Source organism: Mustela nivalis (genome assembly GCF_964662115.1).
Source record: "Mustela nivalis genome assembly, chromosome: 5".
NCBI lineage: Eukaryota > Metazoa > Chordata > Mammalia > Carnivora > Mustelidae > Mustela > Mustela nivalis.
The window spans coordinates 42,186,973-42,467,473 of NC_139024.1; the positions used below are offsets into that span (position 1 = coordinate 42,186,973).

The window sequence follows — 280,501 nt, forward strand, 5'->3', positions numbered from 1 at the left end:
GGTAAGTAGAATTTCTCAAAAGACTCTTTCTCTTATTCAAACGAGATTAGCGCAGGAATAGTACTGAACTATTTTTCAGGGATATGACCTCACAGCTGGGTCGACGTTGGGCCTATGGAGATTCCATCTAAAGAAATCTAAAGAAATAGAGGCTTTGTAAGAAAACAGGCCCAACCTTGGAAACTTTAGATGTAAAGACTTTAGAAGTCCTTACATACGTACCCCAGTAAAATCTCTATTTCTGGATAGAATTTCTCTAGCATATTTTGGGAAAAGATCCAAAGGGGGACGAGCTCCCATCTGAAGTTCTGGAAACTACTCACCTGGAAAGTTGGGTCTCCAGGGCCTGGATAGTTACTGAGGAAAATGCGGAAAACGACTCAACTTGTTGTGGGTTTTGAGATAAGACTTCAATTCCAATCTTCCTAAGAAACAGACAGTCTTTCCACCCAAAAATATATTCACTGTAAATTGTGGCATGTTTTAGGAAGAATTTAGATGCAAATAACAGAATTCCACTTCGCTCAAACAAAAAGAAGTTTGTTTGAAAGGCAGAGTTTATTATTGGCTTACAATAAGCTGGTACAGGAGATAAAGCTGGACGGACATTATGAGACCAAGAAGGGGATTATGCAGATACTTCCCGCTCTCCCTGTCTCTTGTCTACCTTTTGAGGTCCCTATTTCTCAATTTGTCTCTGGGTACCTGCTCCATCCTTCTGCTCTTCTGTTTGCAGATCTGCTTTTTCTGCTGACTCATGGATTCTCAGGTTCCCCTCGCATGTTAGTATGAGGCTTTGGCCTGCTGTGGCAGGTGGGGGGTTGGAGGGGACATGACCTTGCAACTTGGCTCAGCACAGCTAGATGACTCAGCTTCTTTGTCTCTATTCCAAATTCTTGGGAGAGTATCGGATAAGCCCTGTTCGGGCCAGATGTTTATCCTTGGGTCAGTCACCAAGACTGGTGGAGCACTGTCACGTGGTATTGGTGTTGTCCCTCCCAGGGTGATGAGTAGGGCAGAGTCTCCAAGGTGGAACGTGGTTAGGGTGAAGGGAATGTTTGGCATCTCTGAGATAGACTTGGATCTGAGAGAGGTATGCTGAGTTGTAATAAAAAGAGCATCAAATCTGGAGTTAAAAAAACAGATCTCTGCAACTTCTTAGTCATGAAAGTAGACAGGGCTCCTAATCTCTCAGGAACTCATTTCCTTATTTGTAATCTGAGGGAGCTGAACAAGATGACCTTCCAGCTCTTGCTATCTATGATTATTATTTTCATCTTCAGAATCTCATAATGTAAGGAATGGCCAACTCATTATAATATCAACGATTCGGCAGGTTTTATATGAACAATCATTCAAAGAGCTGTCTTTGCATTAAGTCCAGTGGTGTATTATCCCCAACATTACCATTACTGTAAACATTTTTGGAAGGCCATTATATGCGCTAGCAATGTTGAAGTCCCTAGGTAGGCAATTCAGCAAATGTTTCTTGCTTAGAGTAGAATTCTAAGAGAAGAGGAGTGACAGATTTTGTTATAAAAGGGTTTCCCTGGGGCACCTGGGTGGCTCAGTTGGTTAAGCACCTGCCTTCCGCTCAGGTCATTGTCTTGGGGTCCTGGGATCGAGCCCTGTGTCAGGCTCCCTCCTCCTCAAGGAGCCTGCTTCTCCCTCTCCCCGCCCGCTGCTTGTGCTCTCTTTTGCTATTTTTCTCTCTCAAATAACTAAATAAAATCTTTAAAGAAAAAATAATTTAATAAAACTTAAAGAAATAAAAGAGTTTGCCCGTCAAGATGTTAGACACTTGAAAAGTAATATGGCAAAATTTACTTAATTCTAATATTGTCAATGATCACTGTTCTAAAATGTGCTATTGGTCAACAGCCTACTCCAAGTGGAGACTAGATTATGTTAATGGAAACTACTCTCTATCTACGCCAAATTAATACAGCTATTTCACAATATGTGAAATTGAAGCTTTCTTATAGTCTTTTATAAAGCTTTTTTACAAAGCCTTTTTATAATTGAAGCTTTCTTATAAAGTTATTATATATATTTATTATTAAAAATAATATAATAATAATACAATATAATAATCCCAATGAGAATTTCAATTTCCCAACCTATTAAAAAAAGCCCCAAGCACCCACACAAACCCATGACGGGCAGTAGGTAAAGGTGTCTCTGGAATTGACCCAGACCCCCTCCACTTTTCCCAGTCAGCCTCTAGTTTTTCCTGTATCCAGCCCCTCACTCAACCGCACACCTCAGCTCTCATCATTTAATTGCCTCCTCTCTTTGTACGTAAATGTATAAATATGTTCTCTCCCTGATGCGCTCTGCGGTACTGACAGAAGCAGACTTTTCTCCTTTTCGTGCTAGAAAGCTCTTGCCAATAATCCCAAGCCCTGCGCAGGGGCAGCCTTTGTTGCCTACCTATTATGCCTGTTTGCCACTGGGAAAATGTAATTTTGTTCTTTCTTTAATTTTAAAATATCAAATGTTTCTCTTTTATATATAAGCTCTGGACTCTCTTTTCCTCCCCAAAATGGAATATCTTATTTTTTTTATCTGATTGTAAAAGTAATCCATGCCTGTTTTTTAAAAAGTTCAACACTGTAGAAATGGATAAAGCAGGGAGCGAGAACTTTCCGTACTTCTATTTATTCCCAGAGATGGTCACAATTATTAGTTTTATATCTATCCTTACAGATGTATACGCATGTGCAGATAGATCCATATAGATAGACATGGATGTATGCATACTCCAAATATAGTATGTAAAGTATATATCATATACTATATGTGTTTAACAAAAATGGGATCGTATTATTTACTCGTTTCTGTCATTTACATTTTTTTCTTTTTACTCAAGCTCTAAATAGCTTGCTATGTACTTTTTTTAAAGATTTTTATTTATTTATTTGACAGACAGAGGTTACAAGTAGGCAGAGAGGCAGGCAGAGAGAGAGGGAGAGAGAGGGGAGGAAGCAGGTTCCCTGCTGAGCAGAGAGCCTGATGCGGGGCTCTATCCCACCTGGGATCATGACCTGAGCCAAAGGCAGAGGCTTTAACCCACTGAGCCACCCAGGCACCCTTTGCTGTGTACTTCTTACCTATGAATCCACCACATTGTTTATAATGGCCTCTCAGTAATCCTTTGTACCATAATCTCTACCCTCCACTGAAGGGCATTTACAATGTTCTAAGTTTTTCTTTCTTTTTTTTTTTTTTTAATTTTTTATTTTTTATAAACATATATTTTTATCCCCAGGGGTACAGGTCTGTGAATCACCAGGTTTACACACTTCACAGCACTCACCAAAGCACATACCCTCCCCAATGTCCATAATCCCACCCCCTTCTCCCAACCTCCCTCCCCCCAGCAACCCTCAGTTTGCTTTATGAGATTAAGAGTCACTTATGGTTTGTCTCCCTCCCAATTCCATCTTGTTTCATTGATTCTTCTTCTACCCACTTAAGCCCCCATGTTGCATCACCACTTCCTCATATCAGGGAGATCATATGATAGTTGTCTTTCTCTGCTTGACTTATTTCGCTAAGCATGATACGCTCTAGTTCCATCCATGTTGTCGCAAATGGCAAGATTTCATTTCTTTTGATGGCTGCATAGTATTCCATTGTGTATATATACCACATCTTCTTGATCCATTCATCTGTTGATGGACATCTAGGTTCTTTCCATAGTGTTCTAAGTTTTTCTTAAACATTAAAATTACTGTAATAGTTTATTTATTTTATTTTATTATTTATTATTATTATTTATTTTATTATATATAATAAAAAAATATATAATATATATATAAAAAACGGGAATTTATCCTCAGGACGTGGCCCGCATCAGGCTCTCTACTCAGCAGGAAACCTGCTTCCTCTCTCCTCTCTCTCTGCCTGCCTCTCTGCCTACTTGTGATCTCTGTCTATCAAATAAATAAATCTTAAAAAAAAAAAAAGGAATTTATCCTAAGGAAATAATTAGAAATAATTAGCATAAGCAGAGGCAAATATATGTATATATACATATATATGCATGAAAAAATATATATATATTTATATACAGCTGCCGATTCCAGTCGGACCTTCCAGTTTCAGGGTCTAGAGCTTTCATCTCTTGACCCCCACTACTCTCTGTCTAACTATCTATACTTTGCTTATGCTAATTATTTCCTTAGGAAAAATTCCTACAACTGAAATGACAGGGTTAAAGTATAAGTACATTTAAAATATTACAACATAATTCCCAGTAGCACACCAGAAAAATCCTATCACCTTAAACTCCTAACAAGCTTCCTACAGTTACCTTTAGTTTTCATTGTTGCCAATCTGGTGGTCCAAAAAGACAAAAATGAACACCTCATATTCTTGTGCTAATCTGTATTTCTCTGAATATTAGTGAAGCTAACTAAGTTTCTTTTCAAGTGGTGTTTCTTACTGGTGTTTTGGTTTTCTTCTCCTGTTAATTGCTTGAACCTGTGTGCCTATTCTTTTTTTTATTATTTTTTTTTAAAGATTTTATTTATTTATTTGACAGAGAGAGATCACAAGTAGGCAGAGAGTTAGGCAGAGAGAGAAGGGGAAGCAGGCTCCCCGCTGAGCAGAGAGCCGGATGCGGGGCTCGATCCCAGGACACTGGGATCATGACCTGAGCTGAAGGCAGCGGCTTAATCCACTGAGCCACCCAGGCACCCCCTGTGTGCCTATTCTACTCCTGCTTCCTTCCTCTCCCACTCCGTCTGTCTGTACTTTTGGTTGAGAGTTGCATGTCCAGATATGTGTCAGGAGATGTCCAATAAATTTCCTCTCCTAGGAATTTGGATTTGATAACAGGGCACCTCTAATTTGTTTGTTTGTTTTCTAAAAGATTTTGTTTATTCATTTTACAGAGAGAGAGACAGAGCACAAGAAGGGGGAGCGGCAGGCAGAAGGAGAGGGAGAAGCAGGCTCCCTGCTGAGCAGGGAGCCTGATGTGAGGCCCAATCCCAGGACCCTGGGACCGTCACCTGAGCTGAATGCAGACGCTCAACAGACTGAGCCACCCAGGGGCCCCTGGCATTGGGAAATGCCAAACTGGGCTAGGCCAACAATCTGGGGTTACATGCATCGTGCTCGCTTCGGCAGCACATATACTAAAATTGGGGTTACATGCATCATAAAGAAGAGAAGAATGTAGATCTGTAGAAAAAGAAGAAAGAAACAGGCACACCCTTGGAAGCAGAGATGAGAGTCTTTGGCCTTGAGCACTTCCTGTCTTCCAGGTCTGTAGGAAAACTGTCTCCTTAAACTTGTGTGAATGGATTTCTGTTAAGATAAGCAGCATCACAAATTCTGCACTGTGGGAATATTGCTGGGGAAGAAATGATTTTGAGAAAATATTCTGATCTTAATTTTCCCCTTTCATATTGCCTAAGAAGCCCAAAGGAGCCCTAAGAAAACTGATTTCCAAGTTTGAAGGGAAACTGAAGAGAAAGTATGCAATGGGCCAGATGTAGCTTCAATATAGTGATATTTTTTTATTTGTTTTTCCAGGATTCCCTGTCCAATTAGACACCCAGACCCCTGCTGCCCCTCAGCTCCCTATGAGCCCTGTCTTGGTACTACACACCTTACCATAGCAATAGCTCTTCTTACTGAGCATGTACTAGCTGCATGTTATATTATATCTGCCTGTGTTATATTATTTAACCGATAAGTAGGTATATTTTTACTCCATTTTACAAAAGAGGAAACTATGACTTAGGGAGTTTTAGTAAGTTGCTCAAAAATAACTCAGCTGGGAAGTGGTGAAGCTGGATTCTAGTTTCTGCTGTCTGGCCCTGCTATCCCTTCTGCTCCCTGGTTTATGTCTAGAGACCAGAACTAAGGCAGATTTGGACTCTAGGGCATAATTGTATTCTCCAAGTTCATGGCTCCAGGCCCTAGCAGACTGCCACCTTCATATGCTTGTCTTTCTCAAAATAAGAGGCACATGTATTCCAGCTCCTGGTGACCTTTTTGGCCACATACAGAGAAGCTTTGCTATTCATTTCCAATGTGATAGAACCCTTTGCTGAACTAGTGAGCTCTGAGGACTGTGCAGGCTAAATCCTGAAGGTGGGCTGGGGTCACCAAATGTACCTGCACTTGCCTCTCTACCCCAGGCTAGCCCTTCTGACACAGGCTTGCTATCCCTCCCAAACCCCCATGGTCTATCTCCTCTCTAACAGCAGCCAACACTTACAACGACTTCGCCATTCATTGACTCCTTACATCAGCCCTTAGAGTTAAATACTAACACCCACATTTCACCGATGAGGAAATGGAGACACAGACAGGTTAAGTTACATGTTCAGCATCACACAGCCCGTGAACATCTGCCAGGATTCCACCCCAGATGTTAGAGACTCCTTTGCATATTCTGCATATGTTGAAAGCTAGGGTTTTTTCCTCAGAAAAATGCACAGACTCATAATAAAGAGTCATAACTAGACTCTGTCTAGTTTCGTGGCTTTAGTTTGAGGAGTCCAAATATATGTCAAGTGCTTTTTATTACAGGGCTCAGAAATTTCAGATGTCCTCTGGGGCAAGGCAGGGAATGTTGATGAGTGAAGATACTGAAGGGGAGAAAGGACAGTGGGCCCTGGGTAGTCCATGGACTCCTAAGGCATTCGAATGAAAACAACTGGACCAAGAACACTTAGTCTGGGCCGAACTCAAGGACAGTGCGATCAGTTCACAAATTCTGCTAGAATGGAACACAGTCCCTTGTTTTCTTATTACGCATCAGTTATGCTGGGCGCTCCCAATATTCAAGAAAAAGCTGTATTGATCTGCTGTTCCAGCTCAGAGTGGATTTGCAGCTGATTTGAGTCAGACCTTCCAATTTCAGGGTTTAGAGCTATTATCTCTTGACACCCACCATCCCTCCAGAGGTCCAAGGTCCCAGCCCCCTCTCTTGTGTTTCCAGTGGGCCAGGGATGTTTCAAGAGGACGGTTGTCCAGGTTGGATGAATCAGATGGTGTTACTGCTACAAATGGCCATGGGGCTGGAGAAGGGAAGCCAGCTCCCAGAAACACCAGATTTAGGCCTTGGCAGTTCCCAGCTCCCACAAGGGAAGATGCTTCCCTGTGACTGAGTAGTGTTTAGACTTTCTGCCCCTTTGGCCCAGTCCTCTCTTTTTTTTTTTTTTTTTTTTTTAATTTTTTTAAAGTAGTCTCTACACCCAATTTAGGGTTCAGACTTGCAGCACCCACCCCCCAAGATCAAGAGCCAAGAGCCTCACGATCTACTGAGCCTGCCAGGTGCCCCACTTTTCTGTTCTTATCTCTTTTCTGTCTTTGTTCTTTACCACACACACCCTCAAGAGGTGAGAAATATTTTTCTAGTCCTGGAAAAGCTGCCTTTTGTCAATACTGCTAGTGTTTCCTTTCTCGGTGGCACTTGCTATTCTTTGATATTATTGCTTTAAAGCACCTAGCATAACTTTCTTAATGGGATTGGGCTGTTTGTAAAAACAAAAGCTAGATGCTATTTCTGCTTTCCACTTGATAATTTCCCTCCCCTAAAGCAATGAATCGCAGTGATTACTGCATAAATAGAGGGGGAAGCTGTGGGTTGGGGAGAAGGGGGTATAAGGAACGGAAGGTCATAATTGTGAGAGTAAAGTTTCCATTAATATTATATTATCCCACCACGTAACTTTGTCATAAGATCCCTTTATACTCCTGACAGACCCCCAAAGTTGTGTGGGCTATATGTATTGATGTTTAATGTATTAGAAATTAAGATGGATAGATATGTAAAATATTTGTTTACTTAAAAATAACAATAAGCCTATTACATATTAACACAAATTACATATTTTTATTTAAAATAACTGTAATTTCCAAAACAAGCAAAAACAAACAAAAAAGATTCAATGAAAAGAATGGCATTGTTTACATCTTAGTAAATCTTTTTAAGGTCTGGCTTAATAGAAGGCAGCTGGGTCCTGCTCATATCTGTGTCTGCATTCAGCTTTCATATCACGTGGGCTCTGTACACTAGTGAGCAAACAAGAGTGAAAGAGAGAAACACCTTAGTATTATGATGAAAACACCTAGGGGAGGACTGCCCTTTCTTTGAGAACCGCCCTCTGAGAACTGGAAGTACATAGAGTGCTGGAGTGCCAGTTCTGGCGGGAGCTATGCATGGTTTAGATTAAACCGGGTCCCTGGGGGAGACAGGGTGTATAATGGCCAAAGGTGTGAATTTTGGAGGCAGACACTTCTAGCATTGGATCCCAGCTCCTGAGCTTCCTACAGAGTGGCCTCAGGAAGGTTACTGAACTTTTCTAAAAATTAAATCTCTCTAACCTATAAATAGAAAATAAAAGTTGTTAAAAGATAATGAAGTATTTTCTAAACTTCATTGGTCCCAGTTTTTGTCAACTCATTGTAAGACCTATATTATTATCTTTAAATTTTTTGCCATAGCCCATTTTCAAACATACATTTGTTTTTAAATTGTATATCCTTATTATAAATATAAAACAAAGCACCCTAAATCGAAGGTGCGATTAAAAAATAAAAAAGACCTTGTTACCAGAGACTGTGTTAAACCCAAGGCCTGTTCTCCTTTCGTAACAAAAGGAAATAAGTCGGTGTCATTCAAGACGTGCACCAAAGAGACTCTAGCAGGGTGATTAAGCACAGAGACTTAAAGAAGAAATGGCTTTCTCATTCTGTGACACAATTTGACTTAGTTAAGTCCCCTCCCCTGCTACCAGAAATCACTTCCTGTAACACCCCACACTTAGACACTGAGCTCAATGCCTGGCCCATGGGAAGGACTCTGCATTGTAGCTTTTGGTATCTTTTCTAATTCTTCTTTCTCTTCCCCCACGCAGGTTAAATGACCCACATAAGCCCATAGTTATTTGGTGGAGAACTATGATGACAATGCCTGACGTACGTTCCTCAGATAAGAGCATGAACTCTGGAACTGAGTTCTGCCACTTTAGAGCTGTGTGACCTTGAGCAAAGGACTCAACATCTCTGTGACTCAGTTTTCTCATCAGTAATAAGTGATAAGATAGCACCTAATTCATAATTCATAAAGGTAAGAGTACATGAGTTAATACAGGAAAAGCACACAGAATGTGCCTGGTGAGTAGTCAACACCATACACATATTGGCTAATAGTGTTCTTTCTTCTTCACCAGCTGAGTCTGACAGTAGCAGTCATTCACAAGCTACTATAGAGAAGCTTTTCTCAAACTGTCTGAGGTGAAAGACCAGGTTTTTCTCTCACAATACCTGTGGACCAATATTTTGTTAACTGAACAAATGTATTGCTAGAAAAAAGAATTAAAAAGTAAGTATAAGGGGGCGCCTGGGTGGCTCAGTGGGTTGGGCCGCTGCCTTCGGCTCGGGTCATGGTCTCGGGGTCCTGGGATCGAGTCCCACATCGGGCTCTCTGCTCAGCGGGGGGCCTGCTTCCCTTCCTCTCTCTCTGTGATCTCTTCCCTTCCTCTCTCCTACTGTAATCTCTCTCTGTCAAATAAATAAATAAATAAAATCTAAAAAAAAAAAAAAAAAAGTAAGTATAAAACATAAGCCCACATTTTTTATTAGGTTCAGTAGACATACTTTGATAAAAACAATCATAGAGAAAAACAGAGAAAAAATGTGTAATATGTATATTGTTCACTAAAAGCCTGAGTACAGACGATTAATGGTTGTATTTTAGTACTTTGTTGTCTCTCCATGTTTGTGACTAAGTTATTAAAAAAAATAGTGATTCTACATATTAAATGCTGATTTGCATCTTTGAAACACTTTATTAGTAAAGTATTCCATGTTATAAGTGAGTTTGCTTTTTGCTTGTTAATTTATGTAGTTTTGGTTGGATAGATGATAGTGCTACAAAGAGGGGATTGTGTACACCTAAACATTTTATGGTTATTTTAATAACATTCATACAGATGAGTGCCTGAGAGAGAGGAGGAGTTTAAAGCAGCTTCTGTAAGCTCCACATACTCATTTTTCACTTTTATCAAAAATGAAGCAGGTGATATTGTATATTCAACATTCATTCTCAATCTGTCATCAAATCCTTTCAAGTTCAGTTGTCTTTGATAAACAAATGAGCAAGATGACCTCTGGATTTTATACGTTGTGGGGATAGAGTTGACAAATTAACTTTAAAATATTGCATGCGATTCTACTGGGGACGGCTAGCACGAATCTTGTGTCACATGTGACTTACCTGTTCAGTTCGACAAACGGGCTCTACTCTGTGTCTTGGTTTATTCAGGCTGCTGTCACAAAATACCATATATTGGATGGCTTAAAAACAACAAATATTTATTTCTCACGGTTTCCAGAGGCTGGGAAGTCTAAGAGGGCTCACTTGTTTTTCACGGAGAGTACTTCCTTTCTGCATCCTCTCACGGTGCAAAAGGCAAGGGTCTCTTTTATAAGAGCAATAACAACCATCCACGAGGGCTCCCCCTCGTGAACTAATCACCTCCGAAAAGCCCCACCTCCCAATAGGGTCACATTGAGGTTATACAAAATTCATTAATATGAATGGTGGGGCGGACACAAACATTCAATCTGCAGTACTTGGGCAACGAGACTGGTCCTCTTGTCCCCTTGCCTGTTGTGATGATGTCAAATTGCCAGAAAAGTTTCTAAAGCCTCATTGTTGATTTCTACACTTAGTGGGTTGTGGCTTGGAGCAAACCCACAGACCACAGTTTGAGTAGCCCAGTGCTGGAATGACGAGTTGCATAATTTGAGGAGAAATACTGTGGGGTAACAGATAATGCTTCAGGTGGTTTTTTTGTCTGTTTTGTTTTTGTTTTTAATCAAGACCACTTCCACTTTTGAAGAAGATAGCTGTCTCCTGTTCATACATCTCGCATCTCAGGTGCTGGAGAAATTCTTGAGAAGAACACTCAGGCAGTGAGCGTAATGTTACAAAATGCGCAGAGAGAAACCTGGGGCAGAATTCATCCTTTCCTCTCAAATCACAAGCTGCAGCCTTCTGTTCATACTTACAGACTTGGGTAGTCATTGTTCACACACACCTGTGAGCTCCCTGAAGGCTGGGACCAGGTCGTTTTCACCTGTAACTGGAGCTCTTACCACAGAAAGAGGTATATAGCGAACACTCTATAAACGTTTGTCAAGTGAGTGGATTCTAGAGGCTTAGCTGTCTTACATCTCTGTTGGAGTTCTGTAGGGGAATAGTGACTAGGGAAGGAAGGAAGAGTTCAGCACTAGGGGAGATGTGTGCATTCCTTTTTCTTCTTTCTACTTTCCACACACAACTCTTGATTGTGTTATCTCCATTGAAAACCATTCTGAACACTACTCCTTCACAGAGCAGACATGGAAATCCACATCAATCCACAATTTTAGATTGCCTAGCCCTCTTTCTTTTCCTCCACTTTCCATCTCAGAGACCATATCTTAGTTATCTTAGTAGCGCTGTGACCTCACAGAGGACCTGGCACACACCTGAGGACCATGACATGCTATTATTAGCACATCTGCCAGGGAGAAGCTAACGGGAACAGAGCTTCTCAAATTAAATGTACACAGGATCACCTGGGGGATCCTGTTAAAATGCAGATTTTGATTCAGGAGCTCCAAGTGTGCGTCCACGTGCTCCCAGATGAAGCCAGTGCTGCTGGACTGTGGGCCACATTTTGAGCAGCAAGCAAACCAAGGCAAATAAAAGGAACCTGAACCTCTACTTAGCTGCTTGTTAGCAAATAAAGTAAACGATGTCATTAATATAACTTAGGAATGATTTTGAGCCATCTGCAGCTAGCTGTTTTGGAGACACAATGAAAGACCATTTTAGGAAAGGAAAATAAGTCATGTAGGCCACATGTGATTCCATAATACTCCTTGGGAACTCACAATTGCCTTAGAACAGAAACGTGATACTGCAACAATCTTTTAAAGCTTGGTACTCAAGTATCAGGTTCCGCAGGGAAACAAAACACAGTAAGGTTGTTATAGGATACATTCTTTGATGTCTTCTGGAACATATGCTGACACTGTACTTAAAAACATTTTTTTTGATTGACCACTTGTTACTTATTTCCATTATGATGCTTTGCAAAATTTAGATTAACCCATCTCTTTGTCTCCATGTTTCTTTGCTACCCAAGTCAATAGCAGGGAGTACAAGAACACAGCTTTAGGATCTTACAAACTCAGGTAATAGTCCCAACCCTGTCCCATTTAAGACTGTGTGACCTCAGGCATGAGCCACAGGTTCAACAGTAAAATGAAATTAACACTACTACCTTAGGTTTTTGTTAGGATAAGCTGAGAAAGCACCTGGGCCATAGTGGGGTCCCTGTAAATAATATTTCTATTCCCCCCCAAATATTGCCTATTTAGGCTCTAGCTCTCTCATATAAGTAGGATTAAAGTGAGGCATGCCTTATAACCTAACTACACTGATTTGGAACCTAGATCTTGTCTGAGTTCCCTCTGCAGGGGTGTATAGAAGGAAGAAGAAAGGTTGGCTGAGAATCTGGACCCCAGCTGTTGTGACTGGTCTCTGAGCAAGAAGGTTCTGGACACTCTTCCACTACTTCAGGCTTCAAGAGACTTCAGAGTTTGCCTTAGCATGATAATGGTAGCCATCCCTTCCTAAGGGTTTACTATGTGTTAGATACTGTTTGGTGATGAATAGGCTTTTAGTTTTCAGACCAATGGTAATGAAGATAACTTATTTTTTTTCCAGAAAATTGTATTTTATTTTTTAAATTATTGGGATTTCTCTAAAAGAATCTTCATTCAATCATATAAAGTAGAAAGTTAAGCTTCTTTGAGGGTGGGAATCTGTCCTGTTCATCTTGTTCCCACAGACACTCCATGTCCCACTTCTTAGAGGTATATTCTGTCAAGAGTACAGACTCTGTCCTTTAAAATGGGAACAATTTCTTGGACTAATCAGATGACAAAGAATAACTGTGGGACACAGGTCCAGATGTAATCTAGCAGTTTCTCGGACACCCAGTGAATGCCTAGCTTAACACAGGCCCCGAGGGCTGCAAGTAACCAATAATTGCTCCCAGGTCGTTGCTTGTTATCAATGGAGGGGGTTGGAAAAGCTGCTCCCCACGGGAGGAGTGGGGCCCGTTTCTTCATTTCCTTCACACCACACACCTGACTCACCCTTATAAAAATGGGGTTGCAAAGGAAGCCTCCAGTGTTGGGGAAATGCAGGTACTATCTCAGTCTCTTGAAAAACCTCATCAGGGAAGATTCACGGCAGCATCATGGAAACCCACAACAGGCACAAGAGGGAACGGGAGTCGGACATGGACAGCGACACCAACTCTGAATCAGGCTTGGACTCAGGCAGGACGACAGAACAGACAACTGCTAGGGACGAATTTCAGGGACATGAGGTGCCCCACCATTGGGAAGACGGTGTGTTAAGCTTTTCACTGTTCACTTAATGATTTTTGTTTTGTTTTTTAAAGATTTTATTTATTTATTTAAGAGAGTAAGCAGGGGGACGCAAAGGGAGAGGCAGACTCTACATAGAGGTTGGAGCTTGATGCTGGGCTAGATCTCAGGACCCTGAAATCATGACCTGAGCTGAAATCAAGAGTCGAAACTTTAACCAACTGAGCCACCCAGGTGCCCCTCATCCAATGTTTATTAAAGGTTTATTTTATGCCTGGCACTCTGTGATGAATAGAACATGCATGGCCTAAAGTATTTAACATAAATTAACCTTCCAGACAACTGAAAGTTTTGATTTTTCTTAATCTCAAATTCTATCAATGGAACATTTTCCAATATCCTATTAGTTGCTCAGTTTCTGAAATGCATATTAAACATAGTTTGTGCTTTACTGATGACTTGAAGTCACCATCTTATTTAGGGTTGCCAGATAAAATATAGAATACCCAGTAAAATGTGGATTTCAAATAAAAACAGGTGGTATTTGGGATATACTCATACAAGTCATTCCTTATTCATCTTAAATTCAAATTTAACTGGGCATCTTATATATATATATATATATATATATATATATATATATATATTTTAAGATTTTATTTATTTATTTGACAGAGAGAGCTCACAAGTAGACAGAGAGGGAGGCAGAGAGAAAGGGGGAAAGCAGGCTTTCCACTCAGCAGAGAGCCCAATGTGGGGCTCTATCCCAGGACCCTGGGATCATGACCTGAGCCAAAGGCAGAGGCTTAACCCACTGAGCCACCCAGGCGCCCCGGGCATCTTCTATTTTTATGTTAAATTTAGCATCCCTACCCTAATTATATGGTACTGTAGTAATACAGCGATGTCTCAGGTGCAGTTGGACTGATCGTCCTGATATTTTAGTGGGCTCAAGACAGTCATGTGTTCCTAATCTTGTAGTTACTTCATACAGTCCCTTTCTTTGCTATACAATGATTGTATTGCTTGTTGTAGTCGCTGTAGAGCATCTTCAATTCCCTTTCCCCTCTTCTACTTGATTCTTCTAATTGGTCTGGGCTGGGAAATAAGATCCCAAAACATGATTGTGTTTTTTATAAAGTAAGAGTAAATGGTTTCTGAGTAAAGATACAGGTACTTGTTGGCCATACTTGAGAAAAACCTGCACATTTAAAAATAAGGTCTTCATAAAAACTTATTTTGACTGATCAGACTATGCTGTGGTTTCTTTGAAAGTCCCTCAGGATAAGTGAATCATGGCTTATTTCCTGGAGTGCGTTGTTCTTTATAGAGCACTATACAATTGAAATCAGCCTCCAATGGAGAAGATGTTAAAGCTAGATATAAGAGAATTTGCAGTTACATTTTAACCACAAGATTTTGGATGTTGATCCTGAAAATCTCTAGGAAGAGTGAAATAGATACTAATTTGGCTCGAGTATTTTACAGTTAATCATACCTTGGAGCTGGGGACTAGTCTAGGTGACCTCTTGAAATCGCTCATAGATATATGGATTTGATTACTCTGGGACTATCTAATTAACTCAAAATAATGACCACATCCAAAATAATGAAATCAAAGTAATATTAGCCATATCATATCTACAATAGAAAATATGTATTCTAATATGTATTCCTAATATGGTTCTTAGAAGAGGTTCCGGCCAGCCTGCAAAACCTTACATGGAAGGAATTACAATGTCTATTCTCCCCTACTGCACTCATTTACACAATGATTAAACAATTTTTTTTTTTTTTGGCTGTAGGCAATGCTTGTTCTGAATATAGATTTGAAGTAACTCCTGAATTAGAACTGCTATTCCTAAAGCTGAGCCTCCAATTACTCAAACTCAGCATGCAAAGTCAGCAAACACCTCTCCACACCTTACATATTTGCATTTATCTTTATTTGACAACAGAAAAATTGTTTGAAAATGATTTATGGTATAAAAAAGATCTTCAAGCTCAGGATGATGATAGTTTATGTCATCCAGCTATGCCTACATTTACTGGCTTTAGTCAAAGAATGACTCATCAGAATCAGATCCTGGGGAATATTTTGGGAGATGCTAGGAAAGTCCAATACCAAGCAGAGACTAGCATCTTGGTAAAACAGTTTTTCTTCAGAGGCTTCTGAGATTGTGCAAAGCAGGAAATACTTTCTAGACTGTCACAAAACTATTCTAATTATTTCAAGCCTTTGAAATTTGTTATCTAGGCCTTTTAGTCACAACAAGAGCAATTTTGGTCTGTGTAGGTCACTGGAGCCCATTAGCTGTACTGTATATTTAGATTCATGTGACCTGATTCAACTTATTAATGTGTTAAATATAGTTTTCTTTTCCTCTTGAGCAACAAAATACATATTTACTTCTCAACAAGTTAAGACTTAAGGGCTTTCAAGAATTGTTTTTATTTTTAATTTTAGCCTAAGAAATGTTTTTAAAGTTTTTTCTTCAACAGCTTTTTTTCTACCCTGAAGGGGTTGCTACATTTTAGTGGACATCTAAAGAGAGAAGGATAATGTAGGCTAGTGGGAGAATAGGGTGATTAAAAAAATGTTTAAGAAACATTCAATGGGTATCCATTGAAGTGTGCAAGTTACTTACTATACCCTTGGCAAGGGACTAATACAGTGGTGGGAGAAGCAGATTCAAGAATAGAGAATTATTGCAATGTGGTGAAAGTAATGATGAAGATATGATGATAAGTATCTGTTGTTCTGTGAAGCTATAGAACTAATTCAGCCTTGAAGTGTTGGGGGAAGACTTACTATAGGAGTTAATGTCTGGGTTGAGTCTTAAAGAATAAGGAGTCAGGCCAAAGTGTGGAGAACAGAGCCTGAGCAAAGATACAGAAGTGAATAGGGAAGAGTTCCCCTTGTTTCTCTTAACTTTTTAACAGGCTCCTTAGTCATTGGTAGTAGAGGAGGCTGCCCCAGCCCTGCCAGTGTTTAATGATAACAGAGAGTCCTTTGCAAATGCGCTGTGCAGTGGCAATTGCATGGGCAGCTATTAGGATTACAATGTCAAGTTTACCAGATATCCCCTAACACCTTTACGTAAAACTCCTCATTTTTTAGGCAGTGCAGGGTAACACAAATGATAACCGCAACCCCCCTGTATTATAGGTTTCTGAGGGCTGCCGTAACAAAGTACCACAGACCAGACACTTTTTGAACCGCAGAAATGTATTGTCTCAATTCAGGAGGCCAGAACTCTGAGGCAAAGGAATCTGCACTATTGGTACCTTCTGTGGACTGAAAAAGAATCTGTTTGATGCTTCTCTCCTAGCTTCTGGTGATTTGCTGGCAATATTTGGCTTTCTTTGGTTCATAGACACATCTTCAGGTTCACATGGTGTTCTGCCTGTCTGTTTCTAAATTTACCCTTTTTATTAGGGTGCTAGTTATATATTAGAGGCCTACCCTACTCCAATATGGCCTCATCTTAACTAGTTAGGTATGAAATGACCCTCTTTCCAAATATGGACACATTGGGAGATACCTGGGATTAGAACATATGAGTTTTGAAAAGACACAATTCAATTCCTAACAGTCCCTTTTCAATGTAAGTTCTGCAAATCAGGGGAAAATCCTAATTTCAGAAAATATCAGAAATAGAAAGGCTTTGTTATTTGCTTTCCACAGTTTAATCTTTCCCTACTCATTTACATAAAATATGTATATTCTGAAATTTCATATCATAGGTTTTATGTTTCATGGTGTTTAAAATTTAGCAAAAATTTAACTATTAGGTGTCAGAGATAAGCTGTTGATTCATTAAATGCTTATCATTTTCAAAAAATATTTCCTAAACAATATATCTTAAAATAAAATTAGTGCAGGTTAGTTGACACAATGTGATTAGGACTGCTAATCTTTAAGATGTTGAATAAGTCAATAAAACAGGAATATATCAAACTACTGTCAAAAATGATATGAGGAATAATAGACAAAATAGTACAAAATATCCTTTAGTCGCTGAATAAGTGACAGGAATAAATAAGCATTGGAAGCCAGTATGGAATATCCATGATCTTTTGATAATATGGCATTCATACAGGTAACTAGTTTTGTATTGGCTTGATGATAGTTTTCATAGGCAAAAGATTGGTGGTAGTTTTTTACATCATTAATGCCCTATTTGATTCTTATTTTAGGTACAGCTTTTACAAAGAACTTTGCTTACAAAATAAGTCCATTACCTACGCTTGGACATTTCATTATGATTTTTTATTTAATTTTTACAGTTCACAAGATATACTGTAATATTCAACAGATAATTCATATTCTGCTATCAGTCGTTTTTTACCCAAAATGAAATAATTTGGTTCTGCACGTCTTTCAAATCTATTCATTTACAGGATAAGCTGGTTTTGCAGAATTTAATAAATGAATGTAAGAAGCTATCTGGGAAGGGCAAAGCATCTAGTTCATTCAAAGATCCTGTAATCTTGATATTATTACTGTTTTCTCCCTTGCAGGCCTAAATGGGTTCCATAATCTTATATTGTAGCCCCTCATTATGACAGGTTTTCTTTTTGGCATTCTTATTACCAAAATTAATCTGTTCTGGATTGTTAGGCTGGCTAAATTTTCTATTTCCCGTTTGTTAAATTACTGTGGGAATGGTATCAAGATAACTATGTCCTGAATTTTAAAGGTCTTTTAAGCCTGTTTTCTACATCAGTTGGCTTTCTTTTCTCCCACTCTCTCACAGCCTTTTCTTTTTTCTCTTTTGCTTAGTACCTTTTACACCTAAACTGTGTAGGGGATTTAAATTCCAACCCGGAACTCGGAATGGCGCGCCTTGAATGACGGGAGTCGTAGTTTTCGCGACTCCTCCCTAATCGCTTTTCACGTCGATTCCCTTCCACAGTGAAAAACTACAATTCCCAGAAGCACCTACGGGGGTAGCCACCTCTGTGCGCACGCGCCCTGAGGCCGCAGAATTTGAATCGGCAGCGTTGTTATTGACGCCATATTGGGGCCGGCGGCGGGTGGAATAGTCTTACAGTGGAGGGGGAAGCGGCTGGACGTGTCCGCTTGAGCTCCTACCGCCGCCGCCACCTCGCAATCTCTCCGCATCGACCGCCGCTCTCAAGCTTCTGACCTTACTCGGGCGTATTAGTAGCCTTGTTCCAGCCTCATACTTCACGGGGCTGGTATCGACTTCCGAAGGGAACCGGTCTCAGCGCAGGAGCGCCTCAGGCGCAGCGCAAAGCTCGAACGGACGGCGGGGGCGGCCGGAGCCTCTCCCGGGGGAGCTGAGCCTGAGGAGGCGGAAGAGCCCCTCCACCACTGACGCGGCTGTCGTGAGCGGCCGCCACCGCCCCTCCCGCTCTCTCCCCGGCCGGCCGGGCCACTGCCCCTGCCGCGGAGGCAGCGGCGGCGGCGGCTCTTATCTCGTCACCGGCGCTCCACCACCCGCCTTTCTGCTCTTGAGCCCGTCGGTTAGGCTTTCCTCGAGTCCCCGCTCTTCCCCACTTCCCTCACCCTCCCCTCCCGTCATCCCTCCCCAACCCCACCCGAGCCCGGCCCTCGGCTGCCCCGACCATGGCGTGCGGAGCCACTCTGAAAAGGACTCTGGATTTCGACCCGCTGCTGAGCCCGGCGTCCCCGAAACGGAGGCGATGTGCGCCATTGTCGGCGCCCACCTCGGCTGCTGCCTCTCCGTCGTCGGCGGCCGCCGCCACCGCCGCCTCCTTCTCGGCTGCCGCCGCCTCGCCGCAGAAGTATCTCCGAATGGAGCCATCCCCTTTTGGCGACGTCTCCTCCCGCCTCACCACAGGTGGGACTCGTCGCCGCAGCCGCCGGGGTAGGGTAGAGAACGGGGGTCCCGGGACGCGGAACGCGGCCCCAGGGGTGGGGGTGCCGGACTGGCCCTCCTCCTTAGAAAGTAGAAGAGCGACCACATTTCTTTAAGTTAGGTCCTCCAGCCTCGGCGACACAATAGAAACGGCCTGATGTCAAGGGAGGGGGGGCGTCGGGAGGTGGGGAGGGTAGGGACTGTGTCTTGCCGGGTATTGTGGGGAAGAGGAAGATCCTTTTCTTCGGGCTGAATGACTGGAATTGAGTGTTTCCGTAGTCTGGAGAGCCCCAGCGGAAATGATCAGAGAGGGTGATACTATGCGTAAATTTAGGCGAGAGAAGGGTAACATTTCACCCGAATCTCGATGCCTGTCTCCCTGAATCGATTGGTTGCAGCGATTAACTGTGGGACTGGGTGGTTTGAGGCGAGGCGGCAGCCCCTCCTCCAGTTCAGACATGGCTGATTTTAGTACAGAGGGGGTGGGGAGTGGGGATGGATGTCACTGGGGCGAGATCTAGGCCTGTCATTAATCACCCACAAGAACGCCACTTTGGCTGAGTCAAGACCTGTTTCCCTAGCAGGGTCAACAACAAAGAAAATGCTCTTCCCGAGTGCTGTAATATGATCATCCTGTACATCTAGGCCCTGAGAAACTTGAACTTTTATGAAAAGCGAATTGTATTGAAAATTGGGCCTGAGTAGTTGCTTTCAGTTGGAGGTGCTTTATTTCTCCTCAACAAAGTATGCTGAGGGAGAACAGCCTAGGCCTTGAGAATGATAAAGAAGTCAACCCATGATTTTAAGGGACGTAAGTCTATGCTTTTCCTCTTGAAACATTTCCTGAAAGTGACTATGGGGAAATGCCTTTTGGCTGCTTTGTGTACTGCATGTGTATGCCCAGTTTTTTTTTGTACTTTGAAAATCCTTGTCTGCCCCTGGCACAGTCCTAGGGTAGGCTTTTGTAGACTGGTAGTGTAATCTCTCTTCTTTGTGTGTATAGCATGCAAAGGTTTTATGTTTGAGCCTTTGGTAATAGTATCATCTGCACACAAAGCCTTTTCATAGTTTAAGTGTTTTGTTTTTGTTAACTTTTTAAAAAACTGTGGGCAATACTGCATATTTGGTAACTTCCATTTGGAATTGTTTTGTTCAAGTCAGGTTTTTAAATATCCATCCTCAAATTTTTAAAGACACCTTCAAATGTCTAGACTACCATTTCTGCTAAAATGTTTGACCTAACTTAAGGATATACTATTTTAGAGTTGTAGCGAGTTTTCAGAGTTCTCAGATCATTTTATTTAGTAACTATACCTAAACTGCCTTGTATGTAAAGGCATTCATTGATTTACTGTTAGGCTTTCCATTAAAAAAAGAAACATTCAGTGTTAAGAATGTGCTGGTGATTAGCATTATTTTTAGAGTTTGTCTTTTTAGTCAAATGGTATTGAAAATTAAGTGATACCTAGGAATTTGCACTTACCAACAAATAGGGCCACTTAAAAATAGCCCTGGCTAACTAGCCATAAATTTCAACAGAGCTCATGAATTACTACAGTGTTAAGTTTGGGAGTCAAAGTATATCTCAATGCTGCAATAGTCTTGAGCATATATGGTAAATTAGCCAGGAGCTGTAATACTTGTCTTCAATTTAAAGGGAACTTATTCAGAAAGAATTGTGATCCTTTACAATAATCTGTCATTTCATTGATGCATTTGTAGTATTTGTTAATGCAGTTGGCTCCACATTGTCTCAAATTTCAATTGAATGGACAAAAATTTAGTAAAATGACCGGAGTTACTGAAACTGTTTAATAAGCCTGATGTTTAAAATTCATGTTTTCCAAAATATTGTGGTTTTCTCTTCTTCGAGGTGTTTTTGACATCTGCTCTTGGAAGTTTGATCATATCCTGAACTTTTTTTTTTTTTTTTTTTAAGATTTTACTTATTTATTTGAGAGAGAGCACATGTAGAGGGAGGGGAAGAAGCAGGCTCCCCTAAGAACAGGGAGCCTGATATGGGGCTTGATCCCAGGATCCCAGCATCGTGACCTGAGCCGAAGGCAGACACTTAACTGAGGCACCCAGGTGCCCCCATATCCTGAACTCTTAAAATCACACCCTAAATGATAATTTTGAGTCTGCTAAAAGATAATTTGTTTTTTCAACTGGTTTTTTTGAACCATATTCTGCATGTAATTTAATTTGACTTTGTTTTTAGATGGCCAGCTTGGGCAGGCTCTTGTGTGGTTTTTGTAGTAATACTGTCATAATGGGAGCTGCAGTGTTGTGCAGGTATTGAAGACCTTTTCAGTTTTCATGTCCCCAGTCTTGGAAATAAGTTTTCCAAGCACTTAATTTTAAGATTTTTGTTTTAACAGTGGTGATTCTCAAACTTCACAAGAGTGAATGAATATCTGTGTATCTTCCGCAGAAATAAGTAACGAGGGTTGGAAATGGAAAGTGACTTAACAAAGTTGACATTGCCGGGGACTCTGCGGAAACTTTGTTTTCCTTTCATTTCTGTGAGTTCAAGTCTAGTTTAAACAGTTTAGAACTAGAGTACTCCAGTGAATATTTTTCAGAGCATGCATATAATTTATTGTTTTATCATCGTTCTTTTCTGGATACTTAAATAGTGTGTTTTGACCTGTAAGTGAAATCACGTTGCAGCTTTACTAGTTTCAGGAACTTGGACTGAAACCCTAGTTTATTTTAGTCATCCCAGGAAGGTGATTCCAAAGTTTGACCTGATGACTATTTAAATAATTTAAATCTATATTTTTCAAACCGTTGCAGCTTAATGCCAGGAAAAAGGAAAGGGCTGGCAAAAAAAGTTTTACTGGAACACAGCCATGCTCTTTTTTTTTTTTTTTTCTTTTTTTTTTTTTAAAAGAATGGTCCATTGCAGGCTACAACTGCAGAGCTAGTATTTGTGACAGAAGTATTTTCCCAGAGCTCAGGTATTTACTGTCTGATCCTTTACAGAAAAAGTGTGTCCGCTCCTGCTCTAGGAGGTCGGCAGTAAGGTTTATAATACCCAGGATATGAAAAAGGAAAAGTGAATGGGGGGAGGGCTGGTAAATGGGTTAGGAAAATGAATACTTCTACTAGTAGCTGCATCAGTACTCACCCTCATAATTTAGTTAAAAACAGATTCAGAGTGTTCTGTATACTTCTCCATTGTTTTTTGAAACATCTCAGAATATTATCTCTTAGCCAAAAATTCTCATAACATTCCCAAGAACAAAATTATTTTAATAAAACTGAAATATCCTATTACAAGAGACTGTGTCAGTCAAATCAAACACTTGATTTTTCATAATTGTGTACTGAATGAGGGGTTTGGTATAGAGGTCCTTCTGTTGGTGTCAATGCTTTGGGAGTTTTTTAGGCATTTTTATACACATAGTTTAGGTTACCCATTGCTTTAGTTTGCCTTAGGAATTGAGTTGGATGAAGAGTTAAATTCCTTTGTAAGAACTCATTGTATTTGCTGGAATCTTGCCATTAAAAATGGAAATTGCAGCTTGTGAATGGGGAAGGGTTTACAGGAACTTAGATTGTTCAGTAGACATTGATGCATGCCCGCAAACGGAGACACCAGCTGGCTTAAATGAAGTATAAACGGTTCTAGGCAAACAAATGAGATGTCTGTTGGAGGAGGCAGCATTTCACTTCAGATGTCATTTATATTGAGCCAGAAGTGTTTTTAATATTTTGTGGTTATTTAGACAGCTGTTAAATTGCTTCTAGTTTCTCAGTGGATTTGGCAAATAGACTGTTTTTAATGGTCTTTGTACTTCAGATTTTAAACCTGATATTTTACTTAGGACTGTGTATGTAACTGCAGTTATTTCATATTTCTGTGGAGTATGCATTTAAGAATCGTGTAAGTTTATGGCCTTTAAAAGCAGAGCACAGTTGTTTTCATTACTGAGCTATTTTATTTTGAAAGTAGAAAAATAAAGCTTAATTTGAGCACCGAAACACTTAAGGTAAACATGGCTAGGTCAGAGAGCAGTTAGCCCTTCTTTAGTTATAGATGCTAATAGTTGGTTGCCCCAGAAATAATTTGAAATGTGAAATATTTCTTTAGTTCTTGAATGGCTTTTCAGGAAAAAAAAAATTACACTGTGAAAGTACTCAGATCTTTTACTAAGTGTTTGATGGACCGAGGAGGGCACAAATGATAGGAAATCACTTCTGTTTTAAAAGGTTGTGAACAAGAGATTCTGTGGAGGTGCCTAGTTTTGTGGTATTTTTTCTGTTTGAAAACAAACTCTTGATTCTCCCTCCACTTAAATCAGAATGATAACATGGGTTAGGTTTGGACCGCTTGGATAGGTGGCTCATGAAACTAGATAAAATTGGGGTTCTGGTCTTTTTAAATACCTATAACTAATTAACCAGCAAGTTATGGTCTCTGCAGTCTTTGCATTAACACTGTGACAGTGTTGTTGACTCACAGATGTTGTCTATGCAAATGTGAAACCACAGTGAATTTCTTGCCTTTGAAAAGACTACTTTGAAAAAGTGTGAAGGGTGGAATATTTGTTCAAACCTATATGATCCAGTCTGGCATCAGCAGATAGTAAAGAGATCTGTAACAAATGAATATAGTTCAAGGGGCGCCTGGATGGCTCAGTGGGTTAAGCCTCTGCCTTCGGCTCATGTCCTGATCCCGGGGTCCTGGGATTGAGCCCTGCTTGGCAGGGAGACTCCTTCCCTTCCCCTCTCTCTGCCTGCCTCTGCCTACTTGTGATCTCTGTCAAATAAATAAATAAAATCTTTTAAAAAAATGAATATAGTTCAAGAGATTCATCTTTAATTTTATTGCTCAGCTTAACCAATGTTTCTCAACTTTCAAAACACACCTAGGAAATGTGATCTATCAATATCAGTCTTGTAGCAAAGACTCTTAATAGGAATTGCCCCCTGGATTTTGAGGGGTTATGGTGGGTTATATGGGATTTGTATAATTTGTATGTAACCCCAAAGGTATTCTTATCTGCCTACCTTCCCTCTTAGTTAATGTCTTGCCACAAAGTTTTAAGAGATTTTTGTCAAATTAATTTGTTGAATTAATCAAGCCCTGGCATTTCCCAAGTTTCTTAGAGATGCTGAAGTTTTATTTTTTTTTTTTAAAGACTTTATTTATTTATTTGACAGAGCTCACATGTAGGCAGAGGGGGAAGCAGGTTCCCTACTGAGCAAAGAGCCCGATGCCTGGCTGTATCCCAGAACCCTGAGATCATGATCTGAACGGAAGACAGAGGCTCAACCTACTGAGACACATAGGCACCCCGAGATCCTGAAGTTTAAAAAAAAAATTCTACCCCTTATTCTGTACCAGTTTTTCTTTTTTACATTGTTTTATGACAATATAGCCACAGTATGTGACAACATGTAGATTGTGACCCAAACAAATGAATAGTAATAAGAAATGAAGCAGTTAGTTTTAAGACTAAACAATACTTTTTCTGGTATTTATTTTGGGCATTTTGATTAGAATTTTGCAGTATGCCAGATTGTGTGATCTTTTTTTGTGATGGTAGGCTTATTTTGGTTAGTAGTGGGTTTTTTTGTTTGTTTGTTTAAGAATTTATTTATCGGATATCACAAGTAGGGAGAGAGGCAGGCTGGGGGAGAAGCAGGCTCCCTGCTGAGCAGAGAGCCCCTCAAGGCACTTGACCCCAGGATCCTGACATCATGACCCTAGCCAAAGGCAGAGGCTCAGCCCACTGAGCCACCCAGGCACCCCAGTAGTAGTTTTTAACCTTCCAGCACTAGAAGGACCACTCCTAATATGCTTGTAGTTTGTCTTAAGGTTATAACTTACTTTCCTCCTCCCTTTAAAAAATCATAAGTCATTAGTTTTTGTTTAAAATCATAGGCAGATTTATCCTGAAATGAACTAGTGCTTTGCAACATTTAGGTTTGACTTAATTTTCAGTTTTAGGTCTTCATGTACCTGGCTTTTCTCAACATTATTAAAAATCCAAATATTTACTTCAGAAGTCCCTTGTTCAGGCTTTTATTGAACCTCATTTGAGTTCCAGATAGTGGTTAACCAAAGAGTTTCTCAAGGAACTGATAGTCACCACTGTGGATGCTTTATTAGCTAGCTAAACTTGAATAAAAATACTGTAATCTTTATGTTTTATCGGTGTTATCTCTTTTAATTCCTTGTGGACATTCATCTGCCTAAGCATTATATCCACCTTTGGCACCACAGGTTTTGAAATTGATTTACTAATCGCTTAAAGTGATTGTTTTCTTTAAGCTGAGAGTTGAAGCTTATTGGTTGTTTCTGAAATTGTCTTAATATATGATGTATATTCTAACTTTGGTTTAGCATTCATTTTCATTTCCATTAATGTTAATTCTTTTTTTTTTTTTTTAAAGATTTTATTTATTTATTTGACAGATCACAAGTAGGCAGAGAGGCAGGTAGGGGGGGGGGGGAGCAGGTTCCCTGCTGAGCAGAGAGCCTGATGGCTCGATCTCAGGACCCAGGGATCATGACCTGAGCCAAAGGCAGTGGCTTTAACCCACTGAGCCACCCAGGCGCCCCCATTAATGTTAATTCTTAGAGCACTGCCTCCAAAATTCAAACTAAATGTTGGAGGGGGAGGGGGGATCTGGAAGAATTGATTTTGTTTTGTGTCTTTAAAAAAAAAATATATATATATATATAGATATATATCTATATATCTATATAGATATATATAAAATACATATATTGTTGAACTGATCTAGTAATTGAAAAATAGGATGTAGAGTGGAGGGATGCCAGTAGTGCAGTTAAGTGTCCGACTCTTGGCTTTGGCTCAGATTGTGATCTCAGGGTCCTGAGATTAAGCCCTGCCCACCCACCAGCAGGGAGTGGACTTGAGCTCTCTCTACACTTACCCCCCCCCCCCCCGCCTTGCTAACATATATAACTAAATCTTAAAAAGGAAAGAAGAATGTAGGGTGGAATTTGAAAAATAGCAGAAAGCTAGGTTTTCAAACATTACTGTTCCTAAACTTTGCCTTGTTAGAGAGAATTGCCTTGTTCCTGTTACTAAAATACAATTCTCTGAAAGAAAAACTTTCTAAGTGGTATAATTGCTTAAAAGTACAGGAAGTTTTAGGTTGACATGACAGAACAGGGGAACCTGATGTTCACTGTAACAGCCATCCTTGGCCCAAGGTGAAATGGTACATTATCAGAGGCTGGCACTGTTGTAATCAGTCCTGTATGTGTGGCAGTGCTGACCTACCAATTCAGAATAACTCCCCTTTTTAAAACATTTCTAGTTAGATACAGATGCCTGTCCTAAGAGGAGGCAGTTTAGAGACGTTGAAGTATCCCTTACATAAATATTTGAATGTAACATGAAGATTTTTAAATAATTATTCTCACCAATGATCACAGTTTTAGGGCTCTGGGTAGATGAGTGTTATGCACTGCTTTGGTTACTATTGTTTTATTAGAGTTTGAAGTTTCAGGGTATAAAGTGTCAATAATACTTAGTAGTAATCCCTCTATTCTGACATTCTGATTTTTAAAAACCAGCTTTCCTCCTTGTGGATTTACTGTAATTTAGGTACTCATGGAATATCAGCTAGGTACTGTAGAAATACAATACTGGGGAGGGCAGTAGATGTTGAGCGTAAGCCCTGACATCAGACTTGGCTCTGCCTTGTTCGAGTTGTGTGACCTTTCAGAAGACACTGAAACAAAGCCACATTTTCTTTATCTATACAATAATGCACATGATGACAGTAATACCTGCCTCCTAGGAAGGTTGTGAGGATTAAGAGAACATTTCCTGTCCCTGAGTGCTGAATAAAGTCACAGTGAGGTACCCTCAAATGGGACATTTTATGTTGTCCAGCAGTCCTGTCATTTCAATGAATAACCATGCCTTTAACTTCATGAATAAAATAGAAGCCATCTAATGGCAGCTTCTTCATTTTTCCCAGTACCAATACCACCAATATTTGTGCCTATCCTGTTTTCCTTTTAATATCACTAAGGACGTTTAAATGAGCACTTTACACAGTAAGAGAAGGCTTCCCCTTCTCCGAGGGAAACCTACCTTCTTGATTATTTTTCTCTTTCAACTGGACCTTTGCTTGTGGCTTTAAGTATTGTCAAGACTTCCATTATAAAATAATGAAACATCCTTGTTTTCCTCCAGCAGTCATCCAGATTCTTCCACTTGAAAAACAAATTCAGAAAGCTTTCAAATAGCTCTTGTCAAGTCACCAGTGATTTCCTTGCCTTATCATCAATCCTCATCTTGTTTCACCTTTCTTACAGCATTTATACTGTTCTCCCACTCACTTCTTTTTAAATAACTTTTTTTCCTTCTGTGACAACACTTCACTTTTGATTGCTGTTTTCATCTGCCCATTAAACTTAGGAGTAGCTTAGGTTCTAGTTTCAGCTGCACTCCTCTAGCTTAATTGCTCCATAAACAATCACATGCGTGCTACGGACTTTGTTTTTCACTTACAGATGAAGTTCTAATTGTATATTTATTCAGATCACTCCTCTCAGTTCCGGTCATGGTGAATTGGACCTTTCATTGTTTTATCTTTTTTTTTTTTTTTTAAGATTTTATTTATTTATTTGACAGAGGGAGAGATATCACAAGTAGGCAGAGAGAGGCAGAGAGGGGGAAGGGAAGCAGACTCCCTGCCTAGCAGAGAGCCCGATGTGGGGCTCATTGATTCCAGGACTCTGGGATCATGACCTGAGTGTAAGGCAGAGGCTTTAACCCACACTGAGCCACCCAGGTGCCCCTATTGTTTTACCTTTCCAGAAGCCATTGCTTCCCCCAGAAGTCAGGATTTTTGTGGAATGTGTTGACTTTTAAATATTCACAGCTAATTTATACACTATAGGGGTTAAACAAAAGATATCTGTGGACTTCCAGTCACTGGCTTCTGGTATGAAAGGTAGTCTTAATTGCTTTTTTTAAAGCAGATGTAATAGAAAAGTAAATGCATTTGTTCACTGTCAATCACATAACATGAATTTCATATTTTAAGGAAGATGTTTTAGGAAAAATGAATCAATATATATTTCATGTAATGAGTAAGTTTACTTTGATTTACAATCAAGTTTAAATTGTTTATAGAGTATTTTCTTGCTAGAGAGGGGCATGTCTAATTTTGAACTACGAAAGCCATGCGGGTTACAACGGCAAATATTTTTGTACTTGAAATGGTCTGCTGTTACTGCTTTCTTTCTTCCATTTCCCACTTTTTGATTGTCATAGTGGGGGAGTTATTATTTGAAGGAGGGGATAGAATCATGAATGCCCATAGTTCCTAGGCAAGTAATGAAAATGAGTGAAGTAAACTGCATGGGAATTCATGAATTCCAACATTGCTACTGATCTGCAGCATCACCTGGAAACACAGTGGAAGTGCAGAATTTCAGGCTCCATCCCTCCTCATCTACAGTTTGAGTCCCTGGGTGATGTTGTATGCTTTAAAGTTTTAGAAGCATTTGAGAATTTCTGCCTGAAAGATAGCAGCCATTGTTCAGCTGAATTTTGTACATAGTCCAGTTTTCCTCTCTCCTTTTTTTTTTAAGATTTTATTTATTTATTTGACAGACAAAGATCACAAGCAGGCAGAGAGGCAGACAGAGAGAGAGAGGAGGAAGCAGGCTCCCCGCAGAGCAGAGAGCCCGATGTGGGGCTCGATCCTAGGACCCTGGGATCATGACCTGAGCCGAAGGCAGAGGCTTTAACCCATTGAGCCACCCAGGCGCCCCACCAGTTTTCTTCTCTTAACAGTAGCGCAGAAATCTGACTTTTAACTAAAATCATGAACTTTTTAAATGTTGGCATAAATTCATACTTCTTTTTAAAAAGAAGCTTATTCAGGCCAGACGTGTCTTTGGGCTCAATTTACCCTGTGTATCATCAGCTGGTTTCCAGGTAAACTATAAATATAGGGTGTGTGTGTGTGTGTGTGTGTGTGTGTGTGTGGTGTGTGTGTGTGTGTGTGTGTGTGTGTGTGTGTGTGTGTGTGTCTTTTAATACGTAGTTGTAGGAGATGGGTTTGTTCTTCATCCTGATTGTGGTGCCCTAGAGTCCTCAAGGAATCAGCTATCTGTCCTTCTGGACCTTACCTTGTTGTCAGGGCCATGATTAACTGTAATAGAAGCTAGACTATATGTTTTCTGTAGTATGTATATTTTTGGTTTGGGATGGTTCAATTTCCCCTTTTTCTTCCCTGTTTACTGCTTTTTTGGTTTTCTTAGATTGTAAGCTATTTGGGAAGATACTTAAAGATAGTAAAGAGCTAAACAATAAAAGCAACAAACTTAATATAGTCCCTTAAAATCTGGTGTAATAGAAAATAGAGATATGAAACAATAATTACTGGATATCAGGGAGGAACCTCCTGCTGCATGAGCGTTGTTGGACTCCATGCATTAGTGACTCCCACTGTGCAGTTAATTTGTAAAATTTATACTTAGACCTGTAGCGTTTTAACAGATTGAGTCATCTATTTCAAGTAAGTAATCATTGGCTATTATAGTACCAGTGAAATCCTAGAATTTGACCTGTAGTGATTATGATTTTTCTTCCTCTTATGGGAGATAAATGAATGCCTCTTTACAGTAAAATATTATATATTGTAAGCTTAGAATCTAAGTTGCTTCTGAAGCATTGTAGATAATACTCTAATGTTGATATAATTGTGTGCAGGTATATTATGCTTATTAGGATCCATGTTAATCCAAATAGAAATTAAAACTCTAGATATAATTTGACAGTCTTGTGTTAAAATTTGGTTCCAGGTCCCTTTGATGTAGTAGTAATTTTAAAGTGAATTAAAAATGCCATCAACTCATTCTTTTTAGTTAGGTAGCTCTTGGCTGAGTAAGAAAATTGTCCTTAAGATTCCTTCAAGGAGAACATAACTATTTTAGATTTCTGGACAGATAGCCTGGAAAATAATTTATTTATAAAGATGGGCCTCCATAGCAGCTGTTAATTGTGTATGTTTTAATTTCTAAAGTAGACATGGCAGTGTCTAGTATGTAGTTCAGAAATCTAGATTTGGTTTGTTACTTTATTTGGGGCAGTTGCTTATTTTTATGTGTTAATGGCTCCTGCAGGTTTTCAGTACTTAATGTGTACAGGTTTTCCATTTCATTTGTGTCCATGCCTAAAACTGATGATCTTTAATGATCAATTAATTTTTTAAAAATATTTTATTTGTCAGAGAGAGAGAGGACACAAGCAGGGAGAGCAGCAGGCGGAGGGAGAAGCAGGCTCTCCCTGCTGTGAGCTCAAGAGCCCAATGCAGACGCTGGACTCCATCCCAGGACTCTGGGATCATGACCTGAGCCAAAAGCAGATGCTGAGCCACTCAGGTGTCCCTATTTTATTTTTAATCCCACTGTTTGGGTTATCTTTCTAGATGAAGTTTACTTCATTTTTTTCCAAAGATACTCCATAAAGAAATGGCCTGTAAGGTACAAAAATGTCTTCTTACATTCCTCAACTTAAAGCTGTTAATGAGACCTATTATCTTTGATTTACTAATTATGTCAGTAGGAAAAGGGCAAGTCTGTGCAGGTCTGGAGCAGAAGTTTAGTTTCACATATCACAGATCTTTTTTTTTTTTTTTTTTTTTTAATATCTTATTTATTTGACACAGAGATCACAAGTAGGCAGAGAGGGGGAAGCGGACTCTTCAACTGCTCAACAGAGAGCCTGATGTGGGGCTTGATCCCAGGACCCTGAGATCATGAACGAAGGCAGAGGCTTAACCCACTGAGCCACTCAGGCACCCCCATGTCACAGATTTTTAGATATTTTATGGACTATATTCTAGAAAGGCATTTGCTTCTAATTCGTATTCCTCCCTTTGCTCTGAGTTTCATCTTGTTGCTGTTTCTCTTATCTGTGTCAACCGTTATTAATCCCATCAACTGCTTTCTTCTGTTTGTATTAACCTTATTGTGCCCATTGCTTAGTAATCAGTGGCAACCAAGAAGAACAAAACAGTTTGGGAGTAGGCTTAATGTTGCCACAAGGCTAGGCTTTTTCTTTTCACATTTACCTAGGTACTTTGCTGTTTTTGTTTCTTTTTTAAAACATTCCAAAGGAATAAGTGCTGGCTCATTGATAATCTCTCACCTGCTAAGGAGAATTTTATTGGCAATCTTAATGGCATTTGCTAAGTACGGGAATGAAAATGCCTACAGAATTTGTCACAGAATTTGTGGATACGTTCATGTAGACCTAATACAGTGGAAGAAAGTCTTATAGTATTTTATGGTAAAAGGAGGATATAGTTTTTAGGATTTTGAAAAGGCATAAAACAGGCATTTGTGGTGTAATTTGTTATGACAATAACTGTATTTTGCTCTGAATTTGTTGTAAATTCAGTCTATGCACATAAACCAAATAGGAAGTTTGCATTATTAAAACTGGAATGTGCAACTGATGTATAAATGAAGCTTCATTTGACTTTCTCTTTAATGGAGCATAAATTGTGTTGGCAACACCGTGTCAGATACTTCATGTACTTGGGATAAAAATGTCACTTTCCAGTTTGATTAGAGATGGCTAAATTTAAGTAGTTTAAAACTAAGTAGACATAAGAACTTAATTGATGAACAGCAGAAGACTTTTATCCAGCTGGCATAAGAAGCAACTTCAGTCAGCCAGGTATCTAGGTTGAGTTTAGAATGTAACTTGTGGAAAATTTCTTGAATATTCTTGGAAAAAGAAAATTTTCCAAGGAAAAAGAAAAAAAAATTTCTTGGGAATTTATCTAAAAAAATGACATTTATCTGATTGATGTCCCCTCAGAGCCTTCTCTCTCAAAACCCATAGAAGTTCTTCTTACTAGACAAACAATGTGATGGGAGAAAAGAGATGAGAATTAAGTATATATGTAAGAAAAGCACCAGTATTAAATTTTTTTTAAGGATTAGTTTCATCTTACATAAATTTTTAGCCTTCAGCTGAGTTTTCAGGTCATTTTTAAATTAACATATTATAGAATTGATTGCTAAAATTTATAAATCACTTTATTACCTGATCATTTTTGTTTAATTTTGCTTTGGATTGGGATTAATAAATATAGGATGTGGTTTCACATGGATAATATTGTCTAGGAGATGGGGTGGTGAGAAAGTCTGTTTCAAGGGAAGTACATTTGAATCTCAAGGAGGGATTTTCTAGAGAGTCTAAATGGTAACTGTTTTGACTTAGAACTCTCTTTAAAATGAACCATACTCACCTAAAGGATATGCTTGATAGGATTTTACTGGTTTGGATGATCGTGGTCGAAGATAATGGCACTATGGTTATAGTGGTCCTTAGTGAGTACCAGTTATGTACCAATCCCTTTACATGGGCTGTAAAAGAGTCAGAACAAAACTTTTTGCTGTTAATACTGTAATAGTCACTGGTTCTGCTGAGTTCAATATTAATGGCCATGACAAATTTAATGTATGATAATTTATTATTTCCCACCCACTCTCATTTTGTTGACCTACTTGCTGTCAGTTCTGACTGGTTTGTGCTTGTATATACATAGTGCTCCCCACTTCTAATTATTTATGGTCTTTGAGAAGACTGTTTAACAGTTCTGTGTGATGAGTAAGGGGCCTTTGAATTTGGGATTTTTAAGAATCTGAGTGAACTAAAGTAAACTAGAAGTTCACAAGACTCCCTTATCTTTACTTTTAATGAAAAGCTTAAATTTATCTTTTGCTAATCAGTGCTGAGAAAGAATGGTATTACAGAATAGCTGAGTTCCGGGTGGTGTGTATGTGCTGTTTCTGAATGAGTCCCCCCATTAATGTTGAAACAAATTCTTTGAGAGCATCAGTTTTCTGGATATTACTTGAAGAGAGTATGTTCAGTGAATTAATTGTACTAAGTAATTGTTGGATACCCATCCTTTTTAAAAAATTCATAGTTTTTTTCTTGCCCCCAATTTTTTTTCTAGAACAAATTCTGTACAACATAAAACAAGAGTATAAACGCATGCAGAAGAGAAGACATTTAGAAACTAGTTTCCAACAGACAGATCCATGTTGTACTTCTGAGGCACAACCACATGCATTTCTCCTCAGTGGACCAGCTTCACCAGGTAATAAGAAACTTAGTAAGTGAAAGGAAATGTTATTTCATATGGGAAAAGGTGATTAAAGTTGTTTTTAATCACTCAAGCTTCTGTTTCTCCCCATTGGTTTTTAAAAAATATTTATAAAATAATTTATGATCTCTTAGAATATGGCACAAATTAAGTACTTGGTACCTGGATATAATTTTCCCCTAGTGGACTTCCCCATAAGTGATATGACTTGTAGCCTTCATTAAAGAAAAAAATACTAACAAAATACCATGTATTTCTCTGTTAAGTATTGATCTACCTTGCCATGGTTGAATACTATGCTATTTTACGGACTTCCCATAATTATTTAACCATTAATGAAGATAATCAGACTGAATTTCTGGTATTAAAAGCATTTACAAAAATGTCCGTGTACATGTACCCTCACACACTTGTTGTATTAGGATAGATTCTCAGAGGTGAAAAGTGGCTCTTATCTTCAGCAAAATTCTCAGCAGAATAGAAAAACATTCAGGGGCTGCTGGCTGTCTCAGTAGGTAGAGCATTCACCTCTTGCGAGCTCCATGTTCGGGGTAGAGTTTATTTAAAAGAAAAAAAAAACAACACACACAACATTCAGAAGCTATAAAATAGTCAAATAAAATTAGATTAGAAGACGTATAATTGTTCAAAACTAAATTCTGCAGTACTTACGGGTGAAATGTTAGGGGAGGTGAGAGTAGAGACTTGACTTAAATCAGCAGGAAACTGAAGTTCATCATCATTCTTTTAGTCCGTTTACTTTGATCAATTAACTGGCAGCCACAACTAACAAAGCTAGGAATTTGAAAGTAAAGATAGCCTTCATAGTTCTAGATTAAAGCTGGTGTACTTTATCTTGTGATAGCTCTAACAAGCATAATTAACTGGTCCCAGCCAGGTAGGTTTCAAAAAACAAGTGAAAAGAGGAAAATGGATAGATACACATAGTAGGGCTATTGATAGCAAATATGTGTATTTGAGTTTGTATAAAAATATTTGCAGCATTGTTAAAATGGATGTGTGATGTCATAATCCTGAGTCCTCAAAACATTAATTTCTCAGATATTCTTTTCAATAAACGAAGAATGATGTTTTTGGAAAATCAGAGTCCTTTAGTACTTTAAGAGGAATGCATTCTGAAGAAATCTTGTATATCAAGTATCACTATCTGATTATGATGTGGCTGTTTGATTAATAATCTTTAAGGACTCTGAACCATAAAATTTAATGTTGAATATTAGGAACATATTCTCAGTATTTATTTTTACCAAGCAGTCTCCTAGCTGTTATCATTAATTAAAAAACAAAAACTTTCTTAAGTTTTCTATCTTGTACTTTTCTCCAGTCATCTTCAGACTTTTTACCTTATAATTTGATCACATACATTTTGCTTTGTTTAGATTTCTAGAGTTGTAAGCTGCTGATAGGACTAAATCTGTTTTAAGACTACTGATAGAAAATGCTTTTAGAACACTGGAAAGATCCAAATGAAACATCTTTGGTTAGAAGGTACTTTTTATGATGGCTCTAAATCATGTGCTCTTTCTGTTCATGTTTTACATAGGGACTTCATCTGCAGCATCCTCCCCATTAAAAAAAGAACAGCCCTTATTCACTCTACGGCAGGTTGGGATGATCTGTGAACGTTTGTTGAAAGAACGTGAAGAGAAAGTTCGAGAAGAGTATGAAGAAATATTGAACACAAAACTTGCAGGTATGAGATGAGCTTATTTTGGACTCTTCCAGAAGCTCACTGTAAGAAATGCATTATTTTCCACGGTCCTTAATGTCAAATCATTACCTTTTCTATCCACTGGTTACAGTATGTTTTCTAAGAACCAGTTGAATTTCAGTTCAAGAAAGGAAATGAACCTTCCTGTAGCTCCTGGTCCTTCTTAGTGACCTCAGGAAATACTGTTAGTTAACTTTGCAGATCAGCAACAGTATTAATGTGAACTGGATTTTTCCTTTGATATTCTGTGCTAAAAACTTGACTTTGGCTACTTACCTCAGTTTTGTTTTGGATTTTTAGACTATATCTTTCATGGTAACTTTCCCATCAGCCTAGACACATTTATTGTATATGGTCAATTAATTAGGATTTTTATTCCCAATTTTTTAAGCCAGACACTACTGGGTATTGTAAGTATAAGCTTTATTCTAAGTTGTTAAATGAAGGTGCTAATATAGGCAAGGGAATTTGCTTAGTTATGTAACATTTTTTACTGTGACATCTCATTAGGTTACCATGTGGATGTTTTTAGACATACTTTGTTAAGCTTTTGTTTTCCTGTTTCCTCTAATTGCAGGAAACTGCCATTCATAGATCACTTAAACTTTCAGAGTAGAAAGATACCTTTTTATTTCAAATCCTTTATTTTTAATAGGTTAAGAAAAGGTTAAGAGGGCCAATCTATACATGAGATCATGTGATTTGGACTAAAATGCAGTTTTTCTGACCAAGTTCTGCTCTTTCTGGTAGCACTACTATTATTATTTCTGAGGTTAGGTGTCTGATTCAGAGGACCAACTTATTTGTTTCACTGTACATACTAGATTTTTCAGTTTATCTGGCTCTAATATACTGGAGAGTATATTTTGCAAATCATGTAATTGATATGTACCTTTATTTATAGAACAATATGATGCATTTGTGAAGTTTACGCATGATCAGATAATGCGACGATATGGAGAACAGCCTGCTAGTTGTAAGTATTTAATCTTTTTAAAAAAGTTTTTTATTTTTTTATTAACATATAATGTATTATTAGCCCCAGGGGTACAGGTCTGTGAATTGCCAGGTTTACACACTTCACAGCACTCACCATAGCACATGCCTTCCCCAGTGTCCATAACCCAACCACCCTCTCCCTACCCCCCCACCCCAGTATTTCATCTTAGAACTGAATGCAAAACCATCTTTTAAAAGAGAAGACATTTGCTATAATTACCTACATACTCAAAAGAATTTAACAGAAAATCATGGAGAAAAAGGGTGGTGGAAATAGGCAGTAAAATTTTACTAAGGTTTATTTTTGGTTACTTTAATATCTAGGGTGGTGTTGGGATGAAGATCTGGTATGTCTTTGAATTTTGACCTGGACTTTGCACTAATTTTCCTTTTCCTCCCCCTTTAGATGTTTCATGAATCACGTTTTCTGCATTTGTGGGCTGCCTGTTCCTTGTTGAGTTGTTGCAAGAGGTCCTAATTATGACATGCAGCAATGCCAATAACCCCCTGTGAATACAGGTTATTTCAAGCTTTCGTCAGTGGCAACCACTCTTAGGCAGCAACTGGTTTTGGAAATTTCCCTGATGTCAGTACCATCTGGATGTGGACCTTTGCTACCTGTATTAATGCCAGTGGCCTCATTTGCTGTATCATTACAATTTGGCTTCTTATATTAATATGTTTGAAAAGGATTAAAGCTGGTATTCTAAGAACATGCCCTTCACTGGTTGTGTAAATAAAACTGTAGAATGACACTTCAGATGAAGTTAGTGTGATTTTAATTGTGCACTACAACCAAGCTGTAACCAGTTATTAATAATTTAGAATGTAATCCCAGAACATTATTAAGCAAATAGCCTACAGTACTTGCTGTGAAATAGTGAAGGAGGGAGGGCGTTTCTGTATTCCAGGACTTCTTGGGGTTTCAGAAAGGGTTTCTAGGATTTTTTTTTTCTTTTCTTATTTTGGGGTAGTTTTTATTTATTCTATCAGTCTTTTTAAACAAATGTTTATTGCTGCATTTTTTTTTTCCCCCAGTGTGTCATTGTTTTATTGCCCTTGTAGTACTGGAATATAGTTGGAAGAATAAAACATTTACGTCTAATCTGCTTTAATGTATAGATGGGTAGTATTTGAATAAAGCCAGTGTTTTAAATGTAAGCATTTTCCAGAAATCAATGAAGTTAATTTTCCAATAAGATTTAAAAATCTTTTCATATACCAAATAATCTAAGTTATGAGTGCTATTTTCAAAAACTGAGTTCTGATTCCAAATTGCTTATAACTGACTTCATGATAGAATGTTACATAATCAGTTTTAACAGCTATAGGATTTTTACCTCCAAGAGAGCAGTATAATCCAAGTCTGTTTTTTAAAGGATGATAGATGAAAGCACGATTCAGCACATTTAATTCCCTTTCCAAAGATAGCTTTGTTATAATGAAGTGAGCAAAAAATGCTTTAGTGATTTCTTTTGTTGAATTCTTCTAGCATATTTCCACTAATTAAACCAATCACAAATGTACTAGGGCATATATATTTATAATTGACCTAATTAGTGGGGGGAAAAAGGATTGTTTTGCCTTTTTAATTTTGGTGATTATACTTAACCAATTCTTTTGTTTAAACAAGGCCAGGGCTTGAGGGCTTTCACAAGTTGCTCAGATAATTCGTATGCCCATCAAGTGCTCGAGAAACATTGGTACAGTGCAGGGTGGCCATAAATAAGGTAGATAATTGTACCTAGTTTTAATGGACTAATTGAGATTCTCAGCTTTGGCACTACTGAGAGTTTGGGCCAGATCACTGTGGTGGGAGTCCTACTGTGCATTAAAGGATTAGTTTAGCAGTATCTCTGGCCTCTACCACTAGATGCCAGTAGCACCCTCCAACCTGTGACAACCACAGATAAACTTCCAGATATACTGCCAATGTCGAAGGCTGAGGAAGGAAACAGTCCCTGGTATTTATAGGGGAATGCACGCAAGAAGTTGGAATATGGACGAGTGGGAGAAGAATGAATTTAAATACATTTTATCCCTTCTTAACCCCAGTAAGGGCAAAATAATCAACACTCAGTTTTCGCATAGACTTAAATTTATGAAAGAGCTGGTTTTTAAACTTGGAGGGCAAGGTATACTAAAAGGAAAATCAATACTGGCAATCTCAGTGGAGCCACAACTAATAGTTTTAATTCTAAATTAAAGTTGGATCAAGAATAAAGTTTTCTCCACAGCCAAATTTCTGCTTATTATCTTACCAAAAAGTCCTGTCTAATAAGCTACTTACTGGTTATCAGTAACTGTGTGAGGGAATACCAGAAAATAAAAGAAAAAGGCAATCTTTTGGATTTAGTTGTAATTACATGGACCCAATAAGTTGAATACTCTAGTCCAAGAACCAGCCACAGTTGATCTCAATGAGAAAGATCCTACTAGCTACCTAGGGATTCTAAATTCCCAGAGATCCCTGAAATTGCTTTTTAACAGATAAATAGCTACAGAATTCCATGTGCTAACAGTCATTCTTTTAGTAAAAAGTAGTACTGGTATGATGCTATACTTAGGTTGCTATGAAGTGTTCAGTAACTCCCTGATTAACAAGGTCATGTGACCAGGTATAATTTTTTGTATTTTTGAGCAAAAATAGGCATATGCAATCTGAGAAGACTAGATATTGGAGATTTAGTCTGTAAAAATTATCTTTGACCTAGGGCAAGAACTTCTCTAAAAATGGTAAATAAATAGGACATTGTGTCAGCAATATAAACTGGAGAGCTATTAGGAAGGATTCCCAGGTTCCAATCTTAGACTGCTTTAGACATATGGAGGAGAGGACTGTTGGAATCTGTTTAGGTGATCCAGGTACCCAAGGCTGGGAACAATTCTTTGTCTCATTTGGGTTTTCTTTAATCCCTTACTTCAAATTTACATAGTAGCTGGTGTTACTTCTAAAGCACCTAATAGCACGTCCCTTGTCTATTCCTAGACATGACTTTGCAGTTCTCTGTTCCTACATTTGCCCTAGGTAAGCGTTAGATTCAAGCCCCTGTACAAAGACAGTGTTTTCTCTGTACTACATCTATTTTCTACTAGATCATTACCCAAAGCACAGTAAACATGCTATTTAAAAAATCTGAGGGGTGCCTGGGTGGCTCAGATACTTCAGTGTCTACCTACAGCTCAGGTTGTGATCCCAGGCCGGGTTGGGCACCCTGCTCAGTGGGGAGCCTGCTTCTCCTTCTTCCTCTGCCATTCCTTCCACTTGTGCTTTGTGGCTCTGTCAAATAAGTAAAAACTTTAAAAAAAAAAAAAAAAAAAACTCTTGAGGGGTCCCTGGGTGGTAAATAGTTTAATGTCTTCGTTTCAGTTCAGGTCATGATCTTGGGGTCCTGAGATTAAGCCCTGAGTCAGGCTCTGAGCTCAGTGAGGAGTCTGCTAGAGTTTCTCTCTCTTCCTCTGCTCCTCCCTGTGCTTGCTCACTCATGTCTTAAAAAAAAAAAAAAATACCTTGATCCTGTGATCCCTCTACTAGTTACTACTCTATTTTTCTGCCCTATAGCCTTTACAGCAAAAGTCAAGAATTTTCTTATCTTCCTCTGTTGCCTCTTTTCACCATCTTCTTTTATTAGGGAAAAAAATTCATAGAAAAGCTTAAAGGACAATCCAGTCATCCACTTAAAGTGAAAAACTGTTTTGCATTATTTATTTCATATGTATATATTTTAAACTTTCAAAGTGCACGATTCATCTAAGAATAAGGTGGTTTTCTTATATCGATACCATTACTCCACTTAAAATACCTAATTTAATAACCAGTCCATATTTAGATTTTTCCCATTTGTTCCCCAAATGTCATTTGCAGCTTTTTATTCTCCCTGAAGCAGGATTTGATCAAGACTGAGTTTCTGAAACAGCTAGACCTTTTGGCTTCTTGAATGTTTGTGATGTCAGTAATTGAACTTACATCGCTCTGAGCTCCCTGTAAGAACTAAAAGTTAGGTCTAATGTTTTTATTCAAGAGTACATCCAATGCTATGGTCTTCATTTACATCACACAATGTATACCTTTCCCAGGACTACTGATAGTTTGGACATTTGTTACGTCATTTGATACATGTTCCCTATCAGACATTTCTGCACTGTTCTATTTTGTGGTTACAAATGATTTTCACATTGCTAAATCTACATTTGACCTTGAAACACTCTTCAGTTGGCTTGCAAGATACCACGCTTGTCTGATTTTCCTAATTTATTGGCTGCTCCTTCTTGGTCTGTCTGGTTCTTCTATGTAACTCTTTCCTTTTCCCTGCTTTCATTTTTCCAAGTGTTAAAATGTATGTGTCCCAGAGTTTGGCCTTGGGCTCCTTGCCTCCTCTGTTCATACTCAGTTTGGTGATCATATCTAATCATAGAGATGTAAGATTAGATTCACCTCTCTATGGAGACATTTCCACTTGGATATCTTACAGAGGTCTCAGAACTTGGGTCTAAAACCAAACTTTTGCCTCTTAAGCTGTCCCTCCTGATCATCATCCTCAATCAGTTAATGGCATCTCTATTCTAGTTTCTCAGCCAAAAATCAGTCCATCTAATCTTGGTTCCATCTGAAGTCTCACCATCTTTATTATATGATCATGTCCTATTCAGTGATTGCCTAATTGGTCCTTGTTTCATCTGCTGATTTCCTCATCACCTGGGATATCCCACTCAATCTCTTCTCATAGCAGAGTGATTGTTTAAAAGTCTAAGTTTACTGAGAGGGCTTCCTAAGTAAAAAAGACTTCGTGGTCTACAGGGGCCTAAATTACTTGTACTCCACCCCACTTTATTTAATTCCAGTCTCACCTGTTCACCTGCCTATCCCTCACTGGCCAATTTTTGAGTTCTTCAAAAACTTACCTCGATGAGACCTGCTATGATCACTGTTTAAACTGTAGCATGATATCCTGGTTTTTGTTTTTTTTTCTCCCCCCATAGCATACTATATAATCCTGTTCTGCTCCCTCTGCTAGAATGCAATGAGGGCAAAGATCTTTGTTCATGGAAGTGTACAGTGCCTGGAACAGTGCCTCAAGCATGGTATGTGCTCAGTAAATAGTTTCTGAATGAATTTCAGATTACTTCAGGGTTTTCAGATTAGTATTTCATTGGACAGAGATTTAGTGGATCAGAATATCCCATTTGTAAAGTATTTTGGAAGAGGTTTTGGATGAGGTTTAGATGTAAAGTATTAAGAAATAGACATAGAATTGAGGCGACTCTTAAAACAGGGCTGGCTTTGAGGGGTTTGTGCTCCATAACGATCACAACAAATGGGCTTCATGACCTTTAATTTTGTAGCATTTTTGGGTATTCACTATAAAAACAGAACAGTTTCTATCTTGCTCACGTCTAATCTTTAGTAAGAAAAAGTGGTTCACTATATGATATGCATTTTGGGAGCATGAATTCAACTAAGTGCCCAGCAGGGCTATTACTACTTGGTGTGCCTCAGAGGTCAGTCTGGTCTGTAGGAGGCCAGTTCCTCTGACTCTTAACTGTGTAAGCATTTTGTTATACAAGTCTTGCTGAAATTCATAGTTTTGGTTTTTGTTTTTTTTTTTTTAAGATTTTATTATTTATTTGACAGACAGAGATCACAAGTTGGCAGAGAGGCAGGCAGAGAGAGAAGGAGGGAAGCAGGCGCCTGCTGAGCAGAAAGCCTGATTGCAGGGCTCGATCCCAGGACCCTGGGATCATGACCTGAGCCGAAGGCAGAGACTTTAACCCACTGATCCATCCAGGATCTAATCACAATTTTCTCTGGTGCCTGTTGAGCACCATTTGAAAGCTGGAAAAAATCACATTGTAGACATTGATGGTGTCTTCATATTAACGAGCACGAATATTGGAAAACGTTTCCCATCGCCGAATGCCTCACTTAAATAGGCAACAGATGGGAGATGCTCTAAGTCACTTATACATTCTTTTCCCCAGATTTTACTAACTTAATAAAAAATGAAACACGTGAGAGGACACTTGACTGGAGGGGAAGGACTAAAGAATATTGAAAAAAAAATACAGAGCGAGTTGCTGTGAAGATAAGTCATGGAGACTTCACAGAATAGAAATGGATTCTCTGTTATAATCCTACCCATTTGGCAGAGGCCTTTAACACATGGATTCCAAAGTGTCAAAGCCTCTATTTGTCCAGTTTCTTCCTATATGGTGGTGATGTTTGTGTTTGCATATCATAAACGCCTTTATTTCAAAGCTGACAGCTCTTTGTGCACATATGTACATGTATTTACTGCGTACGTTAAGAAATCCTGGCACCTTTTAGATGAAGATGAGAAGATGAGCTCAGAGTAATGCTCTTTTGGTAACTCTTTCTCAGAGCTCTACAGGGCTAGATGCTTTCTCTTTTGGCATGCGGTTCTTTATTTCTGGTACCTTGGGATTTCCCTCTTTTTGAGCCTGGCAACATCTGACAATTTGTTTTTTTTTTTTTTTTACATCTGACAATTTGTTTTTGGAGCAGGAAAAGGGGAAAGCAGCAGTTAACCATTAATGTTGTCTGAGCCCATCATGTTGCCAGAGGACAAAGATGCTCTATACTACATATGTCCTTTACACTCTGGAATTGAGGTTTAAGCTATCAAATTTCTTCATAATAAATTTTTAAAATAATTAATTATACATTAAATCTGTCCTCAAAGCACACACACAAAAAGGCCTACAATTACATAGCACTAATGTTTGTGACCCAAGATAGTTCTTAATGGATTTGGATGTTTTCCTTGTGGTCATATCTGTGTGATAATTTTGGTAAGTTAGTGAATACTCAAAAGATCTATCCCAGAATTCTCATGGGAGTAGAATATTAAATAATGCACTTGGGGGTATCTTTGTTTCACTAACTTGATGAATTCTTGTCATGAAGAGATCCATCCAGATGTCATTTCAATTGGGGTTTACTTTTTCCTCATTTGGATTTTTTAATATTGAGATGTAATTTGTAGAGGTCTTAGAGGCTGTACAACTCCATGATGGGTCATCCTAAAGTAGAATATTTACTGCCTTAAAGCATAAAACGAAAGAGCTTGGGATTTTTTAAGTTTTTAGGCTAAAAACAATGGGGCAGCAGAGGCAGTTTTAGAACCTATTTAGTCACCTAGGAGAAACCAACCTGTAGGATATTTATCTTACTTACTACACAACTTACTAAAGTGAGGAATGCCAGTCCAAGAAGCTGGGGGAGCAAGAATGAGGGATAGTAAATCAAGTGTAACACCTGGATAAAGGAATTTATTACCATTATAAACTATGTATGCTCAAGAACAATTTATAATTTAGTAATGACTATGAAGATTACAGTGATAATGTGGGAGAGGTTTTAGTTACAATGTAAGCATGTCATTTGCTGGGTTCTGAAGTACTCCAAAGGTGTCTTGATATATTCCTGTTTGGAATAGTTTAACAGTCTACTTTCTGATCAGACAGTACACAAGGATTACATGCTTCTTGCCAGCAGTCTTCGGGTGGTATGTAAATATGACTGGTCTCCTTTTCTCTCTTAAGCTTAATGTGGTATTTCTGGCTTCATTCACTGGCTTTCTAGCAGCCTCCCCATGTTAGCCTCGCCACATGGTCAGTCTTCTGTTTGGTAGGTTTTATAAATCCTAAAAGTTCTAGTTCAGAAACAGCTCTAATAAACCGAGCACTGGAGGCTATGGCTAAGGAAATTCACCATGTTAGGTTTTTTGACATAAAGAAGTTAAAGTCTCAATGTTAAAACATGCTTTGTTAAACTGAAGTACAGTTCAAATACATATGCTAAATTAAACTATAACCCTTACTAGAAAACATCAATGTAATTAGAATCCACTTTCATTAAGACATGAATGGTAAAGTATGTAACGCTTACCTAATTCTAATTTTTCATAACACTATGAAAACTGCTTCCCCTTTGACTTCTTAAAGTATATAATCACCATAGAAAAATATAGGGAATTTAAAAATGACAGTTTTTGGACATTTTTGCTGAATTCTGAAGTATGACCTTGATAGAAGTTTTAGACCAAATATTTTATATTTGGTTTCATTTTAGATTAAATTTGGAATGGGTGTTTAGAAACAAGTTATTCTGGGCTGATATGTATTAGTATTAACAAGTAAAAAGATTGTTTGGAAAACGTCCTGATAAATCTATTGTTGGTCTAGAGAAACTATAAACTTTTATACTCCATGTATACTCAGATATTACAGAACTGGTTTGTTAAAAGGATACTGGATAATTTCATTCCTTTCTTCTGAGGTTACAGAACTTGCATCCATTTTTTCAGCAGCTGTCACAACTGTTGCAAAAGCCTTTTCAGAGACGAGACAAAAGAAAACAAAAATCTCTACCATTGCCAGATATTTTATATTGCACTTGATGACTCTGTAAGGAGCCAGGTCAAGCTGCTGGAACTGACACCTGGCATATTTTTAAAATATTCCACCAAATTCCAGATTCTCAAAACTTCTCATTCTTAGAAGGTGACAATTTTACATAGTTTTAAAAGGTGACATCTGTTAAGACCTTCAACAGAGTTAACTTTGTAATACTCCTCTGAGGATGGGAAGAAATTATTTCTCTTAGTCTTCCATTGCCTTGCCAAGTATTCACTGTACTTCCTGATTGCTAAATCTGTTGTACAGTTACTCCGATATTTTTTTCTTTTTTTGTGATAAAGGAAAAGCTAGTTAATAATACACTTTTATTTTGTGGAAAAACAGAACCAACCTAAATTGTTTAGCTTTTGCTTACTGTTAACTGTGGGGTTAGATCATGTACTTATTTTGACCTGGCATGAATGCAGAATTGGCATTCCACATTGAGGAGTGTGGAATGAAAGTGCAGGGGACTTGGAGTGAGACTATTGAGCAGTAAGCTGCTTTTCTGGAAGAGATTTTACAGTGTGAGGTTATTTATGCTTCCCAAACAAAAGAACAGGGCATTAAAACAAAAAACAAAACAAAAAAACAGATGTAAGATGAGTTCCAAAGTACCAAAAGTATAAGAACCCTAGGAGAACTGTCACTGATGGTTAGACAAATAGCTTACTCTCTTTGCCATGACCTACCTCTGACCAGTCCACAAGGTTGATTAGCCTGCTACACTCTAGGTGCAGTTTATATGCTATGCAGATGTCTGGGGCGACATTTGGAATGCAGCCTTCTTCACTCTTCAGTGCTTCATTCTAAAAACAACAGTAATCTTAGATGACTACTTTTTAGAGATGATCAGGAACAGAAGCAGACCAAACTAATTTAGGAAACCAGTAAATAAAGTCCTTTTGGTTTCCTTTATTTAGTGAGTTGTATTTACTCCCCAATAGTTACCTAGTTCTTGTTTAGAATTAGGTCTTCATTATAATCCCCTTAGCTCCTGATCACTAGACGAATACTTGGAATCAGAAGAAAAGCCCATTTTTCATTTTAAGCAAATTATTAATTTTTTATTTTAATCATACACTATTAATTTTTGAGGCTCTAATGCATTTCTGGTTTCTGTAAAAAGTTTATGGACTTCCTGGGAATTTTCAGTAAAATGCCACTTCCAACATTTGTGATTATAGCAATAATTACACCCTATTAATACCAACATATCACTACCAAGGCTGTAAGTTAGCTCTCCGAGAAAAGACTAGGTTGTCAAATGCTGCAGATCCTAAATAATCCCTACGAAAACAATCAGTGTGTGTGTGTTTTTAAAGGCTAATTTATTTGGCGGTGGGGCGGGGAACAGTGGGCAGAGGAAGAGGGAGAAAATCCTCAAGAATACCTTGCACTGGGTGTGAAGCCCAACTCACAACCCTCAGATCATGACCTGAGAGGAAATCAAAAGTGATCACTTCACCGACTGAGCCAGCCAGGGGTCCCAACAATCGGTGTTTTTAAAATTTATTCAAAATCCATGGTTACTGAGAAAGTGTCTCACACACACATACACACAGAGATTATAATATATCCTCCTAAAGACTCCTAAAATCACACCAGATCTCTTCTGTGACCTACCATTAAAGAGAAGAATTTTAGGGGGAGAGGTCAAGATGGCGGAGAAGTAGGAGGCTGAGACTACTTCAGCTAGCCGGAGATCAGCTAGATAGCTTATCTAAAGATTGCAAACACCTGCAAATCCATCGGCAGATCGAAGAGAAGAAGAGAAGAATTCTGGAAACAGAAAAACAACCACTTTCTGAAAGGTAGGACCGGCGGAGAAGTGAATCCAAAGCGACGGGAAGATAGACCCCAGGGGGAGGGGCCGGCTCCCGGCAAGCGGTGGAGCGAAGGAGCACAAAATCAGGACTTTTGAAAGTCTGTTCTGCTGAGGGACATCACGCCAGAGGCTAAACCGGGGCGAAGCCCACGAGTTGGGCTTCACACCCAGTGCAAGGTATTCTTGAGGATTTTCTCAAGAAAATGGCCTCAGGTCCCGCAGGGTCACAGAAGGATCGGGGGTGTCTGAGTGTCGCAGAGCTTGCGGGTATTGGAACGGGAAAGCCGGCTACAGAGACAGAGCCGACAGTAAGCTCACAGATCGGGGTGACCTTGAACCGGTCGCAGGCTCGGTGAGCTCGGAGCGTGGCCGGAGGTCAGGCAGACGGGAGTAACTGGGCGCTGTTCTCTGAGGGCGCACTGAGGAGTGGGGCCCTGGGCTCTCGGCTCCTCCAGGCCGGAGACCAGGAGGCCGCCATTTGTATTCCCGTCCTCCGGAACTCTACGGAAAGCGCTCAGGGAACAAAAGCTCCTGAAAGCAAACCCGAGCGGATTACTCAGCCCGGCCCCTGCTAAGGGCGGTGCAATTCCGCCTGGGGCAAAGACACTTGAAAATCACTACAACAGGCCCCTCCCCCAGAAGATCAACAAGAAATCCAGCCGATACCAAGTTCACCTACCAAGGAGTGCGGTTTCAATACCAAGGAGAGCAGCAGAATTCCAGAGGAGGAGAAAGCAAAGCACAGAACTCATGGCTTTCTCCCTGTGATTTTTTTAGTCGTGCAGTTAATTTAATTTTTTTCTTTTTCATTTTTTTTTTCTTCTTCTGCTAAAATTTTTTTTTAACTTTTACCCTTTTTCAACGTTCTTTAACTAGTTTATCTAATATATATTTTTTACTTTTTTATATTTTTCTTTATTCGTTTTTTTTTTAAATTCTTTTTTTTCTTTTTTTTTCCCCTTTCTTTCTTTTTGAACCTCTTTTTATCCCCTATCTCCCCCCTCATGATTTGGGATCTCTTCTGATTTGGTTAAAGCATACTTTCCTGGGGTTATTGCCACCCTTTTAGTATTTTACTTGCTCCTTCATATACTCTTATCTGGACAAAATGACAAGGCGGGAAAATTCACCACAAAAAAAAAGAACAAGAGGCAGTACCAAAGACTAGGGACCTAATCAAAACAGACATTGGTAATATGTCAGACCTAGAGTTCAGAATGACAATTCTCAAGGTTCTAGCCGGGCTCAAAAAAGGCATGGAAGATATTAGAGAAACCCTCTCGGGAGATATAAAAGCCCTTTCTGGAGAAATAAAAGAACTAAAATCTAACCAAGTTGAAATCAAAAAAGCTATTAATGAGGTGCAATAAAAAATGGAGGCTTTCACTGCTAGGATAAATGAAGCAGAAGAAAGAATTAGCGATATAGAAGATGAAATGACAGAGAATAAAGAAGCTGGGACAAACAGCTACTGGACCACGAGGGGAGAATTCGAGAGATAAGTGACACCATAAGACAAAACAACATTAGAATAATTGGGATTCCAGGGAAGCCTGGGTTGCTCAGTTGGTTAAGCAGCTTCCTTCAACTCAGGTCATGATCCCAGAGTCCTGGGATCAAGTCCCACATTGGGCTCCTTGCTTGGCAGGGAGCCTGCTTCTCCCTCTGCCTCTGCCTGTCACTCTGTCTGCTTGTGCTCACTCTCACTCCTCTCTCTCTTACAAATAAATAAATAAAATCTTAAAAAAAAAAAAAAAAGAATAATTGGGATTCCAGAAGAAGAAGAAAGAGAGAGAGGAGCAGAAGGTATACTGGAGAGAATTATTGGGGAGAATTTCCCCAATATGGCAAAGGGAACGAGCATCAACATTCAGGAGGTTCAGAGAATGCCCCTCAAAATAAATAAGAAAAGGCCCACACCCCGTCACCTAATAGTAAAATTTACAAGTCTTAGTGACAAAGAGAAAATCCTGAAAGCAGCCCGGGAAAAGAAGTCTATAACATACAATGGTAAAAATATTAGATTGGCAGCTGACTTATCCACAGAGACCTGGCAGGCCAGAAAGAGCTGGCATGATATTTTCAGAGCACTAAACAAGAAAAAAATGCAGCCAAGAATACTATATCCAGCTAGGCTATCATTGAAAATAGAAGGAGAGATTAAAAGCTTCCAGGACAAACAAAAACTGAAAGAATTTGCAAACACCAAACCAGCTCTACAGGAAATATTGAAAGGGGTCCTCTAAGCAAAGAGAGAGCCTAAAAGTGGTAGATGAGAAAGGAACAGAGACCATATACAGTAACCGTCACCTTACAGGCAATACAATGGCACTAAATTCATATCTCTCAATAGTTACCTGGAATGTTAATGGGCTAAATGCCCCTGTCAAAAGACACAGGGTATCCGAATGGATAAAAAAACAAAACCCATCTATATGTTGCCTCCAAGAAACTCATTTTAAGCCCGAAGACACCTCCAGATTTAAAGTGAGCGGGTGGAAAAGAATTTACCATGCTAATGGACATCAAAAGAAAGCAGGAGTGGCAATCCTTATATCAGATCAATTAGATTTTAAGCCAAAGACTATAATAAGAGATGAGGAAGGACACTATATCATACTCAAAGGGTCTGTCCAACAAAAAGATTTAACAATTTTAAATATCTATGCCCCCAACGTGGGAGCAGCCAACTATATAAACCAATTAATAACAAAATCAAAGAAACACATCAACAATAATACAATAATAGTAGGGGACTTTAACACTCCCCTCACTGAAATGGACAGATCATCCAAGCAAAAGATCAGCAAGGAAGTAAAGGCCTTAAACGACACATTGGACCAGATGGACATCACAGATATATTCAGAACATTTCATCCCAAAGCAACAGAATACACATTCTTCTCTAGTGCGCATGGAACATTCTCCAGAATAGATCACATCCTCGGTCCTAAATCAGGACTCAACCAGTATCAAAAGATTGGGATCATTCCCTGCATATTTTCAGACCACAATGCTCTAAAGCTAGAACTCAACCACAAAAGGAAGTTTGGAAAGAACCCAAATACATGGTGACTAAACAGCATCCTTCTAAAGAATGAATGGGTCAACCGGGAAATTAAAGAAGAATTGAAAAAAATCATGGAAACAAATGATAATGAAAATACAATGGTTCAAAATCTGTGGGACACAACAAAGGCAGTCCTGAGAGGAAAATATATAGCGGTACAAGCCTTTCTCAAGAAACAAGAAAGGTCTCAGGTACACAACCTAACCTTACACCTAAAGGAGCTGGAGAAAGAACAAGAAAGAAACCCAGGAGAAGAGAAATCATAAAGATCAGAGCAGAAATCAATGAAATAGAAACCAAAAAAACAATAGAACAAATCAACGAAAGTAGGAGCTGGTTCTTTGAAAGAATTAATAAAATTGATAAACCCCTGGCCTGACTTATCAAAAAGAGAAGAGAAAGGACCCAAATAAATAAAATCATGAATGAAAGAGGAGAGATCACAACTAACACCAACGAAATACAAACTATTATAAGAACATACTATGAGCAACTCTACGCCAATAAATTCGACAATCTGGAAGAAATGGATGCATTCCTAGAAACATATAAACTACCACAACTGAACCAGGAAGAGACAGAAAGCCTGAACAGACCCATAACCAGTAAGGAGATTGAAACAGTCATTAAAAATCTCCAAACAAACAAAAGCCCAGGGCCAGATGGCTTCCCGGGGGAATTCTACCAAACATTTAAAGAAGAACCAATTCCTATTCTCCTGAAACTGTTCCAAAAAATAGAAATGGAAGGAAAACTTCCAAACTCATTTTATGAGGCCAGCATCACCTTGATCCCAAAACCAGACAAGGATCCCACCAAAAAAGAGAGCTATAGACCAATATCCTTGATGAACACAGATGCGAAAATACTCAACAAAATACTAGCCAATAGGATTCAACAGTACATTAAAAGGATTATTCACCACGACCAAGTGGGATTTATTCCAGGGCTGCAAGGTTGGTTCAACATCCGCAAATCAGTCAATGTGATACAACACATCAATAAAAGAAAGAACAAGAACCATACGATACTCTCAATAGATGCTGAAAAAGCATTTGACAAAGTACAGCATCCCTTCCTGATCAAAACTCTTCAAAGTGTAGGGATAGAGGGCACATACCTCAATATCATCAAAGCCATCTATGAAAAACCCACCGCAAATATCATTCTCAATGGAGAAAAACTGAAAGCTTTTCCGCTAAGGTCAGGAACACGGCAGGGATGTCCATTATCACCACTGCTATTCAACATAGTACTAGAGGTCCTAGCCTCAGCAATCAGACAACAAAAGGAAATTAAAGGCATCCAAATTGGCAAAGAAGAAGTCAAATTATCACTCTTTGCAGATGATATGATACTATATGTGGAAAACCCAAAAGACTCCACTCCAAAACTGCTAGAACTTATACAGGAATTCAGTAAAGTGTCGGGATATAAAATCAATGCACAGAAATCAGTTGCATTTCTCTACACCAACAGCAAGACAGAAGAAAGAGAAATTAAGGAGTCAATCCCATTTATAATTGCACCCAAAACCATAAGATACCTAGGAATAAACCTAACCAAAGAGGCACAGAATCTATACTCAGAAAACTATAAAGTACTCATGAAAGAAATTGAGGAAGACACAAAGAAATGGAAAAATGTCCCATGCTCCTGGATGGGAAGAATAAATATTGTGAAAATGTCTATGCTACCTAAAGCAATCTACACATTTAATGCAATTCCTATCAAAGTATCATCCATCTTTTTCAAAGAAATGGAACAAATAATTCTAAAATTTATATGGAACCAGAATAGACCTCGAATAGCCAAAGGGATATTGAAAAAGAAAGCCAAAGTTGGAGGCATCACAATTTCGGACTTCAAGCTCTATTACAAAGCTGTCATCATGAAGACAGCATAGTACTGGCACAAAAACAGACACATAGATCAATGGAACAGAATAGAGAGCCCAGAAATAGACCCTCAACTCTACAGTCAACTAATCTTCGAGAAACCAGGAAAGACTGTCCAATGGAAAAAAGACAGCCTCCTCAATAAGTGGTGCTGGGAAAATTGGACAGCCACATGCAGAAAAATGAAATTGGAGCATTTCCTTACACCACACACGAAAATAGACTCAAAATGGATGAAGGACCTCAATGTGCGAAAGGAATCCATCAAAATCCTTGAGGAGAACACAGGCAGCAACCTCTTCGACCTCAGCTGCAGCAACATCTTCCTAGGAACAATGCCAAAGGCAAGGGAAGCAAGGGCAAAAATGAACTCTTGGGATTTCATCAAGATCAAAAGCTTTTGCAGAGCAAAGGAAACAGTTAACAAAATCAAAAATCAAAAGACAACTGACAGACTGGGAGAAGATATTTGCAAACGACATATCAGATAAAGGACTAGTGTCCAGAATCTATAAAGAACTTAGCAAACTCAACACCCAAAGAACAAATAATCCAATCAAGAAATGGGCAGAGAACATGAATAGACATTTCTGCAAAGAAGACATCCAGATGGCCAACAGACACATGAAAAAGTGCTCCATATCACTCGGCATCAGGGAAATACAAATCAAAACCACAATGAGATATCACCTCACACCAGTCAGAATGGCTAAAACCAACAAGTCAGGAAATGACAGATGCTGGCGAGGATGCGGAGAAAGGGGAACTCTCCTACACTGTTGGTGGGAATGCAAGCTGGTGCAGCCACTCTGGAAAACAGAATGGAGATTCCTCAAAATGTTGAAAATAGAACTGCCCTATGACCCAGCAATTGCACTACTGGGTATTTACCCTAAAGATACAAATGTATTGATCCGAAGGGGCACGTGCACCCTAATGTTTATAGCAGCAATGTCCACAATAGCCAAACTATGGAAAGAACCTAGATGTCCATCAACAGATGAATGGATCAAGAAGATGTGGTATATATACACAATGGAATACTACGCAGCCATCAAAAGAAATGAAATCTTGCCATTTGCGACAACATGGATGGAACTAGAGCATATCCTGCTTAGCGAAATAAGTTAAGCGGAGAAAGACAACTATCATATGATCTCCCTGATATGAGGAATTGGTGATGCAACATGGGGTGTTAAGTGGGTAGGAGAAGAATCAATGAAACAAGATGAGATTGGGAGCGAGACAAACCATAAGTGACTCTTAATCTCACAAAACAAACTGAGGGTTGCTGGGGGGAGGGGGGTTGGGAGAAGGAGGGTGGGATTATGGACATTGGGGAGGGTATGTGCTTTGGTGAGTGCTGTGAAGTGTATAAACCTGGCGATTCATAGACCTGTACCCCTGGGCATAAAAATATATGTTTATAAAAAATAAAAAATTAAAACAAACAAAGAAACAAACCAAAAAAAACTAATGATGTACTATATGCTGGCTAACTGGACATAATAAATAAAGAAATAAAAACTTGACTTAAAAAAAGAGAAGAATTTTAATTTGTGGTTTATATAATAAAAATATTTTGTGCTTTAAATATAAAATTATTCAAGCTCTCCACTACCAACATCATTGAAAACCATTGACTTATATTCTTATATTTTCCTATTCAGTATTAGCTTGTAATGCTTAGCATGCTAACTTGGGTGCCTTTTTGGAATAGGAAACCAGTACACTGGAACATTCTTCATAGATTTTATGGAGTCTGAAGAATTTTTTGAAAAAACCTGAAACAGGGGCGCCTGGGTGGCTCAGTGGGTTAGGGTTAAAGCCTCTGCCTTCAGCTCAAGTCATGGTCCCAGGGTCCTAGGATCGAGCCCTGCATCTGGGCTCTCTGCTCAGCAGGGAGCCTGCTTCCTCCTCCCTCCCTCTGCCTACTTGTGATCTCTGTCTGTCAAATAAATAAAATCTTAAAAAACAAACAAACCTAAAACAGGTATAATCCTGTACTGCCAACTCCCCAGTCATTAGGACTGCAAATTTACAGTATTTTTGTGGTAAATAAAGCCTGGGGTGTGAACTAAACTTCCAGAGTGATGAATCTGCTTCTTACCTTGAGATAATAATAAGGGTTGTTGAGCGCAGTGTGGAGGGCGATTCTTGGCGCCGCGTTCAGATGCTCCCGCAGGGTGTGGGCGGCGCTGAAGTACACCACCTCGTGCAGGGGCTGTGTCTCTGGTGGCAGAAGGTATTCTCTGAAACAGCCAAAGTGAGGTGTCCACTTTTAGATAAGCACATGTTTATGTTTAGTATAACATCTTTGTCAATCCTCTGTGGAAGACTGAGCAACGAACTTAAAAAGCAACATCAACAACCAGAAACAAACAAATGAAACAAAAGCCAAAGAGCAAAGTTAGTACAGGTTTACTCAGAATTGTACCTCTTCCATGTAATTTTTAAAACTCACATTCACTTGAGTTTAAGAAACCGTATTTTAGTTCTCAGTTAAACCTTTAGGAACAAATGCACCTAAGTCACATTTCTGCTCAAAACCTTAAAGGCAGAATTTCTTAACAGTATTAATGAATACTTTCTTAAAGTAATTATTTAGAAAACTGAGATAGCCACATTCCTTACCACAGCAGACATTTATTTAACTCTTTACAGTGTTTAAAAACACGCCTCAGACCTAGAATTAAGAATTTAGGAAATTCTTTTTGGATCACAGAAAATGTTTTAATTGATACGTTTCATAGAAATGGTACCTGGAAGGTTTTTGTTATATTAGAATTAAATTTTAATTTAAGAAGGCAGAAAAGGCTATAACTTTTAGCTTTAGGATACTGGAAAACAAGCAAATTGTTCATCATTAAAATTTCAGTTTAACCACTGTAACTCGGGTGTTTTCTGCAATTTATGAGTTAGTTGACAACCTAATTTTAATGAAATCTGAACGTAGGAAATAAAGCATTAAAAAGTTCACTTTCAGTGTCTAATGAGCCTATGAGCTTGCCTGTGCCATGACAGTGACATCACTCTTGGGTAGCCTGGAGGGAGCAAACTGGAAGGGAGAAACTTTGGCAAACACAACCCGAAGGTAAGAGTAATATGTTGCCAACTTGAGTAAAGTAGTTAACTCACATGCCTTCATAAAGATTTGGGGCTTAGTCCAGTACTGAGCTTTAAATATTGTGGCCACATGATGGATTTCTGTCCGCTCCTTTTCCCACCAAGTGCAGGCAGAACAAAGCAGCTGCCTCGGCCCAGCCACCGGGGAAATTACCATCTTCCTCTAGATCCTAGATTTTCCCATCCTGGGAGACAATCCCACTCCACTTGTTCCACCTTGTGGTCAGTGGCTTTGAGGACGAGAGGAAGAGGAGAGGTATTAACCATGTACATCACTCCTCCCCATCTCAAGAGAACTCCTGGCCCCTTGCTCATTTCACTTGTAAATGCTACTGCTCCTTCCCTAGAGTTAAGCAGAATAAAGCCCACTTGCAAAAAAGCATATGAGTTTGACTTGGCCCTAAGGATTCAGCAACCTCTTCCTCAAGATTAAGTTAACTTAGCGGTAGCCTATGACATGGGTTTTGTAACATCAACTGCCTCCTTAGCCAGCTAGCTACCCATTTGTAATTTCTGACCGTAAACTATTATACACCAACCTCAGGCTGTTTCTTCCCAATCATTATAATGACTTGTCATTAAAAGACCCCCCCCCTGAAGTCCTGCTATGTAATAAGGACTGGAAATCAAACAAGGCAAGCAGAGTCAACTTCAGAAAAATTATCTCACATTTGTACTCTCTGCCCTCTTTAGCATCTTTAATGTTTAGAAATTTAGGTAATTCCTGAGGCAAAAGGACTTTCTGGATCTCATCGAAGAACCTCCATCAGAGGCAAAATAAAATATTTGCCTATGTTTGGTTCACACTGGCAGCTACATTAGTTGGCCACCACCAGTGACAAAACATCACACATGAGAATCTGTGTCCAACTACAAATGCGGAGATGAGCAGAGCTCTCCTGCAGCTTACCTGCTGGGGAGAAGTAAGCAATGAGCCTAGCACTAGAGCACTGCATGGTGCTCATTCTGGATTCAGATCAGAGTTCACAAACAAAAGAGAGATGGTTCTGAGGAAATGGGTAGGGACCACTTAGTATCAACAAGGGCTGCAAAGCTGAAGCTTGTATTTTGATGAAAACAGTAATGCAGAAAGTAGCACTTTATTCTCCGTTCTCAGGAGTTTCATCAAGAGCTGCTCATGATGAACTGGGAACCTGGCTCTTAGAGTCTATTGCTTATATTTATCTTTAATGAACATCTTTTCTCCAGGACTCTAAGCTCTGTTCAAACACCTGTGATGTGGCCTCCTTGGAGAAAGTCAGGAGAGATGGAGAGGCACTTCTGTTGGACATCTCCAGACCAGGACTCTGTGACTTTCCCTAAGTCCTAGCTTCTCTCTGGGTTTTAGCAGCCACATGTCTCCTTAGGTCTGTTTTAGCTCTAACATGCTACAATCCCAATCTCCTCCTGCCGGGGAGAGTCAATCTTGATAAAATAGTAAATCCTGGTATGGAAAACTCTATGATTTCACAACACAGCACAATTTAGTCATGCTCACTTTATTTCAGTAACTTCTCAGAAAGGTTAAAAAGTCACACACAGGTGGAAAGATCATGGTCAAAGAGCAAAAGGAATGGTTGTCTGATTTCAGAGCCTTCAATCTGGGATTTGCAGGAATTCAGAAAAGAACCTGACATCTGGCCTACAAATTATGCTAAAATACACTATAAATTTTTTCAGCAATAGCAATGGTCACAAGTTGGTAAAAGAAAGGAGCCAGATACTTGGGCAAGAAACTACAAGAACAGGAAAGCCCAGCAGGGCAAGGTTAACTGTATGAGTTCTAAAAGGTCAATTCTGGCCATGACACAGTTCAGCATATTGCATTGCATCACTTGTACATGACACACTTCTCACTTTAACCTTTCTTTTGTCACACTTGGTTGATCATCTGGACCTCCTCCATGGCATTAGTAATTTTTCTCCAATGATTGGGAACAATGACCCTGTTCCTACACTGTCCTAGAAATGGAACTTTACACTTTTAAGAGGACAGGTAATTTATCAGAAAACTACTCTGTCTTCAGTGACTGAGCTGTTCTTTTCAGTACTTGATTATATTCAGTGCCTAGCCTGCTGTTTGAACTGCTGTTAAAACACAGAAGCCGCAATGACAAATAAATTTTTTCCTCTTTTTTAACTATTAAATCATTTTGTTTTTCACATTTCTCTTTTTCCTATAGCATGTCCCAACTGCTTGAAAGGCAGCTTTTAGGTGGGTAATTTCACACACCTACATAAAACTGCCTTTTGGGAAATCTGTAAATTAGAATGATCTGGGTTTCCCAAAAAGGAATCCTATTTTAAAATACAGGCAGAGCTAATGGACTTCTAAATTACTATGAGTACATTTCCCAACATGAAGGTAGTCCTCATAAGATGCACTGGTATTCCTTAGAATAAAGTCCTTTACTTGGATAAAAGAGGACATTATGACTAGCCTGCTCTGTCTTCTGGGCTTGGCCCAGATTCAGCATTCTCCCAGCAAAGACAGAACAAGAATAAAGTGCAATGCAAACACTCTTGTTATGAGAAAGGGGAAAAAAACACTCACTTTCTGTTTCCACCCCCATCCCACCCCCCACTCCAGCCTAATGAACTATATCAAATTTGAATTGTGTTCTTGAACTGGCAATAAAGGACTGAACTAGTCATTTGATCAGACATTTTAATAAGGATGAAAAATGAATCAAAATTATAATTCTAAGCTGTACAGAGGGACCTGAAAAGAATAAAGCCGAATCTAATTTAGGAGAAAGTGCCCTGGACTGGCTATGGACAGCTGTCACTCCAGTGTTATTGGGAAAATAGCCTGACTTTTAGCTTTTAAGAGCAACAGACTCACCTCACCAGACTTTCAATGAAGTTGACAACTTTTTCTCTGAGTACTTCAAACCTGGTCTGCTTCTTACTTGTTCTTCTTAATTCCTTCATTTCCAATAAGGACTATGAATGAAAGAACATATTCTTTCTGGTGATTCTGCAACAGAAAATTCCTCACAGGGAGTGCTAGGTCCATAAAACAGAATGTGGAGAGAATGAACCAGATCAAAATGGGTTTTGATTTTTAAGGTCTAGAAAGAATCCCTCCTAAGTGTCTTGCTTTAAATATGTATCAAGTAGGTTTTCAGGGAAAGAGAAAAAGGATAGCTCACTTTATTGCTATCATGGTAGAGTGCCACCAATCCACAACCCCATTACTTCAGTTAAGAGAAAGACTTAACACTCAGAGAAAGACAATTATCATATGATTTCTCTGATATGAGGAATCTGAGAGGCAGGGCAGAGGGTTGTGGGGAGAAGAGGGAGAGAAAAACGAAACAAGATGGGACCAGGGAGGGAGACAAACCATAGGAGACTCTTAATCTCAGGAAACAAACTGAGGGTTGCTGGAGGGGAGGGGGATGGGAGGAATGGGGTGGCTGGGTGATGGACATTGGGAGGGTATATGCTATAGTGAGTGCTGTGAAATGTGTAAGCCTGATGATTCACAGACCTGTACCCTTGAAACAAATAATACATTATATGGTAATAAAAAATAAAAATAAAGAAGAGACTTAAAAGAAAAAGAAACAAAAACAGCCTTAGCCTTTGTCCATCTAAATAGAATAAATTCAATGTGTTCTGTCTTGCTTTGACTTAAAGCTTACTCTACATTTATCATAACTTGGTATTATGATACAAAGAAGGATCTTTGCTTTGACAAAGAAGACCATAAACTTAGAAATATCTGAAAAAGATTATGTTGGACATACTGTGGCTCAGTTTCTACTCTCTACTGAATATGCATTTTTAAAAAAAATCAAGAAAAGTATCTAAAATTATGGATTAGGCTAATCTGGGTTTCTCTGACCAAACAAACAAAGAAACAAACAAAATACATCAGATAAATAATTAGATTCCTTTTGGCAACAGTGTCCCCATTTTTTCCTTACTAGTAGTTGATTCTTTTTTTCTGAGGGTAAAGGAACAGTTCCCACTTATGTTGGCTAGTAAATTCCTCTCTAGTAAATTCCACTCTTCATAAATACAGAGTGAGGACAGCAATGGACCAGATAAACAGGATGTTCAATTTATAAGTGAGTTACAAAAACTGCTTTGTTGCTGGTTGTGGTTTAAAAATTAAAAACAAAAACATTTAGGCAGAGCTAACCTAGAGCACACACTGAAAAAAAGAAATGCTAAGATGCATTTGGAAGGAGAAGTTACCTTCTGAAGATGATAGAGGTCTGTCTTCTGAAGCCCCTTTGGCTGTGACCCAGAAGTATCTTCTTCTTCTTTGGCTTCTAATTTTTAATAGAAAACCAATATATAGCAACTAGGGTAAATCCATTCAAGTCAAAGAGAACAAGTATTTCTACTACTCCAAGGGAAATAAAGTTTCATCTATTTTTTTCCAATGTGGCAAGGCATCAAGGTCACATCAAATTAATGATTTCCCCCAGAAGCTGAAGGTCTATAAATATTACATAATTATGTCACAGAGATAGCTTCAACAAACCAGCAACTGGATTTTAAAAACATGACCACAATGAAAGCAAAATAAAGGTACATACAAAACCCCATAAGCCAAGAGCAAAAAAACTCCAATTCTTTGTGCTGTTATAAATGGCTTTTTAAGAAACAAATTTAAACTGTATTCCTTTGATTATGCCAAGACCGTAAACAACACAAACACACACCCTGCAAACCCAGCATCAACCTTCTAATTCACTATTTTTGAAACAAGGCTACTTGAGTATGAAAGAGGTAGTGTGTAGAAGACTTGAAATAATCTACTAAAACAAAGTGCACTATAGTTCTTTGGCAAAAGGAACAGAAAACCGTATCTGGTAAAGGTATAGTTGTGCTTCTAGAGGGCATGAGGCTCTAAAAAACCCTGTCCTTGTAAGGGCAGGTTTTAGGAACCTCACACTCACATGGCTTATTTGGACCAAATCTAAGACAACAGAATGTGACTGCAAAATCTGCATCATTCTCAATCAATTTCTCCACGATGGGTAATTTCTGGCTCAAGAAACATACAATTTAAGATTAAAATATCTAATAAATTCTTTGTCCCATTTCATTAACACATAGCAGAGCCTTAAAAATAAATCTGATATGACATTCTGACCTACTTAACCCTCCAAATGTAATTTTAAACCCAGACTATAAAATGTAGCAAGTATTAAGGAACCAGAAATAGCATATAGTCAAATATTTGTACTTGTCCAATGTGGGGAGTTTAATTTCACTTTATTATTAACAATGTGTCATTTTGAGAATAAAGAAATACAGATATTTCTTCAAGACATTGGTTTTGCTCCAATTTGTAAAATTCTTTACCTTTCGAATGGTAATGATCTTAATCTTCAAACTTCCCATTTCTAAAAGCTGCATTCCTTTATTATTTAGTATGCCACAGAATTTGTTTCACCAACTTGTTAATTTATTGTGATATCTTAAGTTTTAATTTAGACAAATCTGATTCCAATTTTGTAAAAGACTGAAATTTACCCAATTTACTTATATTAAGTCTTTTACCTAATTTGTGTCCTTAAGGGTGTCCCCTCACTGTCCTAGTGGCCACGATTAAGGGGCATTTAAATTATGAATGAGGGAGAACAAAACAAAACAATGAGTTGGTTTAAGAGAGGTGGCTCTAGCCTGGGTGCTAGCACTAGCTACCTGTGGGATCCAGAGCAAGTTACATTTTCCTCCTGGGCTTTAGTTTCTGTTTGTAACCGAACTCAATGATCTCTATGATACCAATTTCTAGTCCTTTAAAATTTTATGATTTGAAAAATGGCTTGGCTCATGCTGTACTGCAAAAGAGCAGCGCCTACAAAGAACCTGAAGCAAACCCTCTTACTATTGTTCTTCCTCATTCTGGCTGCTCAGGTCACTCCAGGCAAGCAAACTGTCTCTTCGTCTTCCACTGACTAAGCACTCATCAGGTACCTAGCATGGCAGCTGTGGACAGATACGGAGGGAGTTCGGCAAAAGCAGTTTCCTTTAACCCAAAGGATTCTCAGGACAAAGGAACCCTTGCCAAACAGAGAAAGGATTGATTCAGACATTCCAAGTGAAGTATTTTCACCAAGCCATGTCCCATCTATGGGTTTACATACCAAGCTGCCTCTTTCCCTCCCCTCCCAAATTACAATTTCCCTCTAGGGGGAAGTAAAAGGTGCACACTTGTTTTGTTTGTTTTACCAAAAGAATGCCATCCTTTAGTGCCAGAAAAGAGCAAGAGCCCATGAATGGTCAGGATCAATCCATGGTGCCCTATGAGAACACAGAAGTCTGGCTGCATTAGAAAGCAGAACCTGATCACCTATCCACAATTAGACTATGCCTGCACTCAGCAAACAGAAGTAATGGCGTGGCAGTCAGGCAAAATCAAGGAAATGATAACACTCCAACACTGGGGGATGCCAGGCTGCCTCAGTCTGCTTAGGACTGAAAGACTCCAGTTTTCATAAATCCAATTAAAGCCGACTTCATGCATATTTTGGTAATCAGCATACCAATGAGCCTCATTGCTGTGAAAGTGGTTCACAGCTATTATTTTTCAGGATTACAAATGATTTATGCAGTGTTTTTGAAATCTATAAAGAACTTGATGAAAAGCTTAAGAAAAAACATCTAAAAGGAGTCCTTAATTATGATGCCCTGCTACTCTCTCCAATCTTTTTGATTTCTTTTTGTTTTTTTAAAGGTAAGTCCTTTAAACTGTCCGTCTGGAGGAAGAATTTTTTTTTTTTTCCTGCCCATTTGATGCTTTCATTGTTTAAACCAACTCTGGAAGAGAACGATTTATCTTTTTTGTACTGGTCAGGATATGACATTCTGAGGGCTGGTATGCTGACTGACTGTGAACTACTTTATCTCTTCATCTCTGAAACATCAAAAGTGGGATTTTTCCATGTTATTTTATTTAAATGACTGTCATAACGAGTAGAATTGGCAAGATATTATATTCTCACCATCAAGACTCTGAAACTGGGCCAGAAACTCCTCTATTCTCTTTGCTGTGCTCCCAAGCTGCTTTTCAGAAGAGGACTTAAAAACCTGGAAACATTTCTGAAGTATGGCCATCAGTTCATCCTTTGCCAACATCCTGGAACAGAATCAGTGACAGGAGATATACTGTAACTGGAAAATTAATATACTTAAAAAACACTGTCTGCATATTAAATGTTTCGATGGTGTAAATTCTTCACTAGTAGCTACGAAATTTGGGGGAGGAGATCTTCTTCAACATACGTGACATTTCAGAAGTATTTAGAAAAGTTCTCATGATGAAACCCAACTTAGAAAACTTACAGAGCTCCGTGCTCACAGCCTGACGGCAGCAGGTACACCATGTTTGTAATACGGAGCAAGCTAGTAAACTCCTCTGACCCTTGGTTTCCTTATCTATAAAATGGAAATAAGAATTCACGTATCTAATTAAGTAAGAAGATGCATTTGAAGACTCTAGCACAGTGCTTACCACCTAGTAGACATTTAAGGTTAATGTTCCTTTCCTTCAGCTCTAAGTATGAGACAGAATGTCTGCTGAGGATACAACACATAGGCTACATTAAAGTTTGTTTGAAAGGATTAAAAAAAATCACAATCATTTCTCTAATTATTACCATTTTAGCTCTATTTTACATCTTCTGTGGGCTTTATGAACATCAGTCAGTAAATCCACTAAACTTTAAAAGAGGTAAGCAATTCTCTGTGTTTTATACAGCACAGGTGGAATGGTTGTATTAAGTCCACAGAGGAGATCTTTGTTAGAAATGGAGAGAACACAGATCTTCTAAAATTAGGATCCTGTTCTCAGAATCATTAGGAGATCTCCACTAAGATCAAATTCAGTAACAGAATGAAATGGAATTAGGTCAATATTAGTAATCATTAAATGCCATGACAGAAGTATAAAAATTATTCTCAGTAAGTGGACCTAAGTAACGAAGACTATGATGATTGTAAGTTCTTACATTAATCATGAAGGAACACTCAGACAGATCCAGAATGTGGGCCATTCTATAAGATAACCATCTTAGGTTTGACATTTTTCATAATAAAAAACCTGGGAAAAATATTAATATTACTAAGTTAGCTAAAAGATATAAAACTAAGGGGCGCCTGGGTGGCTCAATGATTAAACGTCTGCCTTCAGCTCAGGTCACGATCCCAGGGTCCTAAGATCAAGCCCCGCACTGGGCTCCCTGCTTGGCGGGAAGCCTGCTCTCCATCTTCCACTCCCACTGCTTGTGTTCCCTCTCTTGCTGCCTCCCTCTGTCAAATAAATAAAATCTTAAAAAAAAAAAAAAAGATATAAAGCTAAGTAGACTAAGACTATTGAGAAATTAAGCTGATTACTTCAACTAAAATTTAAACCCAAACCTAAAAATTAAAAAAATGTCAAATAGCCAATAAATATGGAAACTGGTAGGTAGGGGTGGACAAAAGTAAACTTCTGCCCAGTTTTAAGAAAAAGTACAAAATCTTCTCTTCCTCCTTCCATAACAATAAAATATTTATCCGAAGTATTAGTAATCTTTACCTGGGAATGAAAGGCAACTAACAGGTCAAAGAAAATTAAGCCAACACATTTAATTTTTAATTACATTCGACATGATTTAAAATGTCTGGCTTTCTGTTGCCTAGATGGAATTAAATTGTTGAGAGTTAACTCAAAGTCAGATACACTTGAACAACCTGTTATACCTAACCTTTAGCCCTACTCAAATAGCCAAGATCAGCATTTTCTAGGTCCAAGGAATCACCGGCACAGGCTTGCTAGGAGGGGCAGCAACCTGAGAACTAGCGGCCCAGGCTGCAGGCAGCCACACCTGGCATCTGTTTGCAGCTTAGAAAATGGAGTATTGAGGTAGGCAAAGCCCAGCCTATTACTCACTCTCAGAAGTGCAAGAAAAATGGCATTAAGTCATATAATTTTGAAATCAAACTTTATAGTCCTAACTTTTAATGTGGCATTTGCTTGGATGAGGTAGATCCTTCACTTCAGATGTAAACTTCTAGAAATTCAGAAAGTTATTACTCTTTTTATTATTAGCCAAAGACAATGGTCTCGTAGCTTCCAGAGTAGCAAAAGATCTTGCACTTATCCAAGTACTCTTTGGTTTAATATTAAACAAAACTTCAAGGCTAATTGAGCTAATAATGTGATCAACACAATAAAATCATTAATTAAATTTTTTCAATCTAATTATACATACACAAAATCATCATAAACCTGCCTATCATCACTATTATCTAACATCATTCTAGAGTCTAGTTGCTACAACAAATTAAGAAAAAAGAAGTGGTACAAGCATTAGAAAAGAAGATGCAATTTATTATTTACACACAATGTGACTGTAAGGTTAGGAGATCTAAAAGAACTAAGTATTAAAGAGTGTGAAGGATGCATGGGTGTAGGGCATGTATACACATACACCTGTGTCAGGGCCTCACATATACATGTAATGCATTCGATACAGAACTATGTAACGGAAAAAGGGGCATGCTCAAAATGGCAACAAAAACTATAGAAAACGCAGCAATGTATTTTACAACAACTACTAAGACATATAACAAAAAGAAAGCCCTGAATAAATGGACATTTTAAAGTTCTAACCTCCATACTGTATAGAAACAAATTCCAAGTTAATCTATACCTTTAATACATTTTGAAACAAAATTCCAGTGGGTATTTCTTTAAAACCCAACAAAATTATTCTAAAACATATCTGCAAAAATAGTCATTCCTAAAAAGGGGGAACAATGTGTATATATTTGAGTGTGTGTAGTAGGGCTATGAATTTATCAAAAGGGGTAAGATACAGTGATTAAAATCAGACAGTACTTTGTAGGAATGGACAGGAAATAGTGAGAGTAAGAGTCTATAAAGAGCTTGAGGACCATATGGGAATTTGATCCCATAGCATTTCTAATCATGGGATAGGATGTACTGGAAATAACTAGCTTGAGAAAAAGAGATTACTACACCTCTTATTACACCTATTTCAGAGAGAATAATAATGCGCGTATGACATGGGGGTGGGGAAAGAAGCAGTCCATCAATCATGAGATACTAGAAGAAAATAAAGATATTTAACCCTTGTAATATCTAGGATCAGCAAGAATATGGGGAAACAAATACTGACATATTGCTGGCACAAGTGTACCTTGGAAAAATACTGTTATTTTAGACCCAGAAAGTCTGTGTGTATGTATGTTTGTATGTACTCTGTGGAAATAATAATACAAACATATCAAAGCATTCAGCCTTGGTGACTACTGTTTACAATGAAGAATTAGAACCTAAATACAAACTGATCTGAACCAAGTCTGGCTTGGCATCCACGTACCACACCTCAAGATACAGTGTCCATGGTAGACTATTAGATGCAAAACACGTACTACCACAACAAAAACCAACCAAATTCCACAAAAATCCAAAATTGTGTAACATCAAATACAGTATGACTTAACACCTGTTGGTGCCTGGAAAAAGATCTGAAAAGTACAAATTACAAATGGTAAATGATGGCCTTCAAAGTTATAAAACACAAATGGCAGTATCTGAAAAGCACTGTTATGTTTTCATTTAGATTATTATTAGAATGACTCCAACCAGCACTTTGGACAAACCAAACTTAACTGAACAAAACTAAAACTAAAAAATGAAAATTTTATCCCTGAAAGCTTGTTAATATATACTAGCATCCCAAATACAAAATTAAGGATTGAGTCTAGCCACTAGACCAGCATTTTTCAAACTGAGTTTTCAAAATGGGTTTTAACAATTACGTAAGTCATAAAACCCTTACTTCTTTCCTTCCCTCCTCCCTTGAGTGAACACTTATTAAATGCCTACTACACACCAGGCACTGTTCTGGGCATTTGGGATTCATCTCATGAAGACCCCTGTCTTCATAAAACTCCTATTCTAGCAAAGGGTTGAGGGGGAGGGGTGCGGGTAGGGCACAGACAACAAACAGTATCAGTCTACCTCATATTACTATATATATATGCTAAAAATTGGTATTACATAAAAGTGTTGAGCAGAATTAAGGGGGGGGGGAGTTGGGAGAGGAGTAGATGGGCTTCAATTTTAAAATGATTACTAGGCCTCACTAAGAAGATGACATTTGACCAAACGTCAAGGAGGCGAGAGAGTCAGCCATATAAATACCAGGCATAGAAAACAATGCCTGCAAAGGTCCTACACTGAGTGTATGTCTGCATGTTCAAGAACACGGCAGCCAAGGTGCCTGAAGTGGAAAGAGAGACAACCAAGCAGTAGGAAATGAAATAAGAGAGGCAATGAAGATCATGTAGGGTCATTATGGTACAGACTGTGGCTTTTACTCTGAGTAAAATGGGGAGTTAATGGAGACTTTTGAGCTAAGGAGTGATATGTATTTTAGAAGGACTGAGCTAACAGATGTTTTGAGAAAAACCTGTAGGGGAACATGTATAGAAGCCAGGGAAACCAATTCTGTGATTTTCCAGGTAAGAGAACAGTGACTTGGATAGTGGTGGTACCAGTGAGGGAAAGGTGGCAAGAGGAAGTTTGATTCTTGATATATTTTGAAGGCAGAACCCAGGTTTTTGGTTTTCAACAATGAGAAGGATAAAAAGACCACTGAAAGATTTTAAGTTTAAAGGGAAAATTAGACGTTCAGTTTTGAACGTGTTATCATTGAGATGTATTTTGGGTATGTAAGTGGAGACTTCAAATGGGTACATGGAGTAACAAACTTGCAGTCATAAGAAAAGTGGGCTTTCGAGTAAGCCCTAGCACACTGTAATGTTAAGGTGTCAGGGAGAAGAAAAACTACCAAAGACCGAGAAGGAGCATGCAGCCAGGTAGGAGAAAAACTGAGTTTGGGTCCTGAAAGTCATTAAGGGAAGGAGTGATGAACTGTGTTAATGCTGATAACAGGTTAACACAAATAAAGATGTAGAACTGACCATTAGATTTAGGAACATCAAGGTCACCAGTGACCTTAATCAAAGTAGTCTATTAATAGAGTGCAAAATCCAAATCAGTTAAAAAGAAAATGAGGAGAGAGGAACTAGAGACAGTGTGACAATGCTTTTGAATTCTGGCAGATCCCATTTAGCATTTAGCTTTAAAAGAAATAGAATAAAATAGAAAAAAAAAGTATCAGAATTAAAAAGTGTGAAAGCCACCCCACTAAAGACAAAGGAAAAAGCACATTAGGATAGGTCACATTAATGCTGAAAAAGAGCTATTTAACTTTAAACAACCTGATTAAGTGATTTTTTTTTTTATCACCATCAGGTAAATGATTCAAAAAAGGCTTGTGATACTTAATGTGTTAAAAGCTTTATGGGTTGTCATAAAAAAAAAAAGTTTCCTTAACTAAGAAAGGGAATCATTTAGCAATCATTAAAAACAATCATCCTTGAGGGCAATGAGTGTTCTGCTTCATCATGCAGAAAGCCAATAATTCCTGGTTAAGTACTGATTATATAAATGTCTGATTGAGAACAGGCAATAAGGAGAAACTGGCCAATCCATGGCTAATGCAAAAAATCCTCTAAATAATGAGTTCTCAGGCTTTAAACAGACATTTTCATTAATCAGCTTCAAAAATTCAAACCTGCAAATGTATCAGTGAAGACTAGAAGAAAACAAAAAAGCTTACCAAAAAACCATACTCACAGAGATTATCTTCTTCAAAGACAACACAACAAAGTATCTGATATGGTAACAAGTGAAACAGAAACCAAAAATATGCATAATTCCTCCCAACCCTGACATTTCATGTTAGATGCTACTTCCTTTGAGAAACTGCTTGACCTCCTCAGTGAAGGTTCACTGTCCAGACTGTTAGCTCCTTAGCACCTGAGACCTCACCCACCACGGCACTTCTTACTCTGTATTCTAACTGCCTACTTGGCCACCTTAATCTCTCACTTGACCAATATTCAGTGTAGGTTAAGGACTAGGGTCATCTTTGTAATTACATCAGTGGTTCCACATAGCAATCATTTAAAAAAAACCTTTTTTGAATGGATGAACAAGGCAATGCCATACACTGATAGTTTGACCTTAGGCCTTAGGGAACAATAGTTTCTCTACTGACAAATTAGTTCAGGTAGGGGAGCACTTAGAAGTTATAGTGCCCTTTGTGAAAACTATGCTCTTTTATGTATGTCAAAACAAATAAATTAAATTATATCATATGGTTAGAAACAAACTTTAGTAAACTAAAATACATACATACCTTATCATGTACTACTTTTTAATTTTTATAAATCATATTTATTTATATTTCTTTTTAAAAGAAAAAAGTTGTCAAATTAAATTTGATTAGCTATTTCTGAGTTTTTAAAGCAACATTTCTTAGCTACCTGTTCATTTTCTAGCAGAAAATAGTACAACACCAAATGTTTGATAAATAAAAACTTAAAATAAATTTCCAGATCTTTTTTTTTTTTTTTTTTTTTTTGTCTATTAAAAAAGCCACTGCTCACTACTAGCAGTGGAGGACCTTATTTCATTTCAGAACCAATCTGAGATCACTTCCCTCCAGCCATGTAGCTTCTCCACCAATAAAGCCTTTTCTTTTCCTTTGATGGCTTGATTTTTTTCCCTCAATTTTGCATATTCTATTCTTATTCCCCTTTATTTTCTATAACAGTGTTTCTTAAAGTGTGGTCCTTTGGACTGATTACGTGTCCAAATGTGACGGAGTGCTTGTTCAATGCAGATTCCTTCTGCCCCACAGCCAGGTTCCCAAGATTCCAAATCTCTGTGGAGAGGGCAAAGGAATACATATTTTCTACACCTCTGCTGACTCTTATGCACACTAAAGCCTGAAAATCAGTACTATAAAAACCACGACTATATACATCTTTTGCTACAAAATGAGCTTCAACAATTCAGTTGTTTGATTTTACCCCAAGTGTACACATGACTGTGGAGGACCTCATGTGGCACCAGTTCAGGACTGGCAATCCTTGTTCTAAGAAAGAAATTACATTTTAACTGTACAGTCTCATATAAATGCTGCATGGACAAATCTCGATCCTCAAAAGTTAAATTATGCTATTGAGGAAGCATCCCCAAGACTGTGGAGCTGTGCTGTTTCTTGACTAGAGCTTCAAATGTCATCTAAAGCTGATCTGCAAAATCAGGAAACAGTGCATTATTTAGATTCCAAATCTCTAGTCTCTTTAAACTAAAGTGATCAAATGTTAATTTTATTACTTGGGTCATGTTTTTTTAACTCAATGAAAGCTGAGCTGACCTGCTAATATATTAACTGTTTAACTCAAAAGCCTTACTCAGAAATCAGAGTAATTTCTTTCAGCCTAAAGTAAATTACTTCAGCTATCAATCAACTCCAGTTTACAAATCTGTTTCTATAGCAAACTTGTAAGGTTACACTTGGGATAAGCGGACTAGACACTGTTCCTTTAATTTAGAGGTCTACACTCTGTGCCAAGATGCCTCGTGTTAGAGTAGAACAGGGTTTTTGTCCACAGATGCTTGCTTGACTGGTTCACTTTAGTATTTGTGCTGTGTTCTGAACATGGACTACTGGCCACAAACCCACAGAAATTACCTTTTATATACCTCTCAAATAAGGATAAGGATAGGGCTGAAAAATGGACCTGACTTTGAAGATTTAGATTTAAATTCCAGCTCTGTCAACTGCAGAAAAGGTACTCAATGTTTATGTCTCTGGTTTCCTTATTTGGAAGAAAATGAGATAATCTTTATATAGGGCGAGGGGCAGAATAAATTCCCTAAGACGGGCACACTTGTCATTACCCTCAAGCCAAGAATCACTGCCACAGCAACGCATGGTAACTGATGTGTGATTGCAGTATTGTTCAGGCCCAGGTATTCCATTGTGTTCCTGTAAGTCAGGGACTCTATGACTTTTGTCAACCCTTAAAACCTCATTACTGGGGTGCCTGGGTGGCTCAGTGGGTTAAAGCCTCTGCCTTCGGCTCAGGTCATGATCTCAGCATCCTGGGATCAAGCCCCGAATCGGGCTCTCTGCTCAGCGGGGAGCCTGCTTCCTCCTCTCTCTCTGCCTGCCTCTCTGCCTGCGTGTGATCTCTGTCGGTCAAATAAATAAATAAAATCTTAAAAAAAAAAAAAAAAAAAACCTTATTACTGAAGCAAGGATTTTTGAATTTTAAAAGTCTGAAAAATTCTTGATCAAGTGTTTGATTTCTAGATGGCTGTTAAGAAATTTTCTCCAACAGAAAGGCAAATTTTTCCTCTTAAGTTCTTTCGACAGCTGACCACAAAAAGCCCAGGGTACTCACCTAGCTCACTGCTGTGTTAGCATCATTTTTACCACTTCCTGTTTGCAAATGGTGTTTTAAGTGAAATATATCCTTATATAATGACACATGCTCAAGTGAAATATTAACCAACTCATATCCTGTATGGGGATGTGGTCTTCATGCTCCAAGAGTTGACTGAAAGAACAAAGTCTATGGGAGACATGTGGAACCAACGCACTCATGTCAAATTATGACCTATTATAAAGACATACTTGCATGCTTCCCACATGCACACCAATGTCTGTTGCACATATTTTAAAATTAACTGTGGGGCACCTGGGTGGCTCAGTGGGTTAAGCCGCTGCCTTCGGCTCAGGTCATGATCTCAGAGTCCTGGGATCGAGCCCCGCATCAGGCTCTCTGCTCAGTGGGGAGCCTGCTTCCTCCCCTCTCTCTGCCTGCCTCTCTTCCTGCTTGTAATCTCTGTCTGTCAAATAAATAAAATCTTTAAAAAAAAAAAAGTAACTGTGACATAAAATTTTGTAAGTCTTTTCCTACTAATGAATACGTGACATTTCCCCCATTATAAATACCTTATAAGTACATTTTAAAATTGAGATAATTAGGGGAGCCTGAGTGGCTCAGCTGGTTAAGCACCTGCCTTCAGCTCAGGTCATGATCCCAGGGTCCTGGAATTGAACCCTGTGTAGGGCTCCCTGCTCAGCGGGGAGTCTGCTTCTCCCTCTCCCTCTGCTCCTCCCCTCTGCTTCTGAGCTCTCTATCTCTCTCAAATAAATCTTAACAAAATAAAAATTAAAATATAAAATTGAGGTTAACATATTAATGTGTACAACATAAATTATTTGATATTTGTGTATATTGTGGAATGATTACCATAAGTCCAGTTAACATCCATTATCACACAGTTATACAAACTTTTAAGATCTACTCTCTTAGCAACTTTCAAGTATGCACTACAGTGGTATTAATTACAATCATACTATACATTACATCCCCAGGGATTCTTTATTCTACAACTGGAAGTCTGTACCCTTTGACCGCCTTCCACACATTTTGCTCATCCTGCAACTCTGACAAGCACTAATCTGTTCTCAGTATGGAGTTTGATGTTATGGCAGGACTTCCTTCTTTTTAAGGATGAATAACATTGTGTGTATGTGTGTTTCTTTATCCATTCATCAACTAATGGACACTAGTATCATCCATCAGTGCTGTTATCTTTTTGAATTAGCATTTTCATTTCTTTCAGATAAATAACCAGAAGTGAAATTGCTAGGTTAAGTGGTAGTTCTATTTTTTTTTTATTTTTTTTTAAATTTTTAAAAAAATTTTTTGAGAAATTTTTAATTTTTTGAGGAATCTCCACAGTTTTCTATAATGACTGCACCAATTTACATCTTCACCAATTGGGCACAAGTATTCCTCACAATTTGTGAGATGTGGGGTGTTACATCCCAACAGGTGTGAGGTGTTATTTCACTCACTGTGGTTTTGATTTGCATTTCTCTGGTGATTAGTGATGCTAAAGCATCTTTTCATGTACCTGTTGGCCATCTGTACATCTTCTTCAGAAAAATGTCTGTTCAGATTAGATCCTCTTCCCATTTTTTAATCCCCTGTTTTCTTCTATTGAGTAGGAATTCTTTATGTATTTTGCATATAATCCCTTCTCAGATGTATGATTTGCTAACACTTTCTCCCATTTGATAGGTTGCCTTTTCATTTTGTTGATGGTTTCTCGTTTACTCTGTAGAAGCTTTTCAGTTTCATATAGTCCCATTTGTTTATTTTTACTTTTGGTGTCAAAGCCCAAATATCATTGCCAAAGCCAATGTCAAGGACTTCACTTATGTTTTCTTCTAGTTTTGTGGTTTCAAGTCCAAGGCTTTAATCCATTTTTGAGTTGATTTTTATGAATAATGTAAGAAAGGAATCCAGTTTCCCTAATACCATTAATTGAAGAGACTGTCCTTGCCCCATTATATATTCTTGTCTCCTCTGTCATAAATTGTCCATACATGTGTGGATTTATGTCTGGGCTCTCCATTCTATTCACCTATGTGTCTTTTTTTAAGTCAATGCTATACTCTTTTGACTACTACAACTTTGTAATATAGTTTGAAATCAAGAAGCATAATGGCTCCCCACCTGTGTTCTCAAGATTGCTTTGGCTATTCTTTTGTGGTTCCACACAAATATCAGGAATTAATACTTTTTAATGGTCACAAAATATTTCATCAAGTTAATCTATGGTTAAACATATCAGTTTCCAGATAAAAAGGATTTTTCAAGAGGAATACTGTATTTAAGGAACTTAACAAAAAAATCAAGTTGGAAATGTTACTAGACTATGTTTCTAGAAATAGCACCTTAGTTTTTCTTCCCGTGACATTCAGTGATCATTTTCATCTTCTATTCTCTCATGACTTGAACTGTTTGAAGACAGATGATGAGAATGTCTGGTTTCCTATATTCAGATGATTCCAACTTAAGAGTGCCTAAACTGACAAGTGTCCCTGTCCAATCTCCACAAAAGGGAAAAGAAATCTAGTCTGGGGATTTTCAGATTCTTGTAGTGCCCAGACTCTAACCTGTCCTTGCTGCACCTGCCATATTTTATCCTTAGTGCTTTTTTTATTCCAATGTTTCTGACCTCAGCTTAGCCAGATGACTGAAACTTCACTTTCTATTTGTTGTTTCTGCTTTATTCAGATCCCCAAATCCAGATTTTAGATCTTAGCAAAGAACAATGAAGGTACAATAGCTGTGAAGTCAGATATGGAATAGAATTCTGGTTCCATCAATAGCTAAGAGATCTCAGGCAAATCATCTAAGCCCTATGAGTGCTTCAGTATCCTGAGTTGTAAAGTTTGGATAATATTATGTGTGCAAAGGTGTGCTTACATTATTAGACAGGAAATGTATTGGAAGGTCCCAACACAGTGCCTGACAAACTGCAAGCCTTCATAAACAGTCATTATGACTATCACCATTACTATTATTGCTCATGTTTTCTTACTCTAGTTTGGAACTGGCCTTGGCATTCTTGATTCTTGAATTGTATCCCAAGATTACCAATGCCAGAAAGTACAGAAAGAAAAGGTCAAACCCCTCTCTGACAAAGGAATCTATGAATTTGAAAATACTCAACTGAGAAAGGAAGACAATAATCACAAAGATTAAAGAGGAAACTCAGCAAGAATCAACTGGGTGTTGAGACAGGCATGTTGACTTGAATAAAAAGCAAACGAAGTCTCAGTTGACATATAGAAATACACAGAAATTTCTTAGTGGCATTTTAAAAAATGAAATAAAACACAACTTTTCAGTGGCAATCTAGTTTCCATGGGGAGCTATTTTTCCAGATAGCATAAAATTAACTTCCTATCTTATGCTGCACTTGCTAGATCACTAACATTTGTATTATTAAGTCTCTGGACTTAAAGTGCTTTCAATGTGACTTTTCCTCCTACTGTGCCCATCTGTTCTTTTCTTGTGCGCCCAGAGGAAGCCAAGGCTTAATAAATATTCAGTTCTCAGACTTTTCTTTAAATGATATTTTCATATAAGCATTTATATTCCCTGAGGAAAATTATAAGTCTGTGTGCGGAAACTTAACTCACATTTGATTTCCCTTTTTTCATTATACAAGTGGACATTAAGACTAAAAAGTCACCATATATATAAGAAATAAAGCCAAGAAAACAAATGACTATTAACTATAAAAAGCAAATTTGTCAGGGTGGTAAGCGATCTCTGCTGTCTGATAATACCACCAAGATAGCTTACTATTCATATAATATTAGGTAAATAATTTATGATATCCAGTGTTCATGCAGACAGGGCCATCTCAGATGGGCCAATACCATCTGAGATGGCCAATGCCTCATTATTGCTCCTCATATAGTTCAGCAGTGGCTGCCTTCACAGGATGCATTTAACCCAGCAATGCTGCTCCTCCACCCATCCTGGTCAGGCCATGGTGAGCTCTATTTTCCCTGCCAAGACATCAAGCCAGTAAGATTAAAATTATCCATACCTGGTGCTCCTGAGCAGTGCAGCTGGTTAATCATCTGGCCCTTGGTTTTGGCTCAAGTCATGATCTTAGGGTCAGAGATTGAGCCCCACGGTGGGCTCCATGCTCAACTTGGAGTCTGCTTAAGACTCTCGCTCCCTCTGCCCCTTCCTCACCACCCTCCACCTACTCTCTCCCCCTCTCTAAAATAAATAAATAAATATTTTTTAAAAATTAAAAAAGAACAGTATCCATACCTAACCTAAGCTCTCCTTAGGTAGTTAAACACTCCTTTTACTTTAAAAATCGCAAGTTCAAAAACAAGGTACAACCAGCAAAGAAATGGATGGTTGTTACATTAAAAACATCATAAACCACAGACACAAATTCAACATATATACAGATATTAGACACAACATGGCTACTTATGAAACCCCTTGCAGGCAGAATTCTGGAGGAGGCTGTTACTTATTGGCAGGCTTACAGCAGACAAAAAGAAAACAGACCCAACTACCTCAGCAGCTGCAAGGCTGACACATACTCCTCTGAATCCCATATGTTCTTTTCTAAACAAGTGCAGTAGAGCTCTCTGATCTGTAAGTAAAAAGTAGACTTGTAAGGAACCAAAAGTGATGTACTAAATTGTACACTACTCGTTTGGCAAAATCATCAATGATCAAGACAAAAAATAAATCTTATTAAAAACAACCATTTTCTTTAGATGACTACAGACTGGGCATATATCACATAGTCAGGCTTTTTAAGAATAGTATTTACATAAAAGCAAAATAAATATTTTATTTATTTTAAATATATATAATATAAATACAATATATATTTATATAATTTAATAATAAATATATATGTATATAATATTATGTATATTTTAAATATATATATATAAAATATTTTATTTATTTAGATATCAGCCAAAACTGATCACACTGCGATAAGAAAGTAATAAACTTGGTATATGATTATTAAAGAGAATGCTTGATGGCAGAAATCGTCTTCAAACAAATCATTCCTATGTATTTAGATTTGTTCTCTAAGTGTCTGAATGAAGGATGCAAAGATTTAAGAATATAGAATTATTCCAATAACATCCATCCTACAGATGGTTCACAGGTTTCTGGTATGACACAAAGGCCAGTGGAGCATAATTCTGCAAGCACAGAAGTGCTGCCTCCCTTTCAGTTTTTGGTGTAATGCAAGGCTAACCATTAAGCATTCTCAAACAGATTCTTTCCTCTATTTCAATAAGGTGAGGGATCAGCTCTCTTGGTATACGTGACAAGGAAGCATGAAAGAAAAAATGTTAAAATGCTTTAGGACAAATACAGTGCAGAGAGGCAACACCACTGGGATTCATGTGGCTGTTTCTAGTTGCAGCCATCAGAACAAAAAATATTGTTTCAATTACCAGTAATGTGTACAGCTGGAATAGATTTAGACTGTGCGCTCAGTGCATGATTTGGATCCATTTCAAATTCTGATGCCTGAACTGAATACTGCTGAAATCAAAGCAAGAAACTCCTAATACTCTGACTGCAGAGATTCCAAAGAGGAAGTTTTGGTTACCTGTCGACCCAAAGGATACTTGGGAAGAGAAGAGGTGAACTGATGAAGACATCTCAAAACCAGGAAGTAATTTGAATGGTAAACATGTAAGTTTTCGAGTAATGATTGTGTTTCCTCCTTAAAAAAAAAAAAAAAATCACAGAACACATTATGAATACATAAGTCAGTAATTAAAAGAATAAAATCTACTTCATGAATATGTATAATTTCTGGAAACTGATGAGAGAAGACTCAGAAGTACAAATTAACCTCCTCAATTTTGAGAATCAGTAATGCACACAAAATCCAGGACAAAGGCTGGTCATCTCTGACTTAGTAGCAAGTCTGGTGGTATCTTACACACACCGAAACTAATACCGCAATTTCCTTCTGTCTACAGCAGTGCCATTGTAACTAGGTTCCCAGAAATATAAGTGTCCAAAAACACACCTTGCTAGATGCCTGCCTGTGCCAGTCAGCTGCTGTGTGCCACAGCTAGGCAGGCCCATCATCCTCTACCTTGTTGACATCAGAAGGGTGAGGAGGTCACCAGGGAGTGCAATACCAATGTAATTAACAGTTCTGAGGTTCCACTTATGGTCTATGCTTTTCTCAAAGTACTGGAAGAACTGTGTTTCAAAGGGAAGAAAGGAAGACTACAGAAGAAACACCACAGGTGATTCTGATAAATCCCTGCCTTTTGTTGAGAATTCCAATACTGGCTTTATTCAGTCTTCCATTAAGAAAAACAGGAAAATGAGAAAATCCTGAAGCCATTAAGCTTTATAATTTATACTTCAACAAGTATAATATGAGAGTGTCTTAAGAAACTGATAGAATAACTAATCTCACAAATCAGTTTCAAAAGGGTTTTTTGGGGGCTATGTGGAATGGAGTTATGTTTTCTAGAACCTTCTGAAATAGTTTAGAAATGACTTTAAAACATTACCTCCTAGCAACATCCACGTATTTTTCAGACCTCAAATACTTCTATAACTGCTTCATCCTGTAACATTTTCTTAAGAGGATTATGATCTGTGTGGTCTTCACATTTTTTTCTTCTCTAAGAAGTCAGTGAAGGACTTTCACTGTTGGGCTAGGTTTTTCTACCCCAGTAGAAATAATATCTTGCAGATACCCATTATTTTTAGCAGTCAAGCATGCAGAAGGTAACACCTAGATATCAACAAATTCAAGCAAACCCAACCTATATAAAGCAACAAATCTGATACATGTTTCTAAACTCGAATACACTTAGAAATCAATTCCTTCACCGGCAAGCTAGGTTATTACCGGAGGCACAGGGCAAATGAAAGAAAAGCTTTTAGTACCAAAATGTTTCTCCTCCCAGTATTTGAGTTAGTTGGCAATTTCAAAAATCTAGCTTTCCTATTGTAACAAAGGGCACTTTAACCACCATTGGGAAAGTACATTTTAATTCTAATTTTACAACAAGCTATAACATAGAGGGCGCATAAAGCCACTAATTGCTTGCCTTAATGTATGCCTGAAAAGCTTTTAAACAAAGAAAGTATTCTGGAGAGAAATGAATCTATGAATAATAATCGCTCCTCATGCTTCTCTCACTACCTATTACTTTTGCTTTGTGGAGTGACTGCATGCACAGATAATGGGTGGTGCAGTAGAACTGAATTCACTCAGATGAGGAGAGAAAAGAAATACCTGACACTGTGCGGGCAATGTTGCACCCAGGAACTATGCCTTGGGTAAGGGGAAGATGAGGACTATGCACAGGCTCTTTTCCCAGATGATCCCGTGCCCATGGAATTCTAGCGCTTCAAACATGTTCTGTTCTGTTCACAGAGCACAGCAAACTATTTCACCGGATGCTCAACTGAGGAAATGGAGTTCTTGTTCCAAAACTGGAAATAAAACTGCCTATGCCAGACTTCATTAGAGACGATCTGGGATATCCTACTAAGGGATTTTCAGGAGTTATTTTGACCATCTCACACTTTTATCTTATGCTCCCACTTTGGGACCTACTCCCTATATAAGTAAAGATTTCACTGTTGTTTGTATCTGTGTTCTTACCAGCTATAACAGGAAACATCACAAATGATTAACTTTCTTCATGTACCCTGTTCTCTGAATTCTTTGTCTTACTCAGATACGTATCTGCAAATGCCTCTCTAGCACCTATCCAAGGCAACAATTCTTGATGCACTTTATGAATACTTCATAGGTTGTGACGCTGAGAAAATTCTCCACTCAATACATTACCGCAGCATCACACTATGCATATGTAAAAACAAAGCCTGCTGAAATAGTAATCCTCCTTTCCATTAATTTTCTCCTCTGGCATTATTGTTATACACTGGGCATTGTTGCCACTGTTTCATTTCTTAATTGTATTTAGGATGATTCTTCTCAGAGATACACTTTGCCTAGTAATATTATTTCCCAAAGAGATATGCTTTCTTGTATTCTTGAAACACAAGACCTTGTGGTCTTTCCTTATCTCTGACAAAGAGATGTGAACTAAAATGTATTTCTCTTATATCAAATAATCCAATACTCCTCGCTCCTCCACAAACATCCAGGCACGCTCCAACCTCAGGTTCTTTAGGTCCTTTAGGTCCTTCAGGTCTGTTGGGAATTCCCTTCCTCCAGATTCCTGCATGGCAAGCCCTGCAACCTCCTTTAGTCTATAAATTCACCTTCTCAGTATGGTGAACTTAAAATGTCAATGTTGTAGGGGCATTGGGTAGCTCAGTCTGTTAAGCATCTACCTTCAGCTCAGGTCACGATCCCAGGGTCCTGGGATCTAACTCCAAGTTGGGCTCCCTGTTCAGTAGGGAGCCTGCTTCTCCTTCTGCTATTCCCCCTACTTGTGTGCTCTCTGTCAAATAAATACATACATACATACTTAAAAAAAAAGTCAATATTATCTTGCTGGATGTGGGCCACATTTATTAATTTTTCAACAAAAGACAAAAGTCTGAATTTGCAAGTAAAATGTCTCAAATTGTATAGTTAGCTTGGGTTTTTATTTTTTTATTTTTATTTTTTTTAAAGATTTTATTTATTTATTTGACAGACAGAGATCACAAGTAGGCAGAGAGGCAGGCAAAGATAGAGAGAGAGGAGGAATTAGGCTCCCCGATGAGCAGAGAGCCCGATGCGGGGCTTGATCCCAGGACTCTGGGATCATGACCTGAGCTGAAGGCAGAGGCTTTAACCCACTGAGCCACCCAGGTGCCCCTAGCTTGAGTTTTTAAAAAAAACACTATGGTCCGGGACGCGTGGGTGGCTCAGTCGGCTAAGTGTCTACTTTGGGCTCTAGTCACTATCCCAAGGTCCTGGGATCAAGTTCTGCATACGGCTCCTTGCTCAGTGGTGAGCCTGCTTCTCCTCTGCCTGAGGCTCCTCCTGCTGTGTGCACTCCCTCTCTCTGGCAAATAAATAAATAAAATCTTTTTTTTTTTTTTTTTAAAGATTTTATTTATTTGACAGACATAGATCACAAGCAGGCAGAGAAGCAGGCAGAGAGAGAGAGGGAAGCAGGCTCCCCACCGAGCAGGTTGCCCGGGACTCCAGGATCATGACCTGAGCTGAAGGCAGAAGCCTTAACCCACTGAGCCACTCTGGTGCCCCAATAAATAAAATCTTAAAAAAAATACCACCACCACCACCATTATGGACCTATTAAACAAAAACCACATTAATATTATACTGTGGTTGCCACCCAATGTATTACTATACATTTTATATGTATAACACATTACTCTATACCCTTTCAAATCAGCCATCTCCAATCACATCAATCCTGTCTGCTATTCAGTCAAAATCATTCACATATTATTTGACTAATCAACAAGGCCTCTGTTATTACAGAGCTAGTTACTTCCTTTGGAGGGGAAACCAATGACTATGTAAACTTAAATATATACATGGTAAAGAAAATACCATCAGATAGAGTTACATTTGCTTAGTTTTTGCAATTCTCTTCTAATTTTCATAGTATTTATCACTTTGTGTCCAGATTTTTGGTACAGGGTGAAGAATAACCCCAAGAAGATTTAAAGTATATAATAAAGGCTGTACATTTTTATAATGTTGTTCTTTCAATCAATTCACTCATAACTAAACACTGGCAAAACAGTCATTGGATTTTAGGAAGAGGTATCAGCTGTCCAAAAACACAGCACATCCCCTTGCTAGAATTAAGCATTATTTTTCTCATTAGAGGAATTTTGGCTGACAGTGTTTGGTTCTCAGTGTCTTCTCATGTGACAGCTACCTAATGCAGTGCCAAACCACAGCTCTCTCCCAGCTCTAGCGTGGCGGGAGCACTCATCCTCTCATCTGCCTGGCTCTCCCTGTTCAGTAGCACTTGATGAAGGGTTTGGATCTGAGCTGCCACTTCCCACCCCATTACTGGGCTAAGGCCTCACTCATCTGATCACAAGTAGTAGTTCGTTTGCAGTCATTTTCTTCCTTTCTTCTCTTCTCCTTTTATTATTTTTTCTAATAGATTTTCCCCTCCTCCTGCCCTTAGGTTTTTCTAAAGAAACCAGAACAAAGAGGTGGAAGCAAAGGTAAAAGGCAGGTTTCCATCAAACTCATGACCTAATTCTGTGCTTTTTGAACATGAATCACCACGAAAAGCATATTAAATGGTGAGAAGAAATTCTTGCTCTACTGCAGACTTGCTCTGTGACCTTAGTTTACTTCCTCTCTCTTGGCTGCAGTTCTTCATTTGTAAAATGAGCATACTGAATCAAGTTATCTTTCTAATAGGAATGTATTACAATTCTAAAGGGTCTGAGACTTACTTCCTACTCTCAACCAATTTAAAATCTAGCACGGTACATACGGAATAGAGATGTAAAACATTAACGAGTCAGAGTAATAAGACTTCCAACTGTCACTGGCAAGGGACTGAATCTGAATTTTCTACATAGCATGAAGTTGAACTCTTTAAGGATTGAAACCAAGCAAAAAGCTTTAGGGAAGATTTGAATAAAAATATACAAACTGATTTTCTTATATGAAATATATGAAATTAGTCATTTATTAAATATACTGAGCATAATGTAACTTCTTGACAAGACAGGATCAACATGATTAGGAAATCATTATTGAGAGTGTGATTGGTTTAAACAGCCCAGGATTAAAATGGACCTAATCCTAGCTATGGTGTACTTTTTTTTTAAAAGTCTTTTGAAAATAGTGTGTGTGTGTTTATGTGTCTACGTAAATGACATGGGTATATATCCATATTCGTATAAAATACAGACCTGTGTCTATTTGGTGGGAAGAAAGGGATATTTCAAGCCAGAGTTCTGGCTTGAACACGAGCAGCAGTGTGCGGTGCTGCATGACACCTGGCTGCCGGGCTCTAAAGGGCAAACCTGCCTCAGACCGTGTGGTTTTCTCTTGTAAATCAACTTTGCTGTTAACTTGCTACAGTACTGGAAAAGCCCATTGCTCATTTCTCAAACAACAATAATATAGAACCCTGGGCACCTTCTCATCAACTTACACTAATTCTTCTCAACAACTTACTCTTCGGTGAGGTGTCACAGAAAATGTGGGGCTTTGATGTCAGGTCTGGGTATTAATGACAGATCTTCCATTTGCTAATTGTGACACTTTAGATAGGCAAGTTAATTTATCATTTTGTGACTCTCCTCAGTTACACAAAGGGATAAAAACATCTGTCATATGTGGTGGCTGTGACTCAAAATGAAACAATGCATAAAAACTATCTACTAATTGGGAAAAGCTGTTAATATTCTATTCCCCCAAAACATTTGTTCATGGAAAGAAAAAGAATTTCTCACTATTCAAAAAAATTTCCAGTATTTCAAGGCCCTATGTTTCTTACTACCAGATAATAATTATGCAAATGTGGTATGAGGCCACAATCTTCTTCAAAGCTCTCCTTAATTTTGGACTTGAAACAAAATTTCAGGCATAAGCGATAATAAAGTCATATCTTTGTAATTATGAAGAATTTGCAAGTTCTGTTTAAGGCACTTTGACAGCTTAATTTCTCATGAACAATTGTTTCTTAAGTTAAAGTTTTAAGTTAAAAAAAAAAAAAAACCTTGATTACTAGAGCAACGCTGTGAGGCAAAAGCATGATAAAATTACATTCAGGAACTGCTCCTGCTATTACACCTAAAACCCATAGTAACAATTTACCTGTCTTCAATTAAACAGATGTACTAAAATAACATTTTAATGAGGAATCTAAATAATTTAACTAGTCAGAAAAAAATTACTACTAATGTGTTTAATGAACAAGTAAATAAAGTCCCAGTGTTTTAGAGCCAAAAGAAACTTTAAAGACTATCTGGTAAAACTTCTACCATAGGATTTGAAAGCTACTGAGTCATTAATGGGAGCTTGTGCAAGCTTATTTGGCTTAAACACAGAAAAACTTGATCACTGTCAGAAGACAGTTTTTGGCCACTGTATCCAGCTGCACTGAACAATCACTCACGAGACAGACTACTTAGAAATGAAAGAACACACACAATCTTTAGTCTTTTGTCAGCTATACATGGCCTTCCAATGTTGTGCCTTTGTTGAACTTCCAAGTGAATCTTATACAAAGGTTTTATGGTTTAGTCAGCTGAATTTTTAAATTTAAAAGTATACTCTCAAAAAAGCCATGAAGTTTATAAAATACAAAGTTGGCATAAAGTTTAAAAGCTGTAACTATGAAACTGAGTGCCCATAATTCTAAAGAAGTTTAAGTTTTGTTTTGTTTTTTTTTAACATCTTGAGTTCAGTCAGAGGATAATGGAGATGAGTCATTTAAGTTAAGTGAGAATTTAGATTAGTTCTAATTAAGAAAACAAGGTAAGGGAAACAATAAACATTTCCTTCTAGGCAATCAGTCCAATTCAAGTGGTTATCAAAGAAGGTTTTCAGACCAGCAGCATCAAGCACTACCTGGAACCTTGCTAGAAACGCAAATTCTTTGGATCCACCTTTAAGCTACAAAAGCAGAAACTCTGGGAATGGAAATCAGTGTTTCAACAAGCCCTACATGATTCTGATACATGCTAAAGTTTGAGAGCCACTGGTTTAGTTCATCAGGTTGGAGAGCAAAGTAGAATCTCAGGATAGAAAGAACCTAGATACAAATATACTCTGAGGTCTAGGTCTTCAGAATCTGAGCACAGAAAATTGGTACAAAATGACAAATTTCACAGTAGGCATGTCCATATAACTACATAATCTATACAACCATGTAATACAAGAGTATTACATATAATATGTATAACAATATGTAATATATAAAACTATTATTGATCTTAATTTTTATTATAGTGAAAAGTAATTAACAATATTTATGATTACCTTTATAAACATTTTATTGTGTATTTATTTTTAACTCACTCTCATTTGCTGAACAGACTTTGATCATCATTAACCCTATGAGGAAATCACACTAGGAAATACTGTCCCATTATTGAAGCTTAAATAGGAGGAGTGATTTTTCTAAGATACACCTGGCTAAGGAGTAGCTGGAATTGAAATCCAATATTCCTGAGGCCAAAATCAGGGTCTTCCCCAATATCACGTTGTATCATATTACTATCATGCAGAATTTTTTCTGATTTCTCTTACTGTGGAAAAATACATATAAAACTTGATTATGTGGGCACCTGAGTGACTCAGTTGGTTAAGCTTCTGCCTTCGGCTCATGTCATGATCCCAGGGGCCTAGGATCTAAACCCAAGTTGGGTTCCCTGCTCGGTGGGGAGTCTGCTTCTCCCTATTCCTTAGTCCCTCCCCACAACACATGCTCTCTCCTTCTCTCTCTCTTAAATAAAATCTTTTAAAAAATTGATTCTGTGTTTTAAAATAAGCTATAGAGAGAAAGCATTATAAGAATAAAATATACAAAAATTACTTTCACTCTAAACTATAAAAATCAATAGGTAAGTGATTAATTATTTTCACAGATCTCTTCTGTCCTTTGAATTTAGCAGGTGACCTGCCCGTAACTTTCTTAGGATAAAGATACAATCCTTGTGCACCTTCATATTTCTCACTATGTAAATCTCAAGAAAATATACCTTTAACAAAGTATGCAATCCTAAAATGAATACAGCAAAGGTAATAATGAACAGCGCTGCTAAGTGCACTAGGAACAAGTACAGTATAAATAAATGCTCAGAAAATACATGAAAAGTTCCTGAGAAGCACAGATAAATGTCAAGATTTTTCTACAACAGACCAACCTAGAGATTCTCTCCCTTTATCATCTCAATGGTTAAAGGTACGCTTTAAAAATCTATTCCTGGCTTCTGAAAATATACTCTCACAGGAAATGCACTTAGTAACTAGTGGACTCAGCAGAGAGCTAATCCATCTAATCTTAAAACTCAGTAAACATGTACACATCCCTTTCCACTGGTTCTACCAAAACAGTCTGCACTAGGATTTGAAAACGTCTTATTCTGCTCTAAAAAGGTATAGAGATTATTAAAGTGATTATTAAGCCCAGTCTAGAAGTGATTTTTTAATATGGGCCAGCATGGATTCCACATTAGAAATAATGTTTTAAAAGCCAATGTCCAGTGTCATATTGTATGTCAATTATACCTCAATTATAAAAAGGTCATTCTTAATTTTTTTTTAAGATTTTATTTATTTATTTGACAGAGGGAGACACAGCGAGAGAGGGAACACAAGCAGGGGGAGCAGCAGAAGGAGAGGGAGAAGGAGAAGCAGGCCTCCCACCAAGCGAGGAGCCCAACGCGGGGCTCAATCCCAGGACCCTGGGATCATGACCTGAGCCGATCGCAGACGTCTAATGACTGGGCCACCCAGGCGCCCCAAGCCATTCTTAATATTTTTTGAGAATTTACAAAAAAAGGAGGTAAGTTAGTATTCAGAGCTATATAGCACACATACCCTCTAGGAACTAACATTCTTCTGTTCAAAATTTGAAGCTACACATAGGACTAGGGCTACTTCAATTTTATCTCAATTTTATTATAATTTTCTACAACTTCTTTCCTCAAAAAAGTCATGAAGAGAATGAAAACAAATGTGACACTACGCATTTCTAGTTGTCCATCATTAAGGGACTTACTAAATAAAATGAAGGTCCATTCATTCCATAGAGTACTATACCACTCTCAACACTGATATGGAATAATTTCCAAGATTAAGTGTAAAATAAAACAAGGTGCAGAGCAGCATATACAATAAACTTATCTTCTGTTAAAATAGGGAACTCCCACAGTACATAATGTTACTTGTGTATGTGAAGAATATTTCTGGAATGATGCATAAGAAACTAGTAACACTGACTATATCTAGCAAGGGGAAGTGGGTGGTTGAAGGATAAAGGTGTGAGGGACTGTTTTATCTTTGCCTTTTGAATTATGTACCATGCCCAAGTATCATTTATTCAAGAAAGGAAAAAAAAAAAAAAAAAAAAAACCTCCTTCTTTTGCTATTCCCTATGTTGAATTGCTAACTCTTAATTTTCTAAGTTCATCACTTCTTTCCTGGCAGTGTATAATCAATATATAATGGTACCTTTTCAAGTCAAATCAATAGCCACTTAGCAGTGGGTCCCTAAGGTACATGGCTTCTATATGCCTTTATTTATGACGGCTTTTAAAAGAACACTAAGATGAGATTGCCTACAGATTCCAAGACTGCTATGTGGAAACAAAGTTGAGATCTAAAAATATTTTCGAATTACACCCGTAGTTAACACTTTTTCCTCAATAAAAAAGGTCATCTTAGAACCAAAGTTTTGTGTCACCTTCAAGTCACATTCCTATGATTATGAAGACCCACTAACTCACTCTGAAAAGCATATTAGGATGGACAGATATGTTTTATAAATTCACTGAATAAACATTATGTATATTTTGTTTCTCATGAAGAAAAAAGAAAAAAACTGAAACACATCCACATTCCTACCTTCAAAGATCTGTCATCAGTCAATAGTGCAACTTGTTTTTCTGAAGCTTGCTTTTCCACATACCTAAAATTTTCACCATACCATATACCAAGAGAGAAAATTAAACATTCTAAAGATCTGAATATCATATAGGAAAAAGAACTACTTAGGTGGTCACATTCTTTCATTTATTCTCAAAAATAAACTCAAGATAACAGTCATGTTTTAATGGTAATTTCTAACTCCTTAAATCAACTAGACTTCATAATCTAAGGATCGAATCATAGAAAATGTTATTTATAAAAGTGACTCTGGAGAACCTGCAAATCATGTCCCTTTGTAAAAATATTTTTCTTTATGCTAAAATTTCAAATCCAACAAAGAAATCTCACAAGCAGAAACAGAGGATTTTATTGTGCTCTAAATAAAAAGGTTATTTTTCTTTTCCCCACTTCCAAAATAGCTAGATCTGAGATCCTTTATTTTACCCCAACCTCTATTATAAGATGTGTTATATATACACTTCTCTTTTTACCTCCTAAATGATGGAAGACGTCGGATGTTTTCACATTGATTATCTGATAAAAAATTTATTCTTCTCTTGGCTTCTGGGAGATTACAGCATAGAACACTGAGGGGCTGGGAGTAGAAATGTTCTAATAGAGAAAGCTGAAAGAAATGTGAAGATTAAAAAAATGTGAAGATTAAATATATTTGTTCTATTTTGGCAGTAAATCTTTTGCCCTTTGTTACTCACTTTTAAGGTTTTGTTTTTCTTTTAAACAGTAAAAGTATGGCACTAATATATCTAATAATGTCATAATAACACTGCAAACAATGCATAAATCATTCTGTATCTTTAATATTTTAAGATTCTGATATTGTGGACAAGATCAGAAAACTGTAATCTCTGAAGTATAAACCAGAAGAAACTAATATAAATGGACAGATTAGCTCTCTACAAAAGCAATGTACTTACAGTAACAGTAAATATTATGGGGATGGGACTCGGGTGTGGTCTCAGAGTCTAACAGAATGCCCAAATACTCACAAGAAAACACTCATCCAAAAACAGTGAACAAATCTGGTCTGCTGAATAAATAAAAACATTACAATGGTAGAAGCTTTGCCTACTGATAAAAAAGAAAAATGAAAAATGCGGTATGGCTAAAGAAAATATATCTTTTTAAACTGAATTTTATTTCATGAGAAAAAAATGCCACAGTATCTGGTAGTAAGTGTTATAGTAACTAGAATGCTGTGGTCTCTATAGTACAAGGGGGAATGATTTTCCAGATTCTACTGTAATTCCTAAGATATATCTCACAAGACTATCCAAAGGTTAAAAACTCTAAGCAACCTTCTCATGACCAATTTGGTTTAGTTTTTATACCTTAATACCAGAGAAACAGTTCCCTAGATACGGGACACACACATTCTTGGACTGGAAAATAGAATTTCCCATTACAAATGAACAAATTAACAAGCTGGCTTATATACTTGTATTAAGGTATTCAAGCTTGATCCTTCCTGGGTAAACTGATAATGAATTTCTGAGCCTATAGAGCTGAGGACTAGATACCCAAGGCTAGAGGAAATCCTCTAAAATAGTTCATTCTGGAGGAAGTATAAGGTTGTAAGGCAAAGAGCCAGCCTAACTAAGAAACAAACACCAAACAGAAAGTAATCATTCGTGCCAAGTGCTAAATTATTTATACACATATTAGCAAAATCACATTTCTTATATTTTCCAGTGATATTGTGATAATATTTATTCCAGTGTTAACATCACTTTTTAAACATCAAAAAAGTAAAAACCAAACACGGAGAAGGAATGGGAGGAAGTCACAGGAGTTAGAATAGAGCTGTAAGTTAAGAACCCAGTATCATTCATTACTTTGTCCAAGTGTGTTCTCAACATCTAGGTCAACTAACAAGTTGGTTAACATATTCATCCAATGAGGGAAAACTTAAACATATAAAAAATGATTATATGCCCTACTGTACCTCCTACAGAAATCAGGACTTACACATATTTCCTACCGATAATTAAGAAAACTGGCCAAATGGGGTCTTAATGGCTCTACCACTTACTAGCTGTGTGACCACGGCCATGCTTCTTAACTGGTTTCTTCACATGCAAATCTGAGGGTATTAGTACCCATTAATGAAACAATGTAAATACTTAGTAATGTGCCCAGTATACAAAAGAGGTGCCCAGTAAATTATGAGGAACCTAAAAAATAATCTAATCTGATCCCCTATCTTATAGATGAAAAAACTGAGACCCAGACGGATTACATAATTTGGTTATAATGTCCTCTTCTTCACTTGCTTTCTCAATGTGGGCGCCTGGGTGGCTCAGTGGGTTAAGCTGCTGCCTTCAGCTCAGGTCATGATCTCAGGGGCCTGGGATCGAGTCCCACATCGGGCTCTCTGCTCGGCAGGGAGCCTGCTTCCTCCTCTCTCTCTCTCTGCCTGCCTCTCTGCCTACTTGTGATCTCTCTGTCAAATAAATAAATAAAAAATCTTAAAAAAAAAAAAAAAAAAGAGACTACAGTTTCTATTTCCTAAAACTTCTCCTGACTTCAGTGTTACTCTGTTTTCTATTGCTTTTCCTTATTTAGTCTCCTTTTCTATCGCTCTCTCATTAGCTTGCTGTCAGGTTCTAATCTTGGTCTTTTCCTCACTCCTCTGGGTGATGCCTCATCCTCATTACCTGACTTCACCCACCACCTTTTAATGATAAATCCTAAATATATCTTTTTTTTTTCCAGATCTTTCTTCTGAGTGCCAAATCTTTCTATCCAACATACCCGAAATTAACCATATACAAAAAGAAACACATCCTTTTCTAACTGACTCTTCGCTTTATATTAACATGTATACTAAATAAATGGTACCAACCTCCAATCCATTTGCCAAGCTAGAACCTGTGTGTGTGTGTCACCTATGCTCCTCTCTGCCACAACCTATCATCCACTTAATCACCAGATTCTGTCAATTCTAGCTCAACCTCTATCTGTTTCCTCCTCTCTCATTCCACTATCACTACCTTAGGTTAGCCCTTGTTTTATCTTGTCTAGAAAACTGTAATAGTCCTTAAACAGATCTCTCTCCCTGTACTGCTCAGCCTTTACCTAGAATGCACTTCCCATTTTAACCTGGTGAGCCCCTATTCTTTAGGCTATACTTCTGTTCTCCTATGGACTCTCTAAGCACGTTTCTTTCATAGCACTGATTATTGAGAATTGTAATTATGAGTTTCCTCTTCTGCCTCATTCACTAAACAAACAAGCAATTTGTAGAACGAGATATCCTTGTCATCTCTTAAAAAAAAAAAAAAAAAAGAAAATTCCCTTTCTCCTTACCCACAAATATTAAGAATCACTGGAGTGCACAGGGAAGGATGGGAAGGAGCATAGATCTTGGCTTACAGTAGGCTCGTAAATAAATACTTTTGAGTAAAGAAATGAATGAAATAAAATGTATGAGAGAGGCCAGTTAGAAATGTAGTATTTCTCAGTATCACTTAATTTCACACATTGGTAAGGTAAATGTTTTGTTGCTTTAAAATTCTCTTTTTAAAAAGTCAACTTGAGGTGCACCTGGGTGGCTCAGGTCTTTATCTCAGGGTTCTGGGATCAAGCCCCAGTTGTTGGGATTCCCACTCAGTGGGGAGTCTACTTGTCTCCCTCTCCCTCTACCCTTACCCCTGCTCTCACTCTCTCTCTTAGATAAATAGATCTTAAAAAAAAAAAAAAAAAAACCAACCTCAAGTTGAAAAAAAGATACGTATTAGCCATAAGAGAGCACTGCAGTTTTATATGGAGGAAAAATACGTATGAAAAATAATTTATAAATGCTAAGGCACTACACAAATGTGAGGTATTACCATATTGTACTTCTATACTGAATATTACTAACATACTGGTTTTAGGAAACTTGACAAAACTGGCATGTATTTATAATGACTATACTTTGCTAAAGTATTTTAGGTAGTTGCCAAGAGAAGGAATTAACTTTTAAATAACTGGATAATGGAGTCCTTTTTTAGATTAGAACAGATGTTATGAAGAAGCTGAGTTCACAAATTTTCTTCTGGCAATTCAAGAAACCTCAGTCAAAATGTATTCCCAATACATAAGAATATAAATGAATAAACACAGATATATGTGCAAGGGACAGCAAATGATGGCCCCCATCTATTTTGTATGGCCCAAGAGCTACAAGTGTTTTCCATACCTTTAAATGGTTATTTAAAAAGAAGAAAAAGAATATCCAACAGAGTTGTAGCATATAGCAAAAACATTTAACATCTGAATCTTAACAGAAAGTTTGCTGATCCTTTATATATAGCATTTCGTAGGTAGAAAGTATGTAAGCTTTCATCAGAATCTAAAAAAAAAGTCCCTTTCTCCTTACCCCCAAGTATTAAGAATCACCGGAGTGCAGGAGGGGAAGTAAGGTGTCTTTCCATTTTTGACATCCTAATGAGTGTAATTCTCTACATTTTGCTGCAAGGTAACAAAGGAATGATAGAACCTAAAATAATATAACTGGAATTTACTTATTTTAGAATTTGCCATTTAAAATGCCTTATCACATTAAATAGTTTGAATATGCAAATTAGTTAGAATCAGCTTATGAACTTTCATACCCATTAGTATCTTCTCACCTGAAGTCCTTTTATAAAGTTTTGAATTGAGAAATCATGATACAAAAATATGTTGGTCAGAATCTGTAACACTTTTTCACTTAGTTTAAAGGGAAACTGAGTTGTAAGAAGTAGCTGAAAGAGACAAAAGGGGAGTAAGATACACTCCTTATTAGTCTTTACTCTTCATCAGTATCTAGTATACATAATGAGGCAAGGAACGATACTATGACATATGACTATGAAAAAAGTAGCTAAGCTTCTTTTTTAGATCAAATTATCAACCAAAACTTTAAGTTCATTTACACAAGTCACAACAAAAAATAGAAGCAATTCATACTATATCTCCAGAATCAAAAATATCCATCCATCATCTTCCATCCAATTGCTAATTTAAAAAAATACAATCTATTAACTATACAATCCCTTTTCTCCTACCAAAAGCCACTGAAGAAGCTATAGGTTTTGGCAATTCTTTTTTTTTTTTTTTTTTAAGATTTTATTTATTTATTTGACAGACAGAGATCACAAGTAGGCAGAGAGGCAGGCAGAGAGACAGGGAGAAGCAGGCTCCCTGCTGAGCAAAGAGCCTGATGCGGGGCTCGATCCCAGGACCCTGAGATCATGACCTGAGCCAAAGGCAGAGGCTTATTAACCCACTGAGCCACCCAGCTGCCCCGGTTTTGGCAATCTTATTATAAGACTTCTTTTCATCTCCACTCATACACATTACCGAAGAGTAACACACTATGTACCATTGAATGAAAAACCCCAAAATAACCGATGTCTATTAAAAAAAAGTAGAATAGCTGAATTTGTATTATTCAGCTAATTTTCAATGGTTTATAGCAAAGAATTGACCTCTGAAAATGAAAAGTCATCCTAGGCTTTTAAAACAGAAACAGTTATAGAAGACCAAACGCATTTGGCCACAACTAATTTCATTTTTTAAAAAAATTATTTATTTGAGAGAGAGAAAGAGAAAGTAAGTTACAACATGGGGAGGAGAGGCAGAGAGAGAGATTTCCAAGGAGATGCCACGCGGAGCACAGTCTGACGCGGGGCTTGATCCCATGACCCTGAAATCACCACCTGAACTGAAACCAAGAGTTGGATGCTTAACCAACTGTACCACCCAGGCACCCCAACCAAGCAATTTTAAATACTGTAGCTGGAAAAAATTTCCCCAAAGTATCAGTACATTAATGGATACCACCTTCATGGGAAAAAGATGAAGAAGCAGTTAGTAAATAAATGAAAGGTTGTCAGGTCCCTGGGTGGCTCAGTTGGTTAAAGGTCTGCTTTGGCTCAGGTCATGATCTCTGGGCCCTCATACAGAGTCCTGCATCAGGCTCCTTGCTTAGCAGGGAGTCTGCTTCTCCCCCTGCCTCTGCCCCTTGGCACCTGCTTGTGAGCTTTCTTGCTCTCTTTCTCTCTCTCAAATAAATTTATTAAAAACAAAAACAAAAATAAAAACAAAAATAACCTAAAAAAAAATGAAGGGTTGTCATTACCTTCACAAGCAGCACAAGGCACACCTTAAAAGAGCTGAGCCTAGCAAACAACTTGTGGAAGGTCATTACTAATTCAGGTAGAAACTCAGAACTAATACTAACTTAGGTAGAAAAATAGAGCTAAAGTCTAAGAAGTGTTAGCATTTACTTTCTGTCAAGAGTAGCAATGACAGGAAAGAGTCCATTAAAAATTACAAATTATTTTACACAAAATAGAAGATTCAAAACATTGTTACTGTCCTTGGGAAGTCATTAAATTCTATTAAAAATTATTAAAAATGTAGAATTTCCCATTGAGTAATGACTGATTCACAGTAGGTAGATATAGTTAAGATACAATCATTCTTTTTATAAAGCTTATATTTTGGGGTGTCAGCTCAGGTCACAATCTCAGAGTCCTGGGTTCAAGCCCTGCATCAGGCTCTCTGCTCAGTGGAGAGTTTGCTTCTCCCACTCCCACTCCCTCTGTACTCTCTCTCTCTCTAGCTTTCTCTCAAATAAATAAATAAACAAATGTAAAAAAAAAAAAACCAAACCAGGGGCGCCTGGGTGGCTCAGTGGGTTAAGCCTCTGCCTTTGGCTCAGGTCATGATCTCAGGGTCCTGGGATTGAGCCCCACGTCAGGTTCTCTGCTCAGCAGGGAGCCTGCTTCCCAATTCTCTCTCTGCCTGCCTCTCTGCCTACTTGTAGTCTCTCTCTGTCAAATAAATAAAGAAAATATTTTTAATAAATAAATAAATAAATAAAAACCCAAACCAACTTTATATTTCATCTGAAGAGGCAATACTGTACCCTATTAAAATCATTACATACAGAAAAAATGAAGAAATATCATATTCAGTATGATATTCAGTTCAGTATCATATTCTGAGAGATGAAGAAATTTATCACTAACATTTATATTTATAATCTATTCTTGGCAGTCTTTTCATCCTATTTCACTGATACGGTTTTTCCTTTTTACCTTATCAAGTACCGTAGTCAGATGCTCCTTGCAGGACAAAGACTGGAATAGTTCTATGCACAAAAGAGATGAAACTGCATGAGGAAGCAACCGATGGATGATAATAGGAGATGTGGCAATTCCAAAAATGAGTATTAGTGGAAATTCATGTAGATGTTGACTAGTTTTCAAAGGAAAATACAGAAGTGGGATTTCATTAGGAAGTATATTTCAATACATCAAATTTCAACATAGACCTTTATTTGAATGCATACAGTGTAAGACAGTGCTGAGGAGTTATCACTCCAAATACTCAAATTTTCTATGTCACACAGTTCCCTCTATTAAAGTAATATAGTTCTTTCCCACACATTCTAATACTGAAACTGATCTATTAACAGATCCTCTCATTTTCTACATAAGTATACAGAGGTCCAGATGGATCACATGCCTCCCTCTAAAGTTATACAATCTCAAATGTTAGAAGAGTTAGGTATCACTCAAATTAACCTCTCAAAGTTTGAGCCCTACCTACAGTCCTCCTAACAGACAACCAGCCTATGCTTTTGAGAGCTCAGTGACATGTAATATATAAACTTTCAAGGTAACTTATTCTATTTATCCACATTTCTATCAGACACCAAGTCATCCAACCATAAATAACAGCTAAGAATTAGGAAACGTTCCTTACACATATGTAAGACGTATTTTTAAAGGATACCATTTAAAACTGTTACATCCTGTCCTTGAATTCTTAACTCAAACTTATTGGACATGATTTATTTTGAGCATTACCAGTATGAACGCAAATGACTTCCACAGAGTAAAACAGAACCATCTTTGAGAGCTATTGTGGGACTGAGCCCTTTGTATCATGGCTGATGACTTTGCCTGTTCTTTCCTATTGGCTACTGTTTTTCAGTATTGTAGCAATCCCCAGTTCTACCTTCACAAAAGTACAGTGCCTGGATTCTGTTACTGTTGTACATTCTTCCTCACCTCTTCACATTTTTGCCACAACTTTGTGGCAAAAGTAGCCACAAATTTAAGCTCTAAAAAAGAACAGCTCTTCTGTCACTTTCTTATTCTGCATTTTTTTAGAAGACTTTTTTTATTTATTGACAGAGAGATCATGAGCAGGCAGAGAGGCAGGAAGAGAGCGAGGAGGAAGCAGGCTCCCCGCCAAGCAGAGAGCCCTATACGTGGCTCGATCCCAGGACCTTGGGATCATGACCGGAGCTGAAGGCAGAGGCCCAACCCACTGAGCCACCCAGGTGCCCCTCTTGTTCTGCATTTTTAAAGCATGTAAAGCAGTTTAGTTTTAGCATTAAGAGAAGTCTTAGGATTTAGAAATCTTAGTTTCAATAGGGAAAAAAAGATACCATTAAAATAGGAATTACAAGTATATTAGTAAATTGTAATACCATATAGCTTTAGGCAAATGTAGCTATAACTATCAAGTAAGTTTATACATAGAAAAAGAATAAATTACATCCTTAAAAATGTACCACGGGAATGGTGCCTTGGTTAACTTTAGTCTTTTGATCTCTTTCTGGGGTAAAAAAGCAAATGAAAATCTGATAGGAGGTCTTTGAACATTGAATTACAAGGAATTTGTAATCAGTCTGGTTTCTATCCAATTGGTATTAAGATTAAAATGCCGTTCATTTTCTCTGGAAGAGGTGCTCTTCAAGTTAAAAGTTATATGTTTCCTTAATAAAAAGAATTTTATGTAAAAGCCAGGTGTTATATGATCTACCTGCTAATAATTATGAAGTCTTGGAGTACTTTTGTGGTGAAGCTTTCCATATCCTTTAAGATAAGCACAACAGGAGGAGACTGCCATTGGCTAGAAGAAGTCCTCTTTTTCCTTGGCATTTTTGGATCTGTCTTCTTTTAAGCCATTGTGAAAAGAAGGAGTTAACAGTAAGCCTTATCACCCAAACGATGCTATAATGCCCCACGTTGATATATCTCCCTTTATATTTTACAGTAAAGCTGTTCCTTTTATTTCTCCCACATAATAAAGAGAAACTCATTTCAACAGTTACTAGCAGAATCTTTCTGTGTGTGACATGGGAATAATAACCAAGAAGAAAAAGTTTCAGTAAAATCTATAACTCATATGAAATATTTATTTCTGAGAAAATGATAGAAAAAAGCATTGGGAGAAGACTTTCCATAGATTATTTTTTCTGTTAATAGAATATTTTATTTTGCTTTGTTTTAAGGTGAGAACAAGTATTTTTAAATAAAAAGCACAATAAACTACTCGCTGCTCTGCTACTGATGATCTTTAATATCATCTGGTCCAATCCTGATCTTTTAAAGACATCTGACATAAACTGAATGTACATTTGATATCTACAAAATTTAAAATTGTGGATCAAATTAAGATATTATGATAAGCATTAGACCCAATTTCATCCCTATATGAAGCAAAATGAAAACTTCACTTATGACTGACTTCAGCAAACACCTTTATCAGAAGTCATCATAGTATCTTTTCCCATACTCCGGCTACAAAGCATCGTGAACTGAAGCTGTGCTTTTATGGTGCAGTTCTCTGTGAATCACCTAGGTGATCCATTTTCACCAGGGACTGTCATGGTAGAATGAACTTCTTTTTAGCTATCTGTTTGCTGGATATACTTCACTTATAAGACCATTTATTCCTAAGAATTCTAAATGTGGAACGAATTAGGTTTTTTAAAAAATAACTATTTGTCATTGGACTAAGTTGACAGTGGGCACTGGCAGTATGGTTCTACTGCACAAAAGCAAATACTGAGGGACCTAAGAGACAATACATTAGAGTTACAGCCATTGTCACAGAGACAGAATCTAGAGCAGAACCAATTCCTGACATTGTTTTTGTCACTAGATGACATTCACCCGCAAATAAAATGGCTTTGTAAGAACTGAAACACTTACCAGGAATTAGATTGCATACTGATAAAAGAATTCTTTTAATTTCTAACAGCCTTATGAAAAATAAGTAGCTACTATTAATAGCGGGAAAGCATAAGCATATTCTTATTAGAACAAAACAGTGCTATGTTTAATATAATTCTAAGCCTTTTCAATCATACGTCAATTTCCAGAGAGAAAATTGTCAGTTTACACTTACCTGTGTGACATTCATATACCAGCTAGAAAGAGAATCCATTGAACAATGTGTCTTTTTCTGGGCAACCTGAATATTTCCCTCTTTGGAGTCCTCATCTACACAGCAGCCCATCAACTGTGAAGCCAGCTTTTGCAAAAAATGTTTTATATCTGCAGAATAGATTAAAAAAAAAAAGTAAGAAAGATTATCTCTCTTTAAAAAAATATGAAATAGCTGAAAGTTCTTGATCAGTATATATATTTGGGTAGGGTGTATTTTTCTATACTTAACATTAACATAACACTTAACATATTAACTATTAATGTTCATTTTAATCTTCTCTTTAATATTTAAATTTCGCTAATTCAGACTAACACTAAGCCGAAGTTTATGTTTATTGTCCACAATAAAAGTGTTACCTAAGCAAATGTGTAAACATGAAAATTATGAGAAACAATCTATATTTAAATCACACTAGACAGTGAAAGGTTTTTTTTTTACATTTTTAAATTTTTAAAATTTTTATTTATTTATTTTAAGATTTTATTTATTTATTTGACAGATCACAAGTAGGCAGAGAGAGAGGGGAAGCAGGCTCCCTGTTGAGCAGAGAGCCTTGATGTGGGGTTTGATCCCAGGACTCTGGGATCATGACCTGAGCCGAAGGCAGAGGCTTAACCCACTGAGCCACCCAGGTACCCCAACAGTGAAAGGTTTTTAAGGCCCCTAAAAAAAAAAAAAGAAATCAGACGTGTTATTTACTTTAAATTATTTTACTGATTATAAACCTTCCTTAGAGTCATTTTAAAATATGTCCTAAGGGTTTTTATTTAATCAGTTCTAGTCAGTTTATGAATATGAAAGTAATATAAGCACATAAAGACCTTATGTCAGTTGAAATCTAAGCTCATTTTATTCTCTTAGTGTCCACATCCTTTAGATTCAATGGCTTCATATACCTAAGATTGGCTCTGGTGATGGACTATTTTTTACCATGCTGGTCTTTCAGAGTAGAACAGCACGATGATTTGAGGCTGTGAATATGAACCTCTACAGTCTATTCTCTGTTGGACTAAATAAGAGCTGCCAAATCCCCAATCCTTAATTCTCAGCTCCCTGTCCCAAACTTTCCAACTTATTCAACTTTTACTAGGTTAAGGAACACACCTCATAAAATGCCTAGACTACTGCTGACTGTGAAGTTAATCTGGCAGGATGGAGCTAGAATAAATGAAGTAAGAGGTAGCAAAGAATCCTGCAACAGTCATGATTATTGCCATAGGCAATAAACCTCACCCTGCCAAAAATGTAGTGCCATGCTCTTCCCACAAATAAAAAAGGATAAAGAAAGCTAGAGAGAGAGAGAGAGATACAGAAGATCAGAAGAGAGTTTAACAGCTCACCAAGATTATTTATTCTGTACCTGGACAATCTTTAGCTTGCAATGTGACTACATACGGAGTGACATTATTCTGAAGGGCTTCTGTTAGACTTCTGAATGTTAAATCATGGTCTGTTACATTCACACCTATGGAATAATAGATCATTATTACACCATCATTTGTATTATTAACAATTTAACAACAAACAAGGCTAACACATCCAGTGAATTACTAAAAGTACTTTTAAATACAATTAGTAACAGAAACTAAAAAAATATATACTGCATAAATGAAGAGACCTCCACTGACAATAGATAACTGGAGGCATACATAATATTTATTTGTCAGAAAGGGTATATTGCACAACTTCTCTTTAAAAAAAAGTTACTGAGGATATGGAGTTAACCCCTGAATACATCTCAGGATGTTATTCTGTCAAATTTATAAAGAACTCTTAAAATAATGATTCAAAACTAAGTGATATGTATTCCAGGCTTACTGTGACCCTAACTTAACAAGCAAAGAAAATCTAATCAGTAACACTATTAATGATTGTTGTAGTAAATACAATAGGTTAAGTATATAGTAAGCTAATTTCTAAGGGAAGAGCCTAAAAACGAATAAAACTTTAGGTCCTTTAGGTATTTACTAAGCCGCTCATGTTCTCATTTCCACAAATCAAGAGTTTAGTGTTGAGCATTTAGTTATCTGAGTTAAGAGTAATTTCCCCGCTACACTGGAAAAAAATTCTGACTGATACTTTCCTTGACATCACAATCTGTGATTTCTAGAAAGTGCTTTGGCACTTAGGTGCCAACAGCAAACATCTTGAAACTGGTTGATAATTGGTACTATAAAACTTCAACTGGCTGGAAGAAAAACACAAAAGGTTCAGAATCCAGGCCACCAAGAAACAAAAAATTTTTCCTAGGAGAGGCAATAAATGAAAATGCTGGCAGGTTATTTTTAAATAGACATATACCTTTTTGAAAATCAAAAATGTACAACTGTGCTTAAGCATTCTTTAACCAAATATTTTTTACAATATCAAAATGATATTCTTAGCAAGCATTAAGGCCTATGATTGCGATACTGCAATTCTGAAGGAATTTGGGAGGTTAGCAAATCCAGGTTTAGCTCATCTTTCATTGACTGACTTTACAAGCTATTTAACATTTTGTTGCTTAAAACAATGGACTCGAAACAAAAAATCAACAATGTTGTTAATTGGGAAAATGTTCTCAGACAACTGACTTTGAAATACAACATTTCCACTAGCTTCTCTTTCCCTTTTGGCAGTAGGCAGAGAAGGGACTTAAACAGGGCTCTCAACAACCTATCAAGCCATTGCTCTTGACGATGTTTTCCCCACTCCACCTCCAATTATTATAACCTGGCATGAAGAAACAAAGCACCAAACAGTACAATCCGGTCATCACTGCACATCAGTTTCTCATCCATCAATAGAAAGGTTTTGAAATTAAGTGAGGCTGCACTGAAAAGCTGTTCAAATTATAAAAATTATATAAAATTATTATAAAAATCATTCCCTGTGTGTTGTTACTCATACTCGTCCTGGGATCAGCAGTACAGGCATCAGCATGAGGGTGATTGTAAATTTAAAGTTTCAGGCCCCACCTCAGACCTACTGACAAAAACATTTGCTAAAGGTTTTTACTAAAACATTTACTAAAACATTTTTACTAAAATATTTTTACTAAAAACCTAAGTTTTTACTAAAATGCATTTACTAAAATCCCGTGGAGGCTTTTGTAGGTACACTGAATTTTGACTAAGTAGTGCACTGAAAATCAGGAATGAGATCTAGGTAATGAACAGTATTTTATTTATTTATTTGACAGACAGAGATCACAAATAGGCAGAGAGGCAGGCAGAGAGAGAGAGAGAGAGAGAGAGTGTAAGCAGGCTCCCTGCTGAGCACAGAGCCCAATTCAGGGCTTGATCTCAGGACTCTGAGATCATGACCCGAGCTGAAGGCAGAGGCTTAACCCACTGAGCCACCTAGGCGACCCGGTAATGAACAGTATTAAAGGTAGTATTAAACAATAAAATAAGTCCTTATCTCAGTGCCCGATATTTCAACACACCTTGCATAAATAACAAATTTTAAGGGCAATGAAGAGTATATTTGAAATCCAAATAAATCCAACTTTCTTTCTAAAAGAAATTAGGAAATTTGCTAGTATCCCAAAGAAATTTTTTTCCATTATCCCTCAACCAGATGTTTGGTTAAAATGGGACATTAATGATGGATATTTAAGTGCCTAAGAAATTCACAATCTGCAGTTTGAAAGCAGTTTATATATAATTCATCTAAACCCTATTCTAAACAATGTTAATACAGTACTATAAAACAATCTAATATTAATAAACTAAGCAGAGGGAAATAAAATTAAGGTCATAGATAATTCCACTGAAGAGACAACTAAAAAAAATCTATTTACCCACCAGTGTTTATTACGGAATTCAAATTTCATATATTCTCATAAAATAACTAAAAAGAGTAACACAAATATACTTCCTCTTCATTTTTCTGACAAAAAAGTTGAGCAGGGTACTAGCTAATCCTGGATCAATTTCTCTTTATTTACTGATGTATGATCAACATAAAGAACTTTTATTGGTTTTGAAAGTATATAAAACTAACTATAATTAGCTTAATTCTATAAGAGACAAAACAGGTTTATCAAACCAGGTTATTCTCCATTATTCTCAACAACAAAACCACTAATTATAAAAACAAACATACACCCATACATACCTAGAATAAGAGCAGCAGTTGGAATTTCTCTGAGTTTTATCTGACAGCCCCAGTCTCTTGAATTCTTCTGAAATCCAGAACACGACTTTTGCAGAAATTCAATTAGACTACTGAAGAGGTTTTTATTTAATTCCTCTTGTAGTTGCTAAGAAGAAAACACAAAACTTTATGAATTATTATTAGTAGTAATCTGATGCATCTTCCTAACTTTGGCAAAGAAAACTGTCATGAATTCCAAGGATGACATGTAAAATGATTATTAGATGGAAGAAATTAAAAAAAAAGTTTTTTCCTTAAATCTCCCGTCATTAGTACTTTGGACTCCCTCACTAAAAAAAATCTCATTCAGTCATTCAACAAACATCTACTAACCACCTTACAAATGAAAGGTAGTCTTTATCCTAAAAAAGTGGGGGGAAAAAAACTGAGCAAGAACATTTACAATTAAAATACATTGGGCATTGGGTAGAGTGCTATGATAAAGAACAGCACCGCTCAACTTAAGCTGAGGAGGTGACATATCTGAGTCAAAACATTAGAGCAGGGGATGGAGGAGGTGATCATATCGAGAGGAAAGTTAGAAGGAATGGGGTGTAGAAGAAGCAAGGAAGGAAGCACCAAGTACCTGGGGAACCACAGTCAGAGCTAAGTATCAAGAACGTGAGAAGAGGTAGGGAATGAGCCTGGACAAATAAGCAAGGGGCTGGGCCTATAAAGTTATACTTGATGTTAAAAAGTTAGGATTTTAGCCTGTGGGGAGAACCACTGAGGGAATGTGAAGTAGAGACATGATTCCATCAGGGTTAAGATGGGTGAATCAGGCAGCACTGTGAAGGGGATGGGGAAGCTGTACTGGCAGTGAGGTGGGAAAACTCCTGCAGCCGGCCACAGGAAGGACTTTTCATCCCAAGTCATTGGCCATGAGTTGGCCAATGGTGCCACAGGAACTTAGTGACAGACCTGCAGGGTTTGACATCAATGGCAGAGACAACAGTTAGAAGGATCATCAGGATCCAGGTTAAGAAATGAAGGCCTAAACTGGAAAGCACAAACTCAAATACTTTCTAGGGTCATCTGGAATACATAAATGAGCAAAGCCCTAGGTGGAAAGCAATAAAGAGTAGTGGGAAGCAGTAATAAACAAAGTCCATAACCCTTCCACAGGCATTAAAAAAAACAAAAAAAAAACACAACACTGTATTGGTCAAACAAAACAAGTTCACTCAAGATGTTGGCCCTAGAGCTACGAATCTGCCATAGTAGAGAAATTATTTCAGAGCTGGAATATAAAGAACATAGAAACTGGACATGAGGATGAGGGAATGAAGTAGTTTAAAAATAGCTTTACTTCTTACTCACATAACTGAATGGATAATTTATTTTTTCCTTAAGATTTTATTTGTTTATTTATCAGAGAAAGAGAGAAAGCACAAGCAGGAGGACTAGCAGGCAGAGGGAGAAGCAGGCTCCCTGCTGAGCAAGGAGCCCAATGTGGGACTCAATCCCAGGACCCTGGGATCATGATCTGAGTCAAAGGTAGACAATTAACTGACTGAGCCACCCAGGCATCCCTAAACAGATATTTTAAAGAGTGCCACCACTTAAAAGCAGTGAGGACTGGCAGCTATTAAAAATATATGTTCCAGGGATGCCTGGAATGGCTCAGTCGGTTAAGCATCTGCCTTCTGCTCAGGTCATGATCCCAGCGTCCTGGGATCGAATTCTTGCTCCGCAGGGAGCCTGTTTCTCCCTCTGACTCTGCCTGCCACTCTGCCTCCCTATACTCTATCTTGCTGACAAATAAATAAAATCTTAAAAAAAAAAAAAAAATATGTTCCAGTATCTGAAGCTACGCTTAATATCTGGAACATGAGTGATTTTTTAGAACATACATATTATACTAAACTAGTATTACCTATGTTTCATCAATAGTCTTGAAAATAGATGGAAAGGAAGATGAAAAGGAACAAATCTGAGAGTTACATTATTAGAGAAATATGAAGTCATTAAGAAAAGTATTCACCTCAGTTTCAGATTTCATTTGTTGCCATATCAACTGATAAGTTTCAAATCGAAGCTTACCGTCCTCAGACTCATTTTTCCCTTTATTAAAATAGTCCCCTAAAAACACAGAAAGAAATAGGTCAGTTTCTTTTTTATATAATAAAAGTTAGAAAATCTCTGTGAAAAGTCACACAGTAAGGGAGGGGACTAAAATATGTACCAAAAATACATATATTTGGAGACAGGTAATATTCAGTATCCTTTATATTTAATTTTATTTATGTCTTGTATTTTTATTATAATAATTGTATCTATAAGATTAAAATATCTTTAATTTTTAGGCTACATTTCTATCATGTACTTCTCTATCATGTACTTAAATTGCTAACAGTATTTAATGGATTTGGTTTGAGACAGAAACATTTAATATTAACATATTTTCATTATTTGAAAGCCTTGTATACTTCACTTCATATATTTGCTCTGAACTCTCCTTTATGAAATGATTCTTACCACGATTCTTGTTATTTTATTCAATTGACACAAATTAGCCCAGCCTTCTATTTAGTCTGTCTATATTATTTTATATGCTTTTTAATGTTTTCCTCCAAATGGTTAGCCATTTATCAAAACACAACTTATCAAAATACCAGTGGTTTTCAAATTTCTCAAACCATGATCCACATTAAGGAATACATTTCATATCATAATTCAATACATAGATGTTTAACAGAAACAAAAACAAAAGTTCCACAAAATAATACTTATCATGAGATGGCAAATGTTTTCTTTTCTATTCTTTTTTTAAAAACTATTATGATTAGGTCGATTTCATGACGCACACTTGGGCTTTAACCTTCAGTAGGAAAACATTCACTTAAATAATCCATCATGTCTCCCACTGATTTGAGGTGCTCTTTTATCTCAGTACTTAAAAATACACTTGCAACTATTTTCTAACTTCTTTTTTTCTACTGAATCCAAGTCTAGTCCCACAGCTGTTCTGAACTATCTGAAATCATTAAATGATTGAAGCTTGTAGTACATTCACTTACGGAATAATTCTAGGTCTCCCTCTTACCACCACACACAATCATTCTTCTTCCAATTATTTTAAGCCATTCTTTCAAATAAATTTTGCCATTGCTAAAAAATAATTAAAATAGTATTTTGACTGGATAAAATAAAATGTGTAGGTTGATTTGGGAAGAAAAAATATTTGTAATCTGTTAGAAAATCTACATCCAAAGCACTACAGGTTTCTTCTTTTAATCAAATATTTCACACTCCTTGTAGTTTTCTACATTTCTCTCATATTTCTTATTGTTTACTGCTAGGTATTTCATTGTAACAACTACAACTTTTAAAGAATTCAGTGAAAATACATATTTTGTTCCTGATTTCACTGAGAAGCCACTATCATTCTACCATCAAGTTGTTTTGTTTTTTTTTTTAAGATTTTATTTATTTATTTGAAAGACGGAGATCACAAGTAGGCAGAGAGAGAGAGAGGGGGAAGCAGGCTTCCTGCGGAGCAGGGAGCCCGATGCGGGGCTCGATCCCAGGACCCTGAGATCATGACCCGAGCCAAAGGCAGCAGCCCAAACCACTGAGCCACCCAGGCGCCCCTCTACCATCAAGTTTTAAAGTTGGCTGGTAATTTGGAATACAGATTCCCTTTTATGTTAAGGAACTTTGCTTCTGTTCATTGTTGACTCAGAATTTTAGGCAAATAGTTTTTTGGGTTTTTTTTAGATTTTTTTAAAAATTTATTTATTTGACAGACAGAGATCACAAGTAGGCAGAGAGGCATGCAGAGAGAGGAGGGGAAGCAGGCTCCCCGCTGAGCAGAGAGCCCAATGTGGGGCTTGATCCCAGGACCTTGGGATCATGACCCGAGCCGAAGGCAGAGGCTTTAACCTACTGAGCCACCCAGGCGCCTCTAGGCAAATAGTTTTAAAATTTATCAAAAACCTCAGAATATACGGAAGTCATTGTATGGTAAAATGATAAGAGAGGCGCCTGGGTGGCTCAGTGGGTTAAAGCCTCTGCCTTCAGCTCAGGTCGTGATCTCAGGGTCCTAGGATCGAGCCTCGCATCGGACTCTCTCTGCTAGGTGGGGAGTCTGCTTCCATCTCACTCTCTGCCTACTTGTAATCTCTGTCTGCCAAATAAATAAATAAACTTTACAAAAAAGGGAAATATACCATTATTAAGAAACAAAGCAGAATAAGGTAACCTTAAATAGAACAAAAAAAGCCATTTTACTTTGATAATGAGTAAAATCATATAAAATGTTAAAATAGCAAATCAAGACATTCATTTTTTACTTGCTATAATGTGGCACCAAAATACTAACCAAAAAACTGTCAGAAACTGGGAAGTAACATCAGCAGGACAATTCAACTTGTTACTATGACTTCTCTCAGCCATTTATAGATCAGGAAGGTAAAAAACCAATCAGCATTGAGAAGATGTACAGAATATAAGCTCTCAGTTGACAGGTTCCTTCCCTCTTCTACACACAGTGCTTGACTTCAACGCAAACATCTCCTACAGGGCCAGGGCCACCATCGTCTCAGTCTCTCCAGACCTCTCTCTCTCTCTCCAGGTCCTGCCCAGTTGTTTTCATGGATGTACAGTCATCCATAGAACACAGAGGCAGAGTTACCAGTCTTCTCTTAGGTATATATCCAAGTGTCTTCAAGTCAGGAGACAGATGGTGGGCAAAATGCAGGGCATCTTCCTACTTCTTCAGGCAATCTATTTCAAGAATTGAAGCCAGTGAAGGCAAGTGCTAAAATCTGGATATGTTTTCCTTATTCCTACACCATCTGTTTTATAATCAGGGTCAGTTCCTCTAAGATTCTCATATTGAAACAGTATCTATTGGTCTTAGGTCAGCCCAATTAAAACAAAACAAAACTAATGTACTTAAAAGCAAAGTTCAAATTATATAATTAAATACATAAGTTTTACTAATACTAAAACTCTGAACAAATCTTAATAAATTATAGCTGAAATTCAACAGAAAAAGTTCTAAGGAAACACTCACCTCATCTTATGAGACGTAGTACCAAGTAATGGTTAGACCAGAGGTTCTGGAATCAGACAACTGGGTTCAAACCCCAGCTTGGCCACTTACTAGCACTATCAGTGAGAAAGTTCTAAGTATCCTCATATTTTAATGGAGATACTTATAATAGATTCCTCACAGTTTGCTGAGAGGATTAAACAAAGTACACAAGGCTTAGAACAACCTCGCACAAAATAAAAACTCAATAAATGCTAGCAATTTCATTAGTTGTAATGATATCGCTGGTAATACTAGATGTCATTTCATGCTCTGTATCCTTCATAGATAATGGGAAATGAAACTTGAATTTTCTCTAAAAATGAACTACTTCGAGTTTAGCAGTCTTTAACATAAAAGAAATATGTTCACAAGTCCATCACTTAAAAATACTTTAAATTGTAGCTATTCTTTGTTCACTATTTCTAAGTCTATCACTGTCACTTTTTATCGGGGAGGAAGCAAGGAATACAGAAAGTTTCATGTTTCTTTGAGACTAAGGCTAAGAAAGTATAGAACTTAAGATAATGGTTTATTCTGTTAATGAGAAAATGGATTCTTATTATAAATCATATTCCCTACCCTCTGGTCCCCTCAATATGAACCATCATTTTATAATCTGCTCCTTAAGCACAGGTTTCTTATCTAGCTGGTTCCAAACTGAAGGAGTAACACCCTAAGATCTGAGTCATGTGAGGATTTGGAAAAGTCCTATTCCATAACTACACGTTCTTTATTTCCTTAGTCATATAACAGTAGAGTTCAGTTTTTCTTTTTTAATTCAAAGCTAGTGCATGCATATGCTTAATTCCACATCATAATTTTTCCATCAGAATTAATTTTTACAGTACTGAATATTAAGTGTAAAGAAAAAGCCTGTGAGGAGCTTTTAGGTTTCCTTTTCTAATTTAAATTCGATTAATTAACATATAGTGTATTATTAGTTTCAGAGTATAGTTCAGTGATTCACCAGCTACACAGAATACCCAGTGCTCATTACCCAGTTATGCCCATCACCCAGCTACCCCATCCCTTCACCCCCCTCCCATCCTTAATGCCTATCACCCAGTTACCCCATCCCTCCACCCCCCTCCCATCCTTAATGCCCATCACCCAGTTACCCCATCCCTCCACCCCCCTTCCTTTCAGCAACCCTCAGTTTGCTTCTATGCTTAAGAGTCTCTTATGGCTTTTCTCCCTCTCTTATTTCATCGTCTTATTTTTCCCAGGTTTGTTTCTTCTACTAACCAGAATCATGCTGTATGTACTGTTCTTTGATGTGCTTGTTGGAGACTCAGCCTAGCACACTCCTTTTAATCCATTATGTATTCCACAGAATTAGTGTCTCTGTTCGGGTTGCTTCTTTCTGCTGTTATAATTTTGTCCACTTTTGTGCACAAACTTGAGCACAGGGGCTGGAATTTGGGGGAAGAGTGCCAGTTTGAGCCCTTGATAATCTGAAGTGAAGGCGTGGTAACTTGGCATTGAGCAGGTGGCAGGCCGAGGCTGCTGACTCAGGCAGGAGGTCAGCGGGACTGTGAATTTGGGTTCCACAGGCCAATGGCATCATGTGTGACAAGGACATCGCTTGTTTCCTTTTAACTTTTGTTTTTCTGGGAAATTTTATCCCTCCTTCTATTCTAAATGAAAGCCTTGCTAGATGGAGTACTGTTGGCTGTAGATTTTTTCCTTTTAGCACTTGGAATTTATCGTGCCACTCCTGTCTGGCCTGCATACTTTCTGGTGAAAAACCCAGCTATTATTTCTTCAGACAAATCTTCTGTCCTTTTTCTCTCTCTTCTCCTTGTGAGATCCCTATCATGTGACTGATGCTTGACAGTATCGCTGAGTTTCCTGGATCTATTCTCATTCTGCATATTTTTTTTTTCCCTGTGAGCAGCTTTTAAAAAATTACCAACATTTAGGTACCGCTTCCAGAGATTCTGATTCAAGTGGTCTGAGATGGGGTCTGGGCATTAGTATCTTTAAAAAGTTCCCCAAGTTGAGGGGCACCTGGGTGGCTCAGTGGGTTAAAGCCTCTGTCTTCAGCTCAGGTCATGATCTCAGGGTCCTGGGATCAAGCCCCGCATCTGGCCCTCCGCTCAGCAGGGAGCCTGCTTCCCTTCCTCTCTCTCTGCCTACTTGTGATCTCTGTCAGTCAAATAAATAAATAAAATCTTTAAAAAAAAAAAAAAGTTCCCCAAGTTGAAATCTAAATATGGTCAATAGATTATATCAATGTTAAGTTTCCTGGCTATGATACTGTCATCAGTTACCCAAAATATTACCACTGAAGATTACTGGGTAAAGTGTACAAGGAACTCTCTACACTTTCTTACAACTATATATGAAAATCCAATTATATCCAAAAAACCCCAAACACAATTTTTTCTTATAAGTTCCCCAAGTGATTCTAATCTGCACCTATAATTGAAAACCAGTACTATACACATTTTCTGGCAGTAATGTCATGATTTGTTTGAAAAAGTCAATTCTTTCTAACATGACCACCAAACAGATTACCTGGAAATGAATGAAGAAAGTGAAAAAAACAGTATTTTTTTTTATGTTTAATTTCATTGAGAAATAATTTACAAATGATAAAATATGACTGTTTTAACAGTTTAATGTGTCCTAACTTGCATAACTGCTCCCTTGATCTAGAAAACATTTCCATAAGTCGAAAAAAGTTTCTCTTGTCCTTTTGTAGTCAACTTCCCCTACCAACACCCCAGGAAATCACTGACATTTTTAAGACAGTCTCTCTCTGTTTTTTAAATTTCCTTCTGAGTTAACCTTATTATTTTATTTTATTGATATATGCTTTTAAGTAAGCTCTATGCCGAATGTGGAACGTGGGGCTTGAACTTACAACCTGGAGATCAAGGGTCACACACTTTGCCATCTGACCATCCAGGCACCCCTAAGACAGTCAAACTTTTTTGAAAAACAGAGATGTATCCTTTGAAGAAAATTTATTTTCTAATTTGCCTTTTGAAGGTATATTTGGATTCCCTTTTAGACTGAAAGTCTGGGATGTACCTTATCCCTTTCACTACACCTTGGAACACAACTGTCACATCAAGAAGGTAAGTAAGTCAAATTTAGACAAGAGAATTACTAATTTAACTAGGGTTAGGTAAATTTAAGACTTAGGGGAGGAAAATTAGCCAATTCGATATTAAGACATCTTACCTACTGGCACAGAGATCTTTCTCTTCTTGAAGTTTGGCTTAAACACAAAGCAGCCCTTAAAAAAATAAAAGAAAGAAAGAAAAAAGCATAAAGTCAAAGTATCCAAAGAACAGATAAATCCCATTAACCAAATATTTTATGGATAAAATATCTTTAAAAAAGACATTTCTTTAAAGTGCTGAGAAATTCTCTTCTATCTGAATTACAGCAGGAAAATTCTTTTTTTAAAAAGATTTATTTATTTATTTTTTATGGAGAGCGTATGAGTGCAGGAGCAGTGCAGAGGAGCAGAGGGAGAGCCAGAGAGAATCCCAAGCAACTCCCTGCTGAGTGGAGACTGGAAAGAGGGGCTCAATCCCAGGACCCTGAGATTATGACCTGAGCTGAGATCAAGAATTAGAGGCTTAACCCACTGAGTCACCCAGTTGCCCCTAGCAAGAAAATTCTAAATATAAGGGACTATCCATTTCTTTCTCCTCCTTGATGGAGGAGGTTCATGGAAGATGGGAGGTTCATCTTTGATTTTACTCTTAGGGAGCTAATCTAAGAGAAAAAGAAAATATAAGCTGATGAAATTTAAACCCAGAAATGTTTCATTTTTATAAAACTCAGAGAAGAAAGAACATAAGTACTATTAAAATGAATAACACTCTCTCATTTCAAAAGAAGTATTTATTATTTAATTAAACTTCAAGTATCCATAACATGGTCAGGACATAGATAATTTGGCTATTGTTTCACTTTATATACCTTTCTTTATCTGATAAAAGTCTTATTTATCTGTGGGAAACCTTCCTCAGTTCCCTAGTTAGAATTATTCCTTTCCCTAAGATCTCACAACACTTAAAGGCCTTTATTTTGCTTTGTTTTAAATCACTTTCACTGTGTATCACAGTTATTTAAGGGTCTATCTCACCAAGTAGTTTGTGAGTGCCTTCAGAGTACAAGCTGCATATAATTCATAATTATTTCCTCACTGTCTAGGACAGGCATTAGCATATACATTAGGCAATCAGTATATGGAATGAATGCTTGCCAAGTAATTTTCCTGGTAATCTCCTAGCTACATTTAGCTTCATGTTATTATTTGGCTAGTGATACACAGCCCCCAAGCTATTGGTCCTACGTTTATTCTACCAATCCTAAAGCCATGCACCACGTACAGCTTCTTAAAGACTACCATTTTTATGGAAAATGAAAGAAAGAATGAAAAAAATATACCTAGAAAAAGTCATCTCAGGACAGTGCTAAAGAAATCTAGGCAAATACAAAGTGGCCATTTGGATAACAGGATCCAAAATAAGTTCTGTGCCTTATACTCTTGTATTTGCAACGAGTGAACTATTGAAATACCCATTCACATTTAGAAAAATCTTGTAGTACCACAACAAGCTTGTCATTGACTCCTTTCTATATCCACCTGCAATTCAGTAAAGGAAAAGGAGCTAAGAATGAGTAAGATATACAAGGGTCCAGAATAGATCCTAAGGTATGGCAGGTAGTAATATGGTTAACCACTTTTAACTGCTGATCAAAATGATGGTATTTGAGAGAGAAGCAGTCTAGGAAGAGAGCTAACAGGTAGAAAATATGACAAGAAAAAGGAAGTTTAGATAGGTTAAAAAAAAAAAAAAAAGCTAGCAGTTCTATGAGCTCCTGAAATAGTCCTTAAAGAAACTTACTGATACAAGTTCCCCTTCATAATCATCTCAATACAAGCATTTCTATTATAATGTCATAAATGCTTTCCTGAACAATATCTCACAATTCTTGCAATATATACAAAAATATGAGCCTTATGCAATGAAAAGGATTAGAGAGCAGACCACTCATCAAAACCTATGGAACTTTACAATCAGCACAAAACAGAAACAGTACCATTCCTAATAAAAAATACTAGTGTAAGAGAACTGCAACTACCTCCATTTTGACCTAAAACTTTCCAATAATTAAGTTCTTCTTTATAGCTTTTTTTTTTTTTTAACGATTTTATTTATTCATTTGAGAGAGAGAACACAAGGGGGTGGTGGGAGAGAGAGAAGCAGACCCTGTCAGGGAGCCTAACATAGGGCTCAATTCCAGGACCTGGAGACCATGACCTGAGCCAAAGGCAGGTAGGTGGCTAACCACCTGAGCCACCCAGGCACCCCATCCAGCCGATCTCTTAACTCAGGCAAAAGTTCCAGTGGGCACAGCTTCTCCTGATGGTAATGGAAACTAACCACTCAATCAATAAGGTCTGTCCCGAGACAGTAAGACCCCGCCCACGACTGACTCCAAGACAAAGATCAACCTGACCTCTACTGCCCTCCTTTGTCCTACACTTTTCTCACATAAACCTGGAAATATTATCAGCACTTTGCAGACCATCTTTGAGACTCTAGGTTGCTGTCAGAATTCTCAGTGCTGGCCTCACTGAAACAAATTCCGCTTTCTTTCTTTCTTTTTTTTTGGTGAGTAAAGCGATAGAACTTTATTAAGTAAAGACACAAAAATCTCTCAAGAGTGAGAGGGGTACCAAAAGGGTTGCCAACAAGGGTCTTTAGGGTTGGTCTTTCAAGGAAAGCTAACCAGGGAACGCAAATCTTTTTAAAATTCCTATTGGTAACACCATCAATGGCTCATTTCTTTTTAGGGGTTGGTTATTATTTGTTGGTCACAGGTGATTATCATAAAGCACCCCCGCCCCACCCCAGCACGTCTAGGGCGGGGTGGTCCTCCACCCCATTCCTTTCTAGTTTCCCTACCACTCATTTCTCCGATTTAGGATTTTGTCGGTAGCAAGGGGCTGAAGGTGGTCTGTTTGGGACCCTGGAGTCAGGTGCTCTTTCACCCCTGTAACCAGGCTACACAAGCACAGTTAAACCTCTTCTGGCATTTGCACCTAGCATCATAGTCAATATTCTATAGACTTAAGCTCTAATAGAGCTTTAAATTCCCCTTTGATACTAGTCTCAGAAGGCACACCTTCCCATAATTCTAGTTTAATTTAATCAAAATTAAAGATCAGATCCATGGCAGAGCCCTCTAATCTACTGTTTTAACGTAGGGAGAAATGAGTTTGTAGTTTTTTCATCTACATTCTCAACTTTATCTCAGCTTAACTTCAGCGGCTCCTGGCTGCACTCACAATATTACTAACAGTCTTGCTTGGGTCTGTAGCAGTGCTGTACAACTGAACTTTTGGTAATGAAGGAGAAATATCATGTCTCTGCACTAATATGGTAGTCACCACCACATGTGGTTACTGAGCACTTGAAATGTGGCTAGTAAAACTGGGAATATGAATTTCTTATTTAATTTTAATTAAAACTGAAATAGCCACATGTGGCTACTGGGTACTTATATTGGACAATTTATCTTCTTACCAACCAGACTATCATGTCTTCCTGAAAGCCATGTAAGGCAGCCCATATGAGGTCTATGTGGTCTCCTCCCTCCCGCCCCCAACACAACTTTTTCATTCTCATTTTTCACAAGGTTTCCTCTCTGATTATACTGATATTTCAACTTCTTTGATAGGTCATCTTATTTCTATCCTCTGGGCCAAAGAACATGTCATTCCCTACGCTAGAACAGACTCCCTACCCCCAATCCTTTGCCTAACTGCTACTTTTTTCAGGTCTCAGCTAAAATATCCTTTTCTCCAAACTTTCCCAGACCCCAGGCATTCTTGCTAACACTTAACCACAATTTGTTATCATCACCTCATCGGTGTTTAATGTCTTTTTTGAGCACAGTCTATTTTGTTTACCACTCTATCTCGTACCTAACGGAATGCTTGCCGCACATTTATAAGAAAGAAAAAGGAAGGGACGGGGGGGGGGCACGTCCTCGGGGGGATTCGACCTCCACAAACCAGATCTTAAAAGTCCTCCAGGCCAAAACAACTAAGGCTGGTCGGTGTCTTCGCTCCCCGAGCAAAACTGACCTCCACTGCACCTAGAGTAAGGACGCTTCGGCTCAGCCCGCCACTCCCTACCCCTCGAGCCTGTTCATTGAGGCCTACGTAACCTCTGCTACATCCCTTTTCCAAAAGAGAAAGAGGCGAGGGCCGAGTCTGGTGGGCGTACCTCCTCCCCACCTACCTTGGACACCGAGGAGGTGGCCATGGTCCCAGCGGCCCGCGGGATTTGCAGCGGCACTCGGGATTTCCCGCGCTCCCTCGCGGCAGCAGGGCAGAGGTTATTGGCGGGCCACGCGGCTTCCTGATTGGTTGGCAGAATCCTCCCGAGCGGGCTTCCGGCGCGCATAGGCGGGGCGTACGGAGGAGGGCGGGGCGAGGATTGGGTCAGGAGTTTGGTGCGCGTTTCGTGGAGGCGGACATGGCTTGTGGCTTCCGCAGGTCCATCGCCTGTCAGGTACGGACCGGGAACTGGCAGTAGGAGCGGAACCCCCACCCCGGGTCAGCCCTCAGTCAGCGAGAGGAGGATTCCACGAAAACCCTGTTTCGGTCGCCTTCTCCCTCCTCTCTGGAGCTGCTCGAGCTGTGGAGGCAGACCTGGTGGAGGGTCAGCCATGCAACCCAAATCTGTTTTTCAAGGAGAAAAGTAAATCCTAAAAAGTAGATGTTGCTTCCCTCAGTCCTTTCTACCCCAGAGATTTATAAGCTTGACCCTAGTGGAAAGTCACTGGACCGTGGTTAGAATCCACTAGAAATCAGTGTCCCTTACAATTGGTGAAATTGCTAAGGGATCTGAATTTTCATTCGAAAGGATCTAATTTAAAAACTGGTCGTTTGTTGCAGTCATTTTGGTCGTCTGTCCTAGCGTTATTTTTGGTAACTCCAAAGGCAACGTGAGAGGCTGTTTTTCTTGATTCAGAGTCCTCTCTGTGAACAGCTCTGTAATAAAAGGAATAAAACACGTGAACATTAGATTTCAGCAAAAACAAATTTTGAAATTGCAAAGAAACTTTCAATTGACAAACCCATTTCCTTTTTTATTAATGGGCATATTAGTGGACGTATTCTGCCTGGTATATAATTTCCCTCAGCTTATTTTTACAGTATTTCTGGACTTCCGTGGGAAAATTCCTCTGCCGTGTCTTTGTGCTTATAGTCGTATTGCCCCATCCAATGCCGGCTTCTCAGATACCACCCAGGACCTTCTGATAGGACAAAGCTGAGTTTATGGTTTACTGGGGGAAGAAAGAATACTTCAGCAGAGTGTGGTCGTTTCTGGGAAGTCAAGGTCAGATTTTTCTTGAGAATCTGAAGTACAGTTTAAGGCTGGTCTTTCGGTGGCCCAGGGTGAAAGGGCAAGGGAGTGGAGGAGATGGCTTGATTACATACTGATCTTCACAGAAGGCAAGGGAGTGCAAAGAATCTTAGGGTACAAACTGCTGGTGCTTTTTCTTGAAGAATTGGTTTTTCAGCAATGAATAATCAAGCTATTTGTCTGGGCAGGAGTTATAATGAAGACCAAGAAACAGTAAAGTCATTCTAATGTAGAGAGTAGGCTATATCCAGAGTAGGTAGTTTGGGACCTCATTGTCCAGCTGTGTTTGGAGGGGGGAGAGGTAAGACGTTTTCCTTTCTCACCCTATAGGTCAAAATAATGCCGGGAGCAGAAACATTTTGTGTTTAGTTTTGCAAAGGCTGTATTCTTCCTTGTAAAGAAGTTAAGTTGGAGAAACAGGAACTGGTATGTAGTGTGTATTTGTGCTAGTTGCTTTACATTCACATTTAAGCCCCATGATGACCCTATGACATAGAAGTATTAACCTTATACAGTTGAACAGGCTGAGATCCAGAGATTAAAAACCTACCCAAGGCTAGTTCATGGTCAGTAAATTGAAGAGATGGTTTATGAACAGGGGTCTAACTTCAAAATCAGCCCTTTCCTGTATGCTGTGCTATCAGTTTATGAAGGCAAGAAGCACAATCTGATCATTAAACAGAATATAATAGATTTCTCTGGCAACATAAACTAAGCAGATACATATTTCTCCACACATGGAGTCATTGACGGATGACCTGAAATGAGGTTAAATTAAAATATGTACAATACATATCTTTATGAATAAGGATCGTTTGCTAGAAATGGCACATTCACTCAGCAAATTTTGACAATGAATCTACATTTTTCTAAGCACTATCATCAGTCCCAAGGTTTAAAATGAGTAGAATATGGCTTCTGGCCTGGCCTGGCTCTGGACTAACTTGTGGAAACACATGTATAAACAGTTAATTGCAATACAGTCTGTAACCATTGTATTAGAAATGTATGAAGTGCTAAGGGAATATGGCGAAGACAGCTTCCAAATGTCAGGAATGCTTTGTGGAAAAGGTAATATGGAGCCTCAGTCCTGAAGGAAGGATGGATAGGAATGTGTACCAGGTTAGTAGGGTGAGAGCTTAGGGTGTGGTAGGGTATCCCAAGAACATCATATGTGTGGGCAACAGACCCATGAGAGCGTGGTGTATGTTCACGGAACCACAGTATTTGGATGGGACTGAAATTTAGAATATGCCTCTTGGGCCTCACCTCAGTAAGTCCTTTGGACTCTGTATCTTCAAACTAATATCTTGAATCTTTCCATTCTTTTCCATCCCTGTTGCCCTTTCCTTTCCTCACCCCAAACCCAGCTACTATTATCACCTATGTCATTTGCTTACAACAGCATTCTGATGGGTCTGTTTCCATCCTTGCCCTCCTTTAAATACATCCTCCTTATAGCAAAAAAAGTGACTTCTCAAGTGTAAAATCATGTCACTTATCTATTTAAAACTGCATTGCACAAACTATACCAGAACCTTAACATCTTTCTTTCCAACATCCATTCATACCACCCTATTCCTTTCTGCAAGATCCTAGCCCCACTGTAATTTTGCTTTTCTAACAAAGCAAGGTGTTTCCATTCCCATTGCATAGATGATTCCCTGTGCCTTAAAGGAAATGATTTTATATAATGACTCTTTGTGCTAGATGGAAATTTCACAAAACAGTACTTATAATGTATGTGCATTCTTTTCTGTACCACATTTTTTAGAAAATCCTGGTTGGGACTCACTGAATTTATTCCCAACTGACAACCTGTAGTTTGAAAGGTGTGTCCTCCAGTTGCTCTCTATCTCAGACCCTTGTTTGCTTCCATCATAGCATCTATAAGAGTTAGTAATTATTTCACTTGCTAATTATTATTAGGTAATTAGTTATTTTGTTTTGTTTTCCTTGTTTTGGTGTGTTTTCTCTACAGGCTTCATGAAGACAGCATGTTTTATTCACTATTTCTCTAGCACCAGCAGAGTGCCTGAAACAAAAGGCTGTTTATACATAGTTAAAGAATAAGTCATCTATTGTAATGTAATATAAAGTTTGCAGCTTCACCAAATGAGTTCATAATTTTAAAGCTGTGAGATAAAAAAAAGTGGAAAGGATTAAAATCCATTTGTGTGACTGACTCACTCTTGGCAGGTTAATTAACCTGTCAGCTAGAAAATGGTGGTATTGATTCCAAGTTTACAGGATTGTTGCAAGGATTAATGATAATGATGAAGAAAACAATAATAACTATTGTTTGTGTAATATCTCACTTGTACCATGCAGTTTTGGTGAACTTCATGGGGCTATTGATAAGATCTAATGACATGTTAACAGAAAGTGCATAGACTCAAAAACTGAGGGGTTTGTGACTTTACCTTACTAGTCTATCACAGTTCCATGGGTGGTGGCAGAAAACATGAGTTCCCTGGGTGGAAGAAAAGGATTATTCACAGCAATAGTAGTAGACAGAGTGTCAGCATTTACTTATATCGGTTCCCCAGGCCACTCTTCTAAGCACAGGGTGATGTGAAGAAGGTCAGATAGATGATATGTGCACAGGCCAGGTGCTCTGTCACATAGAAGAGGGACCCTTGAGGCTTTGAGGATGGGAAGTAAGCATGTTTCCCTTTGCTCTAGACTGGGACACTATTTCTGTCTTACAAATCTGTTTTCTATATGGACATCCTTGAAAAAATTTTATGTCTGCTTACAAGACATGCAGAAACTAGGAATCCCATAGAAATTTGTCTCCTGCCACTTAGGACAATGGTGTGCACGAAAGTGTACAGTATTTGATACTATCATGTTTAATCTTTTCAGTCATCCTATCTGTAGCATTGTCTCCGTTTCTTAGAGGAAGACACTGACACTCAGGAAGGTGAAAGAAAAACTTACCGAGCAACAAAATTGTCAAGTTGAACTACTAACCCCGCTTTTTTACTCAAAGCTCGAATTCTCTTTATTATGTAGAAAAACCTTTGTAAAATGTTCCCCACTGTATTTGGCTCAGAAACATAATAATGGAATGTAGATTGTTTCCCTTTCTCAGTTTCCTTTCATTTAGAGTTTGATGTTAAGTTTAAAACATCCCGCTGAAGGGCGGAAGTGTGGCTCATTCAGTTTAGCATTGGACTTGATTACCGCTGAGGTCTTGATTCAGGGTTTTGAGTTCAAGTCCTGTGTTGGGTTCCACACTAGTTGTGTGGAGCCTACTTAAAAAAATAAATAAATCCAGGGAGTTCGTTTTATTTATTTATTTTTTTTTACTTTTAATTTTGAATGTCAAAATTACAGAAAAGTTGTGATAATAGTGCAAAGAACTCCATATACTTTCTTACCCAGAGCCACCAATTAACATTTTACCACCTTTGCTTCATCATTCTGTCTATATATATTTCCTGTATCCCTTGAGAGTGGGTTTCGTAAAGCATGCTCCTTAACCTGTCAGTCCCTCATTGTTTACTTCTAAGAACAAGGCTTATCTTACCCAGCATGGTATAGTCATTAGATTCACATAATACCATATAATGCTTTCATTTAGTGTATACTCCATTCCAGTTTTGCTGATTTTTTTCAGTATTTTTGTCCAGTATAGGATCACAAGCTGTGCTTGGTTGTTGTATCTTAAGTGGCCGTAAGCTCTTCTCATTAGTTTATATTTATATAATGTGCTAGAAGAGGTATACTGCTAACTGTCTTACTGAATAGAAGACAGGATTCTTTGACTGTTGATGAGTTCTGTTAGATTTCAGGTGTGGCCTCAAGGAGCAATTAAATTTGATGACCAGTTGTCATCTAGTAAAAGCTGAAATAGTTGTGTGGGGAAGATACTCATCCGCATTCAGGTGAACAACAGGACTGACTAAATGGTCTAAATGTATACTTCGCTTCTAACCTGTTCTCACAGGCCCACCAGCATTCAGTTCTGCTTAAAACTGTAAGTTCTTCAAGAGCTGTGTTAAAATTCTTTCATTATAGATACTTGGTAATAACTTGTCTTCCAAGTCTTTTGGAAAGTTCTCTTCTGAACTCTAAAGGTTCAGTTGTTACCTGGTTTGCTGCCAGTTTGAGTCTGAGTTAAACCAGACCTGTATCTGAAGAGAGTCTGTACAAGTGTGGGAGTGTTTGTGCATTGGCTCTTGGTGGCATATTTGCACACCAGACCTGATTATATCAGAATCAGAAGTAAGGAATAGGGCGCCTGGGTGGCTCAGTGGGTTAAGCCGCTGCCTTCGGCTCAGGTCATGATCTCAGGGTCCTGGGATCAAGTCCCTCATGGGGCTCTCTGCTCAGCAGGGAGCCTGCTTTTCTCTCTCTCTCTCTCTCTCTCTCTCTCTCTCTGCCTCTCCATCTACTTGAGATCTCTGTCAAAAAAATAAAATCTAAAAAAAAAAAAAAAAGAAGTAAGGAATAATCAGGGATAATAGACAGTTTAAGTAATTTAAGATCTGAAAGAGTGAATGATAACATTTTAAGAATTTTAAGACTTGTGGCCTATAGACTGTTATATGGGTAAAAATGCAGAGCTAGGGGAGCTCGTTAATTAAACATCTGCCTTTGGATCAGGTCATGATCTCAGGGGCCTGGGATTGCACCATATGTTGGGGGGGGGGGGGTCCCTGCTCTGTGGGGAGTCTGCCTCTTCCTTTCCTTCTGTTCCTCCTCCGGCTTAATTCTTTTTCTCACAAATAAATAAGTAAAATCTTTTTAAAAATGCAGAACTAGTTTTCATATGAAATGCCAGTTTTGCTACCTATATGTCTGATTGCTAAGGCATGAGGATCTCTTTTTCATTAGCAAAATTAGATTTATTTAAATATTTTGTTTATTTATTTGATGGAGAGAGCAAGAGAGCACAAGCAGGGGGAAGAGCAGAGGGAAAGGGAGCAGCACACTCCCTGCTGAGCAGGGAGCCCGCTGTGGGACTTGATCCCAGCACCCTGGGATATGACCTGAGCCGAAGGCACTTAATCTGCTGGTGCCTGCAAAATCGGATTTTTTGTTAAATTACCAGAGATTTTGATCTTGAACCTAGCAAGTTTAACTCCTAATTGAATTTAGAACCTGTCTAGAACCAGGATGAGAGGATATTTTTTTGGCGTTGTGTTCAGTACTTGGATACTTGGGGTAGAAATTGTGTGTGCCTAATGGAAAAGGAATGGTTGAGAACCTCCCACATCCTGGTTAATTAGTGTGCTTTTTCATATTGGGTACCCTGGAAGTGGGAGTCTATTAGGAACTCTGATGTTACGTTGCCAGATCTAAGATTTATAATTGTATCTGGTACATTGTAAGCACTGAATACATATTAGTCATTATTATATTACACATTAGAATCTCTGATCTTAGGTTCCCAAACCAGATCTGGCTTATATGAATTTTCATTTTTTATACTCTCTTACATGTTCTCTTTCAAACCTCAGATTTCTTCCTTATTCATTGTGTTAGTTTGTCAAGGAAAATTTTTAATATTTTGTGGATTTTATTTCTCTATTAAAATTTTGAGTTTTATTGTTGTGGTCTTATCTTCATTGAGTAATTTTTAGCATATTCTGTAAAATTTTTTTCTTTTCTTTATTCTTTCATCGGTAAAACTTTTTTTTACTGTCTCAAGTAGATAGTTATCAATAGGCCCATGTTTTATTCATGGTAGTCCTAGGTGAAGCCCAATGCCAGGAGAAACAACTTTTTTTGAAGGGGAAAGAAGAAATCCTTTAGTTAAGGAAACTTGTAGGCCACATTCTCATCAGAGAAAGCACTAAATCCGAGCTCAGAGACAGTTAAAGACAGTCTTACTATTTCCAAAATAATTCGCGACCTATGAGAATCTGGGTGAATTAAAAACCAGGCTCTCTGGGCACCTGGGTGGCTCAGGTGGTTAAGCGACTGCCTTCAGCTCAGGTCATGATTCTGGAGTCCTCTGACTGAGTCCCTCCTCGGGCTCCCAGCTCCACGGGGAGTCTGCTTCTCTCTCTGACCTTCTCCTTGCTCATACTCTCTCTCACTGACTCTCTCTCAAATAAATAAATAAAATATTTAAAAAACAAAACAAAACGTGCTCTCTGATATTCCACCACTTGACAGTAGTTGTTAATTTTTTTTTCTTTCTTTCTTTTTTTTTTTTTTTTGGTGCCCCACCTATTTGAAAGATATTCATTCCCAAGCCTAGTTTATAGACTGGAATCACCTGAGAAGCATTAAAAAATACCATAGCCCAGGCCCATTGGTCTGGGTGACATAGGGGCCTTGAAGTTCAAAAAATCATCAGGTGGTTCTGATCTTCCTCTAGGCTTGATAACCAATAACCAAGGATGACCAGGAGACAGAAAGGTACAGTGTCACAGCACATATGGTTGCCACACTTTACTGCACACTGGAATTAACCAGATAACTTTTTAATATCCCGTTACCCAGTCACACCAGAATATTTGCACGTGGAAGTCAGGCATCAGTGAGCTCTAAAAATCCTTGGGTCATTACAACGCACAGCAAAATGTGGGAACCACAAGTATCATGATTAAGAATGTTGACTGTGGAAGACATAATGGGTTTAAATCCAGCCTTTCCTTTCATAGGTATGTAAGTTCTCTGTGCCTCCTCTGTAAAATCTGGAAAATTAGTTACCTTTTAGTCTTGTCATTAGAATTCAATGAATTAATGTATAGTGTTTAGAATTGTATATAGAGTTTAGGATTGTATTTGGTACACTGTATTATTCAATAAATGATAGTTATTGTTACATTACATCCTCAGAATTCTGAAGTCAGGGTATTTTAAACCCCTTTTCCACCCTACTACAATCCCAGAGGCTTTATGAAGGGGACCTAATTATTATCCATTATCCAGGTGAACTTTTTAACCTCACCTGAAGTTAGGTAACCAGAAAGCTACATATCTGAATCATACAACTTAATTTCCAATAGGAATCTTTTTAACAGTACTTTTGTAAAGTTGTGTTTTGGTAAAGAAAAAATATTTCTCATTTTTGCAAAAATAACTGTGGGGCCATTGTAAAGAATTAAACCAGAAAGGTAAAAGAATTAAAAAAGAAAAGAAAAGAAAAGAAAAAACCCTCCCCCATAAATAATCATTACTAACATTGGTTGACCTTTATTTTATATAATATTTCTTTTCAGTTATACAGGCACAATAAAAGGAGTACTGGATGGATAGGCTTTCTTACAAAAATTAGGCATATTGTAATGAGTTTTTATTTTGAGGTGCTTTTTCTTTTTTTAGTTTTTTTTTTAAGTTTTCTGATAGAGAATGTCCAACTGATGGGGTGCCTGGGTGGCTCAGTTGGTAAGTGTCTGCCTTCCACCCAAGTCATGATCTCAGGGTCCTGGCATCAAGCCCCTCATTGAGCTTCCTGCTCAATAGGGGGTCTGCTTCTCTCTCTCCCTGTGCCCCTCCCTTCTGCTCGTGTTCTCTCTCAGATAAATAAAATCTTTCAAAATAAAAGAAAAATGTCCAACTACAAAATGTATAATAGTATTGATTCCCTATGTACCCAAGACCAGAATGCTATTTTAAATTAAAAATATTGTTTTGCTTGAGTTTAAAGAAAAAGAAATTAAAATGTAATTCATGGTTATTGCTAAATCTGAAATGAGTCCTCTACTTTATGAAATGAGATTTTGAAAAACATTACAGTTTGTTTTGGTTTACAATTTACTTGAGAGACCAAAAGAAAGAGAGCAAGTGCGCAGATATGCCTGAGAGCCAGCACGCAAGCATGAGGAATGGCAGGAGGAGAGAAGCAGACTCCCCACTGAGCAGGGAGCCTGATGCAGACCTCAATCCCAGGACTCTGGGATCATGATCTGAACTGAAGGCAGATGCTTAATCAACTGAGCCACCTACCTGCCCTGAAAAACATTACAATTTGAAGTCTTTTTTTAAATTTTTGATTATTTCAAGGGCAGCTGGGCTTAGGTCATGATTTCGAGGTCCTGGTGATGTGGTTTTTGCAATACCCGTGAGAGTCAGTGGGTGGAGATCTGGAGTCTACAACCAAGAAAGAATTCTTGAAATGTCTTTGGTGCAAATTGGTGGTTTTATTAAAGCATAGGGACAGGACCCGTGGGCAGAAAAAGCTGCAGTACCGGGGTTTTGAGGAGTGGCTGATTATACTCAGCAGCTGGGGAAGTAAGGAAAAAGAGGTTTACAAGACAACTTTCACATAGGAGGACCCACATAGGAGATACCAGAGGTCTTGCCACCGTCAAGTTGAGGTTGTTTTCCCCCTCTAGCAAGGTAGAACCTTAAGATAGGTGGGAGATTCCTGGCAGAATGTTACACTCATGTCACCTGGGAGTGGGGGGGGGGAGTTGCAGGGTGTCTGCTTATGCTTTGTCTTCAGCTAGCCTTCTTCTTCCTCATTATTGGGTTGGGCCTCATGTTGGGCTCCTTGCTCATCAGGGAGTCTGCTTCACCCTCTCCCCCTGTACCACCGCCAGATGTGCGCACATGCATTCTCACTCTCTCAAATAAAATCTTAAGAATTTTGATACTTCGAATTTAGATGATATCAACACTTGCCATTAGACCTGAGGATGTTTTTGTAGTTGGTATAACTTCCTTTGCATTTCTTAATTTGGGTACCTTTCTCAAAGTGTGTAACACTGTCTGTTAACCGTATCTTGTTCCCTATGCATTTTATTTTTCTAAGATTTATTTATTTTAGAGAGAGACAGAGGGGGAGGGTGTGGAGAGGACAGAGGGAGGGGAAAAAGAATCTCAAGCAGACACCCCACTGAGTGCAGAGCCCAAGAGTCTAAGATCATGACCTGAGCTGAAACTCAAGGAATCAAGACACTTAACTGACTGTGCCACCCAAGTGCCCCTCCTATGCATTTTATATTGAATTGGATAAGATGCTTACCACCAATCCTTTTCCTAAGGTATGGTTTAATTGGCTGGATTTCTTTATAAGCAGATTTTTCAGAGGAGCTCATAGTACTTTTTTTTTAACTTGGTTCTTTTTCTCTCTCTCTTTTTTTTTTTTCTTAAGATTTTATTTATTTGAGAGAGAAAGATCACAAGTAGTCAGAGAAGCAGGCAGAGGGAGAAGCAGACTTCCTGCCAAGCTCCCTGCCAAGCAGAAAGAGCCAGTCTGAGGGCTTAATCCCACGACCCTGGGACCACAACCCAAACTGAAGGCAGACACTTAACTGAGCCATCCATGCACTCCTAACTTATTTATGTTTTGTTTTGTTTTGTTTTTAAGATTTTATTTATTTATTTGACTGAGAGAGATCACAAGTAGGCAGAGAGGCTGGCAGAGAGAGAGGAGGAAGCAGGCTCCCTGCTGAGCAGAGAGCCCGATGCGGGACTCGATCCTAGGACCCTGAGATCATGACCTGAGCCGAAGACAGCGGCTTAACCCACTGAGCCACCCAGGCGCCCCTGTTGTTTTTGTTTTAAAGAAATTTGACTTCTTAGATAAAATAACCCTAGAAGTATCAAAAGGTGATTTAAATCATTAGAAAATTAGCATGTTTATGGGGCACTGGGGTGGCTCAGTTTGACTAGATTTAGTGTTGGCCTCTTAGCTCAATTCAGGATCTCAGGGGTCCTAGGATCAGCCTCAGGTGCCCCACCCAGCTCAGGAGGGAAGCTTGAGCTTCTCTCCCTCTGTCCCTCCCCCCACATGGGTCCTGTGCTCCCTCTCTAAAATAAGTCTTTAAAAAAAAAAAATCATATGTTTAGAAGTAATATCAGAAATCTTCATTTTAGAAATAAGTCAGTAACACCAGATTTTATGAATCTGAATTTTCCAAAGACAGATACAGCAGATGCAAATGCATACAGACAATGTTATTTTAAAGTTTATCAGTTTTCATATGTTGGCAATTCAGATTAAAACACAGGTGAGCAAGTGAAACTAAACATACCGCTTTACAACTTTTCCTGTGAAGGATCTAGTTCTATATAATATCATTGCTAAATTATTCATTTTAACCAGATCATGATCTTTGTGGTTAGGTAATATGGCTACAAAGTAAACTGCATTTGTTTCATCCCTGGAGTTTTCTTAGTTGGGTGCTTTATTTTTGAAATTTCGTAACTTAAGTAGGATGTATCTGTGTTGAGTTTTCCAAATTATATTTTCCTGACATAGTAGTTATTTTGATCTGTAGGTTGTTCTTTTTTTTGTAAAGATCTTATTTATTTATTTGAGAGAGAGTGAGAGAGAGAGAGAGAGAGAGCATGAGAGGGGTGGGTTATCGGGAGGAGCAGATTCCCCACCTGAGCAGGGAGCCTGACTTGGGACTTGATCCTGGGACTCGAGGATCATGACCTGAGCCAAAGGCAGTCATTTGACCGAGCCACCCAGGTACCCCAGATTTGCTTTTTTTAACAAAATATTTAATCATGGAGAAAATTATAGTTATTATGTACCCATCACCCAGCTTTAAAAACCGTTACCATTAAAATCTTCTGGGTACCGATCCCTGGCTGCAAACTCTTTCCTCCCATGTGAGGTTTTGTGTTCATTTTATCTGTGCATGTCACTACCTATGAATATATCCCTAGATAGTATTCTTCTACAAGTTAATAAAATTTATGTGAGTGGTAGTTAAACTGTAATCATCCTTTTACAACTTGGGTTTTTTGTTTCTTAGGCTCAATTAAAAAAAAAAAAGATATATCCATAATTGTGCATGGAGATCTAGTTCTTTTATTTTACTGTTGTGTGTCATTGCAAGCAGTATGCCACAATTTAAATTTGGTCCCTTATTTCAGGGAAATTTTCCCTTTTATTGACTGTTAGGCCCTACCATCACTTTGGTCACACTTCTGGTACCCACTGCTGCTTGTGTGACCACGTGTGCTTCCAGTCGCTTACTACTAATAGCACCTTATCTAGTCTAAAAGCCTGCTGGTCCCAGCCTATACTCAGCTCGAATGTGGCAGTTAACACCCTCAAGAACAGCTCTCAGTCCATGGGGAATGGAAGCTCTTTCCTCCTGTTTTTGGATAGACCATTTTATTAGACCTTGTGTGTGCTTGGAAAATTAAGCCCCAGTGTGTACAGCAGTAACCTTGTCAGCACAATCTTAACTTTTCCTCCTTCCTTCCCACACTTCTCAGTCTGTCACTTGAACCCTCAGGAATTGCCTCCCAAATAAACTACCTGTGCAAAGTTCTTTTCTCAGGCCTTGTTTTTTGGGGAGCCAAGATCTCTATCTAAGAATGCTTTTTCTTTTTCTTGGCTTTTGTTCCTTCGTCTCTATACCTTGTGACAAGAGAGACCAAGAAGCCCTGCTCTATACAAGACTGCTCCATTCTTCTTCAGAACCTTCTGCACGTTTTCTTGGCTATCACTTTTTGAAGAGTGTGGCTTTGGTTTTTTTCTCTTTATTGTTATGGTATATACTGCTGGAGAACCACTGTACCTATCTTCCTGTCTGCTTGCTTTCCTGCTCTTTTTCTTCTTTAGGGACACCAGTTATCATAAGGTTGGATTATCTTGTACCCAATTTTATTTCTTTTTCTCTGATTGCTTTCAATTTATGTTTTTTAAAAATCTGTATTTTCTGATTATCATAGGTCATTTATTTTTAGTTATGAATGTTTTGTTTCTTAATTCTATAATAAAAATGTTTGATCATCAATTTGTTAATTTTTAGACTCCCTTTTATCTTTTTCTTTTAGTTCTTACTGTGTTCACAAATCTTGAAGCACTTTTGATGAATGCCTTTGTATTCATTTGGTTGTATTTTTCTAGACAAGAGTTCTTTGATCTTTCGTCCTTCCCTCTCTTCTCCTCTCCCCCACTTCCAGTTTGTCTGCTTGTTTTGCCTATTTTTCATCTTGCACATGCTTGACCATCCTGCCCACACTTTCTGATTGTTTCCTGCATTGTGTGGGTGTCTTCACTCTCCATGTGAGATTTGTTCTTGGCCCACGTTGCTTTTGTGATTACAAAAATATAAATTCTAAGGCTTTTCCACGCTTGTCTCTCTGGTAGGTTCTGGTGACATGTATATATTATTCCTGAACTCTGACCTGACATATTAAATTTTGCTTAGGTAGCTCTGATATCTTTTCACCTTGCTGTAAAAGTTCCTCCTCTGATTCTTACTGCCCATACAAAACCATATCGAGATCTCCATTTAATTGGGGAATGTGTTGTTGTTTCCATTGGAGAGAACTTTGGTGTGCTGCCCTAGAATCTTTACTTCTGAAAAGTACAGAATTCACGTCTCTGTTTTACTCCTTCTCTCCCACAGCTCTGTAGCCTCTCCCTCCAATCACAGATAAAAAAAATAATGGGATTCATTTTTTTCCTCTTCAGCTTGGAGTATTGATGAGAATTGTTAATTCAAGTTAAGAGGCTTGCCAAACAAGGCTGCTCCATTCTTCTTCACAAGTTGCGGTTTGTCTCCTTGGCTGTCCCTTTTGAAGTTTGTAACTTTGGACTGTGCCTATCCTGTTTGTTGCTGGAGAACCAACCAACCAGTCTGCCCATGTATGACCTACCTTCCTTTCCTTTCTCTATTCTTTCTTCCACCCTTTCCATTTTAATTTGATAATGGGTGGAAGTTGGCAGTTGGGAGATAATGTAAAGAAGGCTTCCTTCCCCTACTTATCCCAGAGTCTTTTTAGGTTTTTAAAATTTGTTTTGTTTTTAATTATGAGAAAATACATACAACATAAAATTACCATTTTAACTATTTTTAATTGTGCAGTTCAGTGGCATTAAGTCCATTAACATGGCTATGCAACCATCACCACCAACCCTATCCAGACTCTTCATTTGTAAAACTGAAACTCTCTGCTCCTTGTAACCAGTGACTCTCCATTTCTCCTTTTCCATCAGTCTTTTTATTTTGGTTTTCTAATTTACATCATATAAATATCTTTCTGTGCCTTTGGGAAACTGCCATTGAAGATATTTTCTATTTTGATATTTAAATTTTCATGAATATAACTTGGTCTTAGAATTTACTTTTAGGAAAAGTTTGTTGCCAGGCAGCACTGTATTATATAATTAGATTCCTTTTTGTACCTTGAATGCTAAAAAGCATAGTAACTATCTTGACCTTGGGTTTTCTGGTATGATTTTATACCTCCATTTTATTTTTATGTGTTAATTCCCCTCAGAGCCTTTTTTTGGAGCAACTGAGATATAATAAAAGAAATAAGCAATTCTTTTGAAGATTTTATTTATTTGAGAGAGAATGAGAGAGAGCACAAGGGGTTGGGGTGGCTGAGGGGGAAAGGGGAGGTGACTCCCTTACCAGGCAGGGACCCCGGGATCATGACCCGAGCCAAAGACTGGCTGGCACTTAACCCGCTGAGCCACCCAAGCACCCCAGAAATAAGCAATTTTTAAGTAATTTTTAGTTCATATTGGAAACAGAATTTTTTGTGTGTTGCTCATTTGGATGTAAACATTTTTTTTTTTCCTAAGATTTTATTTATTTATTTATTCGACAGAGATCACAAGTAGTCAGGCAGGCAGAGAGGAGGAAGCAGGCTCCCCGCCGAGCAGAAGGGCTCTATCCCAGGACCCCGGGATCATAACCTGAGCCGAAGGCAGAGGCTCCAACCCGCTGAGCCACCCAGGCGCCCCTGGATGTAAACATTACCGAAGTTCAAAACTTATTTTTCAGCTGAAAAGCTTTAAAATTGACCTATATAACTAAATTTTGTATTGTTTTGTTTTCTAGCAGACTTTATATTTAAGATAGGCATAAAATCTTAGTGGTTATGGTAAGTTTGGGAGACGTTATGTCTGTTAGGGTAGGGTCCGTGACCAAAGGAGCAAGACTGATAAAAAGAGAAGGTCAAGCAAAGCTTTATTTCACGCCAAGCATCGAGAATCAAACCTACTGGTCAGGGCCGTCTCTTACAGAGAGAGCGAGGACTCCCTGCCTCACAGATTAACTTTTATAGAGCAAAGGCCATGTGGTTGAGCCTGGCCATATAGGTGGCCAATGAGATTGCAACACACAGAAAAAGCTGCACAGTCATGCTAGGTCACACATGGGTGGCCAATTGAATTACAGTTCACCCCATAGTAGCTATTTGAACTAGCCTATCACCTTGGTCAGAATTGGCACCCAAAAGGCAGGGCCCAGGTAGATAGGGAGACAGTATGCTTGCTCCACTGATTGGATGTCTCCACCTGGGCCGACTCATCTATTGCATTTGGGCTCTGTTATCAGGGACTGGTCGACCATATTTTACTGGTTTCCCAGACTTGCTTTTAAGTAAATTCCCCTGGAGGCGGGGGAGGGGCAGGGTCAGTTTAAGTTTTACTGCATAAACAACAAAATTACTGCTTAACCAAGATGAAATCGCTCTGGCTAAATAGGCCCTTAATGTCCAAAATAAAACCTTAATTTTAAAGGAAGAAGATAATATTTATTACATGCTTATTGTGTGACACATTTTTCTTAATCCTTATAAGAACCCTAGTTTATTTTTTTTAAGAGTTTTTGTTTCTTTATTGAGAGAGAATGAGAGAGAGAGAGCATCAGAGTGGGGAGGGTCAGAGGGAGAAGCAGACTCCCTGCTGATCATGGAGCCCAATGAGGGACTCAGTCCTGGGACTTCAAGATCATGATCTGAGTGGAAGGCAGTCACTTAACTAACTGAGTCAACCAGGTGTCTAAGAACCCTAGTTTAATAGATTATCCCCATTTTTCATACGGGAAAGCTTAAGCTCAATTATGTAAGATAGCTTTCCTTTGGACTAATAGCCAGTAAAAGTGGACGTGGAATTTGAATCATTTTTTTCTTTTTTCTAAAAGAAATTTTAATAGAACCTCTCTTATTGGTATACCTATATTGGCAAGAATTCTTTGTAATATAAGCACGAACTGTTAGAGCCTTTATTCTATAAATGTGGTGGAAATGTTTATCCACCCCTAGGAAAATGGCCTAAGGAAATAACCTTTTTTGTAGAGGCTTTTGTAATGCAGTTTCCAATGACTAGAATTTAAAAATAAAGACTGTACTCTGAGACATGAATTCAAAAATCAACATATACTAAGGGGCACCTGGGTGGCTTAGTTGATAGGGCATCTGACTTTTCATTTCAGCTCAGGTCGATCTTAGGGTCATGAGATCCATACCTGTGTGGGGCTCTGCACCAAGTTGGAGCCTGCTTAAGATTCTCTCTCTCTCTCTCTCTCTCTCATAGTTTTGGGTTTTCCAGAATGTCAGGTAAATAAAATCATATACTATATAGTCTGTTACCAGAGTTGGGTTTTTGTCACTTAGCATAGTGCATTTGAGGCTTATTTAAGTTAAGTATCTGAATGTTCTTTTTGTTGAGTAGTATTGCATTGAATCTGGTACAGATTATTAACAATCTTGCTTTTTCTTTTCTTTTTTTTTAATGTTCAGCTTTCCAGAGTGTTAGATCTTCCACCAGAAAACTTGATCAAGTCAATATCTGCAGTTCCAATTTCCAGAAAAGAGTTAAGTATTTGTAACAACTTAAAATGTTGCTGACTTTGTCGGTATGCAAAAAAAAAAAAAAAAAAATTGTTCTTCAATTTACAGAATAGACCTTGAAATAAACCATAAAATGTGTTGTAACCTGTTACTCCCATTCACTTAAATAGTGAAATAAAATCTGTATTTTACCTACTTTGACATGGCACATTAAATTAGTACTCTTATGATGTTTGATGTTTATGCTATTAATGATAATTATGGAAAAGTCTTTAAGGAAAATTAGGAACAAAGTCAAAATTTAATTCTGTGACAGCAAATAAAAGGACTAAGATTACAGTTAAAATTTCAGGGTTTGGAGGGGTGCCTTGGTGGCTCAGTCAGATGGGTATCTGCCTTCAGCTCCAGTTGTGATCCCAGAGTCCCTGCTCAGCGGAGAGTCTGCTTCTCGCTCTCTCTCTGCCCCTCCTCCCTGCTTCTCTCTCTCTCTCACTCACACTCTCAAAAAAAAAAAATTTTTTTTTTTCAGGGTTTTTGAAGGGATTTTAGAGATTATACACTATCTGTTGCTTGAACACTCTAGTGCTATATTTACCTGCTAGGGTTTTTTGTGGTTTTCAGGTTTTTTGTTTGATTCCATTTGAGAACGCCTGGTGATAGAAAACATAAAACCCTTAGTTCCTTTCATGGATACAGGAAGATATCTTTTGTGAGATTGGTCCTTCTGACTGATGCTTCTTTACCATTTGGCTAAAAAAAATTATGTACTTAAATAAAATGTCCTCTCAGTCAATTAATAATGACAAGAAATTAGCTACATAGTAGGCATTTAAACCCAAAGCTTTGGGAAGATATAATTATCATTACCATTATGTCTGAATATTTTGTCTCCTTAACTTTGTCAGGATTTCAGGAGAGGGTAGGATGAAGATTATTGTTCCAGGAATAGACAAAGAGTAAGTGGAAGAGGAAGAGAAAGGCTACATTTGGCCTTGTTGAAAGAAAGCATCTTTAAAGTGTCCTGCTGTAGCTTACTTTACAATGAGTTCTAAGAACAAAGGCAACCACAGACCAAGGGGATCTTCTAATTACACATCTATTAATGTTATATCTGAAGCCAGTTACCTATTTCATAAAATCTATAAATGGCATTTTGCATAATAATAAAATGATATTGAAAATCCCTGCTTTTTATTTTATGTGTCAGGGGCCTTTAATAAGCTAAACAATCTTGGCCCATTTTTTTTTTAAGATATTATTTATTTATTTGACAGAGAACTAGAGAGCATAGATAGAGCAGCAGGGAGAAGGAAAAGCAGGCTCTCCACTGAGCAGGGAGCCCAATGTTGGGCTCCATCCCAGGACCCTGGGATCATGACCTGAACCCAAGACCTCTGCTTAACCGATTGAGCCACCCAGGTGCCCCTTGGCCCATCTTTTGAAGAAGATTTTCTAAACCTGCCTAGAACTCCTTTGGGCAGTTCTACTTTAATGATACTATATTTCACTATACCTTTGGTTTATAGAGAATAAATATTGGGAAGGATCTCAAGAAAAGTATTTTTTTCTTCTCTCTCTCTCTCTCTCTCTCTCTCTATATATATATATATATATTTTTTTTTTTTTTTTTTTTTTTTTGAGAGTGAATACATGAGTGGGGTAGCAGGGGTGAGGGAGAGCACAGAGAGAGAAGGAGAGGAGAATCCCAAGCAGTCTCCATGTCTAGCACAGAGCTGACACTGGACTCAGTCCCACAACCCTGATATCATGACCTAAGTCGGAATCAAGAGCCAGACACCCAGCTGACTGAGCCACCCATGTGCCTCAAGGCTCAAGAAAATTCATAATGGTCTTTGTTGACCAGGTGGCTTAATGTGATGTAAAACAGAGATCATAAGATATTTTAGGTATATCCCTGAATGTCAAGAGTGATAAAAATGAAGTCATTTGTACCTCCTCTAAAATAGGTCCTTTTGTTTCAGTGACAGTGGATTAAACAGTGGTTTAATCACTTATTGTGCCCATGGAATCTCATTTTCTAGTTCCTTTTTTTCTTTTTTTTAAAGATTTATTTATTTATTTATTTATTTATTTATTTATTTGGCAGACGTAGCAAGTATTACCACAAGCAGGGGAAGAGGGTGAGGGGAAGCAGCCTCCCACCAAGCAGGGAGACAGACATGGGGCTCAATCCCAGGACCCCAGGATCATACCTGAGCCGAAGTCAGCCACTTAACAGCTGAGCCACCCAGGCGCCCCCTCTAGTTGCTTATTAATGTCAGAGGATGTTCTAGCTGGGTAATTACCTAGATGTTTGTACATCAGTTAAATTTTTTATTACACTTTGAACTACCTATCTCACAGAGATATAATAAAGTTATAGTTAAGTATTAGAAGAGGAATAGAAGAAGAACTAAAGAAGATAAAGTTCTAAATAAATACAAGTTGATACTTCTAATGTCTTTGCTTTATATTTTTAAAGCAAAACCCTTTCTTTCTGATAAAATTGTATTGAAGAATCCATAATGGTTAGTTGTTGTTGTTGTTGTTGTTGTTACACTAGTAATGTTTTAAAGATATTACAGCTTTTTCCTATTTTGTTTTTTGTCTCTAGAGAAGTAGCTGATTTTCAGCTCTCTGTGGATTCTCTATTGGAAAACAACAATGACCGTTCAAGACCAGATATTCAAGTTCAAGCCACAAGACTGGCAGAGAAGGTACTTCAGCACTATTATCTTTTTTAGACATTATAACAAACTTAGTAAAAAAAGAAAAAACTCTGCAGGCTATCTCAGGCATAATAATGAATTTAATAGTGTTGTTTTTGTTCAAGGCACCTTGGAAAATACAATTTAAATTCATTTTAGCCATGTGCTATAAGGTTAAGATGATTTTTCAAATTAGCTATAAAGCATTCCTCTTGAGCTGACATTGTTCAATTTTTTGATTAACTACTTACAGGAGGACTGAAGTGTTAATTAAATTTACAGATTGAAGCTGGATGGACTTCTGAATTTAAGAGAACAAGCTTGATAAATTAGAGCAGTGGGTTGCAATTTTTAAAATGAGTTTCTGAGAAGATGAGCATTAAAATATGAGAAAAAATGATTAGGTGTAAATAGAATCATGATTGCAGAGAAGAAGTGGCTAGATAATTTAATAAACTCATTCATTTCTAATTTCTCTGTTGGGTTTGGTATCTAAAAGGGGAATTGAAAGGATTGTAGAGAATGACCAAATCTAAATTATTAATGTAATACCATAAAAAACAGGGTTTTTAAAATACGGTTATTACATGTGACACAGAGGCTTCTGGGCACACTGAAGGATTGGAACAATGAAAGTCACTATCATAGAAAAAAATGTGTAAAGAATGAGTATAATAAAAGAGCTTTGATAGCTGAGTAAATATTTATTTGATCAGAAAATCAACCTAGATTTTTATCAGGAAGTACACGAGGAGTAGAATTTTTCTGATTACGGTATTTAGTTCCTTCCCCCATATCCTGTGAGTCTCAAATGTAAAGACTAGTGATTCTTCAGTGAAAACAGGTATCTCTTCAAGTTTCATGGATATATCAGGTGCTTAGAAATCTAGTTGGTTAAAATTTTAAGGTCTATTCAGTGAAGACCAAGTATTTAAATGATACCTATTTTTTGTGGGGGTACAAGTGCTGGCGGCGTAGGGCCTGACCGAATGAAATGTCCTGTGGCTCTTGTGCAAAGTGGGTGAGATAAAAAGAGTTCACTGCTTGTCAGGGCACATCAGGTTGGGGGGTGAAGTGATACTGGCTTCCTTCCATGTGAGGTGGAGAATTTGAAGTGAGAGAATGGGAAAGAAGAAGAGATTCTGAATATAGAGTAGTATTCTAGGCTAGAAAAGGAGGAAGCTTGTCAAGTGATAGAATTGAACAGATTGGCTAAGGCCCAGGTCTGGATTTAATGACAGAGATATGATGTACCTGCTGTGTTTGGACTCCAAAGTGATAGTATTAAAACTATAAATATCATTACGCTTGTTATATAACATACTTAATTTTACCTTTTTTTTTTTTTTTAAATCTTTTCAGCTAAAATGTGATACAGTGGTGAGTGAAATCAGCACTGGTCGAGGGACTGTAAATTTCAAAATTAACAGAGAATTGTTAACAAAGGTAAGAATGGATTATGTTCCAGCTATGCACCTTTACTCAGTCTGATTTAGCTACAGTGGTTTTCCCCCAGTTCTTAAACGTCACCTCCTCTTGCCTCAGAACCTTACACATTCTGATTCTCCTTCTTGGAGTGCCACCCCAAGTTAACTCCTGCTTACCCTTCAGTTCTTTATGTTTCCTGGGCTGTGCCTTTCTGTCCCCTTCATTTATGTGCTCTACCATCAGTGGGTATCTCTCCTTTGCAGAACTTATCATAGTTACTATTATACATCTTTTTATTTGATTAATGCCTCTTGCCCTTTAAATTAATTTCCATTAGAGCTTATAGCATCTGTTTTTCTCTCTGTTGAGAATGTTGGATCCCCAGTTCCTAGCACAGTGCCTGGCATGCAGTAGGTGTGAGATAGCTATAATTGAATGAATTAATGGACTCTATATTGAATGCCCAAAGAGTACTGCTGGTTTTAGCTCTCTGGTAGCCTGTAATCTATTGGTAGCATGAGATTTATACAGATGAAACTATAAGATAGCTTATTCTTTTAATAAAACAAGTATTAAAACAAAAGTTGGATCGATACAATAAGCATAAGAAAGATCAGAAAACTCAGGATGGCCTGGAAGAGTTGGAGAAATGATATAAAGGAACTGGGTCTCGTGTAAGACTGGAGGACAGGTAATCCTGGATAGGCAGTGGTATGAGATCTTTTGTTGAGAGTTTAATCTCAGTTGAAATTGAAAATTTATCATAATGCATGCTTTAGGCTGTTATTTAGTTTAGTTTTGTTTTTTAAGAAATACTGGTTTTGAGTTGGTCAGGCTTAGTAATGCTGCAGTCTTGAATTGAAAATTATTATAAAACCAAAATTTCTAATATAATTTCTCACCAAGATTATACAGATAATAGGCATTTGCCCATCTGCCCGATCAGTCTTCCGAGGGAGAGTTAGTGTTAATATGCTTGCCTCTAGATCCTTGAATTTTTTTCTTTTATCTTTTTATCCTTCGTACTTCAAGGAGAGATAATTAACCAAAATCAGTCACAAGGACAAAAAGGAAATTTGTTTTGAGCTTGTTGAAAAGTGACTGCAGCCTGTTAGGCTCTTAGTTGGTAACGTTTCATGTCAATTTAGTAAACCATTGAGTCTAATTTACCATTTCTAAATTAGTACTCTTTCTTCCGATTATGATCACAAGTATATTTTTTTAAGATTTTATTTATTGGGGCACCTGGGTGGCTCAGTCAGTTAAGCATCTGCTTTCGGCTCAGATGATCCCAGGGCCCAGGAATCAAGCCCCATATTGGTCTCCCTACTCAGTGGAGAGCCTGCTTTTCCCTTTCCCTCTGCCCCTCCCACTCCCTGTGCTCCCATGCACTTGAACACTCTCTCAAATAAATGGTAAATAGATAAATATTTATTTATTAGAGATAATATTTTATGTATTTGTTAGAGGGCATGAGTGGGAGGAGGACCCCAAGACTCTGAGATCATGACCTGAACCAAAATCAGGCACTTAACTGACTGACCCACCCAGTTGCCCCAACAGTCTCGATTTTTTTTTTAAGATTTTATTTATTTATTTGACACAGAGAGATCACAAGTAGGCAGAGAGGCAGACAGAGAGAGGGGGAAGCAGGCTCCCCGCTGAGCAGAGAGCCCGATGCGGGGCTTGATTCCCGGACCCGAGGATCACGACTCGAGCTGAAGACAGAGGCTTTAACCCACTGAGCCACCCAGGCGCCCCAACAGTCTCGATTTTTATAGAAGCAGAAATGCAGCTCACCACAGTGCCCACCAAACTCCAGTCTAGTTCATAGGCAGCAATATTTTACCTTTATAAATTTTCCCTGAGGTGGGAAAATGTACTATTAGATGAAGTTGCCTTTACAGCCACCTTGACTGAAAGAGATGTGTTTTATATATCAAGCAAGGCATGTGTTTACTTCTTTTAAAATGTCAGTGGCCACAAATTTTCATGCTTTATTATTACAGTGAACAAACTATGAGATTTTCTCCAATTTAAGAATGCACACTAGCTTGCTTATTAAAAGTATTCCCAAATCCTTCTCATTTGACAACACAGGGACAAGATCTAGTGCTTTGAGGTCCAGCTACTCTTTATCACCTGGAAATCCTCCCTCACTGTAGCCTTGAATGCCTGGATCTTAGTGTGATTTTTATTAAAGGAACAAGCAGATTGCTCACGGTAGCCCTGTTCAGTGTCACAGTAAAGGTACATCCTAAACTAATGAACACCCATAGTCAAAGGAAAATTGAATGTGCCTGGTTAAAAGTTGCAGTTTTTTAATGATAAGCCTTGTTTGCTCAAAACCTAAATTCTTCTACATCTGGCTTCATTATTTTCAGGTTTTAAAGAAGGGCCATTTGCATGTATAATGAATTTTTCAGATCACATCAAGAAAAAAATTCAACCCTTTGGGACCATTATTAATACATATTTTTACATATTAAAGTCATCAAGATTGACATGTAGCCAGTGACCTGTGTCTGAAACTTAATTTTCAAGCAGGGAATTATGAATTTGTCATTGCTTACACATGTACAAACTTAGCCTTGCATAAAACGTATCTGTTCACGCATTGCAACTGAATTAACACTGGCAGCCCCAGGAAATGATTAAATGTTAGCTTAAGTTTGGATCACTAACGGAGGCAGTATAATGTCTTCGTGTAAATCATCCTCAAACATAGGAGACTAGAATGTGAAATTAAAGACAGTAGGAACTGCCAAATCATTGGAACTAGATAATGAATTTTTCGAAACCATAAGGTGATATGACCAATTCATACATTGTGAAGAGCTGTCAGTTTGGTGTCAAGCTTCCACTTGTCAGTAGCTTACAGATGACTTTCAAGAGTAATTTAAAATAATAGTTAATTCATTTAAGGGGAGGAAAAAAAGAAAATATGAGTTTAACTAAAAAGGAAAAAATCAAACAAAATCCTCTTTTTTTAGTTGTGCCTTAAAAATACACAATGGATAACGTCATTTTTATTTTACATGTATACCTGTATTTTTTCATTTGCCAAATTCAACTTTGCATGCTCTATTAAAACTTAAGGAAAAAAAGAAAAAGAGATACTAACTTAAATGGCTCTGATTCTGCTCATTATTTTGCTAACTGAGCTTAAGCCAGAAGGCAGTAGATGCATTTAAGTCACATGTAGTGCCAAGTGGCTGAGAACATGGAAGGAATGATTAAACTCTTTTCAAGTATTGACCAAAAAACAAATAGGTGGTAGTAGCTTCCGTAGAAGTTCTTATAAGAGCATCTTACATTTTAACGTACTTAACGATGAGTAGATGGACCTCTAGCTTATTCATCTATTGGAATATCAAGGAACTTTACTAGCTCACTGACATTCTATAGTTTAAAACTTTTGCCACTAATTTCATAAACTTCTTCTTATTATTTGCCAGGGACTATATTACTGAAATCTAAAGATAAAGTGGCCTGTGTTCTGCCCCCAAGAAGCTTATGATCTAAAAGAAAAGCATAAAAAATACCAGTGTAATGTGTAGTGGATATGATAATGTGATGCATGATACAGTGGAGGCATGTATAAGCTGCAATACAATGTAAAGAAAGGTACACATAAGTCTAAGTTGAGGAGTGAACAGGTAATCTTCAACTGGGCAAAAGTGGATGCCACTCTTAATATTGGGGTTGTGGATTCAAGCCCCATGTTTGGTGTAGACAGTCCTTTTTTTTTTTTTTTAATAAAGATTTTATTTAGTATTTGATACAGAGAGAGAGAGAAACAGTAGGAGAGGGAGAGGGAGAAACAGACTCCCACTGAGCTGGGAGCCTGACGTGGGATGCGATCCCAGGACCCCGGGATCATGACCTGAGCCAAAGGCAGACACTCAACTGACTGAGCCACCCAGACACCGGGTACAGACATTACTTAAAAGCAAAAAAAAAATTTTCTAAATCTTTAAAAAAAACAAAAAACAAAAAACGACAACTATATCTGGGAGATATAAATGCAGGCATTCAGGCAGAGAAGATAGCCTGGGTCAGAGTACAGAAGGTCAAGAACATGGCATTGTCTGGAAATCAGTGGTGATAGAGTATGGTTCACACATAGGATGGCATGGGGGAGGGTATGAAATTAGATAGTGTGAAGGGCCTTATATGCCCTGCGTTAGAATTTCAGCTTTTTGCCTCCGTCATCATTTTCCATGGTGTGTTATGTGTACCACAGGTGGTATGTTTGATAATTTTTTAGTATTACACTAATAAAATCCACCTCATTTTTTTTTAAAAGATTTTATTTATGTATTTGACAGAGAGAGATCACAACTAGGCAGAGAGGCAGTCAGAGAGCGAAGAGGAGGAAGCAGGCTCGCTGCTGAGCAGAGAGCCCGATGCGGGGCTTGATCCCGGGACCCTGAGACCATGACCTGAGCCGAAGGCAGAGGCCTTAACCCACAGAGCCACCCAGGCACCCCAAAATTCACCTCATTTTAATATTATATATTTATTACCCAAAAAATAAGACCCTAACACTTCTACCTTATGGTTTTTATGGATGTTATAATGTGCCATTTAACAAATCAGTTTTCTTAAAATTATGAAACAAAGACGAAATGCATGTAAAATAAAAAAACAGAAATTGATAAAATCTTTTAGATGTCTTGGAATCATTGAAGGGTTTAAGTAGAACATAGATCTAATTAAATTTACATGTTATATAAGGAGATAGTTATGTATTATTGTTTTGTTGTGGTTTTGTAGTGGTATGGCTGACAGATGATGAGGGTCTAAACCAGGACAGAGGGGATAACTATAACGATAGGCAGTGGCAGGTGCAGGATTTGGTGATTAATAGGTGGTTGATTATGAAGGTTGAGGGAAAAGGGTAAAACTTAGGTACTCCCGGGTCTTTGACTTGGTTAGCTGGGTGAGGAGGTAAAGTTCATGTAGATAGAGAATGCAAAAGGAAGAGGAGTATATTACATTGCACATCTCAGGCACTTCAGATCTTTGAGTTGGACATACCAGTATATGGCACAGGAAAGATTTTATTAGGTAAGTAGTAGTTGAAGTCTTTGGACTTTATATTTAGGGGACGTATGAAGTAAGGAGCTAGAAGCAAGAAGGAAGCACAGGGTAGGGAGTGGGGCGGCATGCAGTGGAAGAGGAGCCTGCAAAGGAAACTGAGAAGTAGAAGTCAGTAAAGCTTAATACCCTTAAAACCAAGGAGGATTAGTGGTTGCAAGAAGAAGAGTAGTCATCAGCTAAGCTGATGTTTGAAAAGTAGTCGCCCTGGGGAGGGCAGGTTAGGGTGGATGATCAAAAGGGACTCTAGACTTTTGCCTTATTCGTTTAATTTTTTTTAATTTTACATAAAATGTACTCATAAAAGTAGTACTGCATTAAACAATTTAAGCATTCAGTTAGGTGTGCCAATTTTTTTTAAAGATTTTATTTATTCATTTAAGAGAGAAAAAGCACAATGAGGGAGGAGGGTCAAAGGGAGAGGAGAGGGAGAAGCAGGCTCCCTGCCTAGCACGAGCCCGATGTGCGGCTCTATCCCAAAACCCTGAGATCATGACCTGACCCGAAGGCAGACACTTGACTGAGCCACCCAGGGGCCCCAGGTATGGCATTTCTAATTCTGACTTTGAGAGCCCTTAGAGTGAATAGTAGAAAAGGAAGCTCTAGGTAGCAGAGGGATCAGATTGTCAATGGAAGGTTTAGAAGTGGGGCATGTAAGATAGTCCTTCATTGAACTTGCTTTTTTTTGTTTGTGCTAGAGAAATATCAATGAATTAAGGGTCATTTGTACAGGGAGAGCTTACCTTCCTGTGATTGGAGTCTACCATCCATTACATATAAAGGGATGGAAAGTGACATGGATGGGTAGAATGTTAACTTTAGAATAATCTGACTCTGAATTCCTCCTCACTAATATTTACCTCCCTATTTGCAGCCTTGTCAGCTATTGTCTTGGAGTAAATAATTAACATTTAATGGGCCTCTGAGGTATGACAGGCACTGTTTTCTTTAATGTCTCTATATGTTAATCCTTTCTCTCTGTGTCCTACTATATAGTGTGAATGAAAGGAATATTATTTCTTCTGTTCTTGTACAACTATATACTGTTTCTGAACCTTAGTTTTTGCATCTATTAAATGGGAAATGTCCATTTTTAAGATTGTGAGGCTTAAAGATAACATAAATGCATCTGGACTTTAACCTAGCACTTTTTATGCTTAAAAGTATTGCTTTGCTACCTTCTGCTGCTTTGTCTGCCTTTTCCATTAAGTGGGCATCTTAATAAACTCTTAAGATAGTAAAATTCTTCACATCATAAGCTACATAATTAGGACTCAGAATCCAGTTTGTGAAGCAAAACCAATGTAAGAGTAAATAGCCCATTACAGTAAATTCAAACCCCTAAACTAAAAAATAAATACATTTATAAATAAACGCATCACACCATTAGCAAAAAACAAAGTATGAATTTTGTGAACCATATAACCTATGTACATTTCTAGAAATGAAACTGGAATATGTTTCGGTTGTTTCTGTTAGTTTTCCTTCTTTTTTGTTTATGTAGCCAGTAGGCATTTGAATTACAATTTTGTATTTGTTTTCTACCATTTCTTGTCATCCTTAGTAATACAAAAGTAGCAGTGTCATGCAGTAGTTAACACATTAGCTATGGTGTGAAAAAGGTTTTGCCATGTAGCCTAATAGAGTATGATGGTGAGAAAGTTATTTAACTTCTCTGTGCTTCTCTTTTCTCATTCATAAAAAATAATACTTATCTCCTAGGGTTGTTGTGAGGAATAAATGAGTTAATACACAGGAAATGCTCAGAAGTGCCCAGCATATAGTACGCATTCATTAAGTATTAGATGCTCCTTCTGGTTTTGGGTTACTGTTTGCTGTGGGACTTTCAACAGTTATTTAACCTCCCTAAACTTCAGTTTCTTTATTTGTATAATATCTATATCATTGGTTCTTGTAAGAATGAATATATGTGATGTATAAAAAGGGCACAGAGCCCCCATAGATGTTAGTTCTGGTTATTACTGTTTTGACTAGCATTAGCAATGGAACATGGTGGTGCTGACAATGCTGTGAAATTCTGAGTTCTGTAAATTAGAATGAGTAAATGAAGTAATTAAGAAAATTGCAATTTTTTTTTGTTAGTAAATTCCATGCATTTTACTTTTCAGACAGTACTACAACAAGTCATCAGTGATGGCTCAAAATATGGATTAAAAAGCGAGCTTTTCTCTGGTCTTCCCCAGAAGAAGATCGTGGTTGAATTCAGGTGAGTGCCTACTCATGTGTTGGTTAGTCAAGGTAGCTGGGCAGGTAAGTGTTTTACCATTATCATCTGGCGCCTCAGGACATAACACATGGAAAAACAGAAAACCAGTGAGATTATATTATTTTCTTAATATTACAGTGAACTGATCACTGTACCGCGAATAAAAATTTTAGACTCCAATAAAAAAAAGTCTGGTGATTATGTTTTTTTTAATTAAGTATTTAATAGTTAATTTTAGGGTTTTTTTTTAGAAGAAATACTTATTCCATCTTTGTAGACTCTTAAATCCGAGGTAATGGTTACTACAATATTAAGAATTTTAAAGTAATGTGATTACCAGAGAACAAAGCCTTGTGGTATTTGTAATGTAAACATTTTTTTTAATTACAGAAAACTAGCTTTAAGTTTTAATATGCCTCTAAATAATCCTCATTACTTCCTGTTGCACTGTCAGTATATCTATCTAGTTTTTGAGCTGTTTTTAGGCAACCAAAACAGAAAGGGAGCACTTTCAGAGTATAGCTGACCGGTTGACAGCTCATGGAAAAGATCAGAGATACTGTATTGTAATTGTATTTGCCTTCCTAAAAGTGAACGAGTCTTGATGAACTGTTTTCCCACTTGGAAAGTTAGAACTTGCTGTACCCTTTTATTTTCTTAACTATATATTCCTGTGGAGAATTTTTTTAAAAAATGATGAGGGAATTATTTCAGATTTCCTAATTCTTTTTTTTTTTTTAAGATTTTATTTATTTGACAGAGACCACAAGTAGGCAGAGAGGCAGGCAGAGAGAGAGAGGAGGAAGCAGGCTCCCCACTGAGCAGAGAGCCCGATGTGGGGCTCGATCCCAGGACAGAGGCTTTAACCCACCGAAGGCAGAGGCTTTAACCCACTGAGCCACCCAGGCGCCCCCAGATTTCCTAATTCTTTATTAGGACTTATTGTGGTAACAAACTTAGTTATGGTCAGCACCCAGATAACCAGAGGCAAGAGAAGGTTTTATATATTCTACACTTGTACTGTCTCTGCCACTCTCAAAAAAGACAGACTCTGAGATTCAGTGAACTTGTTTATGGTAAGGACTGATGGTGAATAAACTCATGCTCCTACTGAGTAAACAAATATTATGGATAAATCTTATACTACCATTACACCCCAATCATATTTTAAGTTGAGTTTAAACATTAGTTGTATCACAGAGAGGAGAGGGACTTCATGAGGTCATCTTCACACCAGAGAGGAATTGCATGAAGGCCATCCCTCAAAGAAAGTTGCCTGCTCTTTTTCCTCAATGAAAGTTGTGTAACAAGCTACTCTAACATTTAATACAGGAATTGGCAAATTTCAGCCCATGGGCAAAACCCAACCTGCCATATGTTTTTGTAAATAAAGTTTTATTGGAACATAAGCTTGCACTTTCATTTACATGTTTACTACAGTGGCTGCTTTGATACTACAGTAGCAGTTGAGTAGAATTGAATGGAACAGTTGAGATAGAGATCTGATGGCCCACAAGCCTAAAATATTACTGTCTGATTCTTTAAGGAAAAGTCTATCGACTCATGACTAGTGTCTTGAGACAACCATTTTAATGTTCATGACCCTTTAGATCTTGAAATCATGGATGGCTTAGCGCAGTGGTTCTTTGACTTGCATGTTGTCATTTGTAGTTCTGGTCATGTGGAAACTGTACTGGGGCTAGAAATCAAGGTGACTTATTTACTTGTCTGGCAGCTTACCTGAAGGCTGGCCTGGCATCTCTCTCTCTCCCCAGTGTCTCTCAGCTGCCTTACTATTTTTATTTCATAGTATTTTATTGTCATTTTATAAAAAACAACTTTGTAGGCAACAGCACAGAGGATCATAGGGGAAGAGAGGAGAAAACTGAACAGGAAGTTATCAGAGAAAAACCATAAGGGACTCTTAACTAGGGAACAAACTGAGGGTTGCTGGAGGGGAGGTAGATGGAGAGGATGGGGTAAATGGGTGATGGGCATTAAAGAGGGTATGTGAAATAATGAGCACTGGGTGTTACACACAGCTGATAAATTGTTGAACACTACATCTGAGACTAATGATGTACTATATGTTGGCTGATTGAATTTAAATAAAAACATCTGTTGCCATGAATAATTTAAATTAAAAAATAAAATCGACTTTATTCTGCTTACTTTGGTCCTCCTTTTCTAGTTTCTTAAAGGAGAACCTTAGGTTACTTACTGGTTTGAAACCTTTCTTCTTTTCTAATACATTCCATGCTGTAGATTTCTCTGCTGTAGCTCACAGATTTGCTATTTAATTTGCTAGGGGTAAACTTGTTTGTTCTCATTCTGTCAGGGATCACAGTCCTTCACCATCCAGTTTATAAAACTAGTGTTTCATATATTTTTCTGGTTTTCTGGTTGTTTAAGGCAGAAGGGTAAATCCCATCCTTATTATTCTGTCTTGGTGGGAAGTGGAAGATTCCTTGTTTTTTATCCTATAGAAGGACATTTGCTTTCTTCCTCAATAATGATTAAATGAGCATTCTTGTAGTATCATAATTTCATAATTGTGCACATATTAATATAGCATCAAGTATTTAAATTATAATATCCTTTATATAAATCTTTAGAAATAGATCAAAATTAAGTTCTCATTTTACCACTTTTATCCAGCTGTGTTCAAGTTAACTTATTATTTTCTAATATTGAGAAACCTGTGTGAAATTTTCAGACATATACAGAACACAACAGTATAATTAAGTCCCATATCCTTTTCACCCAGATTCAGCAGTCGTCAAGATATTGCCACATTTGCTTCATTATCCTTTTTCCATGTTGCTTTAGTCCCCTCATCTGTAAAGTAAGAGATGAGGGCACCTTAGCTTGCAACTCTTATGAGTATTAAATGGGTTAATGTATGTAAAGTGCATGCAACTGTGCCTGTCAGGTAGTGAGTGCTCTAGAAACATTTGCTGTTGTCAAATTATCGAGTACAACTTTTGATAGATAATACCCAATGTAAACAAAATTTCTTTGGGGTCAGTAAATTTTTAGAGGATAAAGGGTTTACATCTAGTACACAAAGTTTAATTCCTAATAATCTGCATTGTTTTTGTGTCAGAAAAATATTTCTGAATTTCTTCATCCTTTTTATCAGTCCTTAAATGTATCTGCTTCCTAAGTGTGCCATTCTCTGTGTATGGTACTACCTCATGAGTGACAGGATCAGTTTCACTAAGGATGATTCTTTCTGAGTTCTAATTTATCATTGCTCTAAATTTCTAATTTTTCACTTATCTTTGCCCTAAATTACCAAAGGCCTTAATCCCCAATTATTAAACTGTGGAGGCATGACCTAGTTGATTTTAGAACTCTTGTTCTTAGAACAGAAATATAATTTTTGGAATTATTTGCAGTTCACCCAACGTTGCCAAAAAATTTCATGTTGGACATTTGCGTTCTACCATCATAGGTAAGTGTCATTAGTTTCATACGAAACACGACTTTGGGGCAGTATTTTATAATGCATTGTAATGGTTTAATGCTCTAATAACAGTAAGACAAAAAACAAAGTTCAAATTTATATGAGCTTGATGCTAATTAAATATTACATAAAATGGGAAAAATTGGTTTAGAAGTAAAAAAAAATTGTTTCAAAACCAAAAGGTTAACTCAAACTGATTTTAACTGTTAGGTTTGTTAATAATTTTAACTTTTTAAAAATATGTATGCATATAAAGAAGATCATATAAAGAAGAAAGATGCAAAATGAAAATAATTTACATGGGGATGATAATAATCCCCCCAGGTTTTTGGTTCATAGACTTTGTTTTAAAAATAGAAATGGTATTATATATTAATTATATCTCCATTAAAAAAGAAGCTCAGTCTCAATCATTTGAGTACTAACTGGAGCATTCAAGAGTGGAAATTGAAATAAGACTGTTCTAAGAAAGATTGCTATTGTACTTCATAGTTGTAATGTTCAGTGTAGCTGTATATACTAAGATTTTCATTTATTTAAAACATGATGTGATGCAGTAGCCCAATTTGAAACTGCAGTTTCAAAGAATTGAAAGAGACTTTGAAGTTTCTCATCTAGTGTATCTTCTGGTATGCAAATCTATTACATACTTGAGGGAGAGCCATTTAACCTGTCATTTGAATACTTTTAAGAGTTGAAGCAGCCCTTACTTTGTGGCATAGATCGTTAATGAACTGGAGTCACCTGTCATTGTTGGAAATACCTTGTGGGGCATTTTAAGAGATAAAATGACAGGACTTGATTTTAAAAAGAATATAAAAAACATACTATATATGAAAAGCTACCTACTCAGGCCAAAAGTAAATGATGGACAGAGCATAGTAAAGTTGTTTGAAAGTTGTTAAGGAAAATTTTGGACCAGTAAGAGATAATACTGGGAATTCATTTACCATGTCTGAAGTTTTCATGTATTAGTTCAGTTAATTTCATAACAGTCATATTTGTTACACCTGTTAACTGTGGTCTGTGGAAACTCATATGCCGAAAGTAAATTTTCCAAAATCATTCCAAAAGCCTAGGTTTGTGTTATTTGGTTGGTTTGCAGGATAATAAGTTGCTAATTTAAAAACTAATTAAAAATAGGAATATAGTATTGAGTAGTAGCTGAAGAAGGTTGCTGTTGGAACTACGTATGTAGACTGGGAAAGTCTAAAAGTAGGGAAGCTGGAAAAGTAGCTGTTGTAATTTAAGTCAGATATGCATATTGGTGAAGGATTATTTGGGGAAAACTAAATCCACTGTTGGAAAAGCAGGCAAGTATTTATTACAGGATGCTGAATAGTTTGCAAAGTTGTTGGAAGTGCTGAAGAAGTTTTGGATTAAGTAACCTAAATGACTCCCAAAATCATACCATAGAGCTTGGCCATGAAGGGAGCTTCTGCCTTTTCTGTAGTCCCTTCCAGTGACAACCATGCTGCCATAGTCACAGGAAGCTGCCATTAGACCTGTCAGGCCTTCTAGAATTCATATTAGCAAAAGAGGCAGCCCCATACCCTTTCAGTTCCCGTGGAAGTCATATGACAGGATACTGTGCTCTCTATTAGTGATGCCACCAAAAAAACAAAACAAAACAAAACAAAAACAAAAAACAAAAAAACAAAAAAACCTCCATACTCCACAGCTAGCTTATCAGGAAAAAATAGAAGTAGCTCCCCTTTCACTTCATTTCTGCCTTCTAAGTCTCATGCACAGTGTATCTGAATGTCCTAACATAAGGGCACAGTAGGAGAGTAGAGGGGATGCTGAATGTCAAACTAGTGTCAGCAGTATAAGAAGATGAAGTTCTCGAACTCCCTGGTACTCTTAGGAGCAGGCATGAGGAGATAGACTTAAGTGATTCAAAGAAGGAAGAGTGAGCTATCAAGAAAAGACACAGTATGGCTCAGGCTCTTTAAGGCTTAGCCAAATTATTTCTTGTTAATTACTGAGATTCTGTTCTTTTCTGTCTTTGAAATTGTTATTCTAACTTGTATTCCCAACTCCCATGGATATTGCTGAAAATACTGTTCTTGTGAAAATTGTGAGATTCTTTGGAATAACTAACTGCCCCCAAACTAATTCTCTACTCCCTTTCCTAATGTAGATGAAAACGCCATAATGAATATTTTAGTAAAAAAAAATTGAGTTGGCAAATTTTGTAAAAAAAAATTTTCTGTGTTATGCTTTGATAATAGAGAAGCACATGGTTCTTATGCCAAAATGGATAACAAGAATGAGAAACTGTATTTTGTTGATTACTAGGAAATTTTATAGCAAATCTCGAAGAAGCATTAGGACATCAAGTAACCAGAATAAATTACCTTGGGGATTGGGGCATGCAGTTTGGTAAGTAAGTCTGAGATTTGATCTTTCATTTCACTGTTAAGTTTAATTTCTTTTAATATTATGTTACTTGATCCTGACAGAGTATAGGCAGAATCCAGTAGATAAAGTAGTGCCTCCTACCTTTTTTTTTTTTTTATGGCTCTTTTGCATAAAGCTTGTTTTCTGTTTGTTAGAGTAATTCTCACTACACAGATAAGTTTGAGAGAGGAAACTTCACACATTCAGAGAAATACCTGAAAAATACAGGCTTTTGTGGTTTTAATAAAGAAAAGTAGCTTACATTTGTCAAATGCAAAAGTGAATGTACTAGGAAAGCAGGAAGTCTAGCTATATATACCCTTCTCAATTACAGCCCTGCCATTTTTAGAACAAGTGAAGTCCAGCCTCCCTGGGCCATCATACGTGGAGGGTTATCTGTTAGACGCTGTGGCATAGAGGAAAAAGAAAGTGGAATACTTTGGCTCCTTCTAAAATTGTACAGTGGCAGGAGGTCAGAAAGGAGTAAGACCCAAACAGCTAAATGCTGTAAATTATCTGTAATGTCGTGAGTTTACTCAGAACCATTCCTTGCTCATAATATACCAGTAATCAAGGAAGGGCAAGATAAAATGAAGTTGCTAAGGTAGTAAAGTACTGGTAGTAGTAGCATGTGAAATGCAAGCTTTTAAAAACCTTTGGCAACTACTGTGTGTGTTTTAAGATCCAGCCCTTGTGTCACACAGATAGACCCTTGCCTCCATCTCACATGACGACGTTCCTAGTAGCCAGCTGTACTCAGATATGCTGGTATGTAGTCTGTTCTTCATTTGTGTGCTTCTCTCCCCTGCTAGCTGATCTATTCCTTGAAGGCATGGACTGTGTCTTCATTATTTGTGTGTCCAAAGTGCATGGCACATAAGAAGAACTAAGAGTGATCAATGAATCTGTTGTGGGAAGTATTTTATGGTACTAATCCAAAAGAAAGACTAGATAATATTTTAAAGCTTCTATAAAGTGCAAGATGCACTGCCAGTTCTAAAGTTCACTGATACTGTTATGTTCTGTCCTATCTAGTGAAATGAAATCAAAGTTTCCAAAAGACGGATTTATCATGATCTTCTCTTTCATTTCAGTTAATAAAAATCTCTTTTAGACTCTAAAAAGGGTAGAACTTAAACCAGTTATCAGTGCCATTAGTATTCATTGTGGGGAAATCAGAAAACATGCCCTGCATTTTAAAGACCCACCTGCAGTTCACAACAGCTGGTAGTCAGAGGTTTAGGCTCGAGGCTCAACAGTCAGATTTAATAGATGGTATCCACTTTACATTAATTTAACCGATTTATGCATTTCACAGGCATTAGCAAATATGGTGATTTTAGTATTCTTTAATTTTAGCTTCAGGATTTTATTATTGCAGTGTTTCCTCTAAAGGACTGCTATGGTTAATGATCTGTCACCATTTCCATTATAACCATCATTGTTGAAGAGTTTTAATTTGGGCTGTTTCAGCTATCTCATATTGAAAGTTGGCAGATAGTTTCTAAGCACAAAATTAGTTTTTGAAAATATATTAGGTTGAATGTTAAATGGAGATTGGCCTTTACTTTTCCTATTTCCATTTTTTAGATACTCTGGGCATCTTTCCACATTCTGCTCCCAAGACCCTGAATCATAATCACATTTGTTTCTGCTTAAAGTGAATAGGGCTGGTATACTTTTCTTCCATAGAGTTGTAGAAACAGATTGGTTTTTAAAATAATTGAACAACCTTTTATTGCTCTTGACCCCAGGCTGCATATATCCTTTCAAACTGAAATCGTGGTCATCTTTTAGCAAGAATATCTTAAGAGTATAAGTACTCATTGTCTGTTACCTCAATTATTATTAAAAAAAAAAATTAAGGTTTAAATTAACACTAACCCAGAATGCTGAACTTACCATCAGAGACCAAAAAAACCATTGACAAATAAGAGACAAATACATGGCCAGATAAAAAAGAATTTTGTTGATTGGCCACCTTGAATGGGAGAGGTAATCAGGTATGTTTTGAGTTTTATCTTTTATTATTTTCCTTCAGTCATTGGTTTAAGAACTAATATTAGAACACCAACACAATTTCTACCTTTGTTTTATTTTAACACCTTCAGGTTTAGTAAGAAAGTTCTGAAATCACTTCCTATCAACTTGTTTTCAGAAATTTTAAACATCCAGTTTCTAGAATCATGATGTCCTTCCCTAGGAGAGCTGTTTTATTATGTCTGCTAGGGAAGTGTTAGGCACTGTTAGTACAAAGACAAGTTAGTCCTAGACCCTACCTTTTATGACTTCATAATCTGTTGGTGTCTGTGAAGTTAATTGCAGTGATCTATTCAATATAGTGAATTTGTGGTTCGGTACATTGAATTTAACTTACACGAGTTTATGGGGTAGCTGAAGATGATGGCATATGTTTGCAGCACTCTCAGGACATATAATTATGAGAGCTTGATCTTTTGATACAACTGAACCTGTTCCCTGCCATGTCTGTTCTCTACTGTGCCATTTTATAATGTTTTCATTTATGGATTATTGTGGTAGGTCTTCTGGGAACTGGCTTCCAGCTGTTTGGCTATGAAGAAAAACTTCAGTCCAATCCTTTACAGCATCTCTTTGAAGTAAGTTGGCAAGAAAGAATAGTGGAAAATGTCTTAACTTATTTTTTTCAGAGTACTTTGCAGATTAATTTTTAATCCCAGAGGTTTTAAAAAACCTTCCTTAAAACAGGGAACCGAAACAATTGAAAATGTTTTTAGTTTACTAGGGAGTTCTTTTCCTTTTCATATCCAAGTGTTTGTCTTTTATTTCTGTTTTAGTTGATTTGGGACAGTATTTCTCTAGATATAGAGTTGTCTTAGAATAAACATGTAAGACAATAGCTTCAACACAGATTTCTTTAATTTTTTCATCATTGCTATGTAATTGTAGCTGCCTTCATGGCAATAACTATAATTCATTTAGAATTAAAAAACATGAGTATATACTTTTTCCTCTTGATCTGCTGTGGTTGGAAGGTACAGAAGTTTCTCCGAATTTGTGTGTGCTTTTTTTCATTTCTATCTTTGGGCTCCTCCTGACTTTTGCCCAGTGTGAACTCCTTCCTTTTTCTGCCTCATTTAGTCCTTGGGTACTTTGATTCTCTGTGCTCAGTTTTTCCTGAAGTTCATTAGTAAAGGTCTTTCTGTCCAATTAATCTCCAGGGATGTGTTTCCTTTTCATCGTCCTAGTTGTTATCTCTGTTGCTTCTGGGCCTCACAAAAGAAACACCAGTACAACATTAGCTGTGTTGGTGCTGTACGGGGAATCGACTAAAGCTCTCATTCCTGTGTGTGAGGAAGAGCACTTAGCAAAATAATGCTTTGCTTCTCTAGCCAGTGCTACCAAGAATGCTTCATCATTTTCCTTATTGTTTTTTTAAGATTTTATTTATTTATTTGACAGACATCACAAGTAGACAGAGAGGCGGGCAGAGAGGGGTGGGGTAAGCAGGCTCCTTGCCAAGCAGAGAACCCGATGCAGGGCTCGATCGCAGGACCCTGGGATCATGACCTGAGCCGAAAGCAGAGACTTAAAACCCACTGAGCCACCCAGGCACCCCCATCATTTTCCTTTTTGATAAGTGATTTTTCTCCTGTGGCTTTGTAGTTAAATTTAACAAAAATCACATTGTAATGCTTAAAGACCTTTAAGGGTTTATAATTTCCTCCTGAGTCCAGGCCTGCACTGCACTATAAATGTCTACATTTGGATTTAGAAAAGTAATCAAAAAGATTTTTTTTCTCTTTTCCATTGAGTTTTATTGATAAGCAAGAGTTTTAAAATTAATAATTCTTTACGGTTGTTCATAAGTAAAGCATGCCACCTTCGTGCCTGGAATTTTTATTGTATTATTTTTCAAAACTTGGAAATGGCAGGTATTTTTTTTACCACAAGCTTAATGAACCGTTCTTCAGCTCTGAGCCAACATAGACACTGATGCCACAGAAGATACAAATACTCGCTCAGAGATCTTATGTCATTAGGAGAACATTTTAAAGAATTTAGAGTACATTTGAGTACTCTAAAATTTGAGAGTTCCTATTTTCCTCTTTCTCCCACCCTACCTCAGAGGTTTTATTTAATCCTGAAAATAGTAAGTCATTGTTGCTCATAATATTTTAAATATTTTAGTAAAGTCTGTTTTCACTCCATAGAAACTTAAATGTATGTTTCTTTGTATTCAGTATACAGATATTTGTATTCTGTATACAGATCTCCAGGGTTTGGAGACTCATAAAAAGCGGGAGATTGCATCACTGTATAGAGGTTGTTAATTGATGGATGCACACGAGGAAGGAATGAGGGTAGAGGCACTTCTGTGAATAACTGAAACCTCAAGGAACAGTGGCATTGCTTTCATTAAGTCTTCTTTTGCCTAGAAGCTTCATAGGGAAGCAACCTTTATAAACAAAAGAGAACAAGTCTAATACAACCACCTTGCTGTTTGTAATAAAAGAGAAATCCATTAGGTGCTAACTGGCTCTCTTCCTCCTTCCTTTGGAGGACGGAAAAAAGATGCAGAGCCTAAAGTGGCAGCCACCAGGTTATTTTATCTTTGTACTAATTTTTGCAGACCCAGTTTTCATTTTAAAACTATAATTGTCATTGCAGATTACCTTCAACAAAAACATGTAGCGTAAATGAGGATTTTTTTTTTTTTGAGCTTGAGGCATATATTAATAAATTATTTTAGCCTGTTCCTAAAAGAAAACCTGTACCTTGGTTGGATCCCTGGTTTTTCCCATGTGAAATTGTAATTAGTTGTAAGCTTTTTGAGAGGAAGGACCATGTTTTCCTCATATTTTATTGTCAGCCCCATAGATTATGCTTTGTGGTTAAATTTTGAGTGAATTTGATCTTATGGATCTTTTTGTCCCTTTATCTTCTATTTAAACTCTTCACAGTATAGGGAAAGAGAGTACATGCCTCAATATCATAAAAGCCATTTATGAAAAACCTACAATGAATATCATTCTAGATGGGGAAAAACAGAGTTTTTCCCCTAAGTTCAGGAACATGGCAGGGATGTCCACTCTCACTACAGCTGTTCAACATAGTACTGGAAGTCCTAGCCTCAATGGTCAGACATCAAAAGGAAGAAAAGCATCCAAATCGGCAAAGATGTTGAACTCCCACTCTTTGCCACTGATGTGATATTTTATGTGGAAAACCCAAAAGATTCCACTTAAAAATTGCTAGAATTCATACAGGAATTCAGTAAAGTGGCAGGATATAAAATCAGTGTGCAGAAATCAGTGCATTTCTATACACCAATAACAAGACAGAAGAAAGAGAAATTAAGGAGTCAATCTCATTTATATTTGCACCCAAAACCATAAGATACCTAGGAATAAACCTAACCAAAGAGGCAAAGGATCTGTACTCAGAAAATCATAGAACACTCATGAAAGAAATTGAGGAAGACACAAAGAAATGGAAAAACGTTCCATGTTCATGGATTGGAAGAACAAATATTGTGAAAATGTCTGTGCTACCTAGAGCAATGTACATATTCAGTGGAATCCCTCTCAAAACACTATCAGCTTTTTTCACAGAACTGGAACAAATAATCCTAAAATTTGTATGGAACCAGAAAAGATCCCAAATACATTCCTCAGAACCTGACTTCATTACGTAGTGTACTGATGAAGAACCCAAGGGCTCGACCCAGGATTCTAGTACAGGCTGTCTGGCTCCCAAGTACTCACTGCATTGCCATGCCCTCCACTGGCATTATAGAATGCCTTTGCGGCCCTTCATTTCCATTGGTTGTAATAACTTAAATAACATTTCCCTTTTTCCCATCCTCAAATTGCTGTACCAGGAGCACAATTGATAGTTTACTTGTCACAGTTTCAATCTTCCGGAGTATCTGTTTTGAATTTGGCCGTGGCCATCAACTGGCAGTTTGTGGCCTGCCTCCCTCTGAGTGGCACCATGATCAGTATCCACCTGGTTCAGTTTCTCAGTTTTTGTATATAGAAATTACAGAATAATTTTAGTATTTCCTTTCTATGATGAAAATATTTAACACCTATAATCATTTCTCTACTGAATTCCATTTTTTTGCTTTGCTTCATTACAGTTTTTCTGTGTACCAAAGTCATTTTTTTCACCATGTTGTCTGGCTGTATTGTGTGTGGACTTGGGACTTCGGTTGATCAACATGTAAAACCTTTTATTTAGATTTGTTGTCATGAAATGGAGAAAGTGGTTTTAGAATAGTTTATCCTCCCTGAATTAGCTAATAAGTTAAATAAGTAATATATTTACTCTTCAGAATTCACAGTATTGGTCAAAAAACCATAAAAGCTTTGGAACATGTATCAAAAAGCCTTTCCACTTTCAAAAAGTAATTTCTTTTGTTAATAAGTTAACAAGTATTAAATCCAAATCCTGAGTATTGGGATGTCATCATTTACTTTTTTACCCGTTCTAATGATAACTTTTCAGAATAATTTCTCTAGGTTTCTTCTAGGTTTAAACTACTTAAATGGACCTCTGGGCACCAGAGTGGCTGAGTTGGTTAAGCATCTGACTCTTGATTTTGGCTCAGATCGTAATCTCAGAGTTGTGAGATCTAACTCCATATCAGGCGCCTGCTTAAAATTCTTCCTCTGGGGGTACTTGGGTGTCTCCGTGGGTTAAGCCTCTGCTTTCAGCTCAGGTCATGATCTCATGGTTCTGAGATCAAGCCTGGCATCAGGCTCTCTGCTTAGCGGGTACTCTGCTTTCCACTCTCTCTGCCTGCCTCTGCCTACTTGTGATTTCTCTCCTGTCAAATAAATAAATAAAATCTTTGGGGGGGAAAAAAAAGATTCTCCCTCTGCCTGTCTCTCTCTCTCTCAAAAAAAAAAGAAAAAGAAAAAAAAGAAACATACTTGAATGGACCTTGGTAACATCTAACACTGTTTTAAGAAGGTATAATCCAGTCTTTTTTTTTTTTTTTCTACAGAAGTTTTTAGGACTTGACTCATTGCATGTTGCTTATTAATAATGGATTTTGATAACCATAGAAATGACTCTGAAATATGAGCAGCCTCTCATAGAGAAAATATTATGCCAGTAAGTATGCATTAGCACTGTATCCTATCACTGGCATTCATAAAGGTAACCTGATATATTAACACAATAGTATAAATTTTCTCTTAAGTTCATGATGACCCCGGAAGTATTTATTATTTTACCCTTTTCCTTTTTAAAATGATTTGAGATAATTATAGTGATGGGCATTTAATTTAAAAAAATAGAAATTCAGAGGATAATATATTAATATATTACTAGGTAGCAGTATATCAGAGGTTTGACCCTGAGTTTCCCTTACATATCAGTAGCAAAAAAAAAATGAGTAGAAAATAGGGCAAGATCAAAACCCCAAATTCATGAGTGATAATAATTATTGCTGTCACCTTTTTAAATGTGGAATAGTATCTGTCCGTCAAGACACCATATTTTACCTAGCTTTAGATTCTCAAAAAAAAAAAAAAGTTTCTCAAACTTAAGAAAGTAATTCAAGACTAAATCAATTCTAGACATAGGGGATTATTTATGCAATTAGAAACTTTTATAGACTTGAATTCAAGAGTTCTTTATTGGTCAGGTCACGTTACTTTTCTTCAGAGAAAGGGACTGTTACCCTTGGTGTGTATTTTACTCATTATAACACATGAAAGAAATAGCTCCTAAATTATAAGCCTAATTAAATTTGAACCCAGCCACACTTTGACAGTGGTTTTAAGAGTCAGCTTAAATCTTTGTTGAGTGTTTCTCAATCTCCCAAATCATAGAGTTCCCCAGACTCTAATGTGCATCTCAGGATGGGCATGGAGGCCTTTCCTTGTCTTCAGTTCACAGTGGTCTTGACTGATATACCCAGTATCCAAGGCTATCTAATGATCTGGAGACACACAGCTCTGCTTATATGACCAGCTTCACCTGGGAGATCCTAGCTGTGGCCCAGTTCCATAGGCCTAGAGATCAGCCTCCCTGTGTGGGGGTACTGCAAACCATTTCCCTCAGAGGGCAACAGCTTTTTTTTTTTTTTTTCCCTTCCCCTGGGGATGTTTTCCCATCCCCTCGTCAATCTAGGCAATTCTCCTTTCCTCTTTCCTGGCAGCATTTCTGCTCTACCATTGCTCTTGACCATCTTCCCCAAAGCTACTAGCCTTTATCCCTAAACCCTACCCTTCTAAGGGTTACTACAGTGTCCTTTGTCCTCTGAGAGTGTTAGAACAAGGATGGGAATACTGAGCAAGGCCAGAGTACATGTTAATAGCTCAGAAATTATCACATCTCGTTGAAATGTGCAAAAACCTTTTTTTTTTCTTTCAGCATGAGAAATGTGTAATACTGTGTACTATTACCTAATAAACATAAGAAGTTAATCGTTATCACCCTTGAATAAAGGGATAAGATATCGTTATCACCCTTGAATAAAGGGATAAGATATCAAGGCATAAGATAAAGGGATAAGATACCATGATAAGATATCTTGGATTTTATGATATCTTATCATAAAATGAGGTAGTTTTAACTTTTGGAGAGACTGTTTATTCATCTCTGCCATTCCAGTAGTTAACACAAGCCATCTAATGAAAAGTAAGGCATTTGACCTTGACATGTTGTCTTAAAAATAGGACATTCCAAATATTGAAAGAAGATGAATAGGTAGTAAAATGCTAATTATATACTGGTAATGATATACTAAGGAGACATACTAATAACATACAAGGAGAAACTTGATAATCACTTCAAGTTATTTTTTTAAATCTAGCAAGTTTTGATTTTATTATTAACTGATATATTGATCTTTTAAATTATAACTATTATTTGTTTGAATTTCTTTAATATTTATTTTAACACAGTTCTATAAGAAATTTCTCATCAAGAAGCAGCATTAAACTAACAATGAGCTTGTTTTAATTATAATCATGAATTTTTTTTTCCTAAAAAATGAGATAGAAATTAAATGCATTTTAAGGTAGAGGACAAATACACAGTTAACAGTGTCTTTAGACCTGTTTAGAGTCTAATTAATGCTAACCATTCTTAGCAGTTATTTTTTGTTTTAAACAAAAATAATCAGGGTTAGGGTTAGAGCCCTGTACCAAGGAATAAACTGTGTTGATAATGGTATTCTGGAATCAAATTTAAGAGATTAAAGGATATTATATACTATTTTATTTTTTTCACTTATATCTTTACATATGGACAGATTTTCTCAAGAACTGACTATAGTTATCTTAATCAGTTAAATTAGAAATAAAATGTCATGTGCTTTTTGGGAATACCAGCATCTAGAAATAGTGAAAAGGGTAATATTTCTTTAGTCTTAAACAGTTAATTCTGTAAAGGAAATAGAACTCATTTTTGCATTCTGGTAACTAAAATATTATTTCCATCCTCAAGAACATTTTGCCTAAGCCACATTCTTATTATTAGATCCAAATTTGAAATTTCCTTTTTATTCCTTTTGTGTCTAGACCTAGCCTCAAAAGGAAGCTATCATGAAAATACATACATTTTTTTTAATGCATACATTCTAAGCCTGAAAAGCTTGTGGTAACTAAATTTAAAACTGTCTGTAATTTCAGAAATATGTAGTATTAAATTTATCTTGTGAAGGAAAATGCATTTTCTTTCTAAAATGGTGATGAATGTTAATAATTACAGTTTTATATTGTGCATTTACAGGCAGCTTGTTAAGTGCTAATTAAGGCTCTTCTATTGTTCTGCTTGATAGTGTCAGTTGATTTTCAGTAATGTTTGGTTTATAACTGCAAATTGCTGAAATGCCAAGATTCCTCAAGTATAAGTAAGGGTTTGGTTTTGTTTATTTTGTTTTAATGATTTCTATTTTAAGTTTTAAGAAAGGGAAGAGTCTCTGGTAAAATTTTTTTCTAAAAATACTCTTATCAGTAGTTCACATGCATATTCGATTTTTAAATGTTGGCTATAAGTGTAGAGTCCTAGATTTAAAAGAAAAAAAGCCATTTCTGAAAATAAGGATATTTTATATATGTTTGCTTTTAAATGGTGTATGGACATAGGTGTGTGGTGGGTGGGTGGGTGTGTGAGAGAGATTTTGAACCACAAATCATAGAGACCTATGTATGCCTTTGTTCCTGTAGGCTGAACTGTTGAACCAGTGTCACTAGGTAGATAGGTCATTCAAAAGTCAAGAGTTTTGCAGTTCACTGTCTTACAGTGACTCTGTTTTTCCACACCTTGCCAAAATCATCTTCTGTTCTTATTCTGGACTTATTTCATGGGAGCACATGGAAATTAATTTCCTATGATATGTGTGTCTGGTCTCCTAAGACCACCACCAAGTTTGGTAACTCATTAAGAGGACTCACAGGACTCTACATATAGTTATACTCACAGCTATGATTTATTACAGCAAAAGGTTGCAAAGCAACATCAGTAAAGGGAAAGGCACATGTGGTGAAGTCTGTTGGAAACCAGGTCCAAGCATCTGAGTCTTTTTGTAGTGGAGTCACATAGGATACATGCAGGTCCTCCTGTAACAGACTGCAACAATATGCATGAAATGTTGTCTGCCAGGGAAGCTTATCAGATGCTCCGTGCCCCAAGTTTCTGTTGGAGTTTGATCATGTACGCACCCTCTGCTTAGCATGTTCTAAAATGCCAAATTCCCAGAAGCAAAGAAAGTGTTTAGCATAAACTGTATTGTTTTCATAGTTTAAGCACAGTGACCTGCCCGGTGGGACATTTCCCAAATCCAAGTTCCCAGATGCCAGCCAATGGCTAACCTTGCGAACAGGACATTTTAAGGATAGCAGTCTCAGGTCTGCTATATATTAACTCTTTCTGCACAAGGTGCTTTAAAGAGGAAAAAAAATGAGGTAGTTTTAACTTTTGGAGAGACTGTTTATTCATCTCTGCCATTCCAGTAGTTAACACAAGCCATCTAATGAAAAGTAAGGCATTTGACCTTGACATAAATGTTTAATCTCCTGTTTTTTTGTTGTTAGTATCTTGTGGGTATAAACCACTTACAGTTGTCCCATTGTTCTCTCCAGCAATAAAATCATTTTATCTGCCATTGATATTTTGATATTACTGTAATAGTTTAGATGCCTCATGTTTCTTTGGTAATTTATTTGCCAATTTTTATTACTTTTGTGCTACTTTAATAGCTTTCTGGAAAAAAATATAAGGAGAGTAAATTTGTCATTCATGTTTTATCCTGTAAGTAAAATTTTTTTTTTTTTTTTTTGAGATGGGGAGAGAAAGGGGAAGGGAGGGGGAGAGACAGTCTTAAGCAGGCTCCATACCTAGCGCAGAGCCTGATTCAGGGCTCCATCTGACAACCCTGAGACCACCACCTGAGCCGAAATTAAGAGTTGGATCCGTAACCAACTGAGCCATCCAGGCGCCACCAGAAGTAAAATCTTTATAGTCTGTATGTTGTATAACTTCAGTCCTACTTGAGGTGCAAAGTTGATGTTTCATTATCATTTATAAACTTGCATTTTGGAGACTGGAATACTTTAAATTGTGAACCCAGAATCATAGAATTGGAAGAGCCCTTAATAAGCAGTCCAACTCCATTCCTGTCATTGCGTGGGGGCAGAACTAAACCAGCCAAGACAGATTATGCAAAAATACTCCAGAAGTAAGTGGTCCACACAGCTCTCAGGAGCCCAGGTGGGAGTGTAAGCAAGCCAACTATCCAAAGGTCTGACTAGATCACCTATTTTATTATTCTTGCAGATTTAGGGAACAGTTCTAAAAATCTTTCTTAAAACAACTGCTGGATCAATCTTTGGCCTTGTGTTAGCCAGATTGAACCATTCTGCTTTCTTTGACCTTTTCTCAGAGAAGTTGCAGCAATAATAATTTGACTTTTTGTTAAAAAAAGAAGAAATGCTAACTTAATCTAACCCAGGCATCTGTGAACTTGGAAGAAAAAAATTATGCATTTTATTTTCCCTAACTTTGATCATGTATTAGCATTTTCTTCCATTACTTCATCACAATTTAAAAAAAATAATAACGAGATAACTATTTCAGTGTATTATTTCCTTTATAAGCATATATATTTTACTTTATGCATTTAGGAACATTTTGAGAAGGGGTCTGTAGGGTTCAGTAAAGGACCATGGCAAAAGAATAAAGAAAGGTTACAATCTGATGAGGGCAGTTGGCTAACCTTTATTTTTTTTTTCTTCTTCTTTTTTAATTTATTTTCTATTTTCAGCATAACAGTATTCGTTATTTTTTGCACCACGCCCAGTGCTCCATGCAATCCGTGCCCTTATCCAGAAATGGATTCTTTCTCTCCTGTTTTCAGGTCTTTCATGTCTTGAAGGAAGTCTTACAACTTCCTTCATAAAGGGCTTAAACATTTTATATTAACTTTTTTTCTAGTTTTTTTGCAGGTTTCTTTTTTCATTTATTTATTCTCAGCATAACAGTATCATTATTTTTGCACCACACCTAGTGCTCCATGCAATCCGTGCCCTCTCTAATACCCACCACCTGGTACCCCGACCTCCCACCCCCCCCACCACCTTTAAATGAAAATTCTCAGGACTGTGTTTTATTTTTTTCCATTGAAGGTAACAGTGACTAATGTACTTCATTTAATGTACTGTTGTGCTTTTAGGTTTATGTACAAGTTAATAAAGAGGCAGCAGATGATAAAAATATTGCAAAATCTGCACATGAGTTCTTCCAGCGATTAGAACTCGGTGACACGCAAGCACTTGCGCTGTGGCAGAAATTTCGGGACCTCAGCGTAGAAGAATACGTGCGGATTTACAAGGTGCCTCCCTGCTCTCCTGCTCTCCTGTGATGGGGTGCAGCTCTTGATGGTACTATCGAGTAGTGAAGTTGCTTCCTTTTTTTTTGAAATAAGCTCCACAGCCAACATGGGGCTTGAACTCAGGACCCTAAGATCAAGAGCCATCTGCTCTACTGCCTGAGCCAGCTGGGTGCTGTATGAACTTACTTCTAAAGCTTGTGTTTTAAAACTAGATTTGTCATTCAGTTGCAAATTGGGATTCAAATACTGTTCTTTGGGCTGGAATTTAGAACCTCAAAAAAAAAAAAAAAAAAAAAATCCTGTGACCTTCACAGGCAAACACCAGGTGGCTTCTGGTATTTGTTTCAGTCTGGCTTCTCTTTTCTCTCTTCTGTTCATTCCCTCACTTTTTCTTAATCGTTTTTTTTTTCCCCTTTCACTTTCTTAGGGTTGTATGTGATGCATTTAATAAACATTTTAGGGGGTGGGAAAAATAAACAGCGAATAGAAAAAATACAAGTCTTTCTGCCATGGACTTTACGGTCCAGCATGGAGACAGCAAATTAACCAAATTAAAGACAATGGGAATTCAGCAACATACTCAGTCTGTTAGGTGGGAATGATGCTATGGAGAAAAATGAAGCAGGGAAGGGGAGGCAGAGTACGCTGTCTGGGTGGAATGAAAAGAATTGTATTCTTTAATACAATACTCCATATGGCTGGAGTAAGGAAGCAGGGTAAAGAGCAGAAGGAGAGGAGCTTGAAGAGGTTGTAGTGTGGGGCATGGTGTGAGACATTCTCCAGGGCTGTCCATCTAGCTTCTTGCTGCGATGGAGATGTTCTGTGATGTGCTGTCCAGCACGCCACTGGCCTTGGGTGGCTGTCGGGCGTGAGTAGTGTTATTAAGAGACTAAATTTTCAGTTTTATTTAATTTGAATACCCACATGGGCCTCACAGCTGCCATATCAGATAGCCCATTACTGTTGTGAGGACTTGACTGATGTAGGAGGAGTTATTAGAAGGTTTGATGGAGGAGAGTGACCTGATCTTGATCTAATTTCTTATTTTCCCCATCTGTGTAACAGACTGTAGAGTAGCCCATTTTATCTGAGGGCAAGGTAATAGGACATTTAAGTAACTTCCTTTTGTTTCTGAACCCTTTTAGCGTCTAGGAGTACACTTTGATGAATACTCTGGAGAATCGTTTTATCGTGAAAAATCTCAAGAAGTCTTGAAGTTGCTGGACAGTAAAGGACTCCTACAGAAAACAGTGTATGGTTGGGTTACTATTATTCTTTGAAAAAAATTGGTATTGTTATAGTCTTTCAGGACAATAGAATGTGGCATGCAGCCTTCCTGGCATTTTTTTATAGTGCTTTTTGCTGTTCAAAGTACTTTTCTACATATAGTCTGCTGCTGCCATGACAAAATCCTGGTAGGCTGGAAGAAAAGCTGTTACCTGCTCTTCACATGTGCAGAAACTGAAGCACAGAAAGTACAAGCAACTGGCCTACTGTCACACAAGGTGATCATGATATAACTGGAAAAAGGAACTTACTCAACCCTGCGTTTTTAAAAAAAAAAAAAAAAAAACATACTGTGTTCAGAATGGATTTAAGGCACCTTATCTAAATAGGTAGAACACAAACTTTTTTTTTTTAATATTTTATTTATTTATTTGACAGAGATTACAAGTAGGCAGAGAGGCAGGCAGAGAGAGGAGGTAGCAGGCTCCCCGCTGAGCAGAGAGCCCGATGTGGGGCTCGATTCCAGGACCCTGAGATCATGACCTGAGCTGAAGGCAGAGGCTTTAACCCACTGAGCCACCGAGGCGTCCCGAACACAAACTTTTGAGAGAGTAAAATGAGGAAATCAGGAAGCAGGGGCAGAAAAACTAATAGGGAATCAGGAATGATAATGGCATGTCATATAACACATATTGGGATGCTGTTTCCTTACTGAAGGAAATTTCTAATTTAACTTTGAGCTTCCTGTCAGCCAAACACAAAGAAATAGTACTAGTCATAGGAGCCCAGGCATCTGTAATATAGAAGCAAACCAGTTGCTTAGAAGTGCCAGTTTTTCATAGTACCAAAGAATACTTTGTCTCATCATCTTTATGAGGAAGTAATGGATGATGTGGTTCATAACACCCTGGGTAATGTCTGTTAAGGCAGATTCTTAGATTGCCATATACAGATTCTAATTTTTGATAAGACAGAGATGACAGTAACAAAATTCCGTGGCTTATTATGCAAGTATTTTTTGGCATGTTAAAAATTAACCCAATATTTAAACCCTGTAATTTGAATTAGAAGAATATGTTTCGTGGTTAAACTGCGGTTGAAATCTCATTTTTCAACTGGGGATGTTAAAGACTTACCTAAGTGCCCTACCCAGAACTATAGAGTTTAGAAAGATAAGATAACCAAAAATTAACTACATCGTACCTACCCAATCCTAATAGACTTATGGTTAGATTCCTTCTTGTTTTTCTTCATTGTTGGTTATACTGCTTGTTGTTACGTAAGTTATAAAAAGTAGCTTCTGGTTTGCCAAAGATAATGTTATAGATACTGTACTTTCAAAGGTCTTAATTTATTATTTCTTCAGAGTTACGTTTTCATATTTTTAGACAAGGAACAGCTATAGTGGATCTTTCTGGGAATGGTGACCCCTCCTCAATCTGTACTGTAATGCGGAGTGATGGGACTTCTCTCTACGCAACCAGGTTTGTATCTAACGTGGAGTTCAACATCAGAATGCATATGACTTCATGTTCTTTATTGTAGCATCAGTGCTAAAATAATCATTTTATCCTCAAAGTTGTTATTAAATCCTAGTTTCTAAATCTCTTGCTATCATCACTTCAAAATATATTTACTGGATTTCTATTTATTGCCAGTTGTAGTTCCTGGAAAGTTTTGATACCATCAGGAAAGTGACTGAAGAAACTACTTACAATTAGTTAGACATCATAGGATTTCCACAGTTGAATACATTGTTCTACAAACTGTAAAACTGAGGTACCTCATAATTAACTATAAATATTTTCTAGTTGCACATTGGCAGGACATGTATACTAGAAGGTGGTCATAGTGGCTCAGTGGTGTCCTCACTCTCTCCAGGCCATCTTAAATATTAGTCCTCATTCTGACAGTGGTAAAACAGGCCAAGGGAGAAGTAGGCCATGTTGCCTTTGTTTCTTCTTCTTCTTTCTCGATGACTGATCCCTGTGGAAAGGAACAGTCTCTGTTAATCAATAAGATTGGATTTATCAAGGACACTTATATCTGGGACAAAGCCAATAGGAAGAAGATAGGACCACAAAAAAGGCACACAAGCCAGCACGGCCATACTCAGGCTCTGCTGGCAGAAGGCTGTGGTGTCTTCCAGGCTAGAGTTTTATACTGGATCATAAACCTGCTTTCACAGCATAGTTAAAGAAATGATATCTACTGCTCTTATTAACTACTGTCATTTGTTCTAGACAGCTTTATACAACTCTCTGATTGCCTTAGAAAACTGATCCCTTACTTTCTGTTACTTTTTTACATTTCCCTTTATCAGTTCCATACAGTTGGGAGTTAGGAAGTAAGAAGAACGTGTATATGTAAGAAGTACATTTCTTTTTGTAGATTAAAAAGTAATAGTAGAATAATATTTTGTGCCAACCACTTATTGCTGGACAGATTACCTAAAGAAATCCTTGAGCAGTGGCTTTAAGAAATGTTTCCACTCAGATGAGACACTCCGTGTCATAATGATTATAGCTGTCCTGATTTAGTTATCTTTTGGGGGCTAGCCTTCATTAGGTCTAGATTTTTCTGTGTATTTATCTTAATACCTATACGGTCTTTTCTCTTTGGGCAAATAATTGTGTTTTTTGCCACTTGTTGAAATGTTTGATTTTTCACCTCTAACTTGAGTTTCTGTGCTTGCCAGTGGGTTTCTTATAGAATGCAGCTATATATGTGGATGTGAATTAAAGGAGTTTGTTAGAACAGAAAGAAGTGCGGGAGAATATTGACAAGAGCTCGGGATGAGTCTGGAGATCTGGAGTTTTGTTCTAAGATCACAACTACCACTTACCCTCCCTGAGCCATGGGTTCCTACTTTTTAATAAGAGGTGTGAACGAAATGACCTGGCATTCCTTCCTGCTTTAAAATTCAGGTTCTACAGACTCAGCTTAAAGCTTTTTCATGTATTCTCTTTTTTTTATTTCATTGGATCAAAAAGGCTTCTCCTTGTTTTTTCCTTGGCTCAAACCAAAAATCCAGTAGGGGTATATATTTGTGATTTCATCTGGGAGATAATATATACTGGTGTTTCACAACCTTTTTTTCCTTTTTTCCATTATAGCCCTGCTCTCAGGAGCTGTTTTAGCCAATTTTCCTACTTCCCCACCTCATGAAATTTTATTACAGATACCCTATATATCTGTGGTATTGCATGCATGTATGTGCTTTATATGTAAAAAGAATAAGATTTGGGGGTGCCTGGGGAGCACAGTCAGTTAAGCATTTGACTCTTGGTTTTGGCTCAGGTTGTGATCTCAGGGTTGTGAGACTGAGTCCTGAACTGGCTCTGCAGTCAGTGCGGAGTCTGCTCAAGAGACACACTCCCAGTCCTTCTGCCCACCCACGTGCTGCTTGCACGTGCGCTCTCTCTCAAAATAAATAAATCTTTAAAAAAAAAAAAGGTAAGATTTTGTTGTTCCTCAACAGCCAGTTTTTGTCTCTGTTGCTAAGGCATTGCTCTATGTTATATCAGGATTACAAGGTGAGAACTAAAGACATTTTGATGATCCCCAACATTTCAAAAGATATGAGAACTTTTTTTTAAGTCTTCCCAATGTTATATTGTTAACCAAAAGTAGTTTTCATTTTAAATTTTAGTATTCTCATAATCAACTTGGAATTTCATAGTTTATGGCTTATTTTTTCATTATTTCATACTAGATGCAAACTGAGTCTTTCATACTTAGATTGAGTTTTTGTCAAAGGACTTTATGGTCTTCCGCATTGCTTTAGAAGTTATTGCTTATGACTGATTGGAGACCTTGAAAGTCCTTGATAGTATTAATAGAAGAGTAGCTAAAAGATAGCAGTGTAGGTGCCACATTATTTGTGTTCTGAATATGTTCTTTTTTAAAAAGATTTTATTTCTTAATTTGACATAGAGAGGCAGGGGGAGTGGGAGAGACCGAGCAGGCTTCCAGCAGAGCAGAGATGATCTCAGGACCCTGGCTAGGATCATGACCTGAGCCGAAGGCAGACACTTAACGAGTGAACCACCCAGGCGTCCCTTGAATATGTTCTTTAATAAAGTGTACTGCAGGGACGCCTGGGTGGTTCAGTTTGTTGAGTGGCTGCCTTCGGCTCAGGTTGTGATCCTAGGGTCCTGGAATCGAGTCCCACATCTGGCTCCTGGCTTAGGAGAGAGCTTGCTTCTCCTTCCCACTCTGCCTGCTGCTCTCCCTGCTTGTACTCTCCCTCTCTGTTAAATGAATAAATAAAACCTTAAAAATAATTTTTTCTTAAAAAAAAAAAAGTTTTGCTGCAGGGCGCCTAGGTGGCTCAGATGGTTAAGCATCTGCCTTCAGCTCAGGTCATGATCCTAGGGTCCTGGGATCAAGCCCTGCATCGGGCTCTCTGCTCCTTGGGGAGACTGCTTCTCCCTCTGGCTCTGCCTCTCTCTGTCTCTCTCTCTATCTCTCTCTGTTTCTCATGAATAAATAAATAGAATTTTTTTTAAAAAGTGTACTGCAGAAAAGTGACATTTAGGTAATTCTTTCTAGTAGAGGCTTAATTAACAAATCATTAAGCATTTACCTACAGATACTTTTGCCTGGAGTTATTTTAGTTAGTACTACCACTCCCAGAGCTTGTATTTATTCATTTATTTTTTAATCTTTCCACAGTACTTTTATTATTATTGCTTTTCCCCAAGCTATTTTTACTATTACTTTATATCAAAGTATGGTATTGGGATTATGTATTCATGGGTCATACACCTTAGGCATGGGATAGTAGGACTTCTTAATTAGAAAAGCCTCATTGATATTAAATAGGTAAAGCAAATTTTTACCCAGATCTGCTTAGTAACTCTTAATCTATGGCCTTTTTTTTTTTCAGAGATCTTGCTGCTGCTATAGATCGAATGGACAAGTACAATTTTGATGCAATGATTTATGTGGTAAGTAATCACAATAAAAAACAAAAGATTATGATCTCTACCTCATGAAAACTGCAAAGATGGAAATTATATACCATGTTGAAAAACTTTGGAAAATAAGTTTGTCAAAATATAAAAGGAATTCAGTGTTAAGTTTATTTAAGGAAACCACTATGTTAAAAACAAAAATGAAAACATTCACATTGCTTCATGATTAAAAAAAAAATTACCCAAATCAGGAAAATGGTTATATGAGATGAATATGTACAGGTTAGCATAATGTACTTTTTAAAAAGTAACTTTATTTTTTAAAGATTTTATTTATTTATTTGACAGACATAGCGAAAGAGGGACACAAGCAGGGGTAGTGGGAGAGGGAGAAGCAGGCTTCACCTGAGCAGGGAGCCTCAATCACAGCTCAATCCCAGGACTCCAGGATCATGACCTGAGCCAAAGGCATACACGTAAGGACTGAGCCACCCAGGTGCCCCAACTTTTTATTTTAAATATTTAAGTCTCATGAGTTTTAGAATAGTACAGAGTTTCCGTGGACCCTTCACCCAGCCTTCTCCAAAGATAGTATCTTCCAAAACCATAGTACTTTGTCTTTACCAGGAAACTGACATTGGTAAAGACCTTAGTTAAATTCCACCAGTTTGGGGGCACCTGGGTGACTCAGTCAATTAAGCATCTGACTCTTGATTTTGGCTCAGGTCGTGTCTCAGGGTCCTGAGATTGAGTCCCACATCAGGCTGTGCTGCTTCCTTCCCACTCTTTTTCCCTTTGCCCCTCACCCCACTTGCTCACACTCTCTCTCCCCAACTCTAAAATAAATAAAATCTTTAAAAAGAAGAAATTCCACCAATTTTTACATGTGCTTGTGTGTTGGCCTAATATGTTGGGGTTGGGGGTTGTGAAAGTATGTCAACTGTTCCATCATGAAATAAGCTCCCTCTTGGGGTGCCTGGGTGGCTCAGTGGGTTAAGCCGCTGCCTTCAGCTCGGGTCGTGATCTCAGGGTCCTGGGATCGAGTTCCATATCGGGCTCTCTGCTTGGCGGGGAGCCTGCTTCCCTCTCTCTCTCTGCCTGCCTCTCTACCTACTTGTGATCTCTCTCTGTCAAATAAATAAATAAAATCTTTAAAAAAAAAAAAAAAAGCTCCCTCTTGGCAACCACTTAATAATTGCCCTTTACCCCCTGCCGTAACCCCTAGCAACCATTGCTCTATTCTCCATCACTACAGTGTTGACACTATGAAAATGTTACATAAATAGAATCACAGTAGGTAATCTTGAGATTGCCTCTTCTCACTCAGCATAGTGAATGCCTTGAGACCCACCCAGGCTGTTGTGTGCACCAGTAGTTTGTTCTTTTATTGCTGCGGGTTACTCTGTGGTCTCTTCCCTTTCCTTCCTCTCTAGGTGCCACCTCCCTTTCCCTTAAGAAAAAAAGTTGCCATTAAATAACTTATTAGAGCTGAACTTCATCCTTCTGGGGGATAAAGGTCATGATAGCTGAAGGAGAAATAATTTAAATACAATACTCACGAGATTAAAGTTCATCTTTCCTCCTAATTCAGTGAAGTGCTACAGATCTTACTTTCTTCTCAGGTAGAGCACTCAGCTTAGACCCTCTGCTGCTGGCATCTTCTTTGTGTACTTACTTAAAATACATCAGTGGATAATGACTCTAGTGTGTCAAAACTCAAATATTTTTATTTATTCCCCACCTATTTTTTGTAGGTTAACTTATCACTTAAATTTTTTTTTTCCCCAAGACAGATAAAGGGCAAAAAAAGCATTTTCAGCAAGTGTTCCAGATGCTGCAGATCATGGGATATGACTGGGCAGAAAGGTAATGTCCGCATGGTTTGTAACTGTCTGCTCACGATCGTTAAGGATTTGTAGGTCAGCCAAGTCCCAAAATATATCAGGTTGTTGAAGGTCATCACTCAGATTTCACTTCTTTATTTCAGGGTATTAGTGTAGAAGCAGATTTGTTTTTTACATTAATTATGTCCTGGTTATATTCATTTCTAACTTATAAACATTTAATAAATATCTTTATTAGACATCTATTCTCAGTGGCTTGATTTCCAAAATTTTTAATCCCTCTTTTTTATCCACCAAGACAACTAGTAATTTAATCACCTCTTAGTGATTATCTCTATAAATAAAGCTGTATGTTTAACATCTTTTGTGGCATATGATAAATTGCATCCTATTTATTAATTTTGAGAAGTCCTTGTATGAGAATTGAAGTTTGGACTGCTCTCTGAAAGTGTGTAATTATACACTTGGATCATCTGTTCTTTTCTCTTCAATGTCAGGTGCCAGCACGTGCCCTTTGGAGTGGTGCAGGGAATGAAGACTCGAAGAGGAAATGTTACTTTTCTGGAAGATGTTCTAAATGAGATTCGATCGAGGATGCTACAGAACATGGCTTCTATTAAGAGTGAATTTACTTTATTGTTGCGGTCATAATTTACACGCCCCTTGGATGTTTTGTGGAACTTTGATGCCATGCAGTTTATTTTGACCATCATCCCTCTCTTCACTTTCCCTAACCTTGTCAAAAATAGCTTTCACTAATTTGAGGTGCCAGAGGTTTTAGACTTACCACTTGTCATTCAGTTCGATAATCTGAATTGATAGGACCCTAGGCCTCTTTTCCTGGGCAGCTTCAGCCTTGTCATTCCACTCTTGGGGTGGTTATGTGAAATTCCCATGTTAGGTAATAGGAAACAGGTCACAAGTTCTCATGGCTTTGTTTAACCTTGGAAAAGTAAGTACCAGCTTTATCTAATGTCTCATAAGGGGTATTTATGAGAAATGTGAATTTGTGTTTCTTACCTTTATCCAAGGTAAATTAGCCTAAATTAGGAAAGTAAATTGCCTACCATGAAGCTGTTTGTTCTTACTGGCAGCATACATTTTTGGCAGATTTTATCAGAATCCCTGATTTTCTGCAGTTCTGTATAAGTTAAAGATAGCTGCCTCTGTCTGTTCCAGCTACCAGAGAACTGGAGAACCCACAGGAGACTGCAGAGAGGGTTGGACTCGCCGCACTCATTATTCAGGTTTGTTAGGATTGCCTCCTGTGAGACCCTTTTGTTTGCTAGAACAAACCCCAGCGCTAAAAATGTATTCTTGTCATTCTAGGACTTCAGAGGTTTACTCTTATCTGACTATCAGTTCAGCTGGGATCGTGTTTTCCAAAGTCGTGGGGACACAGGCGTCTTCCTGCAATACACGCATGCCCGCCTCCACAGGTGAAGGGCATCTGCTGGGAAATGCTGAGCCTTGCCAGGGTGGGGCTGGGCTGGTGTGCTCCGAAGATTCAAGGTCCTGTTTGCTGGGCTTCTCCAATATCTCACATCCAAAACTAGTTAGCAGTATAGTGGACCACCTGTTAGGTTTGGTTTTTAAAATACTTATTGAGCATCTCTGTCAGAAGTGCTTTTATGTATGTTGCCTTGTTTAGTACTCAGAATAACGCTGCCAGAGAATATGCTCCCATTTTCAGGAGGAGAAACAGAGTTAGGAAAAATTGAGGCATTGTGACAAACTTGCAGTTATGTGTCCTTGGATGACTTGTTTAATCCTTTGTTGTTTTTAAACTTTTAAAAACAGTTTGGAAGAGACTTTTGGATGTGGTTATCTAAATGATTTCAACACGGCTTGTTTACAAGAGCCACAGTCTGTTTCCATTCTCCAGCATCTTCTCAGGTATGATTTTCTAGTCTTACTGAGTCTGCACCTGCTTAGTGAAATGACTGTTGATGGTTTGCTGACCACTGACGTGAACAAGCCGGTAGCTAGCTCCTGCCCCCCTGTCACCAGTACTTGCCCTTTGAGGGAAGACAGAGGAGGACACCATCAAGGTCAGTCGTTGGGACTTAAAAATATCACTGCTGAATCACTGCAGGTGCCTGACATCCTCTAGGTCATGGTATGAGAATGGAAACCTGATAAAAGCATCAACTTTTAGTTTTGGGAAGGATCATCTCCTTCCCCTCTTGGACAAGTGAAGGAAAACCTCTTCCTGCATGCAGCTTCCATGAAACTGTTGAGTTCCTCATCTGCCTCATGGTTTCCATTCACAGTCTCAAATAGATACCTACTTGGTGCCCCGACACTGAGCAAGAGATCACACCTTTGAGCTCTTACAAGCATTGTTGGTGAAGCTAGAATTGTCAGGAGATACTAATCTCTGGAAAGGATATGCGTAGTTAGCAAGGCACTTTTCTCTGATTGCCACACAGTGGTCAGCGGCTCCCTCCTGGGATCAGAGGGGTCCGTTTTCTCATATTTGACTGATTTGTTAGAAAATAAGCCAACCTGGTTTTCTTGGCATTGAAGGTAGACCCTGTTTTGCTAGTTTCTAGATTATGTTCCTAACATGGCTGTAAGCTTTATACATTCAATTTAATAGCCTGAGTCATTGATCTAGGCTAGGCCCAAGAGATAACAAAATGATTTAGAAAGTACCTGGCATCAAGGAATTTGTAGGAAAGATGTGCCTTTACCTTCAAATGCACGCAAGGTCTTTTATCATATACCTTCTACTCTTCTTTTAGAAAGAGCAAGAGCACATATAGGGGCAGAGGGAGAGAGAGAGAAACTTAAACAGGCTCCATGCTGGGCACAGAACCTGATACAGGGCACAATCTCACCACCCGAAGATCATGACCTGAGCCAAAACCAAGAGTCAGATGCTCAACCAACTGAGACACCCAGGCACCCCATACCTTCTCTTACTGATGTCCAGTCAACCTTATATTGAAGATCTTAACATCTTAGCTTAGTAGTCTTAGTCTTCCCTTGCTCACTGCTCCTGTTGTGTTTCTTTTAGGTTCGATGAGGTGCTTTATAGATCATCTCAGGACCTTCAACCCAGGCACATTGTCAGTTATCTTCTAACTCTAAGGTACTTCATAACCTTGCTGTTTTCAGGTATTGAAGACATGGGAGACCTGATCTGACAAAGGACCTTTCTTTCTTCTAAAGTTTTCCTATAAACAAACCTCTTGGCCTAAAAAGTGAAATGCCTTAAGTTACAGGAATTCTTGCTTCATCTTTGCAAATCAGCAGTTAATATTTATTCATTCAGTGATACAAGGTGCAGTCACTACAGTCTGGTGGAACCAACAGCTTTGTCACAGGTCGTTACAAAACAGCACATATGTGTTAGGATAGAGTGGACCTAAGAGACTATGTTCGGGCACTCAGTGCAGCCTTGATTGAGGAGAAGGGGCTTCTCAGAGAAGAGATGTCAGTATTAATCAGGAGAAGCAAGGTGGCAGAAAAGGAAGAAAAAACCCAGATTTGCTCATGCTACATTAATGGAACTAGACGCATGGTCCTGGGAGGGGTGAGAAATGAGTGTATAAAGGCCTTTTTGCATATATTAAGGCATTTCAGCTTATTTTCAGGGCATTGGAGTCCATAAAAAGATTTTGAATAGACACTCAGAAAAGTTGGTGAGCTAGAAGGGTAGAGGATGAATTGGAGGGCAAATCAGTTTAATAGGAATTTCATACTAGCTGTTTTAGAAGCTCTGACTATAAGGTATTTTCTAGAGCAATGTTTGTATCTTTCCATAAACCTATTTAAGGAAATACTTGCTTTTACTCAAGATTTACTGAAATCCGATTTATTGGTACTGTTTTCTTGATTATCCTTTTTACCTGTCTTCCCCAGATTTAAATATTTTTTTTCCTTTAAACTTCATAGTCACAGAGAAATAAAGAAGCCAGAAAGTCTAATTAAATGTCTGTTAATCATTGAAATGAATGTTGGAATCATCATTTCTCTGGCATATTATTTTATTTGCTGCTTCTACCTAAACAGAAAAGATACTTTAGAGAAGAGGGGCCAGTGTGTGTGCAGCTGCCCAATAACTAATCTTTACCCTTCCTCCTTACCGTACAGAGAGGGAATGTCCATGCCATGTTATAGCTTTCATCCTAAAAGATGCCTAAATGAGAAAAACTAATTTTTAGAAAGGAATCCCTCATCTTTATGAAGGAGTGAAATCATAATCTTAAGTACTTGAGGTATTACGACCAAAATCTATGTGTTTTACTTTTCCTGTTATAGAAAAGCAGGTGAATTCAAGTCCCAACTTTCAGTGTTGCACACATCCTTTATTGGCCCTGGGCTTTGATTTCCTTAAGTTGAGGGAGTAAGATATCAAGCTTATGTGTTATAACAGGAAATTACTACTGGTCTTCATTTTCACCTTCATCTTCTCTGGTCTGTCTTCCATTTCAGTCATCTTGCAGCTATGGCACACAAGACACTGCTTATAAAAGACAGTCCTCCCGATGTGGCTGGGGTATGTTAAATGTTTTCTGTGTAATCTCTACATCCTCTTAATACTACTGAGTCAATTTTGTAAGTGTTCCTAAAATAGCATCTTGTGGTTCGGCTACAGTAGTGTTCTACTCAGTGGTAGTTAGAATTGGACTGAAACAATCAGTTTATATACTTTCCAACACTGGACTAAAACACATTTTTCCTAGGTCAAGTGTTCAAGTGAAGAGTTCCCCTTATCTGAAGTTATACTTTGAATAAGATACTGAATGATCCTGTCACTCTCACTCCCCAGCTCTTGGGTACCAGTCATATTATAAGAGATGCTAGGAATTTGTCTTTCCTCGCCAACAGCAAACCCTGAAGCACCCTGAGATACTGTTCCTACTTTAAATTAGAAGAAAGTTAAAATTACTTTTGGAAATGTTCTTTATTCACTTATAATTAACCTGTTATTGAATTTAATCATTCTTTGTTTTATTTCTTAGGCCAGACTTCATCTTTTCAGAGCTGTGCGTTCTGTCCTAGCCAATGGAATGAAACTTCTTGGAATAATACCTGTATGTAGGATGTAATTTCTAATTAAAATAGCTTTCTAAATTTGAAGTGAATTCTAGTTATCTATTCTTATCTTATATGCCTTGTTTAGAATTTAAACTGTTATTCTGTATCAGAATCTATATTTTAGTAAGCCTAAGTGATTTATCAGTTTAATAACTTTTATCTAAAAAAAATCATTTGAGTTCCCTCCTGATCAGTAAGTATGAAACAGTTTTATAAAACTAACACAAAACTTTTAAAATTTATTGCAGTCTATTGGGGATAAAAGATTAGATTTTGAGCTCCAGCTTGAGGTTTTCACAGCATCATTCTTCCAGAAACTGTTCTTATAAGTGAGATGATCTCATGTTTACATCAGATATAATTGATAAAAGCAATTTCAGTTTTCTTATAATAATGGCTGGCTCTGTATCAATTTAGGGAGAACAGAATTAAGCCTTTTTGCCTATACAGCTGACAGCCACTCCCAGAGCACAGATCTCATACTTTTCTTTCATTGATCTGTATAGGTAACTCTTACTGCATGAACTTGGAAACCGAATAGATTTGAATGACAAGGAATTACTTGTACACATATTGTACTAGGATCTTTTTATAAAAATTTGTCCCATCAGTTAAACCATAATTTGAAATGAAGTTTCATAGGTCATTTCTTTCGTGTACCTGCATATTGGTCAAGGATATTTTGTGTGATTTGTTCAGGTAACATAAGTTGATGCGGTCTGTTCAGTCAGTACGGCCATCCTCATCTGCCAGTATTTCCATTCAGACTGCTACCATTTATTGTAAATGCTGCTGCTAGAAGTATTCTGAATATTAGTGACAATCTACTTTTACGAATAGAGAAGGAAATTAGCATGAACCAACACTTCTGTAGTTGAATGAAGATAGTTTTATATTGGCAAGTGGTATACCTTCTTAGTCCTAGAAAAGACTCATCCACGCAGTCTCAATTTTAAATATGTTAGCTTCCAGATTACTGATTTTTTACTCCAAGTATCATTATTTCCTTAGCACAAACCAGCCATGGAATAAAAGTGTACAATTGGGACATGTTTTTCATGTCCTGTATCCTCCTCCCCTTGTTTGGAGATCATATCCCATATCTGTGGTAGCCACCTCATTTGAATTCACTTCTCTGAATCTTGAGTGAAATGACTTAGGGACAGTGAAGATTAGGGCCTACTGTTTCCAAAAGCAGCTCCCTGAAAAGACTGTACATTATCTCCTGCAGTCTAGAGTCCTACTGCCCCGATTGCCATCGTTATAAACTCCGGTTTTTGCTGACAAAGGCCAGTCCAGAGTTGGTTTATATGCAACCAAAGAACCCTAAAATTCCAACACAGAAAAAAAATTTAATATTTTTGGTTGTTTTACATTTTGCATTTTCTTAATGGTTTATAATCACAATACAAAAAGTGATACAGATTTCATATAAATAAATTAAGTTTATTGCTGAATTTTCCCATTAACATTATAGAAAATTTTTTAAAAACACTGAAATTTCACAAATTATTGACAGCCCAATAGTTTTAAACATACTGTATAAAAAAAAGTACAAAAGTGACATTAGAAATATTTTTTGAAGAAAAGTAGATCATCTAACCGCAAAGAAACATGAATCCAGACAATGAATGGCACAAATACAGCACTTACAGGAGTACTCATTCACCACCTAGAAGTCATTGTCTGCATTATGAAATAGATTCAGTTTGAGAAGTTACACATTGTTTGCTTCTGAACTAGCCTATCTTGGTTTTGCCTATCTTTTGTAAGAAAAAAGAGCTAGGTCATTACTGCTGCTGGGATGAAATACTGTCCATGAATTGGAGAACAAGGAGGGAATGGTCCTTCTCCCCTGGTACCAGAACAATAAAACAGTTCGTACAGAAATGGCTTTGGCACTTGAACCTTTAACCTTGTCCCAAACCTTGTTACTTGAATATTGTTATCCTCACGTGATTTTTTTTTTTAAACACCACACCTCTCCATACTTTTTATTTACATTATATGTACAATAATAAAATTCTTTCATTCTAAAACAAAACAGCGTGACTCAAAACAGGCCACATTAAATCTTTATAGCAATTCACTCAGATAGTTTTCCTCTTAATTCTTATGACACAGTTAACATATTGTTTTTTTGTTTAAGCTATCTTCTGGGATTGACTTAAGGCTCTAGTTTAATGCAGATAGTTTCTTTAGTCTTGGTAGGAATCTCTTTTGAGGCTGAAATCACGTACCACCAGCTCTCTCTTTTGAAGCTGTTTCTCCTTGTTGGATGGATGTAGTGTCTTGTCTGGGTAATCCATAGAGATATATAGAAACACATACAAGAAGAGTGCCCAGGGCAAAGGTGAGTGCTGAAAAGAATGGGGGGATAAAAAAAGGCTTAATATGTATTTGTGTCCTTAAAATTATATAACAATAATCAATTTTAAATTTTGAAATCTTTCAGTTATAGGTCTGTAGTATTAGATCATATGGGAAATAGATCTAAGTGTTCTATTTTTATGATGGTAAGGTTTAGAAAGATAATCAACTCTAGCTACCCATCCCTCAGGCCATCCTTCCACCCTCACCCCTACCTACCCCGAAAAAAAGGAACAATCAAGGGACTGACTACATGCTTTTCAAGAACACAGGTATGCCTGTCCTGGACCACTGACAAAGACTGTACTAACTTCTCTATATGCTAATTTAAAGAAAAGCAATGGAATATGGCTTTTCCATGGTACTAAAAACCTGCGGAAGTTTAGAGTTAAAGGTGGTTGAGCAGAATTCCAGATTAAATGACCAATGACTCAAACCAGTGAAGATCTCTGAATAAGAGATGAGGTGGTGATTTATTGAGTACAATTCCATTTTTTATTAGCTTTTTAAAAAAGATTCCTAATCCTGAAAATCAGGATAAGAAATTACAGCTTGTCTAAAACTTGACAAGTAAGCATTTTATGTATAAAATGTCAGACACTGCTCACCAGGGAGCCTGCTTCTCCCTCTCCCTCTGCCTGCCACTCTGCCTGCTTGTGCTTGCTCTCTGTCCAGTTAAATAAAATCTTCCAAAAAAAAAAAAAGATTTTATTTATTTGACAGAAACACAGCCAGAGAGGGAACACAAGGGGAGTAGGGGAGGGAGGAGCAGGCTTCCTGCTGAGCAGGGAGCCTGATGCAGGCTTGATCCCAGGACCCTGGGATCATGAGCTGAGCCATAAGGTAAAGGCTGAATGACTGAGCCACCCCTAGCACCCAGAATAAATAAAATCTTTAAAAAAAAAAAAAAAAAAAAGGAGGACTGCTAAGATGTTCTAGTTAATTTCCTTGACCATCAATAAGGACACTGACTGAAAGCATAAGGATTTGTTAAGCTAAGGAAGGATCAGAACTACAATTAAAAGTTCATCCAAGGGGCGCCTGGGTGGCTCAGTGGGTTAAGCCGCTGCCTTCGGCTCAGGTCATGATCTCAGAGTCCTGGGATCGAGTCCCACATTGGGCGCTCTGCTCAGCAGGGTGCCTGCTTCCTCCTCTCTCTCTGCCTGCCTCTCTGCCTACTTGTGATCTCTCTCTGTCAAATAAATAAATAAAATCTTAAAAAAAAAAAAAAGTTCATCCAAGTCAGGTAAGAAATACATCTATGAAAGGACCTATGAATACTGATATTGGAATGGTAAGTGGTTGGCCTCCTACAGAATACTTACTATGTGCCACGCACCATTCTAAACACCTCACCTGAAACAACCCTAGCAGATGGGTGATACTGCCAGTCCCATTGTACAGATAAAGAAACTAAGCCACAGTTTAAGTAACTTCCTCAAGGCTGCACAACTAAAAAATGGTATAGGCAGGAAGTAAACCATACTATAAGATAGTTTTTTGAGATTACAAGCTTGGCATTCCTCTATTTGCATTTATATCAAGAATGAATTTTAAAATCAAACATAAATATAGGTCAATATTTATTTTTTTAATATCAATATTTAACAGACTGAGTATAACTGATCAGTAAAGAAAATGATTATTATGGCACCATGGAATGTTAAATCAACATCACTGCCTAAACAATTCAGAAGCCAACTTAATGCTGGGTGCAGGCTACTGGAAGAACTAGCGCAATGAAGGTGCCAGAATGCCAGCTACAGTAATGAAATCTGTATTAATTACATATTAAATGAAACAGATTTTTAATTAAGATTTGGAATTTGCTTCAAACTAATTTATACCCACGTCCAAAAGTTAGGAAGGTACAAACTCAGGGCAATGAAAGAATTTTCTGTTCTTTCTTCATCATGGAGAGCCTTGTCTGGGGAATGATTCCTCACAGTAGTGCAGTTACAGTGAAGTCCTTGGACTCATTTCCCCGCATACCTAACCACACTGGATTCACCCAGAAGTAAGAAGTACTCAAGTTGTCTTGGATCTCAAACCTGGGAAATGGGGAGCTCCTGACTACGAAAGAACTCCTCCGTAGCCCTCTCACTTTCAGTAGAACCAGCACCCGCCCCAGCATAAGCTCGCGGACCGCTGCAGCTACCTCAGTACTGCTGATCCATGTCCCATACAACTAGAAACTAAAGAAAGAATTTTGGTAAACACTATATGACCAATTGCCATATTTAAGAATAGATGAAGTGAATCAACAAGTGGGAAGCTCTTCTACGTTAAAAACTTCAAATACAAACGAAGACATACTTATCTGTAACCCAAACAGCATCACTGAAGCGATAGTAGAAAGGACAATGGCGGCGGCTGCAGAAAAGCCCTTCATGATGTTGTCTGTGTACTTGACCACAACAGAAGTGTAGAGGCCTCCAACACTTGCAAGAACTTGTATACACAAAGAAATAAAATCTTAACACTCAAATAATGAAACATTCTATGATTGTGAGGCAGTTTTCACCCCCAGAGATGTCATACTAATTTACCTAGGAAAATACTATTTTCCTTGCAAGTAGCCATCTGAGAGAGTTTGTACTAAAATCGAGTAATGGTTCCTACAAAATAACATTGTTTTTCACATGCCCAGAGAGCTATGTGGTCTACTACTAAATTGTACACATTTATTGCTAACACATTAGATACTTTTGATTGTGAAAGCAAAATTGCTTTGGGATAGCTATGCCACAAAAGTCAGTCAATAAAACCAAAATTACATTTTCAAACCAGTGTTCACAGTATCAGAGGAATAATTTCAAAATGCTATAAAGGCTTAAAACACAACTTTTTCTGGAAAGAGGACTACCCAGAACTTTTAATTCCTGAATACTTACAAATGACAAACCAGACATAATATGTGTAACCATAGAAAAATCCTTTTTCTTTTATTTCAGCTCCATCTGACAAGTAGACGCCAACTAATGTCACAACAATCCCTGATAGATACATCTGAATGTTTCTCACCCAAAGGGAAGTATCTGAACTCTTTAATACTTTTTCAAAATATACTCCTGAAAAAAAAGATAGACAAATATTAAAGATAACTACTAAAAATTAATTTAAAATGCCTCTCATTTAGAATAACAATAACACAGGTATGATAATATAAAGTATATGGTTCAGGGAACAAACTTCAAAAGCATATTTATTTTGTTGGTTGTGATGTGGCATATAAAACATTAGCAATGTATATTTTTATAGAGCTATTAAATTTAATAACCAAGGAAACTTTCCAACCCACATTTAACAGGAGACTCAAATTATTAAAAACAGTTTCTGCCTTTATTATAGCAGTAAGATAGATCACAGCAGCTCTCTGTTAATACCAATAATAGACTTGCTCTGGTCAGCTGGAAAACTATACTATTAGAGTCAATTTTCTTAATCATATCCCTGTAATATCTACCCAGTAATGAAAACTCTGCAAAATAACCTATATAATCACCACTTGGGATTTTTTCAGAGTAACACAACCAAAATGAAATTTAAATAAAACTTGCTGAGGGGAAGCCATTTTCCTTTAAAGTATGGTTCCACAAGCCAAGTTCATACACAATGTCAGAAGGACCACAAACTCCGTAAGTAATACATTTTGTGTCTCCATACATTTTCTTGGGGTTGAGGTCCATATGTTTTCCAGATACTCCCAAAGAGCAAATGACTCCTCACCACATATATCCCAAATCACATACCACTGCTCTAAGCTTTATACTTAGGGGGTATATGGGGACATCAAAGATTTTCATTAAAAATACCATGTTAATTACAGACTTAAAAACTGCCAAATAATAATCAACTAAAAATTCTAATGAAAAACAAGATTGTTTTTTGATAAATATGTGTTAAACAAAATCAGAAAATGGAAACAAACATAATGGCTATTCCTATTCCCATGTTTTAATATTCTATCTGGGAAACCCACTTAATTATTACCTGCTCAGTTACTCCAAGCATAAAGGGATATTAAACCACCCACCATTTCCTAAGTTGTGTATTGAAAGGTTGAACTAAATAGAATGCTGGACACAAACATTTACTTATTCAGAGTAGTGCCAAAAGTCTAGTAGCGCATTATTTTTTGGGTAACTCAGTTTTTGTTTCTAATTTGCTGGTTCCTAGAATACAAATTTAGCATGACGCTATCATTAAGTATATTCTTGAACTTGGATTTTTTTCCCTTATCACACATAGAGCAATATTTCACTTCCATATCCCGCCTACTTTCCTAGTCAAAAGTAAAAAGAGTCCTAATTCTTGAAATAGCACAAATAAAGATTAATAATAAAAACACAGCTATAACTAATACACTCTTTATTAAAAAGAACTTTCAGGGGCACCTGAGTGGCTCAGTCAGTTGAGTGGCAGCCTTCAGCTCAGGTCATGATCCCAGGGTCCTGGAATCGAGCCCTCCATTGTATTGGGCTCCCTGCTCAGTGGAAAGCCTGCTTCTCCCTCTCCCACTTCCCTGCTTGTATTCCCTCTCTCTGTCAACTAAATAAAATCTTCTTAAAAATTAAAAAAAAAAAAAAAAAACCTTTCAGGCTTTCCTCTGTTGGAACTATTTCTAAAACACATACTGTACTTTGATGTTAGTGACTCTGGTTCTCGTCCCTCCCTTTTTGGCTGTTACTTGTATGTGTTAATCTTTCTGAGGTGTTCTCCACCCCACCCCACCCCCTTTTCTCCCTACTCCATAATTCCTAATCTGTTAAAGCAGAGGAAGAACCTGAGGTTAACAGGGAAAATCAGATACTGAGCTGGCAACATAGACCCTTTAAGGAATCTTGCCTGAAGAAAGTGCCACTTCCAGGAAAATGGAAAGAGGTACTTAAGCTTTCTCACTGCTAACTTCCTCCATTTTCAGAAGTCTCTGCTCATTTACTTTTGGGTTCTTAGCTGGACCGAGGATGGTAAGCATGACGTATATTCTTAGGTAACTAAGTATGAATACGGACTGAGGTCTGAACCGAAACACTGCCATTCCACATATTTCCTGAAAGTAAGTAACAACTGGCACAAAACTCCGTAAGTAGGAGAATAAGCCTATGGGAATAAAGTTGTTAAACGATGAAATAAGATAAACTAGATCCCTATTTAGAGTTTAATGTTTTTAAAAAATTTTAAGACTAAAACAATACATTTATGATTTACCTGCAAATCCTGAGCACAATACAGCAATAGCTACAGCACCAAACCCTAATAAGGGATTCTGTTCCACCTGCAATAATAATGTTTTGAAAGTTATTAGTGACTAACAAATAGAATTCATCTAAGAGAGTAAACAAATGCTACAAAAATCCAAAAATCTGTGTTATGTTTCTCTGGAAAGGATATGCCACCTCAGACACAGTATCCTATAGAATAAAACAGAAACAAACAAAAGGCCATCCCAGAGATTAACCAAAGCACTTAAGATACAACATGTGTCCCCCAAACTGTAGCCATGGTGAATACTTACCAGAACACGTGTGCCTGTTTCCTATCAGCAAGAGGTAAGCTAGCACAGCATTTTGCATAGTCAGTCTACCTCTTAATTTTAACTTCTGCCACCACCCTAACTCAGGGCCCTGATAGCATCAACCATGGAAATGATAACAGTTTACCTCATTTATTCCCTAACACATTATATCTGTAACAGGATGACATAATCACTTTTAAGTTTTTCTACTTTATTGAATTTTTATCAAATGCTAACACCTTACTTGCTATGTACCAGATATACCTCTTATATACCAAATGAATAAAAAGGAAGATGATAGGGGCACCTGAGCGGCTCAGTGGTTTAAAGCCTCTGCCTTCGGCTCAGATTATGATCCCAGGGTCCTGGGATCGAGCCCCACATTGGGCTCTCTGCTCAGCAGGGAGCCTGCTTCCCCTTCTCTCTCTACCTACCTCTCTGCCTACTTGTGATTTCTGTCAAATAAATAAATAAAAAATCTTTAAAAAAAAAAAAAAGGAAAATGATAGGGACATCTGGGTGACCCAGTTAAGTGTCTGCCTTTGGCTTGGGTCGTGATCCCAGGGTCCTAGGCTGGAGTTCCCCCATCAGCAGGGAGCCTCCTTCTCCTTCTGCCTGTAGCTCCCTCTACTTGTGTTCTCTCTCTCTCAAAAAAAAAAGGAGAAAAAAATGAAGAGACACAGTTCTGGTTCTTAAGTAGTTCATGGATAGGAGAAATTGACAAGTAAATATAATCCTAATTCTGTGCTAAAAGATAACATGTGTATGTGCCCTAACTTATTTCAAGTTTATTTCCTCTTTCTTCCCTAAACTAATCTTCGGGCTTTCATCAGTCTTTCCTCAGAAATAAATACTATCTCAATAGTAACACTGAAACTAAAGAGTTGAGATATATGACTATACTATGACAAGAACATACCTTATTCAGAATAAAGGAGAGTATTGCTTTATGTTAAATGAGAGAGAAAGCTTGGTAATAAGTGACTGCAGCTGTTACTGCTACTGTAGATTACCAGCAAAATGCCAGAACAGATAACTTAAAAAGTTTAATGGGGATGCCTGGGGCCCAGTCAGTTAAGTGTCTGACTCTTGATTTCAGCTTAGATCATGATCTTATTGTGGTGAGATTGAACCCCGTGTGGAACCTGCTTAAGATTCTCTCTCTCCCACTGCTCACACGCGCGCTCTCTAAAAAAAAAGTTTAATGGCCACCACTGGAACATGGCTTCCCTAAACTGAGACATACCAAATTTTTTTATGAAGGGATTCCTGGTTAGTGTAAGTGATGAGGGGATTCCATAAGACAGTGTTTTGCAAGAAACCTGACAGGTTTACATAGTATTTTTGTGAACAAGACAAATGTAGTGAGAGTAGCCGTACAAGTCTATTTAGAGTTGAGTGAATTCTCATACAGCAAAGTGCTAACAAAATAAAATCAAGCTAGACCAACAACTAATACCAGCCTACCAGGTATATGAATGAGCTTCCTTAGAAATATCCACCAGGCACACTCGGGTCTTAGTTGACTGCACCTCTAGCCAGTATCTTGATTACAACCTTTAAGAGACCTCAAGCCAGAACAGCCTCAACTAATGCACCCTCAAATTCCTGGGAGGCCCTTTAAAAACTATGAGAGGGAAGGTTTATTAAGCAAGAGGGAAAAAAGTCCAGCTAAAGAGAGATCTAAAAGTATAGCCACAGAACTCTTGTCCTGTCCTAAATTTTCAGGGAAGACCTAGACACATTTCTCAAATCTGTAGAACACATAACATGCAAAAAACCTAATAATGGGTAATAAAGTCTGGAAAGACCTCAAAGACCTGAACAATGAACCAAAACTAACAAGATATGCTTAATAAGTTAAAAGTATCCTGCATTTTGATTTAGAAGCCCACTGCACATAACACATTAGCAATAAAATATATGTGTGTGAAACAACTTTGTGTATAGTCAGTTACAGAATGGCTATCCTCTCTGCAAAACCCACAGGCTAATTTAACAAGTCTCTAGTATTCAGAACAAAAGAGGGACTTCACAAGTTATACCTCACACTGTTCAATCAACATCTAGAGACATTGGGAAGTTTTTAAGACTACCGAGGAACAAAAACAAATGAATGCACCTAGAAGAGAAATACAAGGTAAGTACTGAGGCAAGCCAAAGATCAAGAAATCTTTAGAAACTCTATTACAGAAAGAAACAGGCAACTGGGTGGCTCAGTCGGTTGAGTGTCAGACTCCCTGCTCAGTGAGGAGTTGTCTTCTCCCTCTGCCTCTCCTCATGCTCTCTCTCTCTCAAATAAATAAAATCTTAAGCAAAAAAACAAAGCTGCCTCAATGGGGAGGAAAAAAAGACTTGGATTACAACCTTTAATGTGGTGGTATGACAATGTCCTCAAACACTCAAATGATCATCATATACAGCTAAAAGGGATTTGAGGTATTCTGAAAAGAATAAAAAACAATAAGGCAGTTACAAGAAACTACGCTTCACTTAAAATATGAAAGAATTTTCTATAGTGGCCCAAAAGTAGGAAAGCTGCCCTATACTCTGCTTTAGCTTACTGAACTTTTCACATGTGTTAGCTGTATACATAGACCTAACATCTTTTCTAACGGTGTGAAGTGTTAACGTTCATATTAAACTTCTGTTTGCTTTTTTAAAGATTTTATTTATTTATTGGACACAGAGGGATCACAAACTTCTGTTTGCCTTACTTCCCAATAAATTATTTCCATACAAACTATGGAAACTGGCACAAGTCTAGTCACAGGTTAGCTGTTCAGTGTGTAACTTTGGACAAGTTACTTTACCTCTGTGGACTTCAATTTTGTCCCCATAAAACAAAGGGGGTTGGTTATATTAAGGTACCTTCCATCTCTTAACATATTTTATGCATATTCCCCTCCAGAAGACTAAAGGGGGCAGAGAAGACCAATGAGTCATATTATCTTTCATTATCATAAGGGAGTAAAAACAAGAAAAGCCTATCTGTAGGGCAAAGGTTATTTTCAGTCAAAGAAATGTAATTGTGCTACATTCATCAATGTGACTGTCTAAAGCGTTACAAGACTTATTAAAGAAGTCTTCTAGTTTAGTTCTGGGGAGCATTTGGTTTCTTACCACAACTTTTGTAGCCTGGGCTGGTTTCCACTGTACAAGTATGACTCCACCACACAGCATAAAAACTGAAATCCACTGTAATTTGCTGAGTGTCCGGTTTAACATTAAAACAGTACATAAAGCAGTGCAGGGAATCTTCAACTGATAGGTCACCTAGAAACAAAACAATGAATTGATGAATGCGTAACAATCTCTGATACAAATACTTTGATATTAACAGAATTATGGAGAAAAATATAAAGTGATAAAGCATTAATAAAAATCTTTTAACCATAAAATTTTTTAAGATTCTGCACTTTTCGTTGTCCTTTACCTCCACTTACCTGGTATACTGCTGCATCCAGATTGCTAAGAGCTAGGAAAGCCATATTGTTCTGAACAGCATACACTAATGATGGCACACTTAACTTCATCAGTTCCTTGGGGCTCCCCAAGACATTTTCTCTTAAAGATGCCTTGAATCTACCAGGACTACCAGTTTCTCTTTGAAAACAAAAGGGTGAGAAAGAAAATTAAAGAGCATCTACTTCTTTTTTTTTAAGATTTTATTCTTTTTATTTTAATTTTTAATTTTTTTAATTTTTTAATTTATTTATTTGAGAGAGACACAGTGAGAGAGAACATGAGTGAGGAGAAGGTCAGAGAGAGAAGCAGACTCCCTGTGGAGCTGGGAGCCCAACGCGGAACTCGATCCCGGGACTCTGGGATCATGACCTGAGCCGAAGGCAGTCCAACCAGCTGAGCCACCCAGGCGTCCCTAATTTTTTAATTTTTTACTTTTTTAAAGATTTTATTTATTTATTGGACAGAGAGAGAGATCACAAGTAGGCAGAGAGGCAGGCAGAGAGAGAGGAGGAAGCAGGCTCCCTGCTGAGCAGAGAGCCCGATGTGGGGCTCAATCCCAGCATCCTGGGATCATGACCTGAGCCGAAGGCAGAGGCTTAACCCACTGAGCCACCCAGGCGCCTCTAAGATTTTATTCTTAAATAATCTTTACACCCAATATGGGGCTCAAATTCACAATCCTGAGATCAAGAGTCACCTGCTCTACCAACTGAGCCAACCAGGCGCCCCAACAGTGTCCTTTTGATAAGATTCCTTCACACACAGAATAGCTGTAATATGTTAAGGTCCACTGATGTAATTTAGCAAATTTATTTTGTTTTTATAATTTTCAACTAATGTTAGATTCAAAGAAACATGCCAACAACTGCATAAAAGGAAAACAATTACAAGTTTGATTTGGGAATATGACAATTAGGTTTACCATCATCAACCTCTGGTCAAAGCTCCCGGAGTTTGTTGTTGTTGTTGTTGTTGTTGTTTTAACGATTTTATTTTATTTGACAGACAGAGATTACAAGTAGAGAGGCAGGCAGAGAGAGGAAGAGAAGCAAGGCTCCCCGCTGAGCAGAGAGCCCAATGTGGGGCTCCATCCCAGGACCCTGAGATCATGACCTGAGCCGAAGGCAGAGGCTTTAACCCACTGAGCCACCCAGGCGCCCCAAAGCTCCAGTAGTTTTTAAGCATATTAAATAAAACAAGAATCCAGAATTGCTGATATTACCTGTAAAAATTTAAACCCATTCATCTGTTGATGGACATCTAGGTTCTTTCCATAGTTTGGCTATTGTAGACATTGCCGCTATAAACATTTGGGTGCACGTGCCCCTTCAAATCACTTGTTTGTATCTTTAGGGTAAATTCCCAGTAGTGCAATTGCTGGGTCATAGGGTAGTTCTATTTTCAACATTTTGAGATGAATGGATAAAGAAGATGTGGTATATATACACAATGGAATACTATGCAGCCATCAAAAGAAATGAAATCTTGCTATTTGCGACGACGTGGATGGAACTAGAGGGTATCATGCTTAGCGAAATAAGTCAATCAGAGAAAGACAACTATCATATGATCTCCCTGATATGAGGAAGTGGAGATGCAACATGGGGGGCTAAGGGGGCAGGAGAAGAATCAATGAAACAAGATGGGATTGGGAGGGAGACAAACCATAAGTGACTCTTAATCTCACAAAACAAACTGAGGGTTGCTGGGGGGAGGGGGACTTGGGAGAGGGGGGTGGGGTTATGGACACTGGGGAGGGTATGTGCTTTGGTGAGTGCTGTGAAGTGTGTAAACCTGGCGACTCATAGACCTGTACCCCTGGGGATAAAAAATACATGTTTATAAAAAAATAAATGAAAAAAAAAATTAAACCCTCCCACTTTAACTGCCATTATATCAAGTTCACCCTTGTTATTTTAATTAGGTTACATATCTATTTTTAAAGGTTTTTAAAAATTATAATAGATCTAAATTACAAACATGAAAAAGTGTTTTGTACTTAGGGAAGTCACTTGAAATAGGAGCTAAGGAATTCAGGTCAATATTCTTTGTAAATTAGATCAGTGCTATGAAACAGACAATAAATAGAAGCATATTACCATAAAACTGAAGTAACTATAAATTTGCAGGAAATAATTTACTAATACCAACAAAAGTAAACTATATTTAATATACAGAAAGTTTGCTACTTGATGCAGAGTGATTATACGTGCTCTTAACTATTCTCAGGAGGAACAAGCTAATGTGGTTATTTCCCCTCTTGAAAATTTCCTGGGGAAAAAAAAAAAGTTTTGTAATAAGCATCAGCAGCAAAAAAGGGTCTTTAACAAAAGGGTCCTAACTGTAGTTCACAACATCCTTAAGAGACAGGACCATGATATTTCTGTGAGGAGAAAGATCTGTTTCAACTCAAAGCTAATAACAGTCACAGTGAACCTCTACTATGTTAACAGAATCAACAGTTATTAACTGAATTTTGTCATATTTAAATACTGCAAGAATAATTACACATATTCTGAAGGAGAGCAGAGAGTCCACAATGTCAAACTCATTACCCATGCCTAGCCACTGGAGTATACCCCCCAAGAAAATGCTTAAGTATGACAGGAAATTTGGCCTAGGTCATGAAAACAAAAGACCTCCTTCTTCGCTACAGGTCTTCCTCTGTTGCCAAATTCAACACACTCTGCACCACAGTGGTGCATCTATATGAAAAGGAACGCACACCACCTGGGGGGAGACTACAAACTCTCCCCAGAACAAGGAGAGAATCCCAAAAAGAGCACTACTGAGAAAAATAACAATAACACATCTTCCAGAAACACTAGTAGTCATTTACTGTTCTACTATTAAACAAAAATAATCAATTCTAAATATACTACAGCCTTGAATATACTATAAAAAGGAACACACAAAAACCAAAGGCGATTTTCCCTTCCATTTTCCTGCTCTGATGTTTGCTTAGAAATCAAATCTTTTACTAAGTACCTTTTGTTAAAAGCAAATGTATTGTGATGCCTGGGTTGCTCAGTCAAGTGACTGCCTTCATCTCAGGGTCCTGGAATCAAGCCCCACATCAGGCTCCCTGCTCAGCGGGGAACCTGCTACTCCCTCTCCCTCTGCAGCTCCCCTTGCTTGTGCTCTCTCATTCTCTCTCAAATGAATAAATAAAATCTTTAAAAAAAAAAACCCACAAAACTAAATATATTAAATTCAATTCTATAAATGACATTGCTAGATAAGAAAAAGAGCAGGTATAATCAAAAAGCACATACAAAATTTCTTTAGATACAGTCTCCCATTAAATTTCATATTTGAACAATTTGTTTTGATTTTTATCACTGTTATAGAATCTATGTGCAACCTTTTGTTACCCAAAGAAATTCTGCGGTGCCTCCCCCACCGCCGCCCCTACCCTAAAATTTCCTAACAACCACTGAAAGCAATTCTTTCTGACCTATGTTTGGTCAAAAAGTAGGCCTCATTCTTCCAGCTCCTGACGTGACAAGAACTACTAGTAGGTATAATCAATTCTTTGGCTAGTTACCAAGGCACTGTGCAAAATGGAACACAGAAGTTACTCATGAGCTTAAAGTTAAATCTTATTTATAGATTTCTTATCATCTGTAAAGTTAAATATGATTAACTCACATAAAGGACTTTGAGGCCTAGATATGAACACCAATAATGAGGCTATTTGAGGACAAAATACCCATCATAACAAGGTACATGACTTTTTTTTCCTTCCTATAACCCTAAACCCATTACAACATGGGTACAAAGAGGCAGTCAAAAATGTAAAACCCAGTGTTACAGACTGTATTAGAAGAACAGTATTTCTGGTCTTCTGGAAGAGTGACTGCAAACAGTAGGAAAGTTTGAAAGGAAACAAACAAAAGGAAGTCTAAAAGGTTAAGTAAATATTTGGATCTAACATTACATGTAGTAATAAGTTATGAAAAAATATAAACCAAATTTTAGCAATAAAAAGAAAATGTAAACCCAGCAGGAGAAACAGAATAGGACTGGATAATCTATAATGTAGTAAGTATTTGATGGCTATATTATTCTAGGTAATAATAAAAAATAATTAAAATAATTTTTCTGGAGTAAAATATTTTCTCCAGCCTTACATAATGCATTTGCTTTATTACTATCCACACCCAAACTATAGTACATTTACACATCCTGCTAGGTTTACTCAGTCTTTATAGACTGGTGAATAGCAAACAATAAAAAGTTGACTTTGTTCTAAGACAATGTAAAAGCTTTGCACTTCTTTTCTTCATCCCACAAGTGACAAATTTAAATAAAAACTACCAGTTTTAATAGCTATGATAGCATTTAGTAATGCATACAGCTAACTGGTAATTTTCCTGTGAACTGCTGTAGTAACTGGTTTGAAAAACCAAAATATTTTAAATGTTATACTGTTTTATGTTTCAATCAGATTATAACTTAGAAACTGGTAATTTATAACTCAAAGAATTTTTAAAATCAACTTAATCACATATAGAACTTTTGCAACATCAAACTGCAAATCTGTCCCCAACCCCCCAAAACAGGATTTAGTAATTTCCTCTTCAATTTAAAAGTGATCTGATGTAATCATACGGATGCACAACAGTGTATGTAGAAAGACGCAAACAACGTTGGGGCACGTGGGTGGCCCAGTCATCAAGCAGCTGCCGTTGGGCCTGGGATGAACCCCTAGCCCCGCATGGGGCTCCCTGCTCAGCAGGAAGACTGCTCGTGTTCCCTCTCTTGCTCAAATAAATGTCCCTGTCAAATAAATAGAATCTTTAAAAAGATAAATTAATATGAACTGCAAAAATCCAAAATGCCCATGAGCAGAGCTTAGTACATACAATACATCCATATAATAAAACACCATGCTGCTCTTGCGAAGAATGAGACATTTCTATGAACTGACATGGAACAATCTCTAAGAAAAAATATTTAAGCAGGGGGGAAAAAGTTAAGTGGAACACAGCATATATCAGGTATATATGCAAAGTACATGTAATTAAAATTCACCAATTAGACCATGTAAACTTTAAATCTTACTGAAGCAGCCATTCATTAATTCCTCCCTGCACTCCTTTTCTTTTGGTTCTAGCTCACTGCAGTAAGTATAATTTCATATTCCAAAAATTACTGTAAATTATAAGTAAAATCAACAAGCATGGGAAAACCTAAAATTAATTATAAATAAAACCTGTCAGTTTTTAAAATGAATAACAAAATTACACAAAAAAGAGAAGTAACCCAAGTATTTTAAGAAAGTCTTTTTTACTATGTGTTCTAAAACTAAAGTTAAAAAGAACTACATACAAATACTGAACTTTAGTTTTTTTTACAGCAGTATGTTAGAAACTGAATCTATGTATGTACTTGAAGATTGAGCAAATAAATATCTTAAGGATAATGGAAGCTAGACTTGTCACCATTAAGGAAGTACACAAATATGAAAAGGAAAGTTTAAAATGAACTATGGTATTAGATCAAATTATAGGTATCAAAAAATCTATAACTCATGTTATACCCCCAGACATATGCATATACATACAGAAGTACAGAAATAGGTGTATATGGACACACATACGTATATTTCCTGCCTCTACTGAAGGGGCCAAGAAGCAACGATACCCCAGAAGCAACGGGCACACCTAGTGTCTAGATTATGTGATTTAGTGATTCTAAATATCACTCTCCAAAAAAAGAAAAAAAAGGAACAAGGCTTCTTTGAGAAATGTATGATTTCAGGATTGAGGCAGGTAAAGTAGAAGATAAGCCTTAAATATCTTCCTATGCTAAATAAACTGCTCAAAGATTGATGAAAATATGAAAAATAAAAAAACAGGAAGCAGTTTAAGAAGATCCCACTGCCCTGAGATAATTTTAGCATCAAAATAATGATAATGTATTCCAGCCCATACAATGAATCCATGAATCTATGTTCTGTGTGTGTGAAAGAAACAGAAAGAAAGGGAAAGTTTCTTAGAGTAGAAGGTCAACTAATAAAAGTACAAGGAGTGACAGAATTAAGAAATTACCATTTGGCAACATCAATGGGTAATAATCTAAGTGAAACTGATAGGAAAAATGGTATTGACTTAGCTATGAAGTATCTCTCCACAAGATATTCATTAATTACAAAGAGAAAATTGACAGCTTTATGTGGAGAAAGCTAGAAGGCACTTTAATCAAATCAAAATTAAATTACCAGTGATGGGCAAATAGATTGCATGCCTGATGATACAATGCACTGAGGACACATCATTTCTGTGATCTTTCTGACCACAAAAACAAAAATACAACTAAATCTAATCATAAAAAGCTTTCAATAAACATAAACTGAGGGACATACAGACTATGCTCTTCAACAATGTCAAAGACATGAAAAACAGAAAGATGGAAGAACTGCCCCAATTAAAGGAAGCTAGAGATATCATAACTAAATGTAATTCTTTCACTACTAAAGGACATTAGGGCAATAGGCAAAATTACCTTGGGTCTGTCAATTAAATAACAGTATTGTATAAATACTGATGTCCCAATTTGGCTATCTTATGGTTAGGTAACAGAATGTCATTGCTTTCAGGAAATACGCGCTAAAATTTAGGGACAAAGGAGCATCTTATTTAAAACTCCCTCTCAAGGGGCGCCTGGGTGGCTCAGTGGGTTAAAGCCTCTGCCTTCGGCTCAGGTCATGATCCCAGGGTCCTGGGATCGAGCCCCACATCGGGCTCTCTGCTCAGCAGGGAGCCTGCTTCCTCCTCTCTCTCTCTCTCTCTCTCTCTCTCTCTCTCTCTGCCTGCCTCTGCCTACTTGTGATCTCTGTCAAATAAATAAATAAAATCTTTTAAAAATAAATAAGTAAATAATAAATAAAACTCCCTCTCAAATAGTTTGGGGGAAAATGCACAAATATATACAGAGAAAGAATATAAAATATGCATGGGCAAAAGGTTGGCATTCAGAAATAAAAAATAAGAGAAAAAGCAAAAAATAAAATTGAAAATTACTGAAATGTCTAACAATGCTACCATATTCTTATCTTTGACATAGCTAATCAAAAACTACTCAATTATTTCACTGTTCTGGAAGACTTATAATTTGAAAATTAGAGATCAGGGAACATCTTCTAATCCTATCACTGCTAATCACTTTCTAGGTATCTTTGGCAAATAAATCTTTCCTCAGCCTAAGATTTCTCATCACAGAAGATGAAATTATACCTACAACTAAAAGAGAGGTACAAGACTGAAAATGAAAACTGGCTGTATTTACCTGTTTCCCTTTGAGGGGAGACGGGAAAGAATGCTTCTGTAACACCATCGCTCTGGCAGCCTGCCACTCTCAACAGAACCCTGAATGTCTGAATGCAGCAAATTTAGTTGCTGCAATCCTAAAAGATGTTTGGCCTTTTACATAACACATTTTGACAGTGATTAACAGATTGTATTCTAGAGTGTAGTTTCTTGCTTTCTAAAGAAAAGAAGTTAGATATCGGCTCATTGTGTTTTCAATAACTCATTTTTCACAAGTGCCAAAAAGAAGCACTATTCTTGGTTTTTCTTAGGCACTTTAGCTTACAACATTATATATTATAGCAGTAAATATTTTCCACATTTAATGCCCAGTTTTCTTGGAGACCACACCAAACTATGCATTTCTCTGCCTCCTGTTCTCTTACCACAATCTGAAAGATGTGTTTTTACTATTTTCCTGAAGAAATATAAATTTAGCCCATAGTTGTTGCTGCCCCAATACAAACTGCACTCCTCACCAAAGCAAATCTATGTTTCCTTTAAAAAGTTAAATATCCTAAACATATCACACAGAAAATTTCAAGTGAATTTCACTTGGAATTTATTTTTTACTATATATAAATTGGGCAAAGAAAAGATTTGAGATTAAAATTAAGCCGTTGTCTTCCAGTGTTTCAGCAAGTCCGCCATACCCTCCAGACTATAAAAGTTTTTATCAAATAATACCCATGCTTCAGAGGATGCAACCTCAAATACTACTACCCCAGGAAAGAGGAAAAGGAAGAGAAAGAACCAGAGAGAATGGGGTCTCTGCCACGTGACCTGCATTGCCAACAAGACTTCTATCCCAATAGGATTCCCTAGGTATACAAACTCCCTACCACCTCAATCCTGAGAAACTGCCCATTCATTTAAAACATGAGTCTGGAACCTTGCTGATCCATTTGGTCAGATCAAATTTATTAGACAGAGATTATATTAATTAGTCCCTTATCAGTCTCAAAGTTCTGACAAAGAGATGAGTGACTAGACTTTAGATCTCCAAAGCTCACCAGGAACCATCTCTGGAGCAACTGCCTCTGCTTAAATTGTTAGGACCGAAATATTCTAATTTACCTAATTTGGGCACTTGGTTGAAATTAAGCTTTTTTTTTTTTTTTTTAAGATTTTATTTATTTATTTGACAGAGAGAAATTACAAGTACACTGAGAGGCAGGCAGAGAGAGAGAGAAGGAAGCAGTCTCCCTGCTGAGCAGAGAGCCCGATGTGGGACTCGATCCCAGGACCCTGAGATCATGACCTGAGCCGAAGGCAGCGGCTTAACCCACTGAGCCACCCAGGCGCCCTGAAATTAAGCTTTTAGTCTGCTTCATTTAACACATAAAACTGTAAGACACTGCCTCAAACCAGACTCGTTATTTTTAAAATAAGCTGACTTCCGTTCGTCTAAACATACTGCACCCAGTATTGTGTTCCTCTTTATGTAGGTTCTGTGGCTTCTGGTTGTTTGGTCCAAGAAATAGGAATCCTTAAGGTATACGGAGTTAAAGGGCATTGAAAATGAGAATACTTTTATGAGATTACTCTCTTCTGACAATCTCTTCTAATCCCATGAGATTAAATACTTAATGTGATAAAGACATCCATATTTATTTCCCAGCCCAGACCTCTCTTCTGTGTTCCAGACTCATCCATGCAACCTCCTATTCCATGGCCCACTTGGATGTCTCATAGGCACTAAAAACTTTATATTGTATCTACCCCAAATTAAAGTATTGATATCCCCTTCCCTAAAATCTGCTTTTCTTCCTGCCTCAGAAAAAAGCAACTGTATTTACCCAGTTTTTTCGTATGAAGAAACCTGGGTAGGATTCTTATCTCCTCCCTTCCTCGCCGACTGTACTTGACCCTCATTACGCGTGAGTTCTGTATGTGTGAATCTGCCTATTTGCTAAAGTGTATTTGCAATCCCCAAAATCAATATTCTCACCGCTCTTACAATCACAGGCAGACAAGTACAGAGAGGCCAAAAATGAGAGTTGCCTAATACACATATTCCCAGCTAAGGTAAAAAAAAAAAAAAAAAAAAAAAAGACAACGTTCTGCCTTTTTGTTTCAGCTTTTATACTGTAAGCAAATGTAGTCTATTTAGTGCCACGTTTTCCACATTTGGGGGCTTTCTGGTGGTAATTCTGTTTAAAATGGCCCCCAAACATACTATCCAAATCCAAGACAGCTGTAATGTGCCTTAAAGAGAAAATAGATGTTAGATAAGATTTCTTTAGGCATGACTTAGTGCTATTGGCTCTGAGCTCAAAGCTAATAGATTAACATATATTAAATAAGGTGTCTTTAAACAGGAGCACACATAAAACAAGGTTATATACTGACTGGCTGATGAAAATGTTGTGACGTGAAGCTCCCAGGAACCTAACACTGTTTTCCCCTAGGAGCACTAGATCAATATTCACTACTTCAGTGTCTATGGTGACTTCATAGAACATAACTACTATGAAAAATACAGATCGACTGTGTATCCAAACCCACCACCAAGTCCTACAGATTCTCCTTCCAGAACACAACTCAGATCCATTAGCTTCTCTTCATTCTGGGTTGTCCTAGTAGGCCATTATGTCTAGCCTCTAATAAGCTTCCTTACTTCCAACTCTTGGCACTCTTCTAATCCATTCTCTCAAAGAACAATGTGACTCTTAAAGCTAAATGGATTGCCATGGTTAGTCCCTGAATTAAACCATTCTATTACTTCCAAATGCATCTAAATCCAAAATTCTTCACAGACCATGCATGGACTTCCTCTTGACACCTTGCAGACCTCACCTGCTTCATCTTAGCACCACTCCCTTCTCACAACACTGCAGACATACTGATTTGCTGCTGTTGTTACTTAAGAGTCAAGAATTTTTCTGCCTTCTCTATTCTCTTTTCCTATACAACTCCTACTCAATCTTCAGGTCTAGGTTTAAATGTAACTTTCTCAGAGAGAAAGCCTTCCAACCCAAATGGAAACCCTCTATTATACTTATTTACAGTATCCTCTATTTATCCTTAACACCACAAATTTATTACTTATTTGCTTAATATCTGGTTTTTTACTAGACTGTAAGCTCCATGGGGACAGAACGATGCCTCTGTAGTTTGCAACTATACTTCTTACATCTGAAACAGTGTTGAGCATATAACTAGGGCTTGATAAATGACTGAATGAATAAATGAATGCACCTGACTGTCTCATTACATCTTTTAGTAACACACTGAAACAGACATAAGCATGACCATGTTTAAAATATTTGAAGGGAAACATATTGTTTGGATATGGCAATGATCTGTTTCTCTGTAAGTGAACCTTAATTATAAGCAAGACACTAAGAATTTCGAGAAATTTCCTGAGTCTCTGTCCCTATCTCTACATAGTATAAAAAGATATGTACTTTAACAATTAGCCATGACTAAATTTATTATTGAGCAAAGAGCATTACTGTAGAGACCATACTAAATAAACAAACAGCTGAAGACTGGTCTATGAGGTAAAGCTTTGCATAGTTCAGATAAAACTGAAGTTCAGAAATAATATTTATGTCAACTCTATAAAATTATTACACTTTATCACAGGGATAAAGACTGGGAAAAAGGGAAGAAAGCTGTACTTCCTTTAATAATTTTTTTTAATTTTCCATTTAAATAGTAGTTCCAGGCTTTTTTTTTCCTTTTCCTGCCCTCCAAAATTTTCAAATCAGAATTTGGTTAACATGTCTACTTTTGACATTAACTTTATTTTCACAATATGGGAGAAATTTTACTTTATCACCAGGATCTAATTTTTTCTTTTTCTTCTCTGAAGATTGTTAAGATATAAACTTTTAGTTATTTCTAATATAATTCTTTCACATTCTCCCACAATGTCCTGAAATTGTTATCCTCTCTGAAGTGATAAAGTATTGCTTCTAATTTGAAAACAAAATCTAATCTCTTACCACAAATATTTTCTGATATTTTAAGTTTCTCCATCACAGAAAATAAAGCAGTAATATCCAACCTGTACTTTTGACAAACTATATAACAGCCTATTTGCCTCTGAACCACTTTTTTAAGTTACCAGTTTTAGTAAGTGTACAAAGAAATGACAGAATGAAGAGTATCTAGAAAATCTTTTACTTCTTTGCAAACCTCACATGATTAAATAAAAAAGACAAATATAAAGTTACTGGGTCTTTCATTTGCTGCAACTCTTAACTGTTCAATTCATTTTTAGCAGCCCAGAGTCTGGCCATGTATTTTATTCGTCTTCTCCACATTCCAAACTGTTTCCAACCGGGAACAGTTATTAACAGCTTATTAATATAAGCCAGTTGTCCCTTCAAGATCTAGAACCAACTTTGAACATTTTCTCTGGGTATCTTTCCCAGATAGCTGGGCTTTAGTTTCATTATCAAGGTCTCACCACATACTGTTAAAGAAGCACCAGCAGGGTCCTTTCATTTTGTAAAGATCAATCTGTGACTTCCTACATTGAAATCATTCTCCTTTCTCTTTCGCTTTTTTACCATTCTAAGAAATGGGCATTCTTACTATTCTAAGTAAATTCTTTATTCCAAAAAATAAAATATTTTCTTGTTATGAATAGCAGGTATTTAGTTTCTCCCAATGTGTTTTGAATAAGCACATGAAAATTTACTAACATACTCTCCATAAAAATTATATTCACTTTAAAATCCAGCAATTTCAGGGTGACTGGGTAGCTCAGTGGGTTAAAGCCTCTTGCCTTCGGCTCAGGTCATGATCCCAGGGTCCTGGGATCAAGCCCCACACGGGGCTCTCTGCTCAGCAGGGAGCCTGCTTCCCTTCCTCTCTCTCTGCCTGCCTCTCTGCCTGCTTGTGATCTCTGTCTGTCAAATAAATAAATAAAATCTTAAAAAAAAAATAAAAAATAAAATAAAATAAAATCCAATAATTTCAAATGCATTTAGTTTCATGCTTTGTAAATTTTTCTGGTGCTTTTTCCACTTAGAAACTCTGTATGCTCTAAATGATTCTTCTTGACCCCCAAATTCTTGTTAGCCTTAGAATGTCAAATGCCAACTACTAAAACTATGCATGTCATAATTCTTTACTTTTCTTGGTTGTCCCTGGTCTTGTGTACTATGCAGATAAAGGTTCATAAAAGAGCCTCTCTTGTAAGCCTTTACATTAGGTGGGTGACAGCCGCAGCAACTAATTATTGATGAGGAGCATCTGATCAAGTACAGTATTTGGTTTTCCACACTGTTGTTATTTCAGCACCATCATTTGACTTGCCTGGTGAATTCTTAGAAATTTCTGTGATTTTTATGTAACTTCCAAAAAAGTTTCCACAAAGTAAACTACAACTGACCATACTCATAATACTGAATAACTGAAGAATAAGAAACACTACACACCAAGCTTTCCAAGGTTGGAAAAGCATCAAAATAAAACAAAGCCAATACAGGTGGATTGACAGAACACAGCTCAATGGCGGAGTTACACCAAAGGCCTCACTGTTTTGTTTTGTTGTGGGTTTTTTGCACATTGGTTTTTAAAAACTCCTGACAGTTACAAAACAACTGAATCGTGATTTGACCCTACAGTTTAAAATGGCTGATGTCATGCCTAACAGTCCTATTTCATTCTTGGGTCACAATTTTTTTCTCCCCAGGGAGTTTGGGGGGTTAAAAAGAAGAGATGGGTTCCCTTATCCCTCTTCTTCCAATATCTGTATATTTGTCTTAAAAGAAGCCAAGCCTTAGGATTTTATTAAACTCCTAGGTTGTTATGTAGAAGTTGTTGTAGAGTTTTAAACAGAGACTTTTTGCCTCTGGAACGTTGCCTTTTAAAGGTACAATAAGACCTCCCATTTACCTGGCATTATCCAGAATGAAGAAAGCCTAATTTCCATAAAAAGGAATCTTGTTAAGAAACTGTGAAAGGTCTGAGATTTCACCCTACTTGCAACCTAACAAGTTAAGCTGCCACAGTATCTCAGCCCAAAGAATTAATTTTTTAAAGATTTTATTTAGTTGAGGGTTTATTTTATTGAGAGAGCATGTGTGCCCTAGAGACACAGAGAGCACGCATGCACACCAGCAGAGGAGAGGGACAGTCTGAGAGGGAGAAGCAGACTCCCTGCTGTGAGCTGGTGACCTGAGCAGAACGCAGACACTAAACTGACTGAGCCACCCAGGTGCCCCAAAACTCAAAATATATTAAAGCTTGCCACCATGTGGCCTCAAGTTAATTTTCTCTTCCTTTCTCCCTCCACAAACCACTTTTAGAGTATTTTTTCACATGATTTATGTCATCGTGTGTGTATTTACTGGCTTACTTTCTCTCTTCTAAGCCTAAGCTCCAAGCAAGGAGAAACCATATCTCTTTCATTCAGACTCGTATATTCAACACCTTTTATAAAATCATAACACAGAAATAAATGTTTGTTAAATGAAATTTAAAAGTGCTCATATGAAATTTGTTTCTGTCTAAAAGCTTACACACACACTATTCCTCACTGGTACCCTGCTCTCACGAACTCACATCTTGAAACCTGTATGAATCCTCACCTGCCATATGACCCAAAAGGGTCTGCATCTCATAAATCTTTCCCCAATGCTATTTCCTATGGAGTTTTACTTAGTTCTCACAACCCTGTATTATTTTCTGCAATTAAAAAATAAATAAACTAAAGCTTAGAGAGGTTAAAAGATGTGTGCAAACTCATAATCCCAGTGCATCTAGGTTTAAAATGAAGTCTGTGTCATTCCAAAACCCCTATTCCTGAACCTCTCTTACACAGCATCCTTAGCTAAAATGGGTCTCATACGATGTTACGCATTCAAAGCCCAGTGCTGCCACATACTAAGAAAAGTGAGCAATAATGATAATGAGTGAGTATTAATATTGAGGAACCTCAGTGCTGTACAGGTAAAACAGGTAAATACAGATAAAATTACATGATATATATGAAAAGCACTTAGCACCATGCCTAGCATTTACAATGCAAAACATGCAAGAAACATAAACTATTTTTATCATATATGCCTCTAAAACAGAAGTCAGTCATTCTTTTCTGTGAGGGTCTGATGGTAAATAGTTTAGGCTTTGTAAGCCACACAGTCTCTGCTGCAACAAAAAGAGGCAGAAAACAGGGTTTGGCGCAAAGGTCATAATTTGGCAGCCCCTGGTTTAGAGCAGAGTTCTGCAACCTCAGCACTACTAACACGTGAGGCTGGTTGATTCTCTGTTGCAGAGGGCTGTTCTGTGCATTGTAGAAAGTTCGGCAGCATCCTCGGCCTCCACCCAGCAGATGCCAGTAGCATCACCCAAGTGGACACAACCAAAAAAGATTTCCGGTGGAGCAAAACTGCCCAAGTTGAGAAACACAGCTCTAGAACAATTAAATGTAGCCTGAATTTTCTAATAAAGGAATACCTTAACTAAGTGGAAAATTAACAATTTAACATACTAAAAAATATTTATACTCACTTAGCTAAAATGCCCACACTTAGCAGTAACTTTATAACTTCTGTGATACACACGGCTGTGGTTGAAAAGTAGAGTTCTCTGTCTGATGTCCTTGTGTATCTTAAAGCTATGGTATAAGCTGCAGCCACCAGGGTCATCACTGCCAAGCAGTATAACTTGAATAATAAACTGACATTTTCTGTAAAATATGTGCAACAAAGATATTATTTAGTAAACAGCATTATGTAGATAGAAGTTAATCTGATGTTATACCTCAAAATGCTTCCCAATTTCAAGCACAAAATACTTTCTAAAACCCATGGCATTTAAAAATTTATTTCAAAACAATACTTTCCAAATACATGAACATAAACACGCATACACAAAACACAGCTGACTTTAAATATCAACCAGGTAAGCAAAGATTTTGTTCCTGAGAATGCCACAACTGCAAGATTATGTAGCATACTGACACTAGTTCGGGATACAATAAATTACATATATTTCTTTCATATAAAAGAGAAGATATATTTCAATATATCTTTATAATATAATGTTGGCATGATATATTTATAGTGGGCATATAAGACTTTTGGCTAAGGCACAACAAATATTTATTGATATTAAGCCTAAACCTGTAATTTACTGCAATTTACAGTATTTATTTCAGATGAATTCTGTTATTTTGAAGTTCTGTCCATCATTAATCTTGCTGTCCCCATCCTATGTTATTTATCAAAACAGTTCTATTTTTTCCTCTTATTTCCTGTGTTGCTGCAAAAAGACTCTTAAGGTTGGACTTACTTGAAATGGGAGAATGCCTACAATGCCCCTGGGCAGGGCTTTATAATAAACGTGGGTTCCCCAACCAGGAAAATAACTTGGCACCCATGCAGAAAAACATCCTTTAAGTATTTGTTTAACATTTATTCAGAGCTGAAGCCAAATGTTCTGTGCGAGAGGGTGGAGAAGGAATCCGGGTGTCACCCAACCTGTCCTAGCTACAGCTCTGAGGTCCAGAAATTCAGGTCTGTTCTAACTTACACACCCCACTCAGCAAAACAAAGTGCTTCGGGGTTAATCAGAAGCAATCTCAAGAAAAGGCAATTAGTCATCAGATATGATTACTCTAATGTGCCATCCCTGGGGGGAAAGCGGTGGATCTCGCCCTCCACCCAAAATATCAATGTGTTCCTTCTAACCACATACAACATTCTCCAGGGAAGAACTCTGTTAACGACTGCTTTCGCCACCTCGTTAAGGTTTCAGCGCTGTTTCAATGCCCCAGTGATGTTTTCCTGGCTGTTACAGGGACCAGCCGCTGCTTGGGCTCCGCGCCCGGGGCATGCCCTCAAGCCTCTGAGCATCCGTAGGGCAGAAGGCGCAGAAGAGACCGCAGCCGCGACGACCCCGGCCGGGACAGAGCCCAGTCCTGCCAGTCGCGGGGTGATGCGGGTCCACCTCCGGACCCGCGCTCCGGCCCCTCTCCCGGTCCGCCGCAGCCCGGGCCTCGGTATTTGGTTCCCGCCCACTGCCAGCTCGTCGGGGCAGGAGCGGTCTCGGGCAGCCAAACGGCCCCGAGCGGAGTCCGGCTAGGGCAAGACAGCCGCGGCAGGAGGCTGACTGCCCCGCGCCGCCCTAGCAGGCGGCCGCGCCGGCTCACGCCGCAGAGCGGCTCCAAACAAGCTCCTCCTGCCCGACGCCTCCGCCTGGCCCCGGAGCCCCGCGGGCGCGGACAGGTGGTGACGCTTGTGCGCCACCGCCCCTCGCAGGCTCCCCCGTCCCGGCGGCCCCCAACCTCACCTCTCGGGGCAGCCATGGTTCCCCGACAGCCCCGCGCGGAACTGACGCACGCCCCCTCCGCGCGCCGTCCTCTGGACACCCGAGACCGCCTCCTTGTGGTCATAGAGACGAAAATCATTCGGCCTAGAGCGCCCCGTCGGCCGACCGTCAGCCGACTTCCTGCCCAGCCTGGCACCAAGATTAGGCTCAGCAATCCGAGCTACCCCCGAAAATGGGAAGACCCGGATGGAGGAGAGGCCTTTACGGCCTAGTCTGTGCTGACAGGTGCATAAAACTCAAGTCGAAGGTGTCATTCTGTAAACTACATCTCCCGGCCGGCTAAGGAAGCCGAGTCAAGGGAGCAGAGCGTTGCCTTCTGGGAATTGTAGTCCTCACCAAGGAGATTTGGCCGCAAATAGGACTTGGGTTAAGTTAGTGATTTACGCCTGTCCAGGCTGTTTAGAAACCCTCAGAACCCGTAAAGTAATAGAAACTATTGTCGGCAACTTTTGTAACTTCCACCTTGCTCATTACCTTGTATTGTTACCTCTTACTTAAACTTGACATGATTTATGTCATCTTTCAGAAGTCTTGCGACTGTGTCCTTATTGTCAGCATTGTCATTGATTATATTTGCTTGGCCAGACATTCTAACTACATGATCTTCTCACAACAAAAGGGCTTCAAAAATGTCAGACGTGGCAACAGGCAATTACTTCAACAGCTATAATCTTCACTTTCACTGTAGATATTAGCATAAGCGATGCTAGAAATAATTCATTGGCAAAATGAAAGGCTTTCCGCATATCACGTGGATTGGTTAAAAATACTATAAAGGTACATCAGCCCTTATAGGAACAGGGATACAAGAATCTGAGAGACCCAGAAGCGTACTCCTCCTGTAGCACCATCTTTCTCTAAAATCACTTTTTTGAGGTTTGAGTGATTGTTGTACACAATTGCCTTATCATTAGATATGCATACACGTAAATAAATCTAGTCTACTAAAATTATTGGAAAAATTTGCATACCTTATTAGCATCACATTACTATTAGAAAAAGCTTTGTAGAGGCGGACATTTGATTAATCTCATTTTGGAACACTGTTGGACTTTCCCTCTATGGGGCTGTATGTGTGCTCACTGGTCCTTCTTACCTCTTCTTGTATTTGGTACATTCACTATTGCATATGTTCTTACACTTACACTTAAAAAACTCACAGCCTTCTCTGACATTAATTTTAATAATAGAAAACATCCCAACATACATTCTTTCTTTTATTTTATAACTACAGTTTTGTACAGTTTCTCTCTTCCCATTTTGGAGTATCATTATGGGGGCGCCTGGGTGGCTCAGTGGGTTAAAGCCTCTGCCTTTCGCTCAGGTCATGATCCCAGGGTCCTGGGATTGAGCCCCTCACTGGGCTCTCTGCTCAGCGGGGTGTCGGCTTCCTCCTCTTTCTCTGCCTGCCTCTCTGCCTACTTGTGATCTCTGTCAAATAAATAAATAAAATCCTTTTTTTTAAAATGGAGTATCATTATGGTCTCAACTTAATTAAATATAATTATTCTCCTTTTGATGCTCAAGTTATGCCAATATGGCCCTTGTAAGCCTACTTCTTTACAGCTGCACAAGGTTTTTAAAGCATTCTTTATTTCTGGCAACAAGAGGTTCTAGCCAATCTTAATATTTCCCTGTCCTAGGTCATAGAACCAACTACACTTCAAGGAACTATGGTTCTTTCTGGTAGAGAATAGTAGCGCGCGCTCTCTCTCTCTCTCTCTCTCTCTCACACACACACACACACACACATACATATATATAATTAAAGTGATAGGTAAAAGACTGTTGGGCTATTTTTTGTGACATTTCTGGTTCACATAACATATGCTACTGAATCTGCTTTTCTTAATAAATTTTAATTGCCCAAAAGACTTCCTACTCCACTGGCATGAAACTTGACTAGATTTTGATGTCTCCTGTCCTAACCTGTTCAGCCCAAGACCACTAGGGACAAACCTATATTTAGAGAGGATCAGGATTATTGACCCATTCCAATGAGGGAAATCTCACACCAGAGAAATTGTGTGGTATGTCTCGGGAATGAAGAATTATAAAATCTGGGAGATCGTTAGATTTAGGTGAAATTTAAAGGAAGCAGAGTTTTGATAGATTTGAAGTAGAGCTGTTTCTTTTTTAAATATTTTATTTATTTGAGAGAGAGCATGAGAGGCGAGAAGGTCAGAGGGAGAAGCAGACTCCCCATGGGGCTGGGAGCCTGATGTGGGACTCGATCCCAGGACTCCGGGACCGTGACCTGAGCGGAAGGCAGTGCCCAACCAACTGAGCCACCCAGGCGCCCAGCAGAGCTGTTTATAAAGAAGTCAACATCAGATCTGGACTGAAGAACAGTGTCAGGATCCTGTTTCTCGAAAACAACAAAATTACAGGACGTGGACTATTGTGTTCAGGAGCCCCTGAAATGAAGGCTTTGCTTCTAGGTTGGAAACTGAGGCCACTTCTTTGTGTCAAAGCAAAAACGGGCCGTGTCATTCCTACTGACAATAATTTCAATAACAAGGTTCCTAACAGCAGACGCTTTCAGAGAACAAAATGTTTCACTGCATTAGAAAGTAGACACTCAGAAGAGGTTGTGGTTATTATACACTACTGAGCAGACCCTTCAGAGAAATATTATTTCCTGCTACCTTTCCAGCTGGCGTTTCTGTTTATTATCCCAGCCCAATGAATGGCCAAGCAGATATTTGCACTCTACATTTCAGCTAAATTTTACTTATTCATTCTGAATTTTCCTCAGTCTTGGAGGAAAATCTAGTGACTTAGTGTGCTTCTCTTATGTATGGCCTTCTCTACAGCTGTGGTTATTGCAAGAAGCAGTCATCTTCAACATGTGAACCACAGGGTCATTTTTGCCCGATGATGAGCTAACCTGACATGTCTCAAACAGCTACTGCTATTGCCACCTGAAACCCTGATGTTCCTGTCATTACCACGCTGCAATATTTGCCTTGAATTCCTGTTCACTTCTATATCTGATCATACATCAGAGCTACCCTCGTCTCAATGAATTATATAAAAGGAAGCCATTTCTCTATCCATTGGTACTAAAGTACAGCTGTAGCCTGTGCAGTAAGCAATACCAAAAGGCTTAAGGAAATTATAGTTAAATTCAAGGATGTAGCTACATAACAGATTGTTAAAAGTAATGAAGTTTCAAGTACAGTAAATCATTAACCATAAAGAACATTTAGGCAAATGCAGACACCTAAACATAATTGTTTCTATGACAATTTAAGCATATGTTTCTCATTCTGCTATTAAGAAAATTACATCCCAATTTGCTAGGCTAGTATTTTAAAACAATTCTTTCCTATGGTGTAATATTACTAAAGATACGCCAAAAAGAACTGCTGCATTTGAAAGTTAAAAAATACAAGGAGACAATGTAAAATTCAGTGTCTAGACTTAAAGAGCAAAACATGAGTAACACATCTAAACATTTCTTATTGGAGCTTAACGCTCCCTTGCCTCTGCTTCCTTTTTTAGCCACCATAATCTCGTTTTTCCTTTCCTGCCAAGCAGTACTTATTTGTAGTCTGTACTTATTTCTACCATTTTCTGCTTCCTACAATTTTACTTCTACTCAAGCCAACTCCATTAAAACGGAGCTCAGCAGTTGCCTACTCCATTGACCTTTTCTCGTTTCTCATCCTCTTCTGTTTATCCACCAGACATTGACTGAAAGCCATAATGTGCCAAGCATTATTCAAGGCACTGACTGAGAACTTGAAACCAGAAAGTGGGCAGAGTGAGGATGGCAGTGTGGTAGACTCCCTCCTTTCTTGGCCAACATTAACCAAGCACTTAACCATGTAAATGCTTTGCATGGGTTAACTCATTCAATCCTCTTGACAGCCCAATGGGTTAGGAACTGTTAGTATCCCCATTTTCATGAGGGATAAACTGTAGCAGAGAAAAATTAAGTAACACAGCTAATAAGTAGTAGACCTTGACCTTACTTCCTTGACCACAGAGGTTCCTTTATGTCTTTTTCTACTACTCTGACTCCTCGTTGCTCTCATTTTGTCTCTTCCTCCTCATTCTATTCCCATTCCCTTGGGGATAACGTCCCAAATTACCTTTGTCCGGTTCAAATTCCCGTCACCTCTGCTTTATTATTTTTGTCATCCCTTAGACACAATTTTTCTAGTCCTGAATGTGTTCTCTTTGATCAACCGGCTCCTCTTCCCAATTATCTCCTGTCCCCTAGGGTAGACACCCTGAGATCATACTGTGATTTGTTCTTCCTTTTCCTGAGATGTTCTATCCTATTCATTAAATCTCACATTTGCCCTTCATGTCATCCATAATTCCAGGCCCTAATTCTTGCAACAGCTTCCTAGTCATCTCCCCAAACATAGCATCTCCCTCCCACAATCAATATTCTGTTCAAGAATCTGCAATGGTACAGACAGGCAACATATTCCTTTGTCTGGCTTTCAACGTTCTCCAAAAACTATACCAACATGACTTATCCAAATTTATTTCTCACCACTTCTCAAAAAATAATCTTTTCCCTCTGTTCCTCTCTCTCTTCTTTTCCAATGACTACTCTGCTGCTGAGCTCCTTATCAATTTCCACCTTGACTATTTTAAAATAATCACTCGACCAATATCCTGCGTCCAGTTTGTGTTCTCATTTATTCCCTTTTTCTTCCTTCATTCACTGAACAACATACTATGCAAATGCCAGGGTATAAAAATAGCTAGAATATAGTTCAAATCTCAAGAAATTTACAATCTAACAGAGAGAATACAGATGACCACATGTATACCTATTGACTTTAAGTACATTACTAAGGGCATAAGTAAAATCTGCGAAAATCCAAGGGAAAAAGCAATTCATTCTCTCCAAGGTGATGGGAGAAAACCTTCACTGTAAAGGTAAAATCCAATCACCCTGTTTGAGGACAAACATAATCTCGTAGGGGTGCCTGTGGAATACATTCCAGGCAACAGTGAAAAGCAAGAGCAGAGGATGATGGTATTAAAGACAATGACATAGCTGAAGAGTTTGGTTCGACTTCCCTCATATACACAGTGTAGGGAGATAGCAAGAGAGGAGCAGCAAAGGAAACTGGAAGATAAATGGATATATTCTGAAAAGTCTTACATCATATGTAGGGAGTTTTTCCATGATCACCTCTGTAATAGAAATGAGTCTTGGTAGGTGTTTAAGTGAGGGAAGCAAAAATTGGGGGACGGAGACAGGGTGACAGTGATCAGATTTATATGTTAGAGACATGCCAATGAATCAGGTAATAGGACTAAGTCCTAAACAATAGCAGTGGTGGTGAAAACAGAAAGACACAGACAATTCAAACCAAATCAACAGAGCTTGATGAATTATTAAATGTAGGGGCATTAGGACACAGGCTGTCAAGAAGTTTTAAATGTCTGCTACTGATAGACAGGGAGGCCTTTGTACAAAGGGAGAAACAAGTCTGTCTGAGAAAATAAGTTTGGCCTGCAATCTGCTGAAATGGGACCATCTGAGGAGGGTTCCAGCATGTGGCAGGATCTTTAGAGAGCACCAGAGCTTGGGTGAATGGTCAAGATCCCAGCAGAGGGCCATTTGGTCTAGCTCCCTTCATTCTGGTTCTGTTGTACTTACCAGGCAACCTTCTGATACTAAATCGAGCTTTTCAAACTGGGTTTGGTATTTTTACTATTTGGAAATTTTATTTTCAGCCTTAACTTGATAACCCAGAATTATGATAACCCAGAATTATCACTTTCGAGCCATCCTTTTCTGCATTTAGGAATCTTGCAGAATCGAATGAGGGTGGACAAAACAGATAAAATAAAACACCTGATGTTGTAAAGTTCAATGTTGTCTCTCATCCTCCCACCACCTACAAGGCCAGATCCCTGCCCCCCACCTCCCGCACCCCGCCCCAGGCCTTGCCTCAACAGCCAGCCAGCCTATCTTTAACATCATTTTTAAACTACAGATATGAAAATCATGAACACTGAGAAGTAGGTCTCTTCGAAGTTTACCTTCATGATATATGTGGAGAAAGGATTTTGAAACATATTCATTTTATAAATAACAATTAACCTAAATAGAAAACGAATTAAGAAAGCACCTTAAAAAGTCACCAAGGCAGGAAAAACTATATTAAATATAAACGATCCCCTTGTCATTAAAGCATGTTTAATGGTCCCTCCACCTGGGAGTCTTTATTGTCCAGGAGTTGGTATTAGAAGTATGTAAAACAGTAATAAAACAATAGCTCTAAAATTCAGCTACCAGTAAAGCACATGGGCCCTAAACACAACTGCCAATGGGCTCAGGCCGATAAGGCAAGGCAGCAGTAACGGGGACTGGACATGCCTGGCCTATGAAAGAGCACAGCTGATGCTCATAGGAATGTTAGCCAAGTACTGTCAAATATTCTGATTTTTTTCTTCCAGTGGGTCAGAAATCCAGATTTTATGTAAAATTTCCAGATTTTCAAAATTCATGTGGACCTCTGCTCTATTCCAAATTAGCGAGGTCTTACAACACCTCAATTTAATCCATGTTACCATTTAATAGCTAATGAGGCTGCAAGTATTGACTAGACTTTAAAATTGTAATGTTTAACATTCAATAGGATTTTAGAAATAAACTTCTATCTCAATCATAATCTTATAAATATATTAATATCTAAAGAGCATTACAATTTCAGTCCTCAATGTCGCCAAACTTTTTCTGGCAAATAAAAGCTGAGTGGACAGAGTTTTACTTTTCAATTTTAATACAATGCAAAATGTGTTACAGGAAACAACTTCTAGTTTTCTGTAGTAGGTTGAAGTGAATACACATGAGAATCCAGAAAGCACTCACACAACTGATGAATGTGCCAGACCCACAAAATTAACTAATTTTCAGGGACGCAAAGATACTTGTCAATATTGGCCTCCACTCACAACTTGGTGAGATCTCCTTCGAAAATTCACTCTGTAACTATGTCTCATCAACAGCTCTAGTTAAGTTCACCTTGACCCCAGAGGTGACTTTACCCTGTCCTCCACGGAGACCAGCTATATAAATCTGGGGCCTGGGCACTCGACTGCTGCCTTCTCTCTTAGACTGCGTGCCAACATCCTTGGGTGGGTACACCTGTGAACAATTTTCTCTTCTCATGTGACTGAGATCAGTTTGTACTGAGTGAGTAGCTTTCTGACGCAAATTGGCCTAAAAAGAAAGAGAATATACAGGAATTAGCCCATCTCTTAAAAAGCAAATAATATCAGGCTAATTTTTTCTCAATCCGCAAAGAAATTAGCCCTCCAACACAGCATTTTTCTACAAAACATTAAAACATTAGAAAAACTAGAGCATTATAAAACCCTTTGCCAAGATGTAGAAAAATACATGAAGGGTTGAAAATGGGCCCAATGAAAGAACATGCAGATTCAAACTTAACAGTGAGCTCAATTATTTATTAGTATAATCTTCTAATTCCTTCACTGATTCTAATTAGTATAATTAGTATAATCTTCTAATTCCTATACTTTGAGATTCATACCACTTAGATTTTCCTGCCATGCTTGGTTTATTGTTTTAAAAGACAGAAATTTAAGATTTCCTTTGTCTTTTTTAAATGGATCTCAGCCAAAACTTTTAATATAAAAAGTTCTAATGTCTTTAGGTTATATTTTACAGTATTCTACATCTTGCTTACTCTTTTCATGGATTACTAGTAAACATGAAGTTAAACAGATTACTCAGGCTGGGAAGCAAAGAGGAATTTAGAAAGAGGAGACTAGGATTTGCTGAAGCAATGACGAAGTCCAAGAGAAAAACTCAAAAGCATTAGAGACTGTGAGTTAAAAAGTAAAGACCTGGAATGAGAGGAAACATTTCCGATTTTGAGACACTGTGGGTAAGTGAGAACTGAAACCATTTTCCCCCCACACTGAGTTTTCTGTCTACATTAATATGACTTCACTATTCCATTGTCCTCATTAGCAGGATTTTACCATTCCAAGAGACCCCTGCCAAAGCGAATAACTTGTCTGACTACAGAACATCCTGAAAGACACACCTTCAGTCCTAAGCATCAATACAGACATTACGCCCTAACATTCTTTGCACCCCTGCCCCATAAATCTTCACCCTCGATTCCCATCAATGCTGAGCTCCTTTTTCATGATCTTTACCCAACCCAATTCAAGCCTTCATCCCTCCCCTGACCTTACCCTTGGCATTGAAAGACCTGCCTTCCACACAACACTCCCCATTCTCAATAAATTCTGACCTTCCTCTTCCCCCTCAAGACACTTCCAAGGCTCTCCTGAGGTGGTGGTCCCTACTACAGCTTTAAGTAATACACTCAGTTTTGTTCTATCAGCAGGTTGTACCAGTAATATATGGGGAGCTGGCATTCAACGTGATGCAATTCTACAGGGTAATTACTAGGTCTCCAGTGGGAAACAGAGTGAAGTGGAGGCTGAGGAATGGGAAGAGAGGGCTTAATTAGTATGCAGTGCAGCCCCACTGAACACCCCAATCTCTTCCTATTTCTAGTCCAGACTTATGTTGGCACCTCTACCTCTCATATTCTATCCAGCCATCACTTCCCCTTCCTCTTTGCCTATTCATACCTCAGACCAACTTTCAAATGTCACTGAAGTCAATTTTTTTAAATTTAACCTTTTGTGTTTTCCAAAATTCATTGTTTAAGCACCACACCCAGTGCTCCATGCACTACATACCCTCCTTAATACCCACCACCAGGCTCACCCACCCTTCTCCCCTCAAAACCCTCAGTTTGTTTCTCAGAGTCCACAGTCTGTCACGGTTTTTCGCTCCCTCTGATTTCCCCCATCTTACTTCTCTCCATCTCCCAATGTCCTCTGTGTTATTTCTTATGCTCCACAAGTAAGTGAAACCATATAATAATTGACTCTCTCTGCTTGACTTATTTCACTCAGCATAATCTCCTCCAGTCCCATCCATGTTGATACAAAAGTTGGGTATTCATCCTTTCTGATGGAGGCATAATACTCCATTGTATATATGGACCACATCTTCTTTATCCATTCATCTGCTGAAGGACATCTTGGTTCTTTCCACAGTTTGGCGACTGTGCCCATTGCTGTTATGAACATTGGGGTACATATGGCCCTTCTTTTCACTACATCTGTATCTTGGGGTAAATAGCTAGTAGTGCAACTGCAGGGTCATAGGGAAGTTCTATTTTTAATTTTTTGAGGAATCCCCACACTGTTTTCCAAAGTGGCTGCACCAACTTGCATTCCCACCAAAGGTGTAACAAAGTTCCCCTTTCTCCACATCCTTTTCAACATTTGTTGTTTCCTGTCTTGTTGATTTGGGCCATTCTAACTGGTGTAAGGTGGTATCTCAATGTGGTTTTGATTTGAATCAAATCAAATCTGTTAGCCATTTGTATGTCTTCTTTGGAGAAGCGTCTGTTCATGTCTTCTGCCCATTTTCTGACATGATAATCTGTTTTGGGGGTGTTGAGTTTGAGGAGTTCTTTATAGATCTTAGATATTAACCCTTTGTCTGTATTGTCATTTCCAAATATCTTCTCCCATTCCATGGGTTGCCTCTTGGTTTTGTTGACTGTTACCCTTGCTGTGCAGAAACTTTTGATTTTGATGAAGTCCCAAAAGTTCATTTTCGCTTTTGTTTCCTTTACCTTTGGGGACATGCCTTGAAAGAAGTTGCTGTGGCCAATGTCGAAGAGGTTACCGCCTATGTTTTCCTCTAGGATTTTGATAGATTCCTGCCTCATATTGAGGTCTTTTATCCATTTCAAGTTTATCTTTGTGTATGTTGTGAGAAAATGGTCGAGTTTCATTCTTCTATACATAGCTGTCCAGTTTTTCCAGCACCATTTGTTAAAGAGACTGTTTTTTTTCCAGTGGATTTTTTTTCTTGCTTTGTTGAAGATTATTTGACCACAGAGTTGAGGGTCCATATCTGGGCTCTCTACTCTGTTCCACTGGTCTATGTGTCTGTTTTTGTGCCAGTTCCATGCTGTCTTGGTGATCATAGCTTTGTAGTAAAGCTTGATATCAGGCAATGTGATGCCCCCAGCTTTGTTTTTCTTTTTCAATGTTCCCTTAGCAATTCAGGGTCTCTTTTGGTTCCATACAAATTTTAGGATTGTTTGTTCCAACTCATTATTGTAGGGGATCTTAACACTCCAGTCTCAGTAATAGACAGATGATCCAAGCAGAAAATCAATAAAGAAACAAGAGCATTCAATGACACATTGGACTAGATGGACCTCATAGATATATACAGAACATCCCACCCTAAAACAATAGAATACTCATTCTTCTTGAGTGTACATGGACCTTTCTCCAGAATAGATCACATACTTGGTCACAAATCAGGGCTCAACCAATACCAAAAGACTGAGATTATTCCCTACATATTCTCAGACCACAATGCTTTGAAACTGGAACTCAACCACAAGAAAAAAGTATGGAAGGAATGCAAACACTTGGAAGCAAAAGATCATCCTGCTTAAGAATGTTTGGATCAACTGGAAAATCAAAGAAGAACTTAAAACAATTCATGGAAACCAATGAGGATGAAGGCATATTGCTCCAAAATCTAGGGGATACATCAAAGGTGGTCCTAAGGGTGAAATACATAGCCATCCAAGCCTCCCTCAAAAAAATGGAAAAATCCTGAATACACCAACTCTCTTTACGCTTTAAAGAACTGGAGAATCAACAACAAATTAAGCCAACCCCCCATACAAGAAAGGAAATAATCTGGGGCGCCTGGGTGGCTCAGTGGGTTGGGCCTCTACCTTCGGCTCAGGTCATGATCCCAGGGGCCTGGGATCGAGTCCCGCATTGGGCTCTCTGCTCAGCAGGGAGCCTGCTTCTCCTCCTCTCTCTCTCTCTGTCTGTCTCTCTGCCTATTTGTGATCCCTCTCTGTCAAATAAATAAATAAGATCTTTAAAAAAAAAAGTTGACCATAACGATAATTGTAAGCAAGATATTGTAATACCACAGAAAGACTAGAATAAAGGAACAGAATATATATTATCAATTATATTTAAAAAAATAAAAAGAAAGGAAATAATCAAGATTAGAGCAGAGATCACTGAGATAGAAACTACAGAAACAGTAGAACACATCAACAAAACTAGAAGCTGGTTTTTTGAAAGAATCAATAGGATTGATAAACCACTGGCCAAACTAATCCAAAAGAAAAGAGAAAGGACCCCAATTCATAAAATGATGAATGAAAAGGGAGCGAACATGACTAACACTATGGAAATAGAAACAATGATCAGAAATTATTATCAACAGTTATATGCCAGTAAGTTAAGCAACCTAGATGAAATGGATGCATTCCTAGAAACCTATAAACTTCCAAAACTGAATCAGGAAAAAATTGGCAACCCGAATAGACCAATACATAGTAACGAGATTGAAGCAGTTGATCAAAAGCCTCCCAAAAAACAAGGGCGCCTGGATGGCTCAGTCATTAAGCGTCTCCCTTTGGCTCAGGTCATGATCCCAGGGTCCTGGGATCAAGTCCCACATCTGGCTCCTGGCTCAGCAGAGAGCTTGCTTCTCCCTCCTACTCTACCTGCTCCTCCCCCTGTTCGTACTCTCCATCTCTGTTAAATGAATAAATAAAACCTTAAAAAAAAAAAAAAAAAACACCTCCCAAAACACAAGACTCCAGGACCTGATGGATTCCCTGGGGAATTCTATCAACCATTCAAAGAAGAAATAATACCTATTCTCCTGAAACTATTTCAAAAAACAGAAACAGAAAGAACACTTCCAGACTCTTTTTATGAAGCCAGCATCACCCTAATCCCAAACCAGGCAAAGACCCCACCGAAAAGGAGAACTTCAGACCAATATCTCTGATGAATATGGATGCGAAGATTCTCAACAAGATCCTAGCTAACAGGATCCAACAGTACATTAAAAAGATTATCCACCATGACCAGGTGGGATTTATCCATGGGATGCAAGGGTGGCTCAACATTTGCAAATCAAACAATTAATAGAACAAATCAATAAGAGAAGAGAGAAGAACCACATGGCCCTCTCAATTGATCCAGAAAAAACCATTTGACAAGATACAGCACCCGTTCCTAATTAAAACCCTTCAAAGTATAGGGATAGAGGGAACATTCCTGAACTTCATAAAATCTATCTATGAAAAACCCACAGTGAATATCATCCTCAATGCAGAAAAGCTTATGGCCTTCCCTTTGAGATCAAGAAAACAACAAGGATGCCCACTCTTACCATTGTTGTTCAACATAGTACTAGAAGTCCTAGCAACAGCAATCAGACAACAAAAAGAAATAAAAGGTATTCAACTTGGCAAAGAAGAAGTCAAACTCTCTCTCTTTGCAGATGAGTGATACTTTATATGGAAAACCCTGAAGACTCTACCCCCAAACTACTAGAACTCATACAGCAATTCAGTAATGTGGCAGGATACAAAATCAATGTATAGAAATCATTTGCTTTCTTATACACTAGCAATGAAAATATAGAAAGGGAAATTAGAAAACTGATTCCATTTACTAAAGCACCAAGAACTATAAGATACCTGGGAGTAAACCTAACCAAAGAGGTAAAGGATCTGTACTTGAGGAACTATAGAACACTCAAGAAAGGAATTGAAGAAGACACAAAAAGATGGAAGAGCATGCCATGCTCATGGATCAGAAGAATAAACACTGTTACAATGTCTATATTGTCTATACTTTCTATACTGTCTATACTGCCTATACTTTCAATGCCATCCTAATAAAAATTGCACCGGTATTTTTCAAAGAGCTGGAAGTCAACTTTTATTTCACTTCTGTTATACTACTTACTGAGAGGTACTGAAATATTTTTAGTGTATCCATGCACTTGCTAGAAGATTAGCTTCTGAAGAACAAAGTAGGGGTATCTACGTTACCTTGTATATGTCCGATGGGCTCAAGTGAGTTTAGTAAATAACAGAAAAGAACATGGGGATGGAGCTTCATGAACTACAGAAGAGTAGCTGCATGAACTACAGAAGAGTAGTATTGATAGCAATATTAATGGAACAAAAAGATCTAGAAGATATACTAGGAAGCTAATCCTTCCTCATCCCAGGAAATCAAGGGACTGAAGAGCTGCCACCAGAAAGGGGGGCAAGAAAAATGTCAAGGTTGGTGAAAAGCCTATAAAACACTGCATATACAAACGGACAAAGGCTATACCTTGTAAAACGATAGAACTCTCCCCCACAACCTCTGTAGCCATAGCTATCAGCACAGAACAGGCAGGATTTGGCCAGCTTCCTTATTTTTTTGCTGCCTCCACCTTTCAATTAAGGACTGACCAGAGAAAGCCCATGATACCCACCAAACTAATCACATAAGATCCCCCATTTTGTGTTAGCCCACCTCCAGTTTCCTCATGTCAACAACTTCTAATCAGAAAACTCTTTAAACCCTTCCCCTTTTTTTCACATCAAGCTCTCCCTCTTCTCCCGCCTGCTTTGGAGCTTCTGCCAACTACAGGTGATGATGCTTGACTCCCTTGCTATAGCAAACTTTGAATAAATAGCCTCTGTTCCCATTTGGGTAAGCCTTTGTTTATTTCCACACCTGATTTCAATCAAAGAGATGGGCAAAATATACTAAGAAAAGGCTACAGATGTAAAAGAGTTTTCTTCATACTCTAAATACTTGTTGTTTAAAATGATGAGGTACTATAGAAAGAGTTAATGGGAGGAATTCCACGGAGTCAGACATGGATGAGAGTTTCAAAGCCATGCTTTGAGGGCAGGCACCTCTTATAATTAAAGTGACTGAGAATCAGAAGGATAAGAGAGCTCAGTGCGTGTAGAGAAGATGTTGACAACAAGAGAGGACACTATCTGGGATATAATAGAGGTAATATTCTGCTCCTCAAAAAAACAAAAACAAAAACAAAAGACAAGGATATACTTCCATGATTAGAGGAATCTGAGAATGCTTTAAATACTAGACCCTCATAGATTAGCACAATATATGGGTATAGAAAGAGAGAGTGAGCAACTACCATTGTTATAGTTACTGGATGGTATAATTTGAGAATTTTATAATTTGAGTTTCATCCTTCTCTATATGCTTAAAATTAGAAGGTAAAGGTACCTTCTTTACCTTACAAGGTAAAGCTGGCAAATTAATATGCAAAGAACTCGGTATACAACTCATTAGTTTATTCAAATAAATTAAATTACTAGCTCTATGAGTAATGATACATTTGAGTTCCCCAACCTCTAGGTCTCGGCCTTAGTGCCATCTTGGAAAACCCTGCACCAAGCAAGTGGAGGAAGAAGCAATGTGGAGGCTGAAGTGAGAAAGATGAAGCAGAGGTCCAAGTAAACAGCTAGCTTGTACACCCATGGAAGCCACAGGAATAGACATAAGGAAAGCCAGAGGCCTGGGACACTGGTACTTTCTAGAACTTGATTCCGTGGATCTAGAATATCCATTGCCATTTGATCACAACCACCACCTTCAAGAGACCCACCTAGCTCATACCAAAACTGTCCCTTTTGGTCCTATAACCTGGACTTGTGACTTTTAGGATTAATTCTGTTTCCGTATGTGGCTGAATGTAACATATATACAATAAATCATCTCTTCCACTGTCTTAAAGAAAAAAAAATCCCCAACCTATAAATAATTTTAGAAAATATTGTTACAAACCAATTTTATAGCTTTTCTTCTTAATTCCCATTCATTCCACTCATATGATCTCACAATTGTTGGTGGCAATATGTGTGTATCCGTCTGTGTGCTACTTTCAGACATTGTAATTGGTTTTATATGTTTGTCAACATCCTTCATCTAAAAAAATGAAGTTTTATAATTAGTACATATTTTAAAAATAAGCATTATTTAGGGATAACTAAAAATATTTAGCTATGACAAAAATATTAGAAAAACAAGAATTTTTCAACATGGAATATACTCATAAAGACAGCAGAGAAAATAAGCCTGTAGTAGTGAACTAAATGAGATAACTTTACTGGGCATTATGGATTTGCTTGTACCTGACTTTGTGAAGTTAATATGGGAGGTATACTTTGGAAGGGGAAAACCAAATGTCACTCTTTCCTAAGTCAAATGCCCTTCTCAAAATTGGTAGCATAAGCGAATAGTTTGTTAAAAACTGACAGTTTAAAATAGCCATTAAATATTAAATATGAATCATATTTGTTTAAAGTATCAAAACATCTTTAGGATATATCTTTTTTTAATGACAGTTGATGATGATATTTTTAAAGTTTATTTATTTATAATCTCTACACCCAATGTGGGGCTCGAACTCATGACCCCAAGAAGAGAATCCCTTGCTCTTCCGACTAAGCCAGGCAGGAGCCCCTAGGATATATCTTGAACCCAAACTATGCATACTCAGCATATTATCCAAGATGGTTTTGTTTTAGCTGGATATTTCGATTTTCTGCTGTGTTGTTCACAACCTCACTATTAAAATATTAAATATTAACTCCAGGCTAAACAAGATATGATTATACTGTATATGAAACTGCTGGAGGGGGTGGTAGATGTCCAAAGAACTCAGATCACAGTAAAGAGAAGGGAGAGAAGACTGGATTTTTTTTTTTTTTATTCTGGTATAACAGTGTTATATATTAGTTTAGCTGTAGAATGCAGTGACTCAACAATTCTAGACATTACTCAGTGCTCCTCACAATAAGCTTACTCTTGATCTCCTTCACCTATTTTGCCCATCCCCCCACCCACCTCTGCTCTGACAACCACCAGATTGTTCTCCATATTTATAAAGAGTCTGTCCTTTTTTCTCTTTTCCCATTATTTTTGTCTCTTAAACTCCATACATAAATGAAATCATATGGTATTTATCTTTCTCTGACTGACCTATTTCACTTAGCCTAATATCCTCTTGATTCAACCATGTTGCAGCAAATGGCAAGATTTTATTCTTTTTTATGGCTCATATATATATATATATATATATATATATGCCACATCTCCTGTATCCATCCATTCAAGAGCAACTTCTTACTCCAAGGGGCACCTGAGACGCTCAGTTGGGTAAGTATCTGCCTTCAGTTTGAGTCATGATCTCAGAAGCCTGAGATCAAAAGCCTCACTGGGTTCCCTGCTCAGCAGGAAGTCTGCCTCTCCTTTCCCATTTGCCTCCCCCTCCCCCGCCCCCACTCACGCTCCTTCTCTCACTTTCTCAATGAAGAAGAACTTAAATATAAATTCTTACTCCAAATCAAGCAACAGATAATCATTGATTGCCCTACCATTTAATATATCATTTTTGCCTTCAAAATGATGTTATGATATAATTAGAGAGATAAAAACATGCTGCAAGATGACTAGCAATATAATACAATTCAAGTAAATAGCTAGCAAATAATTATAAGAACTACAGCTCTGAAATATGAAAGTCACTGAGGAAGAGCTGGAACTTAAATATATAGAAGAGGAAAAACAAGACCAATTAAATGGCTGGGGGAGGGGAGGAATTGTTCTTTAATGGAAAATTGTGCATGATCTACTTATAGCACACCTTTCTGATGATCTGATTCTAGCCTTTCACTGTCTTCGAGGAATCTTACAACTCTGTAAGTTATATATAAGTGGTAGCAAGGCCAAATAATTCTTGTCTATAGACACACAAATTCATAATTCCTTCAAGTTTTTTTTTATAGAACTTGGCAATGTAATTTTCAAATTTATAATGGAAAGTCAAGAGTCAAGTATAGCCAAGATTCTTTAGAAAGAGTGGCAGAACTTAGTCAACAGGTATTGAAACTTATAATAAAGCTCTAATAAGATATAGGTAGGGATTTTTTTTAACTGAAAAATTGAATAGAGAACCTAAAAATTACATCTGTGCATATAAGACACTGTAGATGTAGAGAAAGGACAGAGTATTGAACAAATAATCTGGGACAATTCACTACTCAAATGGAAAAAAAATTAAAATTAGATCTTCACCTTCCCCTAAACATAAAAATCAAATCCAAGTCAATTAAAAACTTGGGTGTGAAAGGTAAATCCAGATTCATTGCAAGACAATGTAGGAGAATAATTTTATGATCTAAAATACTTGAGGATTTCTTAAACAAGACAGAAAAGTTAAAGACATGAGAGAAAAAAGATTAATAAAATACGTAACTTTCATTTGTGAAAAGACACCACAGAAGAATAAAAAATATAAAACTGGAAAAGCCTGGGCCAGTGGAACGCAATCGAGAGCCTAGAAACAAAACCCTTTCTGTAGGAGAATTGTTCATTCAATGGTGGTGTTGTCACACTGAGTGGCATTGTACTGAAAACCATATATTATTATTATCATTACCAGTCACTGCTGGGATCATGTACAGTTTTAGAAGTAGGCAGAGTAAAAAATGTAACAAAAACCATTATGTTTTATTAAGACATACTTAATGAAACTACTAATTACTTAAAAAAAAGACTAAGTAACAGGTACTTCTTATGGATGGGACAACCTAATATAATAAACATGAAAAATTATTGATCATTTCACTTGATTATTTTAATGCAATTCCAGTTAAAATCTCAGGAAGATTTGGGGGGGAACTAGGCAAATTTATTAAGAAAATTACATGGATATATAAAGATTTATGCCTCACTATCTATGACAATTTTGAAAAAGTAAGAGGGAAAGGAAAGAGGTTACCCTCTCAGGTAGTAAGATATACTAGGAAGCAATAGTAAGGAAAGCAGCATGGTACAGAGTGTGGAGTGCAGAGACAGACACACAGACCTGTTCTCTTACAGCTCTAAGTTATCACCTGTGTTATCTGTGCTAAGCTTCTTTAATTTTAGATAAGAAAACACTATAGTTTCAATTATTTATCTAAATGTAGTATTTCTCTTTCAGAGTTTTCCAATCTAATTCATCAATTTGGCTCCTTCACTTGTTAGCCTTATTTTCTATGGATTTCATTAGTGTCCCTCTTCCGGGATGAATCTCTGACAGTGTTAGAGGCCCTCTTCGGAGCCTGTCTCTGCCTGGACTTAGAAACCATTCTACAACAAAGTCTAACTTTAAGTTAAATGTACTTTTAAAAGTCATAAATTCTTAAAATACCAACTATGCTAACCTGAGAATATGGAATGAGGGTTTCAAACTGTTGATGAAGTTCCAGGAGCTGAATTAATTCTGCATTTTTTTTGGCCTTTTCTTTAATTAAACCAATATAGTTTTCAGGATTTTCTGCAAATAAGTATGCAGCATCTCTGGTATTGAAAGTGTAATATTTTTCTTTATATTTCAAAATCCCAATTGCTGGATTTCCTGAAAATTAAGAAAAGGAAGTGAATTAGGCATAAAACATTAAGTGATTCTACGTTTGTAATACATCCATAAAACCACCCCACAAATTGCATATTTAACATATGACTTACACTTTTCATTTTGCTAAAATAGTACAATTTGCAATTTTAAATAATACATTTTATTAAATGATATCTTATGTGAAATTCATTTAAATTAATCTTAAACTATGGTTTATATAAAAATTTGCTATCCAGATATAAGGTGTTTGAAAATCTTTTATGAGAACCACTTAGACATTTGACGGTTTTTTCAAATCTCCTTTAACTACTACAAGCATTGTTTTAAAACTAATTCTATAAAAACTAGAAAGACAGGACATCTTTTTCAAAATACAGGTTTCTTCTTTTTCTGTTTTTATTTAAGATTTTTTTATTTTTAAGTAATCTCTACATCTAATGAGGGGCTTGAACTCACAACCCCAAGATCAGGAGTCCCATGCTCCACCAATCAAGCCAGCCAGGTGCCCCCAATACAACTTTCTATGTTAAGAAGTATTTCCCACTGTGAACAGATACTACATAAAATAGGAATTATTAAATATCCACATAATTGGTAAGAGATAGTAATACTGTCTTACTTATTTTTTTATGTGTTCAACAAAATGTATTGGCCCTATTCCTGGCACTAAGGATATAAAAGAAAACAAAGTTCCTGCTCTCAGTAAATCAACAAATATACCATAGGCCAGAGAGTACTGTAGATTTAAAAAAAAAAAAAAAATTAAGCATCAAGCCAGCTAAACACATGGTAAAAGGAAGAGGGTGAGGTTGATATTTTAGATCGGGTGATCTAGGAAGGCTGAATAAAATGAAGGAGCAAGGTAGGTAGCTGTATGGGGGACAGAGTTTTCCAGGTTGAGGGAATAGCAAGGCAAAGGCTCTGAGGTGAAATGTGTCTGGAATGTTCAAGAATAGCCAGAAGGCCAGTGGAGCTGGAATAGTGAGCAAGGGAGATTGGTTGGCAATGAAATCAGTGATATCATGTGCAAAGGACCCCAACTGGTAAGCCACAGTGTCACCTTGGGGTTTTAAGCCACGTGGTCTGCAGTCCTGAACAGGATGGATGTCCTACAGAATTCCTTTGAGGTAGTGCAGATTGCTGCTGCCCAGAAAATAATGTAGTAAATATAAATAATGTAGTAAACAAAGTTATCAGGCCTCAGAGAGGATTCTGACACTCACAAGCCCTTCTACTTTCTTATTTCTCTCTTTTTATTAGAATCCTAGTTAGTAAGCTGGAAGGGTCTAAGCAGACCTAGACTAGAAACCAGGCTCTCCTGAATCTTAGTCCATAGATTTTCCAACCACGTCATGCTGACTGTCGTGGCCCTACAGCCATGTTTCTCTGTGTTTGTGTCTCTCATGACTCCCTTCCCTTCTTATCTGGGCTGGATGCATGGATGGAGGGGGAAAGGGAAAGGAAGGGAAGGGAACGGAAGGGAAGGGGATGGGAGGGGAGGGGGGAGGGGACGGGACGGGAGGGGAGGGGAGGGGAGGGGAGGGGAGGGGAGACACCATCTATATTTGTCCTGCTTTACTCCTTCATGGCTCTTGACTGTTTCCTCCCCAGTATCAGTGATCCTCATGGGGCCTCCGAATACTTTTCTCTCAGCTCCCTATGGTAAATCTTCTGTTACTGCCATTACGAAAAATCTAATAACATAAAAAATGAGCCAGTATGTGTGTTCTCTAGCCTATGTATACACACAATTCCAAGAAATCTTTCTAATAAAAAAGCAACAAACAATTATGAAATGTAACAAAAGAAATAACAAAGAACAGAGAAAAGGAAAAGGTTAATGATGTAAGGTAAATTAGAAGTAATTTTGTCAGGGATGGCTGGGTGACTCAGTCGGTTAAGTGTCTGCCTTCTGCTCAGGTCATGATCCTAGGGTCCTCGGACTGAGCCCCACATCGGGCTCCCTGCTCAGCAGAGAGTCTGCTTCTCCCTCTGCTCCTCCCCCTGCTTATGCTTTCTTTCACTCTCTCTCAAATAAATCAATAAATACATACATAAATACATAAATAAATAATTTTGTCGAACTCTTTTCACTCTAGCCCTAGCTGACTTTTTATTTCCAATTCATAGAGCACTTTTGGGTAATAATTTCTGGCCTACTCTTTGTTTTGAGGAAGCTCTCATAATATATACATTACAGAGAGATTTTATTTGATAAAATACTTGCCATTTCCTTAGATCTGACTTATGCAGAAATCCTGATCTATGTCAATGGACTGTAACCATAAAGTGACAGTGTATTATTTAATAAACATAACCAGCCAAATTAGTGTTGCTCTTTCAAGTAATTAGTTTGGAAGATGATCTACTTTAGCAATGCCATGTGAATTTCTGGAATCCTTCATTGGACTTATGAGTCATCAGTCCTTTTATGATACTGTCACATCTGTATTTCATTATACACACATTCCATCACTTATCATTTGTAGCCCCATTTCTTGGTTATATCAGTCTACCAGATCATTCTGTGAGTACCTCAAAGATGAAGATGGTCTGGATCATCTTTGCAGCTCCTTTCTTAGTTCATCATCAGATCCCACAAAATTTTAAAGAGTAAGTAAAAAAAAGAAAAAGTGACAACAATAGCACTTTATTCAAAGAAAAAATGTGGAAGTGAAAATAACATTATTTCCAACAATATACCTGGAAGGAGAAGACCATCTGTTGTAGCAAATGTATAAGGACAAAATCCGCGACACTGAATTAACAACTTATCAAAATTTGCTGTTGTTTCTGGGAAAAGCCATTCTTGTTTTCTGAAATCTACCAGATGTACTCTATCTTCTAAAATGAAAGAGGACAAGAACAACTTTAATCAACAAGAAGAGTAAACAGCCCAAGGAAATGAGCAGAAAAGACTGGCTGCTATGTGACTAAAATAGAGAGGGATCAACTTCATTCAAGACAGCAGAGCTCTCGTAATATATGAGGCGGCCAAATACTTTGAATGTGGTGCTCATATAATACTAGGACTATTGCTTCTTGAAACAACAGAGAATGTTCTGAGCAGAAAGACTCAAGGAAATATCTCTCAGTAACTTACTTTTGATAGCAAGGTATCAATTTTTATTCTTTACACTTTACAAAATTCTTCCTAATGGTCGTTAGCTTACCTATTTGCATGTGATAAACACATTGTCTAAATATTTTTCTCCACACAAAAACACGTACTTATAAAACTGATCTTCAAGGGTCTTTGTTCTTGCAATCCTACTACGCTTCTGGGCGGGGCTCTGTATCAAAACAGCGATACCACAGATGTCTTTGTGGCACAACTAGAAGTAAATGCCAACATTGGGGGAAGATAAACCTTCTTCTTTCCTGATATGACTGAAATCCTCAAAACAGTGATGAGATGTGGCAAGTGTTAATTCTTTTAGAAGAATATTAGGTCTCTCAATTCACTGGGATCAATAACGTGATAGTGTCCTTTTGAATATAAAGTTGCAGCATATGGGGGAAACGACATATTAACTCCAAGATTGCTTTGCCAATGTGGTTGAGTTTAATACCTACTGTTGAAGTGACTTGAACTTTTCAATTTCATGTTGTATCTGTGTAGATATGTTATTTTAATAAAAGAAAAGGAGTAGAAAAATTTGAACTGGAAGGATGCCTTTGAGTCTCTCTAATTCAGTTTTCAGGTTTTTTTCTTTAATTCTAATATTTAAGAATGGAAATAAGCACATCATTTTTATTTTCCACTTTTACAAAATTTGAATTTGAAAAGGAAATTTAGGGAGTAAATTATCTAGTTTCATTTTCTGGGAAAACCTTTCTAGGCAACAACTCCCAGACTCTATTTTGGCATTTCTCATGAACTTCAAGTTACCTGTAAGTAAGACAGAAGACACCAAAAGAGTAAAAAGCAGTTTGTTAATAAAGACAGCCTTTCCATAAGAATCAGTGCATCTCTTAAAGCATCTAAAATAAGCTCAAATTTACAGGGATAAAATTCACTGATATATAAGTTTCAGCCTGACTCTGAGGAAGATATATGGGAAATAGCACTCCAAAGAAATAGAGCTTTACTTGCAACAAATATGGCAAGGGTTAATATCCTTTCCTATTATGAATCAATCAATAATAAAATCATTAGGACTAAAATAGAAATGCATAGGCAAGGAACATCACTATCAACTAAAACACTGACAATAACATTAAGAATGGTTATTATGGGATAGTAAGGTACTCATTTCATATATTTTCTGTCTTCTGAATTTTCTATGATGAACATTAGTATTCTTTTAATCAAGAAAGATGCTTAATACCTTATCAGAAAGATAGAGCATAATAGTTTTACTTTTTTTTTTTTTTTAAATAAACTGCACCCAACGTGAAGCTTCGACTCATGACCTTGAGATTCAGGGTCCCATGCTCATCGGACTGAGGCCACCAAGTGCCTAAATCATGAAGATTTTAAAACAAAAGAGTGACTTCATTCTAGAGACAATTTGAAGATTTCTATTACCCAGGTGTTCTTTCACTCTAGACACATCAGTTTTCACAGTCAGCCCATCAAGAAGATTCTGCATGACTTTCTCAGGAAAGAGTAGTTCATGAGTACCCAGGAATGGTTCAAGGTGAGTTGTTAAATTACTGAGGACACTAATCAAAACAATTTCGTCCTGGAAGCTAGTCCACAGGTTGGAAAGAGCGATGAAGATGGGCTGCGGAAGAGAAAGCAATGTTCAAAATGTAATCTCATAAAATTATAAATCACTGTACTCATAACAAATTTGTGTTTGTAAAGAAATAATTCTTCCTGAAGAGAAGTCAAAGTCTCCTGAGGTTAAATAATAAAATCTACATAGCAACTGGACTCCTAAATTACAAGAGAAAAAAATCTTGTATTTTATTTCAAATCATTTTATCTTGGAGTGTTCATCATAAAGTTAATTTACCCAAAAAAGCCAAATATTTATGGATGCTTAACCTCAAAGAGTCAAGGGGAAATAGCCTCTTTAAAAAAAAAATGGCTAAATATGACTCATTATTCTTAGATTTCTCTGGCTCAATCATGATTCCAAAGAACCTGGAAAATCTAGAGACACATCTTAGGGCATATCTTGTGAGCTGCAAGTCAAAGATTTTAGGTCGGTGAGATAAAGTTTTTCATTAATATTAAAGGCCACTGACTTACAGAACAAACATAAGGATATTAGTCAGGCCCTACTAATAAGTCAAACAACTTAGCCTTTGTTTCTTGGTTTTTAAAACCTAATATTAGAACTGACTACAGAAAATTATCATAGCCTCAAAATGCTCTATAAAATACTGCATCTCTATAAAATACTGTACCTTACACCTCCCTAGGGCTACCGGATTTGCCCATAAGATGGTACAGATAATCAGAAAGTCAGTATACATATAGGCCTGGTAAACACAGTGATTATCCTCTGTCTCTTCATAAAGGTCACAAGTTACACCACCTCTTTGCTGAAGGCAATTTTTTTAAAAAAACATTTTATTTATTTACTTGACAGAGATCACAAGTAGGCAGAGAGTCAGGCAGAGAGAGGGGGAAGCAGGCTCCCGGTTGAGCAGAGAGCCCGATGCGGGGCTCGACCCCAGAACACTGGGAACATGACCTGAGCCGAAGGCAGAGGCTTTAACCCACTGAGCCACCCAGGCGCCCCTGAAGGCAATTTGTAACCAGCCATTGTGAACATGTTTTCAACGCTGCATTAGGGATCCATTCTGTTGCCACAGCCTTTACTGATACTATGGCTACTTTAATACATATCTGCATCTCTTTTAGTGGCAATTGCCTGCAAGGGGGATTCTCTTATCCGACTTACACTACTACTACAAAACAACCATAAAGAATGGGGTCAACATGTAGAAAACAAATATTCTATTTTTAGTAATTAAATCTAATTATAATTACCTCTGATTCACTTGTATAGGATTCAAAGGTATACTCACCTTTAAACAAGGTCAAAGTTGATGGCAAATACTTACAAAGACTTGTGATGTTGGGACAGCTGTCTTTGATTTTACAATCATTTTTAATTGTTCCAGTTGGGCTCCTAACTGCTTTATCATCAGTTCTACCTCTTGAGCACAGGTAATTATATCTGACTGCAAAGACAACATAATTTACATTAATGTTTTTATAATTTTACTATAAAAATCATGTGTTTTAAGCCCTCCATGTCCTGAAGGTAAGTACAATGAGAGCAGAAATTCTCTTCTCCCTCATATCCCGAAAGCAAAAACAGTAGGTGCTTATGGATGGTGCTCCAGAAACATCTGCTGGATGGATGAATCTTTTGAAATAGCACGGCTACAATTCTTCAAAAGGAATTCTTTTTCTCCACGTATTTCCCCGATACACAGTATAATTGCATTCCTGAAAAGCAGATCCTCTGACCCAGCTTTTGCTCAGGTGTTATTTTCCCATTCCTCAATAACAAAATGAATAAAGTGTTCCTCTGAAAACTATTTTGATACTAGGATTTTTAAAAATTACATTGAAGAGTGCAGAAAAAATCTTAAAAATCACATCAATGAAAGAAAAATAATGTATTTTTAATGTGACAATAGTAATCTGAAATTAAGGCATTAAATGCTGACTCTGAAATAATTAGTCACATGTATTCTTACTGTGTGCTAAGCATCATATTGAATACTTATAAGTATAAAAAAAGGGTGAGTATAAATAGGAAAACCAAGATATTGAAGGGTGAATAAATTGCCCAGGGACAATTTTCAGACCATCGGAAGCCAGAGGCCAGCTCCTACCCCTTATTCTGCACTGTCTGAGACATGACCAGAAATGGCAGTGGTATGGGCTTATCAGTACAGTGCAAAAGAGTGACAATTACTCTAAGAGAAAAAAATGCATTTGAGTCTTCAGACACTTGTAGTCAAACCACATCATTTACTAGACTATTTTTAAGTGATAAGTAATTACTTCATAAAAATATCAAATATTATTGTATTTCAACTAACAAAATTTTTTATTCACCAATGTAACATGCATCCTGTTTTAATTTTACCCATACTATTCTTTAAGCATCTCCCTTCCCCTTGCTTCAGGCTCCATGTAATTCTGTCTACTCCATCTAATAAGTTTCTCATCTACCCCATTGAGTTTTTCCCCTTATTTGTTAGTTTTGTTTTAGAAATCAAATATGAAAATGATGCCCTTAAAGTCTCTTTAGATTTGTGTAACAGCAACAAGAAACAGAAATAAATCTGCATAAGCTCTTCAAAGTAAAATTATATTCAACACATAACTTCTTTAAGCCTATAACTAAAGGTACTTCCTCCCTGGAGATATGTTTTCTTTTTTTAAAAAACATTTTATTTATTTATTTGCCAGAAATCACAAATAGGCAGAGAGGCAGGCAGAGAAAGAGGGGGAAGCATGCTCCCTGCTGAGCAGACAGCCCAATGCAGGGCCCAATCCCAGGACCCTGAGACCATGACCTGAGCCAAAGGCAGAGGCTAAACCCACTGAGCCACCCAGGTGTCCCTGGAGCTATGTTTTCAGGTGCTCAGAGAGGAAGCACAAGGAAGTTTTTTTGTTTTTGTTTTTGTTTTTTACTTTTGCTGATAATGAACTAAAACAATCATTCTGTTTACATTTATCAAGAACTCATTCACTGGGCGAATATATTTGCAAACAAGATATTTGCAAACAAGATATCAGATAAAGGGTTAGTATCCAAAATCTATAAAGAACTTATCAAACTCAACACCCAAAGAGCAAATAATCCAATCAAGAAATGGGCAGAGGACATGAACAGACATTTCTGCAAAGAAGACATCCAGATGGCCAACAGACATATGAAAAAGGGCTCCACATCACTTGGCATCAGGAAAATACAAATCAAAACCACAATGAAATACCACCTCACACCAGTCAGAATGGCTAAAATTAACAAGTCAGGGAATGAGAGATGCCGGCAAGGATGCGGAGAAAGGGGAACCCTTCTATACTGTTGATGGGAATGCAAGCTGGTGCAGCCACTCGAAAACAGCATGGAGTTTCCTCAAAAAGTTGAAAATAGAGCTACCCTATGACCCAGTAATCACACTACTGGGTATCTACCCCAAAAATACAAATGAAATGATCCAAAGGGACACCTGTACTCCAGTATTTATAGCAGCAATATATACAATGGAATACTATGCAGTCATCAAAAGAAATGAAATCTTGGCATTTGTGATGACGTGGATGGAACTAGAGGGTATTATGCTTAGCGAAATAAGTCAATTGGAGAAAGACAATTATCATATGATCTCCCTGCTATGAGGAAGTTGAGAGGCAACATAGGGGGCTTGGCAGGTAGGAAAGGAATAAATGAAACAAGATCGGATCAGGAGGAGACAAACCATAAGAGACTCTTAATCTCACAAAACAAACTGAGGATTGCTGGGGGGAGGCGGGTAGGGAGAGGGTGGTTGTGTTATGGACATTGGGGAAGGTATGTGCTATGGTGAGTTTTTTGTTGTGAAGTATGTAAACCTGGCGCTTCACAGACCTGTACCCCTGGGGCTAATAATACATTATAGGTTAATAAAAAATTTAAAAATTAAAAAAAAGAACTCATTCACAACTAGGTATTGAAATGTGTGTGTGTGTGTGTGTGTGTGTGTGTGTGTGTGTGTGTGAAATACACATATATAATGGAATGTTATTCAGCCATAAAAAAGAAGGAAACACTGCCACTTGCGACAACATGGCTAGAACTTGAAGGTGTTATGCTAAGTGAAATAGGTCAGAGAAAGATAAATATTGAATGATCTTTCTTATATGTGGGACCTAAAAAACTAAAAATAAGAAAAAAATCCAATCTCATAAATGCAGAAAACAGACTGGTAGCTGCCATAGGCATGAGGTGGGAGTGGGTGAAATGGGTGAGAGGGGTGAAAAGTACAAACTTCCAGTTATGAGATAAATAGGTCCTGGGGATATAATGTAACAGGATGGTGAATACAGTTAGTATTCTGCATTGTATATTTGAAAATTGCTAAAAGAGTAAATCTTAAGAGTTCTTATCACACACACAAAATTTTGTAACTGTGTGGTGAAGAATGTTTTTGCAATATATGCATATACTGAATGAGTACATTGTACAACTAAAACCAATGTTATGTGTCAATATCTCAATAAAAGAGCCAGTTTCACTTAAGAATGTCTTTGACGATGCAGTAAAAGTATTAATTTTATTAAATCTTGATCCCAAGTACAAGCTTTTTAATAATCAGTGCAATGAGATGAAAGTACATATAAAACACTTCTGTTGCATATTAAAATGCATGGTTCTCTTGAAGGACTGAATTTTGAGCCAAACCAGCATTTTCTCCCCAGTAGAACATCATTTTTACTTCAAAGATCAAATGACCAACAAACTCTTGACTTTTGACCCTTAGAAATTTGGCAGATATTTTCTTGAAAGAAAATGAAATGAGTCTGTCACTTCAGGGAAACAACGACTTTTGTTGCCAAAGATAAAATTTGTATTTTGAAAAACTTATATCTGCCACCTTGAAATTGACAACATCCTAACACATATTGCTAATGAGATCGTTTGTAAAAAAATAATGATAACAATAATCAGAATGAAATTAGTCCTCTAGGAATGCTATCACTTTTTTTAAAAAAAACTTTTTCATAAAAAAATTTTTTTTCATAATGTGGTAAAAAAAAAATGCTTGAGGAAAAAAAGCATGTGATGTCACCGTGGCCCCTCCCCATTCCCTTTTAATTGAAAAATTTCTGATGCTTTGTTCCACGGACAATTTCAACAAGTCTAAAATAAGTACCAATTCCACCTGATTTTTTTTTACTTGAATTCTCAGAAAAAAAAGCAAGAAAGTCCAGGGATGTCTATTCTGTGAATAGGCCCTGCAGACAAAACTTAGGGAGAAGTCTACAAAAGTCTTGACTTACAGGTTTTAAGAAATGTTATGTGGCAAATAGAGCATTTACTTGCACCATCACAATAAGCAGCTTTTTCTGTCTTTGGTGACTGCCTCGCACTTTAAAAGCCCACAGAGGATGGAATTCTATTCTCTCAGCTAAGTCAACAAGACTGATCCTCCCTCCCTCTTCTCTTTCACAATATCTTAGTTTGTTTACTGCAGCGAAGTCCTAATTGAAAGAAAATAAAATAACTACCCTACACAGGCCGTAATTAAATTTTTTAAAAATGTTTACATAAGCTGCATGTAGTATTGGCAAAAGAAAATTTTTAAATCAAAGTCAGCCCTTCCAAAAGCTATATTAATATATTTGTTCAAATAATGTGACTTTTAAAAAAAAGAATATTCACAGACACGAAAAATTCTCAGCGTAACATAAACTGACATATTTTATAACCGAGCGATAATACTGATTAAACCAACATCCATCCTGTAACTGTAACCTTAACTGTAACTAAGGTGGATTAATGGGAGAAGATTGAATACTTAAAAAAAAAAAAAAAAAACAGCACAGAAGAAACACTGATTAAGCCAAAAAAAGTCAGATGATGAAGAGAACTCATTCTGACCCTGAAAGATGTTAGCAAGAAATCGTCATGAAGAGTAGGGAGATCAGAAACAACTTTCTCAACAGTATAAGCAGCAAAGGGCTTAGAAATAAGACACTGTCTAGAAAAATAAGAGCTCTCCAGTTCATACTCCTACAGAGATAAAATCAGGGCTGCTCTGCTAAGGCCCTCATGATGATGCTGGTGGCATTAATAACCATTATCAGCATCAGCATGATCAACAATTTATTGGGCCCTTAACTACGTGCCAGAAAGTGGTCTACCTTACTTAGATAGTGTCAACTATCAATAACCCCATTTTACAGATGTGGAAACCAAGACACAGAGAAGTTACGCGATTTTATCAAGGACACAGATTTAGTAAGCAGCAAAGTCAGGATGAGGACCCATGCGTTCTGGTTGCAGAGCCCACACTTGTCACTTATACCCTATACTCACTGTCCCTCTAGCTGCGAATGAGAACTCCAATGAGACTTTCAGACTGGAAGTTAGCTGAATGATTGAATGCTCTGAGACAATATAATTTAACGTCCTTATGCTATGAGTGACGGGTCTCCAAAGGTTCCTTTTTCTGATATCCCTTCCCAACGACAAAGTAAATGTGAGACTCATACTCCTGTGGATCTGCATGCACTTCAAGATAAACTGATTGTAGAAACCTTGGGCATCTGGGTGGCTCAGTTGGTTAAGCATCTGCCCTCAGCTTAGGTCCTGATCCCAGGGTCCTGAGATTGAGCCCCGCATCAGGCTGCCCACTCAGCAGGGAGCCTACATTCCTGCTTGTTCTCTCTCACTATGTCACTGTCACTGTCTCTCTCTCTCTCTCAAATAAATGAATAAGATCTTTAAAAAAAAAACTGACTGTAAAATCCTCTTAGTATCTGACTAGTTATACAAGGCTGATGGCCACAACTCAGTGGTAGAGGAACACTTTCCCAAAAGAATGATTTAGTTTAGAACAGCTGATCTAGGGTCCTCATTTTTGAAGGCAACTGGATAGTGGGACAGCTGTGAGGACCACCTCCTAGTTTGTTGCAATGATGTCATGTCACCTGGATTTTTATCTTTCTACTCTTTACAGTGAAGGGAAGGAGACAGATCAAGTGCATCTAAAAGTAACAAGTCATAAAGATGCAAGTTAAAAACACATCCTGCTCTCTCCTTCAAGACATTAGTATTCACTCATATAAAGTCAGTCCACTGACCCTGAATCTCACAGTTACTGGAAGGTTAGAGGTTGTGTAAAGGTGAACAGTGACCAGTGGGATGAATGTGTTAATTAACTTGATGGGAGAAATTGCTTTCACAAGGTAGACACACATCAAATCATCACATTGCACACTTTGAATATCTTCAGTGTGTCAATTACACTTCAATAAACTAGAAACAAACAAACAAACAAATGAAACACCAAATAACAAAAACGTTGACTGACAGGAACAGCTTGCTGCCAAGAGGTAGTTAACAGACCATGTCCCCTAGAACCCTAGGGTGGAATGGGGTTGTTCCTTGATGAAAAGGTCCCTCAATCCTTTCATCTAGATACCTGTTTTGTATTTTTGGGATTCTGTGCAATTTTCCATCTGAAAGAAAGTGCTCTGCCACTTTTTAAAAAAGTTTAAAAATCATCACATTCTCCAACTATTTGGGGATACTGTTTGGCTTGCTCCTTAGATCTAAAAATATCAGCAATAAAAATCTTTTCAACCAATTTTCACAACAACAAATAATTACATAAGAATTATTTGGGTGCCAACTATCAGCCCCAAAATACATTAGACATACTTGCCCTGTGTGAAAGTGATGCAGTATTACTTAGACACATACACAAAACTGCTGAACCCCAGCATGTGAGCAGTCATTCCACTAGGCACCAAAGAAAATAAAAAACTAGAAATTAATTCCTACCAGCATTTTCCATGAAAATAAAAATCCAACTTCCCCATTTCTAATTCTGTTTCTGGCCCTAAAGATGCATTATAAACTCAGCAGTTACGAAGGCTACCTCCTTTAGCAATGACCTGATTCTGCCTTTCGTGTAGGTCCGTAACCTGTAAAGTGGTTGCCATGCATGGAAAAGGCCAAATCCTGACACTCACTCACCAGAATGATCTGAAGGAAGATCTCATACTGCCGCACATTGTACAGTGCTTCTTTTAACACGGATGGCTGACGCTCCATGCTCAGGAGTGGGTTGCTGGCCGCCTTCTCGAGGACGGCCGTGTAGCGGTATGCCTGGTCCTGGGCAGTCTGAAGTTGGCAGTCGATGTGCTGTGTGGTAGCCGGAATTGCTTCACGCAGAATGGCCGGCACTGGTTTTAAAAGGAAATCAAGAGATGTGAAAGAATCTACAAAAAGAAGCCTAGAAAGTGATCATAACTTGAGCATTACATTGAGTTCATTTTTTTTTTCCCTCAACCAAATGAATAATAACAAGGCATGTATTTCATGTGTTTCTTCCCACACCACGAAGGCAAGAATTGCAGCGGGGGAGGGGGGACACCTGTCTGAACAAAAGCTATTGTCAGAATGATAACCAAAAGTTAGCAGGATCAGCTTTTGTCACTAAAATACAGAAAAATATAATGAACAGATGGGCTTTGGTATTATCTGCTACTGACCTTGGGTCTGTAGAAAAGAAGTATTTTGTGATCAGGATACTGAAAAATAACAGAATAGTCTAGCAAGATAGGGAACTTTATAAAGAATGGGAACTTGACTTTCTAGAACTGTTTTAAAAATAGAAAAATTGACCCTATTATACTAGAAAAGTGATCTAATAACAGACCTTAACACCTTATCAGTGGGCCTATGTAAGGAAGTCCCTTCTGAGCCCCTGATCAACTACTTCATGAGTGCTTCCAAACTCCTAGATGATGAATGCATTAAGTACAAAACAGCACAGTAAATGTTCCTGCATTTGCAGATTTGCAAATATCTCCTCTTGAACCTTTCAATTCCATTAGCTGCCTCAACCACTCTTCTCTTCTCAGGGTGATTTTTATTTTTAAAGATTTTATTTATTTATTTGATCACAAATAAAGTAGGCAGGGAGGCAGGCAGAGAGAGAGGAGGAAGCAAGCTCCCTGCTGAGCAGAGAGCCCGATGCGGGGTGCGATCCCAGTACCCTGAGATCAGGACCCGAGCCAAAGAAAGAGGCTTTAACCCACTAAGCTAGCCAGGCGTCCCTGATTTTTATTTTTAGATCACTGGGCTTTACTCCCTTTGGGTTATCTGACTTCAAATAAAGAACACAGAGCCCAATGAACTGGAGGGGCTGGCCTTCAGGCAGGCCCCTCATTCGTTCCACTGATTCACTCTCCCACACTACCTTCCTGGTGTTATAATTCTGCAAGCCTTGCCCCACAAAATTAAAAATTACTATCCATTATGAACAGTAACGGTACCTAAGGTAGAGTCAAAACTGTATACCTGAGGGGCACCTGGGCCACTCAGTTAAGCTTCCAACTCTTGACCTCAGCTCAGGTCATGATCTCAGGGTCATGAGGTTGAATCCCATGTTGGGCTTTGTGCTGAGTGTGGAGCCTGCTTAGGATTCGCTCCCTCTCCCTCTCCCTCTGCCCCTCCCCCTGCTCAAATGCACTCTCTCTCCCTCTCTAAAAAAAAAAAAAAATTGTTATAATTTAGTGACCCTGCATACCTTAAATCTAAGAATGCCAGTGAAATACTGTGCATTATTTTTTTCACTGCGCAAGTTAGATTTTAAACCTACATAACCTGCAGGCTTAACCTAATGATATACCTACAGTCATCAATGCCTTCTCCTCCCTTTCCACAGTCTCGGTTAAATAAGCGAATCCCTGTAACAATCATGGTGAATTCTTTCAGCTGGCGTTCTTTGTCCTTCTTAGAAAGTGTTAGAAACGTCCCAAGCTCAGCCTGAGGAAAAATGCTCTGCAGGGCAGCTGAAACAAACCACAAAAAGCATAACAAAATGGCAGAATAAAGATACCAGAACTTAAATCACAGGTTGCTTTCAGCAGAAAGTTTAGAGGGGTGTCTTTATAGAGCTACTTACCTGATTCTTTAAATTGTTGATACCTCGTTACAGGATACATAGCAAAATTTATCACATATCAAAGCTGGGCTACGGAAAATAATGCCACTGCCTTGGGTCTCTTTTCAATAATTAAGCACCCATCAGTAATGTTTTGATGATGGGCATTAAAATAAGTTTTCTAATTAGGATTCTGATGAGAAAAATCACTGTTTTAAAATAATTGTGGAGGAAAGCCATTAAAAGGCTAGAAATCTTGCCTATTCCTTACCTTAAATTAATAAAGTGGGCAAATACTTCCTGAGAATGCAACAGTGTCCCTTTCCATCATCTGTTTTAGGTGACAGATGCGACTCCTTTCATCAGTACAAAATCTCCCTTTCCAGGGGCCCCCATTCCCCAGCCAGCCTGGTACTCTTAAAGATATTTATTTATTTATTTAACTGACAGAGAGAATGAGTTATCACAAATAGGCAGACAGGCAGGCGGGGGCGGGGGGTGTGCAGGAGGGACAGCCTCCCTGCTGAACAGAGAGCCTGACCTGGGGCTTGATCCCTGGACCCTGAGATCATGAGATCTTGAGATCATGACCTGAGCTGAAGGCAGAGTTTTAACCCACTGAGCCACCCAGGCTCCCCTGGCCTGGTACTCTTAACCCCATTTTCAGTGTTTCTCTCATAAGGAGTGATGGGTCCCTGGATATGTGCAGCACTAAGAAAACTAACAACACACATCTTCCAGAGCTGCTGCTTGGGTTTTAGAGCTAAAACATGGTGGAAAAGGAGTCTAAATTCTAACCTCTTACTTGTGCTGATTTTTTTTTCCAGATAAAAAGGGAACCTCGGTCTTCAATACTTTGAATTTAACATCTTTTATAAGACACAATGTTCACACCCTTTTAATATGTGGAATGGAAATTATCTAGGTTTTTTACCTGTTGCCTCTCTGACAATCTTGATATCGGTAGGAGATCCCAGCCCGGAGCGCAGTAACACATAGCTGACAATCTTTCGGTAGAGGCTTTCCAATTCTTCTCTGGTACATGCTCTGTTATCTGTAATTTCTCTCATGACGGAGCCTAACCTAGACTCCAAGACTCGGTGGTGTTCTTCAAGAAATTCCTCTAAATTTGGCAAAAGACAATGTTCCATATATTTGATTTACAAACCTCTCGTAAGAAAGTAGGACCAGAGAAAAAAAAATGTCTTGGGTATGGCAATTCTATGACACAAAGACAAGTATTTTCTTAAGGTGTACTAACCAAAATAAAAAACACACAATGGCCAGCAAGGAACTTCAAGGCAACAATGTAGTAGGAAAGATTGACTGTGGCTCTTTAAATGGCATACTTTGTCAAAGTACCTAAGACTTTCAACATATGAACCAAACAGTTGTATCTAAAAAGGATGAAACCTCCTTATGAAGCGGAAAGTATAGAGAGCAATTTATAATATATGTATTATAAACACATACAGTAAAAATATATGTAGTATACAGATATTTACACATAACGTTCCAAGCACAGGTGGTATGCTATATGCAAGCACATACAGTAGAAATACACATGTATGTAGTGTAACTCTTCCTGTTCAATTATGGGTATTTTTATTTTAGTTCTAGGTAAATTTCCTTTGAATAGCGTTATTGGTGACACGACGTGGCATCAAGAACTGTTTCCCTCTCCCCTCTGCATGATATGATAAGGTCTGGCCGTAGGTGTGGCAAGGAACCACAATCCACCAGCAGTACAATTCTTGCAGCTAATTCAGTAAGACACCCCATTTTACTATTTCAAGGGCAATAATTCACGTATCAACCATGCACCATTCACACCTATACTCTTACAACAAAAGCAGCTGAGAACTTTATGCAAATTTTAAAAATCTAAATTACAATTTCATCAATTCCATGACTACTTACCACTTTAACATCTCATTAGTATTAAGCAAAAAAGCAAGACATGGAAAGTATGTATGGAGCATAACTGGAAGTTCAGTTCATGGAGGGTAAAAAGGACAACAAAAATCACCAAATGGTTAGTAATGATTGCCTTACAGTGGGGCCAAGGCTGTCTAGGCAATAGAGGAATTTATTTTCCTTTTCCTCTTGTTGCCAGTGTGTCTTTGATGTATGTATTAAGCTATTTACCTAAGGAAATATGTTCTAATCTGAAATTTTCCATCATTCTTTTCATTTTGGTATAGTTATCTAATTTAGGTAAGCATTATAAAATAATAATATACACCCAAACCAAAAGATACCAACAAGTTAGAAACTTTTTACTTCAATCGGCTTGTTGTTTTAATTTCTAATTATTGTGTATTATTAATGATGTAGCATTTAAAACATAATAGACTTGGAAACATAACTATCATAGGCATAGTAAGTAGAATTTACTTTGAACCCTCACAAAAACCATTGGTGTTTTCTCATTTAGCATTTTCACCTTCACTGTATTCTTCAAAGTTCTCAGCTGCTTTTGTTGTAAGAGTATAGGTGTGAATGGTGCATGGTTGATATGTGAATTATTGCCCTTGAAATAGTAAAATGGGGTGTCTTACTGAATTAGCTGCAAGAATTGTACTGCTGGTGGATTGTGGTTCCTTGCCACACCTACGGCCAGACCTTATCATATCATGCAGAGCTTAATACATTTTCACCTTCACTGTATTCTTCAAAGTTGGAAAAAAATTTCAAAAGATAGATTAAAAAATTAAATTGTTCATTCTTAACAAAGTAAAGCCTTTATTCCCTGAAATACAATAGGAATCTTTCAAAAAGGGTATCAAAATGGGTAGATATATGTTACCTCGACTTGTATAATTCATATCAAAGTAGACTTGCATCTTAATGGTGTCCAGGGATGGATTTTTACTATCCAACAGCCGAGACACACAAAGCTAGAAGAGAATGCCCATGAATGTTTCTAGTCATATTTTCTGAATTACTATAGTATTTTTTAAAGTTATTTTTAAAAAAGAATTAAGAGAAACATCAAAGCACTGGTTTCTGTTATTTATCCACCAATAATCCCTTTTATTATTTTCTCTTAGAGGACTTCATGCTTCATAGTTTACCCAACAGACAACATTTATTGAGTAATAAGTTATTTCCTGGAGATCAGTAAGATCACCAGACGCAGGTGGCTAACAGCCTAGCCAAAGGCAGGAAACTTGACGTCTTGGTTAGTTTAGGCCACCTCAATGTGGGTAAGTGCTCCACGAAGCTTACGCTCCTGTCTAGAGCTTACCGAGAGCTCCTCACTACGATTTGTGCCTTGAACAACACTTCTTTGCTGATTCGGAGGGTTACTTGCATTTTATGAAAAGCTGTTGTTCTGCTCACAAAATTTCTCTAGCTCTGCCTTATTTCAAACAGTCATCCTCTGGTCCTGTTTTCTCCCACTTTTCCTCCCACATAGCAGGCTCATTCCACTTCTCCACTGGGTCCCTTCAGATTAGACGAACCACCTGAATTTTTCTTTTCTTTCCTCTCATGCCCTCCCTTCCCCGTCTCACCCCTTAGGCTTTGTATCTACAGCTGGCAGGCACAACAGCACCCACACCCTCAATGCACCTCCCTGAGCACCAACCCGGCGTTTCCTGGAGAAGGGGGATGGAACGCAAGAGTGAGGCCTGGGACATTGCGCCTTTATGGAGCCCGTTCGTGCACAGGGACGGTTCTAAACACAGACTTTACAAATAAAAAATTAGTTCGTCCACATGATTTTTTAAAAAAGATTTTATTTATTTATTTGAGAGAGAGAGATTGAGTGACAGAGCAGGAGCAGGGTGGAGGGGCGAAGGAGAAGCAGTTTACCCGTTAAGCCTCTGACTTCCAGCTCAGGTCATGATCTCAGGGTCCTGGGATCAAGTCCTGTGTTAGGCACTAGTCCCTCCGCTCTTCTCCCTGCTCATGCTCTCTCTCAAATAAATAAATGAAATCTTCGGGGGGGGAAAAAAAGTGAAAAAACGAATGTCGTCTAAAATTCCTGCTTTTTTGGGGTCTTAAAATTGGTTTTCAGACACAAATCCTTGATTTCTTACTGAATTATTGGCTGTGGCTTCAGTGTTTCCTTTAGAATTGAAAAACACAAATGACATTGAATCAGTAATTATCTGAATCTTAATCTATTGCTATGTAATTTTATAACATACGATGAGTCAGCTAATGTTCTCAATGTAACATTAGATTAATAGCAAGATGTCTTGAAACTACGGGGGCAGACACTGCTCCCTGCCAGTATCCATACCCATCCTTCCTTAAGAACAGCGCCAACCTGGACTGGGGAAAAGATTTGTTCAGCTGAAAAAAGAAAAAGAAATCAACGTCCCAGGCCTTGCAGTTATTATTCTGATCCATAAACGTAAGGAGATGAGAAAACTTCTGAGAAAGCTATTACTATCAAGAAAGTGATAAGACCCAACTGGCACACACATTTTGCCCTATGTTCTTTCCCCTCATACCTACGGAGAGGTGGAGTAGCTATCTTGTAACCGTGAGAGGAAAGCCTTATGCACAAAAGTGACCCAGGAAGCCAAGAAAAACCACTTATGCATCTCTAGGCTTTATGAGAAACAATACATCTCACATTCGCCTGCACCACTGGTTCGTAGGGTTTTCTATCATGAGGCTGAAGGCAAAAATGGCTCATACAAATATTGTATTCAGAATTGTAAATAAATAATTTAACATTTGAGAATTGTTGTATAATCACCTTAACAAGTTTCTGTACATCACTTTTCACGAGGGGTCTATCCATGTTAAAGCCATTACTTGGGTCTAAGACAACAGCTTTCACCTAAGAATAGGAAAGAACCTATTAAATAATTTTATTTCACATAATTATGAAACTAGTTTGTTTCCATTTTTTAAACTGTCTCCTGATTACTCGTAAGAGGTCGACTATTCAGCTGATTTTCTTATTATCTAATTCATCAGCACCTTCATTAGAGGCTGAAGGAAGCAATAACCATCAAATTTGATTATGGTGTTCAAAAAATTATATGGAGAAATAAATTGAAAGCAGTGACTAGATTTTAAATTGGGAAACTATTTGAATATTTTATCATATTTTTATTATGTACTGTTAAACCAAAAGCAAGAATAGAGAGACCAAGGCAGTGAGTAATTTTTATAACAGTGAACAAAAACACGTTACAACAACATTATCGAAACTTCTAAAACAAATCAGGATCTTCTAAACCAGTCTCTATAAATCTAGAATGATATGCTTCATAGAAAAAATATTTTTCACTAATTTGTCCAACCATCTCAATATGTTTTCAACTGAATAACATTTAGGAAAGCTTCAAAAAATTTTAAGAGGGAAATGGGCACCACTTAAACCTATTTTTTAATAAAGCAGTAGTTCAAAAAAATATTCATTCTTACCACAAAAGCAGCCAGAGTTTCAGAAACAATCTCTCCATGGCCTGCACATTCTTGTCCTATTTCTCGAATGATATTCTTTATAACACATTCTGCCTGAGTGGGAGGCATCCTGGCTAAATAAAACAATGATTTTTTTTTAAAAAATTGTATTTATAGGTTATTTTTTCCTTGTTAGATTTCTCATTGTATTGTAAAGAGTCATACTATTATGAACGAATTAGTATTTATTAACATTTAGAAAAATTAAAAAAAACTGTTCTATATTTATTAAAATGAAGGAATTTGTTGGTGACAGAAAGAGCAACCACGACTCCACATCGGGACTGAAATATTTCCTATTTTGTGAAAATGACCTAAGTAGAGCCATTTTGAAAAGAGAGCTGGGCATTGTCCTCTTTTCTAAATCTTTGAACTTACCTAAACTGCCAAGAAGTCAGCAAGAGCAAGATAATTCTGGTTGAAAAGCATGATAAATGGGAACTTTTTGACTTGCGACTACTTTACCTGACCAATAACTGAAATACAAATCTAGCCCTGCTTGTCAGCACCAATGAGCTCTTCTTAAAAACAACTTAATTAAACTTTTTTCTTCCATAAAACTCCTGAGTCCACCTCCTTGAATTGGCACATTATTTGGGTTTCTACTTAAATCTGTACATTCCCAACTGCAGTCCTTTTATAGCAAATAACCACTTTGCCTCTTGAGGTGGTTTCAGGTTTTTAGGTTGACATTTTAAATGATAGTGGTCACCAAAAGCATATTTATATCGTGATTTTTTTTTTTTAATGTAATGACTAAACCGTATTGGGGAGGTAGATTTAATGGGACTCTTGGAATATGGGACTCTTGGAAAAGAATTCTTGCTGAGATCATCTAAATTCTCATTCCTGCACAACCAAGTTGGAGTCTGGATTTCTAACTAAAAAATAAAATAAAAACATAATAATAATTAAGCATATTATGTGAAATATGAAAATTCTGAAAGATGAACTCGTAGTTATTAAATCCATCTACTACAAATCAGTAAAGGGTGGTACGTCTTAAGGACAGTTTCCCGATCTTTCAAAGCATCAGTAACTGAGCACAGGAAGTCCCAGCACGTAGAGAATAACAAAGGCAATCCGGGTCGATAGAGCGAACTCTCAGCATTATTAGCGTTCAGGTAAGGTAGCACCTGGCATTGTGTCCATTAGAACCAACTGCCTGGGATTCGTGGTGACCTGATCATTTTCTAGCTGAGACCCTGGGTATTTTGATCCCCTCTCTGTGATCCGGTTTCCTCTGAAAAAATTGAATATGACTACTTCGCTCTCCCCAGAGTTGTCCCAAGACCTAAGTGAGTTCTACATACCTAGAGGTTAAAATAGTGCGTGGCAAAAAGGAAGCGCTTAAAACGGCAGCTTGCACCAAGTACTCAGTGTTAGCTGCGCGGGTGCGCGTCCGTGTGTGCGCGTTCGTGAGCGCGGCCGGGCACCGCGCAGGGGGTCGCTACGGGCTCCCCTGGGGACCCTTCTCCACCCCACTTCTCCCCCTCTCGGGATTTCTGGCCTTTGCGGTGAGAGGGCGCCCAGCATTGAGTTGGAGGTCGGATCTGCGGAGCTGGGCGCCCCTGGGCGGAAACCACCTCTGTTTCCGCCCAGTGTGGGCGCCGAGAAAGGAATTCTGACCGACAGTTAAGTCTCAACCGAGGCTGCACGGGGTCTCCAGCCACGGGGGCTCTGCCTTCTCCCCACGCTCCCTCCTCTCGCGGTACACCTCGGGCGGAAGGGCGCAGAGCCCAGAGTGGGCTCACCTTGGCTTGGAGAGCGAGAGCCCAGTCTTTCCGATTCTCTCCCTCCGCCCGGCTTTGCGCTGCCTTGGGGCAGGCGGCCGGTTCTCCGCGTGGGCCCAGTAACCATGGAGATAGGACGCTGGGGACGGAATGGGTGGGGCCGGCATGGGTGGGGCCAACATGGGGAGGCGTGGCTGGGCCCAAACTCCAGAGGATGGGCAAGATTTTTTTAAAAAACAGGAACAAAAAAAAAATGGAAGGTCCCAAACCCCAGGTAGAGAAAGACATGTTCACTACCGGTTAGTGGTTAAGGTGTCAAACACAAGATTTCTTAATGATATTTACTTGTGAGAAAATTAATAAAGAGGAGCCTCACTAAAAGCAGACTTGGGAGGCTGGAAGGGGAGGCTGAAGGGGGAGCCCCTACCACTCCACATTAAATTATAGGAAGAATTGTCAATTACACACTCCAACAAAAGAATCCTCAAATGGAAAGAATCATCAGTTACAGGTCTGAATTTCTGTATTTCCCTAAATACTCAGATAGTAGCCTATAGGAAACTGACTACCCCTGCAACCCCGCCAATGAGAAACCTTCATTCCCCCTGAACTCTTCCTTTTCTCCAGTATCAACAAAGTTCTATTTTTAAACCAGCTACTGCCAGTAAATTTTCTCAAACAGCAGAGGAATACAGTTGACCTTTGGACATCCTGGGGGTTAGATGCCCTGACACCTGCCTGCCTGTCCCCACCCCCAACCCCTACCCCTGCATGGAAAAATGGTATATAACTTTGAATCCCCCAAAACTTAATTACTAATAGCCTACTGTTAACCAGAAGCTTACCGATAGCATAAACAATCAATTAACACATCTTACATGTTGTATATATTATATACTACATTCTTATAATAAAGTAAGCTAGAGCAAAAAATATTAAGAAAATCATAAGGAAAATACCTTTACAGAGCTGTAGTATATTTATCAAAAGAATCCTAATATAAGTGGATTCTAAGATTAGGAACAATACAAGGATGTCCAATCTAATCACTTTTGTTCAAAATGGTTTATTTATTTATGTTAAGTTAAATCTACTACTGAATGTAGATCAATGGATAGATCATTCATACAGAAAATCAGGAAGGAAAGAGGGGTTTTGGGCACCTGGGTGGCTCAGCATCTGCCTTCAGCTCAGGTCATAATCTCAGGGTCCTGGAATTGAGTCTCACATTGGGCTTCTCCCTTTGCCTCTCCCCCTGCTCATGCTTGCTCTTTCTCTCTCAAATAAATAAAATATTAAGTAAATTAAAAAAAAAAAAAAGAAACAGTGGCTTCGAATGACACATTAGACCATGTAGACTTAACAAATACACAGAGCATTTCATTCCAAAACAGAAGAATATATATTCTTTCCAAGTGTACATAGAGCATTCTCCAGAATAGATCATATGTTAAGATAAAAACAAGTTTCAATAAATTTAAGACTGTAATCCTATCATGCATCTTTTCCAACCACAATGGTATAAAACTAGAAATCATTTACAAGGAAAAAAAAAACTAAAGAAAACACACACAGAAAGAAGCTAAATAACATGCTACTAAACATCTGATGGGTCAACAACGAAATCAAAGAGGAAACTAAAAAATACCTCAAGACAACTGAAGGTGTTTAAAAGGTCTGAAATGGGCACCTGTGTGGCTCAGTAGGTTGAGCCTCTGCCTTCACCTCAGGTCATGATCTCGGGGTCCTGGGATTGAGGCCTGCATTGGGCTCTGCACGACACGGAGCCTGCTTCTCCCCCTCTCTCTGCCTGTCTCTCTGCCTACTTGTGACCTCTGTCTCTCTGTCAAATAAATGAATAAAATCTTTAAAAAAAAAAAAGCTTTGAGGGTGCCTGGGTGGCTCAGTGGGTTAAGCCGCTGCCTTCGGCTCAGGTCATGATCTCAGCATCCTGGGATCGAGCCCCGCATCGGGCTCTCTGCTCAGCAGGGAGCCTGTTTCCTCCTCTCTCTCTCTCTCTGCCTGCTTCTCTGCCTACTTGTGATTTCTCTCTGTCAAATAAATAAATAAAATCTTTAAAAAAAAAAAGCTTTGAGACACAGTAAATATATCAAAGAGTAAAGTTTATAGTTATATAGGCTTTATGTCAAGAAACAAGAGAAAATCTCAAACAATCTAACCTTACAATTAAAGAAACTAGAAAAAGAAGAACAAAGCTCCAAATTCATAGAAGAAAAGAAATAATAAGGATCAGAGTGGAAATAAATGGAATAGAAACTGAAAAGAAAAAAAAAAAAGAAAAGATCAGTGAAACCTAGAGTTGTTTCTTTGGAAAGATAAACAATATCAGTAACTCTTTACCACACTCATCAAGAAAAAAAAGGGGAATTCAAATAAATAAAATCGGAAATGAAAGAGAAATCACAACCAACACCCAGAAATATAAAAGATTATAAGATACTACTATGAAAAATTATATGCCAACAAAGAGGACCACCTAGAAAAAAATGGATAAATTCTTTTTTCTTAAGATTTTATTTATTTGTTATATATTTTAAAATTTACCTATGAGATAGAGAATGAGTGAAAGGGAGAGGGACAGAGAATCTGAGGCAGACTTCATGCTGAGGAAGAGCCAACACAGGGCTTGATCCCATGAATGCAAGATGATGACCTGAGCTGGAATCAAGAGTTGAACACTTAACTGACTGAACCACCCAGGCACCATGCCCCCAAATGATAAATTCTTATAAATACATAATCTTTTAAGATTGAGTTAGGAAGAAATAAAAACTTTGAACAAACCAATTGCTAGTAATGAAATTGAACCTGTAATCAAGAAACACACAAAGGTTCAGGACCAGATAGTTTCACAGGTGAATTCAACCAAACATTTAAAGAAGAGTTAATACCTATCCTTCCCAAACTATTCCAAAAAATTGAAGAGGAAGGAAAAGTTCCAAATTTATGCTACAAAGCCAGCATTACCCAGATACCAAAGCCAGATAAAGACACTACCAAAAAGAAGAAGAAGAAGAAGAAGAAGAAGAAGAAGAAGAAGAAGAAGAAGAAGAAGAAAAAGAAAGAAAGAAAGAAAGAAAGAAAGAAAGAAAGAAAGAAAGAAAGAAAAGAAAAGAAAATTACAGGCTAGTATCTCTGATAAACATAGATGCAAAAGATCTCAAGAAAATATTAGCATATCAAATCCATCCATACATTAAAAGGATGATTCACCATGATTAAGTGAAATTTATTCCAGAGATGCAAGGATGGTTTAATATCTGCAAATCAGCCAACTTGATACATTCCATTATCAAAATAAAGGGTAAAAATCATATGATCAGGGGTTGGGTCCCAGCAGAGATATTGGTAGCTAAAGCAAGTCAAGGGATCCGGGCCAACCTGGACCTGCAAGAAATTGGTATCCACTTTGCCAGTGCTTTCTTGGCAGTCAGGGTGTCCGGGAGTTTACCGAGAAACACAATATGGAGCTGAAGAAGGCAAACCCAGACCTGCCCATCCTAATACACAAGGTGCAGCACGAGTTCTGGAGCTACAATGCATGTGGCCAAGAGAAGAATGTCTCTTTGGACAACTTCAGTGCTGCTCAGGTGATCAGAGCCCTGGCGAATGTGCTAAGTTGCAAAGCCTGAGGCCTCCAGTAAGGATTAAGTACAATGGCATCACAGCTTGGGCTTTGCTGTGCTGAGTACAATATAGGAAAATACGGTTTTTTTTCCCCCTTATAAAGCTTGTGCTGAAAAATGTGATCCCAGGATATTCTTTTCCTCATTCTATCCTCTGCCCCTTATTGCACAATCACTGAAGCAGAAATAAAGTTTTATTTTGTTCATCCAAAAGAAATCATATGATCATCTCTATAGATACAGAAAAAATATTTGACAAAATTCAGCATCCATTCATGATAAAACTCTCAGTGAAGTGTGTATTGAGGGAACATAATTCAACATAATAAAAGCCATATATGACAAACCCACAGCTAGTGTCATTCTCTATGGTGAAAAGCTGAAAGCTTTTTCTCTAACATTAGAAACAAGACAAGGACGCCCACTCTCACCACTAGCCATAGCAATCAGACAAGAATAAAATGCTTTCAAATTGGTAAGAAAGAAGTAAAACTGTCACTTTTTGCAGATAACATGATACTTATACAGAAAACCCTAAAGACTCTACCTAGAAACTATTTGAATTAATAATCACATTTAGTAAATTTGCAATATACAAAATTAATATTCAAAAATATGTTACATACCTATACACTAATAACAGACTAGCAGAAAGACAAATTAAGAAATCAATTCCATTTACAATTGTATCAAAAAAAAAATAAAATACCTAGAAATAAATTTAACCTAGTAGGTGAAATATCTGTACTCTGAAAACCATAGCACATTGATGCAAGAAACCAGAGACAACACTAATAAATGGGAGTATACATCATGCTTATGGACTGAAAAAACTGGTGTGATTAAAATATATGTACTTCCCAAAACAATCTACAAAGTCAGTGTAATCCCTATCAAAATACCAATATTATTTTTCAAGAACAAGAACAGAAAATCCTAAAATTTCGGTAGAACTACTAAAGATTCCAAAAAGCCAAAGCAGTCGTGAGAAAGAAGAACAAAACTGGAGGTATCACACTCCCAGACTTCAAATTAACAATGGGACTACAATGGAACTACATCAAACTAGAAAGCTTTTGCACAGTGAAGGAAACTACCAATAAAACAAAAAGAGAAGCTATTGAATGAGAGAAAATATTTGCAAGTGATATGTTTGAGAAAGGATTAATATCCAAAATATACAACAGAACGCCAAAAAGACAAACAATCTGATTAAGAAATGGACAGAGAACCTGAACAGACAATTTTCCAAAGAGGATGTAAAGATGGCCAACAGACACATGAAAAGATGCCCAGCTTCACTAATCATCAGGGGAAGGCAAATCAAAATCACAATGAGATATTAAATCATTCCTGTCAGAACAGCTAGTTTCAAAAAGACAAGAAAAAACATGACAAGGATTGGAAGAAAAGGGAACATTTGTGCATTGCTGGTGGGAATGTAAATTGATACACCTACTGTGGAAAATTATATACAGGCTTCTTTGAAAATTAAAAAGAGAAATACCATATGATCATGTACTGCTACTCATGACTATTTACTCAAAGAAAGTGAAAACACTAATTTAAAAAGATATATGCATGCCTATGTTTATTGCAGCCTTATTTACAAAAGCAAGATATGGAAGTAACACAAGAATCCATGGATAGATGAGCTGATGAAGATGCATTATATATGTAGACACAATGGACTATTACTCATTAAACTATTACTCTATAAAAAAAGAATGAAACCTTGCCTTTGCAATCACATAGATCAACCTAGATGGTAATACACTAACTGAAAAAGTCCAACAGGAAAGATAAATACTATGATTTCACTTCCATGTGGATTCTAAAAAACAATAATTGAAAAAAAACAAAACAAAATAGAAATAGACTCATAGATACAGAGAACAAACTGGTGGATGTTATAGGGGAGATTGGTAGAGGAATGCGTGAAGTGGGTAAAGGGAACTAAGAGGTACAAATTTCCAGTTAGAAAATAAATAAGTCACAAGTATGCAGGTATGCAAAGTACAGGCTAGGAAATATAGCCAATAATACATGATGACAAATGATGACAGATGATAACTGCATGTAGCTTGGTAAGCATTTCACAAGGTATATCAATGTCTAATCATTATGTCATACACATGAAACTAATATTGCATGTCAACTATACATCCAACAAACAAATAAGATTATTTTTAAAAATCTACATTTCTTTATGATTATTAACTATCTCTAAAGGTAAAAAATGATGGGTAAAAATATTTATTCTTTGTTTCCCCTCTTTTTCTCCACCACATGAAGCAGCCAGTAGAGAAACAACAAACCTTAGGATCATATTTTCACCTCCTAAATCAAGGAGAAATTGAACTCTCAGTATGAATGGCCTAAATGCTCCCATAAAAAGGCACAGGGGTGCAGACTGGATAAAACGACAGGATCTGTCCACATGCTGTCTACAATAAACACACTTTGAACCTAAAGATACATCCAGACCGAAAGTGAAGGGATGGAGAACCATCTTACATGCAAATGGGCCTCAAAAGAAAGCTGGGGTAGCAATTCTCATATCAGATAAATTAGATTTTAAGCTAAAGAGTGTAGTCAAAGATGAAGAAGGACACTACATCATCCTTAAAGGGTCTCTCCACCAAGAAGATCTAACAATTGTAAATATTTGTGCCCCCGACATGGGAGCAGCCAACTACATAAACCAACTGTTAAACAAAATGAAAAGTCATATTGATATGAATGCATTAGTTGTAGGAGATCTGAACATGCCACTCCCAGTAATAGATCATCCAAGCAGAAAATCAATAAAGAAACTAGAGCTTTGAATGACACATTGGACCAAATGTACCTCATAGATATATACAGAACATTCCACCCTAAAACAACAGAATACTCATTCTTCTTGAGCACACATGGAACTTTCTCCAGAACAGATCACATCCTGGGTCACAAATCAGGACTCAACCTATACCAAAGTACTGAGATTATTCCCTGTATATTCTCAGACCACAATGCTTTGAAACTAGGATTCAATCACAAGAAAAAGTTTGGAAAGAATTTGAACACTTGGAAGCTAAAGACCATCCTGCTCAAGAATGTTTGGATCAACCAGGAAATCAGAGAAGAACTTAAACAATTCATGGAAACCAATGAGAATGAAGCCACATTGGTACAAAACCTATGGGATACAGCAAAGGCAGTCCTAAGGAGGAAATACATAGCCATCCAAAGCTCACTCAAAAAAATTGAAAAACCCAGAATATACCAACCCTCTTTATACCTTAAAGTACTAGAAAATCAACAACAAATTAAACCAACCCCACACACAAGAAGAGAAATAATTACGATTAGAGCAGAAATCAATGAGATAGAAACTAAAGATACAGTAGAACACATCAACAAAACTAGAAGCTGGTTCTTTGAAAGAATCAACAAGATTGATAAGCCACTGGTCAAATTAATCCAAAAGAAAAGAGAGAGGACCCAAATTAATAAAATTATGAATGAAAAGGGAGAGATCACAACTAACACCAAGGAAATAGAAAAAATCATCAGAAATTATTATCAACAGTTATATAAATAAGTTATATGTTATATGAATAAGTTAACCTAGAAGAAGTGGATGTATTCCTGAAAAGCTATAAACTTCCAAGACTGAAAGAGAAAGAAATTGACAACCCAAATAGACCAATATCTAGTAACGAGATTGAAGCAGGGATCAAAAACCTCCCAAAAAAACAAGACCCCAGGACCTTATGGATTCCTTGGAGAATTCTATCAACCATTCAAAGAGGAAATAATACCTATTCTCCTGAAGCTATTTCAAAAAACAGAAACATAAAGAAAACTTCCAGACTCTTTTTTATGAAGCCGGCATTACCCTGATCCCCAAAGCAGGCAAAGACCCCGCCGAAAAGGAGAATTTCAGACCAATATCTCTGATGAATATGGATGCAAAAATTCTCAACAAGATCCTGGCTAACAGGATCCAACAGTACATTAAAAAGATTATCCACCATGACCAGGTGGGATTTATCCATGGGACACAAGGTGGTTCAATATTAGCAAATCAATCAATGTGATAGAGCAAATCAGTAAGAGAAGAGACAGGTTCGCTCAATTGATCCAGAAAAAGCATTTGACAAGATACAGTATCTATTCCTGATTAAAACTCTTCAAAGTATAAGGAGAGAGGGAACATTCCTCAAACTCATAAAATCTATCTATGAAAAACCCACAGTGTATATCATCCTCAATGTTAGAAAACTGACAGCCTTCCCATTGAGATCAGGAGCACAAGGATACCCACTCTTGCCACTGTTGTTTAACATAGTACTAGAAGCCCTAGCAACAGCAATAAGACAAAAAGAAATAAAATGTATTCAAATTGGCAAAGAAGAAGTCAAACTCTCTCTTTTCTCAGATGATATGATACTTTATATGGAAAACCCAAAAGACTTCACTCCCCAAGAACTCTTATAGCAATTCAGTAATGTGGCAGAATATAAAATCAATGTACAGAAATTAGTTGCTTTCTTATACACTAACAATGAAAATATAGAAAGGGAAATTAGAGAAGCAATTCCATTTACTATAACACCAAGAACCATAAGATACCTGGGAATAAACTTAACCAAAGAGGTAAAGGATCTGTACTCGAGGAACTACAGAACACTCATGAAAGATATGGAAGAAGACACAAAAATATGGAAGACCATTCCATGCTTATGGATCAGAAGAATAAACATTGTTAAAATGTCTATACTGCCCAGAGCAATCTATACTTTCAATGCCATCCCAATCAAAATTCCACTGACATTTCTCAAAGTGCTAGAACAAACAATCCCAAAATTTGTATAGAACCAGAAAAGACCCCAAATCACTAAGGAACTGTTCAAAAAGAAAAACAAAGCTGTGGGCATCATATTCCCTGATTTCAAGCTTTACTACAAATCTGTAATCACCAAGACAGCATGGCATTGGCACAAAAACAGACACATAGACCAATGGGACAGAGTAGAGAACCCTGATATGAACCCTCAACTTTACGGTTAAATAATCTTTGACAAAGAAGAAAAAAAATCCACTGGAAAAAAGACAGTCTCTTCAACAAATGGTACTGGGAAAATTGGACAGCTATGTGCAGAAGAACAAAACTCAAACATTCTCTTACACCATACACAAAGATAAACTCGAAATGGATAAAAGACCTCAACATGAAGCAAGAATCTATCAAACATAGGCAGTAACCTCTTCAACATTGGCCACAGCAACTTCTTTCAAGACATGTCTCCAGAAGCAAAGGAAACAAAAGTGAAAATGAACTTTTGGGACTTCATCAAGATGAAAAGCTTCTGTACAACAGAGGAAACAGTCAACAAAATTAAAAGGCAACCCATGGAATGGGAGAAGATATTCAGAAATGACACTACAGGCAAAGGGCTGATATCCAAGACCTATAAAGAACTCCTCAAACTCAACACCTAAAAAACAGATAATCACATCAGAAAATGGGCAGAAGACACTTCTCCAAAGAAGACATAAAAATGGCTAACATACACATGAGAAAATGTTCATCATCACTAGCCATCAGGGAAATTCAAATCAAAACCACACTGAGATACCACCTTACACCGGTTAGAATGGCCAAAACCAACAAGATAGCAAAAAACAAGTGTTAGAGAGAATGTGGAAAAACTCTTACACTGTTGATGGAAATGCAAGTTGATTCAGCCACTTTGGAAAACAGTGTGGAGATTCCTCAAAAAATTAAAAATAGAGATACCCTATGACCCTGCAATTGCACTACTGGGTGCTTACCCCAAAGATACAGATGTAGTGAAAAGAAGGGCCATCTGTACCCCAATATTCATAGCAGCAATGGGCACAGTCACCAAACTGTGGAAAGAGCCAAGATACCCTTCAACAGACAGATGGATAAAGAAGATGTGGTCCACATATACAATGGAGTATTATGCCTCCATCAGAAAGGATGAATACCCCCCTTTTGTATCAACATGGATGGGACTAGAAGAGATTATGCTGAGTGAAATAAGTCAAGCAGAGAGGGTCAAGTATCTTATGGTTTCACTTACTTGTGAAGTATGAGGAATAACATGAAGGACATTAGGAGAAGGAAAGGAATAGTGAACTGAGGGAAATGGTGGTGGGGGGGGATGAAACATGAGAGACTGTGGACCCTGAGAAACAAACTGAGGGTTTCGGAAGGGAGGGGGATGAGTGGTTAGGTAAGCCTGGTGGTGGGTATTAAGGAGGGCACATATTGCATGGAGCACTGGGTGTGGTGCCTAAACAATGAATCTTAGAACACTGAAAAAAAAAAATTAAATTAAGATGTAAAAAAAACCCAGGGAGAATTTGAAATTTTTACTGCAGACACCCAAACATGAGGTTCTGTGCTTTCATGTAGTACAAAAGAATCAATATTATAAAAACATAAAATGAATAAAAATTAAGTCAGTGAATTCTATTATAATCAAATTAAAGCCTCTATAAAATAAGTGGAAGCCACCCATGGTTCTTTCTTACGGTAGACCGTAGGTTCTCATTTTTGTCAGCAAGGAATCTTTTGGACCCCCTTCCATGATTGCTGAAATTATAAAAGAGCTACATTCCACTTTAAGCAGCTGTCTTCTTATGCCCAAATAAGGGGCTAAGAGCCATCAGATTATCTCACTTCATTAGTCTCTCTGACGGGGAAGGCTGGCCTGCCCGTTCCTCTGGGCACACTGCAAGTAGTCATGCATCACCTGGATTTCTCACTCCACACCAAGCTCATTAGCTCTGACACCAATCTGCTCTCCAAGCCAGCCCCTCTCTCTACATTCTTTATTGGGATGAATTGTCTTTGACTTAATAGCAGGCCCAATGATTTAAGCAGCCCCAAACCTGCTTTGGGTAACCCTGCTTCTCCCTCCCCCTAGTGCTTCACACTCAGATCTGTCCTAAGCCAATCCATTCACCTTTTTTTCTTTTCTTTTTTAGCAGCACATCTCATATTCACTCTACTACTATGTTCTAACTGAGGCCTGCTACTAGAATCTCTCAAAGGTTTCCTCTTCTTCCAGCCTACTCAACTCCCAGAGGCAAAGCTGATCATATAAATCCCTACATAAAATCCCTACGTATATTCCCTTGAAGACTTCCCATTACTTACAGAAAAAAATTCAACTCCCCTTGCATGGGATGCAAGTTCCTCCTTGATCTTGCCTCTTTATCACTAGACCTGCACTTTTCAGTATGGTAGCCACCAACCACATGAGTCTATTTACATTTGTTTTAAAGATTTTATTTATATATTTGAGAAACAGTGAGAGAGAGAATGAGGTGGGGGAGAGGCAGATGGAGAAGGAAAGGCAGCCTCCCCTACTGAGCATGGAGACTGAGTTGGGACTTGATCCCAAGACCTATGGATCATGACCTAAACTGAAGGCAAACACTTAACCAACTGAGCCACCTTGGTGCCCCAGGAAGGTAGATCTTTTGAAAAGAACAGTATTAGGTTTACAGAAAAATTTAGCATAGAGTTCTCATTTATCCTCTTACCCTTCTCCCCAGTTTCTTCTACCCTTGCATTAGTGTGGTACATTTGTTACACCTGATGAGTCCATATGATACAATATTATTAATTAAAGTCCATAGTTTATATTAGGGTTTATTGTGTTGTATATTCTGTTTTTGACAAATATATAATGATAGGTATCCACCATTACAGTATCATATAGAATAGTTTGACTGCTCTTAAACTCCCAAGTGTTCCACCTATACATACTTCTCCTCCTTCCCCAATTCCTTCCTCCTCCCCCCAAACCTTAGCAACCACTGACCTTTTTCTGTCTCCCTAGTATTAGCTTTACAAGAATGTCTTATGGTATGTAGGTTTTTTCAGACAGGCTTCTTTCATTTAACAATATGCATTTGAGTTTCGCCCATGTCTTTTCCTGGTTTGATAGCTTGATTTCTTTTTAGTGTTGAATAAAATTTCATTGCTTGGATGTGTCACAGCTTATTTATTCATCCATTGAAGGATGTCTTGGTTGCTTCCATGTTTTGGCAATTGTGAATAAAGCTGCTATAAACACAATGGTGCAGGTTTTTGTGAGCACATAAGTTTCCCACTCCTACGGATAAATACTAAAGAGTGCAATTACTGAGTCATATTATAAGAGTAGGTTTAACTTTCTAAAACACTGTTCAACTATCTTCCAAGGTGGCTAACTCATTTTGCATTCTCGCCAGCAACAGTGAGAGTTCCATGTGCTTCAAACCCTTATCTGTGTTTGATATTGTCAGTATTTTGGATCTTTGCCATTCTAATAGGTGTGTAGTAGTATCTGATTGCTTTAATTTTGCAACTCCCTAATGACATGTGATGCTAAACATCTTTTCAAATACTGCTTGTTATCTGTGTATCTGTTTTGGTGAGGAGTCTATTTTTTGACCATTTAAAAAGTCAAGTTGTTTGTTTTCTTGCTGTTGGTTTTCAAGAGTTCGTTGGTTATTTTGAGAAATAGTCCCTTATCAGATATGTGTTTTGCCAAGATTCTTCCAGTCTCTTGTTTGTCTTTTCATTCTCTTAAGCAGCTCTTTTGAGAACAGAGTTTTTAATTTTAATGAAGTCCAACTTAACCAATATTTTTCTTTCATGGTTGTGATTTTGGTGCTTTATTTAAAAAGTTATTGCCAAACACAGCACCTGGCTGGTCAGTCAGTAGAGTGTGCGACTCTCAATCTCGGGTTCATGAGTTTAAGCCCCACATTGGGAATGGCGTCTACTCAAAAGACAAAGTTAAATTAAAAAATAAAAAGTTATCGCCAAACCAAGGGCACTTAGGTTTTTTTCCAGTGTTATCTTCCAGGGGGTCTTACAGTTTTGTACAGTTAGATCTATCGTCCGTTTTGAGTTCATTTTTGTGACAGGTTTAAGGTCTGTGTTTATTCATTTGTTTTTCAGTTCCCAGTGTCTGGTTATCCCAGAATATTTTTTTAATTTATTTTCAGCATAACAGTATTCATTATTTTTTCACCACACCCAGTGCTCCATGCAGTCCGTCCCCTCCATAATACCCACCACCTGGTACCCCAACCTCCCACCCCCTCCCGCCACTTCAAACCCCTCAGATTGTTTTTCAGAGTCCATAGTCTCTCATGATTCACCTCCCCTTCCAATTTACCCCAACTCCCTTCTCCTAACTCCCCATGTCCTCCATGCTATTTGTTATGCTCCACAAATAAGTGAAACTATATGATAATTGAGTTCTCTCTGCTTGACTTATTTCACTCAGCATAATCTCTTCCAGTCCCGTCCATGTTGCTACAAAAGTTGGGTATTCATCCTTTCTGATGGAGGCATAATACTCCATAGTGTATATGGACCACATCTTCCTTATCCATTCATCTGTTAAAGGGCATCTTGGTCCTTTCCACAGTTTGGCAACCTTGGCCATTGCTGCTATAAACATTGGGGTACAGATGGCCCTTCTTTTCACGACATCTGTATCTTTGGGGTAAATATCCAGGAGTGCAATTGCAGGGTCATAGGGCAGTTCTATTTTTAATTTCTTGAGGAATCTCCACACTGTTCTCCAAAGAGGCTGCACCAACTTGCATTCCCACCAAAAGTGTAAGAGGGTTCCCCTTTCTCCACATCCCCTCCAACACATGTTGTTTCCTGTCTTGCTAATTTTGGCCATTCTAACTGGTGTAAGGTGATATCTCAATGTGGTTTTAATTTGATCCTCCCTGATGGCTAGTGATGATGAACATTTTTTCATGTGTCTGATAGCCATTTGTAGGTCTTTATTGGAGAAGTGTCTCTTCATATCTTCTGCCCATTTTTTGATATGTCTGTTTTGTGTGTGTTGAGTTTCAGGAGTTCTTTACAGATCCTGGATATCAACCTTTTGTCTGTACTGTCATTTGGAAATATCTTCTCCCTTTCCATGGGTTGCCTCTTTGTTTTTTTGACTGTTTCCTTTGCTGTGCAAAAGCTTTTGATTTTGATGAAGTCCCAAAAGTTTATTTTCGCTTTTGTTTCCTTTGCCTTTGGAGACATATCTTGAAAGAAGTTGCTGTGGCTGATATCGAAGAGATTACTGCCTATGTTCTCCTCTAGGATTCTGATGGATTCCTGTCTCACGTTGAGGTCTTTTAATGCCATTCCGATCAAAATTCCACCAGTATTCTTCAAAGAGCTGGAGCAAATAATCCAAAAATTTGTATGAAATCAGAAGAGACCCCGAGTAGCTAAGGAAATGTTGAAAAACAAAAATAAAACTGGGGTCATCACGTTACCTGATTTCAAGCTTTATTATAAAGCTGTGATCACCAAGACAGAATGGTACTGGCATAAAAACAGACACATAGACCAGTGGAACAGAGTAGAGAGCCCAGATATGAACCTTGAACTCTATGGTCAATTAATCTTCGACAAAACAGGAAAAAATATACAGTGGAAAAAAGACAGTCTCTTCAATAAATGGTGCTGGGAAAACTGGACAGCTATATGTAAAAGAATGAAACTTGACCATTCTCTTACACCAAAGATAAACTCAAAAAGGATAAAAGACCTCAACGTGAGACAGGAATCCATCAGAATCCCAGAATATTTTTTGAAAATATTATCCTTCTCCTTCGAATTGCCTTGGCTCCTTTGGTCAAAGATCAGTTTCCTGTAACTGTGAGGTCTCTCTATTCTATTCCACTGTTCTGCTTGTTTATTCTGTGACCAGTACCACACTATCTTGTCTGCAGTAGCCCTGTAGCAAGTCCAAAAGTCAGTGACTGTCAGTTCTTCCATTTACTTTTCATGTCTTTTCATCTCTTGCTATGCGAATCTGGACTTCTGGTTAGATGTTGAATAGTAGTAATGGTAATACCGAGCTCCATTATTTTCAGAGAAATGCTTTATTATGACATTAATCATAGTACTTCCTGAAAATAAATACCTTTTTGGGGGTTAGGGGGAGGGCTTAAGAAAATTCCCTGCTGTTGCTTAATGGTGATTTGCTTTTTTTTTTTGGAAAGTAATAAAACTACTTAATTTTGTAGAAAATATTTGCAATGCATTGTTATTAACAAAATTGTGTTCTTAAATACATTTTAATTTTTTTAACACTTTAAAATTTAAATTCAATTAATTAACACATAATGTATTATTGGTTTCAGAGGTACAGGTCTGTGATTCATCAGTCTTATATAATACCCAGTGCTCTTTACACCGCATGTCCTCCTTAGTGTCCATCACCCAGTTACCCCATCCCTCCACTCCCCTGTCCCTTCAGTAACCCTCAGTTTGTTTCCCATGATTGAAAGTCTCTTATGATTTGTCCCCTTCTCTGGTTTTGTCTTGTTTTATTTTTTCCTCTCCTCCCATATGATCCTGTTTTGTTTCTTAAATTCCACATTTTAACAAATATGCCAGGTAATTCTAGTTCAAGTGGTCCAGAGACATGCACTTGGAAAAACAAATTAATATGAATGAAATACCATGTCTGGCAAGGAATTGCCCATATTTTCAGTACCATATACAAATTCCATCTTTGACTCTGATGGGTCATGATACACTTGAATATTAGACACTTTAAAAAACAGATTAGCTATGTTGATGACTGAATAAGAAACATGACTTAAGGGTGCGTGGGTGGCTCAGCAGTTTAAGCCTCTGCCTTCAGCTCAGGTCATGATCACAGGGTCCTCGGATTGAGCCCCACATCGGGCTCTCTGCTCAGCGGGGAGCCTGCTTCCCCCTCTCTCTCTGCCTGCCTTCTGCCTACTTGTGATCTCTCTCTATCAAATAAATAAATAAATAAATAAATATCTTAAAAAAAAAAAAGAAACATGACTTAAAATACCAAAAATGTTGTCATAATTTATTGATACTTACAAATTTTTTTACCAGTATTAGAATTGCAGAAGACTTCTTGTATAATAAACTGCATATAACTGCATATAATCACAATCAAGATAATGACCCTACCATCCCAGGGTAATCTCTTTTTTCTTTCTTTCTTTCTTTTTTTTTAAGATTTTATTTATTTATTTGACAGACAGAGATCACAAGTAGGCAGAGAGGCAGATAGAGAGGAGGAAGCAGGCTCCCCACAGAGCAGAGAGCCCGATTCGGGGCTCGATCCCAGGACCCTGGGATCATGACCTGAGCTGAAAGCAGAGGCTTTAACCCACCGAGCCACCCAGGTGCCCCCCAGGGTAATCTCATCTCGTAATTCCTCCCTTATGCTCCCGTCTTAGGCAACCCACTCATCTGCTTTTCGTCCCAACAGATTAGTTTGCATTTTCTAGATTTTTATATGAAGGGAATCAGACATGTATTTTTTGCTTGTCTCGCTTCTTTTGGATTGCATAGCTGCTTTGTGATTCATCCATGTTGTGCATATCAATGGTTCATTCCCATTTATTACTGATTAGTATTTCATTGTATGGATAGACCACAATTTTCTTATCATTAGTAAATCCAAGTTTTTAATGTGGTAAAAATAAGTCCTTCCATATAAAGCTTAAAATCATTTTGTTTTTCACAAAATTATTTTTCCGATTTTTGTTGGCGCCTACAGATCAGTTAGAGTCTATAGATTAATTTTTAACATCTTTGTAATAGTGGTGTATTTTTCAATCCATGAACATGGTGTATTTTTCTATTTTCTTAGTTCTTTAATTGCTCTCAATAATATTTTGTCGTTTCCTGTGTAGATGTGTGGTATATCTTTTGTTAATTTGAGGACCATTGGAAAAGTACTGGTGCTCAAGCCCCTCTCCCAGAGATTCTGAATCAGTTGGACTGGTGTAGGGTCTGGGCATTGATATTTCTCCAAGATGCCCAGGTGTTAAAGTGTGCAGCCACAGTTCAGAAGCACTGCTTTGGAAACCTCTCTCAAAGCTGACATTAATCTATCATCAGTATTCTCGAGGTGTTGTCACTTACTGGGTTAAAAACTGTTTACGTATATTATCATCCAGCCTTGATCCTTTATCTCTAGATCCTATCAATGTTATCTTATCTGGAAAGAGTCTTTGCAGGTATAATAAAGTTAAGAATCTTCAGATGAGGAGATTACCCCAGATTATCCAGATGGGCCCTAAACATCATTCCAAGCATCCTTATAAGAGAGAGAGGCAAAGGAAGATAACAGACACACACCAAAGACAACTGTGAAGAGGGAGAGGTAGCTACAAGCCAATGGATGCCAATAACCTCCAGAAGCTGGAACAGGCAAGGAACACTTTTTCTCCAAAGCTTCCAGAGGGAATGTGGCCTGATACGTTTTTTAGCTGTGAGAGAATCAATTTCTATTGTTTTAAGTCACTTCATTCATGTTAAGTTGTTACTCTACCCCTAAGGAAATCAGTACACAGCCTTTTCAGATAACACCTGCTCTTCTAAACCTGCACACACTGAGTATTCCCGAAAAGAAACATATAAATTGACTGAATAAATTGATTGAGGCTTTGGACATGAACAGCTGTGTGATCCTGGAAAAGTTACTTAAACTCCATGAGTCTTACTTTTCTAATCTGGGCAATAATGCCTACCCACTGTATGTTTCTTGTGATGATTAAATTATGTGACAGAAAGCCCTCGGGAGAGATTGTGGAACAAGGCTGTAGAAGTTAAGAAGTGTGAACAGTGGGGGGCCTGTCATCTCACTCTTGCTTTTGGCTCTAATCGTGATCTCAGGGTGGTGGGGTAGAGCCCCACTTCGGGCTCTGCGCTCAGTGGGGAGCTTGAGGATTCTCTCTCTCCATCTCTCCCCCCACTCATATGCACATGCTCACTTGTGCACTCTCTCAAATAAATAAATCTTTAAAAAAAAAAAGAGGAAGTGCTAAACAGTTATTGTAGGGAAAAAACTCATAAAGAGAAAGAATGTGATATAGCAGGTAAAGTGGTAGGTGTTTTTGAGGAGAAGTATCTCTTTTTCTAAGACAGAGTTTTAATCAGAGGCACAGAGGGAGCTTCTAAGGCTGTGTGAACCTGATACTATCTTCAAAGTGTTGTTCCTATGGGCATTTTTTTTCCTGGAGAGAGGGTCATGATTATACCAGATCCTCAAAGAGTTTTATGATTCCATAAAGGCTAAGGACTAAAAAGGCTGAAAGGGTGAGAACAGAGCGTGCCGTGGTGAGGACACGCCTGCTTCCCAACACTCCAGCCTCACTTTCTCCATCTCATTGAAACAAACTTCGCAATTATCATGTTGGGCAGGGAGGCTGAGCAGCACAGCACGGTAGTGGAGCCAAGGACTAGCTTGGGGACAATAGCACTAGATTCACCTTACTTCCCCCCTCAAAAGACATCTAAGTAGACAGAGCAGTGTACTATGTGGATACAGCTTCAAGACAAGCCCTCAGCTCCTTCCAGTGTGTTGCTGCCCCGGCCTACCTTACACAGAACATTCTGGGTGCAGCCATCAGAATATATAAGAGAGTCAACAGTGCATGAGCCAGAAAGGGAGACTTAAGCTGGCCTACGGAGGCAAAGGTGGAATTGAAAGACCAGGTAACCTTTCTTGTTTCCGCGTTTTAGAAAACCATAAAAGGAGGAGTTGGAAGCAGAGAGGTCACTTCTAGGTAATCTCCCAACACTATAATCCTGTTAACTTTAAATCTGCAACGACCAGACCAACATGTGCTCCATTTGCATACCTTCTCCAGCAGTACCCCAAGCAGATGACACTAGCAAAAGTCAGATTGATGCAGAGAAACGGTACAGGGAAAATGTGCCAAGCTGGCCAGGTTGGAGCGGAGTTTACCAAGCATGGATTTCAGGAGGTCCACTGGGCAGAAAAAGAGACTAGTTCTATTCCTTCTGCCATGGAGTAAGCTGCAGCTGAAGTCTGTGGAGTCTAAGTATCAAGAAAGGGTGAAATGAAAACTTCCCAGTGTCTGATCAGTGCTGTCACTAAAACCATACTCCCATGTTGGAATGGTTGGAAGCCCCAATTTGTGCTGTCTACAGCGTGTGTAAGTGAGGCACTGTTAAGGCTGAACAGCAACCTCTCTGAGGGAATTAAGGGAATAAGTCCTGCCAAGTGTTTGACTCTCATTCCCAGAAAGAACAATAACCAAGGGTGTGACCCTCAGAGGTGAGCATAGATCCTAAGAAGGAGGCTCCTCTGCTGCATTAATATCATCTTTCACACACAAAAAATCAATGCAAAGGATTATTTCCCAACTCAGCCCCCATGATACACGATATGTGGCAGCCACAAGAAGGACTGAAATGATTCCTACCACAGTGCTTCTTTCCTTACCTGTATGTAAGGGAGACATCTGCTGTCAGAATAGGGTCCTTCAGATACAAATTCTTCCATTTCCCCCTCCAGCTCCCTGCTAGCTTGAATTCTGTAGAATTCAAGAAACTGACATGAGATCACTGTCAGGGAGAAGTCACTCACAATCCCTTGTCTCTTTTGCAAGTCCGAATATATTCAGTAAGTGCTTAAATCCTTTTAATTAAATCCTTTTAATTCTCAAAAGGGTTCTGTCATGCTGAAATTAATAAGGTAGTCTGTAATAACAAAAGTCCCTGCCAATTTCCTTCTTAGTGTTTTTGGTAATACTATTCCTTCCTGAACTTATCTTTGTCTGTCCCCACCCTACCCAACCGACAACCTCAGCTCCTGTTTTCTTTCGTGAAGGCTCTGTTATTGTTCCAGCACACGGTGCCCTCTCCTGGGACCTCTGCTCTGTCTCCAGGTCCCCACTCCTGTCCACACTTCATCATCCACACACTGCCTAACGATAACATATGCTAACAGCCAGCATTTACCACATGTCTGCCCTGTTCTTTATTTTACTAAGTTCTCATAATAACCCTATGAGGTGGTTTCTATTACAATCTCCATTTTGCAAAAGAAGAAATTGAGGTCTAGCAAGGCTAAAAAAATTTTGCCCAGCATCATCAAGCCTATTACAGTGTAGCCACCATTAAACCCACATCAGCTTTTCCGATGTGTTTGAAAGCACCCAGAGGACAATAACCATGTAAAATGGTTTGGGAATTCTCACAGTGCCTAACCTAGCGCTGGGATCTTACAGGCTGACGTCCAGAGTTTTACTACAGTTTACTAATTTTACAGGAAGTCAGAAGATCCAGGAAAGAAGATCATTTTGTTCCATTAGTCAGGCTGATCAAAAACTGGTCTGGCAAGATACTATAGTAACAATAGAAACTTATCCCGAGAATGATCTATAAGCCCAGTGCTGTGGCAGGTATGTTTATATACTAACCTATTTCACCTCTGTATACGTCATTTCAGAGTGGTAGAGTTATATAGATTTGATTACTGAGGAAGCTGAAGCACAGAGAGGTCAAGTAACTTGGTTGAGGTCACTAACACCAGCCCATTGCCTACTCCCCATGCTATCACCTCGCATTTACTATGGAAAAATGCTCATCTGCAAAGGAGTTTAGAAATACTGAAGACTATCCAATGAGGAAGATGGACTTCCCCATAGAATCCCAACTCCCGGTATGCAGGAACAGTGCAGGAGGGAGGCTCTCCACATAGGCATTGCACAGTCCCAAGGGGATCACTGGTTACTGCGGCCAGCCTGAGCTGGCCTCAGGGGGGCACTGCTCCCCTTTCAACACCTTGCTTCTACACATTTCCTTTTAAAACTCACAGTGATCCTAAACCAAGGTTGGAACATTTTGGTTAGAATTTACTAAAGCCCAGAGTAATAAGACAAAGAAAGAAAGAGCAGAGCAAAGACCATAATGCGCTTACAAGATGTGTCCAGCTCTCCAAGGTTTAAACAAAATGGGTTCTTGACCTGCCTTCTGGCTGAGGCTCTGTTCTTGTGTTTACCCCACAGAAGCACTCACCTGGCACCTCTCCTCTAAGTCAGGCCCTTAGAGGGCTGGGTCCAGGACAAGTCAGACTTTTCCATGGGGTGACACAGAACTCAGATTCCTGTTTCCTCCACAGATGATGGACACTGGCATTGAGTGCTCTCTTGGGGAGATGATTTCTGTCTAGCCACTCCCTCTAGGAATGAGACCTGTGTTTTAATTTTAATTTTTAATTAAAAATTTTTTAAAAGATTTTATTTATTTATTTGACAAAGAAAGAGACAGCGAGAGAGGGAACACAAACAGGGGGAGGAGTGGGAGATGGAGAAGCAGGCTCTCTGCTTAGCAGGGAGCCCCACATGGGGCTCAATCCGAGGACCCTGGGACCATGACCTGAGCCAAAGGCAGACACTTAACAACTGAGCCACCCAGGCTCCCTTTTAATTTTTAAATTTTTATCTATTTATTTTTCAGACATGTTCTTAAACCTCAATAGGACATCCTAAATCTAATGTCTGTATAAGATATTTATAAGTACAGTTGTAGGGGGCCACAAACCAACTCTTTTCTTCAGGGTATCAAACAGTGAAGAGAAGTCTCACAACAGAACGCTTGAGAGATTAAAGAAAGCAACAGTAATATGCCCTCCAGCCAGGAATACATCTGACAAAACAGCACTTGCTGTGCACATGAGTTTTCCCATGTGCATGGATTGTGGGGGGTGGGGTGGACATTGTTTCTAGATACTGTAATTTGAGGTGCTAATGACTGGGAGATGGCCCAGAAGACTACATGGAGAGATAACATCGAGGATGGGACATTCACAATCATTTCTACTGAGGCTGCCTCCAAATCTGTCCTTCTTGCCAGGAGCCTGATGACCTTGAGAACCCCAGACTCATAATTGTAGATGTTTAAAAAGCTATCCATAATTTTATTAAATACCTGTTTAATGCTTTGATTTTTAAAAACCAACTCTTTCTGAACTTAGCGACACTGCTTTCTTTACCTAGAAGTGTTTTTTTCCCCCCAGGCTTGCCATTGAGATCAAATTGGTTTTAGCTTCTAAGATACGGACTCTTGTGTGTTCCAGCAGGTCCTTCCAACATAGCACCCGTCACAAGTATAAGACCCTGCAGAGTCCGCAGTTATTGATGAGAACAGATCAAATAGTTTCTTCCACTCAGAAAATACTTCTTTCTGGTCATTTAAAAATAATGTTATCCATCATGTCTAATTTATAGATGCACCTGTTTTCTAAGAAGATCTTCTGCAGACATAATACCTGTGATATCTTTACATGAAGTAAAGATCTGCAAATTTGGCCAGCCAGCCAAATTTATCGCCCTGTATGTTTTTGAATGACTTGCAAGTTAAGAATAATTTTTATATTCTTAAGTAGTTGGAAATAAAACCACAAAGAACAATCATATTTTGTGACATGTGAAAGTGATATGAAAGTCAGTTCTTCGTGTCCGTAATAAAGTGGGACTGGAACGCAGCAGCGCTCATTGTCCCTGTGGTCTTGGCTGACTTCGCTCTACAGCGGCTGACCTGAGTTGTCACAGCAGAGATGGTGTGGCCTGAAAAGTCAAAAATATTTTGTATCTGGTCCTTTACAGAAGAAGTTCAGTAACCCTGACATTGTGTAACAGACTACTGTCTTTGGTGAATAAGCTCTATCTTCATTCTTTTTCAAATCATTGTAGCAATTTTACAGATAAGGAAATAAGAGAACCAAAGAGGCCCTAGAGAGCCTGAACTAAAACCCTTGACCAAATCACTGAAGCTCTCCAAACCTTAGTTACATCACTTACTAAAAATTGTACTGACCTCACACATTCATTGTGACGGGGAGAGGAAATGACATGTGCCAGGGGTCTAACGCTGTGGCTGGTGGAAGGGTTGACTAAACATAGCTATTTTTATTAGTTAATAATATCATTAATATTATTAAAATTCAGATCTTCTAATTTAACCCAGTACCCTTTTTACTATAATAAACTGGACTCCCCCCAAAAGAAAAAACAGAAATAGGTTCTATAATCATTGATTGTTTTATCAAGACTTGAGATAGTTTTCACTCACTCTCCAGACATCTGACCTCATATCCTCAAGTTTCCACCAGTGTGACATCATAATGGCCACAGATGGTCTTTGGGGGGGTGGATACCACTTACTCAGGAAGGCCTTATGACCATTTCTCCTCTTCCGATCTATCCAGGGAAAATAAGGATGCTCCTTGTGCATAACCGGAAGCTCACAGCAGGAAACAGACAGGAAGGTGTTTTGGAAACTGAAATGTCTTCACAGTAAAATCGTACATCGACAAAGCCTTTTGCAAAAGGAGGAGATTCCTAAGCCTGCATTCTGTTCATAGGCTATTGAGAATCTGGTCATCAGGTGAACTATAACCTTAATTGTACCCCAAGTTCCTCTTTGCTCCTTGACTTGGAGAGAAGCAAGAAGTACTTAGCTCAGAAGCTCGGAGGGAGTGCCAGTGATGGAAGAGAAGTTGTCAGCAGATGAAAGTGAACAATGAGGGATCTTCTGAAGTCCCTGCCGGCTGTGCACCTAACCACTACCCATCCCGTGTCTCTCTCAGTGGACCCTGTCTACCTCCATGCCTCTGCCTTCCTTTCTCCCCCATCTTCCTTTCTCCTCCTGTCTTCCCTGCTCCCTTCTAGCTCCATCCCTGTGTGCCATTCTGTCTCTCCTCCTCTCTTACTTTGTCCTCAAGAATGTCACCAGTTTTTATACGATAAAACACTTCTATTCCATGTCCTTAATGTTATATTATTCTTCTGCTCATGTAAATTGTTGTTTCATGTTACTTGAGATGAAAGACATAAACAGGACTTTATTCCGCTTGCCAAGATGAGCACTGGTGACCTCCATCATATGGCACATCTGAAACTAATAGAACACTGTATGGTAACTACTGGAATTTTGAAAATAAGCATGGAAAACAGGACTTTATTGTTTATTGTTCTTTCACATGCATTACTTTGTTAATCCTTGGGTCATCTCAAAACCCCACTAGAAAACAATCTCCAAATTTAAAAAACACATAATGATAGCAAAAAGCTTTCATCTATTTTTTTTTTTTTCCTAAACAGGGAAGTGTCTCTTGACTGAGCAAAAGAGCGTCCTGCATCATGAGTTTGGGGCATCACTTGGTTGATTTAGCTCTTTGTTTTCTGATTTTACTATGAATATCTTTCTCTGATCCATTTTGAAGATATTTATGATTATGATCCTATCAAGTGAACTAATTTTGTAGCATGGAATTGGAGGGCCTCCCTGATTACCCGTGACTGCTCCTCTTTGTGTACCACATGGTTTACATTTTCCTGACTGTGCCTTTCCTCATAAATTCCTCTCTGCTTAGATTACCCTACCTCCTTCTCACCAAATCTGCCAATGGAGACTGAACTAGTCCTTCAAGACCCTGATCACAATGAGCTTTTACATCTCTCTCAACTCCCAGAGCCCTTTGTTCATGCCTTCCCTGGCATTGCACTGTTATTATTATTGTTTATCAACCCATCATGTCCTGCTACTCTCTGATAGATCTCTGTAATCCCTGCAAATTTAGCACAATGACTGGATACAATAGGTTTTTCACAAATGCTTAGTGAATGACCAAACCTACCACCTCCAGCCTAAATTCTCGACACAAGATAGGAAAAAAATTCGATTTTTAAGGTTTTCATTACATTGTAGGTAATGAAATCACTTTCCTCATTTAGTACCAGGCTTCACCTCAGCATTTTTGACATGAAGTTCGCTATGCCACTGCTAGCTATTTTTCCATCTAAAATCAGAGTTCTGGGAAAAATGCAAACCATCTGCCCTAGACAGTTATTCAAGCACGGCAATCACACAAGGACGAGGCAAACATGACTATGAATCTGATGATGACCTTTAGGATGGATTTAGGCTTTTCAAAAACTGTTATAGGACCTCAAGCCTAGCTTTACTTTTAGATTCCAGTAATCCAGAAAACACTCCAAATTATTTCTTTCTTTGCAATGGGTCATAAAATATGACATTAGCATCCTGGAAAAAAAATACATTTGAATCCATTTATAATTGAAAGAGAATATATTTGATGATATTTTTTGGAAGCGTCCCCTCTACAGAGAAAGTAGGAATAGGTTATATAATCATTTATTTAAAAATGTTAATGGTGTTTTATTCAGACTCAAGATATCTGATCCACTAATGTCCTCAAGTTTCTGCCAAGGTGACATCATAATGACCACAGATGGTCCTTTGGAAGATATCACTTAGTCAGGAAGAAAATAGAGTATTTTCAGCTCAGATTTCTTAGCAACATGAGGTATTAATTTTGTTAAAATCAAAAGCCATTTCCTCTAAAAGCTACTTTTTTTCCCTTTTCAAGTTCAGCAATTCCCCCCAACACCCAGACTTTTTCATGTTTCCTTTTAAAGGTTTATATAACTATTCCTCATGACTTTCTATAAACAGACACTCCCTTTTTCCTGTTATAAGGTTTTTTATGTTTATGTAGTTTTATTTTTTTTTTTAAGTAAACTTTACACCTAGTGTGGGGCTCAAACTTACAACCCTGAGATCAAGAGCCACATGCTCTACCAACTGAGCCAACCAGGTGCTCCACGGCTTTTTATGTTTAAATAGAAACAAATACTAAATTGAGTTTAGATAAAACTGGAGCCAGGAAAGCAAGCTAGGTGGCTTGGCCCTTGGAATATGGAGGGAAATACGTGCAGATGTGTCCCTAAGGGGACACATAGGAGAATGGCGTCACTTTTCCCGGCTTCTCAATCCCTGTCTCTCCCTGCAGAAAAGTTCAGGGTCCCTGAGAGCTTGCCTAGAGACTGTTGGAGTGCAAATGCAAGCATTCCTAAAATGGACCCTAGTGTTATCCTTTGAGATGAAATGGGGGCTAAATATTCAATAATATTCCTCAAGCTGAGTTCCTGGTCCCCCCAAAGGGATGAACTATAGGTTAAATCTTTAGAAATACGACTTGTGGGTAAAAGCTGGTTGATTTGTTATTGATTTAAAACCGTGCAAGAGGTCTTCCTTCTCATCTTCATGGGTAGACTCTCAGTAGCACCCCTAAGCCCTCCCCAGCTCTCTCTCAACTCTTCCCCTGCTCCTGGCACAAGTAAATAGCTAAGTGCACATTTAAGTTTAATCATAGAGCACCATTTTGGGTGAAAACCATATATTTGAAGCAATTTAGAAACTCATCTTAGGGAACGCCTGGGTGGCTCAGTGGGTTAAAGCCTCTGCCTTCGGCTCAGGTCATGATCCCAGGGTCCTGAGATCGAGCCCCGCATCGGGCTCTCTGCTCCGCGGAGAGCCTGCTTCCTCCTCTCTCTCTGCCTGCCTCTCTGCCTACTTGTGATCTGTCTGTCAAATAAATAAAATAAAATCTTTAAAAAAAAAAAAAAAAAGAAACTCATCTTAGGCAGTTTGCCAGAGAGTTAAAACATTAAACTCTTCCTTCTAGGTGCTCCATATCATCACTCACTGTTTTTATCAAGGAAGTAGATTTAGGTTTGCAAGGCTGGCCATTTTCTCTGAGGCACTCTGCCTATAACTCCTGTAGTTATACCCCAGGTAGTGGAGCCTGAGAGAGAACACAGGTTCACGGGTTTTTAATTCTTAATGCAGAAGTTCTTAAACTTAGTTCTTGATGAGGTTAGTGTCTCAGTAATTTTTTCATGGCATCCCTAGGCCAAAAGAAGTGGTTAACTATTCCGGACCTAGGCCATAACAAGCACCTAAGAGACCTAAACAACTCAACAGTAGTAGCTTGTGTGGGGCTGACAAATGTCATTGTGTTTCCCTTGAAATTCAAAAATACCCTGCTTCGGGGCACCTGGGTGGCTCAGTGGGTTAAAGCCTCTGCCTTCGGCTCAGGTCATGATCTCAGGGTCCTAGGATTGAGCCCCGCATCGGGCTCTCTGCTCAGCAGGGAGTCTGCCTCCCCTTCTCTCTCTGCCTGCCTCTCTGCCTACTTGTGATCTCTCTCTGTCAAATAAATAAATAAAATCTTTAAAAAAAAAAAAACTTGCTTCACCTCTGTGAGTTTGCTACCGTGCCCTAGGGTGACTTGGCACACAGTTGGGGAATGTGGTCTTACTGTTTTAGGGCATTTAACAAATAATCCAATTCCAATTCATATACCATTTCCTTATGAAAAAAAAAAACTGCTATAATTTTATGTCTCTCTGGATAATAAAATGGTGATGTGTCAATACGGATAGATCTCAAAAACATAATGGAAGAGGAGAAAGGCATAATGTGAGGTGAAAATGTGTCGAAAGAATGTATACAAAATAAGAGCATCTGTTGAAAGCTTCTCTCTTAAGTATGAATACGGAAGTGTAGTAAAATGAGGACCGGAAGGGCGTCACTCAGGAGAGTGGTTATCTCTGAGGCGGGGAGAAGATGGGACTGCAAAGAGAGTAACGAAGACCCACATTTTATCTGTGCTATTTTATATGTGTCATTAGAATAAATAATGCAAACATGACCTTCTTATGGACTGAATGTGCTCCCCCAAATTCATACATTGAGAGTCTAATCCCCAGTGTGGTGGTGGTGTCTGGGGGTGGGGAGTTCCAGGTAGTAGGGTCATGAGGATGGAGCCCTCATGGATGCAGCTGGTGCCCTTATCAAAGAGACACAGACTTTGCTTTCTCCCTCTGCTCCCTGCCATGGGAGGACACAATGAGCAAGACAGCTATCCGCAAGCCAGGAAGCAGGCTCTCACTAAACACTGGATCTGCTTGATTCTGGACTTCCCAGGCCTCCGGGACTGTGAGAAATAAATGTTTGTTGTTCAAGCCACCCAATCTATGGCAATTTGTTATAGCACCCTGAGCTGATGAAGACAATGACCGAAAGTTGACACTTATTAATTCTGGGGAGTGGACTACCTATACGTATTTCTTATGATTCTCTGTATTTTCCTATATTAAAACAACACACAAAACAATCACAGAAACCAGAAAGTACTGAGCAAGAAATATAAGAATAGATCAGGCACTATTTTTTTTCCTATGTATGATCAACTCTTATCTTCAGCTATTTCATTTAGTTTTGGATCATCGTAGTTTTGGATCACTGAATCTTTCCTGAGGGTCAGAATAGCCATATGATACCTACTTACTCTATTGTATTCAGAAACCACAGCAGCTGGGCTTTATAAAATTAGCTGCTTATTAATCCTAATAAGGTGTAACTTTTTCTACTAATTAGTTCCAGGAGACAGATTTACATTCAAATTTAATATGATTTAATTTATATCATATTAAAGAAGAGACCAGGGGTGCCTGAGTGCTCAATAGGTCAAGCATCTGATTCTTGGTTTTGGATCAGGTTATGATCTTAGGGCTCTGAGACTGAGCCCTGTGACAGGCTCCCCACTTAGACACTGGGGTGGGGGGGTGGCGCATGTAGGCTTGAAGAGTCTCTACTTCTGCCCTCCCCTGCAAGCATGCGTGTTGTCTCTCTCAAATAAATAAATAAAATTTTTAAAAGATTTCATTTATTTATTTGACAGAGAGAGAGACAGCGAGAGCAGGAACACAAGCAGGGGGAGTGGGAGAGGGAGAAGCAGGCTTCCCACAGAGCAGGGAGTCCAATGTGGGGCTTGATCCCAGGATCCTGGGATCATGACCTGAACCGACGGCAGATGCTTAACTATCTGAGCCACCCAGGTGCTCCAATAAATAAATCTTTAAAAAAATAAATCAGGTGACAACACAGCATAATATAAATAAATAAATGAAGGAAGGAAGTCAGTCAGAGAAAGAAAAATACCATGAATTCACTCACAGGTGGAATTTAAGGGAAAGAAATACCCAAATGAATGTAGGGGGAGGGGGAAAAAGAGGGAAAGAGACTAAGAGACTGTTAGCTATAGAGAAGAAGCTGAGGGTTGCTGGAGGAGAGGTGGGCAGGGGAGGGGCTAGATGGGTGATGGGGATTAAGGAGGACACTTGTGCCAAGCACTGGGTGTTACATGTCATGATGAATCACTAAATTCTACTCCTGAATCCAACATTACACTATATGTTAGCTAACTAGAATTTAATTAAAAACTCGAAACAAACAAATATCTATCTATCTAAAGAGATAGACAGATAAATAAATAAATCAGGGATGCCTGGGTGGCTTAGTCAGTTAAGTGTCTGCCTTCAGCTCAGGTCATGATCCCAGGGTCCTGGGATCCAGCCCCACATCAGGCTCCCTGCTCAATGGGAAGCCTGCTTCTCCCCCCTCCACCATGCTTGCTTGCCCTCTCTCTCTCTCTCTCTCTCTCAAATAAATATATAACTCTTTACAAAAATAAATAAATCAAAGGACATAGAGGCCATATCTTGATTTTTTTTTAAATTTCAGTATCTTATAATATGGTAAATGTTCAATAAATATCTTGGAATCTGTGAAACTAATTTGTCCTTTTCTCAACTTTAGAAAAAAATTAGCAATGAGAAGGAAACTTCTAAACACAGAAATGTAGCAGTTTGATAATGTGACCTGTAGTTTTTATTATTTTTTAAATGTAATAAATTCAGATGGTTCAAAATTAAAGCTTTAAACTGATATGCAATGAAAATGAATGCTCCATTCAACACTTGATCCCCAGCCACTCAGTTCTGTCCTAATAGGCAACCCAAATGACCAGTTTCTGTGCATATGTCTGGAAAAGAGATATTTTATACGTGTATAAGCAAATGGATATATATCCTTTTTTTCTCTGTTTATACAAACTATAACTAAACTATAACTACAAACTATATGAGTATAGTAGCATACTATTCATGACTCAAAATACCATCTACAGATGACATTGGTTAGGTGGTCATTTGAATGTCTAATAAATATTTCAAATTCAACAAATGCAAACTGAATTCCTGATCTTTCCTCCAAGCAGGCTCTGTCAGCCATTTCCCATTCAGTCCATGGCACCCCCAGCCTTGGGGTCGCTCAGCCATTCTTGACTCCTCTTGTTCACATACCACATCCAGTCTGTCAGGAAAGACTGTTGGCTATTAGGAGAACATTTCCACAATCTGATCACTGCCTACCACATCCTCTGCTATCACCCTGGTGATGGGCACCAGCATCTCTCATGAGATGAGGGACCCCGCCTGAGCTCTCTCTGCCTCCACTGCTGCCTCCCACAGGCCATTCTCCACAGACCACCAGACAAAGGCTTTTAAATCTGAAGTCATACAATGCCACTTTAGTGCCTCAGATCCCGACAGGGCTCCTTGGTCCTCAGAATGAAAGTCAACCTCCTTACACAGGCCTGCACTGATCTGTCTCCCAGTGTCTTCTTTACCTTCTTCCTGCGACTGTTTCCAGATCCCTCTCTGCTCAACCTGGTCAGCCTGTTTCCACACCAGCAGACATATTCCCATCCTAGGGCTTTTACTCTAGCTCCCACTCCTGGAACTCTTCTCTCAGACGCTCTTAGGGCAGATGCCCTCACCTCCTTCAAGCCTTTGTTCAAATCTTGCCTAATAAGATTTGACCATGACCATGGCATTTTTAACAGTACACATTATCTTCTTCTCCACCCCCAGCCCCCTGGATCTCCCATACCCTTCTCTACTCTTTCTTCCATGCCCAGAACTCCCCATTCCTGATCTACTACTATAGTTCACGTTTGTGGTTTACCGAATGTCTCCTTTAACAGAATGTAAGTTCCACTACAGTTAAGATCTTTGTCTATTTTGTCTATTTGTCATATCCCAAGTGTCTAGTGTGATGCCTGACACATAGCAGATGCTCAGATGTATTTGATGAATACATGAATGTATAAATAGATTATGCTATGCATATCATTTGCACCTTGACTTTTTCACTAAATGACATATTCATTCATTCGGCAAATATATTTTGAAATCCTGGAAATTTTTAATCAGCACATACATTCTTTCCTTCATTTTTTTTTTTTTTTTTACAGAAGCTTATTATTTCATTGGAATTACATCATTAGGAAAAGGGTCATAAGTTACATAATTCATATAACTGGTTCTATTTAGATTGATTCTAGTCTTTTATTTTTGTAGAAGAATACTATAATGACAATCTGGTTTGTGTGTTATTTTACATGCGTAAGAGTATCTGTAGGGTAAACCGCTAGAAGTGAAACTGCTGGGTCAAAGGGTATATGCTTTTTAATTTTAGGAGGTACTAGAACTTGTACCAAATTACGTTCCCTCTAGCAATGTATGAGAAACTTTGTTTGCTCACACCATCATCAAAGCAGTTTATAATCTTACTACTTTTGCCAGTCTGATAAGTAGACAATTCTCAATGTAGCTTTCCTTTGCATGCCTCCTATCTTGAGTGACTGGAACACTTTTCCATAGATGTAAACCTTGTTTGATTCTTTTCTTTTTTTACGGGGTTGTTGATCTATTTCTTATAGCTTCCGAGGATTTCTTTGTATAGCAGAGCATTAACCCTTTGTCCATGAGAGGAAGTGCAAATATTTTTCTCTGGTTTGTTGTTTGTCTTTGGGCCTTCTTATGATTTTTGGCCTAGGAGATTTAAAGAAAATGTTTTTATGAAGTTGAATGCACCATGTTTACACATGCTTTTTTCTTCTGGATTTTGCCTCAGACAATCTGAATTATTGAAACATTCTTAAATGGCTTCTTCTAATACTTTCACAGTTTCATTTTTACTTTCGAACCTTTGATCCACTTAAAATATCTCTTGATGTGCTGAGACAGGAATAGATAATTTCGCTATCAGTACCCACTTACCCCCAAGCCATTAACTGAATAGGCCTTTTTTTTTTTTAAACTACTTCAAAGTGTCATCTTTGCACTAAGTTAAGCTAAATTAATAAGTGACATTAAGGAGATTCAAAATAAAATATTCTGTCATTTGGAACAACATCCCTAAATTTTCCCTATACACATATCTTATTCTTTAAAAAAAAAAAAAAGATTTGCTTATTAATGAGAGAGGGAGAGAAACAAGCAGACTCTGTACTGAGCACAGAGCCCAACACAGGGCTCCATTCCACAACCCTGGGATAATGACCTGAGCCGAAATCAAGAGTCGGACACTCAACCGACTGAGCCACCTAGGCACACCATATTGTATTCTTAAATTCTATTCTGTGCCATTGAGTCTTGTGTCTCTTCATGCCTCAGGACTACTGTTTTATTTTCTCGTGGTATATAGTGAAAAGGCTAGTACCCATCATCATAAGCACTCTCAGAATTTCCCTAAATACTCCTGATGCTTATTTTTCCACCTGAAATTTAGAAACAATTTGTCTACTACATCTCAGAACAATGCCAGGACCGAGTCCAAGATCAACAATAAAAACAACAGCAACAACCGTGTGATATCTCTCTGGGTTTCTAATACATTCATGCTCTCCGGCTTCGACCTTCACTATTGCTGTTAGCATATTGAAATCCCTGGAAAACAGTCTTTTCCTCTTCTGTCTCTGAGCTAATTCTTACTGGAGTTTTGTTTGTGGACGCAAGCATAGTTTTATCTCCATAACTGCCTTAGGCTGTTGTTCTGGGCTCAAGCCGGCAATCCTGACATCCTTCTATTCATTTTTTCCTTATCAGTTCATGCTATAGCATAATTTAAAGTGTTTTGTTCAAAATCATAATTATAAGGGACTTATCATAATACACCTTTTATTAACTTCTTTTAGACAGAAATCTTATAATCCTGAAACAATCTCGCAGTCACTCCAATTCAAACTGCATGTTATGACTCTGTCCTTTAAATTTTTAAGTATATTTTCCACTTGAGTTCTTAAAGGTTCAGAGACACGACTGGTTTCTATGCAACCACTCAGGGGAAGGACATACTCTCTCTTGCTGCTTTCCAGTCCTTAGTGAAGTGCTTAACATCTGTAGTCAATAAACGTACTCAACAGGATGAAAGAGAATAAAAGAATTGGGTAAAAGAATTTTTAAATAGCTGTCAGCAGGCTTTTCATGAGATTAAGTTTTTAAAAACTAAAATAAAAAAAGTTCTGCCATGATAGACTAAATACACTTTAAAATCTGCAAGCAGGACTATAATTCACACACACAAAGCACACACACAAACACATAGAAGGACTGAGGAAATAAAATATAATAAAATCAGTATATCCTACAATTTAGAATAAATGGTTTTGAGATCTGCAAGAGAAATGCAGAACCATATGTGTCTTGTGGGCTCATTTTTATAGGGATGAAAAATAACCAACATTTGGAGTACTTCCTTTCTCTCAGGAACCATGCTAAACATTCTATTAAATCCTCTCCAAGACCCTATGGTCCAGGTTCAATTATTATCTATACTTTGTGGGGGAAACTCTGAACTTTAATAAGCAATTTGTCTAATGCCTGCCAGTTACCAGCTGGTAGATTGAGATTTACTCCTAGGAAGCCGGACCCCAGATCTCTATCCTGTTATGAGGCACAAACAAGATGTTAGAACGGAAGCATTTGCAGAGTCCTTCCTAAATTGGGTAATTATAAGTGATTTTTAAAAATCAGCTTTATAGAAATTTAATATATATAATAAGATATACTAGTTGTGTGCATAATTAGATACATGCTAAAAAATGTATTCAGTGATGTTATCATCACCAAAATGATAGTATTGAACATTTCCATTACCCTCCAAAACTTCTCCCTCTGCCTTTAGAGTTGATAATTTTATCCCATACTCCCTGGCTCCTGGCAACCCCATTGGTGTCCTTTCTGTCATGAGAGTTTTGCCTCTTCTAAAATTTCAAATAAATTAAATCATATAGTAGTTGTCTTTAGAGGGTGAATTTTTTTTTTTTTTTTTTGAGAGAGAGAAAGAGAGCACGCGCACAGTGGGGAGTGAAGGAGAGGGAGAAAAAGAATCTTAAGCAGGCTCCATGCCCAGCAATGGAGCCCGATGCAGGGCTCAATCTCACAACCCTAAGTTCATGACCTGAGTTGATATCAAGGGTTGGATGCTTAGCTGACTGCCCAGGTGCCCCTTGAGGATGAATTTTTAAATGTGTCGTAAAGCATTTAAGACTTATTATGTTGTTGTCATTGTATGTATCAGTAAGTTATTACTTTTTATTGTGTAGTGATATTCTATTGCAGGGGTATGCCACAGTTTGTTTATTCACCAGTTGATGGACATCTGGCTTATTTTTGATTTGAAGTAATTATGAAGAAGGCTGCTGTGAACATTTGAATACAAATACTTGTTTCAAGGATGTTTTCATTTCTCTTGAGAATATACTACAAATATGATTTCTAGGTCATACGGTATCATGTAGTCATCTGATAAGTTTCTATTTATCTATAGAAAACTTCCAAATAATTTTTCAAAGTGTGTGAACCATTTTGTATTACCCCCAAGCAACGGGTAAATGTTCTAGGGACTCATATCCTTGTCTAGCCTTGGTATTGTCCATATTTAAATTTTAGGCATGTGTGTGTGTTTGTATGTGCATGTGTGTGTAGTGTAGTGGTATTTCATTGTGTTTATTGAAGGCCTATTATTATCATGCATCATGCTATCCATGGGGAATAAAATGGTTAGTAATATAGAGTTGATTCCTGCACTTACAGAGTTTAAAGACCAGAGGAGAAGACAATAAGCAATTATGACAGAAAATGCTACACAGTATTGTATTCCGATGCCTCCTAACACAAATGTCTGCCAGTTTATGCCCATCAACTCTTTTTTTTCCATAATCAACACATTTAGATACAAAGTTGCTTGGAGAAATAGAAAAAACAAAAGACTTTAGTAGAGTGATTTTAAATTCCATATCGAATACATTCTTATACATATTAACTGCTCTGTCAGTATTTACAGCCTGAAAATCTGTTTGAAAATACATACTCTTTTAAAACTCTAGAGACTGGTAACCTGATGTTCCTTAGAGCAAAGAACCAAAAATATAACTATAGCCTTATCCCTGATTTGTACTTCTGGTATCCTACAGAATTAGTTCTTTGTAGACTGATACTACTTGTGAAGTCTTTGAAAGGACCAGAAAAGTGTAGTCAATTTTCCAAACACTTTCTGAGGATACACAAGGAGCTCTATAGCTTTTCTGTCTGGAAGACGAGGAAGACACGCTCTCAGCCCATCCCAGCAGTCAGTACAGTGCTACCTGAGCAGAGGTGACTACCTGAGCAAAGCACAATGTGAACCAAAATAATGAAGAGAGAGAACTAGGGACAATTTCACAGAAGTGGCATCAAGGTCCTGAGTGATGAATTATTAGGTCCAGAGGTAGGATGGAAGAAGTATTCAGGTAGAATTAGTTGGGTATATGGCTACTTGACCTTTATTAAGACATAGTCTTCCCAGAATAGCAGACCAGTACCCCTTAGATGTCATAGAAAATTATCTGAACTAATAAAATAATGATAAAAATCTGGTATCTAGGAATTACTCCTTTCAAGCCAACATACCAGAGAAAAGCCCTCCCAGAAAATATAGACTAGGTAGAGGTCCCTATTTTCAGTTTACCAAGGCTGATTTAATCAGTTCTGAACAACTGAGCAGGAAACTAGTCCATCGTTTAGTAGGAAAGAGCGAAAAGATAGCAATCAGTGTGAACAATAGTGTAATTAGGAGACCTCAACTTGGCGAGGGTACTTAATTTGAAGTTTACAAAGCTCTCCTTCCAATGTGGAGGACTACAAAAGGAAAGAAGGTAAGTTTTTGTCTTGAACGAAAGGACCGTCGGTTAGGAAAGAAAGGGAGAGTAACCTAATTTGGTAAGGGAACATAAGCTTTAAGCCAATTCTCCTAAAATTTCAACAGAAGCCAATACAATGCATATTCTATTCCATTAAACTAACATCTACACTTACGAACTGGGACTCACCCGAAAATCCACTGAAATGTCACTCCAAGTACCATTACTTCTTTGTGAAATGGCTTTTCTTTCACTCTTTAGGCTTAGGGAGGTCCTCTGGCTTGGAAGACTAATCCTTCTTATTTTATAAGTAGATGCTGTGTGAGCATAAGCACTCTAAGAGATGAATTTTCCCTAGCTGTAAAATGCAGCTAGTAATATCTACTTTGTAGGATTCTTGTGAAGTAAAGTACGTCAAGTTCTTAGTATAAGTTGGCCCCTAATGAAACAAACAAACAAACAAAAATGTATTAATCACCCAGTCTTTTTGGCCAGGGTACTGTAGGCCTATGAACCACAAAAAGATACCCTTTAGCAGTTTGGCTTAACTCAGAAAGCCTGTTCCCCAGAACACGACCTCCATAGAACCATCTTCTCACCAGTAATGTATCGGTGCATCTCAAGATGTCCTGAAGCATTATTTTCTTCTTACAGTAGGGGCTGGGGTCCCTCAAGGTAACTAGAGAAAGAAGGCACATGGGAAGATAGTTTAACTGGTAATAAAAATTGCACCATGAACAAAATAAAACACAAAATTCAAATCCTAAGCAGTTTGGAAAAATCATGTTAATGGAATATTCAAAAAAGAACAAATTTGAGTTGCCTATTGGTCCTTTTATACAAAGACTGAATCGTGAAGCCACCTAAGATTTCCAGATTTTTCTTTCTTTTTCCTATGTGGTCTCTGTTCCCATTTCAAAATGGCAGCTGTGGCTTTCCAAGGAAATGTTCAGGAGGGAAGCTGCGGTGGTGGTAGGTCACTAGGATTCCACAACTTTAAAATACGCATATAAAGACTCCAAAAGGGAATGTAGTTTGAGAGGCCTCCGCTAGCTGTTAGAGGCAGGCAGGTCCATGGGTGGTGCCCAACCTCTTAGCCCCAAAGTCAGTTTCTGGCTGTCTTTTTATTTTATTTTTAAATTATTATTATTTTTTAAAGATTTTATTTGTTTATTTGACAGAGAGAGAGACCACAAGTAGGCAGAGAGGCAGGCAGAGAGGGTTGGGGGGAAGAAGGCTCCCCGTGGAGCAGAAAACCCGATGAGGAACTCGATCTCAGGACTCTGGGATCATGACCCGAACTGAAGGCAGAGGCTTTAACCCACTGAGCCACCCAGGTGCCCCTGGCTGTCTTTTTAAAAGAACCCCTCAACAGATGCTCTATTTAATAACTTAGAAAAAGCAAACCACTTGTCATTTAACACAATCTCAAAACCTTGATTGCACATGATGGGGAGATGACCAGCACCGCCAAACTTTACCATATGCTGCAACCAACTTCTCAAAGTGCAACACTCCTTTTTTTTTTTTTTTTTTTTCCTGGTGGTTCTGTAACCGAGAAGTTGGTGTTGTGTTGGGAAGTATCCAGGCCCATCTGGAAGACCCAGGTGACCAGCAGCTCAAGGTCTAAGTGCAGCTGGCAGGTGTGGAGTAGCAAGAGGGTGGAAAGCAGCCAACGGGGCCAGGGACACATGAGGATGGGGCCCCAGAAGAGAGCAGAGGAGAGAGCAAGAGCCAGAGAGCAGCATGCTGAGAACTTCACAGTGGTTTTAATTCACATTTCCCCAATACTAATTTTGAATAGCTTTTCATGTATTTAGTTGTCATTTGCATATCTTTGGCAAATTTTGGCAGGGGAAGATTGCTTGTCTTCCTATTGAACTGTGAATGTTCTTTATATTTTCTGCACTTATGACTTTAATCAGATATATATTTTCCAAATATTTTTCTTCATTTTGTGGCTTGCTTTTTTAGTTCAAAATGTTTTCTAATTTAACTTATGCTTTGTTCTTTGATACATGGGTTCATTAGCCGTTGTTTAATTTCCAAATATTTAGGGATTTTTCAGATATCTTTCAGTTACTTCTAATTTAATTTAAAGAATGTATTTCAGATACTTTCAATCCCTTTTTGTTGGGACTTGTTTTTTTGGCCCATTTTATGGTCCTTATTTATGAATATTCCAAATATATCTGAAATGTTAATTAGCTCAACTTGCCTAGTGTTATTCATGTTTTCTACATCCTTGCTGATTTTCTGTCTTCTTTTTTTATCAATTAGCAAGAGAGGATTATTGAAGCTTCCAACTATAATTGAGGATTCATTTTTTTTTTCATCTAGTCTATCAGTTTTTGTGTCATATAATTTGAAGCTGTGATATTGAGTAAATACACATTCATGGTTGTTATGATCTCTTGATCGATCAATCTCTATCATTTTGAAATGTCCCTTTCTTCCCTGGCAAGACTGCTTGTTCTTAAATCAACTTTGCTGGTTATTAATATAGTCATTCTACTTTTCTTTTGACTAGTGTTTTCACGGTATTGTCATTTTCTATTCTTTTACTTTGAACATGTGTGTCTTTATACCTAACTTGGATTTCTTAGGGGTAGTATATGGTTGAGTCTTACTTTTTATTTTTTAAGATTTTATTTATTTCTTTGAGAGAGAGAGATTGATCATGAGCAAACAGGGGGAGGGAGAGGGATAAGCAGACTCCACGTGGAGCACAGAGTCTGACTCAGGGCAATCCCAGCACTTCAAGATCATAATCTGAGCCAAAATTAAGAGCCAGGGGTGGCTCAGTGGATTAAAGCCTCTGCCTTCAGCTCAGGTCATGATCCTGGGGTCCTGGGATCGAGCCCCACTTCGGGCTCTCTGCTTAGCGGTGAGCCTGCTTCCCCCCGTCTCACTCTGCATGCCTCTCTGCCTACTTGTGATCTCTGTCAAATAAATAAATAAAATCTTTAAAACAACAAAACAAAACAAAACAAAAACCAAGGGCCGGATGCTCAACCCACTGAGCCATCCAGTGGGTGGTTTTTTTATCCAATCAATCTCTATGTTTTAATTAGAGTGTTTGGACCATTTCCACTGAATATAAGTAAATCTGCCATATTGATATTTGTTTTCTATTAATCTCACTCTTGTTTCTTTTTCTCTCATTTTTTTGCCTTCTTTGAATTGAATATGTTTTGTGAATATTAATTGAATACATTATTGGCTTAGTTGCCTATACTTATCTGCCTGTCATTTTATGGGTTGCTCTAGGCTTTACATTGCACATCTTTAACTTATCATGGTCTACCTTCAAATATTAAACCACTTCACAAAGCTGTGTGAGAACCTTACTACGGTATTCCTCCATCTTCCTCACCCCATTTGGTGTAGTTGTCGTCATACATATAACCTCTACATACGTTATAAACCCCACATCACACTATTTTTTTCTCTAGTCAATTATAGAGATTAAAATGAGGAAAAATACTTACCTTTACTCAGCTTTATCACTCCTAGTGTTTCTTGTTCCTTCACATAGATCTTTTCATCTGTTATCACTTCCTATGGCCCAAAGAACTTCCTTTAATCTTCATTATATTGCAGATCTGCTAACAATAGATTTTCTCAGCTTTTGTTTGTCTGAAAAAGTCATTTTTGCCTTCATTTTGGCAGAACTTTTCACTGGGTGTAACTGGTTTTGCTCTTCTCTCAGTACTTTCAAGATGTTGTTACACTGTTTTCTGGCTTCTTTTCCGGTCATTCTTTGCTCCTCCACAGGTAAAATGTCTTTTTTCTCTGGTTGCATTTTAGCTTTTTTTCTTTATCACTTACTTTCAATAGTTTGATTTATATGCTTCAGTGTGGATTTCTTTATGTATTTTTTTGCATGGAGTTTATTAAGCTTAATAGATCTGTGGCTTTATATTTTCCTCAAATTTGGAAAATGTTCAGCTATTATTTCCTCAAATATTTTTTCTGCACCTCCCACCTTTTTCCCCCTGCAACTCCAATTACATATATGTTAGGCTTTTTTTTTTTTTTTAATGTTGTTCCACAGGTCTTTGAGGCTCTGTTAATGTTTGCAGTTTATTTTTTGTTTTTGTCTTTGTTTGTGCTTCAATTTGTATCATTTCTATTGCTATAACTTCAAGTTGATCTTTTCCTCTTATTCCCACCCAAGATATTTTTCATTTCAGATGTTGTATTTTTCATCTTTATGTGATTTATTTGAAATATACACATATACACAGAGAGAGACTGAGGCACTTGTACCACATACCACTGTTCAAGAGAGGCCTTAGGTGGTGCACAAACATGTCAGCTTAACTCCGTGGATACTGACCTGCACCACAGCGGTCTCAGGAGACCACACTGCCATGGCAGGCACTTAATCCCTGTGTCTGTTTCTCCAGGGTACACCACTACCTCCTCCCCATTGCAACAGACCCTGCTGCTCCTCCTTGGTGCAACCCTGCCCTTTGCACTCACTTCTGTACCCTTCTTCACCCTCTTCCTTAGCCTTCCTGGCATCTCCCTCCTCCCCAGTGCTCTGCTCTCACACTCCACTCCCAGGCCATCTTTCTTCAACCCAGGGTACTGTCTTAGTTCCCAGCCTGAAGCTTCCGCCAGCCTTCTATTTCCTCAACGAACATCACCACCTTCTTTTTACCCTTCTCCCAGCACTGAAAACTCATTCCTCAAGTGCTCACAGCCTCAGTCAAACTTCGGTCCCTTACCCCAGTTCTTCCGAATCAACCTCAAAACCTCGTGGTCACCTAACTTCCAAATTCCATTCATACTTCTATATCCAGCCCAACCTTTCTTCCTCAGGCTGGAATTTACCTTGTCGAGGTTCTGTAGCCATCCCTACCAGATTCCTGCCCACTCTGTTCTTAGCCTCGGGGTCATCATTACCTGCTCTGTCTGGCTTTAACACTTCAACTCTGTTCTGCCAGTCTCTGTGAAGCCGTGATGCTTCCTTTCTTCTCTCTTTCTTCCTAAAGCACGATGTTTACTTAAGTAAAAAGTTATTTAAGTCAAATATCAGGTAAATAAGACAAAAAGGAGTTCTTAAATATGGGGAAATTATGATGATGGTATGTAATGATTGTCTTTGTTAGTTGATCCAAGGAGCTTACAAAACCATATGAATACAAAGGAGTATCTTTTATTTTCACTTAAGGACTTCAATAATAACCTTTTTTATTTCTTTCACCTCTTCACTTGGAAAGGAAGATACTAAATTGTTTTTACTAATTATTCAGAAATTAAAGGATAAAATGCAAAACAAAATGAGTGATAATTCTGACATTTCCTTAACAATATATTGTGCATATTGTTATGTTGCAAAGTTAAGGTGAGTCATGAAGTCAAGATCAGAAACACACTTCAAGTAAACTGAATTACTAAATCCTACCTGTTTGCCAAGAAGTCTTCTCGGGGTATCTGTGTCATTTTGGAGGCAAATAAAGGCCTACAG

General features: G+C 38.0%; 5 protein-coding genes across 12 annotated transcripts; 2 read left to right on the forward strand and 3 right to left on the reverse strand.

The window, feature by feature from the left end:
* Positions 1–18,412: 18,412 nt before the first annotated feature.
* AKIRIN2 (akirin 2) lies at positions 18,413–36,898 on the forward strand. 2 transcript variants are annotated; one of them, XM_082730622.1, is made up of 5 exons: positions 18,413–19,250; positions 33,258–33,401; positions 34,972–35,121; positions 36,044–36,115; positions 36,545–36,898. In XM_082730622.1, the coding sequence occupies exons 1-5, from the start codon at positions 19,016–19,018 to the stop codon at positions 36,553–36,555; spliced, it is 612 nt and encodes a 203-aa protein (XP_082586748.1). In that variant the 5' UTR covers positions 18,413–19,015; the 3' UTR covers positions 36,556–36,898. The 2 variants fall into 2 exon arrangements, with proteins under 2 accessions (XP_082586748.1, XP_082586747.1); XM_082730621.1 differs by having other exon boundaries at positions 18,813–19,277.
* Positions 36,899–43,401: 6,503 nt separating this feature from the next.
* ORC3 (origin recognition complex subunit 3) lies at positions 43,402–112,122 on the reverse strand. 2 transcript variants are annotated; one of them, XM_082730607.1, is made up of 20 exons: positions 111,999–112,122; positions 107,911–107,965; positions 101,662–101,759; positions 99,639–99,783; positions 96,898–97,002; positions 95,496–95,644; positions 94,125–94,258; positions 92,387–92,546; positions 89,930–90,043; positions 85,787–85,920; positions 85,272–85,335; positions 75,363–75,479; positions 74,296–74,375; positions 61,450–61,583; positions 58,688–58,764; positions 57,324–57,424; positions 53,463–53,604; positions 45,249–45,365; positions 44,411–44,490; positions 43,402–43,843 (listed from the first exon to the last, which is right to left on the reverse strand). In XM_082730607.1, exons 1-20 carry the CDS (start codon positions 112,020–112,022, stop codon positions 43,738–43,740), a joined length of 2,136 nt encoding a protein of 711 aa, XP_082586733.1. In that variant the 5' UTR covers positions 112,023–112,122; the 3' UTR covers positions 43,402–43,737. The 2 variants fall into 2 exon arrangements, with proteins under 2 accessions (XP_082586733.1, XP_082586734.1); XM_082730608.1 differs by having other exon boundaries at positions 43,402–43,850; positions 111,999–112,118.
* Positions 112,123–112,189: 67 nt separating this feature from the next.
* RARS2 (arginyl-tRNA synthetase 2, mitochondrial) lies at positions 112,190–174,163 on the forward strand. 3 transcript variants are annotated; one of them, XM_082730614.1, is made up of 22 exons: positions 112,190–112,271; positions 113,460–113,555; positions 128,544–128,617; positions 131,209–131,311; positions 132,665–132,748; positions 139,963–140,060; positions 143,462–143,517; positions 145,831–145,914; positions 148,474–148,550; positions 158,606–158,764; positions 159,910–160,016; positions 161,380–161,475; positions 164,883–164,943; positions 166,700–166,776; positions 167,252–167,376; positions 167,934–168,001; positions 168,084–168,193; positions 168,555–168,650; positions 169,777–169,851; positions 171,198–171,261; positions 171,728–171,799; positions 172,310–174,163. In XM_082730614.1, the coding sequence occupies exons 8-22, from the start codon at positions 145,905–145,907 to the stop codon at positions 172,325–172,327; spliced, it is 1,215 nt and encodes a 404-aa protein (XP_082586740.1). In that variant the 5' UTR covers positions 112,190–112,271; positions 113,460–113,555; positions 128,544–128,617; positions 131,209–131,311; positions 132,665–132,748; positions 139,963–140,060; positions 143,462–143,517; positions 145,831–145,904; the 3' UTR covers positions 172,328–174,163. The 3 variants fall into 3 exon arrangements, with proteins under 3 accessions (XP_082586740.1, XP_082586741.1, XP_082586739.1); XM_082730613.1 differs by lacking the exon at positions 113,460–113,555 and having other exon boundaries at positions 112,221–112,271; positions 172,310–173,847; XM_082730615.1 differs by lacking the exons at positions 113,460–113,555; positions 128,544–128,617 and having other exon boundaries at positions 112,210–112,271; positions 172,310–173,847.
* SLC35A1 (solute carrier family 35 member A1) lies at positions 173,229–200,007 on the reverse strand. The gene is made up of 8 exons (XM_082730616.1): positions 199,728–200,007; positions 197,946–198,123; positions 183,138–183,297; positions 182,815–182,967; positions 179,385–179,451; positions 177,068–177,244; positions 176,490–176,624; positions 173,229–174,163 (listed from the first exon to the last, which is right to left on the reverse strand). Exons 1-8 carry the CDS (start codon positions 199,843–199,845, stop codon positions 174,036–174,038), a joined length of 1,116 nt encoding a protein of 371 aa, XP_082586742.1. The 5' UTR covers positions 199,846–200,007; the 3' UTR covers positions 173,229–174,035.
* Positions 200,008–206,512: 6,505 nt separating this feature from the next.
* Positions 206,513–239,987, reverse strand: CFAP206 (cilia and flagella associated protein 206). 4 transcript variants are annotated; one of them, XM_082730609.1, is made up of 13 exons: positions 239,868–239,987; positions 238,075–238,187; positions 237,398–237,481; positions 235,490–235,580; positions 233,615–233,803; positions 232,430–232,588; positions 230,766–230,974; positions 224,119–224,238; positions 222,626–222,824; positions 220,798–220,938; positions 217,901–218,094; positions 214,476–214,616; positions 206,513–206,970 (listed from the first exon to the last, which is right to left on the reverse strand). In XM_082730609.1, exons 1-13 carry the CDS (start codon positions 239,971–239,973, stop codon positions 206,740–206,742), a joined length of 1,977 nt encoding a protein of 658 aa, XP_082586735.1. In that variant the 5' UTR covers positions 239,974–239,987; the 3' UTR covers positions 206,513–206,739. The 4 variants fall into 4 exon arrangements, with proteins under 4 accessions (XP_082586735.1, XP_082586737.1, XP_082586738.1 ...); XM_082730611.1 differs by having other exon boundaries at positions 238,075–238,183; positions 239,868–239,967; XM_082730612.1 differs by lacking the exon at positions 239,868–239,987 and adding an exon at positions 239,427–239,759 and having other exon boundaries at positions 238,075–238,183.
* Between the last annotated feature and the right edge of the window lie 40,514 nt (positions 239,988–280,501).

Bases quoted from the DNA above. Each gene is read 5' to 3' on its own strand.
- AKIRIN2 (XM_082730621.1), top strand. From the start codon at position 19,016: ATGGCGTGCGGAGCCACTCTGAAAAGGACTCTGGATTTCGACCCGCTG. The intron at 33,402-34,971 runs GTAATAAGAAAC...TGTTTTACATAG, and splicing joins CAGTGGACCAGCTTCACCAG to GGACTTCATCTGCAGCATCC. The intron at 35,122-36,043 runs GTATGAGATGAG...CTTTATTTATAG, and splicing joins ATTGAACACAAAACTTGCAG to AACAATATGATGCATTTGTG.
- ORC3 (XM_082730607.1), bottom strand. From the start codon at position 112,022: ATGGCCACCTCCTCGGTGTCCAAG. The intron at 95,645-96,897 runs GTACAGAATAAA...TCTATTCTGCAG, and splicing joins GCAAGCTAAAGATTGTCCAG to ATATAAAACATTTTTTGCAA. The intron at 43,844-44,410 runs GTATCCTTTTAA...CATAGCCTCCAG, and splicing joins GAAAGGAATGAAATTATCCA to TGCTCGGTTTATTAGAGCTG.
- RARS2 (XM_082730613.1), top strand. From the start codon at position 112,236: ATGGCTTGTGGCTTCCGCAGGTCCATCGCCTGTCAG. The intron at 143,518-145,830 runs GTAAGTGTCATT...GTTGATTACTAG, and splicing joins TTTGCGTTCTACCATCATAG to GAAATTTTATAGCAAATCTC. The intron at 168,002-168,083 runs GTTTGTTAGGAT...TTGTCATTCTAG, and splicing joins TCGCCGCACTCATTATTCAG to GACTTCAGAGGTTTACTCTT.
- SLC35A1 (XM_082730616.1), bottom strand. From the start codon at position 199,845: ATGATTTTCGTCTCTATGACCACAAGGAGGCGGTCTCGGGTGTCCAGA. The intron at 198,124-199,727 runs GTGAGGTTGGGG...CATATTTTACAG, and splicing joins AACCATGGCTGCCCCGAGAG to AAAATGTCAGTTTATTATTC. The intron at 174,164-176,489 runs GTATGTCTTCGT...CATTCTTTTCAG, and splicing joins GCTGTTTGGGTTACAGATAA to CACTCACCTTTGCCCTGGGC.
- CFAP206 (XM_082730609.1), bottom strand. From the start codon at position 239,973: ATGGTTACTGGGCCCACGCGGAGAACCGGCCGCCTGCCCCAAGGCAGC. The intron at 238,188-239,867 runs GTGAGCCCACTC...TGTTTTATTTAG, and splicing joins CTCTCGCTCTCCAAGCCAAG to CCAGGATGCCTCCCACTCAG. The intron at 222,825-224,118 runs GTAAGTATTTGC...TCTCTTCCGCAG, and splicing joins TCCCAACATCACAAGTCTTT to CCCATCTTCATCGCTCTTTC.